The sequence below is a fragment of the Pan troglodytes genome, chromosome 16 (genome assembly GCF_028858775.2).
Source record: "Pan troglodytes isolate AG18354 chromosome 16, NHGRI_mPanTro3-v2.0_pri, whole genome shotgun sequence".
NCBI lineage: Eukaryota > Metazoa > Chordata > Mammalia > Primates > Hominidae > Pan > Pan troglodytes.
Genome location: NC_072414.2, coordinates 32850777 through 33136055, shown reverse-complemented (window position 1 = coordinate 33136055; position 285279 = coordinate 32850777). Strand labels below are relative to the sequence as shown.

Genomic DNA, 285279 nt, shown 5'->3' with positions numbered 1-285279 from the left:
CTATAGTGTTCTATGATGAGGCAACATTCCACCAAATTAGCCTTCCAAAAGTTGCAGTATCATCTATAATTATGACAGCAGTTTTGTTTTAAAACCAGAGTCAGACTGAATGTGGCTTTTTTACAGCTGAAATTTATGCCTTATGTGTATTCATAAAACACTGATATCTTAGTGTCACATTATCTTTACTCTTTGATTATACTCTTCTTGAAAAGTAAATTTACTTATCAAATGATAAAGTTTTAGGGAAAGTTAAAAAAAATTTTTTTTCTTAAGGCTTCATGGAAGGCCGGGCACGGCGGCTCACACCTGTAATCCCAGCACTTTGGGCGGCAGAGGCGGGCGGATCACGAGGTCAGGAGATCGAGACCACGGTGAAACCCCGTCTCTACTAAAAATACAAAAAATTAGCTGGGCACAGTGGCGGGCGCCTGTAGTCCCAGCTACTCGGGAGGCTGAGGCAGGAGAATGACGTGAACCCGGAAGGCGGAGCTTGCAGTGAGCCAAGATCCCGCCACTGCACTCCAGCCTGGGCGACAGAGCGAGACTCCGTCTCAAAAAAAAAAAAAAAAAAAAAAAATGCTTCATGGAATAGAATTACATGTAATCAGAATGACTACATAAGACCCTTTTCTGGTAATGAAAGCATGGAGTCTTAACCAAAAAGCTAAGCAGAATTGTTAGATCCTTTGGTTTCTGTCATAATGCACTATTGGAACTTCAAGTAGATATAGTACACTAATATGAAATACTTTGAAATACACCATCTTTTTAAAAAAGGCACTTACACAAAAATGTAACACTAGGTAGGATGTTGAAATGACTGGTATGCAATATTTTTTAACGCCTTCATTTTTGGTCAGCATAAGTTTTCTTTAAATATTTTTCTGTTTCCAGTTGGACTTCACTTTGAGGCTTAACATATCAAAGTGAGTATAAAGTTCTACAATTTAGTCATTGTGGATTTTTTGTCATTTATGATGAAAATGGAAATGTGTAGTTAAGAAAATTTTCTTCTTCTGTAACATCTAACTCTTCATCCTCATCATCTTCTGCTTGTTGATCCTTTCTTAGTCGACAAGTGGATACCTGTCTTGTTCCAGGTACACACTTAGCTGACAGTGATCTCTGAAGAGGTGACTTTGAATTCGCTCTTACAGTATCTAAACAAGATGAATAATCTGGTGCATACAGAGAATTTCGGAAAACCTCTAAATCTTCATCTTCATCAACGTTTTGTATATTCCGGTAGGCAGCAGTGTAGACCTCTAAAGCTTTGTCGTGAAATAACATTTCGATTGTGATAAATTCAGAAAATATAGTCTTTATATCCTTCATTTTCTGCCTTTCAAAGTTGTTAATAGTTTCCTCCAGATGACGACTTGTTCGGCTAGCATCCATTGCAGTTCTCTATAATTCCGTTTCTGCCTGTGAAATAACATGTCGATCAGATGGGTTTCGCTGACGTGTTCTTTCTAACTGAGTTAATTGCTTAGCTTTTCGATTCCTTGCTGTGAATGTTGCTTTGAGGTCATCCCGTTTCATTTTCACAATGGTCCCATAAGCTTTCAAGGGTTCAACTACCTTGTTTTGTTTTGTTTTTTTGAGACGGAGTCTCGCTCTGTCACCCAGGCTGGAGTGCAGTGGCGCAATCTCGGCTCACTGCAAGCTCCGCTCCCCAGGGTTCACGCCATTCTCCTGCCTCAGCCTCCCGCGTAGCTGGGACTACAGGCGCCTGCCACTTCGCCCGGCTGATTTTTTGTATTTTTAGTAGAGACGGGGTTTCACCGTGTTAGCCAGGATGGTCTCGATCTCCTGACCTCGTGATCCGCCCGCCTTGGCCTCCTAAAGTGCTGGGATTACAGGCGTGAGCCACCGCGCCCGGCCCAGGGGTTCAACTACTTTGGCTTCAAGTCTTTCAACCTCTGCTTGTCGATAATCCTGAAGTTTGGCAAACTCATCAGCAAAGTTCATCAGGCCCAGCTTTAAATGTGGGGTCTCTGTAGCAGCATACGCATTGATTTCATTCACCAGGTGGTCTGCTTTGTCTCTCAGCCTGGCAGTTTTCCGCACATAGGCAGCGAAGATTTGGCACAGTTCTCCAAAATGCTTCTCCACATTTGAGACAGCTGTTTGCAGTTGTTTCGTTTGAGCGTTCCGATTTTCCAGGGTGCACCTCATCATGCTGCCTCGCGCACGGCAGGGGACCTTGCGGGGGCCCCGTATTTGCTGCTTTAAGCTGCTAAATTTGGGGTAATTTGTTACCCAGTGATAGATAACGAATGCACCTGTGAACAGATGATCCCACCTTGTGGTCCTAGATGTCTTGCTGCCTTTGATGGTGTTTTTCTAACTTTTTTTTTTTTTGACATTTAAAATATACAGTAAAGTCAAAAGATTACACAGTGAGCACCCACATACCCACTACCTAGATTCTACCACTCACATCTTTCTGTGGCTTTTTTTTTTTTTTTTTTTTTTTATTGAGACGGAGTCTCGCTCTGTCTCCCAGGCTGGAATGCAACGGCATGGTGTCGGCTCACTGCAACCTCCACCTCCTGGGTTCAAGTGATTCTCCTGCTCAGCCTCCCGAGTAGCTGGGATTACAGGCGCCCACCACCACACCTGGCTAATTTTTGTATTTTTAGTAAAGACGGGGTTTTACCATGTTGGCCAGGCTGGTCTCGAACTCCTGACGTCGTGATCCGCCTGCGTCGGCCTCCCAAAGTGCTGGGATTACAAGCGTGAGTCACCATGCCCAGCTGGCTTTTCCATCTCTTGATGTGCCATGGAGAATAAATCCATTCCCTCTCCCAAGTGATAGTCCTTTGACTGCTTGGAGATGAGTGTCACGACTTCTCCAAATCTCCTTTTTTTCCCAAACCCTTCATTTCTTGCCCTTGCCCTGTACTCCTGCTGCTGTTGGTTTTTAGCTGGATTTGGCTAAAGGAAAGCACTGGTGGAATCTAGGAGGGAAGCGGGAGGACACCAGGATATTGTACCTGCCTCATTCTGCCCTGGGTAGTATTTCCAGCATTGGCTACATCTCCTCTATGGCAGCATTACCAGCCTGACAGGCCTGCCATGGTTTCAGCTTCTACAAGGTCATTCTGGCTTCTAGGCCCTAGTAATACCACTTCTTTGCTTTGTTCCTTCAGCTAAGGTATAGTAGTGTCTTCCCACTGTTGATAATCTCTAGACTGCCTCACCTTCTCATCTCCTCCATCAGCCATGCAATTTATTTCCTGTACTAAATTTCCTGTTTCCAATACTTAGAATGCTTCCTGTTTTCCTGGTTAGAGTCTGACAAATACAGGGGTATACCACATAATTTTTGAGGAAGATATATGTCATAAGAGGACACCTGTAGTGCTTACCACAATCATCTGTGATTTCTCCCAGAGAGAGGAAATCATGTTGCATGAATTTATGTTGTCTTATCTGTGCCCTGCTGTCCACATAATGCCTGGAGGAATGAGAAAAGCCCTCTTTTCAGAGGTGCATTGTAATTAGAAGTAAAAAACTTACAATAATATTTTGGAACATGGTATAGTAGTGAGTTATAAGCGTAGGAAAGGAAGTGGTGTTTGGAGTGATATCCTATAAATGAGACTAGAAGAAACTTGACAACCAAGAAAGATTTAGATGTCAGAGGATTAGATTTTGGTCAGGCAGATGAATGAAAAGCTAACTGTATGTTGAAAATCTCCCTTCGGTTAGAAAAAATTAGGACTAGTGATGATGAAATGCAAATACCAGTAATATTGTATGACTCGTTGCTAATGTTTAAAAACAACAGGGAAATCAAAGTATCATCCATCAGTTGTGTTTCTCATTGTATGACATAGATTAAATCTTTCATTTGCTGTTATTTTTGTAAATATCAACGATGTGTCATTGTGATATTCCTACGCCCCCCGCCCCCCTGATTTTGTTGTAGGTGCTGAACAAATAATAGGAATTCAGGAAGAATGAGGAAAGAATACATGAATTTTGGAAAATGTTTCTGGAAATCACCACAGTGCGATTCTAATCTCAAAATTAAATAAAATAAAGAAATAAATATTTAAAAAGAAAAAATGTGTACGCCTCTAAAGGATGAAGGAATTCTGACTAATCAACAGCAGTGATGAATTTAAATAGTTGACCTTGTCAGATTGGTATGAGTGGTTTTCTGGGGGATTTTTGGATTAAGAATTCCAGGAATGAGAGAAGAAGAGAAGTGTTAGATACTCAAAATTGGGCTATCGGTAAAGCATTTTGATCTAGCATCTTGTGAAATCTCAATTACGAAACTAATCTGTAGTGATTTCCAGGTGAGAGTGGTAACTGGAAACTTTCAAGGAAGACTTAGAGGAACAAGAGAGGAATGCCAGGAAATTTTAAAAACTTTTTTATTGTGAAATATACTTAGAAGTTAACTAAATGAAAATGTACTGTTTACGGAAAAATCCAAAGTGAACATCCAGTTCAAGAAATAAAACATTACGCGGCCAGGCAGGGTGGCTCACGCTTGAATCCCAGCACTTTGGGAGGCTGAGATGGGTGGATCCCGAGGTCAGGAGTTCGAGACCAGCTTGGCGAACATGGGGAAACCCGTCTCCACTAAAAATACAAAAATTAGCCAGCCGTGGTGGCACATGCCTGTAATCCCACGTACTCAGGGGGCTGAGGCAGGAGAATCACTAGAACCCTGGAGGCAGAGGTTGCAGTGAGCTGATTTTGCACCACTGCACTCCAGTCTGAGTGACACAGTGAGACTCCATCTCAAAAAAAAAAAAAAGGAAAGGGGGTGCATTTTACCACCACTTACCACCACTATTGATGTTCCCTTTGTTTAGTTATTGCAAACAGTGTTGCTATGAGGTTTCTTATATATGTATCCTGGTGTAAACATGCATGAATTTCTCCAGGAGTGGATTTGTTACATATGTATATATTTAATTTTGCTGCCTTCTGCCAAACTGTTTACTGATTTACATACCCAACAGCAGTGCATGAGAGTTCCTAATATGCCACATTCTCACTAACATTAGGCGTACTGTTTTTTATTTTATTTTATTTTATCTTATTTTTTGAGATGGAGTCTTGCTCTGTTGCCCAGGCTGGAGTGCAGTGGTGCAATCTCGGCTCACTGCAACCTCCGCCTCCCAGGTTCAAGCAATTCTCCTGCCTCAGCCCCCTGAGTAGCTGGGATTACAGGCATGCGCCACCACGCCCAGCTAATTTTTGTATTTTTAGTAGAGACAGGGTTTCACCATATTGGCCAGGCTAGTCTTGAACTCCTGACCTCAGGTGATTCACCCATCTTGGCCTCTGAAAGTACTATGATTACAGGCGCGAGGCAACACACCCAGCCAGAAGAGAGAAATAACTTAATTTGTATGGGTCAAAATCATTTTTGAGGATACAGTCTAAGTAGAAATAAATTAATAATAAGGAAAATAAACAGAATAGCAAATACAATTACTTTGTAAACAAAATTAAATATTATAAAATAATTTTTTTTTTGAGATGGAGACTCAGCCTTTCAAAGTGCTGAGATTACAGGCGTGAGCCACCGTGCCCAGCCTAAAATTAAAATTTTAAATTTTAATAAAAAAAATTAGCCTGATGTGGTGGCATCCACCTGAAGTCCCACCTCCTAGGGAGGCTAAGGTGGGAGGACTGCTTGAGCTGGGGGGATGGAGGCTGCAATGAGCTATAATTGCACCACTGCACTCCAGCTTGGGCAACAGGGCAAGACTCGGTCTCAAAAAAAAAAAACAAAAATTATTTTCTGGCCTGACACAATGGCTCATGCCTGTAATCCTAGCACTTTGGGAGACTGAGGTGAGAGGATCGCTTGACCCCAGGAATTTGAGACTGCTGTGAGCCATGATTGTGCCACTGCCCTCCAGCCTGGGCAACAGACCAAGATCTTGTCTCAGAGAGAAAAATTATTTTATTTTTCTTTTCTTCTCTTTCTTTTTTTTTTTTTTTTGAGACAGAGTGTCACTCTGTTGCACAGGCTAGAGTGCAGTGGCGCGATCTCAGCTCACTGTAACCTCCACCTCCAGGGTTCAAACAATTCTCCTGCCTCAGCCTCCCGAGTAGATGGGACTACAGGTGCATACCACCACGCCTGGCTAATTTTTGTATTTTTAGTAGAGACGGGGTTTCACCATATTGGTCAGGCTGGCCTTGAACGCCTGACCTCACGCGATCCACCCGCCTCAGCCCCCAGTTCTGGGATTACAGGCGGGAGCCACCACACCCGGCCAGAAAAATTATTGTCTTACTCCACCATTCTAAGGATATTTCCTTTGTTATGTTTTTTGGTTTTGCCATTTATGTTTAAATCTCTAATTTACCTGGGATTGATTTTTTAATAAACTGCGAGGTAGGGATAAATTTAACATATTTCTGTATATGGACACCTAATTGTGTGGCATCATTTATTGAAAAACTGCAGTGCTCCCACCATAAATTATCCAGTGTCAATGCATGATGGGTCTTTGCTGGGTTCTCTGCTCTGTACTATTGGTTATTTATTTATTTTATGCTGATAACACACTGTCTTAATTATTATAGCTATTTTATTTTATTTTTATTTATTTATTTATTTTTGAGACAGAGTCTCACCCTGTCACCCAGGCTGGAGGGCAGTTGTGCGATCTCGGCTCATTGCAACCTCTGCCTCTCAGGTTCAAGCAATTCTCCTGCCTCAGCCTCCTGAATGGCTGGGATTACAGGCCTTGTGCCACCATGCCTGGCTAATTTGTATATTTTTAGTAAAGATAGGGTTTCACCATGTTGGCCAGGCTAGTCTCAAACTCCTGACCTCAGGTAATCTGCTGACCTTGGCCTCCCACAGTGCTGGGATTACAGGCATGAGCCACCGCGCCCGGCCTACTGTAGCTTTATTTTATTTTTTATTTTTTGAGATGGAGTCACATTCTGTCGCCCAGGCTGGAGTGCAGTGGCACAATCTCTGCTCACCACAACCTCCGCCTTCCGGGTTCAAGCAATTCTCCTGCCTCAGCCTCCCGAGTAGCTGGGATTACAGGCACATGCCATTATGCCCAGCTAATTTTTGTATTTTTAGGAGAGATGCCGTTCAACCATGTTAGTCAGGCTGGTCTTGAACTCCTGACATCAAGTGATCCGTCTGCCTCAGCCTCCCAAAGTGCTGGGATTACAAGTGTGAGCCACTGCTCCTGGCTTTTTTTTTTTTTTTTTTTTTGTCTTTTTAGAGATGGAGTTTTAGCCTGGGGTTGCCCAGGCTGGTCTTGAACTCCTCAGCTCAAGAACCCACCTTGGCTTCCCAAAGTGCTAGGATGACAGGCGTGAGCCACTATACCTGGCCAGTAATTTTTTATTTTGAAATAATTTTAGATTTACAGAAGAGCTGCAAAGACAGCACAAGAAATTCCCACATGCTCTTCAACCAGGTTCTTTTTTGTTTTGCTTTGTTCTTATTTTTATTTTTTCTTTTCTTTTTTTTTTTTTTGAGATGGAGTCTCACTCTGTCACCCAGGCTGGAGTGCAATGGCGCGATCTCCGCTCACTGCAAGCTCCACCTCCCGGGTTCAAGCGATTCTCCTGCCTCAGCCTCCTGAGTAGCTGGGACTACAGGTGTGCGCCATCATGCCCAGCTAATTTTTTTATTTTTAGTAGAAATGGGGTTTCACCATGTTGGTCAGGCTGGTTTCGAACTCCTGACATTGTGGTCCGCCTGCCTCGGCTTTCCAAAGTGCTGGGATTACAGGCGTGAGCCACCGCGCCTGGTCTTTCTTTCCTTTTTTGAGACAGAGTCTTGCCCTTTCGCCCAGGCTGGAGTGCGGTGGTGCGATCTCAGCTCACTGCAACCTCCACCTCCTGGGTTCAAGTGATTCTCATGCCTCAGCCTCCCACATAGCTGGAATTACAGGCACGTACCACCTTGCCCATCTAATTTTTGTTTTTTTTAGTAGAGATGGGGTTTCACCATGTTGGCCAGGCTTTTCTTGAACCTCTGCTACTATAGTCATTCCTCTGTAAGCCATATGGCACTTGTTATTGTGCCTATCCTCATTCAAATCCCCTGAAGTTTTACTGGTGCAATTATCCTCATAATTGCCCATGGACTTACTTTGTCCTTACTATTCTGCCTAGCAAATTCAAACTATGAGCGAATCCACAACCGAATCATATCGAACTTGGCCTCAAGTAATCTGCCCTCCTTGGCCTCCCAAAGTGCTGGGATTACATGTGTGTGCCACCGTGCCTGGCCTATTTTCTATATTTTTTAATTGATAAATAATAATTGTTCATATTCATGGGTTACATAATGACGTTCCACACATATAGTGTATCAGGTCATCACCTAGATTGTTCTAATGTTAATATCTTTTTTTTTTCTTTGAGATGGAGTCTCGATCTGTCGTCCAGGCTGTAGTGCAGTGACGCGATCTCGGCTCACTGCAATCTCCGCCTACCGGGTTCAAGCGATTCTCCTGCCTCAGCCTCCCAAGTAGCTAGGACTACAGGTGTGTACCACCATGCCCAGCTAATTTTTGTATTTTTAGTAGAGACGGAGTTTCACCATCTTCCTCTATTTTTAGTAGAGAAGGGGTTTCACCATGTTGGTCAGGCTGGTCTCGAACTCCTGACCTTGGGTGATCCACCTCCCTCGGCCTCCCAAATTGCTGAAATTACAGGCATGAGCCACTATGCCCATCCGCTAATGTTACTATATTAGAAACCATGATACATCTGTAAAAACTAAGACATAGATATTGGTAAAATAAGATTAAATTACAGGCTATATTTGGATTCTACAATTTTTCCACTAAACACCTTTTTCTGCTCCAATATCAAGTCCAAGCTAATACATTGTTAGCTACTCTTAATAGCGTATTTTATAAAACTTCATTTTTGGCTGGGCATGGTGGCTCACGCCTGTAATCCCAGCACTTTGGGAGGCCATGGCAGGTAGATCACCTGAGGTCAGGAGTTTGAGTCCAGCCTGGCCAATATGGTGTAACCCTGTCTCTACTAAAAATATAAAAAATTACCTGGGCATGGTGGCACCTGCCTGTAATCCCAGCTACTCAGGAGACTGAGGCAGGAGAATCGCTTGAACCTGGGAGGCGGAGGTTGCGGTGAGCCAAGATTGCACCACTGCCCTCCAGCCTGGGTGACAGAAAGAGACTCCATCTCAAAAAACAAAAACAAAAACAAAACAAAAGAAAACAAAAAAAACCCCACAGAACTTTCTAGTAATTCTAATTACTCTGTAGATTCATTAGTATTTTCTACATATACAATAATATTGGCTGAGGATGGTAGTTCCCGCCTGTAATCCCAGTACTGTCGGAGGCCAAGACAGGAGGATCACTTGAGCCCGGGAGTTTGAGACCAGCCTAGGCAACATAGCGAGACTCCGCATCTAAAAATACATAAAAAATTAGCCGGTCATGGTAGCACACCCCTGTAGTCCCAGCTACTCAGGGGGCTAAGGTGGGAGGATCATTTGAGCCCAGGAAGTTGAGGTGGCAGTGAGCTGTGATCGTGCCAGTGCACTCAGCCCGGGATACAGAATGAGACCCTCTCTCACAAAAATATTTTTTTCCTCGGGAGGCTGAGGCAAGAGAATTGCTTGAATCCAGGATATGGAGATTGCAGTGAGCCAAGATCATGCCACTGCACTCCAGCCTGGGTGACAGAGTGCAACTCCATCTCAAAATATATATCTATATATTTTTTTCAATTTTTTAAAATTAAATTTTAAAAGATTATGAGGCTAGGATTAGGAATATTCTTTTACAATATATAATAATCTGGTAAAAATGAATATACTGTGTAAAAGACATATCAGATTTATCATGCTGGGAGCCAGAGCAGGTAACTCTCACTGTATCTGAAATTAACCAGTACTCAGAGTCTGTCTTCTTTGTACATATTCTCTGCTCCTAGTTTTTATCAGTTCTTTCTCATAAATTATTTCTCTTTTCCAAAGTACTTTTTTCTTGTCTTAGTTCAAGCATTTATCTCCTTATTTTTGTTTATTGGTTGGTTGGTTTGTCACTCAGTCTGGAGTACAGTGGCACAATCTTGGGTGAGCCACCGCGCCCAGCCAATTAGACAGTTTTTATATTTAAGGCCTTATAATCTGAAAAACAAGATATGTAAAAATAAGTATTTTAATGGAATAGCTCTTGGATTCACATGCCGGGAGCTCCTAGTAAGGACCTTAGAATGGGGGAGACAGGTGGGGCGTGGTGGCTTATGCCTGTAACCCCAGCACTTTGAGAGACCGAGGCAGGTGGAACACGAGGCCAAGAGATGGAGATCATCCTGGCCAACATGGTGAAACACCGTATCTACTAAAAATACATAAATTAGCTGGGCGTGGTGGCGCGTGCCTGTAGTCCCAGCTACTCAGGAGGCTGAGGCAGGAGAATCACTTGAACCGGGAAAGTGGAGGTTGCAGTGAGCTGGGATTGCACCACTGCACTCCAGCCTGGCGACAGAGCAAGACTGTCAAAAAAAAAAAAAAAAAAAAAAAAAAAAGAATGTGGAAGTCTAGGATAAATCAGGGGATCAGGGAGGAAGCCCCATAATGGGGTCCTAAGAACATAATTTTGGGGTCAGTCTTTGAGGGCCCCAAAGAGAGGGGTCAGGATATGGGTGCAGGATTTGTCATCAGCAAAGATGCTGGCCACAAAGTAGAACAAGAAGGGTCATGTGAGTCAGTGTAAACGATACTGCAGAAAGAGTCGGTTAGAAACTGTGTAAGGGGTCAGAGCTTCCGCTGAAAAGGCTCCAGGGCCAGGCTGCTGCCCTGAAAGGAAACTGGAATGACAGCCAGGGACCCAAGCTGGAAGTCTGTTGTTCAGACTGACTGTGTTTATTGCAGAGGCAAACAGGAAGACTCAATTCAGTGTTTTTTTGTTTTGTTTGTTTTTTGTTTTCGAGATGGAGTTTCGCTCTTGTTGCCCAGGCTGGAGTGCAGTGGCACGATCTCAGCTCACTGCAACCTCCGCCTCCTGCGTTCAAGCGATTCTCCTGCCTCAGCCTCCCGAGTTGCTGGGATTACAGGCGCCCACCACCACGCCCAGCTAATTTTTTGTATTTTTAATAGAGACGGGGTTTCACCATGTTGTTCAGGCTGGTCTTGAATTCCTGACCTCTGGTGATCTGCCCGCCTCGGCCTCCCAAAGTGCTGGGATTACTGGCGTGAGCCACCGTGCCTGGCCCTCAATTCAGTGTTTCTTCAGACATCCAACACTGTATACTCCAGGCCAAGGCAGCTGACTACATCCTCACTAAAGGGAAAAGAACAGAACTTACGCCAGGCAGCCAGGCATGGTGCCTAACGCCTGTAATCCCAGTACTTTGGGAGGCTGACGTGGGCAGACCACTTGGGTCCAGGAGTTTGAGACCAACCTGGGCAACATGGAGAGACCCCATCTCTTCAAAAATTAGCAGGGTGTGGTGGTGTACACCTGTGGTTACAGCTACTCGGGAGGCTGAGGTAGGAGGATCGCTTGAGCCCCAGGAAGTCCAGACTGCACTCCAGCCTGGGCAACAGAGTGAGACCCTGTCTCCGAGAGAGAGAGAGAAATGGTAGAAATTGTGGCAGGCAAGGTCCTCATTGCTTTGGTGCTAGTGGGGCCGACCTCTGTAGTTAGCAAACCGTCAGTGCTCAGAAATGTGGGTCCATGGAATACGCAGGAATCAGTTCACATCAGAATGTGATTTTTAGCCTAGACAACATAGTGAGACCCTGCCTCAACAACAACAAAAATTATTCAGGCGTGGTGGCACGTGCCTATAGTCCCTACTATTGGAGGAGGGCAGGGGTGCTGGGGCAGGAGAATTGCTTGAGCCCAGGAGTTGGAGGATGCAATAAGCTATAATCTTGTCAGTGCATTTCAGCCTGCTGGACGAGACAGCAAGACCCTGCCTTAACAAAGAGAAAGAAGGAATGTGATTTTTGCAAAAGAAAGGTACGTCTGGTTTGACAGAGGTTTAGCAAGACAGAAACGGAATCAGGGAATGTTTCATGAAGGAGTAAGAATTTGAAAGGGCTTGAGATTAGTGGCATGCGCCTGTAATCCCACCTACTTGGGAGGCTAAGACAGGAGAATCACTTTAACCCGGGAGGCGGAAGTTGCAGTGAGCCAAGATCGTGCTACCGCACTCCAGCCTGGGCGACAGAGTGAAACTCCGTCTCAAATATAAATAAGTTAATTAATTAAGGAATATTTTTAATGTATAAACATCCATATCTAATAGTTCAGGATTTCTTTTTAGGGTTTCACTAAAGTTTTTGGTTTCTAGATATCATGTAATTCTGTATGCAAAATGTGCCAGAAAGGGTTATATTATTAGTGAAAAAAGATTAATAATTCTTTTAAACCTGATAAAGAATTAATTAGAAACATTTGGGTAATCAACATTTTCATAGTTAAAGCTCTTCGTCTTGATTAAAATAGGAAGTATTGTAAAAATGCATCAGCAGTTTGGCAATTCTTTTTTACATAGTTAAGTGTAGTGGTGCATCCGGAATTGGTGGGTTCTTGGTCTCACTGACTTCAAGAATGAAGCTGCGGACCCTCACGGTGAGTGTTATAGCTCTTAAAGCCCGCATGGCCAGAGTTTGTTCCTTCTGATGTTTGGATGTGTTCCGAGTTTCTTCCTTCTCGGGGGTTCGTAGTCTCGCTGGCTCAGAAGTGAAGCTGCAAACTTTCCCGGTGAGTGTTACAGCTCTTAAGGCGGCACGTCTGGAGTTGTTTATTCCTCCTGGGGGGGTTCGTGGTCTCGCTAGCTTCAGGAGCAAAGCTGCACACCTTCACAGTGAGTATTACAGCTCATAAAAGCAGCCTGGACCCAAAGACTGAGAGTGAGCAACAGCAAGACATATCGCAAAGAACAAACCTCACACTACATGTAACGTGATCCGAGCAGGTTGCCATTACTGGCTCAGTCAGCCTGCTTTTATTCTCTTATCTGGCCCCACCCACATCCTGCTGATTGGTCCATTTTGACAGGGTGCTGATTGGTGCATTTACAATCCCTGAGCTAGACACAAAAGTTCTCCACATCCCCACTAGATTAGCTAGATACAGTGTCGATTGGTGCATTCACAAACCCTGAGCTAGACACATGGTGCTGATTGGTGTGTTTACAAACCTTGAACTAGATACAGAGTGCCGATTGGTGTATTTACAATCCGTTAGCTAGACATAAAGGTTCTCCAAGTCCCCAACAGACTCAGGAGCCCAGCTGGCTTCACTCAGTGGATCCCCCACCGGGGCGCAGGTGGAGCTGCCTGCCAGTCCCGCGCCGTTCGCTCCCCACTCCTCAGCCCTTGGGTGGTTGATGGGACTGGGCGCCGTGGAGCAGGGGGCGGCGCTCCTCCGGGAGGCTCCCGCGGCACAGGAGCCCACGGAGTGGCAGGGAGGCTCAGGCGTAGCAGGCTGCAGGTCCCAAACCCTGCCCCGCGGGGAGGCAGCTAAGGCCTGGTGAGAAATTGAGCACAGCAGCTGCTGGCCCAGATGCTAAGCACCTCACTGCCCGAGGCGGCGGGGCCGGCTGGCCGCTCCGAGTGCGGGCCGGCGAGCCCATGCCCACCCAGAATTCAGGCTGGCTCGGAAGCACCGCGCACAGCCCCGGTTCCGGTTCCCGTAGGCGCCTCTCCCTCTACACCTCCGGGCAAGCTGAGGGAGCCGGCTTCGGCCTTGGCCAGCCCAGAAAGGGGCTCCCACAGTGCAGCGGGAGGCTGAAGGGCTCCTCAAGCGCGGCCAGAGTGGGCGCCAAGGCGGAGGAGGCGCAGAGAGCGAGCAAGGGCTGTGAGGGCTGCCAGCACGATGTCACCTTTCAATGGCTCAAGGGATTCACCTTGCCCAATGCCTAGAAAGACCCGATTCATCAAGACGGGAATTGCAATAGAGAAACAGTAATTCACGCAGAGCTCGCTGTGTGGAAGACCAGAGTTTTTTTCTTTTTTTTTTTTTGAGAAGGAGTCTTGCTCTGTCACCCAGGCTGGAGTGCAGTGGAGCGATCTCTGCTCACTGCAACCTCTGCCTCCAGGTTCAAGCGATTCTCCTGCCTCAGCCTCACAAGCCGCTGGGACTACAGGCGCACACCACCACACCTGGTTAATTTTTGTATTTTTAGTAGAGACGGGGTTTCACCATATTGGCTAGGCTGGTCTTAAACTCCTGACCTCCTGATCCACCCGCCTTGGCCTCCCAAAGTGCTGGGATTACAAGGCGTGAGCCACGGCATCCCACCCGAGTTGTATTATTACTTAAATTACTCTTTCCAAGCATTTGGGGAGCAGAGTTTCTAAGGATAACTTGGTGGGTGGAGGGAAGTCAGTGAGCCAGGAGTGCTGATTGGTCAGAGATAAAATCATAGAGCGTCTGAGCTGTCTTCTTCTTCTGTTCTGAGTCAGTTCCTGGATGGAGGCCACAAGATCAGATGAGCCAGTGTATTGATCTGGGTGGTGCCAGCTGATCCAGCAAGTGCAGGATCTGCAAAATGTCTAAAGCACTGATCTTAGGAGCAGTTTAGGCAGGGTCAGAATCTTGTAGCCTCCAGCTGCATGACTCCTAAACCATAATTTCTAATCTTGTGGCTAAATTAGTCCTACTAAGGCAGTCTAGTCCCCAGGCAAGAAGGAGGACTGCTTTAAGAAAGGGCCTTTACCATCTTTGTTTAAACTATAAACGACAAACTAAGTTTCTTCCAAAGTTAGTTCAGTCTACGCCCAGGAATGAACTAGGACAGCTTGGGGGTTAGAAGCAAGATGGAGCCAGTAAAGTCAGATCTCTTTCACTGTCTCGGTCATAATTCTGCAAAGGCACTTTCACAAGCATGAACCTGGATTTAGCGTAAAGTTGCCTGCATTGCTTCACACTATGTTTACTGTTTTGCCTGGATAGTGCTAGATTACTTATTGGTCGTGTGCCTAAAGTGGATTTCTTGATTGCACAGAATGTATAATGATATTGGTGAACTTAAGGATATTGAATTGTGTATCAGGAATAAAATATTCATTATATGGGTTTTTTGGGGCCCTGGGTAACACTGTGGCCTCCAGAGTAAATTGAGCAGGAAAATTTATGGTTGGTTTCCTGTTTGTTTTTGCTTCTGGTTTTCATTTGTTTGCTGTTTATTCTCCTCTGGCTTTACTTGTGTATGCACATATATAAAACCATGGTTTTTTTTTAGTTCCTAGTGGAAGGCTTTTATTTAGTTCTGTGTTTCTGTGCATTTCTAGCAAGTCATCATACATTCCATATATCTGGAATTCCTGAGCTACCTTTGTCAGGCCTGCAGGAATTAATGGAGCATGCCAACTTTTTATCCTTAAACTAACTTTTGGGATTTTGGGCTTCCTGATACTTTAAGCATATTGAGTATACTCTCACAAATAGAATTTGAGTCATATTTCTCTCTCTGCCTAGATTCTCCAAAATTTGTAAACAATTTGTGAATATTCTTAATTCATGGCAATATGTTTGTCTGCATACAGTCAAGCATGGGTCGCCAGGGCCGCTCAGGGAGAGAGAACCCAGAAAGCTGGCATGTCGGCAAAAGGGTAATAATTTCGTACCACTCAGTCTCTGACTTCTTTCTGTCTGTGCAAAGTGATTAATCTCCTCTGTAAAGTTTTTAATTAATTGGTTTAATAATAATAAGAGCTTAAATCAAACATTTTGCCAGAAAAGTAGAACGTGTAATGCCCTTTAGTTCATGTGACTTTAGCAATCTTTGGGAAATAAAGACAGTTTTAAAGATTATTGGTCAAATACAATTGTCTTCTAAATGTAAACGTGGTCTAAATTATGTTCAAATATTAGGTTTGCTAAATGCTTTAAGGTCACAGACTGCTTCTTTGGCTTTTGAAAACTGTTTAACTTGCCTGCTTTCCAGCTAGGTAAGGCCTGAGGACATGTGGAGTTGGCCACGCCCCTAGCTGTGCTGGAAATAGTCAAACCTTATCAGAAAATAACTTATTAGGTTTTACATTAAAATTCACCATTATAATATGCAATTAAGACTACTAGAGGCGGCCAGGCTTGGTCGCTCATGCCTGTAATCCCAGCACTTTGGGAGGCCAAGGCGGGCAGATCACCTGAGGTCAGGAGTTTGAGAGACCAGCCTGGCCAACATGGAGAAACCCCATTTTATTAAAAATACAAAATTAGCCAGGTGTGGTGGCGCATGCCTGTAATCCCAGCTATTCCAGAGGCTGAGGCAAGAGAATCACTTGAACCTGGGAGGCGGAGGTGGTGGTGAGTGGTGCGCCGAGATCATGCCATTGCAGTCTAGCCTGGGCAACAAGAGTGAAACTGTCTCAAAAAAAAAAAAAAAAAAAATACTACTAGAGGCCGGCGCGGTGGCTCGTGCCTATAATCCCAGCACTTTAGGAGGCCAAGGCGGGCAGATCACCTGAGGTCAGGAGTTTGAAACCAGACTGGTCAACATGGTGAAACCCCATCTCTACTAAAAATACAAAAAATAACAAGGCATGGTGGTGCATGCCTGTAATCCTAGCCACTCAGGAGGCCGAGGCAGGAGACTCGCTTGAGCCCAGGAGGCGGAGGTTGCAGTGAGCCAAGATCATGCCATTGCACTCCAGCCTGGGCAACAAGAGCAAAACTCCGTCTCAAAAACAAACAAATACAACTAGACTCCAGGAGTGGTGGCTTATGCCTGAAATCCCATCACTTTAGGAGGCTAAGGTGAGTGGATTACCTAAGGTCAGGAGTTCGATACCAGCCTGGCCAACATGGTGAAAACCTATCTGTACTGAAAATACAAAAATTGGTTGGGCACAGTAGTGTGCACGTGTAGTCCCAGCTACTCGGGAGGCTGAGGAGGGAGAATCACTTGAACCTGGGAGGCGGAGGTTGCAGTGAGCCCAGGTGGTGCCACTGCACTCCAGTCTGGGCAACAGAGCAAGACTCTGTCTCAAAAAAAAAGAAAAAAAGACTACTAGAAATAGTTGTTCATGCAAGGTGTGTAAAAACAATAGAATACAATGTATTTTGTTTTGTTGTTAAAGGTTATAAAAGGCTTTTGCTTCTTTAAAATTTCTGAGTCATCACTTTGGCAAAATAAATAATTTATGGTAATCTGGAATTCCAAAATCAAACTTCCGTTTCAAAATTATCTTTCCTAATGCTTGGCTTTCTGGATGGATCAGAGGGCCCCTGAAAACATCCAGAAAAGAGGTAAACAGGATTATTTGACCTGTTTAGGTACATGGAATTGCCAAAATGATGTTCAATCTTTTTTAGGTTGTATTTGTGTGAATAATACTAATATATATCCCAAAATTTTATGGGATTTCTAAAATTCTAATGTCTAAGTATATGGTACCAGTCACAATTATAGTTATTATGTTAAGTTATTGTAAACTACAGAAATAACCAAATTTCCTTGTATGAAGCTACTAACCCAAGTAGAACAACAACAACAAAAAATTAAATATCAAGAAAATACTTTCATGTTAAACCAGCTAACACTGAAATTGTTTTTGTTTGTTTGTTTTGAGACAGAGTCTTGCTCTGTCACCCAGGCTGGAGTGCAGGGGTGCGATCTCAGATCACTGCAAACTCCACCTCCCGGGTTCAAGTGATACTCCGCCTCCCGGGTTCAAGTGATTTTCCTGCCTCAGCCTCTGGAATAGCTGGGATTACAGGCACCCACCACAATGCCTGGCTAATTTTTGTATATTTAGTAGAGACAGGGTTTCACCATGTTGGCCAGGCTGGTCCCAAACTCCTGACCTCAAGTGATCCACCCGCCTCGGCCTCTCAAACTGCTAGGATTAAAGGGGTGAGCCTTCGCGCCCAGCTGATTTTTATTTTCAATGTATGTTTTCTTCTTGTATGAAAGCTTTCTCATGCAAGAGGGCTGATGTTATAACAGTAGATTATTACGGTACAGTGTATTTTCACCAGGTAAAGAAAGTTTTTTATAGTTTGAATCTTCTGGAAACATCAGAGAATAACTGTCCTTTCCACACTACAAGAAAACTTCGGGACCTTGAATGGGTTCATAATCTCACAGCTGAGAAGGGTCCTCCGTGCTCTTAGAGCTGTGCACCCATTGGATCCCTTAAGGTAAAACTAACCAGGGAAAATTCTCCCAAGAAGAGGCTGTCATCCTTGATGTGAACAGCTTTTCCCAAGTTCACAGGTGAAGACTTCTACTATCATGAACGTTTTATCTTTGAATTTTTTTTATTGCTTATGCCTCTATAAACAATAGAAGTGAAAAAGGGGTCTGTTATGGGCACTAATGGGGTATACTTTTATTTGTAAAGGAGTTTGCAGCCAGCCTTATACGTGGATAACCTTATACATTGATAGATAAAAAAATGAAGGCCCTTGGGAGGCCGAGGTGGGCGGATCATGAGGTCAGGAGTTCGAGACCAGCCTGACCAACATGGAGAAACCCCGTCTCTACTAAAAATACAAAAATTAGCCAGGCATGGTGGCCCACGCCTGTAATCCCAGCTACTCAGGAGGCTGAGGCAGGAGAATCACTTGAACCCGGGAGGCGGAGGTTGCAGTAAGCCAAGATCGCACCACTGCACTCCAGCCTGGGCAACAGAGTGAGACTCTATCTCAAAAAAAAAAAAAAAAAAAAAATGAAGGCCCAATGTGGGTAAGAAACTTTAATGGTACATACGTTCATACGTTGCCTCATAATAAGTCAAAAACAAAACATTGGTTCACTCCTCTTTTTTTTTTTGAGACAGAGTTTCGCTCTTATAGCCCAGGCTGAAGTGCAACGGCACCATCTTGGCTCATTGCAACCTCCGCCTCCAGAGTTCAAGCGACTCTCCTGACTCAGTTTCTGAGTAGCTGGGGTTACAGGGATGCGCCACCACACCCTGCTAAATTGTTTTGTATTTTTAGTAGAGAGGGGGGTTTCTCCACGTTGGTCAGGCTGGTCTCGAACTCCTGACCTCAGGTGATCCACCCGCCTCAGCCTCCCAAAGTGCTGGGATTACAGGCTGTGAGCCACCATGCCCAGCCAGAGTTTCCCTCTTCTCACCCAGGCTGGAGTGCAATGGCACAATCTCGGCTCACTGTAACCTCTGCCTCCTGGGTTCAAGCCTCCCAAGTACCTGGGGTTACAGGCGCCCGCCACCAAGCCTGGCTAGTATTTATTCATTTATTTATTTTTGAGACAGAGCCTCACTCTGTCGCCCAGGCTGGAGTGCAGTGGCGCGATCTCAGCTCACTGCAAGCTCCGCCTCCCAGGTTCAAAGCCATTCTCCTGCCTCAGCCTCCCGAGTAGCTGGGACTACAGGCGCCCGCTACCACGCCCGGCTAATTTGTGTGTGTGTGTGTGTGTGTGTGTGTGTGTGTGTGTGTGTGTTTTTAGTAGAGACGGGATTTCACCATGTTAGCCAGGGTGGTCTCGATCTCCTGACCTTGTGATCCGCCTGCCTCGGCCTCCCAAAGTGCTGGGATGACAGTCGTGAGCCACCATGCCTGGCCGAGCCTGGCTAGTTTTTAATTTTTAGTAGAGACAGGGTTTCTCCATGTTGGTCAGGCTGGTCTCATAAACTCCTGACCTCAGGTGATCTGCTCTCATTGGCCTCCCAAAGTGCTGGTATTACAGGTATGAGCCACCGCACCCAGCCCTCGTTCACTCCTCTTAACCCACATCATGGGTTAAAGAGAACATTGCCAGGAGTCCTTCACTCTTCTAAAAGAAAGGGCATCATTTGTTAGGTCCTTTTTCCATGGTTTAATGTAAAAGAAGCAATGATTAGAAATGGATCCCTTGGCTGGGCACAGTGGCTCACGCCTGTAATCCCAGCACTTTGGGAGGCTGAGGTGGGCAGATCACAAGGTCAGGAGTTCTAGACCAGCCTGTCCAACGTGATGTAACCCCGTCTCTACTAAAAATACAAAAATTAGCCGGGCGTGGTGGCATGTGCCTGTAATCCCAGCTACTTGGGAGGCTGAAGTAGGAGAATTGCTTGAACCTCGGAGGTGGAGGTTGCAGTGAGCAGAGATTGCACTACTGCACTCCAGCTCTGGAAGACAGAGCAAGACTCCATCTAGGGGGAAAAAAAAAAAAAGAAATGTTTCCCTCATGTTAAGTTCTATAGCAAATTCTACTGTAAAGGCCACAGTTACACAACAGACACTAAATTCTCTTATAAAAGTTATGATATAATTGGCTAAACAGAGAAGTATCTGTGCAGCTGCTGGCACTTGTGGCCTGTGGAGAAATACATCAAATGAAGATTATAGAGATTCAGTGGTAGGGGACTGATGAAGAAATTGCCTAGTCAAGTGAGTAAACTCTTTATCTAGTTCATTCTTTTATCTATTTGATTTTAGAAGGTTTGGTTTATGGGGACCTTGGATAAGGATCATACTCTGAACTCTTGGTACTATCCTCCTAATAGTAAACAAAATTCTGGCAGGTCGTTGTTATGGACTGAGTGCATGCACTAGGCACCAAGAGACCAAACCAAACTAAAATGGAATCCCTCCTGCTAAGACTTTAAGGAAACACCGGGGTTCTAGAACAGATCAGGTTTTTTGTGTTTTTTTTTTGGAGACGGAGTCTCACTCTGTCGCCCAGGCTGGAGTGCAGTGGTGCGATCCCCGCCCACTGCAACCTCCGCCTCTTGGGTTCAAGCCATTCTCCTGCCTCAGCCTCCCAAGTAGCTGGGACTACAGGTGCATGCCACCACACCTGGCTAATTTTTTTGTATTTTAATAGAGACAGGGTTTCACCGTGTTGCCCAGGCTGGTCTCGAACTCCAGAGCTCAGGCAATCCACCCGCCGCAGCCTCCCAAAAGTGCTAGGATTACAGGCATGAGCCACCGCACTGGCCCAGGTTTTTTTTTTTTTTTTTACTGCAAATCTCTATAACAAACATTTCTGACAGCATAGATATCCACTCCTTGAAGTTTCCATTACATCTTTTAATCAAATTCATTTCCTCTTGCCTAGAGACCATCGAGTTTCAGATGATCATGCAACAAAAGTTCCAGCCAGTTTCAGGTGAAGACACCACCCCTGCCATAAAGAAGTTACCCTGCTGGACCGGGAGCGGTGGCTCATGCCTGTAATCCCAGCACTTTGGAAGGCTGAGGCAGGTGGATCACGAGGTCAGGAGTTCAAGACCAGCCTGACCAACATAGTGAAACCCCATCTCTACTAACAATAGAAAAATTAGCTGGGCATGGGGTCGCGTGCCTGTAATCCCAGCTACTTGGGAGGCTGAGACAGGAGAATCACTTGAACCCGGGAGGCAGAGGTTGTGGTGAGCAGAGATTGCACTACTGCACTCCAGCCTGGGCGACAGAGCGAGACTCTGTCTCAAAAAAAAAAGAAGTTACCCTGCCTTCACTAGAAAGAACAGGGCAAAAGTTCTGTGATCCCAATAGGTAAGGACTATGCCCCAAGCCAGCATGAAGCAGTTAGAGGAAAACAAACAAACAAACAAACAAACAAAAAACCATTAATCCCTCTGCCTCCCATAAAGATTTATGGGGATCACATCTCTCAGCGGGGAGATGAGGCAGGAAAATAGGGTCTGGAGGCAGAGAACATAAGGCCAATTCACACTTCAGCTACAACAGGAAATATCCTCTCCATAGGGCCTATGCTGTACATGACTTTGTAACTTTACTTCATCCTCTCCATTTACACAGGGTGTACCCGAAGTAACCAATGGAATCCTCTAGGGGGTATTTAAACTCCCAAAAATTCTGTAGCAGAGCTTTTGAACCCCTATGCTCAGGCCCCCTCCCATACTGTAGAATGCATTTTCATTTTCCTTTTTTTTTTTTTTTTTTTGAGAAAGAGTCTTCCTTTGTCATCCAGGCTGGAGTGCAGTGACATGATCTCAACTGACTGCAACCTCCACCTCCTGGGTTCAAGCCATTCTTCTGCATCAGCCTCCCGAGTAGCTGGGATTCAGGCACGCCCACCACGTCTGGCTAATTTTTGTACTTTTAGCAGAGATGGGGTTTCACCCTGTTGGCCAGACTGGTCTTGAACTCCTGGCCTCAAGTGTTCCCTGGCCTTGGCCTCCTAAAGTGTTGGGATTACAGGCTCAAGTCACCTTGCCTAGCTACTTTCATTTTCAATAAATCCCTTCATTCTTTCCTTGCTTTGTGCATTTTGTCCAATTCTTTGTTTGAGATGCCAAGAACCTGGACACCTTCTACTGGTAACATCCTGACCTCAGGTGATCTGCCCACCTTAGCCTCCCAATGTGCTAGGAATACAGGTGTGAGCCACTATGCCTGGCCTAGATGTTTCTTTCTTTTTTTTTTTTTTTTTTTTGAGATGGAATTTTGCTCTTGTTTTATGGGTGGTCTTTTTGGAGTGATGAAATGTTCTAAAATTGTGAATCTACTAAAAACCACTAAAAAGTGATTCTGTTATGTGAATTAAATGTCAATAAAACTGATTAAGAGTCAGGATATTTGCATAGGTATATTTATCAAGGCAGGGGAATTGGAGTAAAGTGTTTAATACATGTAGAGTTGGCTAAATGGGGGACCAGAGCTTTATTCTTAATCAAATCAGTCTCTGAAAATTCAGAGGCTAGGGGTTTTTGTTGTGTTGTGTTCTGTTTTGTTTTGTGACAGAATCTTGCTCTGTTGCCCAGGCTGGATTGCAGTTGCACAATCCCGGCTCACTGCAACCTCTGCCTCCTGGGTACAAGCCATCCTCAGCCTCCTGAGTAGATGGGACTACAGCCATGTGCCACCACGGCCTGGCTAATTTGTGTATTTTTAGTAGAGATGGGGTTTCACCATGTTGGCCATGGCTGGTCTGGAACTCCAGGCCTCAAGCCTTCCACCACCTCGGCCTCCCAAAGTGCTGGGATTACAGGCATGAGCCACTGTGCCTGGCCGAGGCTAGGGTTTTTAAAGGATAGTTTGGGAGGCAAGGGAATGGGTACTACTGATTGGTTGTGGATGCATTCATAGGGGTGTGGAAAACGGTCCTTGTGTGGTGAGTCAGCTTCTGGGTGGGGTCACAGGAGAAGTTAAGAGTCACAGATCCGGGTGGGGCTATGGGTCCTCAGAAATGCAAAAGCCTAAAAGAAATATCTCAAAAGGCCAATCTTAGGTTCTGTAATAGCGATGTTATCTGCAAGAGTAATTGGGGAACTTGTAAATTTTGTGATCTCCAGAATAATGGCTGGTAATCACTTATCTGTACACCTTAGTAAAATTCATCTCATCCTCCTAACCTGGTGGGTTTTTTTGCTTTGTTTTTGAGATGGAGTCTCGCTCTGTTGCTCAGGCTGGAATGCAGTGGCACGATCTCGGCTCACTGCAACCTCCGCCTCCCAGGTTCGAGGGATTCTCCTGCGTCAGCCTTCCGAGCAGCTGGGATTACAGGCGCCCGCCACCATGCCTGGCTAATTTTTGTATTTTTAGTAGAGATGGGGTTTCACCATGTTGGCCAGGATGGTCTCCATCTCCTGACCTCATTATCTGCCCGGGGGAGGCACTGCACCTGGCCACATTTTGGACTTTATTTATTTATTTATTTGTGTTTTTAAGGAGCAGAGAATTTAATAGGCAAGATGAAGGGGGAAGAAAGAAGGAAGAAACTCCCCTGTACAGAGACAGAGGGAGGGGGCACTCCAAAGCCAAGAGAGAGAACCCCCAGTTTGGACTTTAGAGGCAAGATGGGGGTTGGTTAGTTCGTACCTCTTACAGGGTCATTATTTTCTTTCTTCCTTCCTTTCTTTTTTTTTTTGAGACAGAGTCTGGCTCACACAGGCTGGCATGCAGTGGCGTGATCTCGGCTCACTGCAACCTCTGCCTCCCAGGTTCAAGCAATTCTCCTGTCTCAGCCTCCCCAGTAGCTGGGACTACAGACGCACACCACCACAGCTGGCTGATTTTTGTATTTTTGGTAGAGAAGGGGTTTCACCGTATTTGTCAGGCTGGTCTCGAACTCCTGACCTCAGGTGATGCACCCACCTCGGCCTCCAAAACTGCTGGGATTACCGGTGTGAGCCACCACGCCCAGCCCCGGTCATTTTCTCACTGTTATAATATTTGGAAAGGCAGTTTCAAGATCTGCGTGTCTATCTCTCCACCAATACTATACAGCATTAATTCATTTAGCTATCTAGTAAGTTTTGAAATTAGATAGACTGATTCTTCTCCCTTTATACTGCATCTTCAAAATTGTTTCAGCTATTCTCATTCTATTACTGAAACGGTTCCCAATCCAGACCCCAAGAGATAGTTCTTGGACCTCTCACAAGAAAGAATTTGGGGTAAGGCAACAGAGAAAAGCAAAAGCAATTTTATTAGAAAGTATGAGGCTGGGAGTGGTGGTTCACTCCTGTAATCCCAGCATTTTGGGAGGCTGAGGCAAGCAGATCACCTGAGGTCAGGAGTTCGAGAACAACCTGGCCAACTTGGCAAAACCCCATCTCTACTAAAAATACAAAAATTAGCTGAGTGTGGTGGTGCGTGCTTGTAATCCCAGCTACTTGGGAGGCTGAGGCAGGAGAATCGCTTGATCCTGGGAGGTGGAGGTTTCAATGAGCCAAGATTGTGTCACTGCACAAGAGATCCCATCTCAAAAAAAAAAAAAAAAAAAAAAAAGTATGGGACGGGCTGAGGGATAAAAGACTACAAATTGGGTTCGACATATACTGCTCGGGTGATGGGTGCACCAAAATCTCACAAATCTCCACTAAAGAACTTACTCATGTAACCAACTTTTCCCCCAAAATCTATGGAAATAAAAAAATTTTTTTTAAAAAGGAGAAAAAAACATTAGGGCAAGAGAATTAAAGCTCATCTTTCTTAGCACAAAATCAATTTGTAAAATCTTTTTTTTTTTTTTGAAATGGAGTTTTGCTCTTGTTGCCCAGGCTGGAGTGCAATGGTGCAAACTTGGCTCACTGCAACCTCTGCCTCCTGGGTTCAAGCAATTCTCCTGCCTCAGCATCCCTAGTAGCTGGGATTACAGGCGCCCGCCACCATTCCCCATTTATTTTTGTATTTTTAGTAGAAACAGGGTTTCACCATGTGGGCCAAGCTGGTCTCAAACTCGTGACTTTAGGTGATCCACCCATCTTGGCCTCCCAAAGTGTTGGGATTACAGGCGTGAGCCACTGTGTCCTTCCAATTTGTAATATCTTAAATGTGAAAATAAAAAATCTCATGTACCCTATAAATATATAATATACCTACCATGTGCCAACAAAAGTTAAAAATTAAAATATTACAAAGTGAAAAAAAAAAGTAAATAAAGAGTGGCTACTCCATAGGCGGAGCAATGTATAGGCTGCTCAACTGAGTATACTTATAGTTATTTCTGGATTATATGCTAAACAAGGTGTGGATTATTCATGAGTTTTCTGGAAAACAGGTGGAGATTTCCCAGAAATCACAACTGGGGATTCCTCCCCTTTTTAGACCATATAGGGTAATTTCTGGGTGTTTCCATGGCATTTGTAAACTGTCATGGTGCTGGTGGGAGTGTTCTTTAGTATGCTAATGTGTTACAATTAGTATTTAATGAGCAGTGAGGACAACCAAAGGTCACTTTCTTTCTTTCTTTTTTTTTTTTTTTTGAGATGGAGTTTTGCTCGTTTCCCAGGCTGGAGTGCAATGGCGCGATCTCGGCTCACTGCAACCTCCAACTCCCAGGTTCAAGCATTTCTCCTGCCGCAGCCTCCCAAGTAGCTGGGATTACAGGCGACTGCCACCAAGCCCAGCTAATTTTTGTACTTTTAGTAGAGACGAGGTTTCACCATTTTGGCCAGTCTGGCCTCGAACTCCTGACCTCAGGTAATCTGCCCACCTCGGCCTCCCAAAGGGCTGGGAGTACAGGCATGAGCCACCGCGCCCGGCCCCCAAAGGTTACTTTCATAGCCCTCTTGGTTTTGGCAGGTTTTGGCTGGCTTCTTTACCACATCTTGTTTTATCGGCAGACTCTTTGTGACCTGTATCTTGTGCCAACCTCCTATCTCATCCTGTGACTAAGAACACCTAAGCTCCTGGGAATGCAGTCCAGCAGGTCTCAGCCTTATTTATCCAGGCCCTATTCAAGATGGAGTCGCTCTTGTTCAAATGCCTCTGACAATTTCTTTGCTTTTCTTTTATTTATTTATTTATTTATTTATTTATTTATTTATTTATTTATTTATTTTGAAACAGTCTTGTTTTGTCTCCCAGGCTGGAGTGCAGTGGTACGATCTCAGCTCACTTCAACCTCTGCCTCCTGGGTTCAAGATATTCTCCTGCCTCAGCCTCCTGAGTAGCTGAGACTACAGGCACCCACCACCATGCCCGGCTAATTTTTGTACTTTTAGTAGAGATGGGATTTCACCATGTTGGCCAGGCTGGTCTCAAATTCCTAACCGCAAGTGATCTGCTGGCCTTGGCTTCCCAAAGTGCTGGGATTACAGGCATGAGCCACTGTGCCCTGCCTTGCTTTTCTTTTAGAAAAAGTTTCCTGTATCATCATATAAATCTTGCTGGTTTTTTAATTTTAATTTTAATTTTAATTTTATTTTATTTTTCTTTTGAGACAGAGTCTTGCCCTGTCACCCAGGCTGGAGTGCAGTGGTACAACTTCGGCTCACCCCAACCTCCACCTCCCAGGTTCAAGCAATTCTCCTGCCTCAGACTCTCAAGTAGCTGGGAGTACAGGTACATGCCACCACCCCAGGCTAATTTTTATATTTTTAGTAGAGACAGGGTTTTACCATGTTGGCCAGCCTGGTCTCAAAATTCTGACCACGCAGGTGGATCACTTAAGGCCAGGAGTTCAAGATCAGCCTGACCAACATGGAGAAACCCCATCTCTACAAAAAAATTAGCCAGGCATGGTGGCACATGCCTGTAATTCCAGCTATTCAGGAAGCCGAAGCAGGAGAATCGCTTGAACCTGGAAGGCGGAGGTTGCAGTGAGCTGAGATCTTGCCATTGCACGCCAGCCTGGGGAACAAGAGTGAAACTTCATCTCAAAAATAAATAAATAAATAAATAAATAATAAAAAATAGACTAGGCATGGTGGCTCACGCCTGTAATCCCAGCACTTTGGGAGGCCGAGGTGGGTCGATCACCTGAGGTCAGGAGTTCGAGACCAGCCTGGCCAACATGGTGAAACCCCATCTCTACTAAAAATACAAAAATTAGCCAGGTGTAGTGGCAAGCGCCTGTAGTCCTAGCTACTCAGGAGGCTGAGGCACAAGAATCAATTGAAACTAGGAAGCAGAAGTTGCAGTGAGCTAAGATTGAGCCACTGCACTCCAGCCTGGGCAACAGAGTGATACACAGCTCAAAAAATAAAAATATTAAAAAAATAAATGTATGTAGCAGTTTGGGGAGAATTAACAGCTATACTATGTTGCATCTTCTAGTCCATAATCATGGGATATCTCTCTCTTAGAACTTCTTTGATTTTCTTCACCAATATTTTATGGTTTTAAGCAAATAACTCCTATGTGCTAGATTTATATATGTGTTTTTTAAACAATTTAAATGGTATAGGCTGGGCGAGTTTGCTCACGCTTGTAATCCCAGCACTTTGGGAGGCCGAGGTGGGCAGATCACCTGAGGAAAGGAGTTCAAGACCTGCCTGGCCAAACCCCATCTCTACTAAAAATACAAAAATTACCTGGGCATGGTGGCATACACCTGTAGTGTCACAAAGCCAATTGATCGGTTAGGGTGGGGCAGGAACAGATCACAGTGGTGGAATGTCATCAGTTAAGGCAGGAACTGGCTATTTTCACTTCTTTTGTGGATCTTCTGTTGCTTCAGGCCATCTGGATGTATACGTGCAGGTCACAGGGGATATGATGGCTTAGCTTGGGCTCAGAGGCCTGACATTCCTGTCTTCTTATATTAATAAGAAAAATAAAATAAAATAGTGGTGAAGTGTTGGGGTGGTGAAAATTTTTGGGGGTGATATGGAGAGATAATGGGCGATGTTTCTCAGGGCTGCTTCGAGTGATATTAAGGGTGGCGTGGGAACCTAGAGTGGGAGAGATTAAACTGAGGAAAGCTTTTGGGGTAGGGAGTGATATTGTGGGGTTGTTAGAAGGAGCATTTGTCGTATAGAATGATTGATGATGGCCTGGATGCGGTTTTGTATGAATTGAGAAACTAAGTGGAAGACACAAGGTCCAAATAAGAGAGGAGAAAAACAGGTATTAAAGGGCTAAGAATTGGGAGGACCCAAGACATTCAATTAGAGAGTGCCCAAGGGGGTTCAGTGTAATTACTTGTTTGGTTGGCAAGTTTTTGGGCTCTATCCTTGAGTTTTTTTTTTTTTTTTTTTTTTTTTATGTTGTCATATACCAGGCCAGATTGATTTAGGTAAAACAACACTCCTCGTTTAAAAATATACAGAGTCCTCCTTTTTCAGCAGTCAGTAAGTCAAGGCCTATTCCTGTGTTTTTTTTGTGAATAAGAAAAATAAAACAAAACAGTGGTGAAGTGTTGGTGTCATGAGGGGAAGAGGAAGCTGTTCGGTCCTATTTGCAAATGGAATTTTGGGAGGAAGGAAAATTAGTGTGCATGTGCCTGTCCAGCTAGCAGGTAAACACAGGTAGGTGGAGGAGCCACAGGGGAAGAAGAGACCTTTTGTAAGGCAAAACTGGAAACGTAAAGGGAAAAGATGAGAAGGAGAAAAACTGGCCGTGAGGGACAGAAGTTGGAAGGCTAGCTACTTCTTTAGTTACCTTATTAGCATAAGCATTGCCTTGAGCGATGGGATCTGATGCCTTTTGATGGCCCTTGCAGTGAATGACCCTAGCTTCCTTGGAAGTTGAGCAGCTTTAATGCCTCCTTTTTATTAAGGAGGTATTAATGATGGAGGACCCTTGTGTAGTGAGGAAATTTCTTTCTGCCTATGTAACAGCATGATGGTGCAGGATATGGAAGGCATATTTACAGTCAGTATAAATATTGATGCATAGTCCCTTTGCAAGAGTGAGAGACTAAGTTAAGGCAATGAGTTCAGCTTGCTGAGAGGTAGTGGAGGGGGCAGAGCGGTAGCCTCAAGGATAGATGTGGAAGCTACTATAGCATAGCCTGCCTTTGCTGGTGAGTGGCAATTAGGCCTGGTGGAACTGCCATCAATAAACCAAGTGTGATTGGGGTGAGGAACAGAAAAGAAGGGTGGGGAAATGGAGTGAATGTCAGGTAGATCAGAGAGATACAGTCATGGGGGTCAGGTGTGGTATCAGGAATAATGTGGGAAGCCAGATTGAAGTCTGGGCCAGGAACAATGGTAATTGTGGGAGACTCAACAAAGAGTGAGTATAGCTGAAGGAGCTGGGGGACAGAAAGTATATGTGTCAGGTGTGAGGAAGAAAATAGATTTTAGAAGTTATGAGAACTGTAGTGTGAGTTGAACATAGTTTGTGATTTTCAGGGCCTCTAAATATTAAACCAGTGGCAGCTGCTACATGCAGACATGAGGGCTAGGCTAAAACAGTAAGGTAAAGTTGTTTGAACAGAAAGGCTACAGGGCGTGGTCCCGGCTCTTGTGTAAGAATTCTGACTGCACAGCCCTGTACTTCGGCTGTGTGTAATGAAAAGTGTTGGGATGAGTTAGGGAGAGCTAGTGTGGGAGCAGCTTCTAGGGCTGTTTTAAGGAATGGAATCCTAAGCGGCGAAAGGATTTAGGATCTATGGGGTCAGCTAGGTTTGCTTTTGTGAGTACATATGATGGTTTAGTCAGGATGGCAAAACCAGGTATCCAAAGACAAAAGTACCCAATCATGGCTAGGAAGGAAAGGAGTTGTTGCTTTGTAGAAGGGGTTGGAATTTGGGAGATTAGCCAGACATGATCAGGAGGGAAAGCACGTGTGTGTTTTTCGTTGTTGTTTTGTTTGTTTTGACACAGAGTCTCGCTCTGTTGCTCAGGCTGGAGTGCAGTGACATGATCTCAGCTCACTGCAAGCTCCGCCTCCTGGGTTCAAGGGACTCTCCTGCCTCAGCCTCCCGAGTAGCTGGGACTACAGGTGCATGCCACCATGCCTGGTTAATTTTTTGTTGTTGTTGTATTTTTAGTAGAGATGAGGTTTCACCGTGTTAGCCAGGATGGTCTTAATCTCCTGACCTCATGATCCACCTGCCTCAGCCTCCCAAAGTGCTGGAATTACAGGTGTAAGCCACCACACCTGGCCCAAGAGCATGTGTGTTTTTATGAAGAATTATGCCGAGATAGGTAACGGATGAGGAAGAAATTTGGGCTTTGGAGGGGGATATGTGATATCCCTTTCAGAATAGATGTTGCAGGAGCAGGAGGTGTCCTGTTGAGAAGATTTGTAAGGGGGGTTATAAAGTAGAAGGTCATCAAAATATTGAATAAGGTGAGAAGCATATGGATGGAAAGAAAGTAAATCATGAGAAAGGGCTTGACTGAAGTAATGGGGCCTGTCCCTGAAGCCTTGCAGCAGTACAGCCCAGGTAAGCTGCTGAGACTGATGGGTGTCAGGGTCAGTCCAAGTGAAAGCGAAGAGAGGCTGGAATGAAGGGTGTAAAGGAGTAGTAAAGAAAGCATTTTTGAGATCCAGAACAGAATAATGGGTTGTGGAGGGAGGTGTTGAGGATAGGAGGGTATATGGGTTTGGCTGGACAGACAAGACAATTTGGTTGATAAGGTGAAGATCTTAGATCAGCCTGTAAGACTTGTCCAGTTTTTGGACAGGTAGGATAGGAGAGTTGTAAGGAGAGTTTGTAGGCTTTAAGAGGCCATGTTGTAACAGGCGGGTGATAACAGGCTTTAACCTTTTTAAAGCCTGCTGTGGGATGGGATATTGGCGTTGAAGGGGGTAAGGGTGATTAGGTTTTAACGGGATGATAAGGGGTGCATGATCAGTCGCTGAGGAGGGAGTAGAGGTGTCCCATACTTGTGGATGAAGGTAGGGAGACACAAGGGAAGGATTCAAAGGAGGCTTTGAACTGGGGAAAAGGGCAGGAATGAGGTGTGACTGTAGTCTAGGAATAGTTAGGGTAGCGGATAATTTTGTTAAAATGTCTTGACCTAATAAGGGAACTGGGCAGGTGGGGATAACTAAAAAGGAATGCATAAAAGAATATTGTCCAAGTTGGCACCAAAGTTTGGGAGTTTTAAGAGGTTTAGAAGACTGGCCGTCAATAACCACAACAGTTATGGGGGCAAGGGAAACAGGCCCTTGAAAAGAAGGTAATGCGGAGTGGGTAGCCCCAGTATTGATTAAAAAGAGGATGGACTTACCATCCACTGTGAGAGTTACCTGAAACTCGGCGTCTGTGATGGTCCAGGGGGCCTCTGAGGGGATCGGGCAGCATCAGTCTTCAGCCGCTAAGCCGAGCAGATCTGGGAAGGAGTCAGTCAGAGAGCCTTGGGCCAGTGCTCTGGGGGCTCTGGGAGTGGCTGCCAGGCAAGTTGGACAGTCCAATTTCCAGTGGGGTCCTGCACAGATGGGACACAGCTTAGGAGGAATCCCAGGCTGTGGGCATTCCTTGGCCCAGTGGCCAGATTTCTGGCACTTGAAACAAGATCCTGGGGGAGGAGGCCCTGGAGGAATGCCTGGCTGCTGCAGTTTAGGCGTTTTGAAGTTCTTGTGTGCTGGAGATGTGACCGGGGTTTCTCTCACAGTGGAGGCAACTAATCGCAACTCAGAAATACGTTGCCGCTTGGCTGCCTCTTCTCTATTATTGTACACCTTGAAGGCAAAGTTAATTAAGTCCTGTTGTGGGGTTTGAGGGCCGGAGTCTAGCTTTTGGAGTTTCTTTCAAATGAGTGGACTGAGTGATAAAATGCATATTGAGAATAAGACAGCCTTCTGGCCCTTCTGGGTCCAAGGCTGTAAAGCGTCTCAGGGTTGCTGCTAAATGAGCCATGAACTGGCTGGGTTTTCAACCTTTCCTTGGGTGGTTTCTTCAAGTTTGTCATAGTTAACAGATTTCTTTTTTTTTTTTTTTTTTTTTTTTGAGACGGAGTCTCGCTCTGTCGGCGGGATCTCGGCTCACTGCAAGCTCCGCCTCCCGGGTTCACGCCATTCTCCTGCCTCAGCCTCCCGAGTAGCTGGGACTACAGGCACCCGCCACCACGCCCGGCTAATTTTTTGTATTTTTAGTAGAGGCGGGGTTTCACTGTGTTAGCCAGGATGGTCTCGATCTCCTCACCTCATGATCCGCCCGCCTCTGCCTCCCAAAGTGCTGGGATTACAGGCGTGAGCCACCGCGCCCGGCAGTTAACAGATTTCTATGCTGCCTTTTAAAGCCCTTCAACTAGGCAAGAAATCATGTAATCTCACTGAGCTATACCTGGGGAATCTGCCTAATAGTTCCACTGGGGATCCTCTCAGGGAACTGCTCTAATGCCTTCCTGGAGGCCTGGCTCATGAAGCCGGTAGTTGTCCACATGAGATTGGGCTAGAGAAAAAACTCTTTCCCGTTCATCTGGGGAGAGGGTAGAAGTTAGGATGACATTTAAGTCTCTCCAGGTTAAATTGTAGGACAGAGTTAGATATTGGAATTCCTGTATATATTTAGTGGGGTCTGACGAGAAAGAGCCTAAACTCTGGCTGATTTGGGAAAGGTCTAATAGAGAAAAAGGCACATGTACCCTGACTATGCCTTCAGCTCCAGCCACCTCTCTTAGAGGAAACTGTTGGGCAAGTGGGGGAGAGCTAGTTGCGGAACAAAACTGTAAGCCAGACCGGGTGTGAGGAGGGGAGGTAACAGGAGGGTTATAGGGTTGGGGAGTGGAGGCTGAAGAAGAGTTGGAGCCTGATTCAGCCTGGTGGGGAGCGACCTGAGGAGGAGTAGTCTGGGGAGGAGGGGAGAGGTCAGATGGATCAGTTGAAAAGGAAGATTCAAAAGACTCAGAGACGCTTGGGGTTGGGACCAAAGGGACAGGCGGGAGGGAAAGAAGGAGGATTTGGGACGAGTCACATTGGGAGCAGAGACTAGGGAGGGAACGAAATGTGAAAAATGCCTGGATGTAAGGCACCTCAGATCATTTGCCCATTTTTCGACAAAAATTATCTAGGTCTTGTAGGATGGAGAAATTGAAAGTGCCATTTTCTGGCCATTTAGAGCTGTTATCAAGTTTGTACTGGGGCCAAGTGGTGTTGCAGAAGAAAATAAGGTGCTTAGGTTTTAGGTCAGGCGAGAGTTGAAGAGGTTTTAAGTTCTTGAGAACACAGGCTAAAGGAGAAGGAGGAATGGAGGGTGGAAGGTTGCCCATAGTGAAGGAGGCAAGCCCAGAGGAAAGAGAGGGTAGGGACACCAGGGGCAGGGGGTGGTACTTGCCACCCAGGGGAGGTGGGGCTTGCCACCCAGGGGAGGTGGGGCTTGCCACCAAGGTGAAGGATCAAGGCAGGCATCCTGTGGTGATCAGAAACTTCTGAAATGTAGGTTAATAATCAGGCAGGCGTCCCTGCAGTGATTAAATACCAAGGGAAGACTATCTTTCTGAGTCTGTGACTGGCGCCAGAGTTTTGAGTTCACGGATAAAATGCGTCTCTTCTGTCTCTACCAGAAAGGGAAAGGAACCAAAATTAAGGAAGGGAGAGATTGAAGGGTGAAGGGATAGTGAGAGAGGTTGGAGAAGAGACCGAAAAGACCGCTTACCCGATTTGAAATTGGTGAGATGTTAAATGTTCCTTGGGCTGGTTGGTCTGAGGACCCGAGATCATAGGTGGAGCTCCTCATGGAGTGAGGGCGAGGACAGGGGACCAGTCTCCTGAAGGACTCCCCCTGTCCCGGGTCTTCGGCACCAAATGTCACGTGAGTCCGTGTGAAGAGATGACCAAACAGGCTTTGTGTGAGGAATAAAGCTGTTTAATCAAATGAGTGCAGGTGGGCTGAGTCTGAAAAGAGAGTCAGCAAAGGGGGGTGGGATTATCATTAGTTCTTATAGGTTTGGGATAGGCGGTGGAAGTTGGAGCAATTTTTTGTGGGCAGGGGGTGGATCTTACAAAGTACAATCTCAAGGGCGGGGAGAATATTACAAAGAACTTTCTTAAGGGTGGGGAGAATGTATCATACAAAGTACATTCACAAGGGCAGGGGAATATCACAAAGTACATTATCGCAAGGGCAGGGAGGGTATATTGTCACAAAGTCAACTGATCAGTTAGGGTGGGGCAGGAACAAATCACAATGTTGGAATATCATCAGTTAAGGCAGGAACTGGCTATTTTCTCTTCTTTTGTGGATCTTCAGTTGCTTCAGGCCATCTGGATGTATACGTGCAGGTCACAGGGGATACGATAGCTTAGCTTGGGCTCAGAGGCCTGACAACTGCAACCTCTGTCCCCCAGGTTCAAGCAATTCTCCTGCCTCACCCTCCTGAGTAGCTGTAGTTACAGGTGTGCACCACCATGCCCAGCTAATTTTTGTATATTTAGTAGAGATTGGGTTTTACCACGTTGGCCAGGCTTGTCTCAAACTCCTGACCTCACGTTATCCACCCACCTCGGCCTGCCAAAGTGCTGGGATTTTGTTTTGTTTTGTTTTGTGAGGGAGTCTCACTCAGTTGCCCAGGCTGGAGTGCGATGGTGTAATCTCAGCTCACTGCAACCTCCGCCTCCCGGGTTCAAGGAATTCTCCCGCCTCAGCCTCCCAAGTAGCTGAGATTACAGGTGCCTGCCACCATGCCCAGCTAATTTTTGTATTTTTAGTAGAGACGGGGTTTCACCATGTTGGCCAGGTTGGTCTTGAACTTCTGACCTCAGGTGATTCAACTGTCTCAGCCTCCCAAAGTGCTGGGATTACTGGCATAAGCCACAGTGCCTGGCCTGTTCTTTCAAGATAGGTTTGATGACTATGAACTCTCTTCATCAGACAGTGTGTTCCTTCATCTGACAATATCTTGATTTTCCATTTACCCTTGAAGGACATTTTCACTGGGTATAAGATTCTGAGTTGTCAGTTCTTCCATCACTAGAAAAATATTTTGCTACTTTTTTCTGACTTCCATGGTTTCTGATAAGAAATTCACTGTCATTTGAATTGTTTTTCTTCTATAAGTAATGTATTATATCTGTCTTCTTGGTGTTGACTTCTAGTGATTGTCTTTTTTCATTTAGTTTAAGATTTTCCTGATTCTTGGTGATTCTGCATGGAAACTTGAACATTTTCACATTATATCTTAAAATAAGACTCTAGTCTTATTTAAATTTTTTTTTTTTTTTTTTGAGATGGAGTCTCGCTCTGTCACCCAGGCTGGAGTGCAGTGGCATGATCTTGGCTCACTGCAACCTCCGCCTCCTGGGTTCTAGAGATTCTTCTGCCTCAGCCTCCCGAGTAGCTGGGACTATAGGCGCCCACCACCACGCCAGGCTAATTTTGGTATTTTTTAGTAGAGATGGGGTTTCACCATATTGACCAGGCTGGTCTTGAACTCCTGACCTCGTAATCCGCCTGCGTCGGCCTCCCAAAGTGCTGGGATTACAGGCGTAAGCCACCGTGCCCATCCTAAATCTATTTTAGTTGACTTTCTCTGACACTATTCCAGCCAGGGAAGGGGAGGATACAATCTCATTACTGCCATGTAGAGGGAGAAGTCCAGATCCCTCACTTGCTCTACATTGACATGAGGGTTGGAGTTCCAGATAACCACATGGTCTTCACTGATGCTATGGGGTAGGGGCCCTTGTTATACCCAGATGTTAATGAAAGTCCTGGCTCCCTCGGCCTTTCCCTGCTTAGGAGGGGTGTTGGACACCTTGGTATAGTCTTCAATAGTAGAAGTCTAGGCTCCTCACTCAGCCCTTGATGACAAGAATATTGGCTGGGCCACTTTTTACTGTGGTATTTAGAGTAAAGTAGTTACTGTGTAAAAATGTTCTTTCTTACTAGGCTGCACCTTTCCTGGTTGTTTGGCAAGACAGCCGACTTTCACTGGGGCCTTCTTGTTATATGCATTGGTTTCAGTGGGCTAATTTTTGTATTTTTAGTAGAGATGGGGTTTCACCATGTTAGCTAGGCTGGTCTCGAACTCCTGACCTCAGGTGATCCGCCACCCTCAGCCTCCCAAAGTGCTGGGATTACAGGTGTGAGCCATGGCGCCTGGCCCATAGTTGCTACCTTCTTTAGATCCGAGTCTGAGATATGAAACAAAAAGAAAACACAGGGAAGTCCAGGCGCGGTGACTCACGCCTGTAATCCCAGCACTTTGGGAGGCTGAGGTGGGTGGATCACCTGAGGTCCAGAGATCGAGACCAGCCTGACCAACATGGAGAAAACCCGTCTCTACAGAAAATTCAAAAATTAGCTGGGCATGGTGGTGGGCGTCTGTAATCCCAGCTACTCAGGACGCTGAGGCAGGAGAATCGCTTGAACCCGGGAGGCAGAGGTTGCAGTGAGCCAAGATTGCACCATTGTACTCCAGCCTGGGCAACAAGAGTGAAACTCTGTCTCAAAAAAAAAAAAGAAAAAAAAAAGGAAACACAAGGAGATCACCACAGTGTTGTTCCTTGAGCCCTGAGGGTCCTTGCTGGTCTCTTTGTTTTCTACTTTTCAGAGTCTTATGTTGAATTTAAATATAATGTCTAGGAGTTTTAGTTGTATTTAGTGGGAGGACTAGGGAAAAGTTTGTCTACTGTGTCTTCCTCAAAACCCTGTTATTTTGCAAGTTAATGAATCTCAATTTGTTTCTCTGATATTCCCTCGTGATTAGATTTGGTTTAGATTAATTTAGCAGTAATTCCGCAGAAGTGATGCCGAGTTCTTTTCAGTGCATCATATCAGAAAGCACGTTATCAATTAATATCATTATCAGTGATGTTAACTTTGTTAGTTTTGATCACTTGGTAAAGGTGATGTTTGCCAGGCTTCTCCACTGTGAAGTTACTATTTTACCTTTTATAGTTAATAAGTATCTTGTAGGGAGATAGTTGAGATTGTGTAAACATCCTCTTGCTCCTTAAACTTTTACTCACTAGTTTTAGCATTGTACAGTGTACAGTGATGCATTGATAACTGAATCAATTATTATGATGGTTATCAAATGGTGATTTTCCAATTCCATTATTCCTTCTTCACTTACTATTTTGCATTATCCTGAAAGAACTTTCTGACCAGGAGCAGTGGCTCATGCCTTTAATCCCAGCACTTTGGGAGGCCGAGGCAGGCCAATCACTTGAGGTCAGGAGTTCAAGACCAGACTGATCAACAAGGAGAAACCTTGTCTCTACTAAAAATACAAAAAAAAATAGCTAGGCGTGGTGGTGCATGCCTGTAATCCCAGCTACACGGGAGGCTGAGGCAGGAGAATCGCTTGAACCTGTGGAGGTTGTAGCGAGCTGAGATTGCTCCACTGCCCTCCAGCCTGGATGACAGAGCTAGATTCTGTCTCAAAAAAAAAAAAAAAAAAAAAAAGGAATTTATCTTCTCCATCATTCATTCATTCATTATTCATTAATTTGTTTTTTTTTTTATTTTTGAGATGGGGTTTTGCTCTTGTTGCTCAGGCTGGAGTGCAATGGCAGAATCTTGGCTCACAGCATCCTCTGCCACCTGGGTTCAAGCGATTCTCCTGCCTCAGCGTCCCAAGTAGCTGGGATTACAGGCACGTGCCACCATGCATGGCTAATTTTGTATTTTTAGTAGAGACTGGGTTTCTTTATGTTGGTCAGGCTGGTCTCGAACTCCTGACCTCAGGTGATCTGCCCGCCTTGGCCTCCGAAAGTGCTGGGATTACAGGCATGAGCCACCGCGCCCGGCTATTTTTTTTTTTTTTTTTTTTAAGACAGAGTCTTGCTCTGTGGCCAGGCTGGAGTGCGGTGGCACGATCTCGGCTCGCTGCAATCTCCACCTCCCAGGTTCAAGTCATCCTTCTGCCTCAGCCTCCTGTGTAGCTGGGACTACAGGCGCCTGCCACCACGCCCAGCTAATTTTTTGTATTTTTAGTAGAGATGGGATTTCACCATGTTGGCTGCGATGGTCTTGATCTCTTGACCTAGTGATCCGCCCACCTCGGCCTCCCAAAGTGCTGGGATTACAGCCATGAGCCACCGTGCCTGGCCTGTGCCATACAGTTTTAAACAACCAGATCTCATATGAACTCAGAGGGGGAACTCACTTATCACCGAGGGGATGGTGCTATGCCATGTGTGAGGGATCCACCCCCATGATCGAATCACCTCTCATCAGGCCCTACCTCCAACATTGGGACTCAAATTTCTTTTTTTCTTTTTTTCTTTTTTTTTTTTTTTGAGATGGAATCTTGCTCTGTTGCCAGGCTGGAGTGCAGTGGCGTGATCTTGGCTCACTGCAACCTCCAACTAACCTCTGACTCCCAGGTTCAAACAATTCTCCTGCCTCAGCTTTCCAAGTAGCTGGGATTACAGGTGCCCGCCACCACACCCAGCTAATTTTTGTATTTTTAGTAGAGATGGGGTTTCACCATCTTGGCCAAGCTGGTCTCGAACTCCTGACCTCGTGATCCGTCTTCCTTGCCCTCCCAAAGCGCTGGGATTACAGGCATGAGCCACCGTGCCCGGCCCCGGGAGTCACATTTCAACATGAGATTTGGTAGGGAAAAACATCCAAACCAAAGTATTTCATAGCTTTTTTGTTATTATAAATTGTATTTTCAATATTTTAACTTTCAATTGTTTGTTTCTATTATATGAAAATATAATTAATTTTTGTATACAGTTGAGACCAACACGGGTTTGATCTGCACAGATCCACATATCTATGAATTTTCTTCAAGTCTGCCACCCCTGAGACAGTTAAGACCCTTCTCTTCCTCCTCCTCCTCAGCCTACTCAGTGTGAAGGCAATGAGGATGAAGACCTTTATGATGCTCCACTTCCACTTAATGAACAGTGTGGTGTTTGAACCAGGATTCATTTCCCTCCTCTCCCCTTCCAGTTCAGCCAAGTGGAGACCACTACAGGGTGGTGCAGCCAAGAGCACAGGGCTTCCTCTCTCCCCAGCTTCCAGTTGGAGAGCCAGCTTCCTGGTAAGGGCAGGATGTCAGCAGTTCTCATCCAGCTCCCAGCTACCTGTTGCTGACACCAAATTCTGGGCAAATGTGCAGGGATCCTTTCTTCTGCCTAGCTCCTGCTGTGGGACAGAAGCTGTACCTTGGGTGTGGCTGTGCTGAGAACACTGAGCCATTCATTGCTCTAGCAGTGGCTCTGAAGGTGGTGGTTCCACACCGAGGCAAACCAACACCTGTGGCTTCTACACCGCATCCGCTGAGCTCTCAGCTCCTAGGCAGAAAGACCATTTGGAGGGAATGATGTCATTGTCTCTCCCACACTCCAGAGACTTGGCCTAGAGATTTTGCCTGGCAGGAGAAGCGGGTTTTAAAGCAAGTAGCTCCTAAAAGAAATGAAAAAAAAAAAAAAGCAAGTAGCTCCTAATCTCTTCCCAGAAGAACTGACTTAATTTGCAACAGAGTGTGGGAGAATTTGAGCCTAAGGGTTCTCTCAAAAATAGTGGAGGTTGTGATGAGGCAATTGGGAGGAGTCACTGGATAAACAGACTAAAATGCAGGTTAGCTCATGTGCCCAAGAGAACCAGGAAGGTAGACATTTGTGAGAAACCTGCCTTGGGACTGAACAAATCTCAAATCTTAAAAATTGACCTTGATAACCATCTCCTTAAAGGAGCCTGAATTTGATTGGATTATTCTGTGAAGCAATTTGTGACCAAGGGCATTATTGAAAGGAATAGAGCAATCAGTAGTGAATGGAATTTAATAACTAGGTGCGTTCAGGGAAGAGACACTGTCAAAGAGATCCCTGCCAAAATCTGTCATCCCAGATTGTGGGATGGTCCTGAGCGGCCAACATCAGAGGCTTAGAACTGTTGGGAGTAGGAAGCCAGGTGCAGTGGCTCATGCCTATAATCCCAGCACTTTGGGAGGCTGAGGCGGGCAGATCACCTGAGGTCAGAAGTTCAAGTCCAGCCTGGCCAACATGGCGAACCCCGTCTCTACTAAAAATATAAAAATTAGCTGGGCATGGTTGTGTGTGCCTGTAATCCCAGCAACTTGGGAGGCCCAGGCAGGAGAATCGCTTGAACCAGGAGGCAGAGGTTGCAGGGAGGCAAGATGGCAGCACTGCACCCCAGCCTGGGCAACAGAGTGAGACTGTCTCAAAAAAAAAAAAAAAAAAAAGAACTGTTGGGAGTAGGGAATAGGTTGCACTAAAGCATTCCACCTACTCACTAAACAAACAAGCAAATAGCAGGACCAGCCCTTTAATAGCAGATCAGTACCCAGAGTTACTAGATTACTTATTTATTATTTATTTATTTTGACAAGGTCTCACTCTGTGGACCAGGCTGGAGTGCAAAGGCATGATCATGGCTCACTGTATCCTTGATCTCCTGGGCTCAAGCAATCCTCCCGCCTCAGCCTCCCAATAAGCTGAGACTACAGGCATGCACCACCATGCCTGGCTAATTTTTATACTTTTTATAGAGATGGGGTTTCACCATGTTGCCCAAACTGGTCTTGAACTCCAGAGCTCATGCAATTTGCTTGCCTCAGCCTCCCAAAGTTCTGGGATTACAAGTGTGTGCCACTGTACCTGGCCTAATATATTATTTTAAATATGCCAGTTTCCCATAAACAAATTATAAGACTTATGAAAAAACAGGGAACTATGATCCATACACTGGAAAAAAGCAGGAAACATACACTGCCTGCAATTGCAAACAGATGTTCCATTTAAAAGGCTTCATAGTACCCATTATAATACTTTCAAAGAACTAAAGGAAAACATGGTTTATGAAGGAAGGTATGATAACAATGCCTTATGAAATAGAGATTATTATCAATGAAGACATAAAAATTCTTTTTTTTTTTTTTGAGACAGAGTCTCGCTCTGTTGCCCAGGCTGAAGTGTAGTGGCTTGATCTCTGATCACTGCAACCTCTGCCTCCTGGGTTCAAGTGATTCTCCTGCTTCAGCTTCCTGAGTAGCTGGTATTATAGGCGTCTGCCACCATGCCCGGCTAAGTTTAGTATTTTTGGTGGAGACGGGATTTCGCCATGTTGGCCAGGCTGGTCTCGAACTCCTGACCTCAGGTGATATGCCTGCCTCAGCCTCCCAAAGTGCTGGGATTACAGGCGTGAGCCACCGCACCAGGTCGAAGACACAGAAATTCTAAAAAAGAACTACATAGAAATTCTGATGTTGGCTGGGCTCAGTGGCTCACACCTATAATCCCAGCACTTAGGAGGCTGAGGCGGGCGGATGTCTTGAGCCCAGGTGTTTGAGACCAGCCTGGACAACATGGTAAAACATAAATACAAAAACTAGCTGGGCATGGTGGTGTATGTCCCTTGTCCCAGCTACTTGGGAGGCTGAGGTGGGAGGATCGCTTGAGTCCAGAAGGTCAAGGATGCAGTGAGCTGTGATTGCACCACTGTACTCCAGCTTGGATGACAGAGTTAGACCCTGTTTCAAAAACAAACAAAAAACAGAAAAAAGGAATTCTAATGTTGAAAAATACAGTAACTGAAATGAAAAAGTCACTAGTAGGACTCAATTTTTGATCTGAATTATCAGAAGAACAAATTAGCGGACATGAAAATAGATTGACAGGTTTTACGCAATCCGGGGAACAGACAGAAAAGTGAATGCAGAAAAATGAACAGAGCCTCAGAGACTCATTGGACACCATTGAGCATACAAAAAAATACATAATGGGAGTACTCAAAAGAAGGAAAAGTACTCAAAGGAGGGAAAAAAGTCATGTGTCTACGTTTGACTGATTTTTTTTTTTTTTGAGACGGAGTCTCACTCTGTCACCCAGGCTGGAGTGCAGTGGCCCAGTCTCGGCTCACTGCAAGCTCCACCTCCTGGGTTCATGCCATTCTCCTGCCTCAGCCTCCCAAGCAGCTGGGACTACAGGCGCCCGCCACCACGCCCAGCTATTTTTGTATTTTTAGTACAGACGGATTTTCACTGTTAGCCAGGATGGTCTCTATCTCCTGACCTCGTGATCCGCCTGCCTCGGCCTCCCAAAGTGCTGGGATTACAGGCGTGAGCCATCTTGCCCGGCCTGTTTGGCTGATTTTTAATAAGGGTGGCAAGACCATTTAATGTGGTTGTAAATGTCTTCTATAAAAGAACCATTTTTTAAACAAATGGTGCTGGATATTCACATGCAAAAGAATGAAGTTGGAGTCTTACCTCACTCCATATACAGAGATTAACTAAAAATTGGGCATAGACATAGATGTAAGAGCAAAATCCACAAAATTCTTAGAAAAAGACAAGTAAATCTTTATGATCATAGATTTGGCAATAAATTATTTTTTTTCTTTGAGACGGGTTTTCACTCAGTCACCGAGTCTGGAGTGCAGGGGTGTGGTCAAGGCTCACTGCAGCCTTGACCTCCCAGGCTCACATTTTTATTTTTATTTTTACTTGTAAAAAAAAATTGTATTTTTAGTTCCGGCCTCCCAAGGAGCTGAGACTACAGGTGCATGCCACCATGCCCAACTAATATTTCTATTTTTTTGTAGAGAAGGGATCTCACTATGTTGCCCAGGTTGCTCTCAAATTCCTGGGCTCAAGTGATCCTCTTGTGTTGGCCTCCCAAAGTGGTGGGATTACAGGCATGAACCACTGCACCTGGACGGCCATTAATTCTTATATATGACATCAAAAGCATCAGTGATCAAAGCTAAAGTAGACAAAGTAAACATCAAAATTAACTTTTCTGGCCAGGCACTGTGGCTCATGCCTGTAATCCCAGCAGCTACTTGGGAGGCCGAGACAGGAGAATTGCTTGAACCCAGGAGGCGGAGGTTGCACTGAGCCAAGATTGCGCCATTACACTCCAGCCTGGGTGCCAAGGACGAAAATCCATCTTAAAAATGACAAAAAAATTTACCTTTTCTACTTCAGAGGACCCCATCAAGAAAGTAAAAAAAAAAAACCTATAGATGAGAGAAAATATTTAGCAATCAGAGATCTGAAAAAGAACTTGTATCTTGAACATGTAGAGAACAATTACAACTTAAAAAGAAAAATCCATTGTAAAAATGGGCAAAAGATTTGAATAAAACTTTCTTTTTTCCTTCCCTTCCCTGCCCCTCCCTCCCTCCTTCCTTTTTTTTTTTTTTTTTTTTTTTTTGAGATGGAGTCTCGCTCTTACCCAGGCTGGAATGCAGTGGTACAATCTCGACTCACTGCAACCTCTGCTGCCCACGTTCAAGTGATTCTCCTGCCTCAGATGTCCGAGTAGCTGGGACTACAGGTGTGCACCACCACGCCCAGCTAATTTTTGTATTTTTAGTACAGACCAGTTTTCGCCATGTTGGCCAGGCTGGTCTCGAACTCTGGACCTCAGGTGATCTGCCTGCCTCAGCCTCCCAAAGTGGTGGGATTACAGGCATGAGCCATTGTGCCTGCCGCTTTCTTTCTTTCTTTTTTTTTTATTTTTATTTTTTGAGGAGGGTCTTGCTCTGTTGCCCAGGCTGGAGAGCAGTGGTGCAATCTCAGCTCATTGGAGCCTCCGTCTCCTGGGCTCAAGTAATGCTCCTACCTCAGCTTCTTGAATAGTTGGAACTACAGGTATGTGTTACACTCCTGGCTAATTTTTGTTTTTTTTGTAGAGGTGAGGTTTTGCCATGTTGCCCTTACTGCTCTCAAACTTCTGAACAGAAGCCATTTGCCCACATTACCCTGCCAAATTGCTGGGATTATAGGTGTGAGCCACTGCACCCGGCCTAAACCAATTCTTTTTTTTTTTTTTTGAGACAGAGTCTCACCCTATTGCCTAGGCTGGATTGCAATGGCACGATCTTGGCTCACCACAATCTCCGCCTCTTGGTTCAAGCAATTCTTCTGCCTCACCCTCCCGAGTAATTGGGATTAGGCATGCGCCACCATGCTCGACTAATTTTGTATTTTTAGTAGAGATGGGGTTTCTCCATGTTGGTCAGGCTGGTCTTGAACTCCCGACCTCAGGTGATCCGCCCGCCTTGGCCTCCAAAAGGGCTGGGATTACAGGCGTGAGCCACTGTGCCCGGCCCAAAATGAACCTTTTATTGTAGTAACTGCAAACTGAAATTCTGCAGAAGTTTGAAACAGTATCAGTGGATTGGGTTTAAGTAACTGGTAGTGACAGGGACTCAGGTGAGCAGGAAAGAAGTGGGCAGGTATACTGTGCCTAAAGGGTGAAGCTGTGGTTCTCTTCCATTTCGCTGTTGCATAAGTGTTGCTAGATTGTCCTAGTTTTCAAGAAAAAAAAACTCAAAACAAAATCACACACCTGAAGGCTGGTCATGGACAGAGACCAGTTTCTGTCCCTTGCTTTAATGCTTAAAATGCATGTGCATCCCGTTTATCCCCAGCTGAATGCACTTGTTCTTTACCTGCCTGTTTTCCCTGGAATCTCAGATAACAATGAGGGTGGTGGTAACTATTTCCTCAGTGGAATTGGTGGTTGGTGGGCACAGCCTTATGGTTATTATTATTCATATTGTTGCCATCTCTGCTACATCTGAGAAACTTTTTTTTTTTTTTTTGAAATGGAGTCTCCTTCTGTTACCCAGGCTGGAGCGCAATGGCGTGGTCTCAGCTCATTACAACCTCCGCCTCCTGGGTTCAAGGGATTCTCCTGCTTCAGCCTCCCGAGCAGCTGGGATTACAGGTGCCAGCCATCGCGCCCAGCTAATTTTTGTATTTTTAGTAGAGACGGGGTTTCACCATCTTGGCTAGGCTGGTCTTGAACTCCTGACCTCAGGTGATCCACCCACCTCGGCCTCCCAAAGTGCTGGAATCACTGACAGGTGTGAGCCACCGCGCCTGGCCCTGGCTCTTTTCTTTTTTTTTTTTTTTTTTTTTGAGACCCTCGTTGTTAATATTCACTGTATGCTTGAAAAATGATTGAAATTCTCAGTTTAATAGTTTAAGCTTTTTCTTTCTTTCTTTTTTTTTTTTTTTTTTTTGAGACAGAGTCTTGCTCTGCCACCCAGGTTGGTGTGCACTGGTGCGATCTCAGCTCACTGCAACCTCCACCTCCTGGGTTCAAGTGATTCTCCTGCCTCAGCCTCCCGAGTATGTGGGATTACAGGCATGTGCCACCACGCCTGGCTCATTTTTTGTATTTTTAGTAGAGATGGGATTTCATCATGTTGGCCAGGCTGGTCTTGAACTCCTGATCTCAGGTGATCCACCGACCATGGCCACCCAAAGTGCTAGGATTATAAGCATGAGCCACCGTGCCTGGCCACAACAGTACAATTTCTTTCTTTCTTTTCTTTTTTTTTTTGACATGGAGTTTCACTCTTTATGCCCAGGCTGGAACGCAGTGGCACGATCTCAGCTCACTGCAACCTCTGCCTCCTGGGTTCAAGCGATTCTCCTGCCTCAGCCTCTCGAGTAGCTGGGATTACAGGCATGCGCAACCATGCCCAGCTAATTTTGTATTTTTAGTAGAGACAGGGTTTCTCCATGTTGGTCAGGCTGGTCTTGAACTCCCAACCTCAGGTGATCTGCCCACCTCGGCCTCCCAAACTGCTAGGATTACAGGTGTGAGCCACTGCGCCTGGCCAATAGTACAATTTCTAAGATGAGGAAGTCAGCATTGATACAATACTACGAACTACATTAAAAAACTTATACAAGTGTCGTAAGTTTTTCCACTGATGTCCAGTTTCTGTTCCAGGTTCCCTCCTAGGACTCCACATTGCATTTACTTGTTATTTCTCCTTGGTCTGTAGGTCTGTAAGGGTCCTTGGGTCTTTCCTTGTCTTTCATGACCTTGATGGTTTTGAAGAGTATTGATCAATTATTTTGTGGTAAGTCTCTGAATTTGAAATAGTGTGGTGTTTTCTCATGAATGGAATGTGGTTATGAATTTTGGTAAGAATACCACAGAAATTATGTTGGGTCTTTCTCAATGCAAAATATCAAGGGGTTCGGGACGTAAACATGTCTTATTACTTGTTTACCTTAATTGGTTGGTTAAGGTGGTTTCTGCTGAGTTTCACCACTATAAAGTTACTGTCTTTCCCTTTGTGCTAAAATGTATCTTGGGTGAGACACTTTGAATCTGTGCAAATTCTGTTTCACAGCAAATTTTTAACCACTAATTTAGCATTCCTTAGTGGATCTTGTCTGCAGCAGTGATTGCTGAAGTGTTTGTCTAATGGTGAGTTTTGTTATCCCTCATTCCTTCCACATTTACTAAAATCCTACTCTAAGAAAGCATTCTTTTCTTCTTTCTTCTCTTCTCATTTATTTATATTAGTATTTGTATCAGATATTTACTTATATCGGCATGAATATTAAAATTAATATATATGGGTCATCTGTGGTTCATGATCCAATGCTATTATGATTTACTTTGTTGCCTTGGCCATTAGGAGTTCTTTCAGGTTGCCTTCTGTGGTTTCTGTTTTTTTTTTTTTTGAAACAGAGTTTGCAGTTGTCACCCATGCTGGAAACTTTGCCATTTCTGCCTCAATCCTGCTACATAATTCCCATTCCTTCCCTTCTTTCATTCTCCTCATGTAAGAAATCAATCACATTAGTTCCTGGTTAAAACTTTTTAAAAAAATTTTGTTTGAGATGGAGTCTCGCTCTGTCGCCCAGGCTGGAGTTCAGTGGCGTGATCTCGGCTCACTGCAAGCTCTGCCTCCCAGGTTCACGCCATTCTCCTGCCTCAGCCTCCTGAGTAGCTGGGACTACAGGCGCCTGCCACCATGCCCGGCTAATTTTTTTGTATTTTTTTTTAGTAGAGACGGGGTTTCACCGCGATAGACAGGATGGTCTCGATCTCCTGACCTCGTGATCTGCCAGCCTCGGCCTCCCAAAGTGCTGGGATTACAGGCGTGTGTGACAAAATGGTGTAGCATTTGCATATCACCTACACATCCTCCCATATACTTTAAATCATCTCTAGATTACTTATAATACCCAATACAATGCAAATGTTATGCAAATAATTATAGTGTATTTTGAAATGAGTTATTTATTTTTTGAACATTTGGTAGAAATGGGGTCTTCTTTTGTTGCCCAAGCCAATCTGTAACTCCTGGCTTCAAGTGACACTTTGGCTCAGCCTCTCAAAGTGCTGGGGATTACAGGTGTATGCCACTGAGCCCAGCCTATTTTTTGAGTATTTTTGATTTGCTGTTGGTTGAATCCATGGATATTGAACCCGCAGATATAAGGGCCAATTATATATCATACTTTTGCCTTTAAGCATTTTTTTTTTAAAGACAGTCTTACTCTGTTGCCCAGGCTGGAGTGCAATGGCTAGATCTCCGCTCACTGCAACCTCCGCCTCCGGGGTTCAAGCGATTCCCCTGCCTCAGCCTCCTGAGTAGCTGGGGGGATTACAGGCGCGCGCCATCATGCCCAGCTAATTTTTGTATTTTTAGTAGAGACAGGGTTTCAAGGTTGGTCAGGCTGGTCTCAAACTCCTGACCTCGTGATCTGCCTGCCTAGGCCTCCCAAAGTACTGGGATTACAGGCGTGAGCCACCGTGCCTGGCCATGCATTCAAGCAAATTTAACTCTTGTTTTTTTTTCTTGAGGCAGAGTCTCGCTCTGTCCCAGGGTGTACAGTGGCTCAGTCTCGGCTCACTGCAACCCCTGCCTCCCAGGTTCAAGAGATTCTCCTGCCTCAGACTCCCGAGTAGCTGGGATTACAGGTGCCCGCCACCACGCCCGGCTAATCTTTTTTTTTTTTCTTCAGTAGAGACGAGGTTTCACCATGTTGGCCAGGCTGGTCTCAAACTCCCGACCTCAAGTGATCCATCCGCCTCAGCCTCCCAAAGTGCCGGGATTACACGCGTGAGCTACCGCGCCTGGCTTGGAAATGTAACTTTTTCTTTTTGAGATGGATTTTTTTTTTTCTTTTTGATACGGAATTTCGCTCTTGCTGCCCAGGCTGGAGTGCAATGGTGCGATCTCGGCTCACTGTAACCTCCGCCTCCCAGGTTCAAGCGATTCTCCTGCCTCAGGCTCCCAAGTAGCTGGACTACAGGCACCCGCCACCACGCCCGGCTAATTTTTGTATTTTTAGTAGAGATGGGGTTTCACCATATTGGTCAGGCTGGTCTCAAACTCCTGACCTCAGGTGATTCGCCCACCTGACCTCCCAAAGTGCTGGGATTACAGGCGTGTGGCACTGCACGCTGCCACAAATTTAACTTTTTAAAGGTCAGTTAACTCAGCACAAGAAGGCTACTTGATGACCTTAATAAAGTACTTTTTAGTTAAATGCTAAGGGCCAGGTTAAAATGGATTAAAGAATGAGACCCAAAGGAACTGAATTAACAGCATATTTAACTTTCAGTAAGTTCTAATTCTTATCTACACCTAGGCCTTACCCTAGGCAATTCTCACCACACATCCTGGTAGTTGGGTCGATTACATTTATTATGTTGTCTTTTTTGTAGAGACGGGGTCTCGCTATGTTGACCAGTCTGATGGACTGCTCTGAGACGTTTGGCCTGAGGTGATCCTTCCAGGCAGGAGGATCACTTCAGGCCAGGAGACTGGGAACCAGCCCAGTAGACTGGGCAACATAGCGAGACCCCAAGTTTAGTAAATGTGGGTGGCGGTGGACTCAAATTGTAGAATTGGCACAGGTAAAAGCAATTATTCGCTTTTCAGAGGCACACTGTGTGGATGTGAGAACAGGCTGGCATTTCCGATAACAGGTCTGCGTGTTCCCAAGTCCTTGTATCCCACAACCTTCACATAGACATCTTATCTAACTATGCTGTCCTACCTAACCTATAGCGTTCTTGCTCCCAGAGTCTAAATGGGAGCCCCAAACTAATAACTGTATAGTAGTCGAACTACACACCAGGCACTTCCCCGACAATCTACAACCCCATCCAAAGGGGTCAGAAACTAGTAACAAAATACCAGCTGCGAGCCTCTCCTTCCCCTAAAGAGATCTTATCAACTTGGCTGCACCTTCCCACTTCTAGCCTGCGGGAACAAATATCCCAGGATCCCGGGCGGTTTCGATTGACGTTACTTCCGGGAAAAGTAACCTTGCATCGGCGGTTGCGGGCCTGGAAAGCTCTCGCGACATTTTCTCCTGCGAGATCTGCTTGCTCACTGTAGCGATGACATCCTCCTCCTCCTCCCCGCCGCCTTTCGGCAATCTTCGCCAGTCCCAGTCCCGACCAATCTGTACTCAGATGGCATGGATCAGGGTCTCCCCTCGAACCCCGGTTCGCACGGGGCGTCAGGTGGCAGCGGCGGGGTGCGAGCTGCGCGAGGCCGACGGCAGCGGCACTACGGGTGGCCACGGGCAGGGGATGAGCAGTGAGTGTGGGCGGGGTGGGGGTAAGCCACCCGTGTAGCGGCTCGATTGTTCTGGCCTGGCTATGGCGCCTCTCCTCCCCCCCGCCATGGCTCCCCGTGTCCCTGCTCCGCTCCTCTCAGTGAGTGAAAGTGGCCGCCGCCGCCGCCGGCCCAGCGCCCGCAGCCGCCTCAGCGCCGCCGCCATCTTGGGGTCCCAGGAGCCGCGGAGGGAGCGAGCTAGGAGCGTCCACGCCCAACGCAGTCACCGTCCCACGGCCTCAGAGAGCGAACCGCGGCTCCACCGTCGGCGGGGCGACCCCCCCCTCCGGACCCCGCCCGCACCCCGCCCCCCCTCCGCCGCCGTCGCGGCGGCGGGGCCAGGCGGCCCGAGGTGAGGCAACTAGACGTGGGCGGGCGAACGGAGTGGGGGTTGTGTAGGTCTTGTTGCGCCCCTCTCTGCGGGCGACAACTGGGCCGCGTCTTAAAGGGGCCGTCGCCCCCGGCCCTTGGATTTGTTGGGGTTAGTATGGAGGATGGGTGTGGACACTCCCCGCAGGGTTGGGACCTCAGGGACTAGGGCCTTGTCCTTCCCGTTTCATATCTCTGGAGACCCGGGGTCATGCGGTGACCTCAGCCACCTGAGGAAGCCCGTGGGGCGCCCACACGTGGGGAGTGTGTTAGATCAGGTGCACGTGGGACCCGGTGGGGCGGTGTCGGGCTAACACGTGTGTAGGTTTGGGGGTGGGCAGGGGCAGGGCGGAGGCTGGAAGGCCTTGAGTGGGAACCCCGTGAAGGTTGTATATCTGTCATTTTAAACAAATGAGATCTAAGGGCTTGTTAGTGTGTCATTTTGTAAGGGGCAAGTTGAGATACGGTTGAATGGTGCACGCTGCTGGCTGGTGTTGGGTGGGGGCAGGCTGACACCTGCATAGACTTGGGAGTGTCTAGATGACACCTCTTCTGGTTTTTTAGGTTTTTACATAGCGACTAGGAAAGTGTCATCCTATTTTGACATTCCTTCTTGAGCTCGCTAATGAAAAGTACTACTTCCGTAATCTCCGAGGCTAGAAGCCCCCTACAGTTTAGGAATGACAGCCTAGGAAGCCACTTACTATTCTAGTTAACAGCCAACTGTGCCTGGAATTCTTTGATTCACACACTGTCTCTAGTTTGATGTACTTGTTAGAAATGGGGGAAGGAATTTGGAGGTTGACCTGGCTAACGTCACAGGTTACTTTTCCAGTCAGTGACTTTCATTATTTCCTCCACAACAAAATTATTGTGGCTTTTCAGTGGCAACTTAAATTAAATAGTAGCTTTATTGAAATATGATTCAAATACCAAAAAATTCCGCTTTTTAAAGCGTATAATTAAGTAATTTTCTAAAACTATATTTATTAAATTCTGTAGCCATCAACCACTATTTAATTCATCACCCTAAAAGAGAATCTCTAGAAGCCATTTAGCAGTCACTCCCCATTCCCCCTCCCTCCAGCCTCAGGTAACTATTAATATATTTTTTGCCTAAATTTACCTAAAAAAAGAAACATATGTATCTTTCTTTGCCTAGTTTGTTTCACTTAACATGGTGTTTTCAAGGTTCATCCGTGTTGTAGCACGTATCAGTACTTAATTCCTTTTTTTTTTTTTTTTTTTTTGAGACTGAGTCTCGCTCTGTCGTCCAGGCTGGAGTGCAGTGGCGGGGTCCCGACTCACTGCGACCTCCGCCTCCCAGGTTCAAGCACTTCTCGTGCCTCAGCCTCCCGAGTAGCTGGGATTACAGGCGGCTGCCACCACACCCGGCTAATTTTTGTATTTTTAGTAGAAACGGGGTTTCACCATGTTGGCTAGGCCGGTCTCGAACTCCTGACCTCAAGTGATCCGCCTGCCTTGGCCTCCCACAGTGCTGGGATTATAGGCATGAGCCACCGCACATGGCCTCATTTGCTTTTAATGCCAAATAATATTCTGTTCTAGTTGCATTTTATGTTTGAAATTTCCAAGCTCCTCCTCCTATAAAACAATTTGAGATCATTATGTGTGGTAAAAGTTGCATACCTTCTAGACTTTAAAATGAATGTGTTTTTTTTTGTTTTGTTTTTTGAGACAGAGTCTGGCTCTGTCGCCCAGGCTGGAGTATAGTGGCGTGATCTTGGCTAACTGCAGCCTCCGCCTCCCGGGTTCAAGCAATTCTCCTGCCTCAGCCTCCTGAGTAGCTGGTATTACAGGCGCCCGCCACCACGCCCAGCTAATTTTTGTATTTTTAGTAGAGACGGGGTTTCACCATGTTGGTCAGGCTGGTCTCGAGCCCCTGACCTCGTGATCCACCCACCTTGGCCTCCCAAAGTGCTGAGATTACAGGCGTGAGCCACCGTGCCCGGCTGAATTTTGTTTTTAAGGGATTGAATTCCATCATTTTAGCTTACTGTGTTCTTTTCCTCTACGTTTTATTTCAGTAGAAACCAAATCAATTTTTGAAAGTCTGTAAATTGTGATAGGAAATAATTGTAGTGAGCACAAATGTGATTAGAAAAGTTTATGACTAATAAAAACATTTTGAGTACATCAAGGTGGAAATGTGATTAAGCCAAAGCAACAAATCGAGAGCTATTCTGCTGGGCATGGTGTCTCAAGCCTGTAGTCCCAGTTACTCAGGAGGCAAGAGGATCACTTGAGTCCCTAGTGAGCTATGATTGTGCCAGCGCACTCAAGCCTGGGTGGAGAGCGAGACCCTGTCTCTAAAAACAAAACAAAACTAATTATAAGCTGTGGTGTTAGAGGTTCACTTAATGAAAGTTTGTTGGCCGGGTGCGGTGGCTCATGCCTGTAATCCCTGCACTTTGGGAGACTGAGGCAGGTGGATCACCTGAGGTCAGGAGTTCGAAACCAGCCTGGCCAACATGGTGAAACTCTGACTCTACCAAAAATACAAAAAATTAGCTGGGCATGGTGGCGCGCACCTGTAATCCCAGCTACTCAGGAGGCTGAGGCAGGAGAATCTCTTGAACCCGGGAGGCGGAGGTTGCAGTGAGCCGAGATTGAGCCACTGCACTCCAGTGGAGTGCAATGAGAGCAAAACTCTGTCTCAAAAAAACAAAACAAAACTGGCTAGGGGATTTTATATGCCAACATACAAATTCACATTAAATAGGTTAGGCTTGGTGGCTCACACCTGTAATCCCAGCACTTTGGGAGGCTGAGGCAGGCGGATCGTTTGAGCTCAGGAGTTTGAAATCAGCATGGGCAACATGGCAAAACCCTGTCTCTACAGAAAATACAAAAATTAGCTAAGCATGGTGATGTGCACCTGTAGTCCCAGCTACTTGGGATGCTGAGGTGAGAGGATGGCTTGAGCCCAGGAGGCAGAGATTGCAGTGAGCCGAGATCGAGCCACTGCACTCCAGCCTGGGCAACACAGCCCGAGCTGGCTCAACAACAACAACAACAAAATACACATGAAATATAAACGCTAGGATGCAGTGGATTTTAGAGTGGACAAAGTGGGTTGGGGTTAATAGGAGACTAAGTTTTTGTAGGAAAACAGTTGAAAAGTTTTTTTTTTTTTTTTTTTTTGAGATGGAGTCTTGCCCTGTCGCCAGGCTGGAATGCAGTGGCACGATCTAGGCTCACTGCACCCTCTGCCTCCTGGGTTCAAGAAATTCTCCTGCTTCATTCTCCCAAGTAGCTGGGACTACAGGCGCATGCCAACACGCCTGGCTAATTTTTGTATTTTTAGTAGAGATGGGGTTTCACCATGTTTGGCCAGGATGGTCTTGATCTCTTGACCTTGTGATCTGCCTGCCTTGGCATCCCAAAGTGCTGGGATTACAGGCGTGAGCCACTGTGTCCAGCTAACAGTTGAAAAGTTTTAAAGTTGGATCTAAAGTATCAAAATCTTGATATGATAGGCTATAGCATATAGAGAATGAGAAGGGCATAGGCACTAATATCAGACAACTCTTGTGAGTCAGTCAGTATGGTAGATAGTTTATATATTATTTTAATTTTCATGAAACTTCTTGGTAGTAATTCTCATTTTACAGATGAGAAAATTGAAACCAAGTTAAATCACATAGCCAGTAAATGACAGAACCACTATTCTATTTTTGTTATAGTCCTTCTGCCTTCCCCAAAAATATTTTGAAGAGTATTTTCGGCCAGGCGTAGTGGTTTCCACCTGTAATCCCAGCACTTTGGGAGGCAGAGGAGGGAGGATCACATGAGCTTGAGGAGCTTGAGACCAGCCTGGTCAATATAGGGAGACCTCATCTCTACAGAAAATAAAATTTTTGGACTAGGGTGGCGTGTGCCTATAGTTCAGCTACTTGGAAAGCTGAGATGGGAGGTTTGGTTGAGCCTGGGAGGTTGAGGCTACAGTGAACCCTGATTGTGCCACTGCACTCCAGCCTGGGCAACAGAGCTATTCCCTCCAGAGCAAGGTTCTTAACATTTTTTAATGTATCTTGGACGGCTTTGTAGTCTGAAGACACCTATTCTGTTGGGCAAGAGGTTTTTTTTTCCCTCCTCCCCGCAAAAACTTTTTTTTTTTTTTTTTCTTGAGACAGAGTTTTGCTCTTGTAGCCCAGGCTGGAGTACAGTGGCGCGATCTCAGCTCACTGCAACCTCCGCCTCCCGGGTTCAAGTGATTCTCCTGCCTCAGCCTCCCGAGTAGCTAGGATTACAGTCGTGCGCCACCACGCCCGGCTAATTTTTGTATTTTTGGTAGAGACAGGATTTCACCATGTTAGCTAGGCTGGTTTCAAACTCCTGACCTCGTGATCCGCCCACCTTAGCCTCCCAAAGTGCTGGGATTACAGGTGTGAGCCACTGTGTGTGGCCTGTTTTTGAAACTTCTCAGTGAATAAGATGGTTAAGGCTTAAGAACAGACCAGACCATTAAAAAAAAAAATTCTTTTTTTTGAGACGGAGTCTCGCTCTCTCGCCAGGCTGGAGTGCAGTGGCGCCATCTTGGCTCACTGCAACCTCTGCCTCCCGGGTTCAAGCAATTCTCCTGCCTCAGCCTCCTGAGTAACCAGGACTATAGGCATGTGCCACCACACCCAGCTAATTTTTGTATCTTTAGTAGAGATGGGGTTTCACCATGTTGACCAGGCTGATCTGGAACTCCTGACCTCAGGTGATTTGCCTGCCTCTACCTCCCAAAGTGCTAGGATTATAGGCGTGAACCACCACGGCTGGCCTATTTTATTTTTTAAGCGTTAACTATTCTTTATTTGATATTACACATAAACCACACCCTAAAGTGCTTTTCAGTAAGTAAAAGGAACCATTTTAGTTACAAGGAATTCTAATTAGCTTGGCATAGTTAAGGCCAAAAATGTAGACATTGCTGCCTTATCTTCAGCCCTTGCCTTTAAGAGGCAAATAAACACAAAACACAGGTGAATTGTGCTTGGTTCTGAGACAATGAAGGAATTTTGCTAGTATTTAAATATGCTCACATAACCAGTTATATAAATCTAAATATAAAATCAATCTCCAGTAGATTTTAAGATGGCATTCACCATCTTGATGAAAAGTTGAACATTACTAATGAAGTTCAATCATGTTTTTAGAAGGGGAAAACAGTGATATCATTTACTTAATTGGAATTACTGTTAAAAAAAAAACCAAGACCTTCATGGTAGCTCACACCTGTAATCTCAGCACTTTGGGAGACCAAGGCAGGCAAATCACTTGAGTCTAGGAGTTTGAGACCAGCCTGGGCAATATGCCAAAACCCCATCTCTACAAAAAATTAGCCGGGCGTGGTGGTGCATGCCTGTAGTCCCAGCTACTCTGGAGGCCGAAATGGGAGGATCACCTGAGCTCAGCAGGTCAAGGCTATAGTGCGCTGTGATCCTGCCACTGCACTCCAGCCTGGGTGACAAGCGAGACCCTGTCTAAAAAATAAAAGAGGCCGGGTGCTGTGGCTTCTTAAATCTGTAATCCCAGCACTTTGGGAGGCTGAGGCGGGTGGATCATGACGTCAAGAGATTGAGACCATCCTGACCAACATGGTGAAACCCCGTCTCTACTAAAAACACAAAAATTGGGTGAGTGTGCTGGCACGCGCCTGTAGTCCCAGCTACTTGGGAGGCTGAGGCAGTAGAATCGCTTGAACCCTGGAGGTGGAGGTTGCAGTGAGCCGAGATCATGCCACTGCACTCCAGCCTGGCGACAGAGGGGACCTCCATCTCAAAATAAAAATAAAATCCAGAAAGCCAAATATATTCATTTAACCACAGCCAGTTTTCTTTTTTTTTTTTTTTTTGAGACGGAGTTTTGCTTGTTGCCCAGGTTGGTGTGCAGTAGCACGATCTCAGCTCACTGCAACCTCTGCCTCCCGGGCTCAAGCAATTCTCCTGCCTCAGCCTCCCCAGCAGCTGGGATTACAGCCACCCACCACCACGCCTGGACAGTTTTTTTTTTTTTTGAGGTGGAGTCTTGCTCTGTCGTCCAGGCTGGAGTGCAGTGGTACTATCTCGGTTCACTGCAACCTCCATCTCCCAGGTTCAAGTGATTCTCCTGCCTCAGCCTCCTGAGTAGCTAGGACTACAGGTGTGTGCCACCATGCCTGGCTAATTTTCATATTTTTAGTAGAGATGGGGTTTCACCATGTTGACCAGGCTGGTCTCAAACTCCTGACCTCAGGTGATCCATCTGCCTCGGCCTCCCAAAGTGCTGGGATTACAGGTGTGAGCCACCGCACCTGGCATAATTTTTGTATTTTTAGTAAGACAGGGTTTCACCATGTTAGCCAGGCTGATCTCGAACTCCTGACCTCAGGTGATCCACCCGCCTCAGCCTCCCAGCCTCCCAAAGTGCTGAGGTTACAGCCATGAGCCACTGTGCCTGGCCAGACATTTCTATTTTGTAATAAATACGGCAGTGGCCAATTACTCATTAGTACTTTTTTTGAAGTGCCTTACTCTGTCACCCAGGCTGTAGTGCAGTGGGGCAATCTCAGCTCAGTGCAACCTCCGCCTCCCGGGTTCAGGCAGTTCTGCCTCAGCCTCCCCAGTAGCTGGAATTACAGGTGCCCGCCACCATGCCTGGCTAATTTTTGTATTTTTAGTAGAGGTGGGGTTTCACCATGTTGGCCAGGCTGGTCTCGAGCTCTTGACCTCAAGTGATCCGCCTGCCTCAGCCTCCCAAAGTGCTGGGATTACAGGCATGAGCCACTGTGCCTAGCCATTAGTAGCTTTTTTGAGGTAAGCTATCAAATCTGCCCTTTCTACCTTATTAATGCTGGCAAAGATCATTTTTGTTCCAGGAATAGACTTCTTGGGATTCTCCAAATACTGTATTAGTGTATCCTCTCCCCAGGCAAGGCTTTTTTTCTTATTGGCATCTGTGTAAGTGAATCCAACAGCCTGACCCGTCTTCTTTCCAAAGAGACCGTGGAGATTTGGCCCAGTCTTTTGCTGGCCTCCCTTTTCCATGGTGTGGCACTGGGCGTGCTTCTGAGCACACATATTCTTGTTTTTCAACATCACCCTTATTTAATTATCTGTTTTGTACAAAGGTTCTGGTTCTGAGGATGGACGTCCTGCTCTATCAGTGTCTACTTTATAGTGTTGTTAGATATAAATGAGGCAATCCATGTGACGTACTTAGTACCATTCCTGATACATAATGTTTAATAAATGCTATATATGATTAGTCGAATTGAACCCCCATTTTACAGTGGAACTAGTGAGACCCAGAGTGGGTAACTGCCTGTCCTAGTCTATTTGTGGCTTTTCTTTTTTTTCTTTTTTTTTTTTTTTTTTTGAGACGGAGTCTCGCTGTGTCCCCCAGGCTGGGTAATGCAGTGGCGAGATCTCGGCTCACTGCAAGCTCCGCCTCCCGAGTTCACGCCATTCTCCTGTCTCAGCCTCCCAAGTATCTGGGACTACAGGTGCCCACCACCACGCCCGGCTAATTTTTTGTATTTTTTAGTAGAGACAGGGTTTCACTGTGTTAGACAGAATGGTCTAGATCTCCTGACCTTGTGATCCACCTGCCTCGGCCTCCCAAAGTGCTGGGATTACAGGTGTGAGCCACCACGCCCGGCCTATCTGTGGCTTTTCAATGGATTCAGCTCACAGCTCTTGACTTCATCTTCTTTCTTACCATGCTGTTTCCACTGAAAGTTGTATCATTTAATTTAGTTAAAGTTACTGCTTGATAAAAGTATTCTTTTTGATACTGTAATGGTGGACACATGACATGTCAAAACCCATAGAACTTTACAGCACGAAGAGTAAAGTTTATTTTTTGAGACATAGTATTGCTCTGTTGCCAAGGCTGGAGTGCAGTGGTGTGATCTCGGCCCACCACAACCTCTGCCTCCCGAGTTCAAGCGATTCTCCTGCCTCAGTCTCCCTAGTAGCTGGGATTACAGGCATGCACCACCATGCCCGGCTAATTTTTGTATTTTTAGTAGAGATGGGGTTTCACTGTGTTGGTCAGGCTGATCTCAAACTTCTGACCTCGTGATCCACCCTCCTTGGCCTCCCAAAGTGCTAGCATTACAGGCGTGAGCCACCATGCCCGGCCTATTTATTTATTTATTTATTGAGACATAGTCTCGCTCTGTTGCCTAGGCTGAAGTGCAGTGGCATGATCTCAGCTCACTGCCACCTCTGTTTCCCAGGCTCAAGCAATTCTCTTGTCTTAGCCTCCTGAGTAGCTGGGATTACAGGTGCCCACCAGGACACCCAGCTAATTTTTATATTTTTAGTAGAGACAGGGTTTCACCATGTTGGCCAGGCTGGCCTCGAACTCCGACCTCAAATGATCCACCTTCCTTGGCCTCCCAAAGTGCTGGGATTATAGGCATGAGCCACCACACCTGGCCTAGTTAGTTATTTTTTAACGACAGAGTCTTGTTCTGTCACCTGGGCTGGAGTGCAGTGGCACCATCATGGCTCACTGCAACCTTCATCTCCTGGGTTCAAGCAATTTTCCTGCCTCAGCCTCCGAAGTAGCCGGGATTACAGGTGTGTGCCACGATGCCTGGCTAATTTTTGTATTTTTAGTAGAGATGGGGTTTCACCTTGTTGGCCAGGCTGGTCTCGAACTCCTGGTCTTGAACTCCTGGCCTCAAGTGATCGCCTGCCTTGGCCTCCTGAAGTTCTGGGTGTGATCTGCTGTTCTGGGCCTAAGAGTAAACTTTAATGTATGCAAATTAAAAAAATTTTTTTTAGAGGTCAAGGCCTTTCAGGCATGCAAATCTTGACAGGAGAAACTAACTATCACAAATGTGTGAAACAACCTTGCTAAACGGGAGGAAGGTGCTGATTTAAGTAACTTTGGAAATGAGTGGAATCTGTAAGACAAAAGGGACTGTACATAAGCGTTATACTTTAATTGATAAAGTTACATCCCGAAGGGGTAGAGGTTAACAATTCTGATACTGGTTTAAAGGAATCAGTACTGATTACATAGATAACTACAATTGAACAGTTAAGTAAATGGATGGCAGGAGGCAGGCTTTTCACTGTTGGAGTGGAATTTACAGATAAGCAAGGCAGGAGGCTAGAATAATCTTTGTGGTAATGGATTCAGGTTGGAGATACCAGTACAAAATAGTTCCATGTTTATATGTAGAAATATTTATAGATATATGTACATACTTGAGTTAATATACACAAATATATTTCCATTCATTGTCAGCTGAGAGTTGAAAGAAACAACACCTAGGAGTGCACCTAGTGCCCAGATCTTGGTTTCTTTTTTTTTGTTGAGACAGGGGTCTTGCCCTGTCACCCAGGCTGGAGTGCAATGGCATGCTCACTGCAGCCATGACCTTCCGGACTCAAGCTATCCTCCCACCTCAGCCTCCCAAATAGCTGGGGCTGGGACTACAGGTATGCCACTATATGAGTTTACTGTATGCTCACTATATGAGTTTACAGAGTTTAACTGTATGCCACTATGCACAGCTAATCTAATTTTTTTCTTTCTCTTTTTTTTTTTTTTTTTGAGACAGGGTCTGGCCCTGTCACCCAGGCTGGAGTGTGGTGGCATGATCTCAGCCCGCAGCAACCTCTGTCTCTTGGGCTTAAGCCATCCTCGCACCCCAGCCTCCCAGGTAGCTGGGACTATAGGTGCTCGCCACCACGTGTGGCTAATTTTTGTATTTTTCATGCAGACAGGATTTCGCTATGTTGCCCAGGCTGGTCTCAAACTCCAGAGCTCAAGTGATTAGCTTCCCAAAGTGCTGGCATTACAGGCGTGAGTCACTGCGATTGGCCAAAGTTTTCTATTTTTATAGAGAGGTGGGTCTCCCTATGTTACCCAGGCTGGTGTTGAACTCCTGGGCTCAAGCAGTCCTCCTGCCTCAGCCTCCCAAAGTGTTGGGATTACAGGTGTGAGCCAACACACCTGGCCCCTGATCTTAGTTTCTAATATTATTCTCCAATAAAAGAAACTAGTGCTCCTTGGAGAAATGGTTGATTCTGTGATTGGGGCAGGAAATATATATAAGATGAACCTTGAGTATCTTGTTGTGCCAAAAAATAAGGAAGTGCTCTAAAAACAACAACATTTCACATTAATGGGGTTATGTCGAAGGAGCAAAGGAACCAACTGAAAGTTTCCAGTGGCCAAAGCTGGAACAATTTGAGTAGCAAAATTAAAGCAGAATTGGATTATGACCCATAGTATAAAATAAAGTTTTATATTGATATAAACAAATGATTGAATAAATTAAAATTCTCCTTGAAGTACTCCAGTGGCATAGTTTTATGTCGTAGGAGCCTCTAATTTGCTGGAAGTACTTCACGCTTGGAGTACTTCATCTTGTGGGGCTTTGAAGTCACACTTCTTGGATTCCAATCTTGGCGCACTTCTGTTTGTATGATCTTGGGCGAGTTAGTTAAGCTCAGTTTCTTTGTATGTAAAATGGTGGTTGTAATAGTATCTGCATCATATAAGGTTTAAATGAAAATGCAAACACATATGAAACATTTGGCATATAAATCTCAGTAGAATGGGTGAGTATGTAGCCTCCTTACTAAGTATTTGAGAAAATAGGGACATTTGGATCCCCACTTGGAATTCTTTATAATGGAGGTGCCCCCCCAAGCTTTTTGCATAAAGGATAATGTTTAACATTTAAAGAAGTGTTTATCAACCACCTGGTTTGATGTAAACATATCTCCTTGTTGATTGTTAGGCCACATAGTTAATAGAGTGAAAGTAATTACATTTGCTCTTTATATAATTATCACAGATATGACTGACTTAAATATCTACAGTTTGAAAAGCAGGATCCAGTTAGTGTACAGTTCAACTCATGCTTATTTGCAGATGGTTTGTCTTTGGGATGAATTACCTGAACTTTGATTTTCAGACTTTTTTGAGGAGCACAGCTCTACATAACTTGTCTGTTACTACCCACACTGGTTAAGTGTATCCACTCCCATAATGAAAACTTACTTTTAGTATAGTAAAATTAAATATAAAAGTGAATTTTGTACAGAATACATAATTCTGTACAATATAAATACTGATAAGTTGGCTGGGTGTGGTGGCTCACACCTGTAATTCCAGCACTTTGGGAGGCCAAGGCAGACAAATCACTTGAGGTCAGGAGTTTGAGACCAGCCTGGCCAACATGGTGAAACCTCGTCTCTACTAAAATACAAAAAAAATTAGCCAGGCGTGGTGGCTCATGCTTGTAATCCCAGCTACTCGGAAGACTGAGGCAGGAGAATCCCTTGAATCTGGGAGGCGGAGGTTGCAGTGAGCCAAGATTGGACTACTGCACTCCAGCCTGGGAGAAAGAGCAAGACTCCCCTTTAAAAAAAAGAAAAGAAAAGAAATAAGGGCCTGGCAGTAACTAGAGAGTACAAAGCAATCAGCCCAGGATTACTCGTGAACACAGCTCAGGAAGTCTGATATATGTGAGTATGATTCTGAAGCATACATTTACCATTAACATGAAGCTGTTGGCAGGGCAGCTGAAATATGATCAGAGTTCGGATTCAGGATAATGAGCCAGAGTTCAGGGTGTGGAACAGGCTATTCAATGAAGAATTGTTCCAAAAACATATTGAATAGTTCTTTCATCCTTAGCAATACAGTATGAGCCTGTGGTCAGATGAATTTTATTTTATTTTATTACTTTTTTTTTTTTTTTTTGAGATGGAGTTTTGCTCTCATTTCCCAGGCTGGAGTGCAGTGACCGCAACCTCTGCTTCCTGGGTTCAAGTGATGCTGCTGCCTCAGCCTCCCAAGTAGCTGGGATTACAGGCATGCGCCACCACACCTGACTAATTTTGTTGTATTTTTAGTAGAGACGAGGTTTCTCCATGTTGGTCAGATGGCTGGTCTCGAACTCCTGACCTCAGGTGATCAGCCTTCCTTGGCCTCCCAAGGTGCTGGGATTACAGGCGTGAGCCACTGCGCCTGGCAGTCAGATGAATTTTAAAGAGCCTCTTTGCGCGAAGTGAGACAGGTCTGATAGGAAGTTAAGAGACATTTTAAAGGAACTCTTAATTTGCCTGGAATGTGGGGAAGTAGTAAAAGATTAAATTGTAAAAAGTAACTCAAAACAGATGATAAAGGTCTTTAAATTTCAGGCTGAAGAATTTAGATTTTATTGAGTCTTGGAAAACTATTGAGGAACTAATGGCATAATCAGAATGATGAATTTGGGCTGGGCACAGTGGCTCACACCTGTAATCCCAGCGCTTTGGGAGGCCGAGGCAGGTGGATCATTTGAGTTCAGGAGTTTGAGACTAGCCTGGCCAACATAATAAAATCCCGTCTCTACTGAAAATAGGAAAAATTAGCCGGGCGTGATGGCAGGCGCCTCTAATCCCAGCTACCTGGGAGGCTGAGGCAGGAAAATTGCTTGAGCCGGGGAGGCGGAGGTTGCAGTGAGCTGAGATCGCGCCACTGGACTCCACCCTGGGTGACAAAGCGAGACTCTGTCTCAAAAAAATATAAAACAAGAATGATGATTTGGGAATACTGATCTGGAAGTATCTGCATAGATGAATTAGAGTGAGAAGAACCTGGAGGTGGGAAAGTCAATTAGGAAGCAGTAGTCTAGGTGTGAGGCTAAGAAGCTAAATGAAAACACTGATAATAGGAAGAAACTGACATATTCCAGACATTATTCCCAAAGAAGAATTAACTACATATTGGGACTCACTGCATGCCAGGAGAGAAGTAGAAGGGGGTGTAAAAAATGATTCATAGATTTTGAGTCTGAATAATTGTTATATAAATAGGAAAGACAGATGAACTAGCTGCTGTGGAGGCATATGAGAAGTTTGGGTTTGTAGGGGCTAGAAAACATCTAGAAAGCCTTTCTAGAAGCATCTAGACATGTGGATTGTATGCTGTGCAAGTTGAGAGCCAGAGGGTCAGTCATACAGCAGTGTTAATTGAATTCCTGGTAGAAGATGAGATTTTCTAAGGCGTAGGAATAGATGACAGAACTTTGGTGTACTCCGCATTTAGAATGAAGTTTCAGTCAAGGAGTTAAGGAATAGTCCAAGTTTTCAAAGATTATTAAATAGAGTATCCAAAAGCAAGAGTCACTCAGCAATATCAACTTCATTCATTCTGATAAACAGTGGTTATCAGAGAGATGGTTCTCAACTGTATCAGACCCAACTCTCCTTTTTTATTACAAATATTTTATAATACACCCTTTTTTTTTCCTTTGAGACAGTCTTGCTCTGTTGCCCAGGCTGTAGTGCAGTGTGTACGATACTGGCTCACTGTAACCTCCGCCTCCCAGGTTCAAGCGATTCTCCTGCCTCAGGCTCCCAAGTTGCTGGGACTACAGGCAAACCCGCCACCACACCTGGCTAATTTTTGTATTTTTAGTAGAGATGGGGTTTCACCATATTGGTCAGGCTGGTCTCGAACTCCTGATCTCAGGTGATTGCCCGCCTCGGCCTCCCAAAGTGCTAGGATTACAGGTGTGAGCCACTGCGCCTGGCCTACTATGCCCTTTTTAAAATCCTGAAATGAAATCTATAGGTAATATATAATTTTAAAAAGCAGTATGATGCCCTAATTGTAATATATTGGGGAAACATAAATAAAGTAACTTACACAGTGTGTATTTTAAAATGCAAATGCATGGGCATGAACCCATAATAAGTGACATAAGACATAGTCATATCTTCTTTTTTTGAGATGGAGTCTTGCTTTGTTGCCCAGGCTGGAGTTCAGTGGCACAGTCTTGGCTCACTGCAACCTCCACCTCCCAGGTTCAAGCGATTCTCCTGCCTCAGCCTCCTGAGTAGCTGGGACTACAGGTGCGTGCCACCAAGCCCAGCTACTTTTTTGTATTTTTAGTAAAGGCGGGATTTCACTATGTTAGCCAGGTTGGTCTCGAATTCCTGACCTTGTAATCTGCTCGTCTCAGCCTCCCAAAGTGCTGGGATTACAGGCATGAGCCACCATGCCCGCCAAGAAATAGTCATATCTTTTGTACTAGTATGGAGAATCACCTTGACTAAGAGTTACAAATAGGCCGGGCGCGGTGGCTCACGCCTGTAATCCCAGCACTTTGGGAGGCCGAGGTGGGTGGAGCACGAGGTCAGGAGATCGAGACCATCCTGGCTAACACAGTGAAACCCCGTCTCTACTAAAATACAAAAAAACTTAGCCAGGCGTTGTGGCGGGCGCCTGCAGTCCCAGCTACTCGGGAGGCTGAGGCAGGAGAATGGCGTGAACCTGGGAGGCGGAGCTTGCAGTGAGCAGAGATCTCGCCACTGCACTCCAGCCTGGGTGACAGAGCAAGACTCTGTCTCAAAAAAAAAAAAAAAGTTACAAATAAAGTCTGTTTGTATTGGTGACTCAAATATCACAGCAAGTAAGAGAAAACTATTGAGCTAAGGTGAAATAAAAGAGGATGGAATGATTTACTCTTCAGGCTCTTCCAAGATGAGCGGGGAATGACTTCAGAATTTTGAGGAAGAGGGAAAAAAGATTTGAAGTAATCTTGGTAGAGAATGAGAAACAATTGGTAGACGATGGGTAAAAGGGTTATTGAGAATTATCAAGTGTTTTGCTGAAGTTGGACGATAACAGATGGGTCAGGTTGATGGCCATGCAGTTTCCTTGTAGGGAATAAGAGACAAATGAGGAGATGAAAGTGGTTATTGCAGCAGCAGCTTTTAACATGCTAATCAAGACTAGGCTGAATTGAGAGGCCAGCAATCTTAAAAGGTGATTAAGAAATGATTGTCAGCCCGGTGGGTGGCTCATGCCTATAATCCCACTACTTTGGGAGGCTGAGGTGGGTGGGTCACTTGATGCCAGGCGTTTGAGACCAGCCTGGCCAACATGGTAAAACTCCATCTCTACTAAAAATACAAAAATTAGCTGTGTGTGGTGGGGTGCGCCTGTAGTCCCAGCTACTTGGGAGGCTGGAGGTGAGAGAATCACTTGAACCCAGGAGGCGGAGATTGTAGTGAGCGGAGATCACCCCATTGTGCTCCAGCCTGGGCGACAGAGGGAGCCTCTGTCTCAAAAAAAAAAAAAAGAAAAAATTGTGAATGGTAGTAATGGTTGCACAACAATGTGAATGTATATAATGCCACTGAAGTGTACACTTAAAAATGGTTAAAATGGTAAATTTTATGTCTTTTGCCACCATAAAGAAAAAAATTGAACACTTAAAAAATATAACTTGGTTCTCCAGATGTCATCATAAGACTTCTTGTGGAGAATTTTGTGCTTACAGCACCTTTTTTTGGTGGTATTGTGGACATAAGGGAATTCATTGCAGCTGTCATTTCAGCCATCAGTGGTGATATGCTGCAAAGATGATTTCTGGGATGAATCAGTTGACAGGACTGATGTATACTGGGTGTCAAAACGGAGCATATATTGAGCATTGTAAGACTAGAAGTTAACTGTGATCATTCTTCAACAAATTGTTTTTGATTTCATACTCACATAGGTACTGAGGAATAAGTTTTGAAAATATTCCATTCATTGGCCGGGCACAGTGGCTCACACCTGTAATCCCAGCACTTTGGGAGGCTGAGGCGGGCGAATCACGAGGTCAGGAGATCGAGACCATCCTGGCTAACACAGTGAAACCCCGTCTCTACTAAAAATACAAAAAGTTAGCCTGGCGTGGTGGCAGGCGCCTGTAGTCCCAGCTACTCGGGAGGCTGAGGCAGGAGAATGGCGTGAACCCGGGAGGCAGAGCTTGCAGTGAGCCGAGATTGGGCCACAGCATTCCAGCCTGGGCTACAAGACTTTGTCTCAAAAAAAAAAAGAAAAGAAAATATTCCATTCATTTCGAATCACTCCGTATTACTTGGTAGTCATACCTCCTTAATTAGTGTCATTTTCCTTATCAGGTAAAATAACTAGAGCATGGATTAATTGTTCTGTAATAAAAGCTTGGGATGGAGCCAAGCAGAGTACTTTTACATTTATACATGTATCAAGATGAATTATTTGCTGTTCTCTTAAGGGAGTTTTGTTGTATTTTAAAAACCAATTTCTTTGAAATCTTCTGGAGTGGGTGGGTACACGTTAGGTCTCACTTTGAAAAGGTGAAATTTGAAGTTTTTTTTTTTGGATAGTCTCACTCTGTTATGCAGGCTGGAGTACAGTGGTGCGTTCATGACTTACTGAGGTCTCAACCTCCTGGGCTCAAACCATCCTCCCTCCTCAGCCTCCCAAGTAGCTGGGTTTACAGGTGCATGCCACTACACTCAGCTAATTTTAAAATTTTTTTGTAGAGACAAGGTCTCGCCATGTTACTCAGGCTGGTCTTGAACTCTTGGGCTCAAGCTCTCCTCCTGCCTCACCTCCCAAAGTGCTGGGATTACAAGCTTCAGCCACTGCTCCTGGCCAAAAGTATTTTTTAGCATTCTTTTTTCTTTATATTACCAAGACTGACAATTTACAAACTATGAAATTCACATAATTTAAATAAAATATACAGTTCAGTATATTTTGAATATATTTTTGGTAGATTTACAGAATTGTGGAACTATGGCCACAATGGGAGTTTGGAACATTTTTTTTTTCCCTTTTTCTTTCCCTCTCTCTCACTGTCTTATTGTGTGTGTGTGTGTGTGTGTGTGTGTGTGTGTGTGTTTGTTTGTTTGTTTTTTGAGACAGGGTCTTACTCCAGGCTGGAGCACAGTGGCACAATGATAGCTCACTGCAGCCTTGACTTCCTGGGCTTAAGCAATCCTCTCACTTCAGCCTCTTGAGTAGCTGGCACTACAGGCACGCATCACCATACTTGGCTAATTTTTTAATTTTTTGTAGGGACATGGTCCTGCTATGTTGCCCAGGCTGGTCTCAAACTCCTGGGCTCAAGGGATCCACCCACTTCAGCCTCCTAAATGTTGAGATTATAGGTGAGAGCCACTGTGTCTAGCCTGTCTTTTTTATTATTCTAGTGGGTATGAAGTAGTATGTTGCTTTAATTTTAATTTATTGATATTTAGCATTTTTTCATATGTCTATTAGCTAGTCATACATCTTTGTGGGTAAAATGTCTGTTCAAAATCTTTTGCCCATTTTTAAATTGGGTTATTTATCTTATAGAGTTGTAGGTTTTATGTGTACACACTGACAAACAACTGTGTAAAAAAAAAGTTGTATATGTGGATACAAGACCTTTATCAGATAGATGATTTGCAAGTATCTTCTAGTCTGTGGCTTGTCTTCATTTTCTTTTTCTTTTTTTTGTCACCCAGGCTGGAGTATAGTTGCAAGATCATGGCTCACTGTAGCCTCAACCTCCTGGGCTGTAAGTGATCCTCCCACTTCAGCCTCCCGAATAGTTTGTCCAGAGGCCTGTGCCACCATGCCCAGCTAATTTTAAATTCTTTTGAAGAGATGAGATCTCACTGTGTTGCCCAGGTTGATCTTGTTTTCCTGGGCTGAAGTGATCCTCCCACTTCAGTCTCCCAGAGTGCTGGGATTACAGGCATGAGCCACTGTGCCTAGTTTGTCTTCATTTTCTTAATGAAATATTTTAAAGTGTAAACATTTTTAATTCGCATGGGCTAATTTTTGATCTTTTGTGCTTTTGATTGCATATCTAGAATTTTTTATGGTCAGTCATGAAGATTTTCTCCTGGTTTTTCTAGAAGTTACACTGTTTTAGATAGGAAAGTTATATTAGAAAACTGTAAAAAAAAGAGAAGACAACTCAAAGATGTATGATTGCCTTTAAAGCTTATCACTTAGTTGGCTGGGCGTGGTGGCTCACGCCTGTAATCCCTGCACTTTGGGAGGCTGAGACAGGTGGATCACAAGGTCAGGAGATCAAGACCATTCTGGCCAACATGGTGAAACCCTGTCTCTACTAAAAATACAAAAAAACCGCCACAAATAAACAAAAAAACTTATCATTTAATTTAGTTGTTGTTGTTGTTTTTTGAGATGGGGTTTTGCTCTCGTTGCCCAGCCTGGAGTGCAGTGGCACAGTCTCGGCTCACTGCAACTTCTGCCTCCCAGGTTCAAGTGATTCTCCGGCCTCAGTCTCCTGAGTAGGTGGGATTACAGACGCCTGCCACCATGCCCAGCTAATTTTTGTATTTTTAGTATTTTTGTATTTTAGGCTGGGTACAGTTGCTCACGCCTGTAATCGTAGTACTTTGGGAGGTTGGGACTGGTGGATCACCTGAGGTCAGGAGTTCCAGACCAGGCTGACCAACATGGTGAAACCCCATCTCTACTAAAAATACAACAAATTAGCTAGGTGTGGTGGCGGACGCCTGTAATCCCAGCTACTTGGGAGCCTGAGGCAGGAGAATCACTTGAACCTGTGAGGCAGAGGTTGCAGTGAGCTGAGATCACCCTACTGCAAGAGCGAAACTCCGTCTGAAAAAAATCATAACAATAATTTATGGTTTATTGAGTATTTACGTCATTTGGTGGGCTTATTAGTCTAAATTATGTCATTATTTAGTCTTCGTGTAACCCTTTAAGTATTTAGAGATAACCAGGTATAAGGCAGATGCTACGGTTTGAAAGTGGTGGGAGAAGGCTGGGCGCGGTGGCTCAAGCCTGTAATCCCAGCACTTTGGGAGGCCAAGGCGGGTGGATTGCTTGAGGTCAGGAGTTCAAGACCAGCCTGACCAACATGGTGAAACCCCGTCTCCACTAAAAATACAAAAATCAGCTGGGCGTGGTGGTGGGTGCCTGTAATCCCAGCTACTCAGGAGGCTGAGGCAGGAGAATTGCTTGAACTCCAGCCTGGGTGACAGAGCAAGACTCCGTCTCAAAAAACAAAAACAAACAAGAAAGTGGTGGGAGAAGCGTTGTTATACTGATTGTGTGATTGTGTCTCTAGTGAAGATGTTCTGACCCTAATGTTGTCTTTAACAATGTAGCAAAGAGAATGCTTAGGCTATACCTGTGTTTCTCACCCTCACTTTTACTCTTTTAGCTCCAATTTTCTAAATTTAAATTTTACTCATTATGGCATTTTTACAAAGGATAGTAAAATACTCTGCCAATACATCTATTCCCTTATAAATAAGATACCTTACATATATGTATGAATATGAATTCAAAATCAAGAGGGCAGCACCTATTTTGAAGGTGATGCTGAGAACGAATGCTCCTGTAGTACTTTCCTTTCTGAGGTGCACAACATTGAGCTTGGGGTGTAGATTTGGATAGTTGTTTATTCATAGTTTTGGGTAATTTTTTATTGAAAGGGATAAAGGAAGTGGGTATACATTTTAAGATACTGTTTTGAAAAAGTATAGTATGAATTTTCATTGTGAAATGTAACTGTGTTGCTGTATTTTTATAGTCTTTATATCCTTTCAACTTCTGCCTTTGCTTTAGGAGGCAGTGTCTAACAAGAGCTTTATCATGATCTTTCTGCAGACTCCTGTCTTTTCAGTGTCTTGTGTTCTAGAAGGTCTGATTTCTCTTCACATTGGGAACAAGCAGGCAAGAGAAAGGGAGAATGGATAGTAATTTCATCTTTCACTTCTTATCTCTGTTCTGCAGCCGTGCAGTCGGAGGTCCTTGTGCATGAAGACAGATTTGTTCTATGGCCTCGGAGTTGGGTGCCAGGGATGATGGAGGCTGCACTGAGCTGGCAAAGCCCCTCTATCTTCAGTACTTGGAGAGGGCCCTCCGGTTGGACCATTTTCTGCGACAAACGTCAGCTATCTTCAATAGGAATATTTCTAGGTATGTTATTGTATCTTTGCAATATGTTTTACCAAATTCCTGATTTCCATCATCCTTACAGATTTTACAGGATTAAAGTATCTTATGATTTTTATGTTTGATATTTTCTTTTGCCTCTTTCAAATAAAAAAGTCAATTTATTTCAGAGGAACAGTTTCTTCTGTAAAGTGTCCAGTTCTAACTTTAAATTATATTTTATTGGGTCAGCTGTAATTGTGGACTCATTCTTCAATTTATAGTGATGACAGTGAAGATGGACTGGATGACAGTAATCCGTTATTGCCCCAGTCTGGGGATCCCTTAATACAAGTTAAGGAAGAACCTCCAAATTCATTGCTTGGTGAAACTTCTGGAGCAGGCAGTTCTGGAATGTTAAACACATATTCTCTGAATGGAGTTCTACAGTCAGGTCAGTGTGGTGTGACATCCCCCTTTGGACTATCGTTATCTTGGGGCAGTCATCCTTTAATTTTTTTATTCTTTGTGTTTCTTTATACAGAATCAAAATGTGATAAGGGGAATTTATATAATTTCTCTAAGCTGAAGAAAAGCAGAAAGTGGCTAAAGGTAAGAGATAAAGCAGGGTGTTCACAGTGCAGATAGTCTACTAAAGTTACTAATAGATGGGAAAGTTATCAACTCATGATTGACAGAGTTTTTCAAATATGATTCTCTTATACTGGATGTGGTTTTTTTGAAGAGATTATTGAGAAAATCTGGAGGATTCAATGAAGTCATTTAGCAAACATGAATTGAGTACAGGTTGAGTATTGCTAATCTGAAATGCTTGAGACCAGACGTGTTTCAGATTTTGTTTTTGAGACGACATTTCGCTCTTGTTGCCCAAGCTGGAGTGCAATGGCATGATCTCAGCTCACTGCAACCTCCGCCTCCTAGGTTCAAGCAATTCTCCTGCCTCAGCCTCCTGAGTAGCTGGGATTACAGGCATGCGCCACCACGCCCAGCTAATTTTTTTGTATTTTTAGTAGAAATGGGGTTTCACCATGTTAGCTAGGTTGGTCTCGAACTCCTGACCTCAGGTGATCCGCCTGCCTCAGCCTCCCAAAGTGCTGGGATTATAGGCGTGAGCCACCGCACCCAGCCTCAGATTTTTTTTTTTTTTGAATATTTGCAGTACAAAATGAGATATCTTGGAGATGGGACCCAAGTTAATAAACACCAAATTCATTTATCTTTTATATACACCTTATACACATAGCCTGAAGGTAATTATATTTTTCCCTTGGGGATGTTGAATAAACTCTGTTTTGTATACCTGTGTTTTGACTGTGACCTGTCACGTGAGGTCAGGTGTGGAATTTTCCATTTGTGGCATCTTATTGGTGCTCAAAACCTTTGAGATTTTGGAGTATTTTGGGTTTTTAGAATAGGGATGCTCAACCTGTTATAACGTACTGAGGGGAAACAGGAAGTACAAAAATTTATCAGATGAAGTCCTTGCACTCATTGGGTCACATAATCAGGAATATTAATTCCATAAGTTCCATAATTTATATTAATTCCATAACTTCCATAAGTTCCTGAGTAGTTTATTCATTTAACAGATGTTGATTTAGTGCATCCATGTGCATGTGCCAGGTACGATTATGGTTGGGCAAGTTTCCTGCCCAGTGGTGCTTACATTCTAAAGGAGGCAGGCAGTTAGTAAGCCTGTAAACAAGTAAATAAACATGGCTTCTTTAAAGACGTAACATTTCAACTGATTCTGAATGATCACAGAGAACCATCTTATATCTAGGGTAATGGCATTTCGGTCAGAAGGAACAACTGCAAAAGTCCTGAGAAAAGAAACAACTTAGTATGTTTGGTGGAAAAAGAAGTCTAATATGGCTAGAGCACAGTGAATGAGGAGGATGGTGGAAGATGAAGTTACAAGACTGTGATCACACAGGCTTTGTCTATGTTAAGGAGTTCGTGTTTTACTGTCGTTGTAGGCATAAGCCGTTGGAGTGTTTACAAGCAGAGAGGTTGTTAATCTCATTTACACTCTTACAAGATTATTGTCAGTGGCCAAACTGAATTAAGGATAGTATTTCTTTTATTGAAACTAATTATTTCTCTTTTATACTTTTGCTATGAAATACTCAAAAGCAATTAAAACCCTTCATTATTATCACTAGGTCCTTCAAAAGGCTCATGTGTAAAAGGTCCGATTTGGTCAATATCAGTTGCACTTTAGGCTGTTGGAAATGCAGAAATTGTTATGCTTAGCCGTCATATTTTGAAAAATTGAGTTATAATTCATTGTCATAAAATTCACCTTTTCATTTTATTTTATTTTTATTTATTTATTTTTGAGACAGGGTCTCACTTTTTCACCCTGGCTGGAGTGCAGTGGCACAATCTCAGCTTAGTGCAGCTTCGACCTCCTGGGTTCTAGTGATCCTCCAGCCTCACCCCTGTGAAGTAGGACTACAGGCCCGCACCACCACGTTCAACTAATTTTTGGGGGTTTCGCCATGTTGCCCAGGCTGGTGTCGAACTCCTGAGCTCAAGCAATCTGCCTGCCTCAGCCTCTCAAAGTGCTGGGATTACAGGTGTGAGCCACCGTGCCTGGCCAAATTCACCCTTTTACAGGTTAAAATTTAGTAGTTTTTCGTGTATTTACAAAGTTGTATACCCATGATTACAATGTAATCTCAGAAAATTTTTAACATTCTGAAATGAACCCCGTACCCGTTAGCAGTCACTCTCCATTTTCTTTTTTCTTTTTTTTGAGACGGAGTCTTGCTCTGTCGCCCAGGCTGTAGTGCAGTGGCGTGATCTCAGCTCACTGCAACCTCTCCCTCCTGGGTTCAAGCGATTCTCCTGTCTCAGCCTCCTGAGTAGCTGAAACTACAGGCGCTTGCCACCACGCCTGGCTAATTTTTGTATTTTTAGTAGAGACAGGGTTTCACCATGTTAGCCAGGCTGTTCTCAAACTCCTGACCTTGTGATCCCCCCGCCTCGGCCTCCCGAAGTGCTGGGATTACAGACATGAGCCACTGAGCCCGGCCGGTAGTCACTCTCCATTTTCTATTTCCTCTGTCCTTCGGCAGCGACTAATTCGCTTTTTGTCTGTATTGATGTGCCTCTTCTGGAATTTTTGTTTTTGTTTTCTTTTTAGGAGACAGGCTCTTGCTCTGTTTCCTAGGTTGGAGTGCAGTGGTGCAGCCATAGCTCACTGCACCCTTGAACTCCTGGGGTCAAGCAATCCTTCCTCCTCTGTCTCCCAAGTAGCTGGGACTATAGGCACATGTCTTTTTCTGTAGAGAAGAGATCTTATTAGGTTGCCCAAGCTAGTCTCGAACTCCCGGCCTCAAGCAATCCTCATGCCTGGGCCTGCCAAAGTGTTGGGATTACAGGTGTGAGCCACCACTCGCAGCCTAGACATTTCGTATAAATTGAATCCTATGATAACGTGACCTTTTATGATTGACTTCTTTAATTTAGCATAATATTTTCAAGATTCTTCATATTGTAGCCCCTACTAATGTGTTATTCCTTTTCATGGCTGAATTACATCTCATTATCTGGATATTCCACATTTTATTTATCCATTTATCAATAAATGGATATTTGGGATATTTCTCCTTTTGGGCCATTACAGCTTGCTTTCTATATTTTTTTATACCCTATAGGTAGTTGTTTTTTTTGTCTTCCTGTTTGGCATGTATGTATAGTTTGTATGTATATGATATTTATGTATTGTTTATACTTTTGTAAGTATTCAGAGGAATTTTTAGCCTCGTTGCTGATAACATGTCCCATGTTTTATTGCATTTTAGTTTGTATTCCCTAAGTTTAATTAGTATTCTTAGTGTTTTTCAGTTGAATTTATAAAGCATGTCATAAGGGGAACTGGAGTGACTATCTTTCTGCTGTTTTTGTCATTGTTTTGGATCTAGGAAAAAATGCTTGGATTATAAATGGGATTGCTTCACAGCAAAAGATACATTTCTATTTTCACCCTTTTCAGAGCATTCTGCTAAGTGATGAATCCAGCGAGGCTGATTCTCAGAGTGAAGATGATGATGAGGAAGAACTCAATCTCAGCAGAGAAGAACTTCACAACATGCTTCGACTACACAAATATAAGAAACTTCACCAAAATAAGTATAGTAAAGACAAGGAGGTAAGAGTTTCAGGAGAAACACTTCAAACTGAATATTCACCCTCTGCTTTATAGTCATTAAAGATACATCATTTTGGCTGGGCGTGGTGGCTCACACCTATAATCCCAGCACTTTGGGAGGACGAGGCGGGCGGATCATGAGGTCAAGAAATTGAAACCATCCCGGCCAACATGGTGAAACCCCCTGTCTACTAAAAATACAAAATTTAGCTGGGTGTGGTGGCGTGCGCCTGTAGTCCCAGCTACTCAGGAGGCTGAGGCAGGAGAATTGCTCGAACCCAGAGGCGGAGGTTGCAGTGAGCCGAGATCACAGCACTGCACTCCAGCCTGGCGACAGAGCGAGACTCTGTCTCAAAAAAAAAAAAAAAAAGAGATACATCATTTTATGGAGCTGGAAATCATTATCCTCAGCAGTGAGTGTAAGTGGGAGCTGAACAAGGAGAACACATGGACACAGGGAGGGGAACAAGACACACTGGGGCCTGGGCAGGTGGGTGCAGGAGGAGGGAGAGCATCAGGAAAAATAGCTAATGCTTGCTGGGCTTAATACTTAGGTGATGGGTTGATAGGTGCAGCAAACCACATGGCACATGTTTACCCGTGTAGCAAACCTGCACATCTTGCACATGTACCCTGGTACTTAAAAAAAAAAAAGAAAATTCCTGACTGGGTGCGGTGGCTCATGCCTGTAATCCCAGCACTTTGGGAGGCTGAAGTGGGCAGATCACTTGAGGTCAGGAGTTCGAGCCCAGCCCAGCCAACTTGGTGAAACTCCATCTCTACTAAAAATACAAAAAGTTGGCTGGGCGCAGTGACTCACGCCTGTAATCCCAGCATTTTGGGAGGCCCAGGCAGGTGAATCACCTGAGGTCAGGAGTTCGAGACCAGCCTGACCAACATAAGGAAACTGTGTCTCTACTAAAAATACAAAATTAGCTGGGCGTGGTGGTGCATGCCTGTAATCCCAGGTACTCAGGAGGCTGAGGCAGGAGAATCGCTTGAACCCGGGAGGTGGAGGTTGCAGTGAGCCGAGATTGCGCCACTGCACTCTTGCCTGGGTGACAGAGCAAGACTTCATCTCAAAGAAAAAAAAAAAAAAGAATTTCTAAAATTCTCTGGAATCAATGAAATTAAACTACTAATACTTTGGATGTACTAGACTAAAAGATATGTTCTTCAAAAAAAAAAAAGATACATCATTTTAACTTTATGTTTAGGTAGCAGTGGAGCAGCTTTATTGAGATGTAATTCACATAACAAAACTTCAGCCTTATATAGTGTGCAATTCAGTGTTTTTGTAATATATTCATAGTTGTGTTACTATCATTACTGCCTAATTCCAGAACATTTGCATCACCTCATAAAGAAACCGCATGCCTCTTAGCTGTTGCCCCTCATTCTTTCTGTCCCTCAGTCCAGACAACCACCAATCCACTCTGTCCTTTTTTCTTTTTTTTGGACAGAGTCTCGCTCTGTTGCCCAGGCTGGAGTGCAGTGGCGCGATCTTGGCTCACTGCAGCCTCTGCTTCCCAGGGTCAAGCGATTCTCCTGCTCAGCCTGCTGAGTAGCTGGGATTACAGGCGTGCGCCACCACGCCCGGCATTTTTTTGCGTTTTTAGTAAAGACGGGTTTTCACCATGTTGGCCAGGTTGGTCTCGAACTCCTGACCTCAGGTGATCCTCCCGCCTTAGCCTACCAAAGTGCTGGGATTACAGGCGTGAGCCACCATCCCCAGCCCAATCTGCTCTGTTTCTATAAATGTGCCCATTCTAGACATTTCATACAAATGGAATCATGCAACATGTGCCTGTGTCCAGCTTCTCTCAATGTCATATTTTCAAGATTGATTAATGTTGTAGCATGTATCAGCATTTCATTTCTTTTTATTGCAAATATTTGTGTATTTATACCTTATTTTATATATGCATTGTCCAGTTCATGAACTATGATTAGCATATTTCTACTTTTTGGCTATTTTGAATAATGATGGTATGAAGATTTGTGTACAGGTTTTGTGTTGATGTGTTTTCGTTTCTCTTCATTATATACTTAACAGTGAAATTGCTGGGTCATATGGAAACACCTTGCTTAGCCTTTTGAGGAATTGCCAGAATGCTTACATTCTAGTGTTGCTTATTCATGCAGTTGCTCTTTGGGTGTAGTGTTTCTCTCTTAGAAAGCTCTTCATACACTAACATTAAAATGATGATAGTTTTGAGTGACAACTACTTGAATGCCGTTACCAAAGCCTTCTGACTCTTTCTTTTTATTTTTTTTTGAGATTGAGTTTCACTCTTGTTGCCCAGGCTCGAGTGCAATGGCGTGATCTCGGCTCACTGCCACCTCCGCCTTCTGAGTTCAAGCAGTACTCCTGCCTCAGTCTCCCGAGTAGCTGGGATTACAGGCATGCGCCACCACGCCTGGCTATTTTTGTATTTTTAGTAGAGATACGGTTTTTCAATGTTCGTCAGGCTGGTCTCAGACTCAGGTGATCCACCCGCCTCGGCCTCCCAAAGTGCTGGGATTACAGGGGTGAGCCACCCCGCCCAGCCGCCTTCTGACTATTTCTACAAGTGTGGAACGTTGTACATAATGAGCAATAGTATATTTGAAGACCTAAGAATTTTCTAGCAATTAGTTAAGGTCCAAAGTTAGTTCAGAGAGATTGGAATAATATTCTGAACCTTATAAACCTGTAGAAGTGGTAAACAGAGTATCTGACCCTTTTGATGTAAAAAGTTCCTTCCTTCTTAAACTCCAGCACTAAGGTACTTGGCGCTCCAAGTATTTGCTTGTTTTTTATGTTTATTTTTTATTTATTTTTGTTTTATTTTTTGAGATGGAGGCTCTGTCACCCAGACTGAAATGCAGTGGCATGATCTTGGCTCACTGCAACCTCTGCCTCCTGGGTTCAGGCAGTTCTCCTGTCTTTGTCTCCCAAGTAGCTGGGACTACAGAAGCCCGCCACCATGCCTGGCTAATTTTTTTTATTTTTAGTAGAGATGTGGTTTCATCATGTTGGCCAGGCTGGTCTCGACTTCCTGACCTCAAATAATTTGCCCACCTTGGCCTTCCAAAGTGCTGGTATTACAGGCATGAGCCATGGCGCCCAGCTGAGCCACCATGCCTGGCCTGCTTGTTTTTTAAATTCAGATAAAACATACATACAGGAAAGTTATCAGACTTTAAGTGTACAGCTCAGTGCATGCTAATTTAATTTTAACAGAGGACATTGTAATAGTTCCCCATGTTAATCTTTCAGTCTTATTTCAGTCCTCAGACAATTTATTTGGCTATAATCCAGGAAAGAGATTTAATAGTGGGCTACCTAATTTTAATTTATATTTATGCATTAGTAATATGTGAGACAAAATTAATATGAGATTTGGGGAGTAAGTGAAATATTTGAAAGCATTTACTTACCACTTCCTGGATGGAAAGAGTTACGTTATTCATATGTTAGAATTCTGGCAATGTAGGCACTATTTATAATAATAGCAGACTGTCTTAGTGGGAGATGAAGAGAGGAAAGACTTGAAAGATTCAAGAACTGGGATGACTGGTGACTATTTGAAGCAGACATATGACTAATAGAAAAGCAAGAATGAAGGGCCAGTTGAAGTGGCTCACACTTGTTAATCCCAGCACTTTGGGAGGCTGAGGTGGGCTGACACTGAGATGGGCTGACCACGAGGTCAGGAGATCAAGACCATCCTGGCCAACGTGGTGAAACCCCATGTCTACTAAAAATACAAAAATCAGCTGGGTGTGGTGGCGTGTGCTTGTAATCCCAGCTACTTGGGAGGCTGAGACACGAGAATCGCTTGAACCAAGGGGCGGAGGTTGCAGTGAGCCCAGATCATGCCGCTGCACTCCAGCCTGGCGACAAAGCAAGACTCTGTCTCAAAAAAAAAAAAGAAAAAAAGAAAAGCAAGCATGAGGAACCTTAGTAAATCTGAGGAACTGTTGGTAATAGAAATATGGCTTATTTCTTGGTGGTGAATTTCCAAGGGGAGACATTTCTGCAAGGAATTAATTTCATGTCTTAGTATATGTCAGGTTTAAGTAAGTATGTAGAAATTCAGAAGCATGAAGAGTTTTGCTTTCTTAAATTATTTTCAGTGACTTGTCATGTGTATAGGAGTTGAACTCATTTTGTTTGAAGTTAAGTAAGTGATTCCCTTAGATATACTAGATGTTACTGATCTCTTTGTGGGAAGAATACTGTACTTAGGAGCTATGATTTCCTCTGGCTTAGTTTTCTGTAGTAAAGGTAATTTGAAAGCTGTACTATAGAAAACAGGCCCATCATGGTCTTTGCCTGCTTCAGTTGCAGCAATATCAGTACTACAGTGCAGGCCTGCTCTCCACATATGACCCTTTCTATGAGCAACAACGGCACCTACTTGGACCCAAGAAAAAGAAATTTAAGGAGGAAAAGAAACTTAAAGGTGAGCATGTTGAACTGCCTTCCACGTATATTCATTCTTAGTTTCAGAATTGCATGTGGCCTACTGGTGCATTTGGACTTTATGTATAGTCCATATGGTAGAAATTTGCTTTATCTGAAAAACTCTCCTTTCTAATTAGTAGCAAGTACAGTTTTCCCTTTGGTATCCATGGGTGATTGGATTCTGGACCCCTGGCAGGTACCAAAATCCAGAGATGCTCAAATTCATTATATAAAATGGTATAGTATTTGCATATGAGCTGTGCACATCCTCTCGTATACTTTAAGTCATCTCTGGATTACTTATAATACCTCATATGATGTAAATGCTATGTAAATACTTGTTATCCTATATTGTTTAGAGAATAATGACCAAAAAAAGTTTGTACATATTCAGTACAGCTGCTGCAACCATTCTTTTTTTTTTTTCCTGAATATTTTTGATCCTCAGTTGGTTGAATCTATGATGTGGAACCCACAGATAGGAAGGGTAGACTATATTATTAACCTTAATTCATATTTGGCTTATAGTCTTTAGTTCTAGAATTGGAAAGACAGATTCCTAGCTAAAGGTTTAGGCAAAATTAGTTTATTCCATTTTTCTTATACACACTGCAAATATTGCAAATGTTCTGGGATAGGAAGTTGGTTATGCACAGAGAAGTAAGAAAAGTAACCTGAAGTGTTTGGAATAAGTTATCATTGTTGCTGTCCGAGGTGATTTAAAATAGATCACCTCCTGATGATCTTCTGTAGTGTTTGTTTGCATGTTTGCCAGGAAATGTCCTTTCCTCTCTTACTGAGCTCTCAGCAGCTGGATATCAGGAAGGAAACTGAAAGAGAAAGTTTTAAACTATCTTTGTGAGGCAAATTTTATTCCCCTGAAAGTATTCATTTCTTTTTTTTTTTTTTTTTTTTGAGATGGAGTCTCGCTCTGTCACCCAGGCTGGAGTGCAGTGGTGTGATCTCAGCTCACTGCAACCTCTACCTCCTGAGTTCAAGCAATTCTCATGCCTCAGCCTCCCGAGTAGTTGGGATTAAAGGTGCACGCCACTATACCTGGCTAATTTTTGTATTTTTAGTAGAGATGGGGTTTCACCATGTTGGCCAGGCTGGTCTTGAACTCCTGACCTCAGGTGATCCCCCTGCCTTGGCCTCTCAAAGTGCTGGGATTACCGGTGTGAGCCATCGCACCTGGCTTAAAGGTATGAATTGTACTCAAAAAGGCTCCTTTTAGCCTTCCCTTCTTTCTCTATTATCTTTATTAGTGTTTTCTCACCCTCCACACACTTTCTCCAACCTGAATTAAGGTTTTGTTTCATGTATTTTTGTCTTGCAAGTCTTAGTGACATATCAATATGTCTTTTTCTTCTCTTTTATTTTTCTTTATCCACCTTATAGGTATACTTTTTTCTTATTTTCCCCACACTGCATAGATGTATAGCCACCTTATATTGCCACCAAGTAGAAATAAGTTTCCTTCCTTTGACTATTACTTGAGTCTGTGATACCTCAGACACTTCCTTACCTATTAGGTTCAAAAGAAATTTGGTTCTTGCCACGTGCCTGTAGTCCCAGCTACTCGGGAGGCTGAAGCGGGAGAATCGCTTGAACCTGGGAGGTGGAGGTTGCAGTGAGCCGAGATTGCACCATTGCACTCCAACCTGGGCGACAGGGCGAGACTCCGTCTCGGAAAAAAAATAAAAGAAATTTGGTTCTCGGGTTTTATTCTGTATTTCACTTTCATATAAACAGAGTGAGTATCCAGTGTTCTTTTCCAGGTTAGTGAGGTATCAATCAGTATGTTTCTCCTTCTCTGTTACTTTTCTTCCTCAAGGAATATTCATGGGTCTGAGTAGATAAAGGGATATGTGTTGTCAGTGTCAGGTGGAATAAGGAAAGAACCTTGCATGTTTTAAGTCATGAGGTTGCTTTGTGACTATCTCCTGTGGAAGTGCAACCTGTTGCATCTGTTTCTTTTGCAGCTAAGTTGAAAAAAGTGAAGAAAAAAAGACGAAGAGATGAAGAACTTTCCTCTGAAGAATCCCCTCGTCGCCATCACCACCAGACCAAAGTCTTTGCCAAGTTTTCTCACGATGCACCTCCCCCTGGCACTAAGAAAAAGCACTTATCAATTGAACAGCTGAATGCTCGTCGCAGGAAAGTATGGCTCAGCATTGTGAAAAAGGAACTACCAAAGGTAAGTGAATGCCTCCAGGAGATGGAGATTAGGAGAATGTTTTCTCTCCCCACCCACTAAAGAGGAACTCTGAGAGCTAGATACTTTCACAGATAGGAATTCTGCAAAGAAACTAATCTGTTGGAATCAAGAAAATGCTGAGTAGTCCTCTTTCAGTTAACAGTTTCTTCTAGAATGTGGTCAGAATTCACAAGACAATTAGTTATTGTGTGATGCTCCGTGGTCAAAAAATTGGAGGACAACTTCTTCAAGAAAAGAATGCAGTTTTCCTAAATATAGCAATAGATACTTGACAGCCAATTTATAGGTGATATTAGAAAAAATTAAAAAGAGGCCAGGCATGGCAGGTCACACCTGTAATCCCAGCACTTTGGGAGGCTGAGGTGGGTAGATCGCTTGAGCCCAGGAGTTTGAGACCAGTCTGGACAGCATGGTGAAACCCCATCTCTACAAAAACTACAAAAATGAACTGGGCGTAGCAGCACATGTTTGTAGCCCTCCCTATGCAAGTGGCTGAGGCAGGATAGATAGAGCCCAGGAGGTTGAGGCTGCAGCGAGCTGAGATCGCACCACTGCACTCTAGCTTGTGTAACAGAATGTGTAACATAATAAATATTTATTTATTTTATCTCAAAAATTAAATAAAATAAAAAGGAGTTGATATGTTTCTTAGAGAATTTACAAATGTTTGAATGTTGCTGGATAATCACAGGCACTAGAATAAAATGTGAACGAGTTAAACATGTATAAGCATTTTTCCTCTTAATTCATTTGGTTTTGATAACATTTTATTTTATTATTATTATTTTTGAGATGGAGTCTTGCTCTGTTGCCTGGGCTGGATTGCAGTGTCATCATCTCTGCTCACTGCAACCTCCGCTTCCCAGGTTCAAACAATTCTCCTTCCTCAGCCTTCCAAGTACTTGGGGCTACAGGCAGATGCCACCATGCCCAGCTAATTTTTGTATTTTGGTAGAGATGGGGTTTCACCATGTTGGCCAGGCTGGTCTCAAACTCTTGACCCCAGGTGATCTGCCTGGCTCCGCCTCATAAAGTGTTGGGATTACAGGTGTGCGCCACCATGCCCAGCCAATAACATGTTATTTTGATATAATTTCAAAATTAATAGTTGCAAACCAGATGCCATATGTAGCGTTTTTTTTTTTTTTTTTTTTTTTAAAGAAGTTGCAATTATAGTCCAAGGAATGTCTGTTTACCCTTAAGTGAGATTCACCAGTTGTTTACATATTACTCTTAAGGATGAATTGAATGCAATCCTGATAGGAACAGGATATTTCATTATAAATTGGATTTTTTTTAGAAACAGGATATTTTATGAATTGAGAAAAGTTGATACTAAAGTCCATGTGATGAAGTCAGAATGTAGGAGTAGCTGGGGAAGAATTGGAAAATCCCCACTAAACGTTAGAACACACTACAAAACCTCTACAGTTAAAAAAGTGTGGTACTGGCACATGAATAGGCAAATAGATGAGTAGAATAAGCCGGTGGACTTACAAATTAGTAGTGCCAAGACAACTGGGTAGCAATTTAGATAAAACTAGATCTGCATCTTACACATATACTTCATATAGGTTAGTATGACACTTTTTAAACTATGGAGGTTATAGTGTGTTTTAATTTTTTTTTTTTTTTTTTTTTTTTGAGATGGAGTCTCATCTCTTGCCCTGGCTGGAGTACAGGTGTGCGATCTTGGCTCACTGCAACCTCTGCCTCCTGGGTTTAAGCGATTCTCCCACTTCTGCCTCCCAAGTAGCTGAGTAGCTGGGACTACAGGTGCGCGCCATCACGCCCAGCTAATTTTTGTATTTTTAGAAGAGACGAGGTTTCGCCATGTTGGCCAGGCTGGTCTTGAACTCCTGACCTCAAGTGAGCTGCTCACCTCAGCTTTCCAAAGTGCTGGAATTATAGGTGTGAGCCACCATGCCCAACCTGTTTTAATGTTTTGAGGATATTACCTTTGATCCCTTGGTATGGTGGTGTTTTGCTACTGTAAAATTAAAATTTTTTTTCCATAGCAGTTAATAAGTATTTCTGGAGACATAGTTTATGCTTGAGCATTCTTTTTTTTTTTTTTTGAGACGGAGTCTGGCTTTGGGCTGGAGTGCGATCTCGGCTCACTGCAAGCTCCGCCTCCCGGGTTCATGCCATTCTCCTCCTTCAGCCTCCGGAGTAGCTGGGACTACAGGCACCCGCCACGACACCCGGCTAATTTTTTTTGTATTTTTAGTAGAGACAAGGTTTCACCCTATTAGCCAGGCTGGTCTCGATCTTCTGACCTCATGATCTGTGCGCCTCGGCCTCCCATAGTGCCGGGATTGCAGACGTGAGCCACTGCACCTGGCCTGTGCTTGAGCATTCTTGATGGGAAAGTTATGGGAAACTTTCCCATGACTTAGTACCTGATGAAGAGGCCTCAGATGGTGTCCTTTCAATGAAAGAAATGAGTTTTCATTTCTTTTTGAGATAGGGTCTTGTTCTGTTGCCCAGGTTGGAGTGCAGTGGACTCATCTTGGTTCACTTCAGCGTTGATCTCCCAGGCTCAAGCAGTCCTCGCACCTCAGCCTCCTGAATACCTGGGGCTATAAGTGTGTGTCACCACACTGAGCTAATTCTGTTTATTTAATTTTTTTTTTGTTTTTTGAGACGGAGTTTCGCTCTTGTCACCGAGGTTGGAGTACAATGGCATGATCTCGACTCACTGCAACCTCCACCTGCCGGGTTCAAGCAATTCTCCTGAGGTAGCTCCCTCCTGGGTAGCTGGGATTACAGGCGCCTGCCACCACACTCAGCTAATTTTTGTATTTTTAGTAGAGACGGGGTTTCACCATGTTGACCAGGCTGGTGTTGAAGTCCTGACCTCAGGTGATCCAACCACCTCAGCCTCCCAAAGTGCTGGGATTACAGGTGTGAGCCACCACGCCCGGCCCAATTCTGTTTATTGTTTATAGAGACGAGGTCTCACTATCTTGCCCAGGCTAGTCTCGAACTCCTGGACTCAAGTGATCCTCCTGCCTCAACCTCCCAAAGTGCCGGGGTTGCAGGTGTAAGCCACTGCGCCTGGCCAAGAAATGACTTTTTTTTTTTTTTTTGAGACGGAGTTTTGCTCTTGTCACCCAGGCTGGAGTGCAGTGGTGTGATCTCGGCTCACTGCAGCCTCCGCCTCCTGAGTTCAAGTGATTCTCCTGCTTCAGCCTCCCGAGTAGCTAGGATTACAGGCATGTGCCACCATGCCTGGCTAAGTTTTCTATTTTTAGTAGAAATGGGGTTTCACCACATTGGCCAGTCTGGTCTCAAACTCATTACCTCAAGTGATCCACCTGCCTCGGCCTCCCAAAGTGCTGGAATTACAGGCGTGAACCACCATTCCTGGCCAGGAAATGACTTTTTAGTGGGAATATTTGAGGTTCCTGGCTTCAGAGTGACAATAGCTCTTTAATTAGTAAGAGTTTTTTTTTTATAAAAGGCTCATATATTCCCTTAAATTTGCTGTCTTACGTGCAAACATTAAAGAAATGGCTTTCAGACCTTCTTTGTCACTTTGAACCCATTGTTTCTTTAACATCAAGGAGAGTACTCTTCAGTACTGAAAGAGCCACCCAGCTCTGCCTCTTCAGCATCTTCTTCCATGTCAAATAGACATCATGGGGAGTCAGGTTTCTGTACTGACTTTTGTTTTTCCCCTTAGCTAGAGTGGAAAACACAAATAGCTGGGTTGTGGGCTGCTGGGTCATTTTGTGTTAGGTCTTCCTTGGAGTTTAGTTTTAGAGAAGATTAGGCTTATGTGGTGGCAGAAACTGAGTAATAGTGACATCAGGTTTGCCTAGGCCGGAGGTGGGGCTAGAATCACACTTAGGAGACTAGTTTATCTTTCTCCTAATGATTCCTGTATCTGGATGCCCTGTTCTCTCAGCCTTGCAGATTGGCCCTGGTAAGCAACATGTTTTAATCAGGATAGTGCTAAGGTTTAGGTATTGTAACATTTTTCTAGTCCACTTCAAGCCTTACATGTAACTTAACATCTTCCCAAAAGTATACAGAAGACTATTTAAGGCATCCACAATGCTGACTTATTCTTCTTGAATGCTTCTTTAATCGTTTTATGTATGGCGTTGAGACAATACATCTGGATGACTTATAGAAGTAATGTATCTTGCTTGGCTTGACATTTTCTAACCCTCTAGGAATTGAGTAAAAGACTGTTCATTCTACATAGTCTTAGTTCAAAAATGAATCCTAAATGAAATATTGTTTTTTAAATATTTTAGGCAAATAAGCAGAAAGCTTCAGCTCGTAACCTGTTTCTCACCAATAGCCGAAAGGTAAAATTGTAGTTTTGTATTTTCCATTTCATGTTTTGCTGGAATATATTCTTCTTCTTTGGGGTCCATCTTGCTGCTCTTGTCCGTCGTAACCTGTTGATCATGAATCTAATAGTTCGTAAGAGAGTTTCCGAATGTTCTCAAGCTGTTTATTTTTTATTTTTATTTTTTGAGACAGAGTCTCAGCCGCCCAGGCTGGAGTGCAGTGGCAGTGATCTTGGCTCACTGCAACCACCGTCTCCCAGGTTCAAGCGATTCTCCCATCTCAGCCTCCCGAGTAGCTGGGATTACAGGCACCTGCCATCATGCCCTATAATTTTTGTATTTTAGTAGAGACAGGGTTTCACCATGTTGGCCAGGCTGGTCTTGAACTCCTGACCTCAGGTGATCTGCCTGCCTCAGCCTCCCAAAGTGCTAGGATTACAGGCATGAGCCACCGCGCCCGGCCTCAATCTGTTTATTAAATAAAATTGTTCTTCCTCACATTTCTGGTATTTGAACCTTTTTGGATAAGACCATAGCCCACCCTGATTTCTTGAGCAGATCACGGAATCTTCCTGTCTTCAGTCTCGTCTAAGAAATAATGATGTGAATATCTTCCCTTAGAGGAGACTAAAACAACTTCCTTTAAGAATTGTGAGGATCAGATTAGGCCATGTTACTAGTTGTGTTTCTCTGGGGTAGTCATTCAACTGTGTTTCCTCATTTATAAATGAGGGTGATGGTAATGCCAATTTCATAGGGTTTTTGTGAAGAGTAAATTGGTTTAATATATTTTTCAGTGGTGCTAAAGATGTAATAAGCAGTGATAGCTGTTATTAATGTGTACAATAACATTTTGTAACTTCCAAGCACATCCCAGGTCCTTCTTCATCATTATAATTTTTCATCTTCTAAGGTGATAGAAATTGGATAGATTTCTTATCCCTGATAATACCAAAGGGTCTGGGCCTATGTCACAGTACTGTACAAGGACATTAATCAAGTTGCAGGAGAAAGATGTGGTCAAGGATGACAGTTTGGCTGAACAGATTGAGGAATGATGTGATTTAGAGTCCAGGAAGAACCAGCCTCTGGTATGGGGTCCTTTCCGCTGTAATGCTGTTGTTGTTTTCAGCTTGCTCACCAGTGCATGAAGGAGGTGCGTCGAGCTGCCTTGCAGGCCCAGAAGAACTGTAAGGAAACCTTGCCTCGTGCCCGCCGCCTCACCAAGGAGATGCTTCTGTACTGGAAGAAATATGAGAAAGTAGAGAAGGAGCACCGCAAGAGAGCAGAGAAGGAAGCTTTGGAGCAGCGGAAGTTGGATGAGGAAATGCGGGAGGTAGGGCAAAAGCATAACATTTTGAAAACCCTAATTACTACAGCCATTTGAAGAGATTCGTTTGCATTTTGAAAATTGTACATCTAACCAATGACACTGTCAATTTTTTGGTTTTTTTTTTTGGTAGAGATGCGGTTTCGCCACGTTGCCCAGGCTGGTCTCAAACTCCTGAGCTTCGAGTGATCCGCTTGCCTTGATCTCCTACCGTCAGAAATTTTTTTAAAGACTTAATTTTGAGGATGGTGATTTTAGACTAGTAAACCAATTCTGCTTTTAGTCTTTTGGTAAGGCCCTCCTCAGGCCTTTTTCTCTTTTCTTCTAAGCTGTCTTCCTCTATTCTGGGCTCTTATTCCTCAAGAAAAAGGAATGAGCAAAAGAGAAAGAAAGTAGCTTTTAATTCATCTTGGTTTGTTTGTAGGTGCTGACTGCAGTTTTGCTTTTTTTGGACAGTAAGAAATAGATGCCAAATTCAGGGCCAGATAGGGACAGTGGACAATGAGCCCAGTTTTCTAAGACTTACCCTTCACCTACTGTACTGTTTTATTTATTTTTTTGTTTTGAGATGAAGTTTCACTCTTGTCGCCCAGGCTGGAGTGCAGTGGCGTAATCTCGGCTCATTGCAACCTTTGCCTCCCACATTCAAGCAATTCTGCCTCAGCTTCCTGAGTAGCTGGGACTATAGGCACCCACCACCATGCCCGGCTAATTTTTTGTATTTTTAGTAGAGACAGGGTTTCACTATGTTGGCCAGGCTGGTTTTGAATTCCTGAGCTCAGATGATACGCCTGCCTCGGCCTCCCAAAGTGCTGAGGTTACAGGCGTGAGCCACCGTGCCCAGCCTACTTTACTGTTTTAACTTGCAGCCAGTACTGTTGGTAAACCTGATGCCAGCTGATGTAGGCTGTGTATATTGCTGAGGGAAGCAAGAGGAGAGAATAAGAAGGCAAAGTCATTGTATTGCCATTGATAAACCAGCTGAGATGAATGGAAGGAGAGTTGAGATTTGAAGAAAGAAGGGAATTAGTGGATTGGATGATGTTTTCTTTCAGGTATATGTAGTAACTCATGTCAAAGTGGAGCTTTGGAGCCTCTTCTGAGCTCTTGATCTTCCCTTATTTTATCATGACTTCGAGAATGAAGATGGATTTTGCTCAGTTCTCTTAAGTCTCCTGGTTAATTCGTATATTTGCATGCAAGGTAATCATATTATCAAGTTAGTAAACATTTGATGCTTTTGGGAATTCTTAACTCAGAGAATTTAAAGTCATTTGAGAGTTAGCCACAGATCTTGAAGTTTTGCAGGCAACTTGGCCTATATTCTAGATTTCTGAGACCTAGATTCTTAGTTGTGTTGATAGCTAACTGATGGTTATGCTGACTTATGCATCTTTTTCTTTGAACTTTTGAAATAAAATTTTGACATATCCTTTCTGTTTTCTTAATCTACTTCATTCATTTAATCATATGGTAGTTAACTTCTTTAGGGTTAGAGATATTATTCTTGGCCGGGCGCGGTGGCTCACGTCTGTAATCTCAGCACTTTGGGAGGCCGAGGTGGGTGGATCACAAGGTCAGGAGTTCAAGACCAGCTTGGCCAACATGGTGAAACCCTGTCTCTACTAAAAATACAAAAATTAGCCGGGCATGGTGGCAGCCGCCTGTAATCTCAGCTACTTGGGAGGCTGAGGCAGAGAATTGCTTGAACCCGGGAGGTGGAGGTTGCAGTGAGCCGAGATCGTGCCACTACACTGCAGCCTGGGTGACAGAGGAAGAATCCATCTCAAAAAAAAAAAAAGATGTTATTCTTTTTCTTAATTGTTTTACTTTAGAAAGTTTTCCTTAGGCTGAGTGTATTGGCTCATGCCCATAATCCTAGCAGAAAGGCAGAGACGGGAGGATCGCTGGAATCCAGGAGTTCAAGACCAGTGTGGGCAACATGGTGATACTTCATATCTATAAACAGTAGAAAAATTAGACAGGTGTAGTGGCACATGCCTATAGTCCCAGTTACTTTGGAGGCTGAGGTGGGAGTATTGCTTGAGCCTGGGATGTTGAGGCTGCAGTGAGCTGTGTTCTTGTTACTGCCTCCAGCCTGGGTGACAGAGTAAGATACCATCTCTTCAGAAAAAAACAAAGATTTTCTTGATAGCACTTTAGGTTTGAAACATGAACATTCATGAAGACAAAAAACTTAATTTTCTCTCACTCTCTTTCTCAAGTTTTCTTCTATTTTGGATCTGGCTCAAGTGCTATAAAGCTTTAAAGAGACAGTATAATTTTACGTAGATTACTGCTTTATAAAATATACTTTCAGCCTTTTGGGTTTTTTTTTTTTTTTTTTGCTGTATTCCCTATTGTTTTTCTTTTGGGAGAGTGGATCAAGGATAAATCAAGTATATTTTATGAATTTTGTTATGAAATAATTCAAAATAATGACTCTTGGACCAATAATGCTCTTTTTTGGGAAAAAAAAATAAAGCAAACAAGGCTGGGCGTGGTGGCTCACGCTTGTAATCCCAGCACTTTGGGAGGCCGAGGTGGGCAGATCAAGAGATCGGGAGATCGAGACCGTCCTGGCTAACACGGTGAAACCCCGTCTTTACTAAAAATACAAAAAATTAGCTGGGTGTGGTGGCATACACCTGTAGTCCTAGCTACTCGGGAGGCTGAGACAGCAGAATCGCTTGAACCGGGGAGATGGAGGTTGCAGTGAGCCGAGATTGCACCACTGCACACCAGCCAGGGTGAGAGAGCGAGACTCCATCTCAAAAAAAGAAAAAGAAAACAAAATAATGACTTTTTAATGTGCTACTTATACTGTGTTCTGTGTTCCATATAATTTGGTATTTTGGATTATGTTTTCATTTTATTGTTTATCTTAGGAATGATTTTATTTATCGACACAATGATTATTTTTCTTAGGTTATTTTAGAGTAGAGGCACTTAGAAAAAAAGTGATGTCTTACTCTGTCACCCAGGCTGGAGTGCAGTGGCATGATCTTGGCTCAGTGCAGCATCAATCTCTTGGGCTCAAGCAGTCCTCCCGCCTCAGCCTCCAGTGTAGCTGGGACTGCAGGTACATGCTACCATGCCTGGCAAATTTTTTTATTTTTTGTAGAAACAGGGTTTTGCCATGTTGCCCAGTCTGGTCTCAAACTCCTGAGATCAAGCAGTCCACCTGAAAGGCACTTTTAATTTAGCCTTTTGACATTAAAAAAAAAAAGAAAGTTTGCACATGTATGTGTATTCAGTCTATATTCGTTTTTTGTAGCTATTATTATCACAGATGAAATACAGGTTGTTGGGTTTTGTTTTGTTTTGTTTTGAGACAGAGTCTTGCTCTGTTACCCAGTCTGAAGTGCAGTGGCGTGACCTCGGCTCACTGCAACCTTTCCTCCTGGGTTCAAGTGATTCTCCTGCCTCAGCCTCCTAAATAGCTGGGATTACAGGCGCCTGCCACCATGCCTGGCTAATTTTTGTATTTTTATCAGAGACGAGGTTTCTCCATGTTGACCAGGCTGATCTCGAACTCCTGACCTCAGGTGATCCGCCAGCCTTGGTCTCCCAAAGTGCCGGGATTATAGGCATGAGCTACCATGCCTGGCCAAAAAATACAGATTGTGTTGGGGAGTATTTTGTTCCTTCCTGTAGATTGTTTTGGGGAGTATTTTCTTCCTTCCATTAACCTGTTAATTTCATATACCTATTGTATTGGCTTTCAGAATAATTTATAGCTCTTTGTCAGTTATTTTGACTTTTGGTGGTAAGAGTTTTAGGGCCGGTGTGGTGGCTGGCCAGGTGCAGTGGCTCACACCTATAATCCCAGCACTTTGTGAGGCTGAATGTGGGCCGATCACATGAGGTCAGGAGTTCGAGACCAGCCTGGTCAATATGGTGAAACCCGTCTCTACTAAAAAAATACAACAATACAGGCTGGGCATGGTGGCTCACACCTTTAATCCCAGCACTTTGGGAGGCCGAGACGGGCAGATCATGAGGTCGGGAGATTGAGACCATCCTGGCTAACGCAGTGAAACCCCGTCTCTACTAAAAATACAAAAAATTAGCCGGGCATGTTGGCAGGCGCCTGTAGTCCCAGCTACTCAGGAGGCTGAGACAGGAGAATGGCATGAACCCAGGAGGCAGTGCTTGCAGTTAGCCAAGATCACTCCACTGCACTCCAGCCTGGGCGACAGAGGGAGACTCTGCCCCCCGCCCCCCCCGCCACCAAAAAAAAATAGAAAAATTAGCCAGGCATTGTGGTGGACGCCAATAGTCCCAGCTACTTGGGAGAGCGAGGCAGGAGAATCACTTGAACCTGGGAGGCAGAGGTTACGGTGAGGCTCAGATTGTGCCATTGCACTCCAGCCTGGCCCACACAGTTAGACTTGTCTCAAAAAAAAAAAGAAAAGTTTCTGACATGTGTACATTTTCAAAAATAATAAAGCTACATAGACATGTATCCACCATCCAGGTTATAAAATGGAACATACTGTTTGAATTTAGTTGTTGTCTCTGTGCCACCATAGAAAAGTAATGTAAGAAAGAAACATTTTAGTCAGAAGCCTAATGGAGAAAAGATTCACAGTATAAAGGAGAGCAAAACACTTGTTACTAGCAGATTATGAATGAAAGTTATTCATTGCGCCAGGTGTGGTGGCTCATGCCTGTAATCCCAGCACTTTGGGATGCTGAAGCCAGTGGGTCACCTGAGTTCGAGACCAGCCTGGCCAACATGGTGAAACCCTGTCTTTACTAGTAATATACAAATTAGCTGAGTTTAGTGGTGCTCACCTGTAATCCCAGCTACTCTGGAGGCTGAGGTACGAGACTAGCTTGAACCCGGGAGGCGGAGGTCGCAGTGAGCCGAGATCGTGCCACTATACTCCAGCCCATGCAACCAGCTGAGACTCTGTCTGAAAAAGGAAAAGAAATTTATTCATTGCTTTTAGTGCCACTGACTTGGCTAAATTAAAATTGTTTATCAGTGATGTTTAGATTTTTAAAAGTAAACAATTGGTAAAGGAATTGTATGCAAATATAAGTGGTGAATTCTGGACTACCTCTTGGATATCATTGATAATTTGGCTCTGTTTTCACTATTTTCCCTCTTTAGGCCAAGAGGCAACAGCGAAAACTCAACTTCTTAATTACCCAGACAGAGTTGTATGCCCATTTCATGAGTCGCAAACGAGATATGGGTCATGATGGTATCCAGGAAGAAATCCTAAGGAAACTGGAAGACAGTTCTACCCAGAGACAAATCGATATAGGTGGAGGAGTGGTAGTTAACATCACACAGGAGGATTATGGTGAGTCCTCAGTCAGGACTTAGAGGAAGGCTACCTCTTATTTTTTATATCTGAAGGTTACATACATTAATTTTTGCAAATTTTTTTATTGATTCATAGGTAATTTACCAGAAAAGAGAGATTTATTGTACTGGAGTAGGGAAAGTGTGTTTCTATAACAGAAGTATAAGACCATTTATTGAAGAATTTGAATAGGAAGTGTTGTGGTTATATGATCTTGCAAGTTTGGGAATATTTTTGTTGTGATTTGTTAGTAGAAATAACAGGTATTGTAATCAGAGTTCAGTAGAACTGAACTGTGTTTCAGCAGAGGAAAATGTCTCTCACATAATACGATTTCTTGTTTATTTAAGCACGAGAAAGCAGCTGTTCAGTTGTCTTTATGTGATCACAAGGAGAGGGAGGAATTGGGATGAAGTTTGAGAGGAATTTCACAGAGAATGCTGATTAAGATTGTGTTGAGCTAGAAATAGTAGAGATTGTAACTGCTTTATAGTATCTTGGGGTTTAAATATGTCTGTATTTCTCCTGTTAAAATAGTTTCACCTATCATAAATATATTAAAATTTTGAATCCTGATTGTCTTGATTGTTGTAGCTTGGTATTATTTGGTAGAAGAAACCCCAGTACTGAGAGGCAGTGCCGTGATGTTTTTTGTGAGCTTGCTTTGGCTGCTGGAGACCATGGCAGTCCTCCACCTCCATTGCATTTCCAGCTTCTTACCTCTGAGAATTTAGCCTTTCTCTTCCCCCACCCTCCGTGAACCCAGGGATAAGTAGAATGAGGGAATCAGGGATCCACATACATTGGTGTTAATTGTATCTTAGAACAAGATCAGTTGATAAAGTGTGATAATCCATAAATTTTCCTTTTCAGATAGTAACCATTTTAAAGCCCAGGCCCTGAAGAATGCTGAAAATGCTTACCATATTCACCAAGCTCGGGTGAGTCTTCAGATAGAAAGGTTTACTGTAATTGGCCCTGGAAATACCCCACAAGCCTTTACTTAGGTGGTCTTCCTTTAGTCTTAATCACATTTGCAATTAAAAGCATAGACTAGCTTGTGTATATGTGTGTGATTAACTGTGTGTAGGGGGTGGAGCTGGGTCTCTTTCACTTTAGATTAGTAGGGATACTAGAAGAAAGGCAGAAAAACGAATATTCAGTTTTCTAGCTTTAGCAATGTGTTAATTTCAAGTTAGAACAGTTTGTATTTTTTTTTCTTTCTCTTGAGTAATCATGGGCAATACAGTATGAAATGTATCATAGATGTTTAATGAAAAAGACCATACTCACCGGGCGTGGTGGCTCACTCCTGTAATCCTAGCACTTTGGGAGGCTGAGGTGGGTGGATCACAAGGTCAGGAGATCGAGACCATCCAGGCTAACGCGGTGAAACCCCATCTCTACTAAAATACAAAAAATTAGCCGGGCGTGGTGGAGGGCGCCTGTAGTCCCCTCTACTCGGGAGGCTGAGGCAGGAGAATGACGTGAACCCGGTAGGCGGAGCTTGCTGTGAGCCGAGATTGCGCCACTGCACTCCAGCCTGGGCGACAGATTGAGACTGCATCTCAAAAAAAAAAAAAGAAAAAGACCACACTCTTGGCTTGTTAAGAGAGCCATATCATGGTTTCAAAAAACTGCTACGTTATTTAATGCCTTCTTTCACTTAAGTAATAACTTGCTCTTTGTTATTTATTTATTTATTTATTCTTTTTTTTTTGAGGCAGGAGTCTTGCTTTGTCACCCTCCTTGAGTAGCTGGGACTACAGGTGCGCACCACCACACCCAGCTAATTTTTTTTATTTTAGTAGAGACGGGGTTTCACCATGTTGGCCAGGATGGTCTCGATCTCCTGACCTCGTGATCCGCCCGCCTTGGCCTCCCAAAGTTCTGGGATTACAGGTGTGAGCCACTGCGCCTGGCCCAAGCTCTTTGTTATGTATGATATAGTGATGTTTAACAAAATCAGAAAGAAACTACAATCAGGTTGAATTAAGTAAAAAATTTGCTGTTTTTAATATACTGCATAGGAGCCCCTATTTAACATTGACAGAGTGTAAGTCAAAGATAGACGAATGTGACCTTCCCCAATTTCTAATATAATTGTTACATTAAATAATATTAGTAATATGTTTTATAGAAATGATGTCATATGATATTACATTATATTATCAGATTATGAGAAATTTTGTTCCAATTATTTTTCTTAGCACAGGGTAGATATATTGTTATCTTGAGTTTTATTTTCATGTAATATTTTTCCTCTTTTTTTTTTTTCTAATTTTTTTTTTTTTTTTACTTTCCAGACAAGGTCATTTGATGAAGATGCAAAAGAAAGTCGAGCAGCTGCCCTACGGGCAGCAAACAAGTCTGGCACTGGGTTTGGGGAGAGTTATAGCCTGGCTAACCCATCTATCCGGGCTGGTGAGGATATTCCACAGCCCACAATTTTTAATGGCAAATTGAAAGGTTATCAACTGAAAGGCATGAATTGGTTGGCCAATCTATATGAACAGGTGAATTTTAGAACCGTGTCATTCTCTTTTATTATCTCTTTTCCTAAAGTCATTTGTTCAATGTGATTGTGAAATGAGTACAAGATCTGGCTGAGTGCGGTGGCTCATGCCTGCAATTCCAGCACTTTGGGAGGCCAAGGCAGGCGGATCACCTGAGGTTGGGAGTTCGAGACCAGCCTGACCAACATGGTGAAACCGCATTTCTACTAAAAAAAAAAAATACAAAATTAGCCTGGCATGGTGGTGCATGCCTGTGATCCCAGCTACTTGGGAGGCTGAGGCAGGAGAATCATTTGAATCTGGGAGGCGGAGATTGCGGTGAGCTAAGATGGCGCCATTGCACTGTAGCCTGGGCAACAAGAGCAAAACTCCATCTCAAAAAAAAAAAAAAAAAAAGGAAATGAGTACAAGATCATGTTTTAGATTTCACCCTTTTAAAAAGCTATATCCTGGGGAGGGATAGCAGTAGGAGAAATACCTAATGTAAATGACGAGTTAATGGGTGCAGCACACCAACATGGCACATGTATACATATGTAAGAAACCTGCACATTGTGCGCATGTACCCTAGAACTTGAAGTATAATTAAAAATAAATTAATGTAGATTTATTAAAAAATAAAAAGCTATATCCTTTGACAAGAGGCAGAAGGATGTCTCTGTTTCTCTTTCTTTTTGAGACAGGATCTTACTCTGTCACCCAGGCTGAAGTGGAGTGGTGCGTTTATGGCTCACTGTAGCCTTAAACTCCTGGGCTCAAGTGATCCTCCTGCCTCAGCCCCCAGAATAGCTGGGACTGCAGACACATGCCACCACGCCTGGCTAATTTTTGTATTTTTTGTAGAAACGGGCTGTCTCCATGTTGCCCAGACTGGTCTCAAACTCCTGGGCTCATGCGATATGCCTGCCTCGGCCTCCCAAAGTGCCGGGACAGGCATGAGCCACTGCACCCAGCTGATGTCTTTTTGTTTTTTTGTAACCTGGAGATCCTACTGGAGAATATTTGTGTATTTCTTATGGTTTGTCTTATATGGACTTGGTAAATCTAATTGCTTTTGTGTCTGGGTTGTATTAGCTAACAGACTGGCCTTGCCCTGTCTCATGTATCATGGTTCATAGTTGTAGCTGTAGCATTGGCAAAAGCAATTACTATAGCAGTGGGTAAAAGTGCTGAGGCTGAGTATCTCTGGTCACTTCTCTTTAAACAAGCCTGTTATCTTGGTCATTCTTTTTGGTAACAGGTTGAACTTTATTTGATGAAATGCATGAGGTGTTGATCATGTATTTTTTTTCCCCAGGGTATTAATGGCATTCTTGCTGATGAAATGGGCCTTGGTAAAACAGTACAGAGCATTGCCCTTCTGGCCCATCTGGCTGAGGTGGGTAGATGCAATCTTTCTATCTTCATTTCTCTAGAATTTAGGGTAATTTCTGTTGAAAATCAGCCACTTAAAAGCACTATGTTAAGCTGTGTAGCATTCCAAGATAGTGGGCCTGGATTCTTGCCTCAGAGCTTTATAAGGGGACAGTGTTTTATAACTTTTTGGTTTTTAAGAGGGCTAGGACAATTTTTGAGCATGTGATTTTGAGACACTCCTTTCCGCTCTGCATTGATCACCACCAGTGTAGTGGCAAGGGCCATATAGTTAGATCAGAACACCTTGCCTAACATTTCAGCTCTACTCTTATTACCAGTGTAAACTTGGGCAATTTAGCCTCTTTTTCAACTTAACTCTCTGAGGCTTAGTTTCCTCTTCCTCTTCCTCTTCTATGGAGACGTTATCTACTTTATAGGAATTTTATAAGAATTAAATTTTTAAAATGCGTAAAACTGAAAAAAAAGCAAAAGCTCTATACCTATTAAGTAACTACAAGATTGTCGGATAACTAGTATAGTAGAAAACAATACATACAAGTCAGTGTGTCATAAATGCTTTGTGGATAAGACCTATAAGAGGTCAGAAGAGGGAATAGTTGCTTGCCATTTTTTTCTCAAGGTGTGTCTTTATGTTCTTATTATTAACATAGGATATTACTATTGAATGTGCAGATTTGGGATTTACTCACTGTTTCTCTTGTTATTTGTTTCCTATTCTTAGATTGTTCTTGTCATTAATTATAATTTTGAATTAAATACCGTCCCTTTTCCTGTAGTTGGCTGACTGGGTTTTTCTGTTGCAGAGAGAGAACATTTGGGGACCTTTCTTAATAATTTCACCTGCGTCTACACTTAACAATTGGCACCAGGAGTTTACTAGATTTGTTCCTAAATTTAAGGTAAATATCAGTCCAACCAAAACATCTATTGCTCTTTAAAATAAACTTTTTGACTCTCCTTTTCTTGCCCTACTAATTACTCAACAGTTTTAAATTTTGGCCGGACTTGGGGGCTCACACTTGTAATCTCAGCACTTTGGGAGGTTGAGGTGGGTGGATCACGAGGTCAGGAAGTCGAGATCATCCTGGCTAACATGGTGAAACCCCGTCTCTACTAAAAATACAAAAAAAAAATTAGCCGGGCATGGTGCCATGTGTCTGTAGTCCCAGCTGCTCAGGAGGCTGAGGCAGGAGAATTGCTTGAACGGGGCAGGGCCAGGGGGGTGAGGGGGCGAGGGGAGGTTGCAGTGAGGGGAGGTTGTAGCAAGCCGAGAATGTGCCGCTGCACTCCATCCAGGGCGACAGAGCAAGACTCCTTCCGTCACAAAAACAAAAATATACATTGTTCCAAAATAACTTGCATATAATCACTATAAAACTTACTGCTGGGAATAATGAGTGCATATTGCATTTAGCCTGATAAATGGATACTCGTGGTCAAACTGCCATAATAGAAAACATCTACCTTATTTGGTTTAACATAGATTTTTGACAAATCATACCATCAGTACACATCCTATCATTTATGGCATTTCTCTTTTCATTCAAATCTATTGTAAATAATTCATTTCTTTTTTTAAATACATGTCTTATTTTTGTTTTTGTTTTGAGATGGAGTCTCACTCTGTCGCTGAGGCTAGAGTGCAGTGGCACAATCTCGGCTCACTGCAACCTCCATCTCCCAGGTTCAAGCAATCCTCCTGCCTCAGCCTCCTGAGTAACTGGGATTACAGGTGTCTGCCACCATGCCCAGCTAATTGTTTTGTATTTTTAATAGAGACGGGGTTTCACCATGTTGTCCAGGCTGGTCTCAAACTCTTGACCTCAGGTGATCCACATGCCTGGGCCTCCAAAAACGCAAGGATTACAGGCATGAGCCACCGCACACAGCCGTTTTTTTTTTTTTACATCAGAGTTTCACTCTTGTTGCCCAGGCTAGAGTGTAATGGTGCAAACTCTGCTCACCGCAACCTTTGCCTCCAGGGTTGAAGTGATTCTTCTGCCTCAGCCTCCCGAGTAGCTGGGATTACAGGCATGTGCCACCATGCCTGGCTAATTTTGTATTTTTAGTAGAGACGGGGTTTCTCTACTGACGATGTTGGTCAGGCTGGTCTCAAACTCCCGACCTCAGGTGATCCACCCATGTCAGCCTCCTGAAGTGCTGAGATTACAGGTGTGAGCCACTCCATCCAGCCCATTTTGCTTTTTTAGTAGAGGCAGGTCTCACTATGTTGCCCAGGCTGGTCTTGAACTCCTGGCCTCTAGTCATCCTTCTGCGTCAGCCTCCCAGAGTCCTGGGATTACAGGCACGAGCCACCAAACCCAGCCAGTTCATTTTCTTAATACTCTAAAGTCTGATCTCTAGTCTTAGTCCAGCTTATAATGTCTAAGGTAGATAATGTGAACATCGATTTAATTAATTCATAGGAAAAGAATTCAGGTTGAAGTAGGGGGTGATCGGGGAAGTATTTGGCATCCATTGGGCAAGACATTGATTAGATTTAAACAGCTGCTTAGTTATGAAAAGTTGGAGGAATTTAAGAAAGAATGAATAGGATTTATTGTTTGCAATTTAAAAGAATTGAAAATGAGTTAAATATGTGTTCTGTCCCTAAAGGAATATGATAATGAAGTTGCACAGTTAGGATAGTATTTTGGAGATTATATATCAAAATATGTTGACATGATCTCTGATTTTGGGTCTCTGTAATAGTGATGGGTTTCATGTAGTTTGAGGAGCTTGGGATAGGGTAGAAATGTGAGGCAGGTATTTTTCTGGCTTATGCTTTGTATGGAATAGGAAATTGTCTGGGATTTCCCACTTTGAGGCAGCTTTATGGCTGTGGTCCCATTTTGTGGCTAAATTGTAGATGTAGAAACTGTATAAGGAGTATTAGGATATATAGCTTTTAATTTGACTGACTCATTTTCATCTTGCTGAGATGATGATGAGATCATTCTACCGCAGTTTGTTGACTATTTTCTCTTAAATTGTTTGTCTTGTGGAATGGTGATCACCATCTTTTTCTGCTTTTTTTTTCATATGATGTTCAGTATATATTGAACAATGCAGATATTGAAAAATAAAAGATCTTGGCCGGGCATGGTGGCTCATGCCTGTAATCTCAGCACTTTAGGAGGCTGAGGCGGGTGGATCACAAGGTCAGGAGTTTAAGACCAGCCTGGCCAAGATGGTGAAACCCTGTCTCTACTAAAAATACAAAAATTAGCCAGGTGTTGTGGCAGGCGCCTGTAATCCCAGCTACTCGGGAGGCTGAGGCAGGAAAATTGCTTGAACCCGGGGGGCAGAGTTTGCAGTGAGCTGAGATCATGCCGCTGCACTCCAGCCTGGGCGACAGAGTGAGAATCCGTCTCAAAAAGAAAAAAGAAAAATAAAAGGTCTTAAAATTTTTTCACCAAACCACTTAAGTTTTCAGTAGCTCTTCCACTGCTGATAGATGGCAATGTGATATTACTAATGTCATTGATGCCTTTCCTTTGACTTTATAAGTTTGCCTGAAACAGAGCTATCATTTGCATGTTGAACTTTCTTTCGATACCCTAATTTAGGATTATATACCCTGTGGGTGTTGCCACCTCTTTTGATTTTTTTTTTTTTGCTTTTTTTTTTTTTTCTTAGAGACATTTTCTCCTTCTGTCTCCCAAGGTGGAGTGCCGAGACGTGATCATAGCTCACCGCAGCCCTGAACTCCACCTCAAGCCATTCTCCCACATCAGCCTCCCAAGTAGCTAAGACTACCGGCATGCAGCACCACACCCTGCTAATTTTTTTTTTTAATTTTGTGGTGCCGTCTTGCTATGTTGCCAAGGCTGGTCTCTAACTCCTGGCCTCACACAATCATCCCACCTTGGCCTCTTAAGGTGCTGGGATTATAGGCACCAGCCACTGCAGTTGGCTTGATTTTTTTTTTCCTAGTGCCCCAATATATTTTTTATTGTGACAAAATACATAGAACATAGTATTTACCATTTTAACTATTTAAAAATGGGCTGGGCCTGGTGGGTCATGCCTGTAATCCCAGTACTTTGGGAGGCCAAGGTGGGAAGATCACTTGAGTCCAGAAGTTCAAGAACAGCCTTGCCAACGTAGACCTTGTCTCTACAAAAAATTTAAAAGTTAGTTGGACATGGTAGTGCATGCCTGCAGACCAAGCTTATAAAAAAATGGGCCGGGTGCGGTGGCTCACGCCTGTAATCCCAGCACTTCGGAAGGCTGAGGCAGGGGGGTCACCTGAGGTCAGGAGTTCTAAACCAGCCTAACCAATGTGGAGAAACCCCATCTCTACTAAAAATACAAAATTAGCTGGGCATGGTGGCACATGCCTGTAATCCCAGCTACTCGGGAGGCTGAGGCAGGAGAATCGCTTGAACCCAGGAGGCAGAGGTTGTGGTGAGCTGAGATTGTGCCATTGCACTCCAGCCTGGGCAACAAGAGCACAACTCTGTCTCAAAAAAAAAAAAAAAGTACAATGTAGTAGCATTAGGTGCATTCACAGTCTTGTGTAACCATCACTGCTGTCTAGTTTCATAACTTTTTCATCAGCCCAAACAGAAGGCCTTTACCCACTAAACAATCACGTTCTATTCACCTTGTGCTGTAGCCTCTGGCAACCACAAATTTGACTGCTGTGGCTGGATTTGCTTATTCTGAACACTTTGTGAATGCCGTTTCTGTCTGGCTTCTTCTACTGAGTATAAAGTTTTCAAGCTTCATCCATATTATAGCATGTGTCAGTGCTTTATTCCTTTATATGGCTGAGTAATATTCCATTGTGTATATATATATCACATTTTGTTCATCCATTCATCTGTTGATGAATATTTGGGTTGTTTCCACCTTTTGGCTGTTGTGAGTAGTACTGCTATGAACATTCCTGTGCAAGTTTTTGTTTGAACACTTTTACTGTTTTCACTTCTTTTGGGTATGTACCTATGAATAGAATTGCTAGGTCATATGGTAATTCTACTTATTAAGGAATCTGCCACCTGTTTTTTTTGTTTTTTGTTTTTTGTTTTATGACACAGAGTCTTGCTCTGTCGCCCAGGCTGGAGTGCAGTGGCGTGATCTTGGCTCACTGCAACCTCCGCCTCCCAGGTTCAAGCAATTTTGCCTCAGCCTCCCGAGTAGCTGGGACTACAGGGGTGTACCACCACACCCAGCTAATTTTTGTATTTTTGGTAGAGACGGAGTTTCACCATGTTAGCCAGGCTGGTCTTGAACTCCTGACCTCAGGTGATCTGCCCGCCTCTGCCTCCCAAGGTGCTAGGATTACAGGCGTGAATCACCGAGCCCAGCCTGCTACCTGTTTTTGAATGGCTGTAAACTAAGAATAGTTTTTACTTTTTAAAATTATTGATAAAAAAATAAACTTTCATAGAATGTGACATACAAAGTTGAAAGTCATACGTATTGGAACACAGCCCCACACTGCACTCTTTTTCTACCTTTTTTTTGAGACAGTGTCTCGCTCTGTTTCCCAGGCTGGAGTGCAGTGACATGATCTTGGCTCACTGCAACCTCTGCCTCCTCCGGGTTCAAGCAGTTCTTCTGCCTCAAGCTCCCGTGTAACTGGGATTACAGGAGCCTGCCACCATGCCCGGTGAATTTCTTTATTCTTAGTAGAGGCTGAGTTTCCCCACGTTGGCCAGGCTGGTCTCAAATTCCTGAGCTCAAGCGATCCTTCTACCTTGGCTTCTCAAACTGCTTGGATTACAGACGTTAGCCACCATGCCCAGCCAGCTTTTTTCTTTATCTGATGTCTTGAGATGGAGCTTAGAGTATTGATTTTCAGCTTCTAATAGATGTACATTTAAGGATACTCATTGCTTTCTGAGCATGACTTTAGCCATCCAAAGGCTTGATGTGTCATATATACATTGTCTTTCACTTCATCATAATCTCTAACTTCCATTGCAAGTTCATTTTTGATCTATGGGTTATTTAAAAGTGTATTTCTAGGTGGGATGATCACTTGAGCCCTGGAGTTCAAGGCTACAGTGAGCTATGATCACACCACTGTACTCCAGCCTAGGCAACAGGGCGAGACCCTATCTCTTTTAAAAAATAAAAAGTGTAATTCATAATTTTCAAACAGTGGAGGATTGTCTAGATGTCTTGTTTGTTATTAATTGATACCTTAAATTCACATTGGTAAAAGAAACTTTTTATGACTTTAATACTTTGAAATTTGTTGAACCCTCATTTTTATGTCTCAGCATATTGTCAGTGTTTATATGTCCTCTGTGTATTGGAAAATTATAGGTATTCTGCCCTTTTTCATTGCAGTGTTGCATATATGTTGATTTAGGTCAAAGTTTGTTAAGTTGTTCAGCTCTTTCATGTCTTTACTGATTCGTCTGCCTATTCTGTCACTGACTGAGAGTGGTATATTAAAACATACCATGATTATGGATTTGTCCATTTCTCTTCTGTCCATTTTTGCTTTATATATTTTGAGGCTGTAAGATTTATACTCTTCCTGGTGAACTGAACCTTTTATTATTATGAAATTTTCCTTTTAAAGACTTTTTGACTAAAAGTCTGTATTTTCTGATATATATTGTTTTTCTTTAATTTTTTTCTGAATACAGAATGTGAGAGCGTCTTTGCTTAATTTTTACATGGCTTTTTTTCTTCCTTTTATTTGTAATCATTTTACATCATTTGTGGTGCATTTCTCTTTTTGAGACGGAGTCTATCTGTCGCCAGGCTGGAGTGCAGTGGCGCAATCTCAGCTCACTGCAACCTCCGTCTCCAGGGTTCAAGCAATTCTGTCTCAGCCTTCCTAGTAGCTGGGATTACAGGCGCATGCCACCACGCCCGGCTAATTTTTGTATTTTTAGTACAGACGGGGTTTCACCATGTTAGCCAGGCTGGTCTCTTAACTCCTGACCTCAAGTGATCCGCCTGCCTCAGCTTCCCAAAGTGCTGGGATTATAGGTGTGAGCCACCGTGCCCGACCTTAAGGTGTATTTCTTGCCTCTTGTTGGGAATATTTGTGCTTTTAATGTAAATGCTGATATATTGAGTTTTAAGTCTGCCTTACTAATTGTTTTTCTACTTGTGGCACCTGTTTAATTTTTCTCTTTTCCTTATTTTTACATTTAAATTTTTTTGAGACGGTGTCTGGCTCTGTGGCCCAGGCTGGAGTGCAGTGATGTGATCTCAGCTTACTGCAACCTCTGCCTCCCAGGTTCAAGCAATTCTCCTGCCTCAGCATCCTGAGTAGCTAGAATAACAGGCACCTACCACCACACCCAACTAATTTTGGTATTTTTACTAGAGATGGGGTTTCACCACGTTGGCCAGGCTGGTCTTGGACTCCTGACCTCAGGTAATCTGCCCACCTTAGCTTCCCAAAGTGCTGTGATTACAGGCATGAGCCACTGCGCCCACCCTAATTTAAAAACATTTTTTGGCCCATGACAGCGCTCAGGAGATCCTGAGAAATGTGTCCCAGTGTTTTGATTCTCTCCTTTCTTATGTCCTTTTAGACTGATTAAATGTTATTGCTCTCCCTCCCTCTCTTAGCTTATTATTTGTCTTAGTTTGTTTTGTGCTGCTATAACAAAACACAGAAAACTGAGTAATTTATAAAGAAAAGAGATTTATTTGTTATAGTTCCAGAGGGCCTGAGAAGTCAAAAAGTGAGGCGTCCTCATCTCACAAGGGCCTTCTTGTTGCATCACTCCAGATTGGAAGGCAGAGGAGCAGAAGAGCCCAGGGTGAGGGGGACTCCTGTGATAATGGCATTAATTCATTCATGAGGGCAAAGCCCCCATGACCTTCTCACCCCTGAAAGCTCCCACCTCTCAGTACTGTTGCATTGGAGATTAAGTTTCCAGCACATAAACCTCGAGAGAGATGTTCAAACCATAGCACTAGTCATGTATTTATTTTATTCTTTTTGGTTTTTTTTGGAGACAGAGTCTCGCTCTGTCACCCACGCTTCAGTGCAGTGGTGTGATCTCCACTCACTGCAACCTCTGCGCCCAGCTAATTTTTGTATTTTTAGTAGAGACAGGGTTTTGCCATGTTGGCCAGGCTGGTCTTGAACTCCTGGCCTCAGGTGATCCATCCACCTCAGCCTCCCAGAGTGCTGAGATTACAGGCATGAGCCACCATACTTGGCCTGTTTTATTCTCTAGTAGATAATCTGGGGGAAAACTTGCCTTCTTGACTTAAAACATAATAATAATATAAATTAAGAGTTACTACTTTCTGGATAATATAAAGACTTCGGTATACTTGGACTACATCCCTTTTGTCTCGACTTATATGCTGTAGGTTTTGTATACTTTTTATATTTTAAACCCCATGAGACATTTTATTATTGCTTATATATTTTTTGTTTAGATTTTTTCATATTATATATTCAATTTTTATTTATCTTCATTTCTTCCTGCATATTTCTGCTTCCATTTGGCTGAAATTTTTCAGAACAACAAAAGATAGCGGTCTGTAGATTCAAGAAGCCCTGTGAGGTGCAGGGATAAGGAGAAAGAAAACCACATCTAGAAAACACCACAGAAAAAGTGCTGAATCTTGCATTCGGTTGTTTCTTTGTGCTTTAATCTGGATATTTTCTTCTGACTTGTCATCTAGTTCACTAATTTTCTCTTTAGCTGCATCTAATCTGTCATTAGATCCATTCATTAATTTCTTGATTTTAGTTACTATATTTTTCAGTTCTAAAAATTTGCTTTGATTCTTTTATAATTTATAGCATACCATTGAAATTCTCTATCATGTTTTTCATTAACAAATTAGCATTTTTTAAAGTATTTTTCATTTGATATTTTTAAATTTTTTAATTTTATTTATTTTTTTGAAACACAGTCTCACTCTGTCGCCCAGGCTGGAGTGCAGTGGCACGATCTCGGCTCACTGCAACTTCCGCTTGCCGGGTTCAAGCGATTTTCCTGCCTCAGCTTCCCGAATAGTTGCGACTACAGGTGTGTGCCACCACTCCTGGCTAATTTTTTTTTTTTTTTTTTTTTTTTGTATTTTTGGTAGAGACGGTGTTTCACCATGTTGGCCAGGGTGGTCTCTATCTCCTGAGCTCGTGATCCACCTGCTTCGGCCTTGCAAAGTGCTAGGATTCCAGGTGTGAGCCACTGTGCCCGGCCTAAACTTTTATTTATTTATTTTTTTGAAACAAAGTCTTGCTCTGTTGCCCAGGCTGGAGTGCAGTGGCAGAATCTTGGCTCACTGCAACCTCTCCCAGGCTCAAGCAATTCTGCCTTAGACTCGTGAGTTCCTGGGACTGCAGGTGCGTGTCACCACACCTAGCTAACTTTTGTATTTTTTGTAGAGAGAGAGTTTCACCATGTTGCCCAGGCTGGTCTGAAACTCCCATGCTCAGGTGATCTGCCAGCCTCAGTCTCCCAAAATGCTGGGATTACAGGCATGAGCCACTACTCCTGGCCAAAAGTCTGTTTTTAATATTTTTATTATTTTAATCTCCTCTGTGTACGTTATCTTTCTTTCATGTAGGCTTTCAGTCATGTGATATGGTCTTTCTATATGTCTGGTTATTTTTTAATGCTATGCCAGACATTGTATAGGAAAAACTATAGAGATAAGTGTGGGCTCTCACAACTGTTTTCTTCTAGAGAGGATTTATGTGTTTTTTTGCCACTAGTAATTATTTGGGGGTTGGTGGGGATGCAAATTATTCAAAGCCTTTTTAATCTGGAATTCAGATGTTTTGAGGCGGGGAGTCGGTACCTATTCAGGCAAGTCTAGGCAAGTCTATGTATGATTTACTGTTACTACTACCTTGTAGCCTTTGAGTTCCAACTTAAAGCCAGGGATGTGGCTGGTTACAAGAGTCTTTTTCCTTGAACTACAATTTTTGTTCTCTATGTCTTACATCTTTTTGTTTTTTTTTTTTTCCTGAGACAAAGTCTTGCTCTTGTCCCCCAGGCTGGAGTGCAGTGGCGCCATCTCTGCTCACTGCAACCTCCTGCCTCCCTAGTAGCTGGAATTACAGGTGCGTGCCACCACACCCGGCTAATTTTAGTATTTTTAGTAGAGACGTTTCACCATGTTGGCCAGGCTGGTCTCCAACTTCTGACCTCAGGTGATCCGCCTGCCTCGACCTCCCAAAGTGCTGGGATTACAGGCGTGAGCCACCATGCCCAGGCTATCTTACATCTCTTAAGAAAAAGTGTCCTCAGTTTCTTACCCTCTCAACTAGAACTTTTGTAATGCCATGGTACCATCAGTGATAAAGTATACCACATACTAGGCTTACCTCTCTGGGCTTCCGTTGTTTTCTGATTTGGGCCTCTGTAATTGCCCACTGTCTCAGTAGCTGTTTTATGCCTTCAGACAAATGAATTGTGTGTGTGTGTTTCTATTTGGACAACAGGGTTGGTTAAACCACTTATTCCACCATTGGCAGGAGAGGAATTCCTATGCTCATTTTATTAGTTTCTTTTTAAATTGTTCCGAATTATATATTTGTTATAATACTTTTAAGATCATCTATAGAAAGTAATGTATATATTGGCCCTTTTTCTAGGTGCTACCATATTGGGGAAATCCTCATGATAGAAAAGTCATCAGAAGGTTCTGGAGTCAGGTAACATTCTACTTAAACTGCATACATACGTACCGTACATGCAGTCGTTATTTCTCTAATTGATGTGGATAATTTCTTTTAGACAAAAATCTTCTTATCTATTATATATTTCTGGACACTGATCAAGTTTCCATTTTTCTGATACAATACTTTTCCTGTTGTAGGCAATCAGCTGGACTTGATTTCCAGGATTAATTAAGAATCTTTTTTTTTGAGACAAGGTCTTGCTCTGTTGCCCAGGCTGGAGTGCAGTGGCATGATCACATTTCACTGTAGCCTTGACCTCCTGGCTCAAGCAATCCTCCCACCTCAGCCACCCAAACTACAAGCAGGAGACAGCACACCCAGCTAATTTTTGGGACTATAGGCTCGCTACACCATGCCCAGCTAATTTTTGTATTTTTTGTAGAGATGTGGTTTCAACCTGTTGCCCAGGGTGGTCTCAAACTCCTGGGCTTAAGTGATCCTCCTGCCTCGGCCTCCCAAAGTGCTGGGATTACAGGTGTGAGCCACCACACCTGGCCAGAACTTTTTTCTTTAATAAGCTGAAGACTAGTTTCAGCCTAGTTTGTGGTAAATGTGACTGCTTTAAAAACAGTTACAGTGGCCGGGCATGGTGGCTCATGCCTATAATCCCAGCATTTTGGGAGGCTGAGGCAGGAGGATCACTTGAGTCCAGCAGTTCGAGACCAGCCTGGGTAACATAGTGAGACCCCCATCTCTACATAAAATAAAATAAAATAAAAAAATTAGCCGGGCATGGTGGTATATGCCTGTAGTCCCAGCTGTTTGGGAGACTAAGGCAGGAGGATCACCTGAGCCCAGGAGGTTGTGTTTGCAGTGAGCCATGTTCACGCTGCTGGACTCTAGTCTGGGTAACGGAGTGAGACCCTCTCAACAACAGCAAAACAACAGACAAAACCCCACAGTATGGTTCACTTCACTGCACATCTCCCTACCATATGGGAGAAGCACATCTTCAGGGCTGTCTTAAACATTTTGGCCCTAGAAAAACAGTCCATACATCAGTTCCTTATTATGAATTATTAGGTTTCTCTTTTCACCCTTCCCCTTTTATATTTACAGAAGACCCTCTACACTCAGGATGCCCCCTTCCATGTGGTTATTACCAGCTATCAGCTGGTGGTGCAGGATGTAAAGTATTTCCAGCGGGTCAAGTGGCAATACATGGTACTGGATGAGGCTCAGGCGCTCAAGAGTAGTTCCAGGTAACATGAGTAGTAGAAACCAAACTCAATGCATTGGGTTAAGTATACACGCACACACACACACGCACACACACACACACACACACACAGACTTGTATATATGAATAAAATCAAGATATGAGAAGTTTTATTTAATTTTTTTAATAGAGACAAGGTCTCGCTTTGCTGCCCAGGCTAGTCTTGAACTCCTGGCTTCAAGCGATCCTCTCGCATCGGCCTCCCCAGGTGTTGGGATTAGAGGGATGAGCCACCCGTCCAATATATGAGAGGTTTTAAATATGACGTGACATGATCTCTGCATCAGTCGTGTACCTGATCAGAAGGCAAAAATTCCCTTTTTTTATTGTTTCATGGAACACAAATGTTAATGCCAAGAATACCAAGACTTTTCTCAACTTTTATCTCCCTGTTCAAGAAGGTGACATTTTTACAGGTCATCTCTTCAGGGAAAATTTCTATAGAGGAAGGAGTCTCTGCCCTTGCTTTAAGGTATTATTTTAGATAGGAGTTCTAAGTAGGAGGTAGAATGTTAGGTTATGTGGATTGGATGCTCTGTTTGTTTTATGTTGATTATCTGAGACCCTGGATGGTTTTCAGATCTCCAAGAATCCTTTTATTCTAAGTTATGTGTTTAAAATATTCCAATACCTTTGAGGTCCCAAAGTAAATAAAAAGTGTTATTTGGTGATATTAAACCTGAGGTTTGATATTTTTTTATTAACTCATGGTGAGTCCTTAGAAATTTATTAGAGGTCCATGTTAACTGGCTAGATGATATTTTCTGTAGAACTTTGTTTTTTCTATTCTTTTCTTTCTTTCTTTCTTTCTTTTTTTTTTTTTTTGAGATGTAGTTTCACTCTTGTTGCCCAGGCTGGAGTGCAGTGGCGCAGTCTCGGCTCACTGCAACCTCCACCTCCCAGATTCAAGCAATTCTCCTGCCTCAGCCTCCCGAGTAGCTGGGATTACAAGTGCTCACCACCATGTCCGGCTAATTTTTGTATTTTTAGTAGAGACGGGGTTTTGCCATGGTGGCCAGGCTTGTCTCGAACTCCTGACCTCAGGTTATCCACCTGCCTCTGCCTCCCAAAGTGCTGGGATTACAGGCGTGAGCCCTTCTGTGGAACTTTCTATCCTCAGAAAGGTCTTACTTCCTACAGCAATCTTTTTTTTTTTTTTTTTGAGACAGGGGATAGGGTCTTGCTCTGTTGCCCAGGATGGAGTGGTGCAGTGGCGCAGTTGGGGCTCACTGCAGCCTTGACCTCCCTGTCTCAAACGATCCTCCCATCTCAGTCTCAGAGCTGGGACTACAGGCGTGTGCCACCATGCTGGGCTAATTTTTTGTATTTATAGTAGACACGGGGTTTCTCCATGCTGCACAGGTTGGTCTTGAACTCCTGCACTCAAGCCTCCCAAAGTGCTGGGAGTACAGACATGAGCCACCATGCTTGGCATACTGCAGTTGTTCGAAGGAGCATATGCCTTTGGCCAGGAGCAATGAAGATTCATTTTACATTTTCTTCTCACCAACACTCCTCATAACTGCTCTCTCCAAACTCATACTGGAAGTGCACAGATTAATAATTTTGACACTTTATACCACAGATATGTACTTTCTAATTAAATGACTTATGTCAGCAAAAATGACTAAAGATAATAGAAGAGTTTATAAAGCCAGAAATGATACAACTCTGCCTATTTGAGGCTATTTTTTTCTAAATCCAAATACCATGTTTTCAGTAGAGAGGAGTCATTTCCCTTGGAAGTGTCCTGTTTTCAGCTTTGTTGAATAATGTTTTTCAGTTGAATACATGATGGAGTACTTGATTCTGAATGTTAGTTTTTTGGAAGGCATTTTTGTCAATATGGGGTCTCAGTAGGATAATTAAAGAACAATTTATTGCTAACATGAATTTGTAACTTATTTTATCAAACAGTGTTCGTTGGAAGATCCTCTTACAGTTCCAGTGTCGGAATCGGCTTTTGCTAACCGGGACCCCAATTCAGAACACCATGGCAGAGGTAGGCACTAGTCCAGGTCACAGGTTTATATCTTCATAAAACAGAAGGATTCCAGCAGAGCATAGAATTCTTTACCCATTCCCTTGCAGTGCTACTGCTTTGTATAAATTATAGTCCCCACATAAAAGACTTGCCCCAAGTCGTCTTTTAGGCATAGGCATCATTCCTGTTTTCTTATTCTCTGGCATAAGGCCAATGAATTACTGTATTCTTTTGTATTTAAGGAATACTGACCACATTAGAAAATGTAAACATTTAATGCAGAGACGTGTTTTTGCTAGAGTTGAAATGTAATATTTGTTAACACAGAGGGGAGCTAAAATTTTTGGGGGGAGTTAATTGATCATCTAGAATAAGGGTCAGAAATCCTTATAGAGGCTGCGTGCAGCTGCTCATGCCTGTAATCCCAACAACTTGGGAGGTCGAAGTGGGAGGATGCCTTGAACCCAGCAGTTCAAGACCAGCCTGGGCAACGTGGTGAAACCCGGACGCTACAAAAAAAATCAAAAAATTAGCCAGGCATAGTGGTGCATGCCTGTAGTCTCAGCTTCTTAGGAGGCAGAGTTGGGATGATTGCTTGAATCCTGAGGTCAAAGTTACAATGAGCCGAGATTGTGCCACCGTATGCCAGCCTGGGCAACAGAGTGAGACTCCATCTCAAAAAAAAAAAAAAAAAAAAAACCAAAAGAAGAAAACTTTATAGAAACTGACAGATAGTATATATTTTATGGAGTTTGGAGGCCATGCAATCATGGTTGCAGCTACTCAACTTTGCTTGTCTAATAAAGTAGCCATAGGCAATACATAAGTGAATGGCCATGGCTATGTTTCAATAAAACTTGATTTAACATAGTGGTAGACCAGACTTGGCCCAACAGGCCATATTTTTCTAACCCCTAATCTAGGATTATTAGTAGCAAGTTATCATACCTTAGGTTGTGTTCAATTATGGAATAGATTTTTATAAGAAGATCGTTAAAACTATCCCATTGCAAAATCTGAGCATGACTTGCGCTTTGAAACTTTTAGTTTGAAATTAGTTGACAAAGAATCACATTTTGCTACAGCACCTAATAAAATTAGGGTTGGTTGATGAGGCAAGAATGTAGTTGAATTCATTCATTTTCTGTCTTTCATTCACACATACACATGCATCTAGGCACTTACACACTAATACACCTGCAATTTTCTCTCTCTACTCTATCTAATACATCCTTACACGCTGTCATTTTATTGCTCTATAGCTATTTCATTTTTGTCTTTGTTTACAGCTTTGGGCTCTGCTGCATTTCATTATGCCAACATTATTTGATTCACATGAGGAATTTAATGAATGGTTTTCCAAGGACATTGAGAGCCATGCCGAAAACAAATCTGCTATTGATGAGAGTGAGTACTGTTATGAGCTGGCTTTCTATCTACCTATCAGTGTAGGCAACCACGTAATTGCATATTTTCTTTTATTTGAATAATTTTTCTTCCAGTATACATAGACAAATCAGTGGGGAAGAAAACCACATTTTTTGCTTATAAAATAATTTTGTTTTTTGTACATATTTAACAGTCAAAAAAGAACTAATTTAGATGATTACTACTATAGTCTTGTCTAATCAAGGCAGATCAGGCTTGATTCATAAAGTATTATATTTTAGCTTGCAGAATTCACATTTCCCATTTAGATCTTGAAAAATTCATATTGGCCAGGCATGGTGGCTCACATCTGTAATCCCAGCACTTTGGGAGGCTAAGGTGGGCGGATCACGTTAGGTCAGGAGTTCAAGACCAGCCTGGCCAACATGGTGAAACCCTGTCTCTACAAAAATACAAAAATTAGCCGGGCATGATGGCGGGTACCTGTAATCCCAGCTACACGGGAGGCTGAGGCGGGTGAATCGCTTGAACCCAGGAGATGGAGTTTGCAGTGAGCCGAGATTGCATCATTGCACTCCAGCCTGGGTGATAGAGCCAGACTCCATCTCAAAAGAAAATTCATATTTAATTCTTTGTGGGTCAAATGGGTCAAATGCTATGGGTCTAATGGGTCAAAGCTTTTTTCCTGTGATAAAAACAGCAAATATTAGAAGGGCCATTTTTGTTATTTTTCTCTATATATTAGAATTTGTTTTCATTGTGAGCATTTTTAACCTTATCAATACTTTTGATATTGTTGAATAATATCTCTCTGATTTTAAGAGCATTCTGAAGTGTTTATTACACAGACATGAGCTTGCTCACTATTAGAAAAATCCTTATGTGATTTTACACTATGAGTTGTTAGTTTGCTGACATCCTTTGGAAGGTAATTTTTGGGGAACACTGAGAGTCTCAGATAATTTTTCTTATACTTACAACCCTATTAGTGATAAAATGTCCCTAAAACCTAAAAATGAATTCTAATGAAAATAGAGCCTAGTATATTTATCCTGTTGACTATAGCAAGATGGTATAAAAAATTAAAATTTCTTGCTTTCCTACTTGGGAAAAAGTTTCAGTCTGCTTTTAGAGAATCATTGAGCCAAAGGAGTTTTGAAGAGTTTGGTGAGAGGTGAATGTGGTATTTGTTTCTGTTGTTTTTGTGAAATCACTATAATGTATTACTTGGGGGCCTCCCGGCATTTCAGATCAACTTTCTCGCTTACACATGATTTTGAAGCCATTTATGCTGAGGAGAATCAAGAAAGATGTGGAAAATGAATTATCTGACAAGGTAAGTAAAGAAGACCTCATGTGTTTAAGCCTCAATAGGCACCAACTTAAGATTCCAGGGGGAGAAATTTATTGATATATGTTTAGTTGAAGTTTGCTTGAAGGAAGACGTTTAAACTTGCATGGATCAAAGAGGACTTAAAATGAGGCAAATAATTGAGGAAAATAACATCTTTTTTTCTTTTTTTGAAATGCTCTTTACTGGAGAATTTGAAACATTACAAAAATAGAAAGATAGTATAATGAATCCCCTTGACCCATTGTTCCGTGACAATAATCATTAACTCTACCTCTCTCTTATTCAAAAGCAAATCCCAGATGTTTTATAAATGAATATTTGTTTATAAAGTATTTTCATGTATATTTCTAAAAGATTTGGTTTTTTTAAACACTGCCTAACCACATGCCATTATCACACCTATTTAAAAAGACCAGTTCCATGATAGCATCACGTATCTAGTCAGTGTTCAGATATCTCCAGTTGTCTTTGTGTGTCTGTCTCTCTTCTTCAAAGAATTAATTTGTAGCCGGGCACGGTGGCTCACGCCTGTAATCCCAGCACTTTGGGAGGCTGAGGTGGGCGGATCATGAGGTCAGGAAATCGAAATCATCCTGGCTAACACAGTGAAACCCTGTCTCTACTAAAAATACAAAAAATTAGCCAGGCATGGCAGCAGGCGCCTGTAGTCCCAGTTACTCGGGAGGCTGAGGCAGGAGAATGGCATGAATCTGGGAGGCGGAGCTTGCAGTGAGCCAAAATTGTGCCACTGCACTCCAGCCTGGGCGACAAAGCGAATGTCTGTCTCAAAAAAAAAAATGTCAGAATAAGGATACAAGCAAGGTCCATACATAGCATTTGGATGGTCTGTCTGTCAGCATCTGGTTTGTTGTTTCTTTTGAGGCAGGTTCTTACTCCTTCAGCCACACTGGAGTGCAGTGACACAATCTTGGCTTACTGTTGCCTTGACCACCTGGGCTCCAGTGATCCTCCCCCGTCAGCCTCCCAAGTAGCTGGGACTACAGGTGTGTGCCACAACACCTGGCTAATTTTTGTATTTTTTTTTTTTTTTTGTAGCGACCAGTTTTGCCATGTTGCCCATGCTGGTCTCAAACTGAGTTCAAAGGATTCACCCGCCTGGGCCTCTGAAAGTGCTAGGATTACAGGTGTGAGCCACTGTGCCCGACCTCTTAGTATCTTTTAATCTCTCCCTCTGTTTTTTTCCCCTTGTATTTTTTTTTTTTTTTTTGTAAGACAAGGGCTTGCTCTGTCACCCATGGTGGAATGCAGTGGTGCAATCACGGCTCACTTCAGCTTTGACCTCCTTGGCTCAAGCAGTCCTCCCACCTCAGCTTCCCTAGTAGCTGGGTCTACAGGTGTACACCACCACACCTGGCTAATTTTTCATTTTTTTCTAGAGACAGGATCTTGCTATGTTGCCCAGACTAGTCTTGAACTCCTGGACTCCAGCAATCCTCCCACCTCAACCTCCCAGAGTGCTAGGACTATAAGCATGAGCCACCGTGCTGGACTTAAAAAATCAGGGATTGTATGTATATCCTCTTCAAAGAGAGGAGTAGAACTGTACCTTTATTTAGTCTTTTTTTCTCAAAATCTTGATGGGCAGTTTTTTGAAATTGGCTGATTTTAGCTAATAAATAGCAATGTCACATAGATACAACTGAGAGAAGGAAAACATTTTATTTAAAAAATGAATCCCTAATGCATTTATATTTAAAGGGTCATGTAAACAATAGTTCATCGTTTAAAATTTTTTTTTTTGGGGGACTGGATTTTTTACTCTGTCACCCAGGCTGGAATGCAGTAGCATGATCATGGCTAACTGCAGCCTCATACTCTAGGGTTCATGGGATCCCCCCACCTCAGCCTCCCTAGTAGATGGTACTATAGGTGCACACCACCATGCCTGGCTAATTTTTTATTTTTTATTTTTTTGAGACTGAGTCTTGCTCTGTCGACCGGGCTGGAGTGCAGTGGCGCGATCTCAGCTCACTGCAACCTCCGCCTGCCAGGTTCAAGCGACTCGCCTGCCTCAGCCTCCCTAGTAGCTGGGACTACAGGTGTGTACCACTAACGCCCAGCTAATTTTTGTATTTTTAGTAGAGATGAGGTTTCACCATGTTGGTTGGCCAGGATGGTCTCCATCTCTTGACTTCGTGATCCACCCACCTCGGCCTCCCAAAGTGCTGGGATTATAGGCGTGAGCCACTATGCCCAGCCCTAATTTTTTATTTTTTAATTTTTATAGAGTCAGGGTCTCACTATGTTGCCCAGGCTGGTCTCAGAACTCCTGGGCTCAAGCGATTCTCCTGCCTTGGCCTCCCAAAGTGCTGGGATTGCAGGTGTGAGTCAGTGCACCCAGCTAGTTCATGATTGTTGTTTAGTGCTACATAGAGAGGTGATCTGAAGATCTAGTATGGTTCCTAACCACTGTGTATAGTATGTGTTTCTTAAACATCATTTAGTGTTTCCTATCTTACTATAGTTTTGCTAGGGAAGGTTAGAGAAGGCATTAAAGCAAAGATGACATGTGAGCTAGGTTTCAAATGATGAGTTGGCATTTACTAGGAAAATATGGTGGGAATGGGGGGCTAGGCAACAAGGGCAGCGTGAGCAAAGATAGAGTAACATCGAAATATGCAGCCTGTTTTGGCTAATTTTCAGATCATTGTGGCTAAGTGGTATGTGAGGAGGTTATGATGATGAGAAACTCAGACAGTAAGGTAGGTTTGATTATGGGAGAACTTTCTTTTTTTTTTTGTTTTTTTTTTTTGAGATGGAGTCTCATTCTGTCACCCAGGCTGGAGTGCAATGGTGCAATCTCGGCTCACTGCAACCTCTGCCTCCCAGGTTCAAGTGATTCTCCTGCCTCAGCCTCCTGAGTAGCTGGGATTAGAGGCACATGGTACCACACCCTGCTAATTTTTGTATTTAGTAGAGATGGGGTTTCACTATGTTGGCCAGGCTGGTCTTGAACTCCTGACCTGTGATCTGCCTGCCTCGGCCTCCCAAAGTGCTGGGATTACAGGCGTGAGCCACTGCGTCCGGCCTGATTATTGGAGGCTTTCTTTGCTGAGATGAGAAGTTTCAACATTTTACTTTAGGCAAAAATGCACATTGAAGATTTTTCAGCAGTTGAATTCCTTTATAAGCTATATGTGGAAAGTATATCACAACCGGAAGAAACTGGAGGCAGGAAGACCACAAAATATTATCAGTCTATACTATATCAGATGAGGGCCAGCAGTAGGGCAATGGGTATGGTTAGAAAAGGTGGTAGATTTCCAAGCTGAATTGAAGGATTTAGGAAATACTAGAACATGAGGTGTGAGAGAGCATTCAGAGGTGAGTTAAGTTTGTCTTTCCCAACTGAAGGAATGGTAATGCTGTTAACCAATTTAGTAAATTGTGGAAAAGAGAACTGTTTTTCTGACACATCACATATGTAATTGCTGCAGACTGAGTGGTACTCTTAGAGTTAGTAGTTGCAGGTACTGGCCTGGGTTATGTTTGGGAATGTACTTTTGTATGTTACTGTGATGGGTGTTAGTTGGCACAGTTAGAAATGGAAGAAATTGCCCAGGGAAAGCAAATGGAATGAGTGATGAAGAGAAGAGGGCCAAGGAATATACATTTTTTTCTGAATGATTGTCCACATTCACAGGTTTATAGAGATACTGAGTTCACATATGTTTATTCTCAATCATAGTATGGTTTGTGTGTGTTTTCAACTTTAAGCTGATGCTGAATTTTCTTAAAAACTACTTTTCCAAATATAAATGTTCTTATTGATTTTTAGATTGAGATTCTAATGTATTGCCAACTGACCAGCCGACAGAAGCTGCTATATCAGGCACTAAAGAACAAAATTTCCATTGAGGATTTATTGCAGTCTTCTATGGGCTCTACCCAACAAGCACAGAACACCACCAGCAGCCTCATGAATCTGGTCATGCAGTTTAGGAAGGTAAGAGCTTACGTCAGTTGCCTTGAAGTTTTGTTTTTTGTTTTTTGAGATAGAATTGTCTTGCTCTGTTGCCCAGGCTGGAGTGCAATGGCGTGATTTCGGCTCACTGCAACCTCTGGCTCCCAGGTTCAGGCAATTCTCCTGCCTCAGCCTCCCAAGGAGCTGAGACTACAGGAGCCTGCCACCACGCCTGGCTAATTTTTGTATTTTTAGTAGAGATGAGGCTTCCCCATGTTGGTCAGGCTGCTCTCAAACTCTTGGCCTCAAGGGATCCACCCGCCTCGGCCTCCCAAAGTGCTGGGTGAGCCACTGCTCCTGGTCTTGAAGTTGTCTTTATTAACCTTTTCCAAGAAAAACAGTCTATCCTTGATGCCAGATAAGCAAAGGCTATTAATGAGATGAAAATGGGAAAGTATCCATTCCCAAAGGTAAACATTTGGGATTTGGGATCCCCTGTCATTACGTATGATGTCTGCATGTGGTAATATTGTCTTACCATTTCCCTTCCTTTTAGGTGTGTAATCACCCGGAGTTATTTGAACGACAAGAAACTTGGTCTCCATTTCATATTTCCCTAAAGCCATACCACATTTCAAAGTTTATCTACCGTCATGGACAGATCAGGGTCTTCAATCATTCACGAGACAGGTAGGGAAGTATTACTATCTGTTCACTATTAGTGTTTTATAATTTACAGTTTTATGGCTTAGTAGATAAATTTAGTGGAGAGAATATGAGTTCCCAGCAATGAGGCATTTAAGCAAAGGGTGGACAACTATTTGTTGAGGGATCTTATGGAAGGAATTTGAGCACTGTTAAAACTTCAGCTAGGTGGCCTTAAAGGCCCTAGTCACTTCTGGTTCTTCTTTGAATCAGGAATGTGCACCGATTTGTAAATATGTACTTGCAGCAAGTATGCATATCTATGCCCCATTGCTGAAATGGGTTTGTGGTGGCTTACTTTACATTTGGAATTGCACTTGTGGGTGAACTGATTGTATTGTAAGTTAATCAAATTTACCTTTTTCTCAGAGTCAGCAACGATAAATTTAGTAAAGTTTGAAGTGGTTGTTAAGGTAATGCACTAGAGACGACTTCCATTCAGAAAATAGATGTGTGGTCCATTCCACACCTGTGAGTTAGTATGGCCCTGGCTTCTGAATTTTTAAACAAGTTCCCAGAGGTTTCTGCTGCATATCAACATTTGAGAACCATGGATTTAGAAAGCTGTTTTATAGAGAAACTCATCACCAATATTTAGTTTAATGAAACTGAAATTGAAACACATTTCTTGGATTTTACTTCATGAGTTATTTGTAGCTCCAGGTTAATATTTAACTTGAGCTGGGAGGAAAAGGCCAGAGCTGTATTGCCTTTTGTTTAATATGGTATATGATACCTTAGGGCACTAGAATTGTGATTCTCTGAAATAAAATGAGACTACTTTTAATTTGTATTATCTTCTTACACTTTCACTAAATATTTTGTATTTTTTTAAATGTATGCTATGATTTTTGCCTGGTAATATGGCAAGAAACTTCTTAAAAGTGAAACAGTTTCAAAACTAAAAGGTTTTACTTGCTATGGAACCTCTAGTCTAGTTAACTTTCCATTAATTTATGTTTGGGTTTGGATTTATTTTATTTACTTACTTTGCAGGTGGTTAAGGGTTCTTTCTCCATTTGCACCAGACTATATCCAACAGTCTCTCTTTCACAGAAAAGGTAGGTGTTTTGATCTTTGGGAAAGTAGGTTTGTCAGGGTTTTACCAGGATGCTCTTTGTTTTGCTGAGAGACTGATTTAGAACGAGTATTAGTTTTGCCTATATGGTAGGCCCTTATTTATAAAATCTTGATAAGATTTAATTAAGGAAATTAGTTATCTTTATAGGCTCTGTGATTTGTAGCTATGAGAGGAAAAAGTAGAAAATAGTATTATTGACTTTCCATCTTTATTTTATACCTGCCTTTCAAGAATTTCTTGCCCTTGAAACTTGACAAAGTCGGTGCTGGACTGTCTCATTAATGAGACTTCCTTCCGTCTTAGCGTAAGGAAAAGAAGCTACTCAGCTTTGCTCATTGTCCAAAATATTAAGGCCAAGGTTCAGAACCTTTCACCTCTGTCCTGTCCTTTTCTTTTTCCTAGCATTGGACAAAGAGAAGGCATTTAGGCAAGCATCCAAAAATCCCAAAGGTAACGTAGGAGCCATCTCTAGTCTGGTCCATATATATATGCCATATCTCATAGGCCTGCCTCTCTTATCTGTAATTGTAGTATAAAGGTGTGGCACCCTAACTTGCACCAAAGTGGCTAGATCAGAACCTTTAGAATAGTGTTTTGTTCTTAAGTCAAAACTCAGCAGTTGAGCAGGCTTTAACTGAGCATCGTCTCTTGGTTTGCTGTTGGGTTTCAAATTGTCTTTTATATTTCAGGTATTAATGAAGAAAGCTGTTTCTCTTTCCTTCGCTTTATTGATATATCTCCAGCAGAAATGGCAAACCTTATGCTTCAGGGACTTTTGGCCAGGTGAGAGGTTTGCTTATTGCTTGATAAGAGGCCAGTTGGGAATAAATGGGATAGATATTGAATACTGTGGAATTAAATATTTAATACGATATCATCTTAGAGAACTTGTCATTAATTTTCTTTTGTTAAGAATAAAGTTTGTAGGCTGGGCACGGTGACTCATGCCTGTAATCCCAACACTTTGGGAGGCCGAGGCGGGTGGATCACCTGAGGTCGGCAGTTCAAGACCAGCCTGACCAACATGGAGAAACCCCATCTCTGAAAAATACAAAAGTAGCCAGACATGGTGGTGCATGCCTGTAATTCCAGCTACTCGGGAGGCTGAGGCAGGAGAATTGCTTGAACCTGGGAAGTGGAGGTTGCCGTGAGCTGAGATCATGCCATTGCACTCCAGCCTGGATCAGTTGAGGCCAGCCTGGATCAATTGAGGCAACAAGTTCAAAACTCCGTCTCAAGAAAAAAAATATATATATAGTACAGTTTGTTGACCAGACCCAGGCGCAGTGGCTCACACCTGTAATCCCAGCACTTTGGGAGGCCAAGGTGGGTGGATCACTTAAGGTCAGGAGTTCAAGACCAGCCTGGCTAACATGGTGAAACCCCATTTCTACCAAAAATACAAAAATTAGCTGGGTGTGGTGGTACACCACTGTAGTCCCAGCTACTCGGGAGGCCGAGGCAGGAGAATTGCTTGAACCCAGGAGGCGGAGATGGCAGTGAGTCAAGATCGCTCCACTGCGCTCCCACCTGGACAACAGAATGAGACTCGGTCTCAAAACAGAACAAAACAAACAAAAAGACTGTAATTTGTTATTCATAAGTGAATTGTACCTTTCTTTTGCTCATTTAGTAATTGTATGATGCTTCATAATATATCTTAAATAGGCCAGGCGCAGTGGCTCATGCCTGTAATCCAGCACTTTGGGAGGCCGAGGCAGGTGGGTCACCTGAGGTCAGGAGTTTGAGAGCAGCCTGGCCAACATACTGAAACCCCGTCTGTAATAAAAACACAAAAATTAGCCAGGCATGGTGCCATGCGCCTGTTTCAGCTACTCAGGAGGCCGAGGTGGGAGAATCACTGGAACCCAGGAGGTGGAGGTTGCAGTGAGCCTAGATCATGCCATTGTACCCCAGCCCGGGCAACAGAACAAGAATATATATATATATATATATATATGTGTGTGTGTGTGTATATGTATATATATGTGTGTGTATATATATGTATATGTGTATATATATATATGTATACGCACACAGAGACACACACAGACACACACACACCCCTTAAATATAAACTTTAGGCTTTTCTCCCATAATTTCTAGTAAGTCTTGTTTTACTTGTTTCTACAGGGCAAACGGAGGCTGGTGATTCATTTAGTTAGTGATTGCAGCATAGCCTGCCTCAAGTGTTCTGGGAAGTTTAATTCTCTGTTCTTTGGTATAATGGTTCTCACTGATTTTATTACTTTTGATTTATGTAATTAGAAATGGTTATCTCCTTAATATGAAGGAATTTTTTTTTTTCCTGAGATGAAGTCTCACTTGGTCACCTAGGTTGGAGTGCAGTGGCTCTATTTTGGCTCACTGCAACCTCCGCTTCCTGGGTTCAAGTTATTCTCCTGCTTCAGCCTCCCAAGTAGCTGGGATTACAGGCGTGCACAACCACGCCTGGCTAATTTTTTGTATTTTTTGTTTTTGGTAGAGGTGAGGTTTCACCATGTTGGCCAGGCTGTTCCCGAACTCCTGGCCTCAATTGATCTGCCTGTCTCATTCTCCCAAAGTGCTGGGATTAAAGGTGTGAGCCACTGTGCCCGGCCAAGGTGAATTTTTTTTTTTTTTTTTTTTTTTTTGAGACAGAGTCTCGCTCTGTCGCCCAGGCTGTTGTACAATGGGGCAATCTCGGCTCACTGCAGTCTCCATCTCCCGGGTTCAAGCGATTCTCATGCCTCAGCCTCCCAAGTAGCTGGTATTACAGGTGCCTGACACCACGCCCTTTTTTAGTTTTAGTAGAGACTGTATTTTGCCATCTAGGTCAGCCTGGTCTCAAAACTCCTGACCTCAGATGTTCCACCTGCCTCGGCCTCCCAAAGTGTTGAAATTACAGGCGTGAGCCACTGTGCCTTGCAAATTTTTTTAAATACTGATAGGAGCTTTGCGGAGGATTTTAGTTTTCATAGTAGCAAACCATGTAATGCAAAATAATTTATCTGAAAGTAGGAAAGTAGGAAAGAACTGTTTCTAAAATGATAAAGATTTACAAAAGAGTCATGTTAATGAGAGACAATCCTTGGATCATTCCTTGCTGCTATGAACGACCCTCAAACCTCCATGGAGCACTGAATAAGCGTGTCTGCTGTGGTTTGTTTCAGATGGTTAGCTCTTTTCCTGTCTCTGAAAGCCTCCTACAGGCTCCATCAGCTACGCTCCTGGGGAGCGCCAGAAGGGGAGAGCCACCAGAGATATCTGAGGAACAAGGATTTCCTTCTTGGGGTTAATTTTCCACTCTCCTTTCCAAACCTTTGCAGCTGCCCTTTGTTAAAGGTAAGCAATTATTTGAGCATAAATTACCTACTTAGTATCTTCTTTCCTTTTCCTTGAATCAGTAAAAATAATAGTAAAGTAAATGAAGGCCTGAGAGAACCAAAAAGTTCCCAGAGGAGTGGGCGGTGCAGCGTATTGAGTTCTAACTTAATTTACACTTTGTATATATATTTTTGAGTGTATTTATATTTTCAAAATGTTTTTTTTACGATACTGTGAAGTACACAGATCTTAAGTGTACAGCTCTGTGAATTTATATATGTGTATACACTTGTGTAACAACCACCTAGATCAATATATAGAACACTTCCAGCTCCCTCATGCTCCTTTCCATTTAGTAGCTCTACTTTAGAAAAAGACAAACCAACAATTAAAGGTAATTGCCATATTCTACTTCTGTCACCGTATATTATTTTTGCCTGTTTGTGAACTTTATATAAATGGAATTATCTTGTATGTACTCTTTTGTAACTGGGATTTTTCACTCAGTATTGTTTATGAGATTTGTCCATGTCGTATATAGCATTCTTTTTTTATGGCTATGAAGTATTACATTGTCTGAATGGACCATAATTTATTAATCTGTTCTACTGTGGTAGATATTTTGGTTGTTTCCAGTTCTAGGCTATTATGAATAAAACCCCTATGCACATTTTTCTACATGTTATTTGATGAATGCAAACACTCCTTTCTTTGGTGTTTATATCCAGGAATGGAATTGCTACACTGTCAAGTATAACCCTGTTTAGATTTAGTAGCTTTTGCCAAACGTTTTTCTAAAATAGTTTTATAAATTTACATTTGCACCTACGGTATCTGAGATTTGCTATTATTCAGCATCCTCCACTACACCTGGGAATGGCAGTCTGTTTTGTTTTGTTTTGTTGTGTGACTCCTTATGAATAATCATTCCTTACAGTTTTAATTATTTTTGTGAATGTGTAGTGGCATCTCGTGATCTTGAATTATATTTCCATGAAAAGTAATCATGTTGTGTACAGTTTCATATAATTCTTGGCCCTTACAGAATAGTAGGTGACAAAGAAGGTGAAAGAAGGTGACAGGAACTGAAGTTATAGATGTAGGTCCAGGTCATATGGAACCTCATAAGAATTGCTGAGGGTTTGGAATTTATTCTGAGTGAAATGAGTAATACTAGAGAGTTTTGAGAAGAGGAGTGACAGTTCTTTGTTATAGTCCTTCAGCTAGATTGAAGTTTAGAAACTAGGTCATTTTCCTTATAGCCTATAGAAAATGTTATGGGGTAGTTTGACAGTTACTGTTGTAGAATGAAGGACATTCTTTGGCTAGCTCATTCAGTATTTGCCCCCTGTACACTGAAAAGCTCACATGATTTCCTTCTCCTATTTTCCCAGTTGGTTTCTTAAGCATTGCTCCATGTAATTTTTGGACTTTGGAGAGGGAATCAGTAATGCAAATTAATGTAATTGGATTCCAGCCTGTTTGGAATAATGCTGTGAGTGGTGGCAGGGTGATTTCCTGCTGGTGAAATATTCCTAGTATGTCTACTGGGAACACTGGTATGTCTGAAGAGTTGCTTAATCTTCTGTAAAGATTAATTCCTTCTCTCAACCCCTAAATTTGGTAATATATGTTACTACTGTAATACATTTTTATCAGTTCTGCTTTTTATACAAAAAGCACCATTCTTCCAAGACATTGTTGTTCCCTGTTATATGGACACCTGCATTTTTCTTAACGCTAGAGATATGCATCACTCATTTGTATTCTTCTCTGTTTTCTGGAAATATTGTAGTATGTTCCAGAGCGTCTGCTTAGTGAGGTCCTTATATCAGTTAGAACTGTCTGAGAAATGCAGATGTGGGTAGTATGCTTTATGGGAAACTGGTCATAAAATATGTTTACCCAGTTGAAAGATTCACTTATATTTACTCATTTTAATTTGCTCTTGTAGTGGTTTAGAGTATACACTGAATTAATGAGCTATTGGGCCACGGGGAGCCGAAAGCTTATATATGTGTGGAGACACTGTTCTGCTTTCAATCTCATCATCCTTATCTCCAACATATGTATGTATATTGAAATACCAACCAAGTAGTGTATTTTGCTAGAGCTTATGGTTCTCATAATTAATGATAAGACTGTCAGCCGGGCGTGGTGGCTCACACCTGTAATCCCAGCACTTTTTGAGTCCGAGGCAGGTGGATCCCTTGAGGTCAGGAGTTCAAGACCAGCCTGGCCAACGTAGTGAAACCCCACATCTACTAAAAATACAAAAATTAGCTGGATGTGGTGGCACACGCCTGTAATCCCAGCTACTCGGGAGGCTGAGGCATGAGAAACTCTTGAACACGGGAGGCTGAGGTTACAGTGAGTGGAGATCGCACCACTGCACTCCAGCCTGGGTGACAGAGCGAGACTCCCTCTCAGAAAAAAGACTGTCAGTTTTAAAAGATCTCTGCTTTCAGGGCCAGGAGTGTTGGCTTGGGCCTGTAATCCTAGCACTTCGGAAGGCCAAGGTGAGAGTATCATTTGAGCCCAGGAGTTCAAGACCAGCCTAGGCAATATAGTGAGACCCCATATCTACTAAAAAATTTTAAAAATTAGGTGGGGCGTGGTGGCTTACCCTTGTAATCCCAGCACTTGGGGAGGACGAGGTGGGCGGATCCCTTGAGGTTAGGAATTCAAGACCAGCTTGGCCAATGGTGAAACCCTGTCTCTATTAAAAATACAAAAACAATTAGCCAGGTGTGGTGGCACATGCCTGTAATCTCAGCTACTCAGGAGCCTGAGGTAGGAGAATCTCTTGAACCCGGAGGCAGAAGTTGCAGTGAGCTGAGATCATGCACCTGCACTCCAGCCTGGGCAACAGAGCAAGATTCTGTCTCAAAAAAAAAAAATTAAAAATTAAAAATTAGCCAAGCATGGTGGTGGGTGCCTGTAGTCCCAGCTACTCAGTAGTCTGAGGCAGGAGAATCCCTTGAACCCAGGATGTCAAGGCTGCAGTGAACCCTGAGTGCACCACTGTACTCCAGCCTCAGTGACAGAGCGAGACCCTGCCTCAAAAAAAAAAAAAAGGAAATCTTTCCTTTCAGCCAAGCAAAATGATCGTTAGATATTATCCACTCTTAAAGGTTAGCCTAGATTCTGAATAAAGAACTAGAAGCCGGCTGGGTGCAGTGGCTCACGCCTGTTAATCCCAGTACTTTGGGAGGCCGAGGCGGGCAGATCACCTGAGGTCAGGAGTTCAAGACCAGCCTGGCCAATGTAGTGAAACCCCGTCTCTACTAAAAAAATACAAAAATTAGCTGGGCATGGCAGTGTGCGCCTGTAATCCCAACTACTAGGGAGGCTGAGGCAGGAGAATTGCTTGAACCCAGGAGGTGGAGGTTGCAATGAGCCAAGATCACGCCATTACACTCCAGCCTGGGGAACAGGAGTAAAACTCCGTCTCAAAGAAAAAAAAAAAAAAAGAACTAGAAGCTCCAGGTGTAACAATTAACAACAATGTAGAGGCTAGGCATCGTGGCTCATTCCCGTAATTCCAGCACTTTGGGAGGCTGAGGCGGGATGATCGCTTGAGCCCAGGAGTTAGAGACCAGCCTGGCCAACATGACAAAACCCCATCTCTACCAAAAAAATACAAAAATTAGCCAAGCATGATGCCGTGTACCTGTAGTTCCAGCTACTTGGGAGGCTGAGGTGGGAGGATTGGAAGGCTGAGGTGGAAGGATCGCCTGAGCCCAGGAGGTTGAGGCTACAATAAACGGTGATCCCACCACTGCACCCTGAGCCTCGGAGGGTGACAGAGTGAGACCCTCTACGTCTTTGCAGGAATGTGGCATTGTCTGTCTCTTCATTTAAACTTTGTTGGGTAGTGGTGTCTTATTATGTCTTTAGTTAAATTTCTCTTGTGAAAATGATATTGAATACCTTTTCTGGTGTTTATTGGCCATTTGGATAATTGCCTTTATGAAATGTTTGTTCAGAATTCTTGTTTATTTTTCTATTGGGCTGACTGTATTTTTCTTATGATTTGTAGTTCTTTGTATATTACAAATATCTTCTACTCTGTAACTTTCTCATTTTCAGTGGTACCTTCCCCTGCCCACCCTTTTTTTTTTGAAACAGGATCTGAATTGTTCTGTTGCCCAGGCTGGAATGCACTGATGCAGTCGTAGCTCAGGATTAGGGTTAGGTTAGGGTTAGGTTTGCTGTGTTGTTCAGGCCGGCCTCGAACTCTGGCCTCAAACAATCCTCCGGCCTCAGCCTCCCAAAGTGCTGGGACTTAGGCATGACCCACTGCACCCAGCCTCAGTGTTGTCTTCTGATGAATAGTGAATAATTTTTGTGTCCTGTTGAAGAACTCTTTGCCTCCAACAAATTCGTGAAGATAATTCTATTTCTCTCCATATCCTGTTTATTGAAAAGACCATTCTTACTGGACTGTAGCATCACTTGTCAAGCAGGTGTCTATATATGTGTTGGTCAGTTTCTGAACTCTGTTCTCTTCCATGAACCCATTTGACTATCCTTGAACCAGTGCTACTCTATCTTAATAAGTACAGCTTCACGGTAAGTCTTGATAACTGGTGCACAGATCCTCTGACTTTGCATTTCTTCTGTATTGTTTTGGCTGTTCTTAGCCCTTCGTGTATTCATGTAAATTTTAGAATTGGCATATAAATTTTATTTTATCATATTTTCTTTCCTTTTTTTTTTGGTAGCAGCAGGGTCTCACTATGTTGTGTCCAGGCTGGTCTTGAACTCCTAGGCTTAAGCAGTTCTCCCACCTTGGTCTCCCAAAGTGCTGCGATCACGGTTGTGAGCCCGTGTGCTCGGCTAAATCTTATTTTAATCTCACCTCTTTTTAGCAGTCTAGGTAGTATAGGTCAGTAGTCCCCAAATGTTTTGATTATGTTCCTCTGTAATAACAACATTCGTACTCTATTTCTCCAATGTCTGTATGCTATTTTGTTTTAAATTATATACATGTATTCACATATTAATATTTACATTGTGAAGTTTACGTGTGCCTACCTTGGAAACCACCGATGTGAGCAGTTTATTTGAGTAGGGAATGGTGATAGAGGGGAGACTCAATGTTTACTACAGAAGATATTCCTGTGTTTTACATGCTGTACATTGTTTTTCAAACTATTTTAAATTATTTGACCTCAAAGGTCCGTGGAGGGCATGGATTTGTATATCGTAAGTGCTTATCGATTGAATGAATCTCCAGTGTAGACTGTGATCTTTGGGAATTGTCTGGTGCTTCTTTTTTCATTGCTCTAGGCTACCTTCAGAACAGCCTTTTCCCAATGTTAGTCCAGTCCAGCAAGGAGAAACATACGTAATTAATGTTGTTTACAAACATATTACTGCGTACCACAGTAGGCAAAGTGTGTTAACAATCATTATCCCTGTGCTGTATTTGGAAGAGTCACTCATGCACATATTGAAAATATACACTCATGCTTATAAACACACACACACACTGAATGTGGTTCAAGATAAGACTTTAAATACTACACAATTAACTGCCTGAGTAATGGTAGATAATGAATGGTAGAGTTCAGAATGGGAGAAGATCACTTTATAGAAATTGTATTGTTAAATTGGATCTAGGCCAGGTGTGGTGTTGGCTCATGCCTTTAATCTCAGTACTTTAGGAGGCTGAGGTGGGAGGATTGCTTGGAGCCAGGAGGCAAGACCAGCCTGGGCAACATAGTGAGACTGTGTCTCTAATTTTGAAAAAGTTGGATTTTGAGTGGTAGAGATTTGGATAGGAGGAACATAATTCCAAGTTAAGGATTTGAGCCAAAATAAAGGACAGTAATGACAGAAAAGTCTAGAAGGGTAAGTTTGGAAAGTCTTTGAATGCCACCCTATGCGGGTTTAGATAATAAGCTTGTTGTCCCAGCCCTATTTGTCTTACTTTCTTCAACAGATGCTTAAAGTTGTATTCCTCGGGGTCAAGTGTTGGTAGCCAATGTGAAGCCATGAGAAGTAGTATTCTGGTAGCAGGTTCAGTAAGGCTGCTAAATTACCAGAGTCATTATATCAAACCAGTTGGGATCTTTGTTATTTGTATTTTATGAAGATTAACCTCAGGGTGTGATATCAGGAAGAATGGAGGCAGCAATCCATGTTAAGGCAGATGTTAAGCAAAAGTTTCAAGTGTCAGGTACTAAAGACCCGATAGCAATGGTTGTAACAGAAAGATTATAGAAAAGGGATCAAGGGACTTTGATCAGTTTGGATATGGATGGGCACTGGAGATGGAAAAATTACTTCAAAAAGCCAGAGTTCAAGAGAGGATCCAGAGGGAATCTTAAGTTCCATATCAAGTTTAAAGCAAAAACTAAAGAGTGAGATTAAGAACTCTTTGATTGTGAGTACAGATTAAAAAGAGAAGGCAGAAGCCCAGTTGTAAGGATTTTTAGGGAGAAAGATCCTGGTTAGGAGGTGTAGAGAATGAGTATTGAAGTGTGACAGTTAAAAAGAAAAAGGTATTTCAGGAGGGGAGTTTGGTTTAAGTGAAAGTTGACTTTTTTAAGAGAAAAGAGTCTTGCAGATTTCACAACGAAAAGGGAAGATGTCGGGTGCAGTAGCTCATGCCTGTAATCCCAGCACTTTGGGAGGCTGAGGTGGGCGGATCACCTGAGGTCAGGAGACCAGCCTGGCAAACATGGCAAAACCCTGTCTCTACTAAAAATTAAAAAAACTAGCCAGGCATGGTGGCCTGTGGCTGTAATCCCAGCTACTACGGAGGCTGAGGCAGGAGAATCACTTGAAAACGGGAGACGAAAGTTGCAGTGAGCTGAGATCATGCCACTGCACTCCAGCCTGGGCGACAAAGCAAGACTCCATCTCAAAAAAAAAAAAAAAAAGAAAGAAAAGGAAAGAGGGGCAAGAGAGGCATTTGGTGGGGGTGCGCAAGTTGGTTAACTATACTTTTTTTTTTGAGACAGGGTCTTACTCTGTCGCCCAGGCTAAAGTGCAGTGGCACAATCTTGGCTCACTGCAACCTCTGCCTCCCGGGTTCAAGTGATTCTCCTGCCTCAGCCTCCTGAGTTGCTGGGACTACAGGCGTGCACCACCACTCCAAGCTAATTTTTGTATTTTTAGTAGAGGTGGGGTTTCGCCATGTGGGCCAGGCTGGTCTCGAACTCCTGGTCTCAAGTGATCCTCTCGCCTCGGCCTTTCAAAGTGCTGGGATTACAGGCGTGAGCCGCCACACCCAGCCCAACTATACTTTTTAATAGGATGAAAAACTCTTGTGAATACTGGCAGGCTGTATAATTAACAGAAAGATATTTCTCTGCCACAAAGAATGTTTTAAAATGTCCAGAAGAACTAACACTAAGCTTAACATTATTTTATTTAATTAATTAATTTTTTTTGAGATGGAGTCTTGCTCTGTTGCCCAGGCTCGAGTGCAGTGGCACGATATTGGCTCACTGCAACCTCTGCCTCCTGGGTTCAAAGTAGTCTCCTGCCTCAGCCTCCCAAGTAGGACTGCAGACATGTGCCAACATGCCCAGCTAATTTTTGTGTTTTTAGTAGAGATGGGGTTTCACCATGTTAGCCAGGCTGATCTCGAACTCCTGACCTCAGGTAGTTTCCCACCTCAGCTTCCCAGAGTGCTGGAATTATAGGCTTGAGCCATCGTGCCCGGCCTTAAGCTTAACATTAAAAAAAAAAAAAAAGTCCTATTAAGTGGTTCTCTTTCTCTCTCTTTTTTGTTCTTTTTTCTTCAAGTGAGAAATCAATCTATTTTTAGTTTTTGTTTTGTTTTGTTTTGTTTTGTTTTTTGAGATAGAGTCTTGCTCTGTCACCCAGGCTGGAGTGCAGTGGAGTGACCTTGGCTCACTGTAACCTCCACCTCCTGGGTTTGAGCGATTCTCTTGCCTCAGCCTCCCGAGTAGCTGGGATTACAGGCATCTGCCACCACACCTGGCTAATTTTTGTATTTTTAGTAGAGAGACGGGGTTTTGCCATATTGGCTAGACTGATCTCAAACTCCTGATCTCAAGTAACCGGCCTGACCTCAAGTAACCGGCCTGCCTCGGCCTCCCAAAGTTCTGGGATTACAGTCGTGAGCCACCGTGCCTGGCTAAAACCAATTTAAATGTTTGGACATTTTATATAATTCATCTTCCCTTTGTGGTCTGGTTATTTTGGGCACTTTTAAGGTTAAATAAGTGTTTGCTGAATGATCTAGTGAATAATGGCACATTATATTAATGCACCAATATTAATATTAATAACAATATTGGTGCATTGGTACTAATCTTTGGAACATGGTATGTATTAATCTGAGGGAATGTCTTCTAGCCTAAAATTAAAAGTACAGTTTTACTCTTAATATTTTAAATAGAATTTTGTGAAGAGCACTAACTTCTAGGGGTTTAGGGAAAGTGGGCAGGATAGGTAATCTGTTTGATCATTCATTGATCTTATTGCACTTAGTTATTTTTGCCCTGCATTTGATCTGAGAACTAGAGGTGACACGTTCCTTGGATAGTAAGGAACACCAGAGAGAAGTGAATCTATAGAAACTTGCAATAGAGGTTGCTAATGATCCAACTATGGATTTTAGCCCCTGTAGTAGTAGTTATATAACATGTTATCTTAAAACCTAGAGACTAAAACAATAAACACTTGATATCTCACACTGTTTCTGTTGACTGGGAACTTGGGACCAGCTTAGCTATGTGGTTTTTTTGGGTTTTTTTGTTTTTTTTTTTTTCCGAGAGAGAGTTGCACTCTGTTGCCCAGGCTGGAGTGCAGTGGTGCGATCTCGGCTCACTGCAACTTCCGCCTCCTGGGTTCCAGTGATTCTCCTGCCTCAGCCTCCTTGAGTAGCTGGGATTACAGGTGTGGGCCATCATGCCCAGCTAATTTTATGGGTTTTTTTTTTTTTTAAAGCAGAGATGGGGTTTCACCATGTTGACCAGACTGGTCTCAAACTCCTGGCCTCAAGTGATCTGCCCACCTTGGCCTCCCTGAGTGCTCCAATTACAGGTGTAAGCTAAGGCGCCAGACTTTTTTTTTTTTTTTTTTTTTTGAGACAGAGTCTCACTCTGTCCCCCAGATTGGAGTGCAGTGGTGTGATCTCGGCTCACTGCAACCTCCGCCTCCCAGTTTCACGCCATTCTCCTGCGTCAGCCTCCCGAGTAGCTGGGACTACAGGTGCCCGCCACCACACCCAGCTAATTTTTTGTATTTTTTAATAGAAACGGGGTTTCGCCATGTTGGCCAGGATGGTCTTGATCTCCCAACCTCGTGATCCATCTGCCTCAGCCTCTCAAAGTGCTGGGATTACAGGCATGAGCCACCGCGCCCGGTCTTTTTTTTTTTTTTTTAGAGATGTAGTCTTGCTTTGTCACCCAGGCAAGAGCGTAGTGGTATAGTCATGGCTCACTACAACCTCCACCTTTGGGGCTCAAGCAGTCCTCCCACCTCAGCCTCTCAAGTAGCTGGGATTACAGGCAGGTGCCACTACACCCAGCTAATTTTTGGATTTTGGCCTCAAGGGATTCCCCTGCCTCAGCCTCCCAGAGTGCTAGGATTAGGTGTGAGCCATCACACCTGGCCAAGGAATTTGTAGCCGTATAAAACTACCACAGCCCCTTATTTCCATGCTGATCCCATTTTATCAGATATTTCATTATGAAATTTGTTTTGGATTTCCTGTTCTGAGATTCTGGCTTAGACTGTAGATGGTTCTGACTGTAGTACTAGTTCTTAACTAGTTTTTCAACTAGAAAGGATTTTGGACTCTATCCTTGTGCTCTGTTACCCGTGTTTCTTCACAGCAAATGTTAGCTGGGAAAGATAGTAACTATAGTATAATAACAAGGTTTCATTTTCAGCAGGGATTCTTTACTCATAAACTCTTAACTCCTTGTGAGCATTTTTTTTCTTTTCATTGCAAGCTCTGTATTTTCATTTAATTTGCCACATTAGTTCTGATTATGTAACTTTAATTATTTGGAAACATAATGCAGAAGAGAAGCAGTTCTCCAGTGAAGACAAATTATGTTTCAAGGTTTTAATGGAAGAGTATGCAAGTTGAACCCAGATTCCATGTTCCAGATCAGTCTTAAAAAGTTTGGGGTTATTCTTCGGCCAACAAACCTGAGAAGAGACATGGGGAAATGTAAAAGTTGGAAGGGGTCTCATCATTCTTTTTCTTATGAAATTCAAATAATATTTTAGACTAAAGCTCCTTTGGAGCTAACAAGTTAGTTTTAAGTTAATTTCCCCATATTCAGCTTTGTCATCTTAAGGCAGAAAATTTTTCATTCTGTTTCCTTCTACGCCTTCATTTGTTGTATAAAGAGAGTTATTGTTCCTGTAGCCTGTCTCCTAAATACAACTTCCTATCATCAGATCAAGGTAAAGACTTTGTTTTTCTTCCTCTGTGGAGACAGATCAGTGTTCACTTAGCCACATGTTGTCATATTGGTCTTGGTAAGCTGTGTGAGGTCACATACTACCTGAGCCATATTCAGCAGTCTAACCCAGTCCTCCCCTTCTTCTCTTACTCCCCAGGGAAAGGAATGAATCCAAACAGTGAGAAGCTCTCTTCTCCTGACCTCCCCCAACCCCATAATGTGCCTATAAAACCCTTGCACTCACCCACCCTATGGTGAAGATAAAATATGAATTTTTTGTTACAGAATCCAAAGAAGTACCATTCTTGTATTATTAGCTTCAGGATGATATACATAAACATCAAGAAGCTAAGAAGTAGGCTAAGGACACAGATCAGTTGATACTTAGGGGTGTTTTGGATAAAGTTTTGGGTTTTTTTGTTTGTTTTTTGAGACAGAGTCTCGCTCTGTCACCAAGACTGGAGTGCAGTGGCACCATTTCAGCTCACTGCAAGCTCTGCCTCCCAGGTTCACGCCATTCTCCTGCCTCAGCCTCCCGAGAAGCTGGGACTACAGGCGCCTGCCACCACGCCCGGCTAATTTTTTTGTATTTTTTTTTTTAGTAGAGATAGGGTTTCACTGCGTTAGCCAGGATGGTCTCGATCTCCTGACCTCGTGATCCTCCCGCCTCGGCCTCCCAGAGTACTGGGATTACAGGCGTGAGCCACTGCACCCGGCCTAAGTTTGGGGTTTTTAAAAAATCTCTTAATTGATGTGAATACTTTTCAGAGATTTCCTTCTCTTATGTTTGTAGAACAAAAACTAGCATGGCTCCCTGTATTCTACTTAATTTTCTTGTGTTCTACCCTGCATTGCTATTAAGAATTTCAGGAAGGAATAGATTTGGGTCAGAACTTTCACACACCTTCCCTGCACACTGTGGTACCTCTGGCCAGAGTTATTTTCTTACACTGTTTTGCAGTGGATAAAGAGTGTGATTTTGTTTGTTTGTTTGTTTTGAGACAGGGTCTCACTCTGTCTCTCTACTCAAGGAGGCTGAGGTGGGAGGATCACTTGAGTCCAGGAATTTGAGATTACAGTGAGCTATGATCACACTACTGCACCCCAGCCTGGGTAACGTGATTGTGTCTCCAAAAAAAAAAAAAATTCTGATTCAGGCAGCAGAGATAGAAAAATAAAATTTTATTTTGCTTAGAAGAATAAAGACAAAAAAGAGAGCCTGTCGTAAATATGCCATTTAGTTATCTTTCTTGGGGCAGAACAGATTTGAGTCTATTCCAATTAAATGTCATGTTAAAAATTAAAAATGATGGTTGGCAGACACAGAGTACAGTACCAGTATTGATTCTGTCTCCTGTCTGTCTCATTGAAACTGTTGTCATGGTAATGGTCTACTTATGCATAGTATGTGCTGAAAGTTTTTTTGTTTTGTTTTGTTTTTTTTGTTGAGACGGAGTCTCTGTCACCCAGGCTGGAGTGCAATGGTGTGGTCTTGGCTCACTGCAACCTCCGCCTCCCGGGTTCAAGTGATTCTCCTGCCTCAGCCTCCTGAGTAGCTGGGACTATAGGCGCATCACCACCCCTGGCTAATTTTTGTGTTTGTAGTAGAGATGGGGTTTCATTATGTTGGCCAGGCTGGTTTCGAACTCCTGACCTCGTGATCCGCCCTCCTCAGCCGCCCAGAGTGCTGGGATTACAGGCATGAGCCACCACGCCTGGCCTGAACATTTTATATACTCTACAGTTCTAGTGAGTCAAGTGACTCCTAAAAATTGGGGGCATTTCAGATTTTGCAATTTAAAATACACAAAGGTTCTAAACATAGAGTTCTTTTGAAAAGAGTGGCATATGTTGAAGTTTTAAACACTATTCTGTATTAAATCCTTAAGAGTTTTTTGACGGGCTATTGATTGAAGATTTCACCCCCCAAACAGGAAGTTTTCAAAAACTCTTCCACTAAATGTTAGTTTTCAGCTACAGTACCTGTATCTATACCATCATTTCCTGAGATCATGAGTGCTGCAAATGCCCCTTATGGAAAGCTCTGGGATACTATTGTGTTTCTCTGCATTAATTTTCCCTCTTTTTGTTTGGATGCTTAAAATATCCATGGAAATAGAATCCATGTAATCTAAGAGCTGATTTATCAACACTGTGCTGTTTCATTTAAAGTGAAACTTTTTCCTCTGTATCTAAATTTGACATGCTCTTTAAGAAAAGATGTAGAAAGCTAATTTTGAGTACTGGAGACCTAAATTTTTAACATAAGCATTTTTAATTTTAAATAAAACATGTAGTGCAAAGCATGACCTCTTATTAAATGAGTAAGTCTAGGTCTGAGGGAAAAACATCGGTGTGTTTTCTGTGCTGTGCTGTGCTGTGCTGTGCTGTGGCAAGGAGTATGCAGCTATGGAGCCTGTCATCCTGGCCTGCTTATTTTCACTTGAGACTTTTGTATGGTGCGAAAAGAGTCTTTAGAAAAGGCTGACTTCACTACTGTGTGCATATTATAGTCCTGGCGGCAAGATGCACACATCTGCCAGTGCTTCCGGGGTAATGAGACATTCAAGAGCATGAGAAAGGGACAGAAGAATAGCAAAAGCTGTGACCACGTGAAAACCAAGTCAAATTCCCCATAGTATGGCATTCTCCCTCCCTTCCTCCCTTCCTCCCTCCCTTCCTCCCTTCTCCTTCCTCCCTTCCCCTTCCTTCCTTCTCCTTCCTCCCCTCCCTCTCTCCTTCTCTCCCTCCTTCCCTCTCTTTTCCTTCCCCTCCTTTCCTTCTTTCTTTCTCCCTCTTCGCTTCTCTTTCACTTTTCTTCTTTCTTTCTTTCTTTCATGACCAAGTTAGACTAAAGAAGTAATGAACAAACTTTCTTTTCTATCTACAATATTGCTTAAGGTATTCTTTGTATTCTTCCATGTCAGGCATACATTTTTCTATATCTAGCAATGTCTAGCAGTTCATGTTGCTACATGAAGGGAAATTGGATAGTGTGGTGGTACCAAGGTTCACATATACTAAACCAGATTTGATGGAACTAATGTTAAGAGAAAAGAATCTAGAAAAGTATATATTGGGTAAAACATTCTAGGGGTAGTCAGGGTTTCTCTAAAGTTGAGGCTATATGTTGAGCATTTTGAACATAGTTATTATTTTTTAAAACCTGGAATCAGAAAGCTATACATCACCTTGACTTAGCAACTTCAGTGAGAATACTATTTTAACCCAGCTCTTAAAAAAATAAGTGAATGAGCCAGGCACGGTGGCTCATGCCTGTAATCCCAGCACTTTGGGAGGCCAAGGTGGATGGATCATGAGGTCAGGAGTTTGAGACCAGCCGGGCCAATATGGTGAAACCCCATCTCTACTGGAAATACAAAAATTATCCAGGTGTGGTGGCGCACACCTGTAATCCCAGCTACTCGGGAGGCTGAGGCAGGAGAATTGATTGAACCCTGGAGGCAGAGGCTGCAGTGAGATAAGATCACACCACTGTACTCCAGCCTGGGCTACAGAGCGAGACTCTGTCTCCAAAAGAAATAAAATAAAATAAGTGAATGTTGGCCAGGTGTGGTGGCTCATGCCTATAATCCCAGCACTTTGGGAGGCTGAGGAGAGGGGATCACTTGTGGTCAGGAGTTCGAGACCAGCCTGGCCAACATGGTGAAACCCCATCACTACTAAAAATACAAAAATTAAAGGCATGGTGGTGCTCACCTGTAGGCCCACCTACTCAGGAGGCTGAGGTGGGAGAATCGCTTGAACCTGGGAAGGCAGAGGTTACAGTGAGCCGAGATCGCACCACTGCACTCCAGCCTGGGTGACAGAGAGAGACTGTGTCCCAAAAATAAAAATAAATGAATGTGTTCTAATTTGGCAATGACCACCCCTGGGAATAGAATTATTGCTAGTCAGACTTTTTCCAGAAAGGTAATAACAAATAATGTGCTTTGTTAAAAGAACTCCTTATGGTGAGTTGTATTCTTTTCTTAGTAATAACTACAGTGCTGAAGAGAAGATAATTGGAGGAAATGTTCATTCTTTTATTTTCCACCTTTATATTATTGGAACAAAGTAAGAAACAGGTTTCTGTTGAATTTTGAATTTTAGAATACTCAAAATGAAGATGAATTAATGCGATACCTGACAGAGACATTATTTAGTGACTGGTCTGTAGAAGTTAGTAAGAATTCAGAAGTCTTTAGGTCAGCTACTGCTGCTGCCTCAGCCATCTGCCCAGGAATGGTCTGATTGACAGTGGATGTCCCAGCTGGCAGCCCCGAACTACTACTTAGCTGGCGGTGATGAGCAGAAGTTGCTAGACTTGTCATCTCTCCTCTCCAGTGAGGGAGCAAGATGGGCTACTGCTGATGTCAGAAATGCACTTTCAGGAAACAAACAAAAAACGTGGCTACATCTTTTTACCTTTTTCCTCCTAATTATTCAGTATTGGAAGAACAGTCTGACACCTAGCCTGCTAATCTTTGTAACGATCCTCATGTTAGACATTCAAGTGATAATGGGCATAAACATGTAGAGAGATAATGAACTTCAACGGAGATGCTACCCAAAATCAAGATGGGAACACAGATGTTATTGAAAAGCTGTCAGAATGTTAAAATTCTTCTTTGGGCAATGACAGGGACCTCAACATTTAGAGAAAAGGCCAAACATATCATAGCTACATGGGCCTAGCAGTATATCAAATGTTGTAAACACTTCTGTAGTCTGTAGTCAGAAACCACCTAAAGACAGCCCAGCTATCCTGGAAAATAGCTGTAGTCTTCAAATTGTTGATGACAGTTATTTAGAAGACGCTGATTGGTTCAGGGAAACAGATAACAGTGCATATGTCGTACTAGACAACTTGAGATCACTGCTTTCAAACTATGAGCCTTAAGAACCCATTTCCTTACAGAGATGTAAGCCCTGTGGAAAATAAAGCTGTATAAGTGGAAGAGCAGGATATGAGCTGAACAAATTATCCTCAGAGTGATTTGGTACTGGTATTATAACTATTATTCTCTTACAGAGGATCCAGGTTGCTGTTCTGATCTTGCAGTTTGTATTCTTGACCTTACAACAATGTATAAATTAGACTGCCTTGTATGTTATCTTCATCTACATGGTTATTTTGGTCATCAACCTGCCTTATTGAGATATCAGTAAAACAAATAAGAATGCAGATCCAAAGATAAAACGAATAACATACCGAAGAAGGAACTTCTGCATTTCTTATATAGAACACCATGTCCCACTGAGGAGTGATTTGTATGTGAACATTTCATACTTAAAATCTTTCATATGACTGGCTGTGACCTGAAGCTGTAACATGAGTTATGAAGTCTGTTAAAATACATTTTTTTTTTTGGGACGGAATTTCACTCTTTCACCCAGCTGGAGTGCAATGGCGCGATCTCAGCTCACTGCAACCTCCGCCTCCTGGGTTCAAACGATTCCCCTGCCTCAGCCTCCTGAGTAGCTGGGATTACAGGCACCCGCCACCATGCTGGCTAATTTCTGTATTTTTAGTAGAGACAGAGTTTCGCCATGTTGGCCAGGCTAGTCTCAAACCCCTGACCTCAGGTGATCACCTAAAGGTGATCCCGGCCTAAAATACATTTTTGATACGGCAACATAAGTGAACAATAAATATATTTTAAATGGTTGTCAGAGGCACTAAAGAGAGAGAATTTCCTGTTACTGACCCCTTGTATTGATTACTCTGAATAAATTAATAAGAAAACAAATGGTGCTAAACCGCCTTAAAGAAAAATTTAGAAGGAAATTGCCCGGTGCAGTGGCTCATGCCTGTAATCCCAGCACTTTGGGAGGCCAAGGCAGGTGGATCACCTGAGGTCAGGAGTTCGAGACCAGCCTGGCCAACATGGTGAAACCCTGTCTCTACCAAAAATGCAACAATTTGCCAGGTGTGGTGGTGCACGCCTCTAGTTGCAACTACTCGGGAGGATGAGGCATGAGAATAGCTTGAATCTGGGAGGTGGAGGTTGCAGTGAGCTGAGGTCATGCCACTGTACTCTAGCCTAGGTGACAGAGCAAGACTGTGTCTCAAAAAAAAAAAAAATTTAGAAGGAAATTGTGTTGGTCATCATTGTTTTCAACACAAGACATGAGTTTGCATCCACAGTGCAACAGATGAACCAAACTTCCCCTGACATTCCCATACAAGTGATTTGTCTAATGAAGTTTTGCTGTGCCTGTTTTTGATTAACAATATCTCTTCCAGAAAAAGGTAGAATTATAAATGACAGTTGTTTAAGGTATATTAATAAAACCACATTTTGAAATTAACATGAGCTTCAACTGTATTATATACTTGGTTCTAATTAGTGGTTGTTTATTAGAATTAATAGTATTTACAGGGAAGAAAGCTCTTAAAGTTAGATGTTTAATATGTGGCTTTTTTTTTCATTTTGCTTACATTAAACATAATTATAGTTGGCATTCATTTGCATTTTTATTTTGCAGTCTCTTGTTTTCAGCAGCCACTGTAAAGCAGTGAGTGGCTACTCAGACCAGGTTGTCCATCAGCGGAGATCAGCTACCTCCTCGCTGCGTCGCTGCCTGCTCACTGAGCTGCCATCTTTTTTGTGTGTGGCCAGTCCACGAGTAAGTGCTCCAGGAGGGAAGAGATGAAATAGATGGCAATAGGAGAAATAAACCAATTTTTAAGGGATTTATTTCTTAAACAGAATTGTTCTAAACTATTTGGACTTTAAGAAACATATAAATTCTAGTATTTTAAAATGTGGGCATTTGTGATTCTGGCCTGCCCCAGACAACACTTATATTCACCTTCATTTGTTGATTTAAGAATAGTTGTATGGTCGATAGCTTCTTTTTATTTAGTCAGGGGCTCTAAACTATAGTGGGAATAAACCATCTGTCAGGTAGAATATATATCACCCAATAGCAGGGTCGGGGCGAGGGAACCATTTGTCACCTGTGTTGAGGTTTTTGAGGGTTTTCATGAGAGGGCGTCAGATTGGTAAGGATTGGGGGAGATTTGATCCGGTCATATCACCTCAGTACAGTCTCCAAATAACAAAAGGAAACATAACACTCCAGCATCAAGAACCTTCTCAGTGTTGTGTTTTCTTGCTTTCCAAAGCAGCCTCACTTGGACTGTCATTCACATGTCTGTTCCATCTGAAAAGTGACTGTTGTATCTTCTTTGCTATTCACCATTTGTCCACTGTTGTTTGCAGATTGGGCTTAGTTTCTATTGTGGTTTCAACTTTAGCAGTTGTCTGCATCCTTCCTAATACCCTGTTTATCAAAATAGAGCCCTCTTGCCATTGCTGACAAGCATTGCTGGAAAGGCTTTAATTGGCACACTGGGGTTATTTACTTTGCCTACATCTTCCATCCTCTTTTTTATCCATGTTGATCAGAGCCAGAGAAAAGATCTACCAAGAAGGGAAATAATCGAACTGTGGCCAGGTTCTGTGGTTAGAGCCAAGAATGAATTTCTGTCTTCCCAGTTCATTTCTTTTTGCTCCAAGAGGCAACTTTCCGTTAGCCAGGAAGCTCTAAGAGGTTGACATTTCTTACCCTTCTATGTTTTTCTCTTGTTTCTCCACTCATCTTAGCAAGTGTACTGTTTTTACAGGTTTGTTGGGTTTTTTTGTTTTTGTTTTTTTTAATGTTTTTGAGACAGGGTTTCACTCTGTCACCCAGCCTGGAGTGCAGTGGCATGATTTCAGCTCACTGCAACCTCAACCTCCTGGGCTCAAGTGATCCTCCCACCTCAGCCTCCCAAGTAGCTGGGACTACAGGTGCGCACCACTGCTCCTGGCTACTTTTTAAATTTTTTGTAAAGACGAGGTTTTGTCATGTCGCCCAGGCTGTTCTCCAACTCCTGAGTTCAAGCTATCTACCTGTCTTGGCCTCCCAAAGTGCTGGGATCACAGATGTGAGCCACCGTGCCCAGCCTGTTTTCACAGTTCTATTCAAATAAGAAGGAGGCTTTTCTGTCTCCCTTGTTAATATTTTTCTACCATTATTTTTTATCAGCTTGCGTTCTTTATTCAGTTTATCAAAAGACAGAATCTGACAGGGGACCCCTAGAAAGATGATGAATCCTGTTGACTCCTGCCTGCCTAGATTTCTGTCTGCTGCTCCTGTGCTATATGAGTTTAATTCCCTTGTCACTATCAACTTTGTTTAGTTTATACTGGCTATCCAGAAAGTATTTGGATTTTGTACATATCCTGTTCTTCCAAAGTATTCTTGGTCTCAGAAGCTTAAGTTAATGCGGGGAAATGCACTTTTTCTAGGAAGCATTTAAAGCCAAGAGCTTCCATAGAAGGCAGGCTTCAGTCTTTCATGGTTGTGTGGTTGGTTTTGTTCTCTTAGTATGATAGGTGTATACCAAGAGACCTAATAAAAGGAAGTTTAGATTTCTGAGAGAGGCACATCAAGTCTTTTTAACTTCTCCTGTTCCCAGTGTTTTGTTTTTTGGTTGTTGGGGTTTTTTGTTTTTGTTTTTGAGGTGGAGCCTTGCTCTCTCACCCAGGCTGGAGTGCAGTGACACAACCTTGGTTGAATGCAGCCTTTGCCTCCCAGGTTCAAGCAATTATCGTGCCTCAGCCCCCCAGGTAGCTGGGATTACAGGTGCACGCCATCACGCCCAGCTCATTTTTGTATTTTTAGTAGAGACAGGGTTTCACCATGTTAGCCAGGCTGGGCTCGAACTCCTGACCTCATGTGATCCTCCTGCCTAAGCCTCCCAAAGTGCTGGGATTACAGGCCTGAGCCACTGTGCCCAGCCTGTTCCCAGTGTTTAGAGAGCCAATAAAGATGAGCTCTCTTGGCCTGTAATTGTATTTATTTGTTGACCTGAAAGTTCTTCATTTTTTACCACTTGGAGCTCCCCAAATATCTATAATCCACCACTCTCAAGAACAGTCCCACTCTCTCACACATGCATGCCCCATCTATACTACTTCAGTATTGTTTTTAGAGGAGCCAGAAATCCCAGCTACCATGCCTGCTGCTGCTGTTTCTCTCAAGAAAAGTAAATGTAGCTTGAGGAAAACTCTAATTGCTGTGAACATGTGTTGGCAAGCAGGGAGCAGGAGAAAGCTTTTATCGTTTGGCTGAAAGGGTGCTCCTTTCCCACTTGGCCCCTCCCATGTTTGTAGAGTTTCTTTACATAGTATGTGCTAAACCTGAAAATGGGAGTAATTACACCGTGGTGATTAGGAGGACAGGAAGAAGAGTTTAGATATCTCTATTTCATACACAGATCTACAACTTTTACCTTTCAGATCAGTCCTAGGGATTCAGATCAGTGAATAAGGCAAAATTTCATGAGATACCCTAATTATCTCTTATATTGACTTCTAACCCATCTGTATTGGGGAGAGAGAAACTGATGTCCTTTGAAGCCAACCCTGGCCTTGAATTAGGCAAATTAATTTCTCTGACACATGCTATGAAAACTTGAGGGTCAGTTCAGGAAGAACTGTGCCACTATGGAAGGAATTATAGGAGCTGTTTTATCATTAGCTGAGGAAATAATTCTGCAGGGTTAATAAATTAAGGCCTTAGGAATTATTCTTACCAAAATACTGCAGCGCTTGGAGCGGTTACGCTTCCTTCAGCTAGAGCAGGAACATACATGTCCTCAGGAAGGACGCGCTGAACGCTTAAGGGGGCAGCCCCTGAAGGTACTGTAGTTTCAGAGGTTAATGAAGCAAGAAAGGGGTTAGCTCCTGTAGGACGAGAGAGAGTATGCATTTTTTGTGGGGAGGGAAGAGCGGTACGTCATGCTTCATCTCTCCTTCTGATCAAATCAGGAGGTCACTTGGGGTTAGCAGAATAGGGGGAGGCTGTCTGGGATACAGCTGACTTAGAAAGCAGGATTTACTCTAAGTATATTGGACATTTTTGCCCTCTTTTGGACCTCATAAGTACATTGCTTACATACTTACAACATGACATTGTATGATTCTGAATATATTAATATCTTGATCCTGGGCTCCTGGCCAAAGAAGCCTCTCAAAACACTGAAAAATATTTCACTAAGAACAGTGTCTTGCAAACCTCTTAAGCATTCAATCCTAGACCTGGAAGGGTATCATCAAAATGAAAATTGAAAAATAGATGAAAGTTTATAACTGGAAAAAGTTGTTTTGTTTTTAAACCATAAGAGTGCCTAGAAATGAATCCCAGGCAGAAAAACCATTTTTCCTGTTTCTCTGTTCTTTCATGCTGAGATTCTAGCTTTTGGCTTTTCATCTCGAGAATATAAGCCCAGAGTCTTTATGTATAATTCCAATATAAGTTCTGCTTTTTTACAAAATAAATAAATAAATAAATAAAAAATTTTAAATCAAAACAGTTATCTGTGAGTATAAAAATTGGTCTGTATGAGGTTTTTTTGTTGTTTTTTTTTGTTTCTTTTTTTTTTTTTTTTTTTGAGACAGAGTCTCACTCTGTCACCCAGGCTGGAGTGCAGTGGTGCAATCTCAGCTCACTGTAACCTCCACCTCTTGGATTCAAGTGATTCTCCCACCTCAGCCTCCAGAGTAGCAGAGATTACAGGCAGGCACCACCATGCCCAGCTAATTTTTGTATTTTTAGTAGAGACGGGGTTTCACCATGTTGGCCAGGCCAGTCTCGAACTCCTGACCTCAGGTGATTCACCCACCTCAGCCTCCCAAACTGCTGGGATTACAGGTGTGAGCCACCGCGCTTTAGTCTTACTAGAGAAGACTAAATATGCTTTACTTATCTAAGAGTATGCATGCTATTCAAGACATATAGAACTGGTCATATTTCTATAGTCTAGACTATTACTTTTTAAACTTTTTATAGAAGTATAGCTGCTATTAATTTTGCAGGTCTGCGACACACATCCTACATGGGAGATGTTTGCTCTGACCCACGATCTGCTGGGATACTGCCATGTCAAGTCATAGAAGGGAGAGAGACCCAATTTTCATCCACCTGCTTTGTATTCCTGTATTTATTTGCTTTCTTTTGGTCCATATTTATTTGCCCATGCTCATGTATTAGTGGGAAAAATGAATAAGTTGGAAGCAAGAAAACAAGTTCCTTCTTTTTTTAACTTTTTTTTTTTTTTTTTTTTTTTTTGAGACAGTCTGTCACCCTGTTGCCCAGGCTGGAGTGCGGTGGCACAGTCTTGACTCATTGCAACATCTGCCTCCTAGGTTCAAGCCATTCTTGTGCCTCAGCCTCCCAACTATCTGGGATTAGAGGTGAACGCCACCATGCCAGGCTAATTTTTGTATTTTTTGTAGAGATGGGGTTTTGCCATCTTGGCCAGACTAGTCTTGAACTCCTGACCTTAGGCGATCTGCCACCTCAGCCTTCCAAAGTGCTGGGATTACAGGTGTGAGCCACCATGCTCAGCCGAAAACAAGTTCCTTTTGGAGAGGATAAAGGTGATATGAGATTCTAGTATTGTTTGGATAAACTATTTTTGTTGTGAACTGGTTTTGGAACTCCAGGCCCAGTTTGCTGTGACCCTCTGTAGTTTTGCATCTGGACCATAGATGGCACTGCTCCCTAGCAAACTCAGTTCAGCTTCATCTGCAAGCCAGAGTATTCTCTGGTTATTGGTAAATGATGCTCTTTCTGTCACGTTGGTACCCTCCAGAGGCACCTACAGCCCATGGTCAGCTGTTTATATGTCTCAAGGCAGTATTTCTCAAGGTTCAACTTGGGACGCTGGGGTGCTTGTCAAAAACATAGGTCTATTGGCCCCTCCCTCAGTTCTTCTGGTTCAAAATCTACACTTTTGGTCCGCTTCAAAGGAGGTCCTTATGCGTACCAAAACTTGACAGCCGTTTCCCTAAAGCTTGATCAACACAAAAGGAGAAAAGTTAATAGCAAGATCAAGTTCCCTCGGTGCCTAACTTCCACGAAATGATAGAACTACCTAACTAGATACAGCCGGTGTTTTATGTTCTGATCTCTCCTGTGCTGTGGCCTTTGCTTCTCATACGCTGTTTCTCCCCATGTCTTAGTCTAGCTTTAGGGTTCTTCTGAGCAATTCTGCGTATGCAGATTGAGTATCTCTTATCCAAAAATCCCAAACCCAAAATGCTCCAATGAGCATTTCCTTAGTGCATCATGTAGGCACTCAAAGTTTTAGATTTTCAGATTAGGGATATTCAACCTGAAATGGGCTTTCAGCATATTTGTCAGCGTGGGCTTGACAGATAATCACAGCCTCCACATTTTAACAAAAGCTAGCCTTGTCATCTTCAAGTTCCTTACCAGTCGACTTCACAGGTATCTGAATACTGCCTATTAGAGTAGGAATAAACCCAGATAGCCAAAGAAGGATAAAATCTGTGTTTCTGAATTGGCAGGAGCCCTCTACTCCATCGAGTGAGCAGCAGCTGAGTGTTGTTTGGTTATACCTTGTATTGAGATAAGAATTTGTATATAGCCTTTGGCCAAGCCAGGAAACGAATCTGCTACTCTCTGGCAATTGCTTCCCTACCCTCCCCTGCCTCCTCACTCCCCCTTCCCCAGTTTATGGCCTGAAAGAAAGTTTCTCTTCCATTAGGTTTGTCAGTCAGCAACCTGGTCAGGGAAGAGGAGAAAGCTGTTGATAAATTTGGGAGCTTTGCCACAAAAGCATTAAAGATGACTTCAAATATGCCAGGCCAATATTCTTTAGTTTTTAAATGAAGTCTGACTAGCTGCAGCTCCCTTTCTGGCATCACCATCATGCATATGGTTAAGAGAACTTTGCCAAGAATAATATCTAGCAGTGAAGGGAGGTGGCAAAATGATCAGATATATATGCATATAATAGAGTTATTGCTGACCCGGTATTCTCATTTATCTGCAAACTCCAGCTCTCTTTGGATCTTTAGTTTGTTTGCAGGTTTCATTTTATAAGAGGTTGGCTTTTTATCTGGAAAAGCTCCCTAAGTCATTCATTAGGGACAGCTTAGTGTGCCAGAACAGATATTTAAAACCACTAGTCTAAGAACTATCCACATTAGTCTGATTTCAAAGTTGAGGTTCCCAAAAGGCATAGTGTGTATGGACAACGTGAAAGAGCCATCTCATGTGAATCTTTAACTGCAGGTTACCGCAGTGCCATTGGATTCTTACTGCAATGACCGAAGTGCAGAATATGAAAGGCGAGTTCTGAAGGAAGGAGGGAGTCTGGCAGCCAAGCAGTGTTTGTTGAATGGGGCCCCTGAACTGGCTGCAGACTGGCTAAATAGACGATCACAGTTCTTCCCAGAGCCAGCTGGAGGTCTGTGGAGCATCAGACCTCAGAATGGCTGGTCTTTCATCAGGATTCCAGGTGAGTTCTCAATCCTCTTGGAATGTGTTCCTCGCTTTGGCAAGGGGAGAACCAGGGGTATCTCCATGTGGTCCTTTCAGATATTTGGAATTTACTGTTCTTGAGGTTTCTGCTTCCTTTTTTGGCCTTAGTAATTCATAGGTAAGAATATTAGTAATTTATGATGAGTGGAGAGAGAAATGTTTTTAGATTTGTGCTTAAATACACTCCTTTGACATGCTTACAGCTGAGAAAGAAATGCCACTCTTAAAAAAAAAAAGGTAGAAATAAACTTAGTAGGAAAGGCTCTAGGTTGAATGAGTACGGTTGTCTTGTGCCATTGCCAGTGGAATGAATGAGAATGTCGTCACTCACAGAAAGCCTCATTTAAATAGCATAAACAGTGTCCTACATGAAGCACTAGAGATCTGAATGATAACAAGAGGAAAAACAGTGCATTGCATTCTATGCCAAAATACTAGCAGATTCCCAGATCCCCTAGGGTCAAAGTCGGGGGTTGAAAGGAAACTAGGTTTTCATCTTTGCCTTAGTGAGACTACTTTTAAGGAAACTGAACACAGATAATTCATAGGCTCATGTTCTTTGCTTACACCTGCAGGCAAACTGGAATGGTAGCTTGGAGCTATAGTGTTAGTTTTGGTTGTCCAAAATCTCTGACATTTTGACTACATTCCTTTTTTTTTTGAGATGGAGTCCCGCTCTGTTGCCCAGGCTGGAGTGCAGTGGCGTGAGCTCGGCTCACTGCAAGCCCCGCCTCCTGGGTTCAAGCCATTCTCCTGCCTCAGCCTTCCAAGTAGCTGGGACTACAGGCGCCGACCACCACACCCGGCTAATTTTTTGTATTTTTAGTAGACATGGGGTTTCACTATGTTAGCCAGGATGGTCTCGATCTCCTGACCTCGTGATCTGCCTGCCTCAGCCTCCCAAAGTGCTGGGATTACAGGCGTGAGCCACCGCACCCGGCCAACTATATCCCTTTTACTGGCATGTAATGGAAATAAACTAGAGCTAAGCATTCAACAGAGGTCTTCTTCTGTCTCTAAGAGATAACTGGATTCCAGTGTGTAAGGCCTGGTTTTTCCACTTTATTTTAACTTTGTCAAGTGTCAAGGGGTTTGCCCCAGCCTGTTAGTGCTTTGAGAACTCCAAGACGTCTTTCTGCGTATCTGAAGGCAGTATTACACATGGCCTTGTAGCTGACTTAAAGCACATGCAGTGAGTGGAAATATATTGTTTGAAAATCAGGGGGGGAGCCTAAGTGTAAAGCAAGCTGGTAAGGAAACTACAGAATCCCAGGCAAGAGATGAGCACCGTTATTGAAAGAAGCAAGATAGCACCTTACTTCTTTTTTCTCCCTTCTTGGTTCTGGCTCCTAAGTTCCCATTACAGGAGTAGATGGCTTATTGCTGGCGTTGTGGGAATCTCTTGTGGCTTTTCCTGTTCTTTGAAAGAAAAATGGACCTTGTTTAAATAGCAGGAAGCGTCTGAGTTCTTTTTGCATCGATAAAAAGCACCAGCCTCACTGGCTGTTTACTGTGAGAACCAACCAGCTCCTCACCCCATTGTGCTGTGTAGACTAGCTGGGACAGGGCGGGGGTTGGGGGTGTCTCACTGGAACCCTTTATCATCTCTCTTTCCTTTATACTTTTACATTTTCTCTTTCCCTGAGAAGGGTTGCTTCCATATTCCTTGAGAGACTGACCAAAATCTTCTGGGTTTCACACCTTTTCTTCTCCATGTTTCACCAGAAAGATGTACAATCCCTTCAAAAGTCCCCTTTCCTTGGAAAAATGAGATATTATTTAATCTTTTGCCCTAATTTTACTGCCATAGGCTACATTCTTTTTATCTCTGAACAGGATCTTACACCGTGGATGGTAAAAACCTGTGTCTAATGAAAGTACTATAGGATTGTAGGAAAGTTTGTAAGAGAGTAGGATAGGTTTGTTCATTTAAACATTTTTAAGCTGCTGTTTTATTTTATTTATTTTTAACACCCAATGATCCAGAAAGCTCCTGTTTTAAAGAAGGGTCTGGGCACAGGTTTGACTTAGCAGAATCAGCTGGATTTCCAGAGAAGTGTGTTCCTTGTGTCTCTGTATCCTGCTTAGCGACAGGTGGAGCTCTTGTCCAGTGCAACTTAAGTGACTGCTAAAAACTTGGCTAACAAATACCAGCCCCAGAAGTCACTCTAGTGTGTTCAGAGAAAGAAACCTGTTTTTCCTGCATATCTTACTAAGGACAAATACTAGAGACTGATTTTCTCCATGCTCACCAGCAAATCAGAGATAGTGTTCATTTTGCTGAAGTGTTTTAAGGCTGTTGCTGAAGTGTTTCTTCTTAGTCATTTTCCTTCAGGGCAGTACAAAGAAGTCCAGTCCATCCACTTCTCCCTTCCCCACCTACACAATAACAAGATAACAAGCTGACAGCAGGTACCACTTCTTGCCTCCTTTAGTCATGTTAGAGTTCTGTCTTTATAAGTATATGCACATCTTTATTTCTGAGCTTTTCTAATCCTAGGAACAGTTCATTCTGATTAGCAAAGTAAAGTAGATGTGGGAGGCAGGACTGTTTGAAAACCATTAAATCATGATTTTGAAATAATTGAAGTTTCTCAAAATTCAGACATAAAACAAATTTTTATATGCATTAACATTTGTGCTAAGAGAGTATATCTAAATGGAGAAAGAAGATAAGCAGGCTACAGAAATCTTACGAACTTAGCTTGCCCACGCTCACTCAAGGGCTGAAAAATATATGGTCTTTTTTTTTTTCACCTTGTGCTTTTAATGAGAACAGAAAGAAGTATGTCTAAAGCTGATTGGTAGCTCTGTGGTGAATGTTTAGGAGCTATCAAAATTGAGAGACCTTAGGGAATTCAATTACTGGAGAAGGGTAATTGTGGTAAGAATAAAACCTTAAAAGTTGTTATGAAAGCTTTGCTGCCTGCTCAGACTTGGAATTTATACAGTACTCCTTGTCTGGTGCCAGGGAGAGGGCTTAGCAGTCAATTCTGTCCCAGCTGCAGTCATTTGATTGTGTTGGTAAGGAGACCAACAAAAAGAAGAGCATTTCAATAATCTAAACAGGACCAAACAAAGAGACTGAACAAAGGTGTGTGCCACAGCTTCAGGGAGCGGGTGGTGGAAGGAGACATGGCCTGGCAGCATTCTGAAGGTGGGAAATGGCAGGCTGCAGTGCAGAGGGAGTAAACAGCCAGGACCTGTGGCTTTGTAGCAAAAACAGAGTGGCCGATGATTTGTTATGGTGCTGTCAGCACATCCGTTCTTGTTCCTTGTATACAATAATTGTGCATTTGGCAAATTGTGGCAAGAACAGAGAATGACTGTTGAGAACTTTTGGATTGCTGTCAACAGTCAGACTGTGGTTCTGAAGAAAAGCCATAGGTTCAAACCCAGAAACTGAGGAGGAACATTGTGTTTTTCTTAACTGTTTTTCTCTTTTAGTTGTTAGTTGTCTATATAATATCTCCATTCTTTCTCTCTCCCTTTTTGTGTCCTATGGCCACTTCCACATATACTCTTACCCAACCCCTTAAACCTAAACTCTTCCCCTCTTAATGACAGCAATTGTTCAGGGCATGTTTATGGACCAGTCTGCAAACAGGAAACTCTACTTCCTGAATATGATGGGAGTTAAATGATACTAACTGGATAAGATGAAAATTTGTGAGTTAAGTGTTCTTTAAAGATCTGTTGCTGAAATGCTTTTCTTGTGAGAAGAGGAAAGAGAAAGCACAAGTTAGTGAGTGAGAGGAGCTTCACTGCAGAGAAACTCAAAGTCAGTCTTTCTGAAAAGCCCTGCTGTCTTTATTGAATTAACATACAACTAGGGTTAACGACATTTACCAGTCAACCTATTTGCAGTCCTCCAAGAGAGCTAGTTTTGGGTTTAAAAAAAAAAAGGGTAGGGGGGCTGGGTACCATGGCTCAGCACTTTAGGAGGCTGAGCTGGGAGGATCCCTTGAGCCCAGGAGTTCAAGACCAGCCTAGGCAATATGGCAATACCCTGTTTCTACAAAAAAAGAGAAACAAAATTAACTGGGTGTGATAGCTCACTTGTAGTCCAAGCTACTCAGGAGGCTGAGATGGGAGGATCACTTGAGCCCAGGAGGTCGAGGCTGCCATGAGCTGTCATTGCGCTGCTGCATTCCAGCCTGGGTGACAGAGTGGAACCCTGTCTTGAAAAAGGGAAAAAAAAGAGAGAGGTTATAAATTTCTTTGTTTACTTTTCTCCAGAGGCAGGTAGGATACGTTCTCAGTGCTTTCAGAACTAGCAGAAACAGATATCTAGAGATAGGATGAACAAAGAAAAAACAAAATTTTCAGGTCACATAACAGCAGATTGACATAGATGTCACCCATAGATGTCCATGTATACCTGGTGTCCTCTGAGTAAGGATGTGGAGCAGGGATGCTTTTAAGTGCCTTAAGAGCACATGTCTGATTGGGAGTGATCAGGGAATCTGCACTTCCCCCTTTGGGGATGTTTTTTCCCAGGGCACTCCTGGAGTCGTGATATTTTCAGGGCGTTGCATTCTCCCTTTAGAGCACTTTTCTGATCTCATGATGACAAGCATCTTGGTTTTAGTGATTGTGGTTGCATACAGCTTTGCATTGAGTGATTTTGTCGCATCAATTAAATACAGTTCCCCCTCACCCCCTTTTCTTCTCCTCAGGCAAGGAGAGCCTCATCACTGACAGTGGAAAGCTGTATGCCCTTGATGTCCTGCTGACTCGGCTCAAGTCTCAAGGGCATAGGGTCCTTATCTACTCCCAGATGACCAGGATGATAGACCTGCTGGAGGTAGGAGAGGGAATCTTGGGGACCTAGGATACCTTGACATTTAATTTGTAGGAATCAGATGTCCATGACTAATGTTAGTCCTGCTTAATGGGAGCCCCAAAACTCCCTTTTGTCTTTTTTCTTTTTCCTTTTTTTTTTTTTTTTTTTTTGAGACAGAGTCTCACTCTATCACCCAGGCTGGAGTGCAGTGATGCGATCTCGGCTCTGCAACCTCTGCCTTCCAGGTTCAAGGAATTCTTCTGCTCCAGTCTCCTGAGTAGCTGGGATTACAGGCATGCACCACCACACTCAGCTCTTTTTTTTTTTTTTTTTTTTTTTAAGTAGAGATGGGGTTTCGCCATGTTAGCCAGGCTGGTCTTGAACTCCTGGCCTCAAGTGATCCACCCACCTCAACCTCTCAAAGAGTTGGAATTACAGGCGTGAGCCACCACACGCAGCCCCCAAAACTCCTTTTTTTGATTTTACAATCTATAAAGGGAGCAGAGTTAGCTCCTGGCATGGGGAGTATGTGAAGGACTTCTGCCCCCTGCCCTACACCAGTGAAATAGAACACCCCTTACATCCTTTTACTAGGGAAGACATTTCTTAATTTTAAAGTAGGTCACAGCCTAGGAATCTAAAATTATGTATGGAAAACAAGATTCAGGATTAGTTCTCTGCGTAAAAAAGCAGAGAACAGCTATTCAACCTGAGTTAATATAGTGATTCTCAACTTGACTACATATTGCAATCACCTGAGAAGCTTTAAAAAAATATGGATTTCTAGTCCTATTTCCAGAGATTCTTATTTATTACATTTGAAATGAGGCCTGGGCATCAGGATATTTAAAAGGTCCTGGGGGTGATTCTAATATGCATCCAGGCTTGACAGCTACTAAGTTAGTGGAAAAGATATGACTGTGCAAGGCAGCTTTTGTTTCTTTAATTGCTTCTTTGTTGAAGTTTTTCTTTTTCTTGTCTGAGTGGTGACTTATTTTTTAAGGGACAGGAGGTCACAGACCTAGAAACAGGAGAGTGAAAATGAGAACAGATAATCACAAACTAGTACAATAAGTCTTTATATAAATAAAGTTTGAGAGGCAGAAGCACCTGGTTGTCAGAAGTACATAAATATTCTCATGTTTTTACATGTGTAAGGCTTCATACCCTCGCCCTGCTACACCAGGGAATCGTAATAAGTAAGTGGAAATTGTACTGTTATTATCCTTATCTAGGAATAAAGCAATAGGGACCATATCAGTACAGAAGGAATGAAGGCTAGCATTAAGGAGGGTTTTCAGGCTTTTTGGAAGCCAAGATTGGCTTGTTGAATTTTGCAATGAATTTATCTGAAATCAGTGGGAGGTTTCTTTTAATAATCTGGCAACTTCTTTTAGCAAGAGACATAAATGATTTTTGGGGTCAGTTTCAGCACTAAGTCTTAGGTTTCATAGCCCCTTGAATGCTGTTGACAGACTAAACTCTCTGGTTTGTATTATGAGTAGGCCACTTATTCCTAAATGATGGAAGTGCTTATGAGTGAATGTAAGTCACCATAAGAGAGGTGATTAAGCTGTTGTGTTTGATGTATATATTAACTATGTTAAATATCCTAACAGTAGTAATCCAAAATAAAAGGACTGCCTGCATATCTAGTGTTCTGTTCAAACAAATGATCCCAACAGCCAAAACAACATGAGTAACTTTTCCTGCAGTGGGGCTCTTTTTAGGTAAAGTGCACTTTCCTTGTCCTCAAGAGGCAGGGAAAGTATAGCTAAAGTAGTGATCTTCAGCTGCTAACAATTAAAGAAAAAGCAGTATGCTAAGGATACTGGTAAGGAACATAATGGTATTTCTTTTCCAAGACTATAGTCTTACATGTTGATTCATATGAAAGGAAAGTTCCAAGGGAATGTGAATGAGCAATCCAAAAATAAACTAGCTTCGGTAGGTGAAGGTGAGTGTAGGTGGTTTAAGTTTGATACAGCCTTTATTATAGTCCTTCCCTCGGTGTATCACACACTTCTAGGTTCTCATTAAATATTACTAAAATAAGTAATTCAGAGTATGATAAGCTTTGTTCAGGATAAGTGCTGTAAACTCTACCCACCAGGATCACTTCCTCTCTATCTATAATCCAACAGTTATTTTTGGGTTATGGACCTAGTGGGTAGGTTTTGCAAACAAGCAGCTTGAGAACCTCTCTAAACATAGATGTATTTCTAAGGGGAATTCCAAATTAGGGAAATGCAAATTCAAAGCCTGAATTTCACAACTGCTGACATTGCTTAGCCATATGTATAACATGCATCTTGGATGTTGAAACCAGAAAATGTTGCAACTATTTGTATGTTTTAAAAACTAAAATGAAATTCTTCTCTGGTTTCCTTAATACTACACTAATGGTTCTTCCTTTAATTTCTTAAAGTTTATTCATTTTTAATTTGTTTTAATATTACCCACTCAAATGAACCACATTCTGTATTCCAGGAGATTAGTACTGAAATAGAATTTAATTTATGAGCATGGAATTACAATGCCCAAAGTGTTTACCATATATCTAATCATTGATTGAAATATAAACATATTGTACATCTTGAGATGGTGCAGCACTAGGTCTGTGTTTTTTTATCTTTGAAAGAGTGTTTTTCAGTCACTTTCATAATAGAAACTCTGAGTATTAACATTCATTAAAGCCATGTTTCAGCATTAAAGCATGACCTGGTACATGATCTTGCAGTGGGACCTTCTGAATAGATCCTGTCCATTGAGTATACTTGATCTTAAGAAAAAACACAAACTTAAGTCTCAAAATGTTGGTTGTTTTGTTTTTATTTCAGGATTTTCCTTTTTCTCTTGAAATCGTATACCCTCTTCAAAGAGAGAAAGAAATGCTTCCAATAGAGTAAGAGTTAGAAACTCACATTGCGGGTATCAAAGCTCTGTGTTGCTGTGGAGTGTGTGAGCAACTCTCTTTCATCCAACAGCCTTTTTGGGTTTTTGTTGTTGTTGTTGTTGTTGTTGTTGTTGTTGTTGTTGTTATGTGCCTTAGCCATGGCTGGCTGTCTGTTTCTGGGACTTGGCAGAACTAGAAGACATTAAGAATTCACATACTTCTCTATGGCCAGGTTTCCATTCTGTGAGAAATACTAGTTTTGGACATTACTATGTGCACAGTATTTTTTAAAGTCATTGATCGCTTCCTTTTTCCCTTGGGTAAAAATCTGACTTTAAATTTCTTGTGTATATATCAGATCTTCTTCCAAATAGACTATATTCAGAAATGTTGTATTCTTTCACATGGCATCCAAATAGTAGTATTTCTAGATAGGGGATTTTTAAAAGGAGAGTGCTTTTGCTGTAACAAATGGGCACTAAGAAAAACAAAAATAGTGAAGAGGAGACTGCTTAATTTCCAAGCCAGGAGTTTTTAGTTTGCCACGGGCAGAAGCCAAGGACATAAATAGGTGAGGAAATCATAGATCAATAAATGTCATTATGAGTTTATTTTATATTTACTGAATCGCCTATAGGATCTTTTTTTTTTTTTTTTTTTTTTTTTTTTTAAAGAGTCTCGCTCTGTCACCCAGGCTGGAGTGCAATGGCGGGATCTCGGCTCACTGCAACCTCCACCTGCCGGGTTCAAGCAGTTCTTCCTCAGCCTCCAGAGCAGCTGGGATTTCAGGCGCGCATCACCACGCCTGGCTAATTTTTGTATTTTTGTAGAGATGGGGTTTCACCATGTTGGCCAGGCTGGTCTCAAACTCCTGACCTCAAGTAATCCTCCCATCTTGGCCTCCCAAAGTGTTGGGATTACAGGCGTGAGCCACCACACCTGGCCACCTATAGGATCTTGGCTGTTGGGCATACTAGGGGAACACATAATCCCTGTGCATTTGGGATGGTGGTATCCAGCTGGATGTCAGGCAGAACTTTTCCTGCTACCACCAGTTTTACCATGGTTAGGGACTCTTCTCCATATTCTAGTAGCAAAGAGCTTTTAACTTATTACAGATGACTTATCTCTGAGTCTTCTCTTTTGAGTTTCATTCCTATTGCATCTAGCAACTGAGTTTGTAGTTTAAGGAAATAAGCCACTTGATACTTTCCTATACAATAAAGAGTACTTGGAAAGAGTTAATCAGCTTATGCTATATGTGGTGTAATTGTTAAATACTGAAATCCAGACAAATCTTGAACTGTACCAACATATGATAATAGTGTAATATAGAATTAAATCCAGGTAATCCATACATAATGACATTTGAGACCCTGGGTTGTGTAACTTGCTCAGTCATCTATCCAAGTGCAGTGCCTCACTGGGGGAAGATTTATCCTGAGCAGACATTCTGTCATTTATGAGTTGGCCTCTCTTAGAAATGCAGGTTACCTTTGGAAGCTGTTATTCTGAAGATACTGGGAAGCTGGGTATTCTGAAAATGCCCCATGGAATGAAAAGCCAATTGGATTGGCACACTTGATATCTTAAGTTTCCTTCTTGGCCTTCTTCCAAGTGTACTTTACTTCCTTTCAAAAAAAAAAAGAAAGAAAATTGGGGCCACTGTTAACTAGAGTTCTTATTAGGTCTTAGGAATTGTAGAAGGAAATTTGTCAGCTTACAACCATGCTGTATATAAGCTTTTTTAAATTCTTTTTTCCTCCATGCTACCTTTGAGCAAGGCATTAATGCTAGGCAGATGCAAATATTAGTTAGACGTGATGTTTGACTTTAAGGAATCTATTTAGTGGAGGAGACATATACATACACAAATACCTGTCAGTGTACCCTGATACTAATGTCAAAATGAAGCGTGAACAGAGCTGAGGATAGCAAGAAAGATATGTTTATTTCTAACTGAGTCACTCTTGAGGAAAGCATCACAAAGACAGTGGCATCTGAACTTAAGAACAAATAGAATTTCAACCATCAGGGAGAAAGGAATTTGAGACTAAGGAAGCCAGATGTAAAAAGAGAGATAGAAAGGTACAAGAGTAGTCCATTGTGACTGGAACATATGGCATAGAAGAAAGGGAAATAACAGGAGTAGGTTGAAGTCAGATTATTTTGGGCCCATGATTGCCTTTTGCTAGTCTTGCTCCAAAGGGCTCTGTATTAGATAAGGGAATTACGGCTGTCATATTTAACTCTTGGTTCAATTTGCTTGGACTGCAGAAAAATTGTAATAGAGTAGCCTTTTGCTAATGATATACCCCAAAAGATGGAAAACAGCATGTCCAAGAAAATAAAATTACATCAGATCTGCAGGTTTGTGGACCATATTGAGTCCTTCCCCTAAATTGCTTTATCAAAATGAAATCTGGTTAAAATGAAAGTCAGAGCCAGCTTTGGAATAGAAGTTTCAGAATGAAAGGTTGGTAATAGGATATATAAACATTTGCCTTTATTTTTTCAAGTGTCCAATTATCCTTTATGATGATGGTAGATCAGGTTATGGACAGGATATATTAAGAACCTTAGGGTTAAATGGGGCTCCCTTTTTATTTTCATCTTAGTAGTACTGATCATCCCTTCCATCTGGGAAACAGTAGGAGGGTTAAGCCATGGACTCTGGAACCAATCTGCTTGAGTTTCAGTCCTAGGTCTGCCACCTACTGCCTGTGTCACTTTAGGGACCTTAACATCTGTAAGATAGGAGGGACAATAATAACACCTACCCTTACTATATACCCATGAAAATTAAAAATCTAAAAAAAAAAAATTTAAAAAGGAGGTGATTGGAAGCTGTTACAGAACAGATCATGAAGATTTTGATTGTGATCTATGATCCTGGGGGAAAAAAATTAAAAGAGAAATTTAAAAAATATTTAATAGCACCTACCTTAAAGGTTGCCATAATGATTGGATAAACATAACCAGGTAAAATAGAACAGTGACTGGCAGTTAGTGAATGCTCAGTAAAACTATCTTGAGTTATGCTGGCAGCTCTGTTTGCATGCCACTGATGTGGTGTGTGGATGTGATCTGTAAGTCCTACTTTTTAATCAGTGGCATGCAAGCAGAGCATTGTCTTCTCAACTTATATAGTAAAACAGTGGTTTTCAGACTGATGGGATGTGTTAGAGGACCAGTAGATATTAAGCGGAGATGGCCACTCTTTATCAGTCAGGATAGCGATGCTTTTATCTATTTTATATATTAGAGGGGTTCTGTGTAAGAATTTGCTTGAAGAAAGTGTTCCAATGCTTTTAAAACAGATATGTTTGGCCAGGCACAGTGGCTTACACCTGTAATCCTAGCACTTTGGAAGGCCAAGGGAGGAGAATCACTTGAGCCCAGGAGTTCAAGACCAGCCTGGACAACATAGCAAGACCCCCATCCCTATAAAAATTTAAATTTAAATTTAAAAATTAGCTGGGCATAGTATTGCATACCTATAGTTCCAGCTACTTGGGAGGCTGAGGTGAGAGGATCAGTTGAGCCCAGGAGGTCGAGGCTGCAGTGATCCAAGAAAACTATACTTCATCCTGTGCAATAGAGCAAGACCCTGCCTCAAAAACAAAACAAAACCAAAACACATATGTCAGCCATAAAAAATGATGAGTTCATGTCCTTTGTAGGGACATGGATGAAATTGGAAATCATCATTCTCAGTAAACTATCGCAAGAACAAAAAACCAAACACCGCATATTCTCACTCATAGGTGGGAATTGAACAGTGAGAACACATGGACACAGGAAGGGGAACATAACACTCTGGGGACTGTTGTGGGGTGGGGGGAGGGGGGAGGGATAGCATTGGGAGATATACCTAATGCTAGATGAAGAGTTAGTGGGTGCAGCGCACCAGCATGGCACATGTATACATATGTAACTAACCTGCACATTGTGCACATGTACCCGAAAACTTAAAGTATAATTAAAAAAAAAAAAAAAAGAACAGTATAAGGAACTTAAAAACAAAAACCGCATATGTTCTACAATAGTGTTTCTCAAAATTAATGCTTTCGAATCAAATGTTATTAAAACGCACGTTATGCCAGGTGTGGTGGCTGACGCCTGCAATCCCAGCACTTTGGGAAGCCAAGGCGGATGTATCACCTGAGGTCAGGAGTTTGAGATCAGCCCGACCAACATGGTGAAACCCCATCTCCACTAAAAATACAAACTTAGCCAGGCATGGTGGCGCATGCCTATAATCCAGCTACCTGGGAGACTGAGGCAGGAGAATCGCTTGAACCCCGGAAGTGGAAGTTGCTGTGAGCCAAGATCTCACCATTGCGCTCCAGCCTGGGCAACAGAGCGAGACTCCATCTCAAAAAAATAAAAATAAAATGCAGATTATGATTTACTAGGTAAGGGATGTGTCCCTCAGTTCTGCATTTCTAACAGACCTCAGGTGGTACAAGTGCTGCCCATCTGAGGGCCATGCTGAATGGCAAGGTTCAAAGGGAAACTGCCTTGCCTTCCCTTTCTAGTGGTTGTTCTCAGCTGCTGATATAGGCTATCAGAATAATCTTTGAAGCTTTTTCCAGCTACAGCTTTATTGATGTATGCTTGATAAATAAAAATTGTATATATTTAAGGTCGACCCTGTGATATTGTCTCTCTTAGAAGAGTTCACATATACGATACAATATTATTAGCTCTAGTCACCATGATGTACATTAGATCTCCAGGATTTTTTCATTTTGCATAACTGAACCTTTGTACCCTTTGACCAACATCTCCCCATTTCCCCTACCCCCGGCAACCACCCTTCTACTCTCTACTTTTATGAGTTTTAACTTTTTAAGCTTGCACATATAAGTTGAACCATGCAGTATTTGTCTTTCCATGTCTGGCATATTTCACTTAACAGAATCAGGTTATTCATGTTGATTTCCTTCTTTTTAAGGCTGAATAATATTCGTGTGTGTGTGTGTGTATGTATGTATGTATATATATCACATATTCTTTATCCATTCACCTGTTTTGTTTGTTTGTTTTGAGACAATCACCCTGTTGCCCAGGCTGCAGTGCTGTGGCATGATCTTGGCTCACTGCAGCCTCAAACTCCCTGGGCTCAGATGATCTTCCCACCTCAGCCTCCTGAGTAGCTGGGACTACAGGCACATACCAGCACACCCAGCTAATTTTTGTATTTTCAGTAGAGATGGGGTTTCGCCATGTTGGCCAGGCTGGTCTCGAACTCTTGATCTTAAGTGATCCACCCACCTCGACCTTCCAAAGTGTTGGGATTACAGGCGTGAGCCACTTCATCCAGCCAACCACCACACCTGGCCCCAACCTTTGTCTTTTAGGTGTTTTCCTATAGTGTGAGGATGTAGATGTTGCTCTATTCAGCCTTTTAACAGATCTTTCCATGTCCATTTTCTTGTTTTTTTTTTTTTTTTTTGAAGCTATTTACTGAAATAGACTCTAAATTTACTAAAGCCTGAAATCCCACTGCTCGTCTTAGTTCAAGAGCTAAGACTTGAAGCAGTGGAAGGGAATAATTCACTTCTGTTGCCTCAGTAACAGGCTCTCTATAATCAGGGTTGGTTTGATTATGGTCTAGGATTAATATCCCCGGGGTTGTGCTGGCCTTGATATATAAATATATAAACAGCAAAATTTACTAGAAGATTCATTCATCAATGCTTTTATGAGGCTAGAAGTTCAGTTTAAAAGGCAAATCAGGCTTGACTCAGTGGCTCACACGTAATCCCAACACTTTGGGAGGCTGAGGCGGGCAGATCACCTGAGGTCAGGAGTTCAAGACCAGCCTGGCCAACATGGTGAAACCCCATCTCTACTAAAAATAGAAAAATTAGCCGGGTGTGGTGGCAGTTGCCTGTAATCCCAGCTGCTAGGGAGGCTGAGGCAGGAGAATCGCTTGAACCTGGGAGGAGGAGGTTGCAGTGAACCACGATTGTGCCACTGCACTCCACCTTGGGTGACGAGCAAGACAGTGTCTAAAAAAAAAAAAAAAAAAAGAGTGCCTGTGCAGGAAGCCTACCTTTTTGCTAAAATTATAATCTGTGTTTTGGGTGTCTCTGTAAACTGTCTTGGTATTGTCTAGTTACTTTGTTGTTCTGATTGCAACGTTCTGTGATTGGATTAGCTGCAAAAGGTATAGCAAGCCTCTGAGGACCATCATCTTGCTATCATTTTATACCTTCTTTCTTGAAGTCCTTTTTATCCAAAACGCCCCCTACCCTTCTGCCATTAGTTCAGTCCTACGATATAGCAATACCACTAAGTATGAACTTGAAGCTCACTTTATTTTATGCTCCTCTTTGATTATCACAGCTCTTAAGGAACCACTTCGAGACAGAAAGAAATGGTAAAAAATTAAAAAATCAAAATTAAACCAAATATAAAACACAATGAAGATGCATATGTCAATGAGCTTGTCTACTTTGTTGACCAGCTTCGCTTCACATGTACCCTAGCCAGAGACCTCTGCCAAGTTCTTGGCACTCACTCCATCTAAGAATAGGCTGTCACATACGCTGCACCAGATATTCCAAACTACAGCAACCTGATGTGCTAAAATGCCCCACCAAGTATAAGAGTTACATATGAAAATATTGCAGTATAAGAACATTTGACCACAGAAAACTAATTAACACAAACATTTCCCAAATGTAGAAATGATTAGTCTTTTTCAATAGAGAAGTTATTTTAGAACCGAATCAACTATTTTATGCTGTTTCTTATAAATAGGCAGCTGTGTTGAGTTTTTGATACTAGTTCTTCTACAAGTGGACTTTTTGTAGCGTAATCAGAGAAAACAAAAGAGGAAATAAATGTTCATTTGGACATAACTATAAGAAGAATTGCAATTTCTAAGAATGGAGAGGAAGTCTCTCTATTGTATCTTTTGACGACTCTTCATTCTTAAAAGTTGTAATTCCTCTTAATGATGTCAAGAACATTCTCTGCCATAGAAAATTACCTTGTCTTTTGTTTTACTCTGATGCTTAGGCCTCCCATAACAGTGATGCATGCTCTGTTGGGAGAAGGAAGCTTAGGCTGTAAATTTAAGCATTTTAATCAGTAAAGGTTTGCTCTGGGGAAACACATTCGTTTCAGTGAATGTTATTCACTGACAAAAAAAGTAGGTATTTTCATAGCTGTCAAAGATATCTGGTTGATGACTGAAAAGCTATTTTGGTTTGTGGAATTTTTTTTTTTTTTTTTTTTTTTAATGAAACCTACAGGAATTTACAGGAATAAGATTAGGTTCCAAACTGAAATTGAGAGTGATTAAAATCTTCAGATTGCCCTGGATTTTCACACATTGGCAGTAAACTCATTTACAGATTAACTTCTTGTACTCTTGGGGTTACTCTCTCCCCATTCTGGTTATAATGGCTTGCCTCCAGTGTGGACAAGGTAGAAGATGGGTAGATGCCTGTGGAAATCAGAATACAGTAATTTGCATCAGATTTACTGTGTCCTTTTATCCTGGTTGGCAGGAATACATGGTTTACAGGAAGCATACCTACATGAGGCTTGATGGCTCATCCAAGATCTCGGAGAGGCGAGACATGGTTGCTGATTTTCAGAACAGGTAATGTTCATGGGAATTACAAAAATTATCTTTTTAATTTCCCTCTAGTGCTTGAAATGGTAAGTTGTTTTTTTTTTTTAAATGCCAGGACATCTGAGATTGTTAAGGAATCAAGATGTAATTCCTGCCATTTTAAGAAGTTACTAAATCTGCTTATCATAATTCAGATCTATGTGTCTGGGAGAGAAAAAGAGAATATACCTGATAGTTTGTATGTTTGAAGTATGCTTTCTTATGACACCAGTGCCTATTTCTTTGGATAATAAAAGAAATCATTTCTAAGTATGAACCAAGATCCTCCTCAATGGATAATAGGTATGTAGAAAAAAATCCACCAGCCTGTATTCCTCATTGCTTACAGTAGCCATTTCTTTTTTTTTTTTTTTTTTTTTTGTGAGACAGTCTCTCCCTGTCACCCAGGCTGGAGTGCAGTGGCATGATCTCGGCTCAGTGCAGCCTCCGCCTCCCCGGTTCAAACAATTCTTGTGCCTCGGCCTCCCAAGTAGCTGGGATTACAGACATGCGCCACCACATCCAGCTAATTTTTGTATTTTTAGTAGGGACGGGATTTCACCATGTTGGCCAGACTGGTCTTTGAAATCCTGGGCTCAAGTGATCCACCCACTTCCACCTCCCAAAGTGCTAGGATTATAGGGATGAACCAGTGATCCCGGCCACTAACAGTAGCAATTTCTGAGTATTGACTTAAAGTTATTAGTTTGTTTCTGTGTTTCATTTTGTATAAGAAAAAGTACCTTTTATTTTCCTGCTTTCCTTTTAACATAGTAGCAGTACAGTGCCGTATGACAAATTGCAATACTGTACAGTCTACTCAGCTGGCAGCTCTCAGCCACAGTACCTCTCCCACCTGCTAATGAGCCTGTGAAATTTCAATTACTGCCTGCTGAATGCTGATGGTTTACAGAGCCATAATTATCCTGAGTGCAGCTTCTCATTGTAATAGGTAGAGTCTGGTTACTGCTTTCTCCAAGGAGAAAGCCAGGCTCCACTAGTGACGGGTCTGTTGAACTTCGTCTTCAGTTTTCCTCCTTAGACCTGGAGAGCCAAGGAATAAAGCAGATCTTAATGTCAGTAAATCAGAACAGCTTTGACTTTGGCTTTTAATTGCATGGCCTCTTAATATTTCACTTCTGAATTCTTATGAAGAAAATTAAGCACATAGCCATTTTATTTAGATTACAATTTTTAATTCCATTCAGTTCTAAAGCATAGTTTAATTCAGACATAAAATAATTTGGCATAAAACACATCCACAATTCAACATAGAATGTCCTCTGTTTAAAGAATTTTTCCTAAGTTAAAACTACACACCAGAATTCCAGGTGCCTGTTTGACCAACAATAAGGAGAAGATCTGCTTCAAACCCGTTTCCATTTGTTACCCTGGTGCAGCTGTGTGGATAGCCTAACCTAGCTTCTCACCTAGCGGAAGCTACCAGTAGATTCTAAAACCAATTATTTGAAACATAAGCATTGTGCCTCCTTATTCCACCACATTGTTTTGGCAAAAAGCGGAAAAAAAATTACTGGGTGATCTTCATCTTTTCTTAATTCTGAAATCAGTGATACATATTTTATCATGTCATGTCCTTACCTACTCCAGCCTCAGAGCTGCAACTTGACAAGAATCTTATGTGCGAGCTATAGACTGTATGTTTCCTCAGAGTGCCTGTATTTTCTCCAGTCATGCCAGTATATCTGTGATGTGGGCATACTGGTATGGGGTGGCATGCTTTGTGAATTATGAGAAAAGCCATTAAGTAATAGGTATTTCACCTGATACTGTTTTTGTTTATTTTCCACTAGTATATTTGATACTGTACATTTAAGGATCTTTTTAACAGTAATGTTTTGTTTTTCTTCAGTAACAGTTGGGGACTTTATAGATTATAATGAAATGCCTATTGAGAAAAATTTGAAAAATATTTAAAGATGAAAATAAAGTCCAGGCACAGTGGCTCACGCCTGTAATCCCAGCACTTTGGGAGGCCGAGGTGGGCGGGTCATCTGAGGTCAAGAGTTCGAGACCAGCCCAGCCAACATGGTGAAACCCCGTCTCTACTAAAAATACAAAAATTAGCTGGGCGTGGTGGTGGGCGCCTGTAATCCCAGCTACTCGGGAGGCTGAGGCAGGAGAATCACTTGAATTCGGGAGTTGGAGGTTAGAGTGAGCAGAGATCCACCACTCCACTCCAGCCTGGGTGACAGAGCGAGACTCCGTCTCAAAAAAAAAAAAAAAAAGAAAAGAAAAATCACCCACAATCCCACTACTTTTAACATTTTGGTATATCCTCTAGTCTTTAATGTATGTATAGGGTTATATTTATACTGTTATATTATAGGTGGGATTTTGTATCCTGATTTCTTCTACTTAATATTCTGTCATAACCATTTTCATATATCATTAAAAAGCCTTTGCCAACAACTTTTGTTTTTGTTTTTTCTGAGACAGAGTCTCGCTCTGTCACCCAGGCTGGAGTGCAGTGGCCTGATCTTGGCTCACTGCAACCTCCACCTCCCGGGTTCAAGCGATTCTCCTGCCTCAGCCTCCCGAGTAGCTGGGACTACAGGCGCCTGCCACCACGCCTGGCTAATTTTTTGTATTTTTAGTAGAGACAAGGTTTCACTATGTTAGCCAGGATGGTCTCAATCTCCTGACCTCATGATCCACCCGCCTCGGCCTCCCAGAATGCTGGGATTACAGGCGTGAGCCACCGCATCCAGCCTTGCCGACATTTTTAATGATCACTATTCTGTTAACACTGGGTGTATATACCACTTTTCTACTATTGAATAGAAATATCTACTAGAAATGTTGAGTGAATATTTTTGTGTATAAAGCTTTGTCACTATTTTAGATTACTGTCTTAGCATAGATTCAAACATGGGAAATTACTGAGTGAAAGGATAAGAACATTTAAGACTATGTATATTTCTTTGTAGAAAATTCTGCTAATATAGACCCCAACCAGAGCTGTAGTATGTTGACTTCTAGTGATTTGGGCTTCTGAATTTTAGAGCCGCAGTCGTTCTCCTGGCTTACCCAATTACTAGAAAACTGGGCTGTGAGACCCAGGGCTCAGTATATTTTGCAGTACCTTTGTGGTGGAAAAAAATCAGGAGGTGTATAATTTATTACCTCTGAAATATCTTACTTAACTTGGGAAGCAGAATTACTTGGGCAGTCCCAGTAGTAGTGCACAATGATTTTGAAAAGTTTAGCTCTAAAAGAGTGGCATTTTCACCATTAAATTTTTCTTGGCTCTACTTAGTAAAAATGTAATTTTTCACAGATTTTATTAGGAAATCTTGCTTGAGCCTTCAGACTCTACAACTTAGAATTACTTAGGTAACAGTGAATGTTATTTAGAGTCAACATTTGGGTAACCATCATTTTAACACCCTCTGTCTAATATTAGGCAAAATGGAAAAAGAGACTAAAGTCTCCTTCTGATCCCTGCCTACATTACAAACTGGTTGCTTAGAGTTGGGATTATGGCAAAGAAGTAATCTATTTCTCATGCGTAGAATCTGGACTATGCATATGCTGACCCCTCCAAAGGGCGGAAAATGCTCAACTTATAAATTTGAGTGACTGCAATCGCCTGATATAGAGAAAAAGACAGGTGTTTTTGGACACAAGCACTCCTTGCCAAATATTTTAATTACTGTTAATGAAGGACATCAAAAGAAAAAATTGCAGTTTCAACTGGAAAGCCCTGTGGTCAAAGGTCAGCCAGAGTAAACAACAACGCCTATAAAAAGCCATTTACATTCCCTTCACACAAGATTTATTTATGAAGGATCCTTCCAGGAAAAAGTCTGACTGAGACTAAAGACTGTTTGGCCAGGATGTCCTGACGGGGCAGCATTCAGGGCATGTGACCAGTGCGTGATCCTGGAAGCCATTCACAAGATCTTTGCTCTGTGGTGCTTTGGCCTTTGCTTCCCTTCCTCCTAACCCATGACCTTTACCAAATGGATCCTCTCCCCATTATCTGACCACTCAGTGTGACTCTTTGGAAAACATGAGGAAAAAGTGACTGTAGCATGGATTTTTTCTTTGTGAGTGTTGTAGAGATTCACAGTTGTCTTTCATTGTGGTTGTTTTTCAGTCATTCAACAAGCCTTTACTGCAGTCAGCTATGTGCCTAGCACTATTTGGGTATGTTGGTGCAAAGTCACCTCAGTGGGTTATTAAAGAAGAGTGAGAGCGAGACCTACACATGTCTTTGCTGTGTGGTTTTATAGGCCCCTTTGCAGACCAGCCAGACGCCTAGTCTTTAAGGTCTGTTCTAAGAGACCCTGAGTTGAGATGCCTTTTCAGCCTCCTAGAGAGGGCACCCAGACCACCATGTTGCCTTCTGGGATTTTGTTTTCTCCTGTTTAGTCAGAGCCCCTAAAACGTTAATTCACATTATCAATACTATTATAGCGTTATTCAGTAGAAAGGAACTTCTTAGTAGTTTGATTTAGATACTTTTGTTTTTTACAGCAGTATAGTCCATGGTAGGAACTAATTTCTTTGATTATAAGAACCCAAGGTGTCTGCAATTCTTATTTTTTATTACAATATGATAAAATTACATTGAATTCATCTACCTCATCATCACAAGGCATCTTTTCAATACATAATTGATATCCAAAAGAAACCATTGTATTTCTAAGTTTTTCTACTAATTTATTTTTACCTACATTTCTTTCACTAGTGTTCTTCTGTATATAGTCCCTATTTGTAAGTGATTACATCTGAACTAATCTCTGGCTGTACAGACTATGGAAATTACCCATCTTTTTCTTTCTCTTTTCTTTTCTTTCTTTTTTTTTTTTTTTTTTTTTTTTTGAGACAGGGTGTCACTCTGTCACCCAGGCTCTGGAGTGCAGTAGAACACAGTAGAGCAATTAGAACTCACTGCATCCTTGACCTCCCAGGCTCTAGTGACTCTCCTACCTCAGCCTCCCAAGTAGCTGAGACTACAGGCTCGTACCACCACACCCAGCTAATTTTTGGATTTTTGTAGAGACAAGGTTTTGCCCTGTTGCCAAGGCTGGTCTTGAACTCCTGACCTCAAGTGATCTACCCACCTCAGCCTCTCAAAGTGTTGGAATTACAGGCATGAGCCACCGCACCTGGCCAGAAATTTCTTATCTTTTTGCTTCTAATACTTTATTTTGTTGTACTTCTCAAATGCCTTGTCTTTTCCCACCAGTCCCCCATACTCCCACCCTGTACCCATTCCCTGACGCCTACCCCATGCTCATATTTTGGGTCTCCTCAAGAATTAACAAAAAAAAGTCCTAGCCATTGGATGACTCCATCAACTCTCACGCAGGTATCAGAGAGGAGCCTTTGATTCCTTGCCTTTGTACCCACCAAAGCAGGAGAGGAAGATGTATGGAGCAAGAGCAGTCTTCTTAGTGCGGAAGTGGGAAGGATTACTTATCCTTTTTAAGAGATGGGATCTCACTTTGTTGCTTAGGCTGGAGTGCATTGGTATGATATATAGCTCACTGTATCCTTGGACTCGGGCTCAAATGATCCTCCTGCCTCAGCCTCCCAGGTAGCTGGGTCTACAGGTGTGTGCCACCATGCCTGGCTAATTTTTTTTAAAAAATTTTATGTAGATGCAGGGTCTTTTTGTATTGCCCAAGCTGATCTCGAACTCCTAGGCTCAAGTGATCCTCACACCTCAGCCTTCCAGAGATTAATACGGCCCTAAAAAGCTCCATCAGTTTTTATTTGAAGCCTTATTGTGGTTAAATACTCTTCTTTGGGCCTGTGAGATACCCTGCCTCCTTCCATTTACATCATCCCATATCTGTGGGAAAATGTGTTTAAAAACTGGCAGATGCCCTTCAACTTTTTGGTTTACACTACACAATTTAATCATAAAGATGGCGTTTTATGAATTAAATAAATACAATTACGAAATATTAACCGTTGTGATAAAATTTAAGGATAAGCTAGTAGAACTTGCATGGGAGCACAAAGCATTTGGAATCACTAACTGAGAGACCGCCACCCGTGGTCTGTTATCCATGCCTCTGTAGGAAAGTTGTGTTTAATTCAATGTAAATAATGGGCAGATTTGTACAGGACATACCTACCTTAGTGATTAACCAGGATGTTTATTTCAAAATAGTTCTTTCACCGATACTTATGTTTGACATTGATACGTCATCAGTTAGTCACTTCAGCAGTATTCATAGCATCTTCATTTTATAGTCCAGGAAACAGACTGTCAGCAGTCAAGTGACTTTACCAAGGAAGAATAGCCTGAAGGGATGAGAGCATCCTGATGTCAGTATGTTTGTTTCTGGTGTTTTTTGTTTTTTGTTTTCCTTACTGGAATCCACAAAATAAAATTAATTTTACACTGTGATTTTAGTACCTTTATTCTATATTTGAAACTTCACAAAACATTACTTACCTTTATGACCTGTAATGCATTAGAATATTTTCTAATCTCTTTTTTCTTTCTTTAATTAATTTCTTAATGCCATCTAAAGCACCAAACTGAGCCCTTATTTGTGTGTGTGTGTGTGTGTGTATGTAGATAAATCTTAGAGTCAAAAGCCTGTTCTGCCGGGCACAGTGGCTCACGCCTGGAATCCCAGCACTTTGGGAGGCTGAGGCACGTGCATCACCTGAGGTAGGAGACCAGCCTGGTCAACATGGTGAAATCCCATCTCTACTAAAAATACAAAAATTAGCCAGGCATGGTGGCGGGCACCTGTAATCCCGTAATCCCAGCTACTCGGGAGGCTGAGGCAGGAGAATTGCTTGAACCAAGGAGGTGGAGGTCGCAGTGAGCCGAGATCGTGCCACTGCACTCCAGCCTGAGTGACAGAGCTAGACTCCATCTCCCAAAAAAAAAAACAAAACTTGTCCTTTGTGATCTGGTATGGGCTTGTTCCCAGAAGACATTCCGTAAATATTTGTTGCTCGAGTGAGTGACAGTGGTACCTATTGGTTTATTTGTAATTCAGTGTTTCTTTGAAAGAACATAGGAAGTAGAAGGAAACTGAGAAAACCATATTTAATCATTTGTATGTAAGGGGTGTGTTGACGTTCATCCAAAAGTATTTAATTCCAGCCTGTCTTCATGGACTGATCCTAAATTCAAGTTAGCACATAAAAGTCACAGCCTGGGTCTTAGTTATTTGAGTCATTTTTCTGGGACTCAACTTTCTTCATCTTAAAATGAATGCTTTGGGGCCCCGCACGGTGGCTCGCGTCTATAATCCCAGCACTTTGGGAGGCTGAGGCGGGCGGATCACGAGGTCAGGAGTTCAAGACCAGCCTGGCCAATATGGTGAAACCCCGTCTCTACTAAAAATATTAAAAATTAGGCAGGTGTGGTGGCGAGCGCCTATAGTCCCAGCTACTTGGGAGGCTGAGGCAGGAGAATTGCTTGAACCCAGGAGGCAGAGGTTGCAGTGAGCTGAGATCGCGCCTCTACACTCCAGCCTGGGCGACAGAACGAGACTACATCAAAAAAAAAAAAAAAAAAAAAAGAGTGTTTTGGAATAATAACATTAGTCCCCAGACTATTATAAGTCATGATTCTTAGAGAAAACCAGGAAGCTAGGAATGGTTTGATTTAAAAATATGACAGTGAGAGAGGTCTGTACATCTATGGTAACATTTTTCTGTTATATTTGCTACATGTTTATACTTGTGTTGCCTATCAGTCATTTATTAGTGGGCAGCAAAAGTTTATCTGCAAATTGGAAGATGACCTCCATGTTTGGTTGTAACAACAGAGCAACATTGTATAATGCTTTACAGAAATACAATCAGGCCTAGGTAACCACCAAAACTCTTTTTAGTCCTAGGCTTTATGTTCTGTATTCAGAGATCTCTCTCTATTGATACATGCCATTTTTTCTTTTCAGTTTTTCCTTTAACATATCTCTCCCTTTTCTGCAGGAATGACATCTTTGTGTTCCTGTTAAGCACACGAGCTGGAGGACTGGGTATCAATCTCACTGCTGCAGACACAGTAAGTAATGAGAGCACAATCAACTGGATATGCAGGTTTTCTACTATGAAACCTACTATGCAGGTTTTTCTACTATGGCATTGTTTGTTTTACCCTTTGCTTTTGTGTCACAAACTTGCAAACTTTTTATTTCTTTGCCTCTTGTGTTAAAAGACTCTAGTTGCTCTTTGACTGGAACTAGAGTATTTTAGCTTTCCTTACGGACTTTACTATTCATTTTCTTTGAACAAGTTTTTTTGTTTTTGTTTTTTGAGATGGGGCCTCACTCTGTCGCCCAGGCTGGAGTGCAGTGGCATGATCATGGGTCACTGTAGCTTCAACCTCCCCAGTCTCAGGTGATCCTCCCACCTCACCCTCCCAAGTAGCTGGGACTATAGGCATGCGCCACCATGCCCAGCTAATTTTTGTATTTTTTGTAGAGATGGGGTTTTGCCATGTTGCCCAGGCTGGTCTTGAACTCTGAGGCCCAAGTGATCCACCTGCCTCAGCCTCCCAAAGTACTGGGATTACAGGTGTGAGCCACTGCGCCTCGCCTGAATAAGTGTCTTACACATTCATTCGACAAATATTTCACTAATGCCTACTATGTGTCTGATACTGTTCGAGACATTTAGGGTACATCAGGGAAAACAGACTGGAAAAACAATCAGTCCATCCAGATTTGTTTTAGGAGCTATAATTGAACACATCAGAAAGGATTGTTTTGTTACTCTATGCATTATTCCATTAATGGAAAAACCCATTTTTTGTATCCTGAACTTCAAAAGGTGGTTGGAGAGCAATGAAAAGGGTAATTTCAAAAATAAAGTAGAAAAGATATTCCAACAAATTATCCACTCTTTCCTACCCAGTCTTCTTGCAGGAATGCTTCAGTGTTTGAAAGGGTGAAGAAAAGAGGATTCCTGGCTGGGCGTGGTGGCTCACGCCTGTAATCCCAGCACTTTGGGAGGCCAAGGCAGGTGGATCACCAGGTCAGAAGATCAAGATCATCCTGGCCAACATGGTGAAACCACGTCTCTACCAAAAAAAAAAAAAAAAAAAAATAGCCGGGCATCGTGACACATGCCTGTAGTCCCAGCTACTCGGGAGGTGAGGCAGGAGAGTCGCTTGAACCCGGGAGGCAGAGGCTGCAGTGAGCCAAGATCATGCCACTGCACTCCACTCTGGGCGACAGAGTGAGACTGTCTCGAAAAGAGGATTCTTTTTGAATCTCAAAATTATTGCTAAGATTCAAATATAATAAGAATTTTAGTAACTTTGAGATTTAAAAATACGTAAATGGGAAATTATTTTATAAAAGGCATGACTCTAAAAATGGCACTTAATGTAACTATCGTGGTGCCTCTCTGACATATAGAACATCAAAATCCCCACAACTGTGAGGAGAAAGCAAACTCATGAGGGTAGTGGAGAAATGAGGTGCAAGAGTGTAGAGGCTTGAATAGATTCACAGCAGCAGGGGGAATATCTCTCTCTCTCTCTCACTAATCTGATACTACACATTCTGTAATAGCAACTATAGGATGCACCTTCCTTGGCATCTAAACTTTCAGTTAACCAGGTACGGCAAGACGTCAGCGCCTGAGGGCCACTGGAGGCATTGCTGGGTAGCTGTACATCATCAGCATCTGTCATACTATGGGAGGGCTGTCAGTGTGGCATGTGTTGTTCCTGTGGGTTCTCTGATGTGGTGGCTCACTTGAGCCATATCACATAGTTTCTACCATATCAGATAGTAGAAACTTGCCTTTCTCCTTGTTATCTCTTGGTTCCCTGCTCTCTGTATCTTTTAAGAATTTCAGCATAGTCATACTCTCAATGTGAGTACAAGATTCATCACTTTGTCCCAGCTGCTCTTTTGGACTCCACTCTCATTTCCCGGCTTCATACCTGTTGATCCAAATCCATTCTTTGCTATGCTGGTACTCTGTTAGTTTCTCTCTGCCCTTTATTAATCATGCCACTCCTTTGATTAAAACTCTTCAGGGATTCTTCATCAATTATAAAATAAAGTATAAGGCTCTTCATTTGTGTCCTTTATCTACCTTTACAGCCTAATTATCAGACCACTTTCCCTTCCAAATTTTATATTCCAGAAATAATGATTGACTTCTAGTTCCCTGAACACACCATGCCATATCACACTGTTGGATAAACTGTTCCCTCAGCCTAAGTCATCCTCCCATGAGTCTCCTCTTCCACCTGGTGAACTTCTGTTTGTTCTTTAAAACCCCATTCAGGTGTCAATATTCCTTTCCCAGCCCCTCCCTTTATTCAAGTTAATCAAAATACATTGTAAGTAATTATTTTACATACTAGACTTTGGCCTCAACAATGGAAGGAAGTCAAAAGTCTGCATTTCTAGGCTGAAAGCGGTGGCTCACGCTTGTAATCCCAGCACTTTGGGAGGCTGAGGTGGGCAGATGGCTTGAGATCAGGAGTTCAAGACCAGCCTGGCCTGCATGGTGAAACCATATCTCTGCTAAATATACAAAAATTAGCCGTATGTGCTGGCGCATGCCTGTGGTCCCAGCTACTCGGGAGGCTGAGGCAGGAGAATCACTTGAACCCAGGAGGCGGAGGTTGCAGTGAGCCAAGATTGCACCACTGCACTCCAGCCTGGGCAATAGAGTGAGACTCCATAAAAAAAAAAAAAGTCTATTTCTAGTACCTGGAACAGTTTGTTCATTTGTTCATTCATTCATTGATTCATTCAACAAATGTTTAATGAGCATCCACCAAGGGCCCAGCGTTGTTTTAGGCACTAGGAATTCAGCATGCAACAAAACAAAGTTCCATTTCTATCTTCATAGTTACTATAAATTACATTTCCAGTGGCAGGAGAGGAGACAAAGCATAAAGAAATGGAAAAAATACTGATAATATGGGGCCAGGCGCAGTGGCTCACGCCTGTAATCCCAACACTTTGGGAGGCAGAGGCGGGCGGATCACAAGTTCAGGAGTTCGACACCAGCCTGGCCAATATGGTGAAACCCTGTCTCTAATAAAAATACAAAAAAATTTAGCTGAGCTTGGTGGTGGGCGCCTGTAGTCCCAGCTACTCGGGAGGCTGAGGCAGGAGAATTGCTTGAACCCGGGAGGCAGAGGTTGCAGTGCGCCAAGATCGTGCCACTGTACTCCAGCCTGGGTGACACAGCGAGACTCCATCTCAAAAACAAACAAAAAACTGATAATATGAATGCTATGAAGAAAAATTCATCAGGTAAGGAGTGGTAGCATGAGAATGATCAGGGGTTGCTGTTTTATATGGATTGGTAAGGCATCTCTGATAAGGTGACATTTGAGCCAAGATCTGAAGAAAGTAAGGTGGCAACCTAAGCATATACCTGGCAGAAAGAAGAGCATTCCAGGCAGAGGAGATAAGTGCAAAGCCCTAAGGTGAGAACATGCTTGGCATAATCAAGCAAAAGGAAGCAGCCCAGAGCAGGTAGAACAGAATCAACTATGGGTTGAGTAGTATGAGATGGCTATTGCAGAAGCAGATCATATAGGGGTTAGTAGCCATGGTAAGGACTTTGAGATGGGGAGCAATTGCAAGAATTTGAACAGAGGAGTAACATGATCTGGTTTGAGTTTTAAATGCATCCTTCTAGCTTCTGTTTTAGAGTGGGAGAAAAAAATGAAATGCTACAAGGAGACATAAACAGGAAGATCAGTTAGGAGTATCAGAGGTTAAGTGGCAATATCACCCAGGCAGCAGAGTCTGAAGTTCAGGAGAAAGATTGGGGTTAAAGCTGTATTTTCTTTTTCTTTTTCTTTCTTTATTTATTTTTTGAGACAGAGTCTTGCTCTGTCATTCAGGCTGGAGTGCAGTGGCTTGATCTCGGCTCACTTCAACCTCCACCTCTCAGGTTCAAGTGATTCTCCCACCTCAGCCTCCCGAGTAGCTGGGACTACAGGCGGGCACCACCATTCCCAGTTAATTTTTATATTTTTAGTAGAGATGGGGTTTTACCACGTTGGCCAGGCTGGTCTCAAAACTCCTGACCTCAGGTGATCTGCCTGCCTCCGCCTCCCAAAGTGCTGGGATTACAGGCGTGAGCCACCACTCCTGGCCTTAAAGCTGTATTTTCAAATCATCAGGTTGTAGATGATATTTAAGAGGCTGTATGAGGTCACCTGGGAAGGTCTAGCACAATTTCATTTTAGTAAAGTATGTTTCTCTTCTTCTCAGCTTGCCTATCTCAGGTTTAGTCTATGATTTCTTAAGGAATAGTTTCTCTGGTTGTTCATTTAAATGGTTAAAAAAAAAAAAAAAAACTAAGCAGATTTAAAGAGAGATCTGCACCTTGCTTCCAAGGTTCACATAGTTTGCCCTGTAGGAGTAAAGAGCGTCCTGCCAGCCACAAAGAAGCAAAGTAGGCCTAGGCCTCTGATCCATAAGTAGAGGAATAAGAGTAGGAATTCTTTTTTCATCCTAAAGGCCAGAAAGGGGCTCTAGGCTGGGCATGGTGGCTCATGCCTGTAATCCCTGCAGTTTGGGAGGCCGATGTGGGTGGATTGCTTGAGGGCAGATGTTTGAAACCAGCCTGGGCAACATAGCAAGACCCCATCTGTACAAAAAAGTTTTTAAAATTAGTCAGGCATGGTGGCACATGCCGGTGATCCCAGATACTCGGGAGGCTGAGGTGGGAGGTTTGCTTGGGCCCAGAAGGTCAAGACTGCAGTGAGCTATGATTGTGCCGCTGCACTCCAACATGGGCAACACAGAGAGCTCCTGCCTCAAGAAAAAAAGAGAAAGGCTCTGAATACTCTGATTTCTGAATTCTGAAGTAATTTACATTTTAATTTTGGGGGAAGGGCTTGGGGATTCACTTGTAAATCAGAAGCTCCTGGAATAGTTCTTAGAAAAATGAGACAGCAAGATTGAAATTAATTCCGAGGATATACTGTGTGTGTGTTGCTAGAGAAACAGTAGGGTTAGTTGCTTGTCTGGCATTTTTCCTTTGCCCTGAGATTTATTTAGCTTTGGGATTTCCCCAGAACCATTTATGGACAAGGAAGAGATTAATCAACCTAAAAATGTCAGGAAAAACCTAATGTCTTATGATTGAGAATGCATATGTAAAAATGTATTTATAAATAGTGGGACTCTATCTGGCCTACTCGGTTAGTAAAAACATGGTTTTAGCAAATGATGTATGGCAGCTGCCTTTTACTGTGTCATTGTATATGCTTCCTGAAGTAGGGTTGTCTTTGCATTTGACTCTGTTTAGTAAGGGGTTGTTATAAGCTGCACTGTTTGTGTTTCTGTGTCAGACCTGTTTTAAATGCTTATGTGTAGTGAGAATGAAGAGCTTTTCTCCCTTTGCAGAGATTTAAGAAGTCCTGTCTCACAGGACAGCTTTTAGCCCTCTGCAGAGGCCGAACCTCCGCTTATTCTCTTGGGAGAAAAAGCTCCACCCTCCAAGTGTTAGTCCAACTTTTCCCACTTGTTCTTCTAGAAATTTTCCTGTTTCAGCAGGGCACGGTGGCTCACGCCTGTAATCCCAGCACTTTGGGAAGCCCAGGCTGGCGGATCACGAGGTCAGGAGATCGAGACCATCCTGGCTAACACAGTGAAACCCCGTCTCTCTAAAAATGCAAAAAATGAGCCGGGCATGGTGGCGGGCGCCTGTAGTCCCTCCCAGCTACTTGGGAGGCTGAGGCAGGAGAATGGCGTGAACCCGGGAGGCGGAGCTTGCAGTGAGCCAAGATCTTGCCACTGCACTCCAGCCTGGGCGACAGAGCAAGACTCCATCTCAAAAAAAAAAAGAAAGAAATTTTCCTGTTTTAAATCTCATTCTCTCATCCCCTGAAACTCCTTCTCACTGACCTATACAGCCAGGCCCCTCTACCGCATGTTGACTCTCACCTCTCTTCCCTTGTGCCTGCCCTGCTTGGTGTTTACAGTGTCATGAAGGCATTGACTATTATTTCTCCTTAGTCATTGCTGGGCCACGCTTTGTGGATTGACTTGCCTTAATCTTTCCTAGTTAAATCAGTTGTTCTAATCCTTTAATTGTTACTTGTTTTTTTCTGGAATGTCTCACTGAGCTCCATAAACCCAACTGCCAAATATAGGCATCATCCCTGTCCCACTGTGGTGCATTGTCTCCCTCACCACTCCCTCCAGTTCACATCACGGTTAATTCAGTGTTAGATTAGATGGTAACCATACATCTGTCTTGGTTTTTAGTTCTCTCACTCTTGTCCTTAACCTATTAGTTTGTACGTATTTCATATTTTCCGCTGCACAAGTATTTTTCTAAACAATCCTTTTTTTTCTGTTTTCCTCCCAAATTCCCCACCTCTTAGAATCCATTTAAAGGATAAATATCTTCCATATTTGGAGATTTTTGAAGTTAAGATTGTAAACCCATCTCCTTAGGCTTTAATCTTACTGTTCATGAGCTCAAAAGAACACAAGTTGAATCAGGTTTGGTTGCCACTGGGTCTTCTAGGAAAAAATGTGAATGTTAAGACAGTACTTACGAAACAATTCATAATATGGCTCTCCCTCCACCCACCTCCACCACCCACACCCCCACATTATGAATTCATGCTGAACCATAGCCTCAAGCTTAGACGGCTCAAGATACTGTCTTTTGGGTGTGACATCAGCCCTCAAATTCCACATTTGTGGTCATTTTAAATACATTGGGCATCATGGGACAACATGAACCAGAAAAAAAGATGAAAAAAGTACACTGGGCAAGTAATGTTATCCTCTAGTCCAACTGAAGGTCTTCACTTTTGTTAGCTCTGTTCTCCCTGAAAGTTCAAACTTGGTCTTCTGGAAGTTCGTATGTCCTCTTTGAAACCAAAATGTCGTGTGGTCAGGTTTGTTAAGTTCCTCTAGAGGCAACAAGCATTGTGCACTTCTAAATCTTAGGTTTGCAGGACACTAGATTAACAGTAAGCATTCACGGTGACTGTCTTTCGCCAGCAGTTTACATTGTTCTTCCCAAGGATTCTAACCTGCGCTAAAAATGGAGGGAAACCATTTTGGCCAGGTGCAGTGGCTCATACCTGTAATTCCAACACTTTGGGAAGCTGAGATGGTAGGATTGCTTGAGCCCAGGAGTTTGGGGCTGCAGTGAGCCAAGATCATGCCACTGTACTTCAGCCTGGATGACAGAGCAAGACCCTGTCTCAGAAAAGAAAAAGAGAGACAGAGAGAAACAGTTTCAAGAAAGATGACTCACTCTTTCAAATAGTACACATGAAATAATTGACACCATAGAAGTTAGTGATTAAGTGGGGACTTGGACCAAGGTAGGTAGGCAACGCCAAGTTTTGTTACTACTGTAGGTTGTGGAGGGAGACTGTTAGGTCACTCCCCACCCCAGCCCCTTGCTGTGATCTCAGACCAGTCTCTTCCTTGCTTGTAAGATGGAGGATAGACATAGGATTTTTTTTTTTTAGAATTCAGTGAGATATATATGCATACTAGTCCTGGGCTCATAAGTACCCAACAAATTTTAGCCATTATTATTTCTAATAGGAATCCAGGGGGAATAGGGATAAGAAAAGAAAAGGAGACATTATTATAGGCAAGAGAAAACAGGGAGAGATTCCTAGAAGCTTGAACTAAACCTGAAAGGCCCAATAAAGAAGAGTTTTGGGATTCTAGTTCAGAGAAACAGCTTGAGCAAAAAGAGGTGTACACAAATGTATTATAAGCCAGGACCACTGAAGAGACCCATCTGACTAAAGGGAAAGGGCGTATTTGTGTTAGGAAAGAATAGAAAATAAAGTTGGCTCTCTATAGCAGGGCCTGATTATTTAGGAGAGTTTGGACATAGTGGCAGGCACCTGTGATCCCAGCTACTCAGGAGGCTGAGGCAGGTGTGTAACTGGCAGAGAGCTGGAGTGGCCCACAGTGGTAGCCAAGGTAGACTGAAGAGGAAAGAGACAGATCTAAGAGTCCTGCTGATGTAACAGAGTGCTAATCCAGATGTAGGTTGTGAGGGCCTGGTCTAGAATGGTAACAGTGGGACTGTTACAGTAGAAAGGACAGGTTCATTTTTGAAGCAGTGGCTGGATTTGGTGACTTTTGATTGGATATAAAGGACAACACATGAGATATGAGGGCCATTTTGAACTGGTCCGCCATGTTGGATGGTATCCTCAAGGGTTGAAGACTGAGGAGTTTGTTTTAGGATCACTCACTTAGTGGTGATATATTTTGTTGTTAATTTGTTTGTTGCTCAGCAAACTAGAAGTCACTTCCAGAGAACCCTTTAAACATTCCATCTTGGGAATTCATGGGCTAGTAAATGACTGTTGATGAGAGCCTGAGAATTCTAGGGAAAGCCATGCCTGTTTCCAACATAGCCCCAGTGTTTTGTTTTGTTTTGTGACAGAGTTTCTCTCTTGTCGCCCAGGCTGGAGTGCAATGGCATGATCTCAGCTCACTGTACTCTCCGCCTCCTGGGTTCAAGCAATTCTCCTGCCTCAGCCTCCTGAGTAGCTGGGATCACAGGTGCCTGCCACCACACCTGGCTAATTTTTTTTTTTTTTTTTTTTTTTTTTGAGACGGAGGCTCACTGTGCCGCCCAGGCTGGAGTGCAGTGGCGCAGTGTCGGCTCACTGCAACCTCTGCCTCCCAGGTTCAAACAATTCCCCTGCCTTAGCCTCCCAGATAGCTGGGATTGCAGGCACGCACTGCCACGCCCAGCTAATTTTTGTATTTTTAGTAGAGATGGGGTTTCACCATGTTAGCCAGGCTGGTCTCAAACTCCTGACCTCAAGTAATCCACCCGCCTTGGCCTCCCAAAGTGATGGGATTACAGGCGTGAGCCACCAAGCCTGGTTAGTTTTTGTATTTTTAGCAGAGATGGGGTTTCACCATGTTAGCCAGGCTGGTCTCTAACTCCTGACCTCAGGTGATCTACCTACCTCAGCTTCCCAAAGTGCTGGGATTACAGGTGTGAGCCACCACAGCTGATCTGTTTTGTTTTTGAGACAGGGTATTGCTCTGTCACCCAGGCTGGAGTGCAGTGGTACAATCTCAGCTTACCGCAACCTCTGCCTCCCAGGCTCAAGCAATCCTCCCACCTCAGCCTTGTGAATAGTTGGGAGCAGTGGTGCTTAGTTAAGCAATGTGATCTTGGATAAATTGTCTAGCTCATTTGTGCCTCATTCTCCTAAACTACAAAATATGTGAGTCTTAACAGTATTTAAATAATGACGATTATGGGATTTTTTTTCTCAGCACGAATAACAGTGATAATTCTGGGATTTAAATGAGTTAATGCACTTAGAACAATGCACTATAAGTGTTAACCGTTAATGTTATTCATGTACTAAACACTACGTTTTAACTATTAATATTATTGCCACTCTTTTTAAGTGAAAACAAAAAAATAAAACAGGAGCATGTATCTTTTGCTCAGGGCATGTGAAGGAACGGCTTTGTATCTTCTAAGATGTATCTTACTTAGCTCAATATCATAGAAACGAATCAGACCCTACTGACGCCAAACTCGCAAACAGACAATTGGCTGGGTTGCTCTCAGAATTTCTGGTCCTTCCCTAAGAGTGCTTCAGTTTTTGCTATATTCTATGCAGGTGATTTTCTATGATAGCGACTGGAACCCCACTGTGGACCAGCAGGCCATGGACAGGGCCCACCGCTTAGGGCAGACAAAGCAGGTTACTGTGTACCGGCTCATCTGTAAAGGCACCATTGAAGAACGCATTCTGCAAAGAGCCAAGGAGAAGAGTGAGGTAAGCACAAGGGAAAGAAATTCCTACACTGGTGGAGCAAACAGAAAGTCCAACCACATTGACTGCATTGAGACTATTTAAAACTCTCTTGCCTTTCATTGGTCCTGACTAAACTACAATTTCTTCTGAACAGAAAATAAAATCAGGTCCCATGCAATAGCAATTTTGACTTCCCTGGCCATGCCTCATTCCCTTTCCCCTAGAATGGTTTCCATAGCCTGGATCCAGCTGTTGTTCATGTGGAGACTGACACCAGTAATGGCTTCTCGCATTCAGTGGAAGAAGGATGGACATTTTTTAGTTCCTATCCTAGTACTCTCAACTTATCTGCCTCTGAATTGTATGCTAAATTAGTTATTTTTTGTTTTTTTCATCCTGATTCAGTAGCCTTAGATTTTCTAGTTAGCAGTTCCAAGCAGAGAAGTTATCATTTTCCTTCTGTCGGACAAATAATCTGGATGAGCCAATCAGATGAACTGAAATGAAAAGGGAGAAAAGAAGAAATAGGAAACCAGAGGCCTCCCCTGAGGAGTGGGTTGAGAACGATGTGTATCTTTTTCTGGATATTTGCCATAAGGGAATGGATGCCTGGAGGTGACATTTTGATCTGCTTTGGTGTAGATTCAGCGGATGGTGATTTCAGGTGGGAACTTCAAACCAGATACCTTGAAACCCAAAGAGGTGGTTAGTCTTCTTCTAGACGACGAAGAGTTGGAGAAGAAACGTATGTACTCTAAACCTCTATACACTCCCCTCACGTATCTGAGAATGGAAGAGGTACTTGGCTGTGTGCCAAGGGTAGGCAAAGCCAAAGGCTGTATTTAGGGAAAGTATTTTTGTGCTCATATTTTATATAAAAACCCAAACAAGAATGTGTTTGTAGGCCAGGCATGGTGGCTCACGCCTCTAATCCCAGCACTTCGGGAGGCCAAAGTGGGCAGATCACCTGAGGTCAGGAGTTTGAGTTTGAGACCAGCCTGGCCAACATTGTGAAACCCCACCTCTACTAAAAATACAAAAAATTAGTTGGGCATGGTAGCGGGCACCTGTAATTCCAGCACTTTGGGAAGCCAAAGCAGAAGAATTGCTTGAACCCAGGAGGTGGAGATTGCAGTGAGCCGAGATCGTGCCATTGCACTCCAGCCTGGGCAATAAGAGTGAAACTCCGTCTTTTAAAAACAAACAAACAAAAACAAAAAACGCAAGACGGCTCACACCTGTAATCCCAGCACTTTGGGAGGCCGAGGCAGGTGGATCAGGAGGTCAGGAGTTCCAAGACTAGCCTGGCCAACCTGGTGAAGCCCCGTCTCTACTAAAAATACAAATATTAGTCAGGCGTGGTGGTGGGCACGTGTAATCCCAGCTACTCGGGAGGCTAAGGCAGGAGAATCCCTTGAAGCTGGGAGGCAGAGGTTGCAGTGAGCCAAGATCGTGCCATTGCGCTCCAGCCTGGACAACAAGAGCAAGACTCCATCTCAAAAAAAAAAAAAAAAAAAAAAAAAAAAAGCATTGTGGAGTAGAAGGCAAAATTTGTGTGTATTTTAAAGGTAAATGTGGCTTCAAATAATGTAGCTTGCACAAGGAAGGCAGCTGACTCCTTAGCAGTAGTGAATTTGCTCTTCTGCCCAGAAAAATGTTTTTATGGAAAAGTTGGAGAAGCACGCAGCTGTAACCATACAAACCCTCCTCCCATGTGTTTTCTGGCTTTTGAGAGCATTGGGTTTCAGATTCATCCTGTGAGCCTCTGAAGCCTTCCACAGCATTAGAGCAGAAAATAAGTTCACATTTGCCAGCACCTTCTAAAACCTTTCAGAACTCTACAGCCATGCTCAATGTGTGCAAAGCAGAGATTAAAAGGCTGAAATGAAAAAGGGAAAAAGAATAACATGAGGAAAGGCCTATAATAATTTTTTTTTAGACAGAGTTTTGCTGTGTTGCCCAGACTGGAGTACAGTGTCACAATCCTGGCTCACCACAACCTCCACTTCCTGGGCTCAGGCAGTCCTCCTGACTCAGCCTCTGGGGTAGCTGGGACCCAGGCGCGTACCACTGTGCCTGGCTAATTTTTGTATTTTTATAGAGATGGGGTTTCACTATGTTGGCCCGGCTGGTCTCAAGCTCCTGGGCTTGAGCCATCAGCCTGCCCCAGCCTCCCAAAGTGCTGGGATTACAGACGTGAGTCACCACACCGAGCCAGCCCATAATGCTTAAATAGAGTGTGATTTAAACCCAAAGTTGAGAATCCAAGTTAGAAAACCACTGGTTATCTGCCTTAAACAGAAGTGATACTTGGAAAATAAACATCAGAGGATATGGCCACCTTAATTAAGAGAGTGAGGATTATGATTACCACAGGTACTTCATCAGGTCTTAATTTATTTTCTTGATAGTGAGGCTGCGGCAGGAAGAGAAACGGCAACAGGAGGAAACCAACCGAGTGAAAGAGCGCAAGCGGAAGCGGGAAAAGTATGCAGAGAAGGTATCTCCAGCCTGGAATGGTGGATAGGGGCTAATGGGGCCTGGGGTACTTACCAAAAAGGCTTTGGGGTACATGGCTTCTCATCTTGGTTACTGGTTGCTATCAAGCTCCAGCTGTGTATGATCAGCTACATTTCTGGGCTGACTCATGCTTTGCTCAGGAGAAATGTGGCCTTGGTAGATCTGTACTCTCCACACAAACTCACCCTTACGGTGGTCACAGTTTAATTATGGAAACCATTTGTCAGGGCTGTTACAAAGCGTGGAAGGCTAAAATGTGACTAAGATCGGCATTACTTATAAGGCTCCGTAGAATCTTAGAAGGGGCCTAAGAGGTCATGAGATCCAAAACCTACCATAATTCTGCTAGTGTACCAACTCAGTGTCATCTGTCACTAGAAAAATAAACCCCCGGTTTATTTCTAAATGTCTGTTCATCTCTTTTTCACACCAAGGATTTGAACTGTCTTAAAAATTTGTCTTAAAAACAGATATGTAGAAAATATATTGAAAGCATTGGCTCTCTTTGTGGGACTGCATTCAGTCAGCCTCAATAAGTGCTGGATGTGCCAGCGGCTGGTGAGGCTCTTCGGCCCATTAGGATCAGGGTTGGTGTGGCTCTGGTTCAGTGTGACTGCCCCAACTTTAAACTCTATTATTGTGGCAGATATTCATAAGCTTTTTTTTTTTTTCTCTTTTGAGCTGGGGTCCAATTTCTGGGCTCAAGCAATCCTCCCACCTCAGCCTCCTAAGTAGTTAGAATTACAGGCATGTGCCACAGTACTCGACTGAAATACACATAAACTCCTATTAAGCTATCCCTTCTTCCTTATGCAGTTTTTCTTCCTTAAAAATATGCTAATTGAGAAGTTTGTAAACTAAAGAATAAAAGTTCTGTTATCCTTTTCTTCCCAAATCCCGCTTTTCTTTTGGGGTGCATCCTCACACGTTTTCCATATTTATCTGTGTGTTCCCAGAAGAAAAAAGAAGATGAATTGGATGGGAAAAGGAGAAAAGAGGGTGTGAACCTGGTGATCCCATTTGTTCCCTCGGCTGATAACTCCAACCTCTCTGCTGATGGAGATGACTCCTTCATTAGCGTGGACTCAGCCATGCCAAGCCCTTTCAGTGAGGTGAGGCTCCTTTTAGATGCCTGCATCACAGCCGTAAGGAGTGTCCTGACCGTGTAGCAGGGACACACTGCTGGGCAGTCTTTGCTTCTCCTGGAGTTCTCCAGCCTTGTTGAAGTAGGTTGCACATGAGGTCTGTAAGGAGAAAAACAAATGAGGACAGGTTGGTTTCTCAGAAGCCAAAGCAGCCTCAACTGTGAAGCATGTTCCTAGCTGGGTGCAAGGCCATGGGCGGTGAGCACAGGGGGTCGTAATGATCTTAACCCTTCCTTTTCTAGATCTCCATCAGCAGTGAGCTGCACACTGGCTCCATTCCCCTGGACGAGAGCAGCAGTGACATGCTGGTCATTGTGGATGACCCAGCCTCCTCAGCCCCTCAGTCTCGAGCTACCAACTCTCCCGCATCCATAACAGGCTCCGTCTCAGATACTGTGAATGGTAATTGCTGCTGTCTTGTACAGCTTGGGCCTGGTCCACTGCCCAGCACTGGTTTGGTTGTGGGTAAGGTCCTGATTCCTTCTAGGATAATGGTATTTTTATTCTTTCAATAGCTTTGTCAAGTGAAATGAAGAAACGAGGTTTAGGGAAAGCAAAATAAGAACTTTATAAAGATTTAAAACTTTTCTGGTCATCCCCGACTTTCAGATTCACCATTATTTTTGCTGATTTTTAATTAATGTTAGCTTTTCTGGGCCTTTCCTCACTTTGCTTTGTGGGGTCTAGTGTTGCTGCCATTTCTTGGGGAGCTCTGGGTTCAAAACTCGAGGGTAAAATTTGACTCTCCAAGGCAAGAGCACATTAGAGTGTGCAGATGAGTCCCAGGTAGCAAGTCGCTTCCCTTTGTAATGGACAAATTTAAAGAGGAAACTCAGGAGTAATGTAACTGCTCTTCAGAATGAAAAGCAGCTTGAGGAGAGTTAGGATGTTTTCATTGTTTAGAATTCTTAGTATTCTGTGTGACTCAGTGGTCTAGCCATTATTAAGTGGAGACATAGACCTCCTCATGGGTCCTAAAACAAATGCCCTAAGAGCTCGCTTTCCCTGTCAGGAGAAGGTGATGTTAACATCTTGGAGATTGACTTTTTTTTTTTTCTTTCCCTTTTGGCCCATTTGTTCCCACAGGAATTTCCATTCAGGAAATGCCAGCTGCAGGACGTGGTCACTCAGCCCGAAGCCGAGGCCGCCCCAAAGGTTCAGGAAGCACAGCCAAAGGAGCAGGGAAGGGCCGGAGCCGAAAGTCCACGGCAGGCAGTGCTGCTGCAATGGCAGGAGCCAAAGCCGGGGCTGCAGCGGCCTCTGCAGCTGCCTATGCCGCATACGGGTACAACGTGTCTAAAGGTACAGAAGCCCAGGGTGGCTGCAGACTTTGTTCTGGTCAGAGACAGTCTAGAAATTCTGTCAGTCAGGTAGAACATGTAGGAAACCCTGAAGCCGGGAGCTTTCTTCCTAGAGCCCCAATTGGGGTTCTTCTTCTTTGTAATAAGCACTGTTGACTCACCCCTTGCCCTCCTGACGGTACAGGGATGTCTGTGGATTGGAAGTAGTTGTAAAAAGGGAGAACTGAATTGTGAACTGTACTACTTTAAATATTCTGAATTTTTCTTGCTTTGGGGATTTGTTTTCTTCCTAGGCTTTTATTTCTGAGATCCACATTTTAGTAATCCAAATTAGCATAGTTAACATTCATTCAGCTGTGTGATTTATCACCTAGATATGAGGCACCTGCTGCATGCATAGGCGTATACCACATGGGCCGGGCACAGTGGCTCACACCTGTAATCCCAACACTTTGGGAGACTGAGGCAGGCAGATCACTTGAGGCCAGGAGTTCGAGACCAGCCTGGCCAACATGACGAAACCCTGTCTCTACCAAAAAACACAAAAAATTAGATGGGCGTGGTGGCGCACGCCTGTAGTCCCAGCTACTTGGGAGGCTGAGGCACGAGAATTGACTGAACCCTGGAGGTGGAGGTTTCAGTGCACCGAGATCAGGTCACTGCACTCCAGCATGGGTGACAGAGCAAGACTCTCTCAAAAACTAAAAAACGTAAAAAGGAGTATTCCACATGGACCTTGCTCCTGAGTGTATAATAGCAATGAGAAGGGGAAGCCATGCCTGCAGTACGCTTAACAGCAATCCACGGCAAAATACAGGGGAATGAAAAGAAGGCAGCCACGGCAGTTGTAGGTCAGGAGGAGAGGGAACCATGGACCTGCTGATAAGTTGCCTGTCTGTATTCAAAAGGGAGGAGAAGAATGAGGAAGGATTTGGACTGGTGACAGAGAGCTGGCAGTGGCCAAGGTATACTGGGGGTCACTGAGCAGCTTAGGTTCCACTGAAGAGGAGCAGTAGGAGTCAAGGTTGGAAACACATGGCGAGGCCTGCTGGGCAGGAGCTTAGCAGATGTGTGACAAGGGGCTGCAGACAGTTTGAGGAAAAAAGTGGCTGTTGTGACCGTGATATGTGAAGGATGATTGTAGCTATAAAGTACAGGACATTTGAGTGTGGTGAGAAAGAGCCACTTACAGACCTTTCTTCCCATTCAATACGTGGGCTTAGTATTAGCTCATAGTTGTAGCAAGTAAAGGCATACTAGTATAGAAAGTGCTTGGAGCGTAGTAATTGCTCAGTAATTGTTTACTTGCCTTTTCTCTTACTGCAGGAATCTCAGCTTTCATTTATTGGTTCTTCCAGGAAATATGAAGTATGATAGAGGAACTATGAAGTATAATAGCCTCGCCCAGTGTTTCTTAGCCCTTTGCCAACTTACCACATCCTTGGAAAACAACAGTCATGCCAGTAGTCCAGGCTGCCGTGGCAGGGTCTCACCCATGGCTGGGGCATTGCATATACTCATCAGGGTCTCTCCTCAGAACCTGCACTGAGCAGAGGGCAGAAAGGGTGAGGGAGATAGAGGGTGTAGAGCAGCACAAGAAAAACCAACAGTGCTTGGCAACTGGAAATGGAAATCAAGGGAAAGGAGTGGTTCAGAGAGTACCTGTGGTTCCACTGTGGATGAGGAGAGAGACATGTCTGCCCATCAAGCACTTAGAATTCTTTTTTGGAAAGTAAAACCAGTACATATGAAGCAATTGAAGTATCAGTGTGTTATCACATGTAAGTGGATTTGGCTTATGTAGGAAAAAGGGAAGTTCACTGTTGCCCAGGGAGTCATCACTGAAGATGGGGGATTTGAGCTGTGCCCTTGAAGTGACACAGGCCTTGGAGAGCAGGGGTGGCCATTGCCAGCGCAAGGAGAACTGTATGAATATAGACACAGGATAGAGAGTGGGCAGCCTTGTACCCTCTGGCCCGACTTACTGGAGAGTAGCAGGAGCATGAAATTGAAAAGGAAACATCTTATCAAACTTGATGTCCCAAGAAAAAAGAAAGGAAAAACCTGTTTGTGCCTAGTAAGTTACAGCTCTCATCCTGTAACTTTGGTGTCTCAGATTGTAAAATGTGTGCTCTATCTAGAGTGTCAAGATGAACATTTTACCATCTGTAGGTGAAGTAGTATAGAGAAGGTTGGATAGGTATCATTTTCTCTTAAAAATCTATCCCTCTTACTGAAAAGACAGTTGACAGGAAGAGCAAGCAAACATGCCAAGAAGTTGTTAGCAAGAGTGGCAGGGAGGAATTGCCCACCACTTCTCCTCCAGCTCAGAGTCTGGTAACCAAGGCCACAGGCTCCAAGGAAGCTCACGCGGGACTGGTGCTTACGTTCTTGTCTCTCTCCGTCCCTACAGGAATCTCCGCCAGCAGTCCTCTGCAGACATCTCTTGTTCGGCCTGCTGGCCTTGCTGACTTTGGACCTTCAAGCGCCTCTTCTCCTTTGAGTTCCCCTTTGAGCAAGGGAAATAATGTTCCTGGGAATCCCAAGAACCTCCACATGACCAGCAGCCTAGCCCCAGACTCTCTGGTCCGGAAACAGGGCAAAGGCACCAACCCCTCTGGAGGACGGTAACCATCTGGGCCCTCCGACTTCCTTCAACCAAACCAGGGCTAGAGTCCTGACCTGCCAGTGGTCTTTGGATGGCTTGCCCCGTGCAGCATCTTGCATCCTGAGTCAGAAGTGGAAATGTCCAGCAGGGGAAGGACAGGCAGGTGGATGGTGTGAGCACTTTTATCATCTGTGTCTCATCAGGAGCATCTGGGGTGCCTGTAGGAGGAAGGCACAGGGCAGGGATCAGCCCCACTGCATCTCAAGTGAACTGCATAGCCAAGTCTTAAACCTCTCACGGGGCAAGCCTGACACAGACCCCCTTTAGATGCTCAGGCATACTGTTTCCATCCCCATTCCACTCTTCGGCTCTGACACGTCCCTTGCAAAGTCTCCGCAGGTGCTGTGAAGAGCCTTCCATGGTAGAGATTTCTCTTAAGATTGTGATTTCTCATAGGGCTAGTAAGGGAGATTGTATACCTGTTGTCCACAGTCTTCAGGCAGCTCCCCAGGTCTCTGAACCCTAGAGTGTCATCATTGAAGAGAGCAGTGACTGCGAGAGATGGTGGAGGCTGCTAAGCATGGCAGAGGCTAGAGGAAGTCTATCCACAGGCAGTTGTGTTCCCAGCAATTCCTCCCGTCCTGCATGGTTCACACCAAGAGAACCTTCAGATCCTACCAGCAACCGTAGCACCTTCCACCCAGGGGACTCCCAGAAGCCAGTAAAGAGACCAGGAGCCACCTCAATCAGCAGGACAGCCTCACTGCTCCTCTTGCAGAGTCCCCTTTGCCCATCCTGAATGCACAGTCTCCCTGCTCATGCCCTTCAGTCCCCTGCTTGGCTGTATGCACTGTCTATATTGCACTGAGAGAGGAAGGGACAGCAGGAGTGAGGTGAAGAGGGCGGAGAGAGGGGGCAGGCTCGGCACCGGCCCTCCCAGCCCGGCCAGCCCGAGCTTGCTGCCCTCCAGTAGAGACAGAGGGGCAGTGTTTGCATGGGAGGTGTTTCTGCCTGCCCCTGCCTGATGTCCCTGGTGGAGCAGGTACCTCCGGGCGGGCAAGCCTCTGATTTGCACACCTGAAAATCGCGGAATTGAGTTTCGATAGATTGATTTTTAAAACTTTTTTGGAGTAGGGGGTATAGGGGAATCATTTAATTTAAATCATTAAGATTCCCCTGCTCAAACCCAGACTCCTGTGTACAGATGCTATTTAGAGGGAATCAGAAAAATGCCAAGCCTTTTCTCTTTGAATGTGCTGTCTATTTTTATAACAACTTGTACATATGTATAAAGAGAGACACATCTTCCTTTTACTAACTGGATAAAAAAATCTTAAATAAAATGGAGTGAGATAATTTTATGTAAATTGAGGTGTCTGTGGTCTTTGCAGCTGCCCCTCCTTGGAGGCAAACTAGAGCCCTTGGTGGATGTGGCAGGATACAGGGAAAGCAGAGCCCGCGCCTGTGATCAGAGGACAGGGGTTGGTGGGACAAGGAGTGGACTGTGGGTGTTTCCTTAGTAGCAGAATTGATTGGGCTTATGAATTTGCCTCTGGCCATCAGAAAGGAAGCTTGACCAACTGTCTGACATGCAGTGGTCAAGGCCCTTGTCTCCATGGTGGGCTCTTTATGACTCAGGACTTAAACCCCAGGACTGAGGTGTGGGCGGCTTGGCCTGGGCGCCATTAAGCAGAGCTACATAGTGGTCATCTTAATAGTGGCAGTGTTCTCAAAGTTAGCTGCGCTCTTAAGAATTATGAAAGAAAATGGTGAAATACATTCCTAAGGATGCCAGAGACATCCAGGCTGTGCAAACTTACCTTGGTGATCGTTGGGAAAAGAGCCCTAGTTCCCAGCCTGGCCTGGCAGCCAGCGTTTCTCTGACTGGGTGAAACACTGATAAGCTCTTGTATCACACGTTTGGATAGGGCTCATGTGGTTCCCAAGTATGCTGGCTGTGTGGCCTCCCTAGCCTTGCTCACCCTGCACGCTGTTGGTCAGGGTGGGCTGGCTCCTGGGCAGCTGATGCCCACCACCGTCACAGGGATCAGCCTTTCTTCATTGACATCAAGTACATTACTAGATACTCTGGATCTTGTTTATCTTGCTGGTGAACTTGACCAAGGCCTCACACAGAATAAACCAACATCAGAACTAAGCAGCTCTGCCTTTACATGCTATGTAAAGATTTTTCATAAGAAAAGATAGTAATTTGAAACCTGAATTGTCCCTTAAGGCAACGCCTCTCCAGTGTTAATGTGCATACAAATCACCTTGAGATCATAACATACAAGTTCTGTTTCTGAAGGTCTAGGTTGAGGCTTGAGACTGAGTTTCTTGACAAGATCCCAGGTGATGGCCATGCTGCTTGCTAGTCCTTGGACTACCCCTGGAATAACAAGGCCCTAGGGTGCCTTCCAGCCCTGCCAAGCAGGAAAAATCTCTGCTCTTTGCTTATATGCCCGCACCCCAGCCAGGAAGCCCTGTGCAGGAAATACTTTATTTTTCCTCTTACCCAGCTTAATACACCTGATGACAGAAAATGAAATCCTAGCATTTCTAGAGAAATTCAATCTCTTATATGTTTTCTCCATTTTTGTTTTTTCATTTTTAAACTGTTCATAATTTTCTCCATCACTTCCTGGGTAGCACCTCTGTTGGGCATGTTAGGTATGAGAGAAGGCCTCAGATTTGCTACTGTCCCTCTCCTGTGTGGCCTCCACCAAGATGCAATATGTCATGAAGAGTCTGTGACCCCCCGACTCAGTGTTTCCTGTGCCTGTGTCCTTTTATTGTGACCACCAGACTCCTGGATCAGTCATCTTTCTCAGCTAATTCCTAAGCCCCTCTCAGGGGGCATGGAGACCGTTTGGCTGCTCTCCCACGCTTCTCCGAGACTGCCAGAGAGTCGCGAAACCCCCAACTGGGGAGGCAGCGTGTTGACCATGGGTGCCCAGTTCAGCCAGCCTCATGGTGCACATTCAGACCACTTAGATGGTGGGGTAGGGAGAAGGCAGGTTGTGTTCTAGAGAAAGCAGAGATGTCCGGTTGTCACGAAATTGTGTGTCCAAGTACTAAGGCGGCCCACTGCCTCATCAAAGGACCCTGAGGAAGCTGGGTGCCTCCCTTATCTGGCCTCTTCCTGCGCCCTCATTTCTTTCTTGCTTCAAGTCCTGGGACTTAGCTGGCTTCCCTTTCCTCTTCAAAACTGCCACCACCCACTCCCTCGCTCCAGTTTCTCCCCCAACCCCCACCCCCATGGCAAGCTGCTGGGGGATGGACTCCTGGTTCTCTCCTAGCTGCTGCCAGAAGTGAGCATCGTGCTTTTCTTTTTTTTAAATTAAGGATTTTCTTGCTCATCACAACAAGGACACCAGGCAAAAACAATACTGTATACAGAGAATTACAAAGCTTAAGAGATACTTCACAGTCCTCACAGAATCCCTGCCTACAGTTCCTGGCACCTTCGGTGAGAAACAAGGATTCCTGAGGGAGAGGCTCCTGGACTCTAGAGAGCTGAGTTCTTTCTTCCAGAAAGGCATATGGAATGTGCATCTGTGAGTGCCCACAAGGCCTCTGCTCTCCTGCCACTTGGGATTATCATTGTTCTGGCACACAAATCTCAAAGATAAATATGTGGCCCAAGGATTGGGGAGGCCCCTCTGGGTCTGACTTGGCAACAGCCTCAGGGGAAGAAAGAAGGGGGCACAAAGGTTCAAAGTTGGAGGAGGTGGGGAGTTTTCTAAGTTTGCTCAGCTGATGCTCCCCTAAAGCAGCTCTGGGAGAGAATGCCGGGCCTCAGCTCAGAATGTTCCACCCTCCTACCACCCCCAGCACATCACCACAAACCCCACCCTGAACTAGAGGCCCACCCCCCAAGCTGTTCCTGGCTGCCAGAGAAGAAGAAAGGAGCTCCTCTCCCATTTCCCAGGTGAGAGGTCCCAGAAGACCTATGCTGCTCCATGCCTTGCACCCTTGATGAGATGGTGCCAGTTACCTGGGGATGTCTGAGCAGAGCAGTGGGGAGAGTTCAGGTCCAATGGATTGTCAGTGCAGTTCAGCTTCGGTAGTCTTAGTTTGCCTTCGGCCCGGTGGAATTGGGAAGAGCAGCATAAACTCTTACCTAGAATTTTTCTGAATAGCTAAGTCTTTCAGAGGGCTAACATTTTAACCCGGTATTTTAAGCACCAGAATTTGGCTTGGTTAGAACTCTCTTTTAAGGATACTGTGTCACTGCATGGCTAAACAGAACATACCGAACATACCTTAACCTTTCCTAAGGGCTTGGGGTCATGTGGGCATCTGGTGCTCTCAGGCCCACTGGGACGTACTACTGTTTCCCCTGGATTAAATCATGCCAACAGCTACACTGCCACAAATTGTGTGTGTGTGACCGGATTTTGCTCTGTCACCCAGGCTGGAGTGCAATGGTGCAATAACAGCTCAGTGGTGCAATGACAGCTCACTGCAGCCTCGACCTCCCAGGTTCAAGCAATCCTCCCTGATCAGCTTCTAACCATAGTGCTGGGGTTCCAGCCAGAGTTCTTAAGCTCTGAATAGTACCAGTGCCAGCTGCCTCAGTGTTTTTGTATTTATATGATGAGATAGCTGCTCCTCTTAAAAAATAAAATCTCGGCTGGGCGCGGTGGCTCACGCCTGTAATCCCAGCACTTTGGGACGCCAGGGCGGGTGGATCACAAGGTCAGGAGATTGAGACCATCCTGGCTAACAACGGTAAAACCCTGTCTCTACTAAAAATACAAAAAATTAGCTGGGCGTGGTGGTGGGCGCCTGTAGTTCCAGCTACTCAGGAGGCTGAGGCAGGAGAATGGCATGAACCCGGGAGGCAGAGCTTGCAGTGAGCTGAGATTGCGCCACTGCACTCCAGCCTGGGCGACAGAGCAAGACTCCGTCTCAAAAAAAATAAAAATAAAATCTTTTTTTCCCCCAAACACTGATCTTAACACCCCTTCTTCTAATGTACCTTTTCTAAATTGTTGGGGGCTTGGAAATCATTTAACTCAGAACTTCTGAGCTAACAAAAAGAACTTCAAAGGAGGATTGTAGGATGTCCTAGGAATTAAGTAACTGAGCTTCAGTGCATGCTTTCCACGGATGCCTGTGGCCCTCTGCTGGGCCGCAGTACCACAGTTCTGGTTAAGTAAAGTAACATGTTCCAGATAAGGGTGTTCCGGTTTGAACCAGTTCAATAAAGTTTGTTGATTTTACTCCTTTTTTTCATTCTTTGAAGAAAAAAAAAAAAAAGTATAGATCACCTTGCACATCTAGGAAAAGTTCTGCCAAGGGGTCTAGGTAGTAGACTGGTGCATGCTCCCTCTCGGACTCCATCTGCAGGCAGAGTAAGTCAGTATAGTCCATCACCGGATTTTAGTAGGAGCAGTGAAAATGAAATGGGCAAGCTCAAAAGCCAGTGTCTTTGCACTTCATCTCCACTACCCATGCCTCATCTTTATTGGACTAGGCTGGTCATCCCTAGGGAGTAATTGCAGTGTCTGTCCACTGGTTGGGCCATAAGCCCTCTGACCAGTTAATATCATTGTTCATATTGGTTAGGGTAACACATGATGCTGTAACAGACCCCAAAATGCTTAAATATCTTATTTAATGGCTTAAGTAAGATATAAATTCTTATCTCTCGCACGTAAGAGTTTGAATTTGGATCTGCTCTACACGATCATTGAAGGTCCCAGATTCTTTCCATCTTGTTTCTCTGTTTTGATGCTTTTGTCCTCATCAGCATGGTCATTACTGGTTTATAGAAATGTCCTATGCGGCCGGACACAGTGGCTTACACCTGTAATCCCAGCACTTTGGGAGGCTGAGGCAGGTGGATCACTTGAGGTCAGGAGTTCGAGACCAGCCTTGCCAACATAGTGAAACCCCATCTCTACTAAAAATACAAAAATTAGCTGGGTGTGGTGGCAGGCACCTGTAATCCCACCTACTCAGGAGGCTGAGGCAGGAGAATCAGTTGAATGCAGAAAGCGGAGGTTGCAGTGAGCCAAGATTGTGCCACTGTACTCCAGCCTGGGCAACAGAGCAAGACTCTATCTCCAAAAAAAAAAAAAAAAAAGAAAAAAGAAAATGAAATGTTCTATGGGAAGGGAAGACTGGGGAGGGGATCCACCTACTGTACTGCCTTAAGACTTAGACCCTTAAGTGGCTCACACACTATCAGAGAGAACTTTAGACCTAAGAACCTATCTAACTCCAAAGGAGACTGCCATGTAATTACGGAAGAAGAGAACAGATTTGAATGGACAGCTAATAGTCCGGACACAACACTCTAATGGAAAGTGGGCTAAAACACTAAAGATTTTTTAAAGCACTTTGTGCCAAGCACTGTACATAAATAGAAAATATACACACATGCAAATGGGTAATAGCCATGGGAAATGTTCAGCCATATTAGGGCTCTACAGAGAGACAACCAATAGGATATAGATATATGAGAGGGGACATACTGGGGGAATAGGCTCACATGATTATAGAGACTGGAAAGTCCCACGATAGGTGGTCTGCAAGATGGAGAACCAGGGAAGCTGGCAGCATGGTTCATCCAAGTCTGAAAGCCTTAGAACCAGGGAAGCCAGTGCTGTAACTCTCAGTCTGAACCTGAAGACCTGAAAGCCTAGGGAGCCTCTGGTGCAAGTCCCAGAGAACCCAGAGCCCTGATGTCCAGGAGCAGGAGAAGGAGGGTGTCCCCACTTTAGAAAAGAGGGAATTTGCCTTTCCTCTGCCTTTTTGTTCTACGTGGGCCCCATACCATAATCCAGTCAAGTTGACACCTAAAATTAACCATCACATCAACCTCATTAATAAATGCAAAATAAAACAAGGAGATTCCTAGCATTTCCTGTCATACTGGGTGAAATTTGTTTTCACATAATTGCTAAAGTTGGCTAAGCTATAATAAATGAAACATTGTAGCTTAATCTTCAAGAGTCGTGTGTGTGTGTGTGTGTGTGTGTGTGTGTGTGCGCGCGCCCTCTGCATATGTGGCATGAAGCATGGCTCTAGCCTGGGGGACACCCTCTGCGCCTTGGAAGAGGTGGTCCTAGGGCTGTCCCTTTACCTCCAGTGACACCTGCCCCTAGTGGGCCTCATCCAACATCCAGACCTCAAAGTTGACCGCAAGGAGAATGATCTGGACCACCACAACCCCAGCTTTATTGCCAATGAACCCCTCAATGATCGGCACGGTGGGGGCTGAGGGCCAGGAGCAATGAGCACCTGGCTGGCTGGACCACACCTGCAGAGATCAATGAGTGAGGCCCAGCCTGGACAAGCATCTGCGAGCAAGTTAGAGGTGGCTATGGAAAACGTTCCAAAACTATCAATAAACATTTTATATCCATGTTCTAAAACACAGGACTACATTTTCTTCCTATTATTTTTATAGAAAGTGATATTGCAATATCATTATCACTCAAAAAGGCAAAGAATGTGTGTAGCTCTTCACAAAAAAATAAGTGATGAGGATATAGAGAAATTGGAGTCATTCATTGCTGGCGGGGACATAAAATAGTGCAGGTACTTTGGAAACAGTTTGGCAATTCCTCAAAAAGTTAAACATATAGTTACTAAGATTTTGTCTACTTGGCTGAGCCACACAATGTGCAGATATTTGGTCAAACATTCTGGGTGTGTCTGTGAGCATGTTCTTGGACAAGATTAACATTTACATCTGTGGGCCGAGTAAAGTGGATTGCCCTCCCTAATGTGGGCAGGCCTCATCCAATCAGTTGAAGGCCTGAATAGAACAAAAAGCCTGCCCTTCCCTCCCCTAGTGAGAGAGAACTCCTCCTACATGACTGAGATGATGGCTTCTTCCTGCCTTCAGACTTGCACTGAAACATTCGCTCTTTCTGGATTTCAAGCCTGCTGGCGTCTGGACTAGAACTGCACCATCAGCTCTCCTGGATCTCCAGCTTGCTCATTATAAGAAATCTCTGCTTCATAATCTACATCCTATCGGTTTTGTTTCTCTGGAGAACTTTTATTAAGATAGTTTGGCATGTGACCCACGAATTCCATTCCCAGGTACATACCCAGGAGAAATAGAAATGAAAAAACATCCACACATATAAACCTGTACACAGGCCGGGCACGGTGGCTCATGCCTGTAATCCCATCACTTTGGGAGGCTGAGGTGGGTGGATCATCTAAGGTCAGGCGTTTGAGACCTGCCTGATCAACATGGTGAAACCCTGTCTGCACTAAAAATGCAAAAATTAGCCAGGCATGGTGGTGGATACCTATAATCCCAACTACTCGGGAGGCTGAGACAAGAGAATCGCTTGAACCCAGGAGGCAGAGGGTGCACTGAGCTGACATCGCACCACTGCACACCAGCCTGGGTGACAGAGCAAGACTCTGTATCAAAAAAAAAAAAAAAAAAAAAGAAAGACCTGTACACAAATGTTCAGAGCAGGATTATTCACAATAGTTAAAAAATAGAACTGAATATCCATTAACTGATGAATGGATAAAATGTGATATGTCCATACAATGCATTTAGCAATAGAAAGGAATGAACTTGATATATGCTACGACGTGAATGAAGCTTGAAAACAATTTCTGCCAGATCTCAGAAAAAGAATTCACACAAACGACAATTGTATGATTATGAAATGTCCAGAACAGGAAAATCTATAGAAACGGAAAATATATTCATGGTTACCTAGGGATGAGGGGACTGAGTGGTATGAGCTAAGGGGAATAGGGTTTCTTTTTGGTCTGATGAAAATGTCCTAAAAATGATAGTGATGAAAGCTGCATAGTTCTGTGAATATATAGTAAAAGCCATTGAATTGTACACTTTAATGGGTAATTTGTATGGTAGGGTAATTTCATTTCAATAAAGTTGCTAAGAAAAAGAAAATGCAGCCAGAAATGTAGTGAAAAAGTAGGTTGAACAACATGGAATTGCTCTCTCACCATATGACTATTTTTACTTACAAATGTGGCAGTTTCAAATGTTTCAACCTATTGATAATTAAAACCAATGATGTTAAGATTTTTTAGGCTTTTTTTTTTTTTTTTTGGAGACAGGGTCTTGCTGTGTCACCCAGGCTGTAGTGCAGTGGTGTGATCAGGGCTCACTGCACCCTTGACTTTCAGGGTTCAAGTGATCCTCCTGCCTCAGCCCCTCAAGCAGCTGGGACTACAAGTGTGCACCACTATGCCCAGCTAATTTTTTTTTTTTTTTTTTAAACTTTGGTAGAGACAGGGTCTCACTATGTTGTCCAGGCTGGTCTCAACTCCTGAGCTCAAGCAATCATCCCACCTCACCCTCCCAAAGTACTGAGATTACAGGCATGAACCACCATGCCTGGCCAAGGTATCTTTAAATTTTCTATTATTCTAAATACTCACTTTTGTACTTAATTCACTTTTGTACTTAATTTCTTTATTCTTTTTCTTAAAGAAGGCTTCCGCAAATTGCATGAGTTTTAGGCCTCAAACACCCAGATCCCAGGGTGGGAATGTGAAGAGATAGAACCTTTTATAGGACAATTTCACAATGTGTATTAAGAATTTTTAGGCCAGCCAGGCGCAGTGGCTCACGCTGGTAATCCCAGCACTTTGGGAGGCCGAGGCAGACGGATCACAAGGTCAGGAGATAGAGACCATCCTGGCTAACACGGTGAAACCCCGTCTCTACTAAAAATACGAAAAATTAGCCAGGTGTGGCAGCGTGTGCCTGTAGCCCGCTACTCGGGAGGCTGAGGCAGGAGAATTGCTTGAACCGGAAGGCGGAGGTTGCAGTGAGCCAATACTGGGCCACTGGACTCCAGCCTGGGCATCAGAGCGAGACTCCATCTCAAAAAAAAAAAAAGTTTATGCCGGGCGCAGTGGCTCACGCCTGTAATCCCAGCACTTTGGGAGGCCGAGGCGGGTGGATCACCTGAGGTCGAGAGTTAAGACCAGCCTGACCAACATGGAGAAACCCTATCTCTACTAAAAATACAAAATTAGCCAGGTGTGGTGACGCATGCCTGTAATCCCAGATACTCAAGAGGCTGAGGCAGGAAAATCTCTTGAACCCGGGAGGCGGAGGTTGCGGTGAGCCGAGATCGCGCCATTGCACTCCAGCCTGGGCAACGAGAGAGAAACTCCATCTCAAAAAAAAAAAAAAAAAAAAAAAAATTTTAAAACATCCCTGCTGTTGTTCCAGCCTTTCCATTTTCAGGGATCCCTACACAAGGGTGCCAGAGGGCAGGGCCTCTCAACTTTAATGTGAGAACTGTCTCCTGGGACTCTTATTAAAAATGCAGACTGATCTGCTAGGTCTGGGAGTCATGTCCAGTAAGTTCCCAGGTGATGTGGAGGCTGCTGGTCTACAGGCCCTCTCTGAGTAGCCGGAGGATGTTCTTTGGTTATCTCCTCAAAATTTCCCCCCACCCCCGACATCACGCAACAGCCACCCTCACGTCTTGCCACAGTTGCCCGCTCAAGGACAGACAGGGAACCCAGACCCAAGGCAGTCAGGGCTAGCTTCCCTCCCTCATCCCTAGCCTTTCATCAGGTGGCCCAGTCAGAGCAAAACAGGCCACTCCCATGGTCATGAACAGAAAAGTTTATCACCCAAGGGCTGCAGAGGAGCCAGCCTGATGGCACCACTGCCAACAGAGAAGGGCAAACTCCAGGGAAATGGAGCAGGATCCCTGACTAAGCCTTGCCCAAAGCTCCCTTCCTCTTAACTGTTGGGTTTCACCACTGACTCCTGGTTTGCTTCATGCTTGTTTGAACTCGGTTTTCCGTTACATGCAACTTGGACGAAAAGTCCGTGACAGCATAATTGAACCTAGCAAAAAATTGAGACAACCCAAATGCCTCACAACATAGGACTGGTGAAATAAATGTTTGCATATCTATATGATAGAATGATTAGGTGGTCATTAAAAATCATATTCTCAAGAATATTTGATATCATGGGAAAATGCTCAGAATATACTCTTGGGAGAAAAATAGGGCACAAAGAGGGAGCACTAGAAGGAAGTCAGCTTTCCTGGATGGTGGAATTATGAATGATTTCTAAGTTCTTTTTTTTTTATGTCATTTTATTTCTGTATTTCTAGCATATCCTACTTCTCATATTCCTTTACTATTTCTAGTACATATGAACAGCCTATTCCAGAATACCCTTTATCTCGTTTTTAAATTTCTCCAAGCATAATGGATACCTCTTATTCTGATACAATCTACAGCTCAAGTGTTGTCTTTTGAGACAGGGGTGTCACTCTGTCACCTAGGCTGAAGTGCAGTGACATGATCACGACTCACTGTAACCTTGACCTCCCAGGCTCAAGAGATTCTCCTACCTTAGCCTCTTGAGTACCTGGAACTACAAGGGTGCACCATCTATACCTGGCTAATTTAAAAAAAAAACAAAACGTAGAGATGGGATCTCACTGTGTTGCCCAGGCTGATCTTGAACTTGTGAGCTCAAGCCATCCTCCTGCCTCAGCCTCTCAAAGTGCTGGAACTACAGGTGTGAGCCACTGTGCCCGGCCCAGCTCAAGTGTTCTTTTACAAACCTGTCACTGAGCCAGGCACAGTAGCTCTTCCCTGTAATCCCAGATACTTGGGGGGCTGAGGTGGAAGCATTGCTTGAGGCCAGGAGTTCAGGACCAGCCTGGACAACAATAGCAAGACCCGGCATGTAAACAAACAAAAAACACTTCTGTCACTGTTCTGCTTCCAAGTCCTTAGTGGTTTCCTGCTGGGCTCAACAAAGGCTGCAGAACTAATGGGATCCTCAGGCCTTGCAACTTTAGCCTGCCACACTGCTATCTAACATTTTTTTTTCCTCTTGGAATGTGCCAGGCTCAGTGCTCCCTCAGGGATGTGATGCACATGGTTCAATTTTTAAATTCTTTTTTTTTTTGAGACAGGTTTCACTCTGTCGCCTAGGCTGGAGTACAGTGGCATGATCTTGGCTCGCTGCAGCCTCCATCTCCCAGGCTCAAGTGATCCTCCCACCTCACACTTCTGAGTAACTGAGACTATAGGTGCCTTCCACCATACCCAGCTGATTTTAATTTTTTTTTTCTTTTTTTTTTTTTTAGAGACAGGGTTTTGCCATGTTGCCCAGGCTGGTCCTTGAACTCAAGTGATCCTCCTACCTCTGCCTCCCAAAGTACGTGAATTATAAGCGTGAGCCACCATGCCTGATTTATTAAATTTATAACATTCTGTATTTTCCAAATTTGCTACTTGACCATGTGCTATTTTATAATCAGTGCTATTAGGAGAAAGTTTATATTTTTACGGAAAATTAAGAATAAACTCAAAAACAAGAAATGACTTCAATCAAAACTTTTTAAAGAAATTTTTGTAAAGCTAAGGTCTCACTGTATTGCTCAAACTGGTCTCAAATTCACGGGCTCAAGTGATCCTACCTTGGCCTCCCAAAGTGCTGGGATTACAGGAGTGAGACACCAGTTAAAACTTTCTTATAGTGTGTCTCGCCTATTTCAATTCAGTTCATGTGATAAAATAACATGGCCAGGCACGGCGGCTCATGCCTGTAACCCCAGCACTTTGGGAGGCCGAGGTAGGCTGATCACTGGAGGTGAGGAGTTCCAGAACAGCCTGCCCAACATGGTGAAATCCCGTCTCTACTAAAAATACAAAAAATTAGCCGGGCATGGCGGCAGCACCTGTAATCCCAGGTACTCAGGAGGCTGAGGCAGGAGAATAGCTTGAACCTGGGAGGCAGAGGTTGCAGTAAGCTGAGATCGTGCCACTGCACTCCAGCCTGGGCCAGAGAGCAAGACTCCATCTCAAAAAATAATATAACACTAAACATAAAAATAACATGGTAACCCCCGCTACCCCTGAATGTTTACAAGGAGACTTTGGAGAAGTTGTACTTCAGACGAAGGAATGACTCCAAAGGCTGCAATTTCAGGCGCCATGGGGAAATATTTTAAAGCAGGTATGTCTTTGTTATGCCTCAGATGCTGAGCTTTGATAATCACTTGCACCGGTTTGTAAGGCTGATGTTTTGGTTTATCTGGGCATAGGACCAGCTTTTCTCTCGGTAGAGAAGGGAGCCCCTCTTCGCCACCCATCACCAAAATGAGCACTCTACCCTCTGAGTGTTATTTGTGGACCTTCTCTTTTTGTGCATAAAAGCTTTTTGTCAGATCTGTTTTTTTACTTCTCTACTTATGAATACATGATAAACTTGCACAGTTCAAAATTAAAAACATACAAAAGGGCATAAAAAGAAAAAGTCTCTCTCCTACCCCATCCCCTGGAGCCCGGTTCCCCTCTTGGGAGGCAAATTATGTTGACAGTTTAAGATTCCTTCCAGACACATTTATATGCTTTTTAAAAAACAGGATTACACTCACGTTATATATCTAATTTTGTATGCTTTTTGTCCCACTTAACACTACCGTAATAACATTAATAGTTATGTAAAGAGACTAAAATGTTTCTTAACATTAGCAAATACTCTTCATAAACATTCATGACTGCAAATATGCAGTCCAAGGGAGATGAGCCATTTTATTGTTTACTGCTGGACAAATAGTTTTCTCCTCTTAAATTCTCCGATTCTGTCCAAGATGAAACTATCTACATGAGTTCAACTAGAGACTGCAGTTTAGTTTAGACCCAGATCAGCCATTTGCTCCCTGGGGACACAGGGCTCTGGGGTCAGGAGGTGGCCCAGCGCCAAGCCAGAAGGATAAGCGGGTGGTCCCTGGTCTACATGACCTGCAGGGGCTGGCTGTGTGGTCCAGGCCAGTAGAGGAGATATATTTAACTGGGTCAGATGCTGCTGACTGTGTCATGACCCAGGAGGATTGTGCTGTTGGTAAACAAACCAGAATGGCCTGGCTGCAGCCAGCCCTCCTTCCTCCGCCTGCTGACCTGGCAGGGGGTGTGAGAAGTGGAGGAGAGCATGACCAGGGAGAGGGCTCAGACACAGGGGCCCCTGCAAGGCATCTCGCCCAGGAAGGATTGGGAAGTGGCCTTGTCTCACTGCCCTTAGTTTTTTTCCCTATTTCCCTCCTGCCTCTCCCAACGCAGCACAGCCCGGGCAGCCCGGGAGGCATTTCTGCTCCCTGCCTCCTCCCACACTTCCCTCTGTCCCTCCAACCCAGTCTACCTTATTTGCCCTGCTAAGTGGAGTTCATTCATTCATTCCATTCAACTCATTTAGCATTTATTTATTGAGCAAATAAATCTTTCAAGGGCCTAAGACAAGCCAGGCTTTGAGCTGGCCACCAAGAATACAACACTAGGCCAGGTGCAATGGTTCACGCCTGTAATCCCAGCACTTTGGGAGGCTGAGGCAGGCGGATCACCTGAGGCCAGGAGTTTGAGATCAGCCTGGCCAACATGGTGAAACCCCATCTCTACTAAAAATACACAACACCTGGGCATGGTGGTGTGCACCTGTAATCCCAGCTACTTGGGAGGCTGAGGCAGGATCGCTTGAACCTGGGAGGCGGAGGTTGCAGTGAGCTGAGATTGTGTCACTGCACTCCAGCCTGCCTGGGCAACAGAGAGAGACTCCATCTCAAAAAACAAAAAACAGGAACATGCCAGCTCCTGCCTTACTGGAGCTTAACTCTAGTGAGATGAGAAATCATCCAATAACTAATTGGGTATTGGCGAAAAATAATGCTATCAAGAGCAATAATAACCAGGCTGGGTGGGTGGCTCCTGCCTATAAATCCAGCATTTTGGAAGGCCAAGATGGGAGGATCATTTGAGCCCGGGGTTTTGAGACCAGCCTAGGCAACCTATGGAGACCCTGTCGCCAAGTGATTAAATAAAAAGAAAAACAACAACAACAACAACCAACATTCACATAGTGCCTTAGCGTATGGAGTGTTTTCACCTGAAAGCATATCTAATCCCAAGAATCTGAGAGGTAGCTAATGATTGTCAGTCCTGCTCTACAGGTGAGAAAATTGCAGCTTTGGGAGATTAAGTAACCTGGCCAAGGACTTACACCTGGTAAGTAGAGCCCCAGCTCTTGAACCCAATTCCTCCGACTCCGAGCCCATGTCCTTCGTGCAAAAGATGAGCTATTGGAACTGGACGAGAAAAAGTTTCCGGTCCAGTTCTTCATTTTGCATTTGAGGAGACCGAGGTCCAGAGAGTGTAAAAATGCCTTGACTAAAACACACCGCTGAAAACAGACTGGAAGCTCCAGACTCCCAGCCCAGGACTCTTTCTTTGCATCTAAACAACAGTCCGATGCCCTGACCCAGGGGGCGAGCCCTGGTGCCTGCGGAGATGTGGGGTGGTCATAGTAGGTCAGTCTCCTCCCTCGGCTGCATCCCCAGCTAGCCCGCCCCACTCTGCATAGTTCCTCTTCTGAGGTAACAGTCCAGAGCACCCCTCTGAGGTCCCCTCATCACTGCCTGCCTCCTGCTGGGTGAGAGGACTTTCAGTCAACCAACACGATGTAGGTACCTACTGTGTGTACGCTCCGCTGGGATACATTAGGACCTTGGTCCCTGCCCTCTTGGGCTCACAGTCAGGATAAGGAGGAATCGATGAGAACATGATACAATAGAAGCTGCAAGAGAAACAACACGGGTGGCAGAGATGCATGGCAGGGCCCCAAAGCCAGATCTAGGTGGTCAGGGGTAGGGAAGCTTCAGGGAAGGCTTCTCAGAGGAGGTGACATCTCAGCTGAGCCCTGAAGCCTGAGTGACAAATTAGCTAGGCTAGAGCTGGTAGGGATGAGATTTTAGGATGAGGAAATGGAGGGTTCGAGCTCCAAGGTGAGAAGGTCCCTGCCTGTGGCGGGGAAGGGGGGGGGGGTCCCAGGTTTCTGCCCCACCAGCTCCTGTCAGTGCATATCACGTTGCTTGGGCTGCAGCTGGCCTGTGAGCAGGAACTGGGTCTCCCTCTGGAAACCCCCATAGGCGAGGGCCTGCTCCTATGGAAAGCATCCCACGTGGGCAGCTTGTCATCAGCTTTCACCACCCATGGGCTCCCCGTCCTTCCTACCAGAGCCCCTTCCCTTCTCCTGCCACCCTCTTTGCCTGGCTATAGGACACGACTGGGCCCCATGAGGGGCTGTGCCTGGCTGGAGAAAAGCTGCAAGTGGGTACATTACTTACCTGAGTCCCCTTCCTATCCCAGTCACCAACACCATTAGGCTGTGCCCAGGAAAGCCAAGCTCCTTTCCTGTGGGAACAAGGAGAGAGACGGCGGATGTGGGGGCGCCACTCCATGAAAGATACACAAACGCCCCTTTAGCTTAGCACCGCAGGTAGGGGAACTAGCAAGAGGCAGCCCCTTCCCCTGGTATGCATTTAGGGCCCTGGCCTCTCACAGATCAAAGGAGGAAAAAAAAAAACCCATCCAAAATGGAGGTGGGGGCCAGCAGCACGGTCTGCGCTGCCGCAATCAGGCACCTGCCAGGGGCTCCATGCCTGGCTGGTCTGCCCTTGCCCATGTGGCTTCCAGCCCCACATTCCTGTGCTTTGCACATAAACCTTCAGATTGAATAATAGCCTGGGGAGCCAAGCTGGCACTTACCCTTGAATATGATTAGGTTTCTATGGGGTCTTTCCCTCCAAGGTCACATGCGACGTTACATTCAGGGAGTCATTGCCCATGGGAACATTTCCCACAGGTCCTCTGAGCTCCTCCTAGGGCCCCGGAACTGTGCTCCATGCTGGGATAAACCGTTCCTGTCCTCGGGGGTGTTCGAGTTAGTAAGGACAGACCTGCAAGTAGATGAAGCCAATAACATGTGCTGGGCACAGAACAGATCTGGGCAGAGGCGGCAGGGAGAGTACCAGGCGGCCGCATGAAGCCAGGGCGGGTGCTGAGGGGTGTGAAAGGGTGGACAAGCTGGTTGGAGAAGCATCTCGGTCAGGACAGCAGCAGGAGAAAAGGCTGAGTGATCACACGTAGCATGAAGCAGAAAGGGTCGCAGGTGGCTGGAGTCTGTGGAGAGTAGGGCCCACGTTGTCCATGTGGAGGGGGTTTAGCCAGACCTACATTTTAAATTATGTGGAAAATGAATATACAGGGCACAGAACGGGATGATAGATACGTTTAGACATCATGACGCTAGCCTGGGGAAAGAGTGGGGTGAGGGTGGTAGAAGTAGGGCAGGTACCGCACATCCTCGGGACAGGTGAGATGAGAAGTTTTTAAGGTTGAGGAGGGAGCTCAGCCCCAGGTTCCTAACTCAGCTGGGAGGTGACTGGCAGGGCTGGGGTGGGCTTCTGGGCATGGGCACCCCAGGACTGACACTTCCTGGGAAGCCGATGGTCCAAGTGTGTCCCGAATTGGTGGGTTCTTGGTCTCACCGACTTCAAGAATGAAGCCGCGGACCCTCGTGGTGAGTGTTACAGCTTTTCAGGTGGCCCGTCTGGAGTCTGTCCCTTCTGATGTTCAGATGTGTTCGGAGTTTTTTCCTTCTGGTGGATTTGTGGTCTTGCTGGCTCAGGAGTGAAGCTGTAGACCTTCACGGTGAGTGTTATAGCTCTTAAGGTAGCACTATCAGGAGTTGTTTGTTCCTTCCAGTGGGTTCGTGGTCTCAGGAGTGAAGCTACAGATTTTCCCGGTAAGTGTTACAGCTCATAGAAGCAGTGTGGACCCAAAATGCGAGTAGCAGCAAGGGTTATTGCATACAAACGAAAGAACAAAGCGTCCACACTGCGGAAGGAGACCCGAGTGGGTCACTAATGCAGGCTCGGGCAGCCTGCTTTTATTCTCTTATCTGGCCTCACCCACATCTTGCTGATTGGTAGAGCCGAGTGGCCTGTTTTGTCAGGGCGATGATTGGTGCGTTTACAATCCCTGAGCTAGATACAAAGGTTCTCCACCTCCCCATCAGATTAATTAGATACAGAGTTTCCACACACAGGTTCTCCAAGGCCCCACTAGAGCAGCTAGATACAGAGTGTCAATTGGTGCATTCACAAACCTTGAGCTAAACACAGTGTGCTGATTGGTGTGTTTACAAACCTTGAGCTAGATACAGAGTGTAGATTGGTGCACTCACAAACCTTGAGCTAAACACAGGGTGCTGATTGGTGTATTTACAATCCCTGAGCTAGACATAAAGACTCTCCACGTCCCCACGACTCAGGAGCCCAGCTGGCTTCACCTAGTGGATCCCGCACCGGGGCTGCAGGTAGAGCTGCCTGCCAGTCCCGGTGCCATGCGCCCGCACTCCTCAGTCCTTGGGTGGTCGATGGGACTGGGCACCGTGGAGCAGGGGGTGGCGCTCGTCGGGGAGGCTCGGGCTGCACAGGAACCCACGGAGTGGGTGGGAGGCTGAGGCATGGCGGGCTGCAGGTCCCGAGCCCTGCCCCGCGGGAAGGCAGCTAAGGCTCGGTGAGAAATAGAGCACAGCGCCGGTGGGCTGGCACTGCTAGGGGACCCAGTACAACCTCCGCAGCTGCTGGCCCGCGTGCTAAGTCCCTCATTGCCCGGGGCCAGCAGGGCTGGCCGACTGCTCCGAGTGCGGGGCCTGCCAAGCCCACGCCCACCCGGAACTCCAGCTGGCCCGCAAGCGCCGCACGCAGCCCCGGTTCCCACTCGCGCCTCTCCCTCCACACCTCCCTGCAAGCTGAGGGAGTGGGCTCCAGCCTTGGCCAGCCCAGAAAGGGGCTCCCACAGTGCAGTGGTGGGCTGAAGGGCTCCTCAAATGCTGCCAAAGTGGGAGCCCAGGCAGAGGAGGTGCCGAGAGCAAGCAAAGGCTCTGAGGACTGCCAGCACGCTGTCACCTCTCACAGGCAGAGGCCTAGCAAGGGGCAGGACCCAGGATGGAGCCAAAATGGGGACGGCAGTGCCAGGCCGAGGAAGAGGCACAGGGGGTTAGAGCCAGGAGTGCGCAGCACAGAGTCCCAGGCGAAGGAGGAGAGGCAGGAAGGATCAGCTAGGGTGGTGGGGCGGGGCAGGGGCGCGGAAAATACCCCAGGAGTTCCCTGGGGTGATGGTGCCACCAGGAAGGGCTGAGGACCTGGCTGAGCCTTCAAGGCGTGTCCAGCTCTCCTCACGCCCAAGGAAATGCCTGAGGCAAGGGTGAGGCCAGGGCAGGCTGAGGAGGAAGGACAGGCCTGCAGGGGACTCTCCACAGGCAGCAAGAGGAAGGATAGAGGACGGTGGCCCTCCCTAGCTGCCACCCCGGGCTTTGTGACCTAAGCCGGGCCCCAGCCGCTGGGCTGGTGGTGAAGGGTAGAGGACAGGCTCCTGCAGGCTCTGGCCAAGCCCGTCTGACAGCCACCAGCTCCACTAATAAAGTGACCCTGCTGTGTCCCAGTTCTCTACAGCTATCATGTAATTTAGTGTCCAAACTGAGACACTTTTGAGAGTCAAAGTCATAATTACTCCAGAACAACAGAGTAAACTAGGGCTGACCTGGCCATGCTGGGGTCCACGGTCGCCCTACCCTCAGGGAGCGGCAGGGCCCTCTGCTCACACTCTGGCCATCTGGGACACGCCCCGTGATCATTGCCTCCCCTCTCCTGGCCTCAGCCCTGGAGCATCTGATCCCTCTTCGGATCCAGGCCTGGGGAACGGGGGGTCTCCCCCATTTGTGGTCCTTCTTCCCACACCTTCTGCTTCTCCAACTGACATTTCCCTCTTCAAGGGCATGACAGCCCCCAGAGGAATGGGGTCCTTTCTGTAGCCCAGTGGGGGACAACCTGGAGAGAACCCCACCAGCGCTAGAAAGGTACACGAAGGCTACATCGTCCTGCACAGTCCCTGTCCCCTGCTGATGAGAGACCCCACCCTCTTGGCAAAATCCTGGGATCCCCAGTCTCCTCCCTCCTGCTTGCCTCTATTTCCAGTGGGCTGCCAGGAGGCAGATCCACCACCGTCCCAGCTCCTGCCTTTCCTCCAGGCCTCGCCAACACCTGCCCGGAACATCTCAGCAGACTCCCACCACGTCTTGCGCCAGCAACCCATCTTTCTCTGGCTACAAGTACAAGCCTCCGGGCCTGAACAAGACACTAGTCTACCTTAAAGCAGACAAAACAAAGAAAAAGAACAAAACAAACAAGAGACCCTGCGGTGGGAAGGAAAACGTGAAAAAAACACAAGCATCACTACAGAAGTCAACTTCTCTAAAAAAGAATCTCTAATATTTCCTCCACCATCGGACCCCAGAGCAGCTTCCTGCCTCCTCCCCAGCGCCCCAGAGCGCCAGCCACTCAGCGTGGCCCTTTCTCCTTTGCCGGAATGCCCCTTCTACCCACTGGATTTCTACCGCTTCTCTAAGGCCCCCAGAGCCAGCCAGCCTTGCCCACCCCTGAGCTCCCGTTACCCTTCCCAGGCCAGGTGCGGGGGTGGTTGTGTTTGTCTGCTGCCCACGGCAGGGGGAGGCCAAGGGGCCTGGGCTGTTGTAGATTCAATAAAAAGCAATGAATCGGACGATCCTTCCCACCGACTCCTGGCTCTCCAGGAGCATGCCCTAGAGGCACAGATAGGATGATTCTGCAGCCCCTGCTAACTCTGAAATTCCCTAATGCTGCGGCCTAAGGCTGGAAACCCAAACATCACCCTGCTCAAGTCTTTCCCAACTGAAAAGGAAAAGAAACAATCAGAAAACCTTTTTTTGTTTGTTTGTTTTTTAAGACAGAGTCTTGCTCTGTCGCCTAGGCGGAGTGCAGTGGCGAGATCTTGGCTCACTGCAACCTCCACCTCCTGGGTTCAAGTGATTCTCCTGCCTCAGCCTCCCAAGTAGTTGGTACTACGGGTGCCCACCACCACGCCTGGCTAATTTTTGTATTTTTTAGTAGAGACTGGGTTTCACCATGTTGTCCAGGCTGATCTTGAACTCCTGACCTCAAGTGATCTGCCCGCTTTTGGCCTCCCAAAGTGCTGGGATTACAGGCATGAGCCACCGCACTACTACAGTAAATGTTAATAACTATATCCGACATAAACAAAAGCTCTTGGGGTCCTCCACAATTTTTCATCTGTGAAGGGGTCCTGAGACCCCTGCAACTCCTGTGCCCTCAGTTATCCTTGTTTCTCTCTCTTCTTAGCAACCATGTTTCCTGAAAGCTGCTTCCCCTCCCACTGGCCCCTCAGCCCTGCCTTGTGGCTTCCCATACTGTTCCTGAAATTGCTCTCACTGAAGCCACAAGGGACCCCCCCTGGCATTTCATCCAGTGGACACTCTTCCGTCCTCGTTTCTCTTGACATCTTGGCCATCTTGGCAACATGACCATGTTGTGCACCTCCTGGAGACACCTTCCACCCTGGCTCTCCTCACCCTGCCCTCTCCTCGTTCTCCGCCTACCTCTCCAGCGCTTGTTCCCGACACCTCTTCTTGCTTTGCTCAGACCACCGCGGCTGGGGTCCTCAGGGCCTGGCCCGGCCCTGTTCTCCTCTCCTCCCCTACCAGGGCTTTAAGCCCTGTCTCCACATGTATGGTTCCCAAGTCTCTAACTCCAGCCCAGCTTTCTCTCCTGACTCCCACACCAACATATCCAGCTGCCCTGAACATCCCCGTGGAAGTCATTCCTCCCCTCACAGGCACCCCTAACTTAAACGCAAGGCTATCTACCCCCGACTCTTTCCAGGTCTGCCACTGTCCCAGGAGCCCCAGCCCTACTGTCTCTACCCTCCTTTCACTCTGCTCATCAAACCAGCCACCAAATGCTGTCAACCTCACCCCTAAACAATTCTGCAATCCCTCCACTGTCCATTCCCACTGGCACACCTCAGCTTGGGCACCCTACAGCTCCCTCTGGCCTCTCTCCTCCAATCTGACTTCAGCCAGTGTTCTCTCTTAAGCACATCTCTGCCCTTCTCAGAATCCACCAGAGGCCCCCACTGACCCAGGAGGAATGCCACCCCGCAGCATGGCACAGCGCAATTCACCAGGCCGGCAGTCCTGCCACCTGTCTGGCTCGTGTCTCCTGTCCGGGCCACTCTGTTCCAGCTGGTCTGAGCTTGCCTCCCCTCAGGCACGTGTTGTTCCCTTACTCTCTGTTCCTCAGAGGCCCCTTCTCAGGTTCCCTCTCCAAGAAAGCCAAGAAGGCCTTCCCTGACTGCCCTGCTCAAGTCAGAAGCCCTTTCTGGGTGCTCAAGGCCCTCTTCTCCCATTCCACGCTGAATGGTCACCATCAGTTTCTAGACTCCAAGTTCCTTGAGGAGGAGAAGTTCTTTACCGCTGTATCCCCGTGCCCGGAATGGTGCATGGCACACAGTGGGAGCTTAAGGAAATACTTGCTGATCGAATGGCTTGATGGGTGAAAGCCCCCTATGTGCAGCTGGCAAGCAGCCCTCCCCACCATCAGCTCCCAGGATGGAGCAGGGCTGTGCTCTGGCTGTCTGGCAAGAGGCCCAGGAAACGCAGGAGGCAGCTGCCCAGGGCTCCCTGCCACCTGCTGCCTCCTCCTTTTGTGTTGCCCTCACCAGGCACCCAGAAGAAGCTGGCTGGACTCCACACTCTTCCCATCAATGGCCAAGACACAAGGCCGCCAAGACATGAGCACACGGCCCAGGCATGGCACCCTCCCCAGCCACAACAGCTGCCCAACCTGATCGGAGTTGACCCTGCTGGAGACACCCAGACCAATCCAGGACACCAGCCGCAAGAACAGCAGCAACACATACCACCCAGCCTGCCCCATACATCATCCCACGGCATCGTCCCCTCACAGTGAACTTGTACCCAGAGGGCTGAAGGCTTTTTCCGAGGTGACTGGGCAATGAGGAGGAGGCAGGGTTGGACTCTCAAGGCACTTTTTTTTTTTTAATTTCCTTTGTATTTTTTATAGAGATGGGGTCTCACTGTGTTGTCCAGGCTGGTCTCAAATTCCTGCGCTCAAGTGATTCTCCCACCTTGGCCTCCCAAAGTAGTGGGATTACAGGCATGAGCCACCACACCCAGCCCTTGGCCTCAAGCTCTTCTGCTGCTAGAGCCTGTCATTTTGGCTCTGCCCCATTCTGCAAGTCCAGGGATTGAGTAGCACTAAGAGGCCACTCCTGATGAGGAGCTCAGGCCCAGGCTGAGATCCTGGAGCTGTGATCTGTCCCCAAGGGCTAGACAAGAACATCTGGGGACAGGCAGGGGGTAAACTTGGGGCCCGCATTCCAGTGTGGGTAAACCAGGGCAGGTGATGGCAATGGGGAAGGCACAGGCAACACCACACTCCCGGAGGCAACAGTGAGCACTCAGACTCTGAAAGTAAAAGGGACACCAGGTCCTCCAGGCTACAGGTCCCTGCCATTAGCCTTGCCTTAGAAGTTGTCATCACCCTACCCTAACCCACGTGCTCCTTTAGCAGGACACCAGGGTTCTGGCCTAGCTGTTAGGAAGAGGCAGCCGCTGGCCCTGCAGCTGGAGGAAGAGCTGGTCTGAGCTCCAAGCCTGCCAGCCTCCTTGGGGCAGCTGGGCAGGATGAGACAGAGTCCAGGTTGGTGGCAAGGACACTGCTCACAGGGCTGCCAAGTAGAGCATGAGCTGAATTCTGCACAACTCAGGGGGCACTATTTGCATGCGTAAGGCATGAACTGTACCCATGAGAGTGATGTCACCTGCTAATTCTGCCTGCCCAGCTGCCCCTCCTGGGGAGAGAGGGAAGGAGAGGAAGAGGGAGCCCTTTCCCCTCTTAGGAGCCTTCCAGGGCATCACCACCTCACTTGCCCCAAACCCCCATCTGAGAAAGAACCACATTCCAGCACAGCACAGATAAAGAGATAGTTTTATGGGTAACAGTATGGGACAGACTGGGAAGGTTGCCAGGGCCTGTAGTGATGAGCTTCCCAGGAATAGACCAACACACAGGCAGGAGTGGCCCAGACAGACAAGTAGATAGACAGACAGACAGAGGGACAAGAAAACAACCAAGTGGGTAAGAGGCCCAGGCCAGGCTCAGCAGCTGTGTCCAGGCATCAGCTCCAGCTCTGCTCTGGGGAACTGGTGGAGGAGAAGGGCTGGCCGGGGCCTCAGGTTACAGGGCTCCTTCTCCTCATGCCCTACTATCCCTCATCCAGCCTGCTGGGATCCTTGGCAGGTGGAATTCCCAGGGCTATGGATGGCTGGGCTGAGTGAGCAGAGGATCGAGGCTCTTGGAGACTCCCTGGGGAGGTGGAGGCCTGGGTGGTGTGGGGTTAGCAGCAGCACTGGGGGGAATCTGGTCAAGTTCCAGGATGGGGCCACTGCTCAGCAGGGCCCCTGTGTCCAGGGCAGGCCCTCCGCCTGCCCACCACACCAACATGGTGCAATAAATAAAGTTTCAAGTAGTAAGTCAATGTCAAGCAGGAAAGCTGCAGGCTGGCAGACAGGCAGGGACTGAGAAAGAGAAGCCTCCAGCCACCCATCATATCTGCTCAGTGGGCTCAAGCGGTCGCAAGTCTGTCTTGTGCACTGGAGTGGGTGTCTGGCCCTGATGTCCACATGAGCACTCCCCGCAGGGGCTCAGCCCCTCACACCAGCGCCAGAGCCTGCTCGGTGGGGCAGAAGCAGGGCAACATGGTGCCCACAGCGTCCACGATGGCTGCCAGGTGCTCGTCCTGCGCCTGAGGCCCACAGAGCTGCATGAAGTCTGCCAGACGCAGCAAGTATTCAAGGTTGTGGCCGGAGAAGCCCCGGCAGGCCAGGATCTGCGTGGCAATGGCCTCTTCAGGCGCAGGGCCCAGGTAACCAGGGTTCTGTGGGGTGGCCACATAGGCCAATGCCTTCAGTGGTTGGTCAGGAGCATCTTGGGGATAGAAGGTGACCTCCTTGGTATCGTAGCCACCAAGCACTGCCTCTCGCACATTCAGGTACTTCAGGGCCTTGCTTACCTGCTCCCCTTGCACTTGGTATGCCACGCCCCAAGTGCAGCCCTGGGAAGAAATAGGGACACCTGGGGTCAGTCATGACAGCTCCTTGCTGCTCCCTCTCCTATCCTAACATGCCACCCCCACCCAGGACTGTGCTCTATAAGGGAGGCTGTGGTCGGCTGATGAGCCATCTGGTGGCAGTACCTCAAGCCCTTGTACTCTCTTTGTTAAGAACAGTTGAAAGGCCAGGTGTGGTGGCTCATGCTTGTAATCCCAACACTTTGAGAGGCCAAGGCAGGTGGATCACTTCAGGTCAGGTGTTCGAGACCGGCCTGGCCAAAATGGTGAAACCCCATCTCTACTAAAAATACAAAAATTAGCCAGGCATGGTGGCGTACGCCTGTAACCCAGCTACTCGGGAGGGTGAGGCAGTAGAATCGTTTGAACCCAGGAGGTGGAGGTTGCAGTGACTTCAGCCTGGGTGACAAGGGCAAGACTCCGTCTTAAAAAAAAAAAAAAAAAAAAAAAAAAAAAAAAGGAATAGTTGAGGCCAGGTGCAGTAGCTCATGCCTGTAATCCCAGCATTTTGGGAGGCTGAGGGCGGGCAGATCACTTGAGATCAGGAGTTCCAGACCAGCCTGGCCAATATGGTGAAACTCCATCTCTACTAAAAATACAAAAATTAGCTGAGTGTGGTAGCGCATGCCTGTAATCCCAGCTACTCGGGAGGCTGAGGTGGGAGAATCGCTTGAATCTGGAAGGCAGATGTTGCAGTGAGCCAAGATTGCATCACTGCACTCCAGCCTGGGCAACAGAGCAAGACTCTGTCTCAAAAACAAACAAGCAAAACAACAACAACAACAACAAAAAACAGTTGACAAAGTGGTCTAGTACCAGGGAAGACAGGATTCCTCCTCAAAGTGTGGTCCAGGATGTGGTGGCATCACCTGTAAGCTAGTTAGGAATGCTGTGTCTCAGGACCCACTCTCATGCTACTGAACTAAAATCTGCATTCTAACAAGATCCTCATGTGATTTGGTGAGAAGCACTGAGCTAGAACACGTTTCTACTCTGCCAGAGAAGCATCAGACAGAGCTAGCCTGCAGCCAAGAGCCTATGAGCTCTATCTGCTGGTCCCCCTTCACACTGGGCCAGGGTTCCCCTTCATGATTCAGGCACTTACCTCATGATCTTCAAGGAGCGTCACCACACGGCCAGGCTAGGGAGGGAAGAAATATTTTGAAATAGACAAGTTAGAAATCAGCTCTGCCATCAGCAAGGAAACCTTTATCAATCCCGCTGACCCGGGCCTCCAAGTGCCCCGCTCTGCATGCTGAGTCCCATTCATGCAGGGGAAGGTGGGGGAGCGATGCACGGATGTAGGAGAAACGTCCAGAAACACTGACAGATGTCAGTGGTCCCAGTTGGTGATCAACACAGGGATCCACAGGTTCACAGACTCCAGCCATCACAGTGATGCACTGGGCACATACATTTAAATGAGCCACAAACCCCAGACACAGGTTTACACATTTCTTTCTATTGGCCCAGAGAGCCCCGGACATTCCAGGGCACTGGCGCCCAGTATCCCGCCCCCAACCCCCTCACTCCCCTGGGCACGGTTGGATGCTCACCATCTTGTCGCTGCCCCGATGGAAGGTGTCTCCCTGCCAGAAACGGCGGCTGTAGCCGCGCACGAAGCCCACACGGCTGTCGCTGTAGGCGAAGTCGGGCCTCCACACCAGGGAGCCGTATCCGAAAATCCACAGCGCTTGAGGGTCGCCGTCGTTTCGGGGGAACTGAGCGGACGGCGTAGGGGACTGCGAGGCGGGCGGGGTGTTCGGGGCTGCAGACTCCTGCTTCATGGTGCCTGGCACAGGGATAGGCCCAGGCGGCCTCCGGGGCTGGTCTCCGGCGTGGGCACGGAAAGACCGACGGACGCACACACCTGGCCTGGCACCGCTCGGTAGCTCCAGCTGAGCGCCCCCCATGGAGGCGCCCTTTAAACCCTCTTGCCGGGAGACCACGCCCACCGCGGCCAGCTGCCGCGGTGATTGGGGTGGGGCAAATCCCCTTTTGGCCAATCAACTTCGGAGGCTGCTTCTCACTTAACCGCGCCGCGGGCCCAGCGCGCCCGCTGATTGGTTCAGCTCCACCTCTGTGGCAAACCTGGCTGGAGTGATGCAACGGCAGGGGAGGTTTCTCCAGCGCCGGCATGCAGCAAGGGCGCCTCGGATTGCGTCAGGGGGCGGGCAGGGGGCACCCGCCGGGCCCAGGGCGGGCACCGGGCGAGCGTCTCCCCAGCCGCCCCCTCATGGCCTGGGCCCCTTGGAGGTACGGCGAGCGAGTCCCAGGCGGTGTCTGCCCAGCCTTGCCGCTAGTGCATCTGGCCGAGTCCCTGCCAGCCTAGGCGGCACAGACTCAGTCCCAAGTCGAGTCCAGGGCACGTCCAGAAGGAGCGCTCTGGGCGTCGTAAACTTCCGTCTCTGGGGCCCCTCCTGAGATCATGCACTGCGGGAAAGCTGTCGGAGGCACCGTCCGCATTCCGCTCAAGTGCCTCACGCCGTTGGCCATTGTGAGCAAATGGAGAAACTGGGCCATGGGGGCTGCAGGGGGTTCTGCAGAGACTGCGGGGCTGAGTTAGGTAGGCCAGGCGCCCGGAGCTTGCAGGCCTCACATGGGCTACGCCCCGGACCAGGTGTGGGACCCCTCGAGCCCAGGTAGGCTCGGGGAAGAGCCTGTTAGAGCGCTTGGACCGACCGGCAGTCACTTTGGAGGTGGTGGCTACACCTGCAGAGAAAGGCTATAAAGATGCAAAAGCCAGGCTAGTCTTGCCCCCAAGGCGATGGGTTTAATTCTTCCTGGACGTGAGATTTTGCAGCAATGATTAATCCATAGGCACAAGGTTCCGGGAGCAGCGGGCAAGGAGGGCCCAGTGAGGCCCCCACAAGACTATGGCCAGCTACTGGTCTTCTCCCTCGGCTTCTGGCCTCCCAGCCGAGTCCACAGGCCGCCGGGGGTTGACTCAATACGCAGCAAGGGACTGCCCTCAGGGGATGTCACTGACTGTAAAAGGGAAACAGAGGCAGCTGAAGGCCTTCTCTCTAAACTGGCCAGGAGATGGCTGGCAGGGGAAATGTGCAACATGGCTTCTCATTCGATTCTAATTCAATATTTAAACTAAACGTGATCTTCACACTTCACATATTCATTCCGAAGGTGTCGCAGACATAAGTGGGAAACTTGCGCAACAGTGTGTATAGTACAAAGCTATTTCTTTAAAAACAAAAAGTATTCGTGTAATAAATAATCTGGAAGAATATACCTAAACAGTTAGCAGAGGCTGGCACCAGAGGAGGACTTTCAGTATCAAACTTAAACAGTAATGAAAAAGTCTGGATTTTTACAAGGAGCATGAATTACTTTTCCAATCAGGAAAAAAAAAAATTGCCAGCAAATGGTCCTTCCTGGTTATTCCTTTCTTTTTCGCTTTCTCTCCATTTCCCACATTCAGTCTCCCTCTTCTCTTCTATCCTGTCCCCTTTCGTTCATATGAGCACCTCCTTTGTTGGTAGCTTCTTAGAAGAATGTCCTCTTCCACTCACCAGCTGTGGGTTGTAGTCCGGGAAGTGGGAAACTGGTATCCACATATTGCTGAAGTATCTGAATTGGCACAAACAACCCTTTGAGAAAGCAGCTTGGTGATACAAATCAAGAATCACAAAATATCCCTGCCCTTTGACCCAATACTCCTTCAGGAAATTATTCAAAATACGGGAAAAGCCATACGCCTGAAGATTTTCAATGCATTGTTACTTTTTTTTTTTTTGAGGTGGAGTCTGTTGCCCAGGCTGGAGTGCAGTGGCACAATCTCGGCTCACTGCAACCTCCGCCTCCCAGGTTCAAGCGATTCTCCTGCCTTAGCCTCCCGAGTAGCTGGGACTACAGGCACCTGCCACCACGCCCGGATAATTTTTGTATTTTTAGTAGACACGAGGTTTCGCCATATTGGCCAGGCTTATCTCAAACTCCTGATTTTGTGATCCGCCCACCTTGGCCTCCCAAAGTGCTGAGATTACAGGCGTGAGCTACCACACCCGACGATTACATATTATAGCAAAAACAAAAGAAGAAAAACTACTTAAATATCCAAAATTAGCTAAATGTTTAAGGAAATTATGTCAATTTACCATTCACATGACAGAAAAATGCGCGCACACACACACACAAACACAAAGAAAACAACCGAAATACCCAGCAATAGATAATTAGTTACATAAATATGATATAGTCCATTAAATTTGTGCAGACATTAGAAACAATATGTATGTTGGGCCGGGTGCAGTGGCTCACGCCAGTAGTCTTAGCACTATGGGAGGCCAAGGTGGGCAGACTGCCTGAGCTCAGGAGTTCGAGACCAGCCTGGGCAACATGGTGAAACCCCGTCTCTTCTAAAAATACAAAAAAAATTAGCCGGGCATGGTGGCAGGTGCCTGAAATCCCAGTTACTCGGGAGGCTGAGGCAGGAGAATTGCTTCAACCCAGGAGGCAGAGGTTGCAGTGAGCCAAGATCCCACCACTGCAGTCCAGCCTGGGCAACAGAGCACGACTTTGTCTCGGGAAACAAACAAACAAAACAAACAAAAAAAATGTAGTAAAAATGTGTATGATTGCATATTAAGGCAAAAATGCAAAATATAAATTTTCACATGTACTATGATTAAAACTTAAAAACAGTAACAATAAAGATAGGGAGGCAGCAAATACTAGTGTGTTGGGATTGTGAGCAATTCTTTCCTCTATTTTCCAAGTTTTATGAAAAGTAATTTTTAAATAATAATAAGTTAATTTTTGCTGGGCGTGGTGGTTCACACCTGTAATCTCAGCACTTTGGGAGGCCAAGCAGGAGGATCACTTGAGCTCAGGAGTTTGAGACCAGCCTGGGAAACATAATGAAACCTCATCTCTACAAAAAAATTTTTAAAAATTAGCCGGGCTTAGCAACATGCACCTGTAGTCCCAGCTACTCAGGAGACCGAGGCAGGAGGGTTGCTTGAGCCCAGGAGGTCAAGGCTGTAGTGAGCCATGATTATGCCACTGCTCTCTAACCTGGGCAACAGAGCAAGATCCTGTCTAAAAAAAAAAAAGTTACTTTTAAAGAGTCATTAGTGGTTTTCTGGAGGGGGAGGGATGGATAGCATACCTGAAACATTTAGGGAACATTTTCATGATGCCCGTTCTCAGACCTTCTCCCACCCTGACCAAAGTCCCAGTGTTTCATAACTCTTTTGGCAATGTCCTCAATAACCTGATCTTGCTCCTGGCAGAGTCAGACACTCCCTCCTCTACGCTCCCACAACACTTTACGCCACTGCAGTTTACTTATCTGTCCCTTCCAACTCGTGCTTACAACAGAAACACTCATTTATTACGTGTATAACATGTGCCAGGCAATTTGCTAAATGCCTTTATATCATCCATTCTAATTACACATTTCTTCACTACTTTGTGAGGTAAATATCATTTCACAGATAAGCATGCAGGAAAGCTAGGTAAACCCTGTTGGTGACGTAGCAGAAAGTAGTGGAGCCTGGATCTGAAGGCAGCTGGGCCAGCTCCAGAGCCTCCTTGCTGGGAATCGTTTGCGTCCTGCCTCTCACTCACCTGAGCACTTCCCCAGAGTATGGTTCATGGTTGAAGGCCCAAGAGAACCAACACAAGCCAGGCATGTGGAAGATCTTCCACAAATATAGGTAGAATAAGTGAGGCTATTGCTTGGAAAAGGCCAGGGCTATATCCCATGTCCTGTGTAACACAAGTTCAACCTTGACCCTCAAAATAGGAATCTCCACAGAAGCTGGCCCAGGGGATCTGCAATGTCTCCCTGGGAACATGCCTTTCCTGTTCCCATTCTTTGCTTATTCTTGCCAACAACATCTGTCTCTTTTCCTCCCAGCAGGACACTCCCAGGCAGCAAACCACTCACTTAGCTGGTTCCTCTCTGTAACTTCAACGGCAAACCCTTCCCGTCTTTCCTTCTAACACCCCACAGGAGGGGGCCGCCGATGTCATACCCACAGAGGTGCCAGTTTATGAGCAGCGATGGGCCCAGGCATCACCTCCACCTTGCAGAGTCGCACATGATGTGCACGTGGTGGTTTCCTTTTTTAGATCTTTCCCAAATTAACGTTTCCTTGTTGTTCCCCTCCAGGTGGCTACCTCTCATCTCCTGAGGATCTGTTCCTTCTCTCTTCTCTTACCAGAGATTGGCATCACCTCCTGGTGTTAGTCAGCATGTTTATCTGAAACAGTGGAAGGCTGTTTTAGGAGCTAGGGAATGATGCTAATTCATATGTTAAAGGATGAAGTTGCCTTATAAAGCTGCTGATTTCTGAAGGATGAAAAACCTTCCCAGAGGCCTGAGTGCGCTGTGTGCCGGAGCTTGTGGCATCAATGGGCCTGCTGTGTCCAAAGAAAGAGGCTGAGGCAGCCGAGCTCCGGCCTGAAGCACCTGGACCAGACGACAAAGAGGTCGGCTTCCTTAGTCCGGAGGACTGTCCGGACTGTGAGCAAGAGGAAGCTACAGCCCACGAGGGCCACCCGCAGCCTGACACCTTCAGCAGTAAACAAGATAAAATAACTTCTTCAAGATAAGCCTGAGTATTAGGTGTAAAAGTTGGTGTCCGAACCAGGGCCTGTAATGACCTTTCTTATAGTCTAGAATAAACGAAGACAAGGGAGATTTCGATGAAGAAGTCATTCAAGATGGAGTCAGAGTGTTCATCGAAAAGAAAGCACAACTAACACTTTTAGGAACAGAAAGACCATGCTGAAGACAAACTATCCAGTGAGTTTGTGTTCAATAACCCAAACATCAAAGGAACATGTGGCCGTGGAGAAAGCTTTACTATTTGACATCTCAGGACGCCTCTGACCATAAGCTCTGGGAAAGCTCCTGGAAGCCCTGGGGCTCACAAATAAATCATATGATTGTCACATGCTTAATGTGTGCCTGCCTTGTGAGGAAAATATAAGTGATGCATTTTGGAAATGTGCTAGATTCCAGAAGAAATGATATTTGTAGTCTCTGTAAGGGACAGAAAATGAGAAGCCATCACTCTCTTTGGACCATTTAACTCTCTTGCATCCTTTGTTTTAGAACCAGTTTCATTAAAGTTGTCTTCCTGGGCCCCTGTTTCTCCATGTCCTGAGCAGTGTGCACTCATTAGGTCTCTGTTGGATGGCCTGAACGTGCATCTCCCTCGACATTTCTCCCAACCAGATTGGGGACTCCTACAATTCAGTGACAGGACGTCCTGACTGCTGGTAGTAACATGGTGGTGCCTTGTTTTTCCACCCAAACTTAACACAGTCTGTTTACATTTTTATCAAAACTTTCTTTTTGTTGTTGTTTTTTCTTTTTTATCAAAAATTTCATTGTCAGATGCCTCACTGCATACCCTTTAATAGTACCGGGCAAAGATTTCTTTGAACTATAGTACAGAATAGTTCTGAGTGATGGTATCAAAAGGTGAGAAAGACTTCATCCATCTCTTTTTTAATCCATTTCTTTTGCCACCCTATATGTCTGCTCAAAGATGGGATCTCAAGCTGACTTTTAGTTGAGGGGTCTCTTAAAAGCCATCTAGCCCACCTCTCTCAATTCTGTACACAAGGAAGCAAAACCCCAGGGAAGGCAAAGGGCTCCTGTCCGCTCCCACTCCACAGGCTCGGGGAGAGCAGGAACTCTACCCCCAACTCCCCTTCCTTGTAGATGACACATGTGCTCTGCCCTCCAAGGCAATCAGTGAAGGCAAATGGTCTGGCTTGTCTGGTCAACATTTTGATATAATTTCTTTACAGTTTTATGGAGATCAGCTGGGTGCGGTGGCTCACGCCTGTCATCCCAGCACTCTGGGTGGATCACTTGAGGCCAGGAGTTTGAGACCAGCCTGGCCAACATGGTGAAACCCTGTCTCTACTAAAAAATACAAAAAACAAAAATTAGCCAGGCATGGTGGTGGAGGTTGCAATGAGCTGAGATCACTCTAATGTACTCCAGCCTGGGCAACAGAGTGAGACTCCATCCCAAAATAAATAAATAAATAATATATACATATACGTGTGTGTGTGTATATATATATGTACACACACATATACATATGTATATATACACATATAAATAAAATTTTATGGAGATCATATATTTTTATTTTATTTTGAATAGGAAAAATATTTTAAAACCCTTTTATGTGAGTTACTTTCTTGTTTCTTTAACCTTTGAAACAATGGTTTGTAGCAGAGAAGACATTGTAGCAACCTAGAATTATGCTTTTGGAATGTGGTCCTAATTGTGAAGGAGAACATGGGGATCTTTTCTTAAAACGCTACTATGCATACACTTTCTCCGTGCTTTTTTTTGAAAGCTGGTTCTCATGGATTCAAGTAGCTGAGTTCCATTATTTTTGTTTTACCTACTAAAGTAGCTGGCACAAAAATGCACCAAAACTGCCGGGTATGGTGGCTCACACCTGTAATCTCAGCACTTTGGGAGGCCGAGGCAGGCGGATCACCTGAGGTCAGGAGTTCAAGACCAGCCTGGCCAAGATGTTGAAATCCCATCTCTACTAAAAACACAAAAATTAGCTGGGCATGGTTGCACATGCCTGTAATCCCAGCTAGCTACTCAGGAGGCTGAGTCAGGAGAATCACTTGAACCTGGGAGGCAGAGGTTGCAGTGAGCCAAGATCGTGCCATTGCACTCCAGCCTGGGTGAGAGAGCGAGACTCAATCTCAGAAAAAAAAAAAAACAGAGGAAAAAAAATGCACCAAAACCTAAAGCAGCAGTTTTATGTAAACATTCATGAGTTTGCATCATTAATATAATTGTTGAGCCACTTATAATTTGGGCAAAACTGTACGTACGTAGAGATTCAGTTGTCAATTTTAAAAATGTGGTCTCTCTGTGATCATAAAAAAAAAGAAGAAAAGAAAAGCCTTCCCAGACATTGCCTCTAAGTTCACCTTGCTCAGATTTGAGCTCAGCTCCACCACGTACCAGCTGAGTGACCCTAGGCATGGTGTCTTTAGTTCTTGGTTTCTCAACTGTAAAGAGGGAATAGGTAATAGAATTGACCTTGCAGGGTCTGAAAAAGATTGAAAGAAATAATACCGTAGGCAGTACCTGTCACATAGGAACACTCAACAAATGTTGACTTCTTATTCTCTTTACTTCAGACAATTTCACTTCCTGTTTCATTCAGGGCAGAGCCATAAGTGAACCTCTCATTCTGAAATAGCTCAGAACAAAGTCAGGAGGGAGTGATCAAGGTAAGCATTTTAGGATCAGTAGAGGAAATCTCCAGCTATCTCACTCTCCATCCTCGCCATGCAATTCACAGATTGTTCTAGCAAGTAGGGTGCCAAAGAAATGTGGAGTGTTTTGACTCAGGGTTTTGCTCTGTCATCCAGGCAACTGAAGTGTCTCAATCTCAGCTCACTGCAGCCTCGACCTCCCGGGCTCAAGTGATTCTCCCATCTCAGCCTCCTGAGTAGCTGGGACTACAGGCACGTGCCACCATCCAGCTAATTTTTGTTGTTGTTGTTGTTGTTAGAGACTGGGTTTTGTCATGTTTCCCAGGCTGGTCTCAAACTTCTGAGCTCAAGTGATCCGTCCACCTTGGCCTTCCAAAGTGATGGGATTACAGGTGTGAGCCACTGCATCCGGCTGTGTTTTTTGTTTGTTTGACACAGGGTCTCACTCTGTCCCCCAGGCAGGAGTGTAGTGGCACGATCATGGCTTACTGCAGCCTTGACCTCCTGGGTTCAAGCGATCCTCTCACTTCAGCCTCCCAAGTGGCTGAGACCTGCAGGTATGCACCACCATGCCCAGTTAATTGTTTTTGTTTGTTTTTGAGACAGGATCTAGCTCTGTCACCCAGGCTGGAGTGCAATGGCACAATCTCAGCTCACTGCAGCCTCTGTCTCCCAGGCTCAAGCAATCCTCTCACCTCAGCCTACTGATTAGCTGGGACTACAGGTGCATCCCACAACACCCGGCTAATTGTTTTGTATTTTTATAGAGATGGGGTCTCCCCATGTTGCCCAGGCTGGTCTTGAACTCCTGGGCTCAAGCGATCCACCTGCCTTGGCCTCCCAAAGTGCTGGGATTATAGGTGTGAGCCATCGTGCCCAGCCAAGGCATGTTTCTAAGAGACAGAATGGGTAATGGTCTTACCCAAGCACACTATTAGCAGAACAAACATCCTATTGACAGAACAAACAGTTGCTTGAGCCAAGAGAGATTTTCTGTGTATGCATGGGGTGAAGGTGCTAAAATAAATAAATTAGTAAATAATCCACCATCTATGAGGAACCATACCTCCCACGGACCTCTGAGAGGTAAGTGTGTCTGCAGGTCTTCAGGTCCTGTGCGAAGGTCCCACCGACATTCTGGCCAAAGGAGGGACAGATGGAGTAGTGGATCCCTGCATACAGTCCACCTCAGAAGAGGGAGAGACAGTCCCAGGCAGCTGTTCTGCAGGGCGTACCAGCCAAACCCAGGGCCAAGGGGGGAAGGCTGCTTGGCCATTGGTCCACGAAAGCAGGGACTGTAAAGATTCACTCATATCCTAGCAAAAGGGTGCCTGGGATGGTGGAAAAACCTGGCTTTCTGCCCATTTTCTAGCCTCCAAGGAGGTGGAGAGGTCCGGCTGACCAGGCACCTCTGGGGTGGCCGGTATTCCAGTTATCCAGAGCTCAGTCCTCGTCTACCTGGAAGGAAAGAAGCTGGGGTTCCAACAGAGGACTGGTGGGTGGTGCTCCCAATTCCAAGGAGACAGAAAAGTACAATTTGTGGGGACAGGAAGCAACCCGTTGCAGGGCTGAGGAGAAGCTGTAGTGGGGAGCATTTCAGTGGGGTGACAGGGCTGTAAAGAGAGGAGATCCACAGGGTTGGGGTGAGCCTCAGATCTCACGGAAATGCTGTGGTGTGGTGGGACCTGGCTCTAGAAGAGAAGCCTCAGAAAACCTGCATTGTGGAGAAGTCAGGGTGCTCACAAGGGGCCTGGGTGGTGGTGTAGATTCTGCGGCCCACAGGGAGCCAAGGCAGTGAAGCCCTTTAAATGAATGAGAGAAGCTGGGATCCCTTCTTCCCTAGGGCCCACTGCTAATAGAATGGAGAATGTCCAGGGCCTTTCAGATCTCCTCTACCAGAGAGACAGAAGAGGAAGCGCTGAGGATGGCAGTTGCTGGTATAGGAATGAAACGGAACAGACTGGGCTTAGTACCATGAGCCTTGCCCCAACACCTGCCACTGTGGGAAAAGGACAGCAATCCTCCAACAAGTCAAATGGCCAGTGCCGGTGTGCAAAACCCCAAGCCTCACCAGGAGGAGGGGTCACTAGAGACAGGCTAGCCATGCCTGGCAGGGCTGTGGCTCTACCCTGCAGGGGGTGCCATGACACAGGGCACTTCTGGGCCAGAGCCGACCTGTTGCTAAATCCGGATTCCTGTGATGCTGGTTACCATCATGAGGGTCTGGCTGTAGACTCACTTGGCTTCTTGGGCCCTGCGTCCTGGCCTCAGAGAAACTTTGGGGATGAAGGAAATAAGCTGAGCCCACTCTTGACCAGAGTGTTAAGGGGTACCATGCCCCAGAGACCAGAGAAAGGTGGTAAAAAGTCACTTGTGGCAGATCTCCAAAGGGAAGGTGACTCTTAAGGACTTGGGGGTCCTGCTGCCCCTTCCCACAGCAAGGGCCTCCCTTCTACCTCTGCCTACATCAGAGGAGGTTGACGTAGATTAGTGATGCTCCTGGAAGGCAGGAGCACATGGAAGTGATGGTGACGGAAACCTGTGATCTCAGCTGCCTTGCTTGGTCCTAGGGTCACTGCTGGTGTAACAGTAGGTAGTAGACAGGCATAAGCAGCAAAGGAGAGGGCCCTCGACCCCCATCAGGAATCTCAGGCAACCGTCAGGTGATGGTCAGGTGGTTGTTACCCTGTCTCTCTAAAATAACAATTGTTGCAGCCCGCACCAGGGCAAGGCAGTCTCTGAATAGAGAGGAACACCTGAAACTGATCAGCAGCTTCCCGACAAGATCTCAGGAGGTGGGCAAGTGGGCTCAAGCGATTACACTAGGAGGCAAAATGGCGGAGCTCAAGTGGTATCTGACCTTCCTCTAGGAATGCTCGAGTATTGAGGGAAAAATGCCTCAGGTGAGCATGTGCACAACTCCAGTAAGCACACTGCACACACGACCCCTCCCAAGAGCTGGCAGGCCTCAGGCATGCGGACCGCCCATCCTCAGGGAAGAATCAGGGAGGGGGGATGCACGCCAACATAGAAAACCCCAAGTCAGAGTTCAAACGCGCACTTGAATCTCTCAAGTCGCCCACTTGACCCTCTTCCAAGTGTACTTTACTTCCTTTTGTTCCTGCTCTAATACGTTGTAATAAACTTTCACTCCTGCTCTAAAAATTGCCCCAGTCTCTCCTTCTGCCTTATGCCCCTTGGTGGAATTCTTTCTTCTGAGGCAAGAACTGAGGTTGCCGCAGATCCCCACGGCCTGGCTGCTGCTAACACTGGGACTATCCTGCTAGACCCCAACCTCCCTAGGTCCCACCCCGCTGATGTGGGCCGGGGCAGTGGGAGCTCCAGAAAGTGGCTCACTTAGAGATGCGTGAGGAGGATTAACCCACCAGCAGAGGTTACAACACTGCTCACAAACGCTTCCATACATCCTCATTTCAACCCCCCTAGCAACGCCTAACAGGCATTACCCGCAGAGAGGTTAAGGATAAGCAGCTAGATAGTTAGCGGCCCTGGGCACACAGCAAGTCCTGCCTCCAATGCTAATCAGTGTTGAAGGAATGAAGTAGATGGACTTGTCCCAGAGCACCCGGCAATGAGGGGTGGCGCTGGAAGGGAGCTCCAGCCCCATAACTCATACCGGTGTCCGGCCCTCCTCGACCCCATTCCCTTCCCTTGAGGATGTCTCTGGACCAGGATGGCCGGAGGCCTGTTGGGTGGCGAGGGGGACTGGCTGCTGCGACGGCGGGGGCAGGGGAAAGGGCCTGTTCCCCAGGACACTGTGAGGATATTTGGGGGAAAGCCCCGCACTGGGTTCTTCCCATTTTGCCCGTTCGGCTTAGGGGCTCGGAGCCCGGAGGGAGCTCGGGCGTCTGGCCGCCCCCTGCCGCCTTCGTCCCATCGGCCCCGGACGGAGAAAGGGCGGCCCCAGAGAGCCTCCCGGGTTCGGCGGCCCCTCCCGGGCGCAGCCCCGACGGCCGCGCAGCGCCCTCTAGTGCCGGGCAGCGGGGCCCGCGCGGTCCAGCCCGCCTGCCCGCCTGCGGCTCCGCTTCCCGCGGCCGCGGCCGGAGCGAGATTGGGGAGGCAGGAGGCGGAGCCGAGCGGGCGGGGGAGCCTCCGAGAAGCTCGCGGCCTTCGGCGGCTTCCCGGCCCGGGAAGTGAGCCGGGTCGGCTGCCGCAAACAGGAAGTCGGGCTGTAACAAAGAGCGCGGGGGGCGGGGAGCCGCGGGAGCTGCGGGGTACGGCGGCGGCAGGTGGAGGGCTGACCCGGGCGGGCAGGCGCACCTGCCCCTTCCGCCGCCGCGCAGGCCTCGGGGCGCCCTGGGCGCGAGGGAGGGCGCAGCCTCCCAGGGAAGGCCGCTGGGACCTCGCAGGCGCATCCCCGCCCGAGGAAGGGACAGTCACAGTTCCCCCAGTGAATCATTTCCACCCCCTTCCCGGAATGCAGCAAGCCACGTGGGGCGGAGGGCTGGGGCCGCTGATCCTGTGGATCCAGAGGGAGAGGCTGGGAGAGCTGCGGCGAGGGAAGCTACGGAGAGCTCTGTGGGTCCCAGTCAAGAGATGGAGCATCCACACCACCGTGGTTTAGTCTGGTGGCCTTTTCTAGCCTGGGATGGGGGAGGTGGGAGCCACTGTCCTTTTTTCCCTACCCCCTGACCAGGCTGACCCTGGCCCTGAGGCAGGAGAGGGAACCCTGGCTGAGCAAGCAGAATAAAGTCATTTCTCCTTCTGCACAACCCCTCCCTGACTCTACCAGCCGAGGGGCCCTGGAAAAGCAGCTGTCCTCAGGTCACCGTGGGGTCAAATTGATTCTCCAGGCAGGGCACTGGCTCCAGGCTGTTAAGGAACTACTAAACTCCGAATTCCCTGGTGAAATACCCATGCAAATTAAAGGTGGGCATTTGCTAACCTGTGGAAGGCACCTCACAGTGAGTCTAGAACCATTATCTGGCCTCCTTTCTGCCAAGCCTAGGAGATCTCCTGTACCCCAGGACACTCAAGTGATCATGAGGGTCTTGGGTGCCTTACCTATCAGAAGGGGCTGGACTCTCAGGAAATCCTGGGGAGAAGGGGCTTCCTCCGCTGTGGCCTGTTTACACCCCAAGTGCCTGCCCAGCTTGTGGGATGTTGTTAAAGGTGGAGCCTGGCATGAGCTGCAGGTCGGAGCTGCCCAGACCAAGTTCCCCACGGGTCCCCACTTTCCCCAGAAAGCCAGCTTTTTTGGTGGGCTCTCCAGCTCCCCATCTAGTGCATCAGAGCAGCTGTGAGCTTTGCCAGCCAACTCCTCTCCGGGGCTCTTCTCTGCCAGTCTGGCAGCCTGTGCAGCCCGTCACAGCCTGGTGTTGTGGACGTGCAGGCCTGCGGGTGTCCTACCTGTCCCCCACATGGGAGCCTCGTCATCTTGCCTTCGTGTCCCAGCCCAGTTCCTCCCTCCCGTACCCCCCTAGGGCCTGGGAGCTGCTTTCCTGTTTCATTTTGGGCAGGAAGAGTGAGGTCGTGTTGTTCTTCCCCCTGCTGCCGGCTCAGGCTGTGGGAACGGTTCCCTGAATGCTTTCCTGTTTGATACCCTGTGTGTACAGTGAAGGGAACAGGGAGCGATGAGTGAGGCGTGGAGCGTGTGCGTGCTCCTGTGTCTCTGGCATAAGCACCCAGGTCTGGGGTGGGCATGGTGTGTCTGTGTCAAGGAGAGAGGAAAAAAGGGAGGGCAAGTAGCACTCCAAACCCTTGGACTCCATTAGGAGCAGGGCATCTAATGGGTCTATTTTGCTTTACTGTGGACAGGCTGAGAGCTGGGAGCATCTGCTCAGCTTTTTGTCAGTGGCTCATTTTTTCATAATTTGCTCTCCATGAAGCATATTTTCGGCTATAGAGAGGGCTGTGGCACCCTAGGGACTATCCTGTGCCTTAGAGGAAGCTAGGCATGAAACTCCTAGTGAGACTGGAAACCCCCTCATTAGTGCCTCAGCAAGATAAACCTGGACTCAGGGAAGGCTACCTCCTCCTCCCCTTTCTCCCTGTCTTTGCAGTCTTCAATAAATTCTAGCAGCCCTGGGCAGACAAGGTGCTCAGACTCTCAGCGCTCTTGTCTGCTACAAAGAGGAAAAACAAGGCAAACCTCCCTCCTGCCCTGTCTCCTGAAACCTGTACCCTGCTGGGGCTAAGAAAAGAGCCAGGCACCCTGCAACAGCAGGAGGAAGGACTCAGATGTCACCAGGGTGCAGAGGCCCTATCCCATCCACCGACAAGAGAATGCTTTTTTTTTTTTTTTTTTTTTTTTTGAGATGGAGTCTCGCTCTGTCGCCCAGGCTGGAGTGCAGTTGCGCTATCTCGGCTCACTGCAAGCTCCACCTCCTGGGTTCATGCCATTCTCCTGCCTCAGCCTCCCGAGTAGCTGGGACTACAGGCACCCGCCACCACACTGGGCTAATTTTTTGTATTTTTAGTAGAGACGGGGTTTCACCCTATTAGCCAGGATGGTCTCGATCTCTTGACCTCGTGATCTGCCTGCCTTGGCCTCCCAAAGTGCTGGGATTATAGGCGTGAGCCACCGCGCCTGGCCAAGAGAATCCTTTTGAATATGAGAAAAACAGGCAGAACTAGGGAGCCCCATAAGCTTTTTCAGGCTTGAAGAGAGGAAGGAAGAAGTGATTCAGGTCAGGAGGAACATGCCCCAGGAATGGTGAGGGCATAAAGAGGGAAGGGGGCACTGTACCAACTCAAAGTCAGCAGGCAAGGAAGGCTGGCTGAGGCTGGGGACTAGATGGGTGAGGCTCGGCTCCTCAACGAATGGAAGAAGACAAGGGCCTGGGGTACGACATGCCAAATCCAAGTGTCTGCACGGGTCCCAGGGGTTCCGGCGGGGCACATGGCAGCAGTAGAAGGGAGTTTAGAGTTTTTTGGGTGAGAGGGCAGGGGTACCATCACAAAGACAGGGCCCAATAAGTAATAAACTCCTGTACACATCTGTTTCATATTATAAATACACATTATATACAAAATAATGTTATAAAATGTAGAAAGGTCAGTGCTTCTGATTCTTAAATTATTGAAATACTAGACTCCAAAATAAACTACAAAAAAAAAAAACAAAATAAAAACTCATATTATTGATTTCTGAAGACCAGCTTTGAGGGTGGTCTGGGGCAGTAGTGGACCAGAGCCCAGGCTCGAGGTTGTGGAGATGGGCTTGAGGGAGGAAAGGGCCCAGGCGGCCGCAGCACCTGATTTCCCCCTCAGTGGAATTTCCAACATACTGCCCTGAGTGCCCCAGTTAGGCCTGACACCCTTGGCTGGTGGGAGGGGCAGGCCCTCTGCCTGTCTGCTTACAGAAGCCCAGGGCCAGAGGGTGGTGGAAGCCGGGTAGATGGACATTCTTGCCCAAAGGGCCTAGACCAGAGAGCCAGGCCTGCATACAGTAGTTGGAGGCATGGGGCAGAAAGCACTCCCCTCCCTCGAGCACTCACCTCACCTCCAGGGCAAACCCCGCCAAGAGACGCACCCAGTGGTTTTCCAGCCCACAGGAGGCCCTGCCCTCATTGGCCCCCTCTCTCCTTTCTGATTTGGGCCCAACTGTCGCCGTGGAGCCTGGGCCAAAGGCACTTTCGGAAACACGGATGCCAGTGGAGGCCACAGCAGCTCCGGGCCCCATGGGGCTACTGCCACTCTCTCTGGAAAACAGGCCGGAGCCCCGGAAGGAGCCCCCTGAAGGCCACTACTGGCAGGGCAGTGCCCAGTGGCATCTCTCTTCTCTTCTGTTCCCCTGGTTGGTGCAGCTGCCAATCTGATGCCAGACAGACACCCAAAGGTGTGGAAGGGTATTGCATCTCTTGGCAAGTTCACAGTCTGTCCGGTTCCTGCCATTCCCTCCTCCTCCTGAGAGCAGCACGTTGCATATGAAAAACGTCCCATCCAGGATGCAATGTAAACAATGCAGAAGGAAGGTCCAGCCGCGGGGCTGAGCAGGGATGTCCAGGTAGGCTCCTGCCTTATACCTGGGAGCAAGCGGAAGGCAGGGAAACAGGTTACCCTGGGCATGTGCACTCCCTCCAGGCCCTCCCTGGGCCTCCCTGGGAGAAGGCGATGGGGCAGGCAGGGGCTAAGGGCAGGTGGGGCAGTCCTCCCCAGTCTTCGGCCCAACACACACACGGGCCTGGGAGCTTGTGCTCATGAGGTCAATGGAGGAAGCCAGTGGGAAGGGGCAGGAAGGGCACAAGGGGTGAGGGGCCCCCTCACCCATCAGAGGCTGGCAAGCAGTGCCGTGGCTGCCCAACCCAGCACCAATACAGCAGGAAAGGACCAGACCAGGCTTGCCGCCATGGTTCCTGTTTCACACCCTTAGTGGCAATGAGGCCAGCAGGGACCCAAGAGTCCGCTGAACTTGGCCTGCCAAGGCAGGGTTCTGACCTACCCTTCAGGAATGGCCCATGGGTCAAGAGTGACCAGGCCACTTTCCCACCCACAAAAGGCAGAAGGAAAGGCGAGCCCAGCACTCACCTCCGTGGCAATGACACATTCATTCCTCTCCTCTGATATCAAACACACAGACTGGTACATGGAGTCCCTGGGGGAGCATATCGCTGATATCCGACACTCTGGCTTTTCACTGAGGGAACACAAGACAGGCGTGTAAGGGAGGGACGGGGAGAGGCTCGGGGGGAGGGAGGACCCTGGAGAGCCAAAGGGCACCTGCAGGGTGGTTCTTGGGGAAGACACAGGGGCTGGACGTGCCCAGTGCTGGGCTGCTGCAGGGGGGCACTTAGGAAAAGGCCCCTAAGAGAGTCACAGGCCTCCCAACCTCACCAGAAGGGTCTGAGCCCTGCATAAAGCCAGTGCTGCCACTGGAGGCAAGCCACACTGTGGAAAGACGGAAGTCACAAGAGACACCCTAGGGACACTTGACATGTGTGAATGAACAAATGAATGAATGGGAGGGAAGGACAAAGGACCCCTGACAGAAATCCTACTGGAGGATCTTCCTGTCAGTAACAAAACCTCAGCTGCTTAACTGCTTCCCGCCTGGCCTAAGAGGAGCCTAGGCAGAACCATGTTGGGGCCGGTGGCCAGGCCCTGGGCTTCTGGGTGCCACTCACCTGTGTAACCGCAGTGGCGCCTTCTCCCCTAAGCTCTTGTCACTGTGGGGAAACTTTCCTGGCATGGTCCCCCGCCCCAGGGGCCCTGGGGCCAGATTATAGTCCAATGTGTGGTTTTGCTGTTTGCCACAGTTGGACTTGTCCAGGCCACAGTCCACTTCCAGCTCCTTCTTCTGGTTTGTGTTTTTAAGCTGGGCGGCAGGAATCAGGTTGTCCTTCTGGAAGTCCGACAAGTTGTTCATGGCTTCGCTGCTGCCGTCGTCTGGCCGTCGAAGCCGCAGCTGCCGCACAGCCACTGCCACCATGCCCAGCAGTACCAGCAGCACTGCCAGCCCCACACCCAGCGAGACGGCCACCCAGGGGAAGCTGGGCGGCAAGCCCACGGGGAACTCGCAGCGGCTGCCCACAAAGCCATAAGGGCAGTTGCACACAAAGGTGTCTGTGGAGAGGTCAGTGTAGCAGGTGGCCCTATTGAAGCAGGGACTCGAGGCACAGGCATCGATGGATGTCCGCACCTCACAGCGTCGGCCAGAGAAGCCGGCAGGGCAGGTGCACATGAGCCCATTCTCCAGGTCATGGCAAGTGCCACCGTGGGCGCAAGGGTTACGGGCACAGTCGCTGATGTGGCGTTCACAGTAGGTGCCCGTGAATCCAGGACGGCAGCGGCACATGCGGCTTGGACCTCGGTTCAGGCACTGTCCCCCTGTGAGGACGCATGAGACACAAGTCAGTGATACCCTGGGAGCTCCCTGGGGCAGGGGGTGGGAGCCCCATTCCAGGAACACGTTCGGGCCCTTCTACCTCCACCTGCAGAGCCCACTACAAAGAGAACTGCACAGAGTCAGGAGACCTGGAGTTTAGCATGACCTTGATTCTCTCGGCCTCAGTGGGCTCATGTATAAAAATGACTAGCATCTTACAGAACTTTAACTTAGAATCAGACAGATAGGCTTGAGTTTGGACCTCAGCTGTCACTCTCTGGCCTGAGATCTGGCACTTGCTGCTTAACCATGTCTCTAAGCCTCAGTTTCCCCATTTGTTAGACTGGAGTAGAATGCTAGCCCCTTCATAGGATAGCCGGGAAGGTACATGAAGGCAAGAGCCCATGTTTGGTATATAGTTAATGCTCGGATAAGTACAATCATGATTGTTTTACTTCATCTTCACAACCACATGAAGGACAGAGGACAGGTATTATAGTTTCCCATTCAGTGATGAAGAAATGGCAGTGCCAGAGGCTTCAGTGAGAGAGCAGACTCCCTCTCAGCCCTTCCCACCCCTCTCCAGCTCCTGAGCGCTGCCTGCCTGCCTCACAGAGGGTCACCTGGGAGCCAGATAGACAAGGATTACCAACAGGCTTTGTGCCTCAAAAGGTGCAAACATTCAAGATGCCTCATGCTACCTCATGCTCTACCTGGGCACGGGGCAAGATGAGGCCTCCAGGAGCAGGGCTCTGACTGAATCACTGCCTCCTTTGAGGAGAAACATGAAGCCTCCAACATCCCTCTCTCCAGCTCAGGACTTCCTGGGGAGGGTCAGAGGCCACCCCAGCCAGGACGGGGTTCTGACATGGGAATAGGAATGGAAGCTATGCAGGGTGCACACCACCCCTGCTCCTAAGGCCTGCGTGCAACTAACCAGCTCCGCTTCCACAGCCCCCCAGCTGATCAAGCAAGCTCTTCGCCCTCCAGAGCAGATGGGGGGCCAGAGTGGCAGACAATGCCTCGCTCCTCTCCTGACCCTCCCTCACCAGAAGTCTCTCTCAGCCCCAGGGCCAGTCCACCAGGTTAGCAGGGCAGCAGCACGCACCGTTGGCACAGGGGTTGCTGGTGCACCTGTCCACTTTCTTCTCGCAGTTGGAGCCAGTGAAGTTGGGGGGACATTCACAAGCATAGTTGGCCCCCTGGTTGCGCTCCCGGCAGGAGCCCCCATTGAAGCAGGGGGAGTCGGCGCAGCTCAAGGTGCTGTGTTCACAATGCAGGCCATAGTAGCCCGGAGGACACAGGCAGTGGTAGCCATCCTCCTGGTCCTGGAGAGAGACCATAAAGGGGCCAAAGTCAGACCCTGGGGGGCAGGGATGTGTGACTGAAGGCTGGGCTCCACCTGCCCACAATGCCTGTCCATGGCTGTACATCCACTAGCTGCCTAGGTTAGGGATGCCCAGACACCACCTGACACCTCTGTCTTCCTGCGCTGGTCTGGGCCTCACCTTACAGCTGCCTCCATTGCGACAGGGGTTGCTGTCACACTCGCTGAGCTCCAGCTCACAGTCCACACCAGTGTAGCCTGGGCGACAGGTGCAGGTGTAGCTTCGCTGCCCACTGTTGGAGCACGTTGCCCCATTCTTGCATGGGGAGTGGTGGGTGCAGTAGTTGAGATCTGCAGAAACAGGAACCAAGCAGCTGAGCAGGGCCAGGGAATGCAGTCACCTCCAGGCTCCTTGCAGTCCATGTTTGCCCCCATGTTTGGCTCAAAGACACCTCAACTCAAAGTCTCCCAGGCCCAAACATCCTTCCTCTACCACCAATAAAATCTTTTTTCTCTCTCTCTCTCTTTCCTTCTTTTTTTTTTTTTTTTTAACAGAGTCTCACTCTGTCGCCCAGGCTGGAGTGCAGTGATATGATATAGGCTCACTACAACCTTCGCCTTCCGGGTTCAAGCGATTCTCATACCTCAACCTTCTAAGTAGCTGGGATTACAGGCATGCGCCACTGTGCCCGATTAATATTTGTATTTTTACAGGGGTTTCACCAGGATGGCCAGGCTGGTCTCGAACTCCTGACTTCAAGTGATCCACCTACCTCGGCCTCCCAAAGTGCTGGGATTACAGGCCATCGCACCCAGCCTAAAATCATGTTTCTTTTTTTTTGAGATGGAGTCTTGCTCTGTCGCTCAGGCTGGAGTGCAGTGGCACGACCTCGGCTCACTGCAAGCTCTACTTCCCGGGTTCATGCCATTCTCCTGCCTCAGCCTCCCCAGCAGCTGGGGCTACAGGTGCCTGCCACCACACCTGGCTAACTTTTGTATTTTTAATACAGACAGGGTTTCACTGTGTTAGCCAGGATGAAAATCATGTTTCTTAAAGCACCTTGAATCACATATGACCAGTGCAGTCAACCAAAAGTGAAACAACACAACTTGAACTGGAAGACATCCTGCCAGGGAAACTCACAAACTGCCAACCCAAGTAGGATGAAGATAAGGAAGAAGAGCAGAGGGCAAGGCCACATGTCGGGGAGGAAGTCAGAAAAGGCTTCATGGAGGAGGGGCAGCTGAGATAAGCCTGGAAGGAGGGATAACATTTCAACAGGTAGAAATGGTAGAGGAGAGATGAGAGCCACCATAGGCAGTAATCAGGCATTTTTTAAAGGAAGAGGTGTTACAAGGGTATTTTGAAATATAAGTATTTGTTTTTTTATTTGGGAAGGACAGGGAGGGAGAACCAGACAGAGTAAATATATGGCCTGTAAGTGCTGTGTTTGCATATGATGAGTATATGACTGTGTCACCTGGGAGCAAATATGGTGGAGAGGGAAGAGACTGAGCAGGAACCAGGTGTGTGAGTGTTGGGGCGGGGATGGTAGTAAAGGGACAGACACACACACACACACACACACACACACACACACACACACACAACACAGGGACTGAATCCCAAGCCCCTTGTTGACAGCAAGTCAGGGCCTAGGCAATTTCTTTCCACCCTGGCAAGCTCTCCGCCCACCCTACCCAGGCCTGCGCCGGTGTCTCTGGGCAGCAGGTGCACCCATTTGATACTGAAAATGGGAGCTGCAGCTGGCTGCAGCTGGCTAGCAGGATGCAAGAAAAAAGGCTTCCTCCTCCCCCAAGGTTGGGGCTGAAAGGCCCCTGTATAGCCAGAGAGTGACTACCCCTAAACAGGTAGAGACTGCACGGGTTCAGGCAGGTGGTAACTAGGTAAGAGCAGGGGAGGCCGTTTGTGCCCACACCGAAAAGTCGGTTAGATGCCACTCCGCCCAGAGGCCCAGCTCACCCACAGCCTCAGGTGGCCGGTGGGCACACCCCACCAGACAGCTGTTTAGGGGAGAGCTGCTCAAACAGCCCTGGAAGGTAAGCAAACACTCAGGGGGTTAATAGGTAACTACGGGGTAGAAAGAGGAACTGAGCCTGCCATCCCTCTCTCTTTGGCTTTGCTAGGATTTATGAGTGCAACCTCCAGGCTGCTGACCTTGTCACCCCCCTGGGTTTTTCAGCCACCCTGGCTCCACCACCCCCTGCCTCCGCACCTGGAGAAGGACCCACCGCCTCATTCTGGGCCAGTTGTAAAGATCCTTCAAAGACCCAAGATCCTTGGAAGATCATGGGAAAGCCAAGTCTGCAGTCACCAAGTAAGAAGGATCCAGGTGACGAATCAGATTTCCACCCCCCAGCCCCATATCTCTTGCACCCTCTGCACCCTCTCTTCACCCTGACTCACCTTGGTCACAAAACAGGCCTCCCCAGCCCTCATCACAAGTACATTGCCAGGGAGTGCTGCAGGTGCCGTGGCGACAGCCATTGTGGGGGATGCATTCGTTACACAGCCGGCCCTGCCAGCCTGGGCGGCAGCTGGGGAACAAGAGAGAGGCAGAGTGAGGTGAGAGGCCTTGGCCAAGGGAGGGCTCCCACTCACCACTTCCTGTCCCCTACTCACAGGCACTCTGCTGGCTTGCTGCAGTAGCCATTCTGTTCATGACAGCCCGAAAGACAGATAGCTAAGGGAAGAACACAGAGCTGGGTGAGGCTGGGATACCAAGGACTCTTAAGCCCCATTCTCACCTGCTGGCCCTGGGGATCCCCTAGCTCTCCTGGGCCCTCTTCCTACTCCTGGCCTCCCAGAGGAGCCCCGAGTGTCTTAAAGTGAAATAATGGCACAGGGAAGGAGAAGCCAAACTGGATGGAATGTCATGATGGGGTTCTTGTGGGCTTTGGCATGATGGGAGGAGCACTGGGAACAGATAGGAGGTCTGAGGTCAAGCCCACCCTCAGCATCCCTGAGGCCCAGCTAGTAGGAGGCCCAGACCCACTCTTCAAGGGAGGCAAGCTGTGACCAAGAAGCTCCACTGTGTTTCCTCAGGGGACCCTCCCCTTCCACACAGGTGGGAGCTTGACTGCTTACGCTGTTGGCAATATTCCCCAGTCCAACCGGGCAGGCAGGACAAGTTGCCATCTGGCTGGCACACATAGTGGCCGAAGTGGTCATTGCGCTTCTTGCACAGGCGGGAGCAGTTGTCTCCATAGTAGTTGTCACTGCAGATGACCCGGTAAGAGTAGCGCAGCCTTGTGAGGGTGCTGGTTTGCTCATCCAATAACCAGTTCTGACCCACAGCTAGGGAGCCCTGGATGGCGATCTTGCTGATGAGTGCATCTGGTGGCAAGGCCTCTGAGGGGGCAGAGGGTCGGGTCAGGGAAGGGTCGCCAGTCCCCAGGGGTGCCAGTGACTGCTGGCCAATGTCCTTCTTGGCTGTGATGATGGTGATCAGCCAACCAATCAGCCCAGTTATCCAGATGACCCCCGCCTGCCAGCAAGAACAGGCCAGAGGGACCCAAAGCCCCGCTACGTAGCTGCCCTATGTGTGTGCATGTGCAGGGGGCCTGATAGTATTCAAAAAGGGGACAATAGAAGGATGTTAAGATATCCCAGGGTCTTGGAGGCAGATAGGGAGGGGAAAGAGGAAAAGAGGTCAAAATGGAAAAAAGAGAAAAAGAAAGAAAAGCTCCCCAGGCTAGAGAGGACCCTGGGAGCAGGGGGTCCTTTGGTGCCCATTCAGGGGTTCTGCCTCCAGAGGTGGGTAATGGTTTTCTTTTTTCCTTTTCAAAGTGAGAATTGTTGTGCTGCTGAAATATCCTTTTCCTCTGTGTCAGAACAACATCCCAAAGCCATTATTCCCTTTCCAAAGGAGCGGAATTCGCGAAAGGTGTAAAATACAGGAAGGGGCCCGTCAGCGGCGCTGGCAGCTTCAGCCTTTCTCACCGCCGTACTCCCCGCGTTCCCACGCCAAAAATAACCCGCAGGAAACGCAATTGTGCTCTGAGTCCAGGCAGCGAACGGAATCCGAGCGTCCAGCGCGGGGCGCAGCTCCGGGCCAAGCTAAGCGTCCTGCCTCCCACCCCCAAGCCCGCACTTCCCCCGCCTAGAACAGATTAACTCTTTCGGCGCTGCGCTGTGTCGCCCCCCTGTGGTGGCGGAGCGAGCTACTCACCTGGCCGCAGGTCGTCTCCTGGCGCGTGCCAAGCTTCGATGATGAGTGAGAAGGTACCCTGGGAAAGGGGGTGGGGGGACGGAGAGATGGCGAGATGAGCAAGCGGGGAGAGGTGGGGGTGCCTTGCGGCAGCCTGTTTAATTAATCTAATTGCAGGATTCAGTTACTGCGCCCGGGTCAACATAACGGGGCTGTGCACAGTGTAGCGCTTGAGCAGGGAAGGCGAGAGGAGAACCCCCGGTAGAGGGAGGGTTGAGAGACGGGAGAGCGTAAGGGAAAGCCACTGGAGGAGGGGGTGGTAGGGTACCGCCCCAGAGTGGTAGGTAATGAAAATCGTGTCCCAAGAGCTGGGGACGGGAGGACATAAACTGGGAAGACGGAGACTGGTGAGAGCCTTTTCTGGGATCAGTCTCAGGAGAGAGTCGGGAAGAGCCAGGAAAGAATGCATCCTGGGCTTTTTGGGGGTGGGGGTGTGTGTACAAGGAAATCTGGGGAGGGGGCTTTGGTCCCAGGGCGCCTCCTCTCTCGGCTTCTGCGACCTCCCAGTGCGCCCAGGCTGTGCTCACCGGCCAGGTGAAATTGAAGGGCAGTTGGAGAGGGTTGCGCCCCCCGCCGCTACTGTCGTCCCGGACAGCGAAGGAGTTGGTGCCCAATACCGGCGTGGAGACGGTCCCGAAGGTGCAGGGTCCGGGCGAGACGACCGCCTGGAAGTGCTTAAGGCAGACGCGGAAGAAAGTCCGGCAGCCGGGCTCGCAAGGCCGCCCACTGGCCAGTACGCCGCGCTCGTTGATGAACTCCTGCAGCTGCAGCTGGAAGACGCCGGAGCCGGCCGCGCGCTATTGCACAGGGACCGAGGGAAGGAGGGAGGGGACCGGTCAGCTCAGCTGGTGCCCGGGGCTGAGGCCCAGAGCGCGGCAGAGGGGACGGAGAGGGCGCGGGACGTGTTACCTGCTGCCAAAGTGCCACCAGCAGCAGTAGCGCCCAGCCAGAGGCGCTCCGGGACGCTGCTGCCATCCCCTGGGGCGTCGCTCTCTCCACCCGCGGGCCCTCAATCTGGCTCTGTTCGCGACGCCGCTTTCCCGCGCGTCCGCCAGCCGGCGGGGTCCCTGAAAAGAGGCGCTCCTCTCGGGACGCTGCTCCCCTTTGGCCTTCTCGCTAGCTCCGCTGCAGCTGCCGCTGTAGGTAATCCAGGTGACTAAGGCTGGGCGGCGACCGCGCCGAGGACGCGTCTTCTGTCTAATCCTGGGGCTGCAAGCGGGCTAGTGCCAGTGTACGCTGCACCAAGGCGGCTGGGGCTGCGGCTCTTGGCCTCGTGTTCCCGGCCTGCGCGCAGCGCCGCTACTGAAACCTGCGCGCTGGGAGCCTTCCTTATATATATTGGCTCCTCTCCTCGCCGCCTGTCACTCAGACTCATGGTCATTCTCCCCTCCCCTCCCGGCCTCTAGCTGCTACAGTCCCAGCGCCGCCCGGAGGGGGCCTCCGCCCCCGCCGCTCCCCCCTCCCCGTCAGCCAGTCGGGCGCAGGTCCCCGCCCCTCCGTGCCGCTCCCAACCTCTAGGTCCCCCAGCTCTGCGCGTGCCGAGGTGACCAGTCCTCCGTGATGGCGGGGTTAAGGGCTGAGACCCTGGCCGCCGAAGGATAGAGGGGTTGCCCGGTAATGGGGCAGGAGGTGAGTGGGTGGTTCGGGGATGGTCTTGGGGGCGGAGACACTAGGCAGTCCCTGTAGGCTGTGCATCCGCAGCAGGCGCTAGTTACCTAGTGTTCCAAAGCAGGTAAAAAGAACTTAAGCCCGGAATGCGAAAACCAGCGCTAGGGAAATCCGATCTCCTTTTCCTTCCTGGAGCTTCTGGAGCCCTTGTCTCAACGGCCCCCAACCTATGAGTGCCCACCCACCACGCGTCCCCAGCGCAGCAGGGAAGCCAGCAGAAGCGTTAACCTCTCTGTGGCCACTCTGAGCAAGGCTAGGGGCTAAGGGTCTAAGGCTCGGGGCCCTCTCTGTGCACCTGTTGGGCGTCTCCCTCTCTAGCTAAGGGGGGGCGTGCCCAGCGCGTGCCTTCTCCCTTCTGCCCCCTGCCAGGGCTTGGCGCGTGCCAGAGACCCAGACGCGCGGTCCCTGAGGTGGGGGAGGGCGGGGCGTGGTCCCGGAGGTAGGAGGGGGGCGCGTCCTCAGCTGTATGGTAATGAGGTTCTGGCCCCGCCTCCAGCGCGTCCCCTCACCTGAGTCCAGCTTCAGTTCCTGCGCCCACTGCCTCCCCCCACCCCAGCAGCCCCAAGCCCCCGGCCGCGCCCTGTCGCTCAGCTGGGGCAAGGAGGAACTCTCCTGACGCCAGAGTTGGCTCAGGCCACTGGAGAATCAAGGTGAGGGACTGAGGCCGGGTCGGCCCGGGTCCTCGCCTCATAAGGCGGGATGTGGGGTGGAACTGGAGGCTTGCGGAGCTGTTTGAGTTTCAGGCGGCTTCACAAGTCTCGCCCGAGAGGGTCCCCTGGGTGGCCCCACTCCTCCAAGCGGCAGCAGCGCAGCTGCTTTCTCGGAACCCGGCGTGATCCCCGGAGGCCGCAGACCGGGGAGGGCCGGCTTCTCCCAGTCTCAGGGGTGCCGGGGAGCTCTCTCTTTGCGACGCCGAGGGCAGCGGGGGCCCTGTGGCTTCAGCTGTCAGCCCGCCCGCGAGGTGATGGCTGTAGTCGGGCGTTAAGATCAGCGCGGGGGGGAGCCGGGACGCGGCGCGAACCCGGGGGAGGCGGTAAGGGTGGGGGAGCGGCGAGGAGCCCAACAGCTGCCAATGCCGAGCATGGTCTGATTTTTTTTTTTTTGAGTTGGGTGGTGGTGGTGGAGGACTGGGGGACGGGTGTGGGGGTGGGAAGGATGAGAAACAAGAGGTTGGGAGCGTGGGTTGGGGGAGGGGCGAGGTGAGGAGACGGGCTCCGGGGTCCCCCACGCACGGCCACCCCTCCCAGCCACCATCTGGCGCGAGCGGGTTGGCGTGGGGAACCGAGGTGGGGCGGGGCGGCAGATGGGCCCAGGCTGCGCTCGGGAGTTAATGTAGGTTATGGGCAGGCGGAGTCCCAGGCCCGAGGGAGGGGGAGTCCGGGGCGTGCCTCCCGGCGATCCTGGCAAGTGGGCTCCCAGATCTTCTCTCCGCCTATACCCTATGGATCCCTGGACTTGCCTCTCTAAGATGCCAGCGGGTGCCCCTTGCTCTCCTCCAAGCTGGCATCCAGCCCCACCTAGCCCTGTCCTCTCTCAACTCCAAATCCTGGCCCAGGAGTTAATAAAAACATCCTCCTTTTCTGGCGCTGGTCCTGCTTACCTGACCCTCAAGGGAGACATCTAGTCCCACACAAGGCATCTCTCCCAATACTGGAAAATCTGGAACACTCTCTACCCTCATACACGCCCAGACTAATGTGCCCAAATGTACTTTGCAAATTATCAAGGACCAAACAAAAGTTGGGATTATTATCTTCAGAGAGGCAGCACCCAGGAGATCCCAGAGATCTAGAAAGGCTCTGACCAGAAGAGGAAAGGGTTAAATTCTCAGCATCAAAAGACATTCATGAAACACCTATTTGCGGAGGCGCTGTCCCAGAAGCTCATTCCCGGGCTAGGACACTGCCACCCTTGGCCCTGGGTACCTACGAGCGCTCCCACACGCTGCGGTCGAGCTTTGCCCACATTTGCTGAGCAGGAGAGGGTCATGCTGCTGCGGGTAGGGAGCCCAGTGCGAAGGCCGCAAGTGTTTCTGTCAGCCCAAAACTGGGGCTGCGCCTTCCTTCTTCTCCCACTCGGGACTTTCGGACTTGCGGGCGGAAGAACGCTACACGCGTGGTCCTGGGATGGGAGGCCACCGATCACCGTGGGGCTGGACCCCCATCGAAGTCGGCTGCCCCCGCCCCTGACGCAGACCCTCCACAACAGCATGGAAAGGGTGCACAGATAGACCCAGAGTCCGAAAGACCACTGACCCTCCGCAGGCCCAGGGTTCCTCAATTCGACCCGCACCCTCAACACTCCCCAACGTCGGAAGCGGGCGCAGGGTCGAGGCCTGGCTTCATGAAAGGCCCACCGCCTCTGCCCCTAGAGGCCTTCTGCTTCTGCTGTCCCCCTACGCTTGGCCATTGCGCATAGTCCTCCAGCCATAAGAACCGGCACTGAGGACCGGGAAGCGCTAAGGTCGCCTTCCAGCGGTGTCCCCAAGCTGACCCCAGGTTATTGGGGCGCAACAGGAGCCTCGTAGAGCCTCGGGACTCCTCCCCCGCAGCGTAGCCTCTGTGCCCTCCCCAGGGCCGCAGGCGCAGCTCCGAGACCTTCAGCGCGGTTTTGCCTCTCCTCTCCCCAACCCCCTCTCAGGGGACGGCGCTCTTCGCGGGGCACACTGCACCCGGGTAGGAGCGCGGTGGGGGCCGGGCCACCGTGCCTGCTGGGCAGACCAGGGGCGGGGAAGCAGGCCTGGCTTGGGCGGGGCGCTTAAGCCTTGAGGGGCGCCGCTGCGGTCGCTGCGGAGAAGGGGCCACGTGCAGGGAGCGGCGGCCGGGGAGCTGCACAGAAGGCGTGGAGATTTGCAAACTGTTGCTGCCACATGGCTGCTCCATTCGATCCATTCACATTGAAATGAGGCCGGCGCGTGCCTCATCTGCCGCAGGGCGCTGCCACGCGTCAGCCCGGCCCGCCGCGTGCCAACTGGGGCAGTGGGACTGGCAGAGCCTGGCAGCCGTGGGGGCGCAGCCCGGGGCCTGAGGCCAGGAGGGTGTTGGGGGAGGGAGTCGAGCTACCCTAGCCATTCAGGCGCCGCAGTTTCAAGGACCTTGGCCCTACAATTGGGAGTGAGCTGGCGAGAAAGGCCCAGGACCGACGGGTTTCAGAGGGGGGCCGGGATCGATGCCGCCGCTCCCCGCAGATGCGCCCCGGCAGGGCTACTCTCCATCTGCCGCTGCTCGCACCTGCCGGTCAATAAATCGATTTTACAATTTAATGCAGCAGCTTCCCGCCCGCCTGGGACAGATGCCGCAGCAGAACCACCTCCGCCCTCGCCCCTCCCCTCGAGGGGCGCCAGCGGTTAGGGACGGGATTCCCGCTCAGCAGGCGGTGCCCCGCGTGGCCTCCTTCACCTCTCTCTGGAGCCCCCACAAGGAACTGCCTGCTGAGGGTTTTTCCCGCGGGACAGAGTGGGTTCCCCATAGAACAGGCCTGAGACTGGAGAGAGGAGTGAGGAAGGTGATGACTTGGTGGTGGCCTTGAGAACTCATCTGGGGGCTTCAAGGGAGGAACAGGATGCAGTGACTGATGATAAGAAGGGCCCCGTGAGAAGGAAGGGGTAGGGCATGGGCGCTGAGGGACACCGAACTCTGAAGAATCTTGGTCAGGGGGACTGAGCAGAGATGGGGAGGAGGCAGGAGGAACGAGTCTCTCCCCACCCTCCAGGTGAGTCTGGTGAATAAGCCTGACATGGACCTGCTTCTTGGCACTTCCTAACCATGTGGTCTTGGGCTTGTAACCTAACTCTAGCTCTACATTCAGTTTTCTCATCTGTGCAATGGGATAATAATAATAGAGATGGCCGGTGTGGTGGCTCATGCCTATAAGCCCAGCATTTTGGGAGGCTGAGGAGGGCAGGTCACTTGAGGTCAGGAGTTCGAGACCAGCCTGGCCAACATGGTGAAACCCTGTCTCTACCAAAAAAATACAAAAAGTAGCCAGGCATGGTGGTGTTTGCCTGTAATCCCAGCTACTCAAGAGGCTGAGGGAGGAGAATTGCTTGAAGCTGGGAGGCGGAGGTTGCAGTGGGCAGAGATCATGCCACTGCACTCCAGCCTGGGCGACTGAATGAGACTCTGTCTCAAATAATAATAATAATAATAATAATAATAATAATAACCTTGGAGCCTTGGAGAGTGGCTGAGGGACTGTATCAGATTATGCATTCATGGGACCCAATAAACAGTCATTTCCTTTCCCCCAGGTGACATCCAGACAGTCAGGGGCAGACTTAGAGTGGAGGGGAGCTCCCTGACTGCAAATGAGTTCCAGAAGGAAATGAAGGAAAAAGGAGAACCGCAGACAAATGCTCATAAGGGATGAGGCATGAGGAGCAGAGGGTGGGGAAAAAAGACAGGAAAGCTAGGTGGGGCTCGGAAGGGATCCGGACCCTCTGGAAAAAGCCAACTGTTGGAGGTCCTTTTTGTGGCAAGAGGGTGTGACAAAGTTCTTGACTGGAGGGAGAAGACTGGAGCTTTGAGAATGGGTTTGGGGAAGATATGAAGGTTTGGAGGAACTAACTGCTCACAGTCTTGGCCTTCGGAAACCAAGACGGCACTCCTGCCAGGGCCAAGTGTAGGTTTCAAATTGTAACCCCTCTTCCTTCATGGTGGCAGTTCAGAGCTGAGACCTGTGACAGCAAAAAGGGGCATCTTCTGCCCTGGTCCTTGAAGCTCCTGGCAGATCAGCCCTCTCTGTGTCACCAAGACAGCACACTGACCGGGCTGGACCATCCACTGGCTGATGGCTCATGACTGATGACCCAAATGTGCCAAGGAAGGGATGTCCAAGTGGTTGGGACCCTTGGCAGGAGACAGAGTCCCTGCTCTTGCTTCTCACAAGACCAGGAGGGCCTCCCCTCTCCTCCTCCCATGTTCCCCAGGAGCCCGAGGGCCTAGGCTAGTTGCAGACTGTCTCCCTTGCCTTCTCAGAAGCCCCAGTGCAGGAGATGCCTGGCACTGGGGTAACTGGTATGGACTGGGCCCTCTTCTTCTGGAGGAGAACAGCTTGGGTCTGCGGAGACCATGGGCCCAAGAGAAGAGAAGCTGAGGGTTCGCCACATGAGAAGCATCTTCTAACCATGACTCATGGCCGGCAGACATTCTCTCCAGGCCTTCTGGGTGCTGGTCAGCAGGAGAGAAAGAAGAGGGGGCAGAGTGAAGACCTGCCAGCTGGAAAAGCCTAGATAGGCCTGGCTGCAAGGGCTAGAGTTACGGTGACCCGGCAGCTGCCCCAGCTTCATTTGCCAAACCCAGGGAATGCCTGGAAAGCTAGGGCCAGGAGCCACGCAGTGGGTATTTCCAGCCACGGAGCAGGCCAGGGTTTAGGGCAGCCTCCGCAGCAACTTTCCCAGAGCCCCCGGCTTCCCCTTCCCTAGCTCCTTCCTGTCCCTACCCTAGCCAGCAAGCAGGGAGGCTCAGGGGAAGGGAGGGAAGGCTCAGGGCAGCCTTGCATGAAGACCCCCGGGTGGGAGGCCTGGCCCGAGCCTGCCCTTGCCTCCCCACCTGGATCCTATAGGGCTCAGAGGCCTCTAAGAGGTCTTGTAGGGTCAGAGAATGGAGGGCACAGGGCGAAGCATTGCTGGGAGTCACTGGGGCAAAAGAGAACTTGTGCTAAAGGACACGGTGGGGTGGGGGGGCAGAGCCTGAGCTGAAAGCAGGGGTTCAGCCACCCTCTTGGACCTGCCTCCCTACCCTGAGGTTTTGCTTCCCCTGTAAAAGCTTCCTTACCTGCTCATCCTCCACCCTGGCCGTGCTCACCTCACTGTCCTCTCCTCTTGCCCCCTCTCAGGATACTGGTTGCCCATCCCTGAAACCTATTTCCTCTGTGACCTTTGCCAGCTGGGAAGCTCTCCCAGCCCCACCTTCCCCCTCAGCCTCACACCCCTCCTCTGGCTTTGGCCTTCCATTAGCATCCAGGCCCATGATTTCCCCAATCCCTTGGTGTCCCCAGGTCCTTGCGTGTCCTCTGCCTTCCCCCTACTGAGTGACAATTCATCTCCTGGAAGAAACCCTGACCTTTCCTCATTTCTCCACATAGCCTCTGATCTCTGATCCCACCTGCCACCCAGGACTTGAAGCAAGCACGAGGCGGGGATGGGGCCACACCTCACTCTCTCCCGCTGGGGCAACCTGGGAGTGGGCTGTACTCAGATCGGCCCTGCTCCCCCGCAGACTCCCTGGAAAGAAGGGTCAATCCTGAACCAGGAAGTACTGTTTCAAATACTCTCAGACACAGAGGAAGAAACGGGGAGAGTCGGGGGACAGGTGCCAACTGTGAACAACGGCCTGAGCAGGCAGGCCACTGTTCCCTGGAGAAGGCTGGGGAGGAATCCCACTGCCATGGTCAAGTAGGTGCTGGGTCTTAAGCAGAGGATGATGACCGGCTGTCTCCTTCTCCCACCACAGTCAGAATGAGAGGAAACAGGCTTCAACTGTGGCAGGAAGGATTTAGGTTAGACGTATGGGAGAACTTCCTGTGACCGAGTGTCTATGCAGTGGATCCCAGCTGTTAATCCAGGTTGAACTCTCCCCTGAACTGATGAGAATTGCACATTGATGCTTGCTAATGAGTAACCTGCCTTGCCTGTGATTAGCAAAGAAACCCCAGGCCAGAGAATTCTCCTCGTGTCTAGACTTTCCCCAGGGAAGAAGTCCAGAGAGACCTGGAGGCACCAGGAGCTAGGCTCCCTGGGAGACCCAAGGAGTTTTCTGGACAATGTTTAGACCACTGTGAGCCAAGCTCACTTTGTTTCTCCTTTCCCCACCCCTCTGGGTGCCACTCTCAGAAAATCAAGCCCAGTGGAGCTGTCCAGCCACACAAACTGCAGCAAAGGGGCAGGCTGGATTTAAGATCTGGGAGCTCATAGAGAATTTCCCAAGTGACAATGTAGTTAGGGTGTTTAGCACCAGGGGTTTCAGCAACAGCCTCCACCAACTCTGTATGTTTAGAAATAGACAGGCATCAATCAGGCGCAGTGGCTCACGCCTGTAATCCCAGCACTTTGGGAGGCCGAGGCAGATGGATCACCTGAAGTCACGACTTCAAGACCAGCCTGGCCAACATGGCGAAACCTCATCTCTACGAAAAACACAAAAATTAGCTGGGCGTGGTGGCAGGTGCCTGTAATCCCAGCTACTCGGGAGGCTGAGGCAGGACAATCGCTTGAACCCGGAAGGCAGAGGTTGCAGTGAGCCGAGATCAAGCCATTGCACTCTAACCTGGGTGACAAGAGCGAAACTCTGTCTCAATAACAATAAAAATAAAAATAAAAAAATAAATAGGCATCAACCAGGCATGGTGGCTCATACCTGTAATCCCAGCACTTTGGGAGGCCGAGGTGGGCAAATCATTGAGCCCAGGAGTTTGAAGACCAGCCTAGCCAACATGACAAAACCCTATGTCTACTAAAAATAATAGTTAAAAAAACTTAGCTGGGTATGGTGGTGGGCGCCTATAATCCCAGCTACTTGGGAGGCTGAGGCAGGAGAATCCCTTGAACCACTGAGGCGGAGGTTTCAGCGAGCCGAGATCGTGTCATTTCATTCTAGCCTGGGCAACAGAGCAAGACTCTGTCTCAAAAAGAAAAAAAAAGAAATAGGCATCCACACTTGGGCCCACTTGCCCCAGTCTCATGAGTCCTGCTTGGGCAGCGTGAACACTGCTATTGTTGGAGCCATTGTGGCTGCTGAGATCCCTGTGCTTCCCAGTGCTTCTCCTGCTTCCCCTCCTCTCCTCCTGTGGCTTAACCCCCACCCCCTTACTATAGTCTTTCTCCAGGTGAGGAGGAAACTGGGGAGACCTGGGACAAGTCTATCAAAACCATCACCAAGAGAAGAGAAGGCATGCAAAAGGTGCATTCTATCTGGGGCATGGCCCTATAGGCCCCATGGTTAGTGTTCCCAGGACCCCTGTGTGTGTGTGATGCGCATGTGCAGAGTTTGGGTCCATCAGCCACTCAGTTGTGGATGAGGTCTACCATGTGCCTAGCACTGGGCTCAGGTTAGTAAGGCCACAGAGGAACATAAAATTCAGCCCTTGTTGCTCACAGCAGCTGGAAATTAGATAGAAGCACATGAAAAGGAGTGTGATGACCTGTGGAACCAGGCTTCAGAGAGCAACTGGGGCCCCGAGGGTCACAGGAGGCTTTGTAGGGGAGGAGGGATGACACTGGGCCTGGAAAAAGAACAGAATTTAGATAAAGAGAAGGGGGTGGGGGCACGGGCGCGGTGGCTCACACCTGTAATCCTAGCACTTTGGGAGGCCAAGGCGGGCCGATTGCCTGAGCTCAGGAGACCAGCCTGGGCAACATGGTGAAACCCCGTCTTTACTAAAACTACAAAAATTAGCCAGGCGTGGTGGCGGGCGCCTGTAATCCCAGCTACTTGGGAGGCTGAGGCATGAGAATTGCTTGAACCTGGGAGGCAGAGGTTACAGTGAGCCAAGATTGTGCCATTGCACTCCAGCCTGGGTGAGAAAGCGAGACTCCATCTCAAAAAAAAAAAAAAAAAGGACAAGAGAGGGCATTCCTGGTGGGGGAATGAAGAGAGGCAAAGGATCTGGGTGCAAATGAACCAAGTATGGCTGGGGCAGAGACTTCACCTATGGAGGGTGGACATGAAGTTACATAGCTATGGCATGGAAACCCACCAGGCAGATGAATTTGGATTTGATTGATAGGTACTAGGGAGCCTGTGGGTTCTTGAGCAGAGGAGAGTGCCCTCTGCATGCTTTCTAGCAGTGGTATGCAGGGTAGTCTGGAGCAGGGAGGTACAGAAAGAAGGCCAGAGGCAGCTAGGAACATTTCTATATCTGTGGCTGGTGACCAGGTGAGCACTTATTTCTGAGTCCTGTCCCTGAGTTGGCGGCTCCTATGCATAGATGGTGGGGCACCTGAGAATGCCAGAGGCCTGATGACTGGCTGAGATAGACTCCACATTTTCCCTGAAAGCAGCTTCTCTCTCCTCTCACCCTCTGCTCTCCAGATAGTCCCCTGCAAACATGAGACTGGCATCAGGGCTTCCCTGGCAACCATACTGAAAGTGGAGGCAGCTTCAGCCATGCTGCTGTGCTGGCCAGCCCTCTCCCCTGCCTCCTTGCTCTCCTGGCCAGCCCTCTCCCCCGCCTTCTTTCCCCTTAGAAGCCCGAGGCCCTTCCTGGCAGCCCAGACTTGCCTGGAAGAGGAGAAAGGTTGGATCGGGCCTGGAAAGCAAAAAGGGAGTCCAGAGGTACCTTGGGGGAATGACTTGGGGCCCTATGTCTAGAAGCTCAGGGTGAGGTGAGCTCTGAAGGGCACTTGGACCAACACCATATTCAATAACTAATGACTCGAATACCTCTGGGGACAGGACTCTCACCCCCTCTCCAGGCTGCCCCATGCTCTTTAGATGGTTCTGGTTATAGAAAGTGCAGCCTCTTGTGGATCTGAAAGTCCTGACACATGCTTGGCACTGGGCTGATGGTTTGAGAGGGCTTTGGTCTAGGCCTTGCAGAGGGAATTCCAGAATGGCACTGCAAGAGGGAGGGTCCACTAGCCCCTTGGGCCTGGGATGGCTCTGCTGGGTCCTGTGGACAGCCTGCTGTACCTGCTTGGTCCCCTAGGCTCGGCCACGAGAACCTTCCAGCTCAAGCTGGGGGTGGAGCAGCCAGAGTGAGGCCGCCAGGTCAGCCCTTCTCACCCTCACCAGGGAGACCAGACCCAGGTCAGACTCAGGTCTCCCAGGCTGAGATCATCACCCTCCAGCCTCCGTGGCAGCTCCCACCCCTAGCTGAGTTCACTGCTCTGGCCGGCTAGGGGACATTGTTGTCTCCTGGGCCCCTCCCTGGGCTCAATGAGCTGTTTGTTGGCAACGTCCGGCGAGGGTAAGGGGAGGGTGGGCACAAGGCGCCCGCACACAATGGGGATTCCGTCCATTCTGAGGTGGCTGCGGGAACCAGGCTGGCTTTGTCCCGTGGACCCTCATTCCCACCATTTAGCAGAGCCGGAACTTCAGGCGGAAGGCCCCGTATAAGAACAACAATGTCGTCACCCTGTCTGGGGGGGAGGGTGCTGCAGGCCAGGCATACTAGGGGCCCAGGGGACTCACAGCCTGAGGCAGCCCGAGGGGCACTTGGGATAGGTCCTGGGGCGGAGGCTGTGCCCCAAATAGGCAGACACAGGCAGGCAGATGAGTGCCCTCCTGCCCGGCCAGTCCATTAAGGAAGTGGGCTCCTGGCATCCCCAGCCATGCTCAGCTCCTCTGCATGCACAGAAGAGCCCTAAGGTGCAGAGGGGACCGGCGCAGCCCATGAGCCTTGCTGGGTGGTGTGCAACAGCGAGGCTAGGTTGGGGGCAGCCTGACCCTCCTGCATCCAGCCTGGGCAAAGGTCTCTGCCCAACATTGGGCCCGAGCCTGTTTCTGGGCCCCTAGGCTCGCCAGCCTGCCCCTCTGGAAGTGGTGCTGGCAGCTCAGACAACAAGTGTTTATTTTCCAGTGGGGAGGCAGGACATCACAGCGTTTCCCTCCTGCCTGGTGCTGCAGCGGTTCTCACAGTCTGGGCACTGGTGACATCACTAGCCTTTCCTCCTCAGCCCTGGCCTCCTTGCCTCCCCCTCCCCACCCCATGCCCTGGCCAGGCTATGCAGCTCTGAAGCTCCTGCTTCCGGCATGGGCACTTCTGAGCGGGTACTCATAGAGGGCGTGGGAGCAGCGAACTGGACCAGCCTCTCATCCGCTCACTGCCCCCGGCATTCAGGCCAAATCTGGGGATAGCCCCTCTGTGCTTACCTCCACCAGAGCAGTTGGTGTCCCACCCAGATCACACTCTTAGTTCCATGCTGGCCCGTTAAGGGTCTTGGGAAGCCAGAACAACAGGAAATCCAAACGGCCTCATTAGGCAGCTCGGAGCTCAGCACAGTAATTAGTGCCCTGAAAACAAAACAAGGAAAAGCAGGTGGTGGTGCCCCCCCCTCAATCTATTTGCCCCCCCGACCCCGCCCCAGCGTGGCCTGTTAGTACCCACAGCTAGGCAGCTGGGACTGGACCCCCTCCCTCATAAGCCCCCTCACTCCAAGCTCCTGAAGCTATTGCCCACTGCCCAGGCCAAGGGTTAGAGCCTAAGCTCGTAAGGAGCGGCCGCAGCTTGAGAGAAGCCCCAGGGACGTGCACTGGGCTTCCCCGCTCCGCAGCCAGGTGGCTACTGGGCCACAGCATCCTCCACCTGTTTGGAAAATACTGTGATGGCGAAAGGGCTGTGTTGGGCTCCTCTAGGGGGAAAGGGGAGACCCCTGGGAATCCTAGGGCAAGAAGCCCCCCTCAAGAGGAGAAAAAAGCCTGCTCTGTGGTCCTGCTTCTCAGGCTTTGGTGAACCTCCAGGTGGGCAAGATCACTTGAGCAGAGGGGGTGGTAACCCACAGGACCTCTAGGCAGACCCTAGGGACTTGCAAGCCCCCTCAGCTAGTAACAGCGCAGCCAAGAACCAAAAGGGATCTTAGTGAGCTCTCCTCTATGGCCAGCTTGCAGGTCCAGGTTCATTCCATCCCCTCTCTCGTCCAACATGGCTTTTTTTTCAATATATATACAGGCTCTCATTCTGTCACCCATGCTAGAGTGCAGTGGCACAATCGTAGCTCACTGTAGCCTCCACCTCCCAGGCTTAGGTGATCTTCCCACCTCAGCCTCCCAGGTAGCTGGGACTACAGGTGCCCACCACCACACCCAGCTAATTTTTTGTATTTTTAGTAGAGATGGGGTTTTGCCATGTTGCTCAGGTTGGTCTCGAACTCCCAGGCTCACGCCATCTGCCTCCCTCTGCATTCCAAAGTGCTGGAATTACAGGTGTGAGCCACCGCGCCTGGCCTTCTCCAACATTTGATGCAATTGAAACTCATTCTGTCCCTGATCCCTAAGATGTCTCCCTCTATCTGTAATGCCAGGGAAGGGACATTCTATGCTCTACTTAAGTAACAAATATTCACTTAACATATTTCACTTAACAATATTCCCTCCGCCATGGCAGTGGGGAGTTCCTGGAGAGGTTGCGGGGAATATAAACGGTACTACCTTGTGGTAGCCCATTACTGTAAGCACTGCCCTTCCCTCTGCCTTGAAAAGGCCTTGGAGAGCAGGAACTATGACTTTCTCTCTCTGCATATCCCCCCACAGACCCAGTGCTTAGTAGGTGACTGGTACATGCTTGTAACCAATCAAAAATGAACCAGAAATCACCTCTCTGACTTCAAGGATTTTACCGTGTCAGCCCACGATTCAGCAAGCAACAGCGTCAGCACCCTGTCAGGGTCCCCCGTGCTTGGGGAAGGTCCCAGCTTCTGTGTTCAGAGCCCAGGCCTCCCTCTGCACCTCCCCAAGGGCCTTGTGCAGAGCAAGGGCTGAGGGCACTGTGAGGGAAGGAGTACCGGGTCCTCCTGAGAACAAAGCTGGCATGACCCTGGGGTGTGGGGAGGAGCTGCGCCGGGCTGGCCTAGCTACAGGCTGAGTGAGGACGGTGGCCAGCCTATGGCCACTGAGTGGGACTGTAATTAAACTGCGGGTAGGTTTCTGGTCACACTCCTGTTGGCCGAGAACAAAGGCCCTAGCATCACTGCCCAGGGGGAAAGAGAAGGAGCAGAAGGAGGGAGCGGGGGTAACCCAGAACCTGTTATTGGGTTGGGCAACTGGCCTCCAGCTGGGTCAGGGAACTCTGTGGGCACCTCGGGCAGCCACCGGCTAGGTGGGCATCTCTGAGGGGCTCCAATCTGAAACGGAGGGGCCAGTTCTGCTGGCAGAGGTGGAGGGGGCCAGCCAGAAAGTGACTGAAGGGTTACAGGGCCATGGAGCAGGAGTTCTCCGCCCTGGCCATGCACAAGGATCACCTGAGCAGCTCCTGTGGGCACCCTGATAGAACTGTTCTGAGATGAGGCCTTGGAGGCACTGGTATTTTCCAAAAGCTCCCCAGTGACGCAGTGTGCAGCCAGGGTTGAGGGTTACTGCTATCTGGAAGCACAGGGCCTCCTGTTCCTCCTCCTGTCCCTTCGCTGAGGCCCACAGTGCTCAGAGGCCACGCCCACTGGACCCAACAGCCCAGTGTCCCGGCACCCACGGCTAGGCAGCTGGGATTGGAGCCCCTCCATCAGAAGCCCCCCCAGTGCAAGCTCCTGGAGCCGCTGCCCACTGCCACAGTCTCCTGGTAGAGGTGGAGGGGACCAGAGTCTCTGGGCCTTTGGAGAGGTCCTCCTCTTCTTGACCCCCCTCCCTTAGTGGAAAGTTCCTCAGGGAAGCAGCTGTGGGCAGATAAGGCAAGATGCCCCAGGGGCAGGGGGCGGGGGTTGCCTATGGGGCACCCGTGGCCTCATCCACCACCTCCGAAGGGACCCTACTGTCTCACTCTCCAGGCCCCCAGGCCTGGGGTAGCACCTGGGAGAGCAGGCAGGGGACTGGGAGGGGAAAAAGGTAGACCCGGAGCACCTGAGCCAATGGGGCCTGGCCCCAGGCAGGGACGTGCTCTGGTCCTGAATCATTTCCCGGATATAGCTCAACAGCCCAGACTTCAAGGTTTTGGGGGGAAATCTTTTTTCCAAGTTCCTCGATCTGTCATCCCCCTCCCCCCTGGCCGGATAGGACTGGACCAGTGTCCTCTCTCAGCTCCCCCTCAGCCTCCCAGCTCGGGCCGTCTCCACTGAGCTCTCCACTGGACATTGTTTCCCGCCTCAGGAAGTCTCTGATGCCCTGCGCTAGATTTTGTTTTCCTTGTTATCGGGACAACTAATATTTTTTCCTGTGCAGAAAAAAAAAAAGAGATTTTCCCAAGCAGATTACAGCTGTCAGTGATGGGGGGAGGGGGCTGGAGGTTGAGCCCTTCCCCCTCCCCCACTGCCACCCTCAGAGGGCCGAGCTTTTGAATGAAGGAGGAAGCCCTGGCCCCAGATCCAGCCAGGCGAGCTGGAGCCAGGGGCAACTCTGGCCTTGGCAGGAAAGTCAGGCCTCTCTCCTCCACCATCAGGGACCCTGCTCATGCGAAGATTGTTATCCACGGGCCCACATGTCCAAGGACAGGGAGAGGGTCCTGGGCTTGCCTTCTCTCTAGTGGGGCAGGAAGGGCAGGCTGCCCCCCAGCTGCAGGAGAGAGGTCCCATGGCCCTTGGGAACTGATTCTTCCCAGGCCAGAATTCTGAACGGTCAAGCAGCCCTGTGGGACCAGGATGGCAGAACATGAGTAAAGACACCTAGGAAGGGTGGGAGCACACGCGAGACCCAGCTCCACTAGATGGTGTGACTTTGGGCAATTCCCCGAACCTCTCTGTGCCGTGGGCGCCCCCTGCCCGCCACCATGGACAAATTGATGCCTGCCTCACCTACCTAAACAGCCATGTGGTGAGGATGTAGACGAGAGAAAGATTCTAATTCAATGTCAGGGGTTCTTATGACTCCGTCAGAAGGGTTAATGCAGGTGTCTCAGTACCTATGTGACACAAGTGGGGCCTCCAAGACGAGCAGACCAGAAAGCAGAGGCCATCACAGGGCAGGTTCTGTTAGAATGACACACTCTGGGCCAGCACGTGCATGCACACATACACATGTGCGCACACACACTCTCACACACACTCACACACACACTCACACACAGTCACACACAGTCACACACTCAGTCGCACACACACTCACACTCACACACAGTCACACACTCACAGTCACACACAGTCACACACAGTCGCACACACACAGTCATACACTCACAGTCACACACTCACACAGTCGCACACACACTCACACTCACACACAGTCACACACAGTCACACACACAGCCGCACACTCACACAGTCGCACACTCACAGTCACACACACTCACGCACACACACACACACACACAGGCTGGGTGTTCTTCCTCGATAAACTCTCACTTTCTACGTTGGGTGCTGCGGTCCTAGGATGGGACAGGCTGCCTGGGCCTTTGGGGTAGGAACTGGCAGCACAACCACCACAGCAACAGGGCCTTGCCTAAGATGACCAAGTTTCTTTTCAAGTTAACAACAACAAATAGAACGGCTTCAGATGTAGGTTACTCGATTGTGGTTGGCAATGGATTAAGAAAATCATTTGCCCCCTCAGGCCCTGGATCCTCTTGTAGGGTGATGGTCTGCTCCGAGAGGCTCTCCTGCCTTCCTCTATCTACACAGTGGGCTCCACAGTGGCCTATATGGGGCCAGTGAGGCATTTGTTGGGGGGATGGGAGGAAATATGATTTCTATTTTGATTTATTTTTTAATTAAAAAACAATTTGGGAGGCTGAGGCAGGTGGAACACCTGAGTTCAGAAGTTTGAGACCAGCCTGCCCAGCCTGGCCAACATGGTGAAACCCAGTCTCTACTAAAAATACAAAAAATTAGCTGGGTGTGGTGGCGGGCGCCTGTAATCTCAGCTACTCGGGAGGCTGAGGCAGGAGAAACGCTTGAACCTGGGAGGCGGAGGTTGCAGTGAGCTGAGACTGCCCCACTGCACTCCAGCCTGGGCAACAAGAGCAAAATTCCATCTCCAAAAAATATATAAATAAATAAAATATTTAATAATAAATAATGTTTAAAAATAAATAATAATATTTAATATGTGTTTTGACTGTAGTGTATAATCTATGCATAAATATTCACAATCAAAAAAGTTTGGGAGGCCAGACACAGTGGCTCGCGCCTGTAATCTCAGCAATTTGGGAGGCCAAGGCAGGAGAATCTCTTGAGGCCCCAAGTTCAAGACCAGCCTGGGCAACATAGTGAGACCCCCATCTGTTTAAAAAAAAAAAAAAAGTCTGGAGACCACCATCCTGGAAGATCAGTGAGGGCTTTACATCCTATTGGAAGCCAGTTTCAGGCTGGGTGCTGGGGTGGGGGAAGGGAGTGTGGAGGAGGGGCTGGTGCGCTCCAGGTACAGGACCACGCAGCAGTCTGGATATTCCTGGCCACCACTGGTCCCCATGGCCTCCTTCTCCCTGTTCCCCCTTTAGGCCTGCGTAAGTCTCAGGGGTTCTAGGACCCTAGCTGCCAAGCTCCCTGCAAGGGAGAGAGTGGTCCTGGGTGACCGACACACTCCCCTGCCCCTCAGGCTGGCTGATGTGTGGCTCAGTGAGGCTAGGGTCCTTGTAGCTGCCCTGCATTCCATGTCATCCCCAGGAGAAAAGTCCCTGGCGGGAGGCGGCCCTCTGCCGGGAGGCTGTTTCCTCAAGCAGCCAAGGTAAGAAGTGGGGGATTTCCAGCCCAACCCGTGGGGCTGACTTCAGTACTGGGGGCTCCTCTCCTTTCTCATGCAGCCAGGCTGGGGTGAGCACACAAACGCTGGAGTTAGACCTGGTTGTGGGCAAGAGCATGTGGGGGCAGTGGAGTTAGCTAGGCCTGAAAGCCTGCAGCTGCCACGCCCTGCTCAAGAGAACCCCAGGGCTGTACCTGCAACCAACAGAGACCCAGCCCTGGAAGACCCCAACAGGCATCTCAGGGAGGGGACAGGGGTCTGGAAATCCAGCACCATACTTACTCATGGGCTTGTGGGGAATGACTCAAATTGATGAATGCCCCTGCTTAACCCCAGGTTCTGCCCCAGGGCTGCTGGGCGGGCCTGGTGGTAAGCGAAATGGCAGGTCTAAATCTCATCTCACAAGGCAGCATTAATTAGCCAGCACTTCCAAGGATGCTGGAGAGTCAAGGGAGCCAACTTGGACCCATCAGGAGCTGGGAGCCAGGAGCCCCACATCCCAGACCATCTTGCCCTGAAAGCTTGGCCCACAGGAAAGGGGAGCTATCCCATACAGCATTCCCTCTATCCCTGCACTGCGCTCCGCTGGGCAGGGAGGGTGGGTGCAATCCTGGAGGCCAAATGGAGGAAGAGGGAGGAAGCCATAGTGCCCTGGTGATGGTGGCACACATGGACGTCCCAGCTCAGGCCTGTGGAAGGGCTTAGGAAACAGACTTTTCCTCTGCTCTTATTGAGTCTCCTGTGCCTCAGATACGCTTGTGAATTTTCATTTCATTACCCGGCTCATATGTTTGCTGAGTACACATGTATGTGCAGGCCTGTGTGATTGAGACATGCCAGGTCAAGGAACAGGCAGGGATTTATGCAAGGTTGCTGAGCAGAAGGAGAGGACCTGAAAAGTGAAATAATAGTCCAGCCACCATCATTGTAGGCTAGCAATGTGTCAAGACCTGAGCCAGGGGTTTTACATGCATTATTACCAATCTGCCCAGCAGCCAACCCTCTGAGGGAGGTATTATTATCTCCATTTTATAAATCGATAAATTGAATGAAGCTTAGAGAAGTTAAGTGACCAGCCTGAGGTCATGCGGTGAGCAAATCTAGGCCAGGATTTGAACCCGGTCAGTCTAAGGCCAAGCCAGAGATGTCTCCACCCAACTCTCTTGGTGTGGTCCTCCTCCATTATGCCCCATCTGTTCCTTGTCTCTGAGGCCCTGGCTGCCCTGGTCTGAGGTAACAGGTCCCTCCCCTCCTCCTCTCCCCTCCCGGCCAGGCAAGGTGGAAACACAGAGTTTGTTTGAGGCCTTGTGGAGCCCGAGAAGCAGTGAGCAGACCTTCACACCAGGCCAGGCCGGGTTCAGAGAGGGTCTGGCTGGCCCTGGGTGTGGGGGGGATCAGCTAGGGCTGAGCTGGGGCAGCTGTTTACAGTAAACAGAAAGCTCTTGAGGAAGGAAGGAGGGGAGGGGCTGGGGTCGTCATGGAGACAGGGACGAGCAGACAGGCCTCAGCCTTGATCCACAATGACTGGTAATGCATCCTTGCCTTCCAGAGCAGAGGAGGCCCAGGGAAGGTTGGGACAAGGCAGCCGGAGCAGGAGAGGCAGGGGCAGACAGGTCTGGCCCAGGGCAGACTCGCTGAGAACACACTCCCACCTCTTTGTGCCTTTCTACTTATTAACAATCACAACGCCTGCTTCTTGAGTTCTCACAGTACGTCTGGTGCGAGGCCCTTGAGAATATGTTTTCTTATTTAATCCCAACAATAGCCAGGTGGTAGGTACGATAATAGTCTCTAATTTATAGATGAGGAAATTGAGGTTCAGAAAGGTTAAGCAATTTGTCAAGGTCAAACAGCTTGTAAGTGACATAGCAGAAATTCCGGATCAAAAACTCTTTCCACCAAGGCAGGTAGGAGATGAGCTAGCTGGTGAAACTCTGAGCCCCTCAGATGGTGGGGAAACTGAGTCCCTTAGGTGTTAAGGGGACTTTCCCAGGCTTCTGGTGTTAGTCAAAGAGATTGCCGGGAACAGAACCCATCTGTTCTAGCCCTAACCACTAGACCACACGGCTTCTCCATGGCTTCAGCTGGGAAGGTCCAAAGAGAAACTCCCTTTCTAGCCCCAGTGTGGAGTGTAGACTCTTCCCCAGCTAACACGGTTATCCCTGCGGAGGCCAGGCTGGGCCAGGGTGCAGTGGGGGATGCTGGGGGGTTTCTGCCCACACATATGGTTTCCAGATTCCAGGGGATGAAAAGGAGGCCCTTAGGGGCGGAAATGGGGGATGTGTGATGACAAATTTAGACTGATTGCTTAAAAAAAAAAAAGAAGCCAAGAAACCCTATAAAATAAAAGCAAAAATTCCACTAGAAAACCAGAGGGAGTTATTTGATTGTGAAACTGAGTGCCACGAGGCGTGCATAGTTTAATGTGGAACAATATCTAGGGTTCTTCCAACTTTGACTGTTCAGAGGATGCCGGGGAGGGAAGGAGGCTCTGTCTGCTGTTCCTGCTTCACCTGCTGGGGCCTGGGACAGGGAGCTAGTCGGGAAGGACACCTGGGAGGATGTCTGGAGTCGGGGCACTTGCAAGTGTCCTGCCGGCTGTGGCCAAGGATCCACACTGGCTCACATGGAGAGCGGCCCGGTGGAGGCTCCAGCTGGTCTGCACTGAGAGCATGGGGAAGGATGAGCTGGAAGCTGGGGGTTTGGGGTATCTCTGAGTTCCAGCCTTAGAGGGAAAGACCAGGAACAAAAGGTAAAAGAGAGAACATCTGCCTGGTATTCTGGTCAGCAGCAGGCCCAAGGGGTCAAAGGTCAAGGGGAGGACAAGGGGGACTTCCTGAAGCTCCCGGGAGAGTGCCAGCCAGGCCGACTGTTGTGCAAGTTCTGGGCTGGCCTGCGAGGGCAGGCTGGCAGAGGAGTCATGCCTGATCAGCGGCCAGCATGGTGTCTGCCCAGCCCCCTTGGCCTGTCCTATGAGACTCCTGGAGCTGGAGTAGTGCCCTGTCTCCTTTCCTTCAGGAAACCAGGACCCCCATCCCAAGGAAGCACTCTTGTCCCACCTGTGGCCATATTCTACATGCCTGTGGGCTTCCTCTCATTCTCATCCTGAACCTCTTTTCCTTAGAATTGCCATTGTTCAAGAAACCAGAAAAACCAACTCAAGCAAGCTTCTTTCTTCCAATTCCACTCTGATATCTGAAGAAGTCAGAGGGCCTTGTGAGGGATGAGCTGGGACAGGTCTCAGGGTCCTACGCCTACAGAAAGGAGTTGCAGAGTAAAAGGGAAGAGGGGCAAGTGCCCGGGGCTGCTTGGGCGCCAGGCCCTGGGCTACCTTGACAGATGGGCGGCACCGCTCTCATTTCAGCCTCACAAGAGCCTTTCCAGGTCTGTAACAGTTATTCACATTTTACAGGAGAAGAAATTGAGTTTCTAAGGGCTTGATTAGCCTGATGCTGGTAATGGCAGAGCAGAGACTTGCACTTGCTCTTTACAGATTATGTCCTTGTTCCTCGGTTCAACCCATTTTGGCTGGAGATGGAAAACGAGTATAAAGAAGGACCTAGGATGGTGCCCTGCTCACAACCAGCATGGGAACACTGTTAATCAAGGCTGAATCTCACGGACAGGGGCAGGATCCAGGATGGAGCCTCCTGTTAGCTACCAATTTGTCTTCTGCAATTCAGCAGCTGTAAAGTCAGGAGGTGGGATCAGCAGCACAGTGTCTTTCAAACTCGGTTCCTGGGCATCCTGGCATCTTATGGATATCGCGATAGGGGGCCGGGCACAGTGGCTCATGCCTGTAATCCCGACACCCTAGGAGGCTGAGGTGGGAGGACTGCTTGAAGTCAGGAGTTCAAGACCAGCCTTGGCAACCTAGCAAGACCCCCGTCACTACAAAAAATAGAAATAAAAATTAGCCAGGTGTGGTGTCTGTAGTCCTTGCTACTCAGGAGCCTGGGGTGGGAGGATCACTTGAGATCAGGAATTAAAGGCTGCAGTGAGCTATGATGGCGCCACTGCACTCCAGCCTAGGCAATAGAACAAGGTGTTGTTTCTATTAAAAAAAAAAAAAAAAAAAAAAACAGAGAGAGAGACATTGAGATAGGAGTGGAGAACAGGCTGAGTGAACAGGAGTGTGGGTCCCTCCAGCCCAGTTTCCATTGGAGAATCTCAGCATATCAATTTCAAGTACTGGACATTCATGAAAGTTTTTATTTGAACAAGGCTTCCACAGCACTTTATAGTCTCTATCTGAGGTCTCTGCAGCTCTGGCCTGCTGGGAGTTGTGAACGGTTTAGGTCCTGGCCTGGGAAGAGAAACCAGAGGACCTGGTAAAGGAAGTAGGGTTCACCTTCTAGCCCTGTGGAGATGCCGCGAGGGAACAGGTCAAGGGTCAGAGCTGGGAGATCATGCCATGGAGGGAAGGTGAGCTGCAGCCACCTGCCTCTGCACCTGGCAAACACAAACAGACCTTTGGCCACAGCAGCCTGGGAACCAGAAGCAGCAGCCACCTTCCGGGGGGCCAGACCAGTGCCCCTTTCCCTTTTCTCTGCCCAAGCTTATTCTCAATGGACATCGGTTGCTGGCCACCAAACTAAGGCCGTGCAGCCTCTCCTGACCTCACGGTATGGTTTCTGACTGCTCAGTAAGGGCTGGTTCAAGGTGAAAGCTGAGCCACGGTAAAGCTGCTCAGGGAGAGGAAAGCACCCAATTACTGGGCATTCAGAGAGTGGGGCCAATCCCCTTGAAATGACAACCCTATTTTGTGACCCTTTTATTGGCCATCCTGGACCAAAGTTTGCCTCTCTGCCTCAGTTTTCCTTTTGGGAATCCAGGCATGAGAATGGTGGCCCTCTCCTGGTGGCTTCAGCACGTATGGCTCCCTGAATATCATCTCCATGCACCAGGTGGAGGAGAAAGCTGAGGGCTCCAGCTGCCCAAGCACCAGAACTTTCTAGCATCCTCCTATCCCACTGCCCGCCCCAGGCCTGCCTCTGACCACCATTCACCCTCAACCTGCTGCAGGGCCCAGCCTCACCCCACATAAGCAAAGCTGCCAGCAGGGTCCTTTGTGGTGCTGCTCCCGTGTGGCACTGCCTAGGGGCCCCACCATGGGGCAACAGATGGACCTATGGTCTCTCCAGAACAATGGTGGGGGAGGGGCCCTGGCATCGCCCGCCCCAAACAGGAAGCGCTGCATGAGCTTCAAAGGGCTGGCAGGGCCAAGGGGCTGAGTGGGGGAGCCAGTGCCAGGACTGGCGGCTGCCTGAAGAGATGCCTGCCAGCCTCGGGATGCCCAGCCTGGTGGTGGAGGTGGGGCTGTGGTGGCCAGGGCAGCTGGCTCTTGAGCAGAAGATGTCTGGCACCCTGAGGACAGCAGCCTGTAACCTGGGAGCAGGTTAAGGAAAGAGGGCATGGACTTTGCTGTTTCCCGGTTCAACTGCCACTCGCCAGCGGGGCTGCAGGTTCTTTCCCAGGCCGCGGTTGGCCTGGCCCTCCGGCAAGTAAGCATGAGGGGCAGGGCTGGCACCAAGCCCGCCGCCCACTCCCTGCCTCCTGCTCCCAGCTGCTCCGCTCAGAGCCTTTTCCTCTCCACTTCCTGTTCACACAGGGGGGGGCGGGAAGTGGAGGGAGGAAGTTGGGGGGAGGCGTGTAGGGGGGACCCATTGAATAAAAGGAATTAACCGTTTCCCTCCTCTGACCTCTGGGAATTTCCGCCTGTGAAAGTGTCTCGAAGAATCAGTAGGGCTGGGGGAGTGGAGGGGAACTGCGCCCCCTCTTGGTCCCCTTCCCCCACCCGGTGGCGGTGGGGCCAGATAACTCCCTCTGGGCCCCTAACCTTTGTTTCCCTGGCGCCAGGGGGCAGCGCCAAGTGCGGCCTGGAGCCTGATGGCCTCGAGCCCCCTCCCAACCTTTGGGGTGGGTGCCAGGCACCAGCCTGCGACCCGAGCCTTTGGGGGAGGGGCAGGAACTAGAACTGGTGGTCTCGGGGGAATGAGCTCACATCCGAGCTGGCCACGCTGAGCCCCGTGCCCTCTCCAGGGCTGGTGCCCTTGGCCAGTCGGCCGCGGTGACAGGAGAAGGGAGGGAGAGGCCGGGCAGGCAGGGCCTGGGACTCTGGGCCGGCACACCCTCCGGCGGCCACACCCCCGGGAGCCAGGGTAGGGAGCGGTGGGCTCGGGAAGCCGGTAGACGGCGCCCCCTAGTGCCCACTGCAGACTCGGCGGGGCGGCCCCCAGGGCCCTCTCCAGGGCGGGCCTCAGGAAGCACCTGCTCCCCAGGACCAGTGGCCGCCCTGCGTCTCCCCCAGGTGGCTTCCTTGTTTACAGGCCTCCTGCCCTGGTCCCAGCGTCACTGCCTGTGGCCACTCCTTCTATTTCCAGTGACCGCTCCAGGAGTAGCTCATTCATCTTGGCCCCTGCCCACGCAGCTGCTCCCCCACCCCACCCCCCTCTGGCCCTCCCCCAGGCTTAGGGCCAAAGCCCTGAGGGCCTCCGCTCTGCTCTCCATTCCATGTCTTGCTTGGCTTCCAGGGATCTAAGAGCTGTGGCTTCCCGTTGCCCTGACTCACCGGAACCCTATTCTGTCCCTGCCAGGGAAGCCTGGGGCCTTTTCCCAGGAAAGAGGAAGCAGCCTAGGACCAGATGGGCTGGCTTAGGAGAAGACAGAAGGGGCAGGGGTGTCCCAAGCTGCTTTAGCCAAGCCCTCTGGGAGCAGGGAGCAATAGGGCAGTGTTTGTTTAACTAACAAGTATTAGGCACCCATTATGTGCAAAGACAGAGGCCCCAGTCTGTTTTCTCTAAGAAAGTGACCCCTTCAGAGGTAGGCTAAAGCTTTATACTCACTGTCAGGGGACAAAGACCCCGAGCCCTCGGATGACTATGGTAGGTGTAAGGGGAGCCTAGGCCACATGGGGAGAAGGAAGCAGGAGCCCTCCAAACCTCCTGGGACAGTGCGAAGAACAGAATTGGGATGCCCTCTACTCAATGGGACCCCTCCCCCACATCTGCTCCCACTTCTGCTTCTGGAGGAAGACGGGAGTCTGAGGGGTCATCAAAAATGGGCAGCTTCCAGCCCTCTCAGCTAACAGAGTCCATGAAGAGATCCTCTTGTTCTAGTGGTTAGGGAATTCTGCAGCAAAGTTCAACCTGTATTGCCAGAGATAAAATTCTTAAAAAAAAAAAAAGGCGGGGGGGTTCTAGCTGGGCACAGTGGCTCATGCCTGTAATCCTAGCACTTTGGGAGGCTGAGGCGGGCGGATCACTTGAGGTCAGGAGTTCGAGACCAGCCTGGCCAACATGGTGAAACCCCGTCTGTACTAAAAATAAAAAAAGTAGCCAGGCGTGGTGATGTGCACCTGTAATCCCAGCTGCTAGGGAGGCTGCGGCAGGAGAATCCTTGAACCCAGAAGGCGGAGGTTGCAGTGAGCCAAGATTGTACCACTGCACTCCAGCCTGGGTGACAGAGCAAGACGCCATCTCAAAAAAAAAAAAAAAAAAAAGAGGGTTCTTGCTCTGTCACCCAGGTGAAGTGCAGTGGCACAATCATAATTCACTGCAGCTTCCATCTCTTGGGCTCAAGCCATCCTCCTTCCTCAGACTCCCAAGTAGCTAAGACTACAAGTGTGAGACCCCATGCCTGGCTAGGAAGAGGATTAGACTGGAGGGGAAAGCAGCCTGCAGTGGCCAGCGAGGTTGGCCTGACTGCAGGAACTGTTTTGCCAGCTGACAGATCACACCCAGAGAGCTGGGCAGTGCACTGTGAACACCGGTCCATGGGGCAAAGGGTGCTCTGCTGATGTCACGGGGAGACCCCATTCCAGGACTCCCTAGGATTTAGCCACAACTAAAGATGTGTAATTTGTGGGGAGGAGCAGGTCACAGGAGCAAGATGAGAAAACATGTCTGCCAAATGCCATGGATACAGGCCACAGCAGTTTCACCTTCATGCTGGGCCTCAACGTTGTGGTTAAATGGCAGATAGTGGCAGGGCCATCTTAAAGCCAGGCAGGAGCTGGGAAGGCGGGGATCCAAGCTGGCAGAGGGGCAAGCAAAATCTAGCATGCCTGAGGGCTACTCGAGGGAGGAAGAATGAGGGGCTTGAAGTTATGGTTAGACAGTGGAGATTCCAAGAAAATTCTTTTTTTTTTTTTGAGATGGAGTCTTGCTCCGTCGTCCAGGCTGGAGTGCAATGGCGCAATCTCAGCTCACCACAAACTCTGCCTCCCGGGTTCACGCCATTCTCCTGCCTCAGCCTCCCGAGTAGCTGGGACTACAGGCACCTGCCACCACGCCCGGCTAATTTTTTGTATTTTTAGGAGAGACGGGGTTTCATCGTTTTAGCCAGGATTGTCTCGATCTCCTGACCTTGTGATCTGCCCACCTCAGCCTCCCAAAGTGCTGGGATTATAGGCGTGAGCTACCATGCCCGGGCGACTCCAAGAAAATTCTTGCGACAAGTGGGGAGGAAGCAAGCACTAATAGAGTGACAGAAATCACTGTTCCCAGCTGCCGGAAAGCCAAGGATTCTGTGGGGAGCAGCACCATCTGCTGGCCAAAGGGAAGAACAGCCCCTGCTTCACAATTCAGGCTGGTTGGCTGCAATCCCCAATGAGCCCTGGAGAGGCAGAGTTGGCGGACAAGGTGAAGGACTGCGTGCCAAGGTGTGGGGGCATGTAGGGCCTGGCAGCCTCCCTGTGACACTCCAGCCCCGCCTGGAGATCACTCACACACCGCTCGGCCCAGCATCGACACAAAGCCACCAGTGCAGTGCAGACAGTTTAATGCTCTCCACCTCCATCACCACCACCGACCATCCTCCACAAGGCCCTCAGCCCCAGGGCACCCTTCACACTGGAGCCCCAGACAGTGTGCACAAAAGCATGCCCCCACTAGCATCACTTTCTCACCCAATGCCCAGGACTTCGAAGGCTGCCTTCTCACTTCTGGGACACCTACAGGCAGGAGGAAGAGAAGGCTTCTTCTGAGAGAGAAGAGCTGGGGTTCCAGAGGCCGCAGAGTGACCAGACGGAAGAAAGGTGCTCTCTCTCTCTCTCTCTCGAGGTGAACAGGACGTGTGTGGGGGAATGACAGGGACAGAAGAGGTGCTAGAGGCAGGGGGTGGAATTGGGTCAGATTTCTGACTTCTCCAGGTGAAGAGCCTCTACTGGGAGGCAGGCTGATGGTCTGGCATAACTGCAGCTCTGAAGAACAGCATGAAAAGCTGGCAGAATACACTCACACCTGACACCTCCTGGCCAACAGCGCTACTCTACTCCCGTCAACGTGGTCACAGTGTGGCAACTGCAAGATGACTGAGCAGAGCCTAGGAGGCAGCCTTCTCAAGTGGGTTCAAGCCACTGCTCCCCATTGCCCACCCCCCATCAAAGGTGACACCCTCCTACAGCCAACTGAGCTGCTCCTCCTCGTAGCGCTGGGGGTCGATGAATGGCCGGTCGATAGAGCGGATCATCAGCTCCCCACAGTACACACACTCAGCGGCCACCAACTCATCCAGGTCAGCCTTGAGCTGTTCCCGGCTGGGCCCTGCTGTGGCAGCCCCACCCTCGGCCTCCTTGGCCCGGGCAGAGCCCTTGGCTGGGGGTGGAGCAGCCCCCAGCTTCCTCTGCAGCTCCTCCAGCCGGGCCTGCTTATAGGCTGGCAGGCCAGGTCGCACAGCCTGCAGCAGGCAGTCAGCATGGAACATATGGCCACAGAGGAAGAGGTAAAAAGGGCGGTTGAGCAGGGGGAAGTCGCAGGTGGCACATTTGTCCTGGGGCTCCACAGTGCCGTAGCGGCCCCGCAGCTCCTGCAGGTCTCGCCGGATGCGCTGGGCACTGGCTGTAGCCTCTTCCATCTCCCGCTGCAGCTCCTGGATGTGGTGGTTGTAGGCCTTAAGTGAGCTGCAGATCGCCTCCTTGAAGTGGTCGATGGTGACGAAATCAGGAAAGAAGGGCAGCACATCCTCAATCTTGAGCAAGGGGCAGCTAGCCAGGCAAGCCATGGCTGTCTGTACATCTTCCTCTTCCTGCACCACATGCCGTGCGATCTTCAGCCACAGCTTCTTGCGCAATTCCTCATCCTCCTCAGGCAGGTCTGCACACTGCTTGGCCAGGTCCACATCCACCTGTGGGGAGAGCATGGGCTTTAGGGCCAAGCCCCTCCCTGCCCAACATGGAGACCATGGGAGAGAGAGATGGCCGAGGAGAGGCCCCGAGGCAGGATTCCCAGCGCTCCTGGAAGCAAGGGGGCCTGCCCCTGCCACAGCTATGTAAAAGCTACTTAGAGTAGTAGGGCTCCAATTTTAGTGAAGTTAGAAATCACCGGGGAGGCTGGGCGCAGTGGCTCAGGCCTGTAATCCCAGCACTTTGGGAGGCCAAGGCAGGCAGATCACGAGGTCAGGAGATCGAGACCATCCTGGCTAACACAGTGAAACCCCGTCTCTACTAAAAATACAAAAAAATTAGCCGGGTGTGGTGGCGGGCGCCTGTAGTCCCAGCTACCCGGGAGGCTGAGCCAGGAGAATGGCGTGAACCTGGGAGGCTGAGCTTGCAGTGAGCCGAGATTGGGCCACTGCACTCCTGCCTGGGAAACAGAGCAAGACTCCGTCTCAAAAAAAAAAAAAAAGAAAGAAATCACCTGGGAAACATATTCAAAATACAAATTTTTGAGCCCTGCCCCCGGACATTCTGATTCAGTAAGTCCTGAGTTCAGGCCTAGGAACTGCATGTTAAATAGCACTTCATGCGATGCAGCACCCTCCTCTTCTGCTGACGTGCATGTACCAGGCAGTGTTCTAAGTACTTTTCTTTTTTTCTTTTTGAGACAGAATCTCACTCTGTTGCCCGGGCTGGAGTGCAGTGGTGCGATTTTGGTTCACTGAAACCTCCTCCTCCCAGGTTCAAGTGATTCTCCTACCTCAGCCTCCTGAGTAGCTGGAATTACAGGTGCGTGCCACCACGCCCAGCTAACTTTTGTATTTTCAGTAGAGACAGGGTTTCGACATGTTGGCCAGGCTGGTCTCGAACTCCTGAACTCAGGTGATCCACCCACCTTGGCCTCCCAAAGTGCTGGGATTATAGGCATGAGCCACCGCGCCCGGCCCCGAGTATTTTTCTTTTCTTTTTCTTTTTTTTTTTTGAGACGGAGTCTTGCTCTGTTACCCAGGCTGGAGTATAATGGCGTGATCTCAGCTCAATGCAACCTCTACCTCCCAGGTTCAAGCGATTCTCCTGCCTCAGCCTCCTGAGTAGCTGGGATTACAGGCATGCACCACAATGTCCGGCTAATTTTTACATTTTTAGTAGAGATGGGGTTTCACCATGTTGGTCAGGCTGGTCTCGAACTCCTGACCTTGTGATCCGCCCACCTCGGCCTCCCAAAGTGCTGGCGCAAGCCACCACACCCAGCCCTGAGTACTTTTCATACACAGAACTTTATCAACCCTATGAGGTAAATGTACTATAACACTGACCCCCTTTTGTGGCCAAATAATCTGAGCACAGAGAGGTTCAGAAACTAACCCAAGGTCACACAGCTTAGTAAGTGGCATAGCCAGAATTCAAATCTGACTTAACAGTCCATGCTCTTAACCTTCCCTCGCTGCAAGGGAAGCCAGCACCCTCTAGCCATGGCCCCCCAAGCCCTTCCGCATCTAAAGCTACTGCTCTTTGGGTCCCTCTCCCAGTTGGGGTCAAGACGTACTGGCTTACCTGCAGGGCCAGGTCCACGGCCTCCTCATACAGCTCTAGGACCTTGTAGACATGGACACAAGCGCGGTGGTGGCCATGCTCGGCGCAGAGCCGCAGCGCATACTTGAGGTCGTAATGCACCCGGTGGGGGCTGGCCCCAGCCTGCTCCAGATAGGCCAGTAGTGAGTCCGGCCGGCCACGGGCATACAGTGACAGCAGGTAGTTGTGGATGGCCTGCTCAGTCTCCCCCAGCACGTTCACGCAGAACTCCATGTAGCGGATGGCCTGGCTCACCTGCTGGACCTCACCACCCTGGCTGTAGTTCACCAGGGCAGGGATGAGCTGACGAGCATCCAGCCGGCTGCCCATCTCAATCCAGGCATCTACAAGCTGGTGGGGGATGTGACGGATGAGGATGGGTGAGAACTTGTAGAAGAGCTGGGGGTCACGGTGGCGGGCGAGCACGGCCAGGGCCTCCTCGTAGGCCTCGTGCTGACAGTGGTAAGCCACCACCCGCTCATAGTCCTGCATGATCACTGCAAAGTACACCATGTGTTCTGTGTCCCCATGACTGGCGAGCAGCTCATGGATAGAGGCCCGGCTGGCAAAGAGCCACTCTTTGTGGCGGGGGCTGCTGAGGAAGGTTCGAAAGCATTCCTTGGTTTCTCGGTAGAGGGTCAGGGCCTCTGGGTTGCCCTGCAGAGCCCCAAGCCGGCTCAGGTAGAGCTCTGTCAGCCAGGTGGTCAGCAGTGTGGCCTGGGTACGTTCGGCTGGCTTCAAACTGGCCAGTTTTCGCTGCAGGAACTCAGCCAGAGCCTCCTCCTGTCGGGCCTCCAGGAACTTGAGGGCAATCTCCTCAAAGTAGCTCTGGGTCAGGGCATAGCAGCGTGCGCTCTCCAGGTAGCGACGCTGGCGAAAGCAGAAATCGGCCTCCCGGGCCAGGACCGTGTCCAGGCAGTCGGGCCGCTCTCGACAATACTCTTTGGCCAGATCGAAGCGGTTCATGTCCAGATAGGTGCGCCAGACATCTCGGGCCTCCCGTTGCACGTGGTAGCGGAAGACAGCCCGCTCAGTGTAGGCCCACAGCTGGCCTGTGGAGGAGTCCTTCACCATGTGCTTCAGCGGCCCAAATTTCTCCAGGAAGTGATCCCGCAGCACCACCTGCCCGGTCAGTGTGCACACTGCCTCCACCCGGTCTGCCAGTAGCAGCAGGAAGTGGAACTGGGTCAAGACGATGGCTAGGGGTGGGCTGGCCCCAGGCCCTACCCCCTCTGGGTACTCCCAGACTCGCTCCTCGCTCAGCAGAGAGTCAGGGCGCCCACAGTCCAATGCCCCATACAACACACCATCCCCCATCATCCAGGCAAAGGCCCGGGGTGCGGAGCGCAGCTTGGGGGTGTAGAAGGCCAACTCACTGTAGCCCAGGTTGCTGGGAAACTCACGGAATGGGGGTGGGTGGTCCGTGTAAGCCGCAAAGAGCCCTGAGAAACCCTGGGCCTCAGCCCCCTCTGCTGCTCGGCCTATGAACTGGAAGAGGCGCTGCCGAGTGGTGGCAATAACAAAGCTACGCCCATCAGGGCCCCGCTCGGCCTCAAGGGAGCACACAGGTGCTGGACCCCCTTCTTCATTTAGCACGTACAATGGGCGGAAGTAGAGATCCGGAGCAGGGCCGAAAAGCCCACCTTCGCTGGCTGAGAGCTCTGCTTCGAAGATGTGGCCTTGGGCAGTCCCGACCAGGATGGGGCCTGTGCTGCTCTCCGTGCCCAGTGCCTTGTTCCAACCCACACTCTCCACCAGCTGCCCCTTCCAGCGTGCTAGTGGCCGTACCTTCTGTCCATTTCGGTTCACGTAGAGGACCTCCGTGCTGCTCAGGGCAATCAGCAGGTGAGAGCCTGGAGTGGGGAGAGCATGGCGCCCCAGTGGATGCTGCCGTTCCCACCCTCAGCCTCCTCCTGGCCCCCACACCACCCTCAGAGCCCACCCACCCAGGCAGTGACTGACCAGAGACCCCCTCCTCAGATCTCCACTGTCACTTACCAGTATGGTCAAGGAACATCTTGTGAACTTTTGCGTCATCCTTACGTCCCAGCTCCACGTGGTTGGGCTCATTTGCCTTGCCCAAGTCAATGCTGTGGGGACAAGCGTCACCATCACTTTAGAGAAGGGAAGATCCTTTTTTGGATCATGATCTTCTTTAATAATCTGATAAAAGCCATAGACTTACTTCCCTGAAATATACATCTACGCATAAAATGCTGAATACAGGCCAGGTGCACTGGCTCAGCCTGTAATCCCAGCACTTTGGGAGTCCGAGGTGGGTAGATTGCTTGAGCTCAGGAGTTTGAGACCAGACTGGGCAACATGGCGAAATCCCATCTCTACAAAAAATACAAGAAAATGAGCGAGGTGTGGTGGTACACACCTGTGGTCCCAGCTATTTGGGAGGCTGAGGTGGGAGATCACCTGAGCCCGGGAGGCAGAGGTTGCAGTGAGCTGAGACTACACCACTGCATTCCAACCTGGGCAACAGAGTGAGACCTCATCTCAAAAAAAAAAAAAAAGAAATTGCTGAATACAGCAGCTCTGCCTATGGAGTAGCCTTGAAAAATATACAGGGCCCTACTTAAGAACTCTCTTGCCAGGTGCAGTGGCTCACACCTGTCATCTCAGCTTTTAGGGGCACAGAGGCGAGAGGATAGCTTGAGCCCAGGAGTTTGAGGCCTGCCTGGGCAATATAGCAAGACCGTGTTCTCCACGAAAAGGGGGAAAAAAAAAAAAAAAGGCCGGGCATGGTGGCTCACGCCTGTAATCCCAGCACTTTGGGAGGCCGAGGCGGGCAGATCACAAGGTCAGGAGATTGAGACCACGGTGAAATCACATCTCTACTAAAAATACAAAAAATTAGCCGGGCGTGGTGGCAGGCGCCTGTAGTCCCAGCTACTGGGGAGGCTGAGGCAGGAGAATGGCATGAACCCGGGAGGCGGAGCTTGCAGTAAGCCGAGATCGAGGCACTGCACCCCAGCCTGGGTGACAGAGCGAGACTCTGTCTCAAAAAAAAAAAAAGAAAAAGAAAAGAAAAAAGACAAACAACAACAACAAAAACCCTCTCAGCTCTGCAAGCTCCCTCACCTTATTTTGAGAAATCACTAAGGAGAAGTTTTTCCCCTCTGCTCAAAAAAGAATCAGACTTGAAGGAAGAAAACAAAAAGATCTCCAGTGCATCTGGGAAGATAGGCAGAGATATCCCAGATTGCTGAGGTAAGAAGGGAACAACAAAGAGTAGCTCATAGTTACTGGGCACTTTTATATACCAAGCACCATGCCAAGAGCTTCATCAATCTAGTATTATCTAATTAATCTTGACAAAAACCTTGAGAAGTACTCCTGTTTATATTTTCCTTATGAAATTCTTTCCAAATTATATGCTTGTTCTAACTAAAGAATCGATGCAAAGATGTATAAAGAATGACTTAATTTTCTTCTCAAACTCCTGTTATTCCCAACTGAGAAAATTCATGTTAACATCTTTTTTCATACTCATAACATAAATAGGGTGGTTTTGTTGCTGTCATTATAAAAATGCCTTCATATTACACATATGTGTATGTGTCTTAATTTGTAAATTTTCTAAATGAATGATATTTCATGAACATTCCACTAGTCAATCGATATAGCTCTAACTTTTTTTGTTTTTACCCCCAAACCCAGCTTTCCAGGATAACTTTTTTTTTTTTTTTTTCAGACAAAGTCTTGCTCTTGTCATCCAGGCTGGAGTGCAGTGAGCATGATCTCGGCTCACTGCAACCTCTGCCTCCCAGGTTCAAGCCATTCTCCTGCCTCAGCCTCCCAAATAGCTGGGATTACAGGCACCTGCCACCACACCCTGCTAATTTTATATTTTTAGTAGAGACGGGGTTTCTCCATGTTGGCCAGGCTGGTCTTGAACTCCCGACCTCAGGTGATCTGCCTGCCTCAGCCTCCCAAAGTGCTGGGATTACAGGCGTGAGCCACCTCGCCCAGCCAGGATAATTCATTTTTTTAAACAACTGCATTATATTCTATTTTGTGGCTGAATTACAGTTTAATCACCATTTTCCTATTGATGAGCATTCAGCATGGATCCAGTTTTTCCCACCACAAGAATGCTGCAATCAATACTCTAATACTCTTAAGTCTACACTCCTAAACAGTTTTTTTTTCCTTTTCCTTTTTTTTTTTTTTTTTTTTTGAGACGGAGTCTCACTGTTGTCGCCTGGGCTGGAGTTCAATGGTGCAATCTCAGCTCACTGCAACTTCCGGCTCCCAGGTTCCAGCAATTCTCCTGCCTCAGCCTCCCCAGTAGCTGAGATTACAGGCGCCTGCCACCACGCCCGGCTAACTTTTGTATTTTTAGTAGAAACAGCGTTTCACCATGTTGGCCAGGCTGGTGTCGAACTCCTGACCTCAGGTGATCCACCCTCCTCAGCCTCCCAAAGTGCTGGGATAACAGGTGTGAGCCACTGCACCTGACTTTTTTTTTTTAAAGAGACAGGAGTACAGTGGTGCAAACACAGCTCACTGCAGCCTTGAACTCCTGGGCTCAAGTGATCCTCTTGCCTCGGCCTCCCCAGTAGTTGGGACTGCACCATCACATCTAGCTAATTTTTAAAAATTTGTTTTGGTAGAGATGGGGGTCTCACTATGTTGCCCAGGCTGGTCTCAAACTGCTGATCTCATGTGATCCTCTTGTCTTGGCCTCCCGAAGTGCTGAGATGATAGGTGTGAGCCACCATGCCCTGCCAGGCCAGATACTTAACCACTACCCTGTATTGGTTCTCTTTGGAAAGGGATAGGATATTTCCTGAAAACTCCAAATTCACTGCTTTACTTGCCTGGAATAGAAGAAAGGCCCAGTGAGTTAACAGTCCCCAAACACCTCTCTAGTCCCTACTCCTAAGCTCTGTGAGCCCTTGATTACCGGAGCAGTGTATCCTTGCCCAGGGTCATGCACAGCTGATTGCTGGAGACGACAAGACTGGTAATGCGCTCGGAAGGGGTGAAGTCAATGCGCTGCTTTGTGAAGATGGGCACTTCCTTCTCCAGCTGGGCATTCACATACCCTACAGGTAAGGAATGACAAGAAGATTAGCTGTGGAAGAGACAGGTGAAGGGCAAGGAGAGGCAGAAAAAACACCACAGTGCTCCTCGCCACTTTCCTGACATATTCCTGTCCCCAGGACCTTGGTTAACAAATAGTTTGATATCAAGTCGTTTGCTGGTCACCTTTACAATAGAGGTCTGGAGCTCTTTCCACACTCTGACAGCAGTGAGGGGTTGATTCTTTGAACCCTTAAGATGCTGTCACAGCATGACATACCTGCTCCCACTGGTAATGGGGCTGCGTGGGGGTGGGACGGAACTGGTGGTCTGGGTATTCTCCCTTATCAGGTCTTTGGCCCAGCAATCCCAGCTGAACTGAAGTAGTATAGCCCCATTCTCTGCCCCCCTCCCTGCCCATGCGGTAATGAGCCTCAGTGTAGAGTTGGCAAGTGCTGGGATATTTTGAGCATTGAATGAAGGTAAAGACTAGAGTGAAAGCAGCTCCAATTCGTTAACTCCACTCACTGGAACAGTTCCCCAGGGCTCCCTACGCCCTCATTCTCCTGGAGACTCACTACTTTCTACAAAAACGTCCCAAAACTCCAGGCTGCACCCAGCTATAGCCAAGGCCAAAAAGATTTCATCTCCATTTTCCCCGTTCAGCGACAAAATTCCCTCTGGGACCCTCCCTTCTTCCTCTGCAATACTCCGCCTTCACCACTTTCTTTGTCCATTCCTTCCCTCCCACCTCCAGAAAGGGCCTGGTGGGAAAAGCATCAGCAGAAGCCGGGAGCCCATTCTAAGTTCTCCCAACAGCCCAACTGCGCCCTGTAGGTGAGTAATTCCTTATCTGGGCCCCAATTCCCTCTCAAAAGGACCCTAGCGGTAGAGCCTAGATCACGCGGCAGCTCCCGTTGCTCTTTCAAACTTCGACTATCCACCAGCTGGGGGCCAAGAGAGCCTGAGGAGAATCAGGGGCCTAGACCCGGAAGGCACGGCCCAGGGGATGACCCCGAGCTCTTGGAGCTGCCCTCCTCGCTGCTCCCACGCAAATGCTAGGAGAGCCGAAAGGGGCAGCGGCACCCTCCTCTTCCTTACCCGAGTGGGGGATGCCCACGCTAGGGCAGCCGGGCTGCAAGACGGCCGAGCGGGACAGCGAGTTCTCGTACTCATCCAGGATGGACGCCATGGTGCCCGGCCTCTGGGCTCTTTGTCCGGGGCCTGGGGATTACAAAAGGGCTACCCCCCCGGGGTCCCCGTCGCCCCAGAATGGAAGCTGTAACTCCCCAGCCTCTGACAGATCCTGGGAACCTGCAGCCGTCGCCTCCTCTTTAAAATCCTGAGGATCCTCTTGCTCTTGCCTTATGCAGCGAGATAATAGGGCAGCCCTCGTCCTTGAATCTGGCGCAGTCTTGCACCCTACTCCCCGCCCCCGCTACAAAAAAATCACAGGCTCCCTTCAGCCGGTGCCAGGTGATCCCAACCTCGCCCCGGCAGCTCAGCTGACTCCCGCCCCCGTGACGCGGGCCTAAAACGTAACTTCCGGGTTCTCAGAGCCCCGCGTACGCTGGCGCACAACGTCGCCAGGCCAGCCAGCAGAAGGCGAGACGAGGGCTGAGGGCTGGGCGCGTGGCGAGTGCTGCTGAACACAAGCCCCGCCCCCAGGATCCTGCTGCAGTTCCGAGCTTTGACACCAGGAGGCAATCCCGGCTTTCTCAGCCGGCCTTCCCCACCCGCCCCGCGCCGCCCAGTTTTGGCTTTCGTGCCCAAGCTCCGCTCCCTCGGGTGGTCTGTCCAGCCTCCCTGACCAGCTCCCGCTCCCGCCTCTCTAAACGGCCTCGGGGAACCTCCCGTTCCTCAATCCAATCGCTGTCTCTATCCCACCGTCACAGGGCACACGCAGACAAGTCCTGGCCACTCTTCTCCCTTACCCAAACGCCCCCCAGCTTCCAGGAGACCGCAGAGCTGGTGGCCAGGCTAGTGGGAAGCCCTGTGCCAGGAACCGCCCTGACCTGCCCCACAGTGGCTCCTTGGCTCAGGGTTGCTGGGCCGCTTCCATTCACTCATTCACCAAAATGTGGTTGAGCACTTACTCTGTGCCAGGCCTTGGGCTGAGCGCTGGGGTCACAGAGATGAGGACAGCCCCTCCCCGCCCTGGAAAAGGTCGTAAGCCAGCAGGGGCGCTGGACCCGTAAACAGACCATTCATACTAGAAAAGCAAGTGATGGATTATCCATCAGGCACTTACTCCACGAATGAGCGTCCACTCTGTGCCAAGCACTGTTCCAGGCTCTGGGGACGTGGCAGAGAACAAGACGGAAAATGTCTCTTGCCTGGTGGGGCGTACCCAGCGACGTGGCCACGGCACTGAGAGCGTGAAGGAGCGGGGAACAAATACCTGCCAAGCCTAGCAAGAACGAGGGACAAGTGGGAGCAAGCGTGAAGGCGTGGGCCGCCCAGCCTGAGGTGGAGAGGGGAGTCCTCAGCCAGGGACCTGCGAGGGCTGGGGCGCGACTGTGGTTGGGTTTTCCTCTCTCACCTGCTTAGGCGACCCAGATGGAGTCTGTTCCCTTCTGGGGCCCTTGGATTCTACCTTGCTAAAGTGGAAGGCTCTAGACTAGGGTGGCCACCGTCCTGGCTCTGCTGGGCGGCCCCCGCCTAACAACTAAGAGCATCCCTTTGCTCTCAGAAGTTTCCAGGTTTGCACCATACCTTATGTGGTTGGGTTACTCTTGCTCAACTTCCTGGCCACGTGCGGAGAACTGTGACTCTCACCAGCCCCACTGAGGGCTATCTGGGCTCTCTGGCTTGGAGGGGCACTAGTCCTGGGGCAGGTGACAGGTATGCCGTCCAGGCTCATTTCCCTTCGCACCAGGGTCCTGCTTCTCTTGACCAAGCCTGCAGCCTCAATGCAGCCTTCCCACCTGAGGTTGCCAGGTCCGAGGAGGGAAGTGCAGGAGCAGGACAATAGGCAGGAGGCTTCCTCTAAGAAAAGTGATCCCAGACAGGGAGCTGCCCTGCTCCATACATAACACTTCACCCCCAGGTCACCTGCCATCTGCCCTCAGGTCTGGACTGTGCAGAGGGTTGTCCCTGCTGCACGGAGCCCATTAGCAGTTGGAGGTCAGCATAGGAGTGCTGCCTTAGGGACACAGAGTACTTCCAGCTATGGCCTCAGGGACCCCAGCACCCCATTGTTGGGCTCCATGGCTCTCCGGGATGTATGGGATAGGCCTGGGTGGACCCTGTTTGTGGCAGACTCAGTACAGTCTCCCTTATGCGTTGATTACCACAGTGCATTTCCACCTACTGTTTCTTCAGTTCTTAGGCTGGACTTTGGATTCTTTGAGAGCCACAGAATCAGTGTGGCAGTTGCAATGAGACAGGTAAGGGATGACTGCTAGGGCATCAAAAGAGAGGATTCCTGTATGAAAGCAGCTGAATTTGACCCAAGACTTGAAGTGCATGTATGATCTCCAAGGGCAAGCTGTATCTCTTATCCCTGCCCAGCCACTTGCTAGCTGTGACACTGCACAGTTGATGCTCTTAGCTTCAGTTTCCTCATCTACAGAGACAAATACCTACCTAGTAGGTCTGTGCTGAGAAGTAAATGAGGGATCCACGTGAAAGCTCACTGCTATAGTATAATGCCCAACATGGAGCATGTGCTTAATAAACTCTAAATGTGACTTTCATCTGACAGTCTCTCTCAAGTCCTCCTCCTTCCTGAAGCCTCTCTGGATCCCTCAGAACTCTTTTTAGAGATGGGATCTTGCTCTGTCACCCAGGCTGGAGTGCAGTGATGTGATCATAGCTCATCTAAACACCTGGGCTCAAACCATTCTCCTGTCTCAGCCTTCCCAGTAGCTGGGATTACAGGTGCGAGCCACTGCACCCAGCTGGCTTTTCTTATTCTGGCCATTTGGGGGCCCCTAATGATGCAGTGTGGACATTTTGCTTTGATAGAAACTGCAGGAAATAACCCAGTGATTTCTGAGCATGAAGATACAGAGGTGCCTTAGGGAACTCACAGCTAGAGACATACGCACCAGCCTCTAGTCCTCAGAGTCATTGTAGCAGTTACCATGAGACAGGTAACAGGTGACTGCTAAGCCAATGAGAGAGAGGATCTGTGTAAGAAAGCAGTTGAATTTGACCTAAGACTTGAAGAGCATGTAGGACCTCTAAGGGCAAAAAGAGAAGGTATTATGCAGTCCTCAAGAAAACCAAGAGCAGGGCTGAGCACGGTGGCTCACACCTGTAATTCCAGCACTTTGGGAGGCTAAGGTGGGAGGATCACTTGAGTCCAGTAGTTTGAGACCAGCCTAGCCAACATGGCAAAACCCCATCTCTATTAAAAATACAAAAACTAGCCAGGTGTGGTGGTGCATGCCTGTGGTCCCAGCTACTCGGGAGGCTAAGGCAGGAGAATCGCTTCAACCTGGGAGGCAGAGGTTGCAGTGAACCAAGGTTGTGCCACTACACTACAGCCTGGGTGACAGAGTGAGACTCTGCCTCAAAAAAAGAAAAACAGAAAGCAAAGAAGGAAGGAAAAAGGAAAGGAAAGGAAAAGAAAACAGCAATGGCCTGCAAGCAGTGTGATTTTGGGGTACAACGCTGGAGTGCTAGGGAGTGGAGGGAATGAGGCGGGCTGTGGCCAGGTTGCAAAGTTATTCAATGGGCCATGGGAAGGTTTTGGTTGGGGTTGAGAGAGTATATGATGTGGGTTCTGGAAAAATGGGTGGTGGCTTAGGTGGAGATCCCCTCAGAGCAGATGAGACCCGAGCAGAGGCAAAGGAGAAGCAGTGAGGACCCAAACAGGAGAAAGAACATAGGCTGGGGAGAACTTTCCGAAGAAGGGCCCCCAGGACTTGGTGTCAAGTTAGATTTGAGAAGTGACAGAAGAGTGCAGGATGACTCCTGGGGAGACCTGGCAGATGGTGGCAGTGACATAATGGTCAAGGAGGAGGATCCCGGTGAAGAGGGGTAGGGTCACTTGATTGAGCTCAGCCTGGACAGTGGCACATGAGACAACTGCAGGGCACTCCCTGGAGGAGCCCAGACCATGGGCAAACTCTTCCAGGACACTCACTAACTCACTCATAAACAGTTGTTAAAAGTTGCATGAATGAGCTCTCTCATGTCTCAGTTTCTATATTTGTAAGGTGAGTATTGTGAGTATAATAGCATATTATGCAAATCACCCAAAGCTGTGCCTCAATACAAAATGCTCTATACAAGTTAACTACCAGTAGTAATTGTTGACTTAGTTAAGACCAAGATTAAAAGGAATGATTTAATTGACTTAATTAAAAATAAATTTTCTGGTTGGGTGCAGTGGCTCACCCCTGTAATCCCAGCAGTTTGGGAGGCTGAGGCAGGAGGATCACTTGAGTCCAGGAGTTCAAGACTAGCCTGGGCAACATAGTGAGAACTTGTCTCTATTAAAAAAAAAAAAAAAAAGATTTTCTGTTTGAAATAATTTAAAATTTACAGGCCGGGCGCAGTGGCTCACGCCTGTAATCCCAGCACTTTGGGAGGCCGAAGCGGGCGGATCACAAGGTCAGGAGATCGAGACCATGCTGTCTAACATGGTGAAACCCTGTCTCTACTAAAAATACAAAAAAAATTAGCCGGGCGTGGTGGCGGGCGCCTGTAGTCCCAGCTGCTCAGGAGGCTGAGGCAAGAGAATGGCGTGAACCCGGGAGGCGGAGCTTGCAGTGAGCCAAGATCGTGCCACTGCACTCCAGCCTGGGCGACAGAGTGAGACTCTGTCTCAAAAAAATAAATAAATAAAATAAAATAAAATTTACAGAAAAATTGAGAAGATAGTTCAGAGAGTTCCTATATATCTCATGTGCAGTCTCCTTTAGTATGAATATCTTACATTAGTATGGTGCCATCGTTAAAATTAATGAACCAATATTGACATATTATTATTAACTAAAGTTCATACTCTATTCAAATTTCCTTAGTGTTTTTTTTTTCTTTCTTTCTTTTTAGACAGGGTCTCACTCTGTAGCCCAGGCTATAGTGCACTGGCTCAATCATGGCTCACTGCAGCCTTTTTTTGTTTTGTTTTGTTTTGAGACAGAGTCTCGCTCTGTCACCCAGCCTGGAGTGCAGTAGCTTGATGCGGCTCACTGCAACTTCCACCTCCCAGGTTCAAGCGATTCTCCTGCCTCAGCCTCCCGAGTAGCTGGGATTACAGGCATGTGCCACCATGCCCAACTAATTTTTGTATTTTTAGTAGAGATGGGGTTTCACCATGTTGGCCAGGCTGGTCTTGAGCTCCTGATCTCAGGCGATCCACCCGCCTCGGCCTCCCAAAGTGCTGGAATTACAGGTGTGAGCTACCAGGACCGGCCTGACAGCCTTGACCTCCTGGGCTCAAGCGATCCTCTTGCCTCAGCCCCTCAAGTAGCGTGGACTACAGGTGCACACCACCATGCCCAGCTAATTTTTGTATTTTTTTTGTAGAGAGATGGTTTTCCCATGTTGCCCAGGCTGGTCTTGAACTTCTAAGCTTAAGCTACCTGCCTGCTTTGGGCTCCCAAAGTGCTGGGATTACAGGTGTGAGCCAACGTGCCCAGCCCTTAGTTTGAATGCCCTTTTTCTGGAACAGGATCTCATCCAGCATTCCACACTACATTCTCATCATACTAAATGAAGGTGCATATCAGCTTGACTTAACACTATTGATCTTACTCTTGATTACCTGGCTGAAGGAGTGTTCTTCAGGATTCTCAAATGTAGTGTTTTTTTTTCACCCCTTTCCTATTTATTTATATCAGTAGAGAATTATGGACATTTTTTTCTTTTTTCCCTTTTTATTTATTTATTATTTATTCTTTTTTTGAGACTGAGTCTCACTCTGTTGGCCAGGCTGGAGTGCAGTGGTGCAATCTCGGCTCACAGCAACCCCCGCCTCCTGGGTTCAAGCAATTCTCCTGTCTCAGCCTCCCAAGTAGCTGGGATTACAGGCGTGTGCCACCACACCTGACTAATTTTTGTATTTTTAGTAGAGACGGGGTTTCACCATGTTGGCCAGGCTGGTCTCGAACTCCTGACCTCAAGTGATCCACTCACCTTGGCCTCCCAAAGTACTGGGTTTACAGGCATGAGCCACCGCTCCAGGTCTATTTTTATTTATTTATTTTTAACTTCCAGAACCCACCAATACTACTTTATATTATTACTCAGATTGTTCCTGTTTGGGCCACTAGAGTCTCTCTTTTTTATTTTATTTTATTTATTATTATTATTTTTTTGAGACGGAGTCTGGCTCTGTCACCAGACTGGAGTGCAGTGGTGCAATCTTGGCTCACTGCAACCTCTGCTTCCCTGGTTCAAGTAATTCTCCTGCCTGAGCCTCGTGAGTAGCTGGGACTACAAGGGCGCACCACCACGCCCAGCTAATTTTTGTATTTTTAGTAGAGACGGGTTTCACCATGTTGGCCAGGATGGTCTCGATCTCCTGACCTTGTGATCTGCCCGCCTTGGCCTCCCAAAGTGCTGGGATTACGGGCATCAGCCACTGCGCCCTGCCGGAGGCTCTTTCATTGATGCCTGTGTCCATTTGAAGTACAGCAGTTCCCCCTTATCTGTAGTTTTGCTTTCTGGGCTTTCAGTTGCCTGCAGTCAATAGCAGTCTGAAATAGGTGTGGATAATAGAATAATATGTTTTGAGAGAGTGAGAACACATTCACCTAACTTTTATTTATTTATTTATTTTTGAGATGGAGTCTTGATCTGTTGCCCAGGCTAGAGTGCTATGGTGCAATCTCGGCTCACTGCAACCTCCACTTCCTGGGTTCAAGCAATTCTGCCTCTGCCTCCCGAGTAGCTGGGACTACAGGCACCCACCACCATGCTTGGCTAATTTTAGTATTTTTAGTAGAGATGGGGTCTCACCATGTTGGCCAGGCTGGTCTCCAACTCATGACCTCAGGTGATCTGCCCGCCTCAGCCTCCCAAAGTGTTGGGATTATAGGTGTGAGCCACCGCACCCAGCCTCACATAACTTGTTTTTTTTTTTTTTTTTTTTTGAGACGGAGTTTCACTCTTGTTGCCCAGGCTGGAGTGCAATGGCGCTATCTCGGCTCACCACAACCTCCGCCTCCCGGGTTCAAGTGATTCTCCTGCCTCAGCCTCCCAAGTAACTGGGATTACGGGCATGTGCCACCATGCCCAGCTAATTTTGTATTTTTAAAAGTAGAGACAGGGTTTCTCCATGTTGGTCAGGCTGGTCTCGAACTCCCGACCTCAGGTGATCTGCCTGCCTTGGCCTCCCAAAGTGCTGGGATTACAGGCATGAGCCACCTCGTCTGGCCTACATAGCTTTTATTACAGTCTGTTATAACTGTCCTATATTATTGTTGTTGTTAATCTCACAGTGGGCCTAATTTATAAATTAAATTTTATCACAGGTTATATATAGGGAAAAACAGTCGTCATGTCTCCTTGGACTGCTCTTGACTGGCAGTTTTTAAGTTTTTCAGATATTCCTTGTTTTTGATTACCTTGATAATTTTGAGTACTAGGCAAGTATTTTGTTGAATGCTCTCTGTTGGAATTCATTTAATTTTTTTTCATGTTTAGACTAGGGCTATTTATGGTTTGGGGAGATAAAGAACCATTATCAACACCTCTCTATTATATCGAGGATACACACTATCAACATGATTTATCATCATGACTGATCACCTGACCAAGATAGTGCTTGTCAGGATTCTCCACTACAGAGTTACTCTTTTCCCTCCTTTCCATGCTGTACTGTTTGGAAGGAAGTCACTACACACCCTGCACTTAAGGGGTGGGAGTTTTTGCTTCCTCGAGGGTGAAGTATCTGCATAAATCCTTTGGAATTCTGGCATTCTGGCCAGACATGGTGGTGCACACCTGTAGTCCCAGCTACTCGGGAGGCTGAGCCTGAAGAATCGCTAAGCAGAGGTTGCAGTGAGCTGAGATTGTGCCACTGCACTCCAGCCTATGTGACAGAGTGAGCCTGCTGTCTCAAAAAAAAAAAAAAAGACTTACTAAGAAAGAAAACCTAGCAGTCCTTTGCCCCATCCCCAGTTAAATTCCATCTGTTTTCATTGCTCAGAGCCCCAGTCATGCTGATCTAAAGATGTTTCCAAAATGCACCACACCCATTTGGACATTAGAGTGTCTGGTGTTGAGGATTTGCTCCCTCTAGAATGGCTTCCCTGATACTCCTCCCCTTGCCAGGACCAGGCCCCTGTCTTCTCTAATTCTCACCAGACAGGGACAAGTGTCTCTAGCACACCACTTCCTGGCACAGGGCCTAGCACAGTTGTTGGCTTCCATTAAAATATGCTGAGGAAAGAAGACCCTTGGCCTGTTCAGAACAGCTCTCCACGCCCTTCTTTCTTCTCCCTCATGTTTGGCTCCCTTCTGCATGTGTCTAAACCTACCTGAATCGCCCCAATTCTCAAAAAGTATCCCCTCCCTGCTACTGTCATCCCTTCTCTCACTGAGGGAGCTTCTAGCCAAGCTGCTCTCTTTCATCCCCCCACCGCCCTCAGGACTGCAGGCCCAGTGGCCTCACTTGTCTAGGTCAGAAATGAGAGCATCCTCAAACCAGGGGTCCTCAAACAGGGGTTCACACATCCTTAGGGGTATGAAAGGGTCTCCCAAGTGACAGAGGGTAGAAATTATTTTAAGGGAATCAGTTTCCAGATCCCCAACTGCGTTGGGCTCTTTCCTAAAGGTGACCAGCAGGTCTAGGTACCTGTAAACAAATGGCAGGTCCCCTTGCATTCCTACTGCCCGGCCCCTGCTTTAGGAGAAGAAGCTTATCACACACCACTCCATCACAGGCTCAGACCTGGAGCCCCAGGGCTTTGGGAGGCTGAGGCAGGAGGATCACTTAAGACCAGGAGTGGCCGGGCGCGGTGGCTTACACCTGTAATCCCAGCATTTTGGGAGGCCAAGGCGGGTGGATCACCTGAGGTCAGGAGTTTGAGACCAGCCTGGCCAACACGGTGAAACCCCGTCTCTACTAAAAATATAAAAATTAGCTGGGCTTGGTGGCAGGCACCTGTATTCCCAACTATTCGGGAGGCTGAGGCAGGAGAATCGCTTGAAGCTGGGAGGCAGAGGTTGCAGTGAGCCAAGATTGCGCCATTGCACTCCAGCCTGGGCGACAAGAGCGAGACTCTGTCTAAAAAAAAAACAAAAACAAAAACAGGAGTTCCAGACCAGCCTGGGCAACATAGTAAGACCCCATCTCTACAAAAAAAAAAAAATACAAAAATGAGCCAGGCGTGGTGGCGCATGCCTGTGGTCTCAGCTACTCAGGAGGCTGAGGTGGGAGGATGGCTTGAGCCAAGGAGGTCAAGGCTGCAGTGAGCTGAGATCACACCACTGCACTCCAGCCTGGGTGACAGGGCGAAACCCCATCTCAAAAAAAGAAAAAAAAAAAGATGAAATGTTTGAGTTGTCAGCATAGTTTATAAGCTTCTTTAGGGAGCATGGGAAATGGAGAGTCAATGCTTTGTGCCAGCACCACATCTGCCAGGAGCCCCACCCTCACCCCGCTGGTTTTTGCTCTCCCCACTACCACTCTCCATGCTGTTTCTCCAGTGGCCTCCTTGGCCAAGCTCTTAAAGCCCCTCTTGTTTTCAGATATGAAACCCAACTTAGCCAACACCTTTGGACAAGTCCCCTACCCCCTCTGAGCTACGCTTTTCTTTTCTCACCTGTAAATTGTGAAGGGGGAACTTAACCATCTCTAATATTCTGTGATTCTCTAAAAGCCAAACCCAGCCAGGTGCAGTGGCTCACACCTGTAATCTCAGAACTTTGGGAAGCCGAGGCGGGTGGATCGCCTGAGGTCAGGAGTTCGAGACCAGCCTGACCAACATGGTGAAACTCTGTCTCTACTAAAAATACAAAAATTAGCCAGGCGTGGTGGTGTGCACCTATAATCCCAGCTACTCAGGAGGTGGAGGTTGCAGTGAGCCAAGATTACGCCATTGCATTCCAGCCTGGGCAACAAGAGCAAAACTCCGTCTCAAAAAAAAAAAAAAAAAATGCCAAACCCTTGTTGTGGTCCATTTAGAGATCTTTGAGGTCAGTGCTCAGGAAATAATGGTTTTCAGAGCACTGCCTCAGAGCTGGGTGCTATGCTTCTTACCTATCCTTTAGTAGTCTAGAAGATATTTCAAAAGATGTTGAAGCCAGGGAACCTCATCTGATTAATGTGAAATCTAATAGCCACCTCTCATCCTTCCAGCCCTGACAACCTTTTAGATCATAAGGCCTGACACACTGTAAGTACTTGGGAAGTGCCTGCTGAATGAATGCATGACTTGGCATGTTAACGTGCATCACATGCACACACTATATCACACGCGTATATATGAGTTAACTATATATTCATCCGTATGACCTATTGCAGAAACTGTTTTCAAACTTAAAAAAATAACTGAAACAGAGTCTTGCTATATTGCCCAGGCTAGTCTAGAACTCCTGGGTTCAAGCAATCCCCCTGTCTTGGCCTCCCAAAGTGTTGGAATTATAGGCATGAGCCACTGTGCACAGCCTGTTTTCAAGCTTTTAAAAAATGATGAAATTTAGTATTAAAAGCAACAGCAGGCCAGGCATGGTGGCTTACGCCTGTAATCCCAACACTTTGGGAAGCTGAGGCGGGAGGATCACGAGGTCAGAAGCTCGAAACCAGCCTGACCAACTTGGTGAAACCCCCATCTCTACTAAAAATACTAAAATTAGCCAGGCATGGTAGAGCGCGTCTGTACTCCCAGCTACTCAGGAGGCTGAGGTAGGAGAATTGCTTGAACACTGGATGCAGAGGTTGCAGTGAGCCGAGACTCAAAAAAACAAATAAAATAAAATAAACAGCAACAATACAACAGCAACAAAATCCAAAATATTTTTTTAATTAAAAAAATTTTTTTTGAGATGGAGTCTTGCTCTGTCGCCCAGGCTAGAGTGCAGTGGCAGGATCTCGGCTCACTGCAACCTCCACCTCCTGGGTTCAAGTGATTCTCCTGCCTCAGCCTCCCAAGTAGCTGGGATTACAGGTACCCACCACCGTGCCCAGCTAATTTTTGTATTTTTAGTAAAGACGTGCTTTCACCATCTTGGTCTGGCTGGCCTCAAACTCCTGACCGCGTGATCCACCCGCCTCAGCCTCCCAAAGTGCTGGGATTACAGGTGTGAGCCACCACGCCTGGCCAATTTTTTTTTTTTTTTTTTGAAATGGAGTCTGGCTCTTGTCGCCCAGGCTGGAGTGCAGTGGCGCGATCTCGGCTCACTGCAGCCTCTGCCTCCCAGGTTCAAGCAATTCTCCTGCCTCAGCCTCCTGTGTAGTGGGGATTACAGGGACCCACCACTGCCCAACTAATTTTTGTATTTTTGGTAGCGACGGGGTTTCACCATGTTGGCCAGGCTGGTCGCAAACTCCTGACCTCAAGTGATCTGCCCACCTCAGCCTCCCAAAGTGCTGGGATTATAGGCGTGAGCCACCGTGCCCAGCGCCAAAATATTAAAAACCAACAACACCAAGTGTTGTGAGGTTGTGGAGCAACTGGAGGTGTCATAAAATGCTGGTGGGAATATAAAATGGTACAACTACTAACAGCCACTTAACATGCATATTTACCTCATGACCCAGCAATTCAATATCTGGGTATTTATCCAAGAGAAATGAAAATAATATGTCCACACAAAGATTTGTACATGAATGTTTATAGCAGCATTATTCATAATAGCTGCAACTGGAAACAAGTCAAATGTCGATCAAGAGAATAAACAGGCTGGGTGCGGCGGTGGCTCACACCCGTCATCCAAGCACTTTGGGAGGCCGAGGTGGGAGGATCACCTGAGTTCAGGAGTTTCAGACCAGCGTGGCCAACATGGGGAAACCCCATCTTTACCAAAAATAGAAAAATTAGCCGGGCGTGGTGACAGGCTCCTGTAATCTCAACTACTTGGGAGGCTGAGGCAGGAGAATCACTTTAACCTGGGAGGAGGAGGTTGCAGTGAGCCAAGATCACACCACTGCACTCCAGCCTGGGCAACAAGAGCAAAACTACATCTCAAAAAAAAAAAAAGAGAATAAACAAACTGTGGTATATCCATATAATGGAATATTACTCAGCAAAGAAAAAAAAAGAACTGTCCGGGTGTGGTGGCATGTGCCTATAGTCCCAGCTACTTGGGAGGCTGAGGCAGGAGGATTCTTGAGCCCAGGAGTTCAAGGCTGCAGTGGAGTCATGATCATGTCACTGCACTCCAGCCTGGCAACAGAGACCCCATCTCTAAAAAAAAAAATAAGTAAAATAAAAATTAAAAAGCACAAAAAAACAAGCTACTCTTATACACAACAGCATGAGTGAATCTCAAAAACATACTGAGGTGCTGGATGCAGTGGGGCACGCCTGTAATCCCAGCTACTTAGGATACTGAGGCAGGAGGATCTCTTGAGGCCAGGAGTTTGAGTCCAGAGATGAGCGAGACACCCCTCATCTCTAAAAATAAATAAATAAATGGCCAGGCGCGGTGGCTAACGCTTGTAATCCCAGCACTTTGGGAGGCCGAGGTGGGCAGATCATGAGGTCAGGAGTTCGAGACCAGCCTGGCCAACACAGTGAAACCCCGTCTGTACTAAAAATACAAAAAGTAGCTGGGCGTGGTGGTGGGCACCTGTAATCCCAGCTACTTGGGAGGCTGAGGCAGGAGAATCTCTTGAACCCGAAGGTGGAGGTTGCAGCAAGCCGAGATTGTGCCACTGCACTCCAGCCTGGGCGACAGAGCTAGACTCCATCTCAAAAAAATAATAATAAATAAATAAATTAATTAATTAATTAAATAGAGCCAGCATGGTGGCTCACGCCTGTAATCCCAGGACTTTGGGAGGCCGAGGCAGGCAGATCACTTGAGCTCAGGAGGTCGAGACCAGCCTGGCCAACATGGTGAAACCGCCTCTCTACTAAAAATACAAAAATTAACCAGGAGTGGTGGTGCACACCTGTAATCTCAGTTATTCAGGAGGCTGAGGCAGGAGAATCAATTGAACTCAGGAGGCAGAGGTTGCAGGGAGCTGAGATTGCACCATTGCACTCCAGCGTGGGTGACAGAGCCAGACTCTCAAAAATAAAAATAAAATAAAAATAAGAGAAAATAAGGAAGTTAGTAGGGGAGTTTTTTAGATAAAGGTTTTAGGTGGCAACTCTTGCAGGCATTTAAAAAGCTAGGGCTTGGGTGCAAGATCTGAGCGGAAAGAGAGGTTGGAAGGGGGCAGTAGCGGTGGGATCAGCTGGATGGCGAGGTGGAGAGAAATGAAGGGAGAAGCGGAGGCCAAGGCTGGGTGCGAGGGAGCAGGGAAGACAGGACAGAAGTCCAGGAGCCAGCCTGAGCCCAAGGGTGGTCTAGAGGGTGTGGGGACTGAGGAAATGGACTTGAAGGGTTGACCAGCAGCACCATGGGGCAAACTCAGCCCAGCTGGGTAAATTTGCCACAAACTCCCTCCAAGGACACAAGCACATGGAAATAGAGAAAAATCTGTGTTGCTGGGTGTCGTGGCTCACCCCTATAATCCCAGGACTTTGGGAGGCTGAGGCAGGAGGATTGCTTGAGCCCAGGAGTTTGAGAACAACCTGGGAAACATAGGGTGACCCAGTATCTACAAAAAAATTAAAAAGTTAGACACGTGTGGTAGCATGCACCTGTGGTGCCACATACTGAGGAAGCTGAAGCAGGAGGATCACTTGAGCTTGGGAGGTCGAGGCTACAGTGAGCCCTGATCGCACAACTGTACTCCAGCCTGGGTGACACAGCAAGACTCTGTCTCAACAAAGAAAATAAATAAAATGCATAAAATAAAGAAAAAGGAAGAGAAAAACCTATGGTGGCCCAATTTCCACTGAAAGCTCAGAAAGTGGGTAGTCAAGTTATTGTATTATTATTATTGTATCATATAACTATATTATAATATATAATTATATATTGTTATATATAATATATAATTATTATTATCAGTATGTTGGTAAGCAAGTGTTAAATATAAAATTCTTTTTCTTGAATTCTGTTTTTATTTCAAAGCTTTCTGACCTGCCCATCTCAGTCTCTGAGCTCATCCTAAGCAGCAGGCCTGATTTTGGGGGTCTTGGACTGGAGTATGCAGAAGAAACAGAAAAAGACAATGAGAGTGCATTCACTCACAAACAACCTCTCTCTGGATGGAGCCCTTGGAAGAACTTTTCCCCACCACTGGTGTTCTTTCGTTTTTGTTTTTAATTTTTTTGAGATGGAGTCTCGCTCTGTCTCCTAGGCTGGAGTGCAGTGGCGTGATCTCAGCTCACTGTAACCTCTGCCTCCCAGGTTCAAGCGATTCTCCCTACATCAGCTGCCCAAGTAGCTGGGATTACAGGTGCATGCAACCATGCCCAGCTAATTTTTGTGTTTTTAGTAGAGACAGGGTTTCACCATGTTGGCCAGGCTGCTCTTGAACTCCTGACTTCAGGTGATCTGCCTGCCTCAGCCTCCCAAAGTGCTGGGATTACAGACGTGAGCCACCGTACCTGGCCGTGGTGTTCTTTTGTTAATCCCTTATTTGCCAGCGGAATAATTGTGGTGGTAGGGTAGGGGGTTGGTTTCTTTTGGTTTATTCTTGTCCAGGTTTTGCTATAGGCATTCCAGTGTTTTCAGTAAACTTAAGATATGGAATTAACAAAAATACCTAATAAAACTTGACAACACTGGCTGGGCGCAGTGGCTCATGCCTGTAATCCCAGCACTTTGGGAGGCCGAGGCAGGTGGATCACCTGAGGTCAGCAGTTCGAGACCAGCCTGGTCAACATGGTGAAACCTCATCTCTACTAAAAATACAAAAAGTAGTTGGGCGTGGTGGTCCACGCCTGTAGTCCTAGCTACTTGGGAGGCTGAGGCAGGAGAATTGCTTGAACTAGGAGGCAGAGGTTGTAGTGAGCCAAGATCTTGCCACTGCACTGTGGCCTGGCCGACAGAGCCAGACTCTATCTTAAAAAAAAAAAAACAACTTGACCACGCCTGAGGGTGGACCTGTGGTTTGCTTGTTCATTCTGGAACAGACTGCCACTTACTAGTTTCTTTCATCTTGGGGCAGGTCCCCTATACTCACTGATAAAATGGGA

The 285279-nt window shown here is 46.5% G+C and overlaps 4 protein-coding genes, 1 long non-coding RNA gene, 1 other non-coding gene and 2 pseudogenes across 10 annotated transcripts; 2 read left to right on the top strand and 6 right to left on the bottom strand.

Annotated features, from left to right (window-relative positions):
• Positions 1-975: 975 nt before the first annotated feature.
• On the bottom strand, positions 976-2215 carry LOC740005 (CBY1-interacting BAR domain-containing protein 1-like; annotated as a pseudogene).
• Positions 2216-49310: 47095 nt separating this feature from the next.
• Positions 49311-186380, top strand: INO80 (INO80 complex ATPase subunit). Of its 4 annotated transcripts, none has more exons than XM_510320.6 (36): positions 49311-49618; positions 69196-69381; positions 69621-69790; positions 69881-69948; positions 73361-73516; positions 77847-77967; positions 79952-80166; positions 84456-84509; positions 85627-85830; positions 90947-91142; positions 92019-92086; positions 93452-93661; positions 94959-95039; positions 95842-95937; positions 105588-105647; positions 106734-106876; positions 108811-108895; positions 110167-110284; positions 111517-111602; positions 115420-115587; positions 116102-116235; positions 117247-117311; positions 118021-118114; positions 120484-120655; positions 137536-137676; positions 144145-144370; positions 149073-149200; positions 159605-159699; positions 167653-167725; positions 177302-177460; positions 178082-178184; positions 179851-179939; positions 180916-181071; positions 181347-181506; positions 182191-182406; positions 184819-186380. In XM_510320.6, the coding sequence occupies exons 2-36, from the start codon at positions 69239-69241 to the stop codon at positions 185034-185036; spliced, it is 4671 nt and encodes a 1556-aa protein (XP_510320.2). In that variant the 5' UTR covers positions 49311-49618; positions 69196-69238; the 3' UTR covers positions 185037-186380. The 4 variants fall into 4 exon arrangements, with proteins under 4 accessions (XP_510320.2, XP_054523359.1, XP_016783447.1 ...); XM_054667384.2 differs by having other exon boundaries at positions 49367-49618; positions 180919-181071; XM_016927956.4 differs by lacking the exon at positions 84456-84509 and having other exon boundaries at positions 49480-49618.
• A 14120-nt stretch (positions 186381-200500) lies between these two features.
• On the bottom strand, positions 200501-201696 carry LOC134808443 (uncharacterized). The gene is made up of 3 exons (XR_010151353.1): positions 201559-201696; positions 201138-201204; positions 200501-200587 (listed from the first exon to the last, which is right to left on the bottom strand). It is a non-coding gene; the product is annotated as an uncharacterized LOC134808443 (long non-coding RNA).
• Positions 201697-208691: 6995 nt separating this feature from the next.
• CHAC1 (ChaC glutathione specific gamma-glutamylcyclotransferase 1) lies at positions 208692-212463 on the bottom strand. The gene is made up of 3 exons (XM_523053.9): positions 211401-212463; positions 210950-210985; positions 208692-209829 (listed from the first exon to the last, which is right to left on the bottom strand). Exons 1-3 carry the CDS (start codon positions 211755-211757, stop codon positions 209428-209430), a joined length of 795 nt encoding a protein of 264 aa, XP_523053.3. The 5' UTR covers positions 211758-212463; the 3' UTR covers positions 208692-209427.
• A 3691-nt stretch (positions 212464-216154) lies between these two features.
• On the top strand, positions 216155-216777 carry LOC104002279 (iron-sulfur cluster assembly 1 homolog, mitochondrial-like; annotated as a pseudogene).
• A 9235-nt stretch (positions 216778-226012) lies between these two features.
• Positions 226013-235741, bottom strand: DLL4 (delta like canonical Notch ligand 4). Its single transcript, XM_510318.8, has 11 exons — positions 235337-235741; positions 234955-235224; positions 234389-234446; positions 233305-233568; positions 232840-232900; positions 232624-232754; positions 230377-230546; positions 229977-230196; positions 228168-228870; positions 227572-227680; positions 226013-227069 (listed from the first exon to the last, which is right to left on the bottom strand). The coding sequence occupies exons 1-11, from the start codon at positions 235400-235402 to the stop codon at positions 227064-227066; spliced, it is 2058 nt and encodes a 685-aa protein (XP_510318.2). The 5' UTR covers positions 235403-235741; the 3' UTR covers positions 226013-227063.
• A 20803-nt stretch (positions 235742-256544) lies between these two features.
• LOC104002268 (uncharacterized) lies at positions 256545-258286 on the bottom strand. Its single transcript, XR_010151352.1, has 3 exons — positions 258191-258286; positions 257390-257739; positions 256545-256803 (listed from the first exon to the last, which is right to left on the bottom strand). It is a non-coding gene; the product is annotated as an uncharacterized LOC104002268 (transcript).
• A 2829-nt stretch (positions 258287-261115) lies between these two features.
• Positions 261116-272287, bottom strand: VPS18 (VPS18 core subunit of CORVET and HOPS complexes). 2 transcript variants are annotated; one of them, XM_523187.7, is made up of 5 exons: positions 270218-272287; positions 268998-269139; positions 266078-266169; positions 264062-265932; positions 261116-262476 (listed from the first exon to the last, which is right to left on the bottom strand). In XM_523187.7, the coding sequence occupies exons 1-5, from the start codon at positions 270306-270308 to the stop codon at positions 261751-261753; spliced, it is 2922 nt and encodes a 973-aa protein (XP_523187.2). In that variant the 5' UTR covers positions 270309-272287; the 3' UTR covers positions 261116-261750. The 2 variants fall into 2 exon arrangements, with proteins under 2 accessions (XP_523187.2, XP_054523358.1); XM_054667383.2 differs by lacking the exons at positions 268998-269139; positions 270218-272287 and adding an exon at positions 268720-268911.
• Positions 272288-285279: the final 12992 nt, after the last annotated feature.

Bases quoted from the DNA above. Each gene is read 5' to 3' on its own strand.
- INO80 (XM_510320.6), top strand. From the start codon at position 69,239: ATGGCCTCGGAGTTGGGTGCCAGGGATGATGGAGGCTGCACTGAGCTG. The intron at 73,517-77,846 runs GTAAGAGTTTCA...TGCCTGCTTCAG, and splicing joins AGTATAGTAAAGACAAGGAG to TTGCAGCAATATCAGTACTA. The intron at 159,700-167,652 runs GTAATGTTCATG...CCTTTTCTGCAG, and splicing joins GTTGCTGATTTTCAGAACAG to GAATGACATCTTTGTGTTCC.
- CHAC1 (XM_523053.9), bottom strand. From the start codon at position 211,757: ATGGGGGGCGCTCAGCTGGAGCTACCGAGCGGTGCCAGGCCAGGTGTG. The intron at 210,986-211,400 runs GTGAGCATCCAA...TTCCCTCCCTAG, and splicing joins ATCGGGGCAGCGACAAGATG to CCTGGCCGTGTGGTGACGCT. The intron at 209,830-210,949 runs GTAAGTGCCTGA...ATTTCTTCCCAG, and splicing joins CGCTCCTTGAAGATCATGAG to GGCTGCACTTGGGGCGTGGC.
- DLL4 (XM_510318.8), bottom strand. From the start codon at position 235,402: ATGGCAGCAGCGTCCCGGAGCGCCTCTGGCTGGGCGCTACTGCTGCTG. The intron at 232,755-232,839 runs GTGAGTAGGGGA...CTTGTTCCCCAG, and splicing joins AGCAAGCCAGCAGAGTGCCT to CTGCCGCCCAGGCTGGCAGG. The intron at 230,197-230,376 runs GTGAGGCCCAGA...GTCTCTCTCCAG, and splicing joins GCAATGGAGGCAGCTGTAAG to GACCAGGAGGATGGCTACCA.
- VPS18 (XM_523187.7), bottom strand. From the start codon at position 270,308: ATGGCGTCCATCCTGGATGAGTACGAGAACTCGCTGTCCCGCTCGGCC. The intron at 269,140-270,217 runs GTAAGGAAGAGG...CCTTACCTGTAG, and splicing joins CGTGGGCATCCCCCACTCGG to GGTATGTGAATGCCCAGCTG. The intron at 265,933-266,077 runs GTAAGTGACAGT...TCCCCACTCCAG, and splicing joins GATGTTCCTTGACCATACTG to GCTCTCACCTGCTGATTGCC.